The 288358-nt window shown below is 40.7% G+C and overlaps 4 protein-coding genes across 7 annotated transcripts; 2 read left to right on the top strand and 2 right to left on the bottom strand.

The window, feature by feature from the left end:
* The first annotated feature begins 12053 nt into the window (after window positions 1–12053).
* LOC122563824 (uncharacterized) lies at window positions 12054–22149 on the top strand. Its single transcript, XM_043718016.2, has 2 exons — window positions 12054–12745; window positions 18492–22149. The coding sequence occupies exon 1, from the start codon at window positions 12054–12056 to the stop codon at window positions 12702–12704; it is 651 nt and encodes a 216-aa protein (XP_043573951.1). The 3' UTR covers window positions 12705–12745; window positions 18492–22149.
* Window positions 22150–58119: 35970 nt separating this feature from the next.
* trarg1a (trafficking regulator of GLUT4 (SLC2A4) 1a) lies at window positions 58120–82593 on the top strand. The gene is made up of 3 exons (XM_043718402.2): window positions 58120–58954; window positions 65976–66108; window positions 79015–82593. Exons 1-3 carry the CDS (start codon window positions 58550–58552, stop codon window positions 79023–79025), a joined length of 549 nt encoding a protein of 182 aa, XP_043574337.1. The 5' UTR covers window positions 58120–58549; the 3' UTR covers window positions 79026–82593.
* A 28841-nt stretch (window positions 82594–111434) lies between these two features.
* gosr1 (golgi SNAP receptor complex member 1) lies at window positions 111435–209655 on the bottom strand. 3 transcript variants are annotated; one of them, XM_043718400.2, is made up of 9 exons: window positions 209540–209655; window positions 202296–202410; window positions 192776–192863; window positions 189299–189406; window positions 179406–179497; window positions 178085–178159; window positions 134385–134414; window positions 117382–117464; window positions 111435–113572 (listed from the first exon to the last, which is right to left on the bottom strand). In XM_043718400.2, the coding sequence occupies exons 1-9, from the start codon at window positions 209568–209570 to the stop codon at window positions 113448–113450; spliced, it is 747 nt and encodes a 248-aa protein (XP_043574335.1). In that variant the 5' UTR covers window positions 209571–209655; the 3' UTR covers window positions 111435–113447. The 3 variants fall into 3 exon arrangements, with proteins under 3 accessions (XP_043574335.1, XP_043574334.1, XP_043574336.1); XM_043718399.2 differs by having other exon boundaries at window positions 202290–202410; window positions 209540–209648; XM_043718401.2 differs by lacking the exon at window positions 209540–209655 and adding an exon at window positions 209283–209301 and having other exon boundaries at window positions 202290–202410.
* A 15335-nt stretch (window positions 209656–224990) lies between these two features.
* On the bottom strand, window positions 224991–282889 carry cpda (carboxypeptidase D, a). Of its 2 annotated transcripts, none has more exons than XM_043718396.2 (21): window positions 282262–282889; window positions 277713–277970; window positions 261509–261651; window positions 258035–258204; window positions 256624–256970; window positions 255307–255498; window positions 254348–254515; window positions 253234–253343; window positions 252144–252246; window positions 246750–246892; window positions 243709–243878; window positions 241739–242041; window positions 240691–240886; window positions 235746–235881; window positions 234675–234824; window positions 233763–233858; window positions 232678–232742; window positions 229939–230070; window positions 228557–228742; window positions 227372–227474; window positions 224991–226881 (listed from the first exon to the last, which is right to left on the bottom strand). In XM_043718396.2, exons 1-21 carry the CDS (start codon window positions 282872–282874, stop codon window positions 226655–226657), a joined length of 4011 nt encoding a protein of 1336 aa, XP_043574331.2. In that variant the 5' UTR covers window positions 282875–282889; the 3' UTR covers window positions 224991–226654. The 2 variants fall into 2 exon arrangements, with proteins under 2 accessions (XP_043574331.2, XP_043574333.2); XM_043718398.2 differs by having other exon boundaries at window positions 232678–232739.
* Window positions 282890–288358: the final 5469 nt, after the last annotated feature.

Below are 288358 nucleotides of genomic sequence, written 5' to 3'. Positions count from 1 at the left end.
TAGGAGCTACAAAGTGGGACTCAAAACCAGAAGCAGTTGGCAACACTTCCTTCCCCATCCCAGGAATTCTAAGAGCTACTGCCTCAAAACCCACCTCAAATCAGATTCCACAGATGGTGTGTCAGTGACAGCCCTTGATATCAAGGCCACATCAACTGAGTGTGGCATCAAACAGCCCTAGCAAATCTGGAATCATTGAATATTGGGGGTAAACGCTCTGCCAATTGGAGTTGTACATGGCAAATAGGAAGATGGTTGTGGTTGTTAGAGGTCAGTCATCTCAGCTCCAGGACATCTCTGCAGAATTTTCAAGTGGTAATTTCAAGGCCAAATCATCTTCAGCTGCCTCAGCAATGATCTTCCATCCATCAGGTCAGAAGTCGGGATTTTCACCAATGATTGCACAATGTTCAGCACCATTTATGACTCCTCAGATGCTGAAGCAGTCCATATTCAAAAGCAACAAGACCTGGACAACACCTAGGCTTGGTCTGACAAGTGGTAAACAATATTTGCGACACATTTGCGACACATTTGCCAGGCAATGACCATTTCCATCAAGAGACAATCTAACCACCTTGACATTCCATGGTGTTGCTGTTATGACATGGCGGTGAACCCCTTTATTAATTAAACCAAGCACCTAGAAAAGCTCACCTCGCCTCGTAGTCTATTAAAATATGAGTGACACAGGGAACTCCCCAAATTCCACTATTTAAGGAAAATAATATCAATTTATTCTTTAACTCTAAAAGTGAACATTAAACAACAATGATCACAACTCTAAGCCCCACTTTCTCTTAACTGCTTATTACCTGCCTCCAACTCTATTCCAATGAAATGCTTACTAAAATCATATCAACTTAATTTCAAAACCATACAGTGGCTGTCATCTTCTGTGTCTTTCTTCTTCCAGCTAAAGATCTCCCTGGGTCATCTTCTTTCTTTTTACTGTGAAGATGTTTCATATGAAAAGGTACCTTTGATAGAGAGTGTTTCAATGTCTTGGGTCTCTCTGTCTTGATGGCAGTTGTTCTGTCTGATTTTCAAAATGCCTGCCTTTTTTTAATATCCTCAGCATTGGATTGTCTCGTTGGTTCCATGTTGGCAAAACAATAAATTCAAACTCAATTGGGTTTTAGTATCCTGGGGCATAGTTTAAACTAACTGGTTAAATTTGATTTGTTGTCAAAACAGCAACCAACTCAGGAATCCATTTCACAGCCAAATGTTACATATTTTCAATTTTCCAGTACACTTTGCGACTGCTCTGGTAAGCTCTCAGTGCAGAACAGCAATCACTCTCTCTTAAAGATACAGTACACATCTTCAACTTCATAACTGTTACCATCACTGAATCCACTGAATCACTTGGCCAGAAACTCAAGTGGATTCATCATATAAACACAGTGGCTACAAAAGCAAGTCAGAGGCTAGGAATAATACAGTGAATACTGACTTCCTGACTCCCAAAGCCTGCTCACCAATCAGAAGGCCCAGCTCAGGTGAGCTGGAATAGTCAAGTGCAGCTTCAACAACATTCAAGAAACTTGACACTGTCCAGGACACAGCAACCCGTTTAATTGGCACCACATCCACAAATATCCATTCCCTTCACAACTGATGCTCAGTAGCAGCAGCGTGTACAATCTACAAGATGCACTATCAAAATTCACCAAAGAACCAGAGACAGCATCTTCCAAACCCAGGACCAGTTCCATCTCATAGGACGTGGGCAGCAGATAAATGGAAAAACTCCTCCCCCCCAGCAAGATCTGCTCTAAGTCACTCATCATCCTGACTTGGAAATATATCACCATTCCTTCATTCTTGCTGCATCAAAATCCTGGAATTCCCTTCCTAACAGCATTGTGGGTCAACCCACAGCAAGTGGACTTAAGCAGTTCAAGAAGGCAGCTCACCACCACCTTTACAAAGGCAACTAGGGAGAGGTGTTAAACATGGGTGGTATGGTGGCTTAGTCGTTAGCACTGCTGCCTCACAGTGCCAGGGACCCGGGCTTGATTCCAGCCCCAGGTGACTGTCTGTGTGGAGTTTACACATTCTCCCCGTGTCTGTGTGGGTTTCTTCCGGATGCTCCAGTTTCCTCCCACAGTCCAAAGATGTGCAGGTTAGGTGAATTGGTCATGCTAAATTGCCAGTAGTGTTAGATGCATTAGTCAGAGGGAAATGGGTCTGGGGGATTTACTCTTCAGAGGGCCAAATGGCCTGTTAAGTGGTGGAGGCTAGTACAATTACAATATTTAAAAGACATCTGGATGGGTATATGAATAGGAAGGGGTTGGAGGGATATGGACTGGGTACTGGCAGGTGGAACTAGATTGGGTTGGGAAATCTGGATGGGTTGGACCGAAGGGTCTGTTTCCATGCTGTATATCCCTATGAGCCAGCCAGCAACAGCCACAGCCCCTGAGTATTTTTTAAGTTCTCTAACTCAGCATAAGATGTGTTTTTATATTGATGCTTCTATTTGATAAACATCTTTTCCATCTCCCTTACATATATGATTAGTCATATCTAGGATCAAAGAACTAACCCACAAAATGACAGGTAGGATGTGAGTACATGGAGTTGTCAGATCTGGCTTCCTTCCCACAAAAATGTAAAGTATTGGTAAAGGCAGCGTTCCTCCTTGGTAGAACTGCAGGAAAGGTGTGTAGGTACTGACATGTTCTTGTTCTTCAAGAATTAGTCTTTAAACACTTTTGAAGATATTGGTCCAGCACAGAAATAAGTAAACTAGAAATCACATTCCTTAGTTTTTAACTCCCTTCCTTTTCACATCTCTTCAAGCTGTTTGACCTTGGGGTGGGGGTGGGGGGGTGTAGGACAAGACTCAAATATCGATACTATCATACACAAAACTATGCACCAAGAAAGGGTGTAGAAAACTTGTTTTCAATTAAAAGAGCTACCTGCAATTATGTGCCCAATTAACTGTCCTTCATTCTCTTGTGAGTAATAGTTAAGTGTTTTACTGGAAGTTACTAGAACGTATTGCTTGCCTGATGTTAAAAATTCTGGATAATTTCCATTAGTATCTGTTTGGAGTACTTTTTCCCCCTTTGATTTCCTTTTAGCAATTATAATAATTTTTAATCCATGTTTCTATAATGTGGGTAGCAGCTGTTTTTGCTTGTATTTAAGGAAATGTGTTATTTGATAAAACATAGAACTGTACAATACAGGAACAGGCCCTTCTTCCCACCATGTATACATTCACCATGGTGCCATTCTAAACTAACTCCATCTGCCTGCACATTTATCTATTCCCTGTCTGTTCATGCTAGAATAACATCAGTCAGTAAATCTAGGTCAAGAAATCTCGATCACCAAAGCATTGGTAGACATTCTTCATATGAAGTGTCAGTTTGGTTCACTCTCAGTGCCTTGCTGATTATCTCTGTGCACACTTGCCTTGTTAGACTGTTGCCAGGGTTCCTACAAAGAGTTAACTCAACCTGCAGTCTTGCTGCTCAGTTGTAGATAATCACTGTGTAAATTATACATACAATGGAAGAGAGAACAAAATCTGAAACAGAGAAAAATTGCCAGCGTCAAAAACAAAATGATAGCTCATAAATAGATAAGTGGTACCTTTTCCCAGGAATCCACATTACAGTAAATCACCTCAAACTTGTCTTTTATTTTCCCGCGTTCCTGATCTATTAATTTGGATGAACGGTTCCGTTTAAAGACAAGAGACAACCCCTCAGTGTAATTCAAGAGTGACGGCTCAAGTCAACAGCTATCGCAGGTGCTAATTGTAATTTTTTGTTTGGCTGGCGAGTTTTTCTAACCTTTGAAGTGCTGTCCACTACCTTCCATGGCTCGGGGGCGCCTCACTGTGATTTATTGGTGTCCTCTACCCTCAATGAACAGAGTTCAAAGGAGTTAGGAAGGGTTGGAATAATGGTCAAATAGGCTGTTGCTAATTGTACTTAAGGAGAAATCTATGTTTCAGATAATCAGATAAAAAGATTTAATACACTGTTAAACCAGAATTGATTAGATTAAGCGAGAATTTGTCAAATATAAGTGGATTATATTATTTGGACTACTGTATATAATAACTACTCTTCAGAAAATGTGGGTATTGGAATTTTTTAATAATACCAGTATAAAAAGTCAAAATTTGGAGGTCCCGTGTGGGACTGGGGTGTACAAAGTTAAAAATCACACAACACCAGGTTAGAGTCCAACAGGTTTATTTGGCAGCACTAGCTTTAGGAGTGTGATTTTTAACTAAGTGTATTCAAACTGTGAGTAATGATAAAGAATAGGAAGTTGCGGTCCTTCTGCATTCTCTGGACAGTTTAACCCTAAGGTAACGGGCTCCGGTATTGTACTTTTTAAAAAAATCAATGTTATTTTCTTTTTTTTAATGGTCAGATTGGAAACCATTGGCATTTGCACAATGCCCTCCCAAAAAATCTCTCAGGCTTTTGTAAAGTTCAGCTTCTTGCAGCTGGCTCGGTCGACGTGAAGGGAATTTAAGAGCCGAAGCAAATTGAGCGAATGTGATTGTCTTTCAGAAACTTTTCTTTTTGCACAAATCATGTTTTGAAAAAAATCCCGTTACTTAATTTATAATTAATAGGCTATGGTCCAAGTGCAGGTTAAATGGGATCAGAGTAGATTTGTAAAACCGAAAGATGTGTGAATCAGAAACACAAAGAGAAATTGCTGGAAAAGCTCAGCAGGTCTGGCAGCATCTGTGCAGGGGAAGGTGTCTTCATTAAGATAAACCTTTCCAAGGAGGGTGAGAAGGAGAGATTTAACGTTTCGGGTCCAGTAACCTTGCCTCAGAACTTTGGTCGAGTTTGGTGTGTGTTGGCCAATGTGGGAATGATGGGCTGAAAGGCATGTTTCCATGCTGTATGACTCTACAGTAACTCAACCCTTAACCAGTTCAAACACACAGAACCTTGTTTCCACTGTTGGCAAACGGGGTCATACAGTAAAGGCCGCGTCGTTCACGTTTTGAGATTAAATATGAAGCATGCACTACAGCTGCAAGCCACTCCAGCTAAATGTGAAACAAGCGGGAAGATTCCCAATCAGAATTGGAAGATAAATCCAAGTGAATTTTGATGGTGCAAAAGGCGGGAAATTAACCAATAATACCAAAAGCTTAATCAAACGAGAAAGCAGATTTAGCGGCAATTTTATAAAAGTGATGTCTGCGGGGCAAAATTTTCACTTTTTCTGAAGTGACTACTTTCTCAGTGAAATTTGGACAGGGGGTGGCTTATATCAATTCCGGGTAGAGTTGAGCCCTAATAACATACAGGTCTGGGGAAAAAAAATCTTTCATAAAGTTCCGATTTATCCTGCCTGATACATGTCTAATAAACCAGGTCCATTCAGGTTAACAGGTGATTTCCACCCTATATTTGAGAAATCTGTGATGAACGAGATACAATTAATTCTGAATTTCACTCTTTCGCCTTCCCCAACAGTTTTGGTAGGGCTTTACCCTAATGCCGCTCCCGCCGCCCCTAAATAAAACAAAGCAGGTACACAGTTCATATGCAATTTATGATCAACTCCATCCAAGGCACGTGTATGCAAAACTTGACCAATAACAAACATATGCAGTCTGGTAAAAAGAATGATGCAGCATGGCTCTAGGGAAGTTGAGATTTATAAGCCGTGTATCTGCAATGAGCATTCCCATTTCAGAGTTATTTCTGGAAGATATTGGAATTTTATAGTTTAAGAATAAATTTGGCCACCAGGAGAATCGAGCTGATTGGGAAACGCAGGGTCTCTGTATTTTTGAGTTGAGGGAGCTGTGTCCTCGGCTGTCTCCTAGTGCACTGGGTACCGAATCCTGTTTCTGAACCAACAGCTCTAGGTTCAAATACTCGCTGCAGGATTTTACAACTGAGGAGAGTGTCTTCATTAAGATAAACGGGCTGGGTGCCCATTTTAAAACTCTTCCAAGGACACAGATGGCGAGAGAAGGAGAGATTTGTGCTCAGCTGTTGATCTGGATCAAAGTAACTTGGACTCTTTACCTTAAAATAGCAGAGACAGTCTCCACAAGGTTACATGTGTAAAAGATGTGGATTTAATGAAATAATTCAAAAACACGAGTTGTGTTGTCATGTTTATTAGTGAAGAGCCAGGAGGATAAATTGTATCTCTGCTTTAATTAGCTTATAATAATAAGACAGTATGTGGTTGGCATTACAAATTAAAAGCAATGCATTCAACACCAATAAAAAGATCAGAATTTTGAAAATACGAGTTTACAAAAAAGCAAAATATGTAAGAATCTACAGAAAATGAACACAATCTATAAAGATTTATATACCTACTAATAGTTAAAATGGAAATATAAGCTCATAAGTGCGGAAAGGGCAATGGAAGCAAATTTGGTAGTAACATTGAAAAGAGAACAGGAAAGCTATTTCAAGGGAGAAATTTTCAGAGCTCTAAGGGGGTTAGCTGGATTTGCACTCAGAGTCAGTAAAGGCATCTTCATGTGATCGATTGTTCGACAGTTCTATGTGAACCTGAACAATTTATATCCCACACTAAAGCAAGTGTGACAAGATTTTCCTGTGGCAGAAACAATTCTAGTGTTTAAAACACCACTTGGCATTTTTCTCAAGGATACAGCAGGAACACCTCAAATGTTCGGTCTGAATTTTTCATGGAATATTGGTAGGAAGCTTTATACAGCATTCCTCCCACTGCAGAACAGTTTCCCATTGTTGCCTCTTGGATGCCTATCAAAACTCTGAACATTTTTGGTTGTTACCTACACTATTATGGGTTGTGGGAATGAGAGTTAGACTATGGGAAATATGTTACTTGTTGGATGTCAATCTAGTCTGTTTGCTCCCTATTATCTGAAGCTTAACCAATCACCAAGATCCATGCCTGGCAGTTGTTATTGAACTAAGCATCTGTTTAAGTTTTCACAGTTGTGCAGCAGCCAGAATATATTGCCAGAATCTAACTGCCACCCTCCTAGTCAAGAAAATGCCTTGTGTATAAATATTAATATGTATGTAACAAGCGTTCTTCCTGGTTAAATGCAAATATTTGTATAGCACAAACAGGAACAATACACTCTCTCAACAGTTAAATTCACTCATAACACTCTTAAAAGAGTAATGGGGAGAAACAAAATTCAGTCAGAGTTCCTATCCTTGGAATTTACCCAAAGCAATGAAGTCAACACAAGATTGCACTCGCACCACCCTGGATAGCCAAGGCTATTTATTGAGTTTTAGTACAACCCATTACTTCCTATTCAGGTGCACAGGCTGCCCACTCTCAAAAGCTCCTTCTGTGGGGCAACAGCTCTTCAATGGGATACCCAAAGCTCCATGTCAAAGGTGTTTGTAACTGTGACATGAAGGTGTCAAACATCCTTTACTGAACCTGGGAGTCACGAACTGATGGCAGCAAATGCTGTGTAGCACCAGGATGGACAGTTGCTGCAAAAACTTGACCAACACCAAAAGAAAAGCCCATGATAACAACTAATGCTAATGGCCTTCATAAGAAATGTCCTTCAAGGGAGGAAAATGGCCTCCTTACCTGATCTAGTTTGTATGTGACTCCAGACCCACAACAACGTCCATTGACTGTTATCTGCCCTCTGAAATGGCCAAGCTACTCAGTTCAAAGATCAATTAGGGGTGGGCAAGAAATGTTGGTCTTGTCGACAATGTCCACATCCCATGAGAGAATAAGAAATACTCATTTAATAAACAGCACTTGTTTATACCTGTCAAGAATTGACCTCCTTGGCAAATGTGTGCCATATGAAGATAGCTCCTCTTTTAAAATTCAACCATGGGATTTGGCCTTTGCTGGCTGGGCCAACATTTTATCACACACCCTAACTGTCCTTGAGTCGGTGGTGGTGAGCTGCCTTCTTGAAGTGTTGCAGTCCATTTGCTGTAGGTTGACCCACAATGTTGTTAGGGAGATATTCCAGGAATTCAACCCAGCACTACCTAATGTATAGCAGTATATTTCCAAGTTCAGGATGGTGAGTGGCTTGGAAGGGAACTTACAGGTGGTGGTGCCCCCATCTATCTACTCTCTTGTCCTTCTAGATGATAGTGGTCATGAGTTTGGTAGATACACTCCAAGGAGTCATGGTGAATTTCTGCAGTGCACCTTATGGATTGTATACACTGCTACTGCTCAGCATCGGTGGCAGAGGGAATGGATGTTTCTGGAACTAGTGCTAATCAAGTGGGCTGCTTTGTCTTGGATATTGTCAAGCTTCTTTTGTGTTGTTGGAGATGCACCCATCCAGACAAGTTATGAATAATCTCTCACACTCCTGATTTGTTTACCTCAAATCTTCAGCATCCACAGTATTTTGTCACAATCCCATTCTAACTGTTGGATAGTCTTCAGACTGCCTCTACATTTTTAGCATCCAAATTTGAGTTATCTACTTCATTAAAACTGATTTTTATGGCAACAAAAAACTATGACCTCTACCTCAGATTCTCACAGCAACCTGTTTGATCTATTGATCACCAAATCAACACACAGGACGAGAAAGGGCTGTACCCTAACAAGACTGAATACTTCATCAGTTTGACTGTGTTTCAGTGCCTTAATCTACTCAAACTTGGTAATAAGTCAGTAGAAGCCACATGTGGATAATGGAGATAAACATGAGTGAACTGCTTTCAATACTCTCATTTTTAGTGTCAATGCATTGCTCTTATCAGGCTCTACGGGTAAATTAATTAATTGAAAGCACAAGTCACTTAGTGGTGGTTGATTAAAGATGAGGAGTAACACAAGTGATTTGAGAAAGTGGAACTACTTTCAAATGTCACCGGTATACCTTTCCTGCCTTAGATTGGTTGCAGGGGACATGTTAGCATCTGTTGACAAAAAAACATGGCATTCTACCAAAGCTCAGGAAATGTCCGTGAAGAGAAACATTGCAGTGCGGGCAAACAAAAAGCAGAGAGAAAGTGAGAAGCACTTTGAACTGACACTGTAATTGATATTGTTTAATGAACAGACCTGAAAAAAAAGTGTCATTGTATTCCCCCCACCCCAGAGACCCACTCCACTTGGCTGAGGTGACATATCAGGTATTGTTCTGAAGAAGAGCCATACTGGACTCGAAACATTAACTCTGTTTGTCTATCCACAGATGCTGAGTTTCTCCAGTAGTTTCTATGTTAATTGCAGGTATGCATTCAAGCTGCATTGACAACTCTAATTACAATGTAGCCCTTTTATCTCATAGATACATTTTCACTCAGGATCCTATTCGATGGCAGTGTCATAACGCTACTGAGGGAGCTTCCCCAACATGGTAGCAGTAAGTCACTTCCCTCAATGTAGCTTGTCAGACCTTTGAAATATTCTCCAAAGCACTTCCCAATAATTTATTTAGAGTGTAGTGACATGGAGAGGTAGAACTGTTGAAATCCTAAGCTTTGAACTTTAAAATATGCAATTGGATTTCCAATTTATTATGAAGCAATCAAGCATTGCATTTATTGCTTCTTTCCTCTCAAGATATTGGAAATGCCTTTGACAGATGGGATCTAGGGAGAAGGTTCAGCAGGAGACAGAAACATCCCAAATTGTAAGAGACGGCAAAGAAGTCAAGAAGGCATAGAAATTATCAGCCAGTTAGGGCTAAGGGAGTTGATTAATGTTGGAAGGTATTTATTTTAATGCAAGGAGTCTGACAAACAAGGCAGATGAGTTGAGGGCACAAATTAAAAAGACCACATTGCTATCACTGAGACATGGTGGAGAGTGGGGATGGTGGGGGATTGGCAGCTCAATATTCCGGGATATTGGGTATTCAGGTGAGACATGGAAGCAGGTAAAAGAATAGGGGGGTTATCACAATATTGATTAGGGCATCAATTACATCAGTAAGAAGGGATGACATCTTAGAAGGCTCCTCAAATGAAGCCATACAGCGCGAAGGTAAAAGACAGAAAGGAGTAATCATGTTGTTGAGATTGTACTCTTGGCTAGCTGGAAGAAGAGTAGGTATGCAAGCAACATGCTCCAATAAAGACAAAGGGTGGGACCAACCAAATCCTTCGATATGAAATGATTCACCGAACTGAATAAGGAGAAAATACCAAAATCTTAAAACAGCAGAAGTCCTACTGGAGTACAGAATGTGCAAGGAGCAACTTTAAAGGGTTGGAGGATTTGAGCTACAGGAAGAGGCTGAACAGGCTGGGACTGTTTTCCCTGGAGAGTCAGAGGCTGAGGGGGTGACCTTATAGAGATTAATAAAATCATGAGGGGCATGGATAGCAACAAGGTATTTTCCCTGGGGTGGGCATAGGTTTAGGGTGAGAGGGGAAAGATTTAAAAGGAACCTAAGGTGCAAATTTTTCACACAGAGAGTGATGCGTGTCCAGAATAAGCTGCCAGATGAAGTGGTGGAAGCTGGTACAAGTACAACAGTAAAAGGCATCTGGTTGGGTATCTGAGTAGGAAGAGCTTAGAGGGATATGGGCCAAATGCTGACAAATGGGACTAGATTATTTTAGGATATCTGGTCCGCACGGACGAACTGCACCAAAGGGTCTGTTTCCGTGCTGTACATCTCTATGATTCTAAAACTAGCAGAGCAAAAAAGAGGCATGAAGGAATAATGCAGGTAAAATAGAGGAACATCAAGGAGAAGGTAGACTCACTCAGTCATTTGAGAGTCTCACTGGCACTGACACCAGTTTGCACTACGCTGAAACTACATGTCCAGGCTAACCTGGAAATCCAGCACCTGCCTGACTATCTGCCTGCGCCCACATCCACTTTCAAAGCTGAATGATACGTGCAAAGTTAACCGCAAATTCAGCGGGACTTAGTCCAATACACAGACCGTTTAGTGCAATGTTAACTCTAGTGCATCAAAATCAATTCCATCTTTGGTATCTGAAGGAAATACTGTATCGGATTACAGCTTTGTGTTGGCTGCAGTCCTGGCTGCTGCCTACCAGGTCTGCCAATGAGAAGCACACGGTTATCTGGAATTAAATTCTCGTTTCAAACGGTAATAAATTCCGCTCGAGCTCCAACAAAACTATATTGCACTCCGCAGCTTGATCAGTGCCAAGCTATATCGAGCTACCCTCAGTGCTTGAAGTTAAAAAGAATTCCAATTGATTACTGAGAGCGAGTTGGGGTGGTTGGAGGAGTTCTGTAGACACCTTAAGGCGGGCACACTCAATTCAAATCACCCGCGGAATCGCTCCCAAAGTTCAGGCTGAGGCCAGCCGCTGCTGCCATTGTCGATGATTCCATTTTAACAATTTATTGTGGTATGCCCCTCTTAAAATAACATACACACAGGGAGGCTCTTATGGTGCAGAGGTAGTGTCCCTACCCCTAATCCGGGGGTCCCGATTCAAGTCCCACCTCCTCTAGACATGTGTAATAACTGAATAGGAAAAATAGGTGAAATTGAAAAGGAAAAACGGAGACAAAATAGAAACTGGTGGAGACACTCAGAAGGGTCTCCCCACAGATGCTGCCCGACCTGCTCAGCTTTCACCAGCAGTGTCTACTTTCGCCTCTGATTTACAGCATCCACCGAGCTTTCGGGTTGATTAAATGTTTGGATTGAAACAGAGCCGTTGTCACCTCCTGCGCGATGCCCCTTTCCGGGGTCGAAGTTTGCAAAGGGAGGAAGGATCCCCGCTGGAGGATCACAGCGGCTCAGGCAGCATCAACGGCTGTTTTCAGTTCAGACTTCAGCGCCTGCAGTGACTTGCTCATCCTGAAGGGTCTCCTAAAGGAAGCAAGGCTGCAAAGGGTTAAATGCAAAATATGGGGGGGGGGGGGGGCTGAGCTGGTGAGAGATGTGGAAGGGGATGGAGGTGGAAATGAACCTGTTTTGTGGCGCAAAGGTAAGCTTTCTGTCACGTGTGTGTGTGTGTATGTTTTAAAAAGGGGGGAAGCGATGTTGCTTTTGGAAAGTTGTTTGGAGCCGGGGGAAGCAGCCTGGCTGCTGGGAGTCAGTGTGAGAGTGTATTGGGATCAGAGGCAGCAGCATGCAGAGGTCAGCTCGCAGGAGGGCGCCCGCAGTGCAGCATTCCCCTGGAGCTCAGGGACACCCGGCTGAGCCAGCGCTGTGCCCGGAGGAGGGGGAGAGCACGGCGAGGAGACGCGCCAGGCCGGTGCGCTCCAAAGCCAGGAGGATTGCGGCCAACGTGCGGGAGAGGAAGCGCATCCTGGATTACAACCAGGCGTTCAACGCCCTGCGCCTGAGCCTGAGACACGACCTGAACGGCAAGCGGCTGTCCAAGATCGCCACCCTGCGGAGGGCCATCCACAAGATCTCCAGCCTCTCGCTCTTCCTGCGCTCCGCTCCCCTCCACAGGTGGCCGTGCGAGCACAGCGAGTGCCGGCGGCTGCCCGCAGAGACACCGTCCCCTGGCGCTGAGCCGCCCGCCTCCTGTCCGCCAGAAACTCCGGGCAGCCCCCTCTACTTCCAGCAGCCTCCCAGTGACCATCCCCGAGAACAGGGCACCGTGCCCAGCCCGGAATGTTACTCAAGTGCCGGCGGCTCCCAGTTTGGGGTGAGGACAGCTTTCCACCAGAGTCACCTGGAGACCTTTGTAAACTCCTCTCCGGCCCCACTGCCTTGGCAATTCAATTACTTCCCAGGAACCAGCTACCAACAGACACTGCCAATGCACTGAGCCGGATACTGATGAGGCTATCTGTGTGCTTTGTATAAAAGGTATTTCTTTTTAAAACTCACGGTGTGGGATGTATGTTTACATTCAGGGACATTTAGCACAGATTCAAACTCCACCCCCCGATCCCGAGGGAAATGGGCGCAGATTATGTCTGACAGTGGTAATACTTTTCCTGATGAAGGGCTTATGCCCGAAATGTCGATTCTCCTGCTCCTCAGATGATACCTGGCCTGCTGTGCTTTTCTCGACTCTGATCTCCAGAATCCGCAGTCCTCATTTTCTCCTAGTGGTAATACTTTAGCGAGCTTCATGTGAACCTTCCCCAGCGATTAGGGATAGTCTTTGCTGCGATTATTTGGCCCATATTTCTCCCCCCCCCCCCCCCCCACCCCGAGCCACTCAACACCGTGATCCACAAGCTGACAAAGTGGTCATTTCATTGTAGCGTAAGGGGGTACTATATATCAGCATCGTGCAGTCAATACAAGTGAACCACTTCAATTAGGTGCAGGTAAGGTGAATTGGTCATGCTAAATTGCCCATAGTGATAGGTGCATTAGTCAGGGGTAAATATAGGGTAGGGGGATGGGTCTGGGTGGGTTACTCTTCAGAGGATCGCTGTGGACTTCTTGGGCCAAAGGGCCTGTTACCATTTTTTTAGCACAGAGTCTGACACTCCGGTTTTTTTTTATATTCCAGCACCCATGTTGTGTGTGTGCAGGCGTGAGACAAGGTGCACGAATCTTTATTCAATTTCCACCACCAGGAAGATAGGAAAACACCCAAGTGGCCAGTGACAAGCACTGCCCTTCACATCAAAGGGCAGTGCTGTGTGATCAAACAGTGAAGGGGAGGGTAGGGACTAAATCAAAATAGAGTTGGAGGGGGAAATAATGCACTCCACTCCCTGCTGGGCCCAGCTCTCCCTGAACAACTCCAGGGTGTTGGTGGACACCGCGTGCTCCTTCTCCAAGTACACCCGGGCTCTAACGTAACCGCGGAAGAGGGGCAGGCAGTCGGCCCTAGTGACCCCCTCCACGGCCCGCTGCCTGGACCTGTTGATGGCCAGTTTGGCCAGGCCCAGGAGCAGATCCACGGGGAGGTCTTCAGACCTGCCCTCCCTCCGTACCGGGTGCCCGAAGATCAGGAGCGTGGGACTGAAGAGCAACCAAAAGCAGAGGAGGAGGTTTTTAAGAAAATCAAAAAGGGAGTGCAAACACCCACACCCAATATACACATGGTCCATGGACTCCACAGCGCCACAGAACAAGCAGTTGGACTGGGAGTCCGTGAACCACCGCAACCTGCGGTTGCAGGGGACCGCTGCGTGCAGCACCCTCCACCCCAGATCCCCGAGAGAAAGGGGGAGGACTCCCGCGTAGAGAGCCCTCCACTGGGGATCCCCATCGCCCGGTGGCAAATGGGCACGCCAAGGCGTGTCCGGGTGGTGGGTGAGGGAGAAGAGGTGGACGGTGTGCAGCAGCAGTCTATACAGGGCCCGCCTTTTTACCCCCTGAAAGGGAACAAAACTAAAATTCCGGAGGCGGCTCAGGTTGTGGGGCACAGGCTCCCGCGGGAAGTACGGGACCTTGGGGCCAATGTGAAATTCCGTCCGGGCTGGGGTGAGCGCGGACGGGATCCCACCGCACACCTGAGAGTGCACCAGTTGGAGGACAATGTCAGGTCCAAGCACCGCCGTTATAAGGTGTCGGATGGCGGTGGCCACGAACCAGACGTCTACTGCTGCCCTGCTCGCTATGTCCTGTGGCAGCGTCCAGCCCAGGCCCCCGTCACCCTTGCAGCCACGGCCCTCCCCTATGACAGCCACTCGAACCTGCAAATACGGAGGTGCGGACTCCTGATCAACGGCTCCCTGATGACAGTCACTACTCCTGCTGGGGGGTAGGCATGACGCGATTCAACCATGTTCCAGACAGTGATCAGGTCCTGGTAAAAGACAGGCAGCGTCTTGAGGGCGACCTCCAAACCGTCACGGTCAATGAACAGGATCTGTGTGTCAGAGTTGAGGTTATGCACCTGGCGGAAAAAATACGTTGCCAGGGCACACCACCTCGGAGGAGGCTTGACGTAAAGGTATCGCTGCAAGTTCTGAAGGCGGAACGTCGCGACCTGGGTGTGGACACACCAGCGACTGACTGCCCTCCTTAATAGGGAGACTCAGAACCTGCACAGCGACCCAGTGCATCGTTTTGTCCCAGAAGAAGTCGACCAACGTTCTCTGGATGTCAGCGACAAAGCCAGGAGGAGGGACCAAAGGGACCAGCCGCTACCACAGCATGGCGGCCACCAGCTGGTTTATGACCAGCATTCGACTCCTGTAAGATAGCACTTGGAGCAGTCCTGTCCAGCGGCCGAGGCGAGCCAAGACTATGGCCTCCAGCTCCTGCCAGTTCGCTGGCCAGGATTCCTCAGCCGGGCTGATATAGACCCCCAGGTAGAGGGGATGGGTGGTACTCCAGCTGAACACCCATAACTCCTCCGGCAGAGAGTCCACCTGCCACGGACCGACCAGAAGTCCGGAACATTTGGTCCAGTTAATCCTGGCGGAAGACGCTGCCGAGTACCTGCCTGGCACTCACGCATCCTCCCCAGGTCAGCCGGGTCGGTGAAAGTGAGGAGCACATTGTCGGCGTAGGCCGAGAGGACCACCCCCGTGCCCGCGCCGCGCAGAACCAGCCCCGACAATCTCCTCCGCAAGAGGCGCAGGAAAGGCTCCACGCACAGGGAATCCAGCTGGCCGGACAGGGGGCAGCCTTGATGCACTCCTCTCCCGAAGCGAAGGGGCGCCGTCAGGGACCCGTTAACTTTAACCAGACACTCTGCAGCGGCGTACAAAAGTCGGATCCGAGCGACGAACTGCGTCCCGAACCCGAATGCCCGCAGAGTCCCGAGCAGGTACTCGTGATCGACCCTGTCGAACGCCTTCTCCTGGTCGAGAGACAGGAAGGCGCTCGGCAGACCAGCCCGTCGACAGAAATGGATCAGGTCCCGGACCAGGTGGACGTTGTCGTGTATCCTCCGGCCCGGGACCGTGTAGGACTGATCCGGGTGAATCATGTGGGCCAGCACGGAGGCCAGGCGAGAATTTTGTAATCCGTGTTGAGGAAGGACCTGCTTCCATGCTGTAGGAAATCTAATCTAATCTAAACGCAGCTATACTAATACCAGGTTAGTGCCATGATCTGACAACTTCCATATTAAAATTAATAGCAGGAGTAGGCTATTTGGTCCTTCATATCTGCTTTACCATTCACCACAGTCATGGCTGATCAAAGAATCCCTACAGTGTGGAAGCAGGATCTTTGACCCAACAAGTCCACACTGACCCTCTGAAGAGTAATCCACCCAGACCTCTACCCTATTATCTTGTATTTATCCCCGATTAAGCACCTAACCTACATATCCCTGAATACTATGGTCAATTTAGCATGGCCGATTCACCTAACCTGCACATCTTTTGATTGTGGGAGGGTCCCATGCAGACACGGAGAGAATGTGTAAAATCCACGCAGACAGTCACCCAAGGTAGGAATCGAACGCAGGTCCCTGGTGCTGTGAGGCAGCAGAGCTAACCACTTGTGCCATCACAAGTCCTCCAACTGAATTGCCTGTTCCCACTTTCCCCCTCATATCCTTTGATCCCATTAGTCCCAAGTGCTTGAAAAAAAATCCAACTCTTTGAAATCATAAATGTTTTAATCTTGACAGCTTTCCATGGTCGGGAATTCAATAGGCTCACCACTTTCTGGGGTGAAAAAAGTCCTCTTTGTCTCAGTCCTAAATGGTTTACCTCCTGTCCTTAGACAACGATCCCTGGTTCTAGACTCACCCCCAACCCTATTGGGAACATCCGCTTCTGAAACCTCCCGAAGGAATTGACAACCACGTGAGCAGATAAAGGGATGTTACGAAACTTCAGAAACTTTTCAAATTAAACTGAAATGTTTTTGGGATGGGAGATGATAATTCCAGTGCCATGCTGTGCCCTCTGGTCACTGGAGGCATGAAGAACACCAGTTAATCAGTGCATACTCCCTTTCCACTCAAGCAGCTCTTATATGTAACTCAGGTCTGTACAAACTGCAAACAACAACCTATGTTTATGTAGCCCCTTTAAGAAAGGTTGTTGGTGAGAGTGTATATCTCTGGTGTTTACCATGTGTTATGAGGGCAATTGAAAACAATTTTCAAATGGTAGTCTTACTGTGAGCTAAAATCTGCATAAGTACTGTGGATCTAAATGCTGTGCCATATCATAGATACAATATTTGAAGTATGTTTACATAATATTTAACATGTCAATGTTCTTCCTGCTCTGCAATTTTTAATAAATATGAAGAATAAAACCCATTTTTGAAAATTAGACTCAGTGAACAGTCCTTGAAGTTTCTCTCATACAACATGAAATATTAAAATATGAAAAAACACTTTTATTAAAAAAGAGCAGAATCTTATAGAAAGACTGCAACACATTATGGGAGAGAAATTGAGCTATTTCTTGGCTGCTCCAAGTGCTGTTAGATCTCCAAGGTCTATGCATAATTTCAGGGTTAACTGCAGCAGATATGTTATTGATGCAGGTGTTCGGAGCACCTCAGCTAAAATCCAACAGACCTTTCACAGCGCAGGTGGATCATGACATCATGCAATGATTGATACCAGTCCTACCATGGTAAAACTCAACACTTCACTTTAATTATTTCTTCTCTTAACCTTACACAGCCCAACTGGTTCAAAAAGAGGGAAGGGCTTCCACCAATGCTATTTAGAAATCATTAACTGCTTACAGTTGAGTTGGTAATTGATTATCTCTGGCTGCTGACCCATTCCAGAAGTTTGGTGCCTTCTATTGTAGTTTCAAATTGCAAAAATCTACAATAAGTGAGGTGATGGTATTTAAGGCCTTTTTAACCTCTTTGATATGTATGTACAAATCAGCTGATCCCTCATATGAAAGCCATTCCCCTTGGAATGCATAATGATTTATAGAATGAACTGAGGTAGCACAGAGTAGGATAAACTGCTGGAAGAGGGTGGAGGGGAAAGGTTACACTGAGGGATGAGTGTTCCTAGCTAGAGAACATGCTTGCACAGGGTATTCACAAAGCTGTTGTCCTACCTGAGCCTTACAGAAAAGCAATGAGATGTCTGTGTTTCAGTGAGAGCATCATCACTGAATTATGCATCCTGCTGCAGCCACAACTCGGAGCATGGCAAGGACTGCACTGTCAGTGACTACGAGGGTGACCTTGGTTTATGTGGTCTACCATCGTCCAGGCTAGAGCTTGGGATATTAGCATCATTTTGCTGTCAAATGCAGAGTAAGGGAGGTCTCAGCTCAAAGCAAATTAAGTACAGTTCCGAATCTCCCATGAGAGAAAGGTGAGTGGGCAAAAACAGGATCTACTTGAGTTCCAGGATTCCCCATGGCAAGTGCTACAAGCCAACTCTGACTTATATCAGTAAAATAAACCAAAGAACTGTGGATGCTGAAGATATGAAACAAAAACAGAAATTCCTGTATAAACTCAGCAGCATGTCCTGAAGAAGGGTTAGTGGACTTGCAGCGTTAACTCTGCTGTCTCTCTACAGCTGCAGCCAGACCTGCTGAGTTTCTCTAGCAGTTTCCATTTTTGTTTCAGCTGTCCTATCTCAGAACCTTTAGCCCTTGGTATCCAGTGGGTGTGTAACCATTAGCAGTGAATCATACAGGTGAATGCCCTGGTATCCTGCTCGCAGTCACACTGTCTTTAATTCTCTTCGCAGTCGGTTGTGCCAGCTGCAATTGAACAACGCAAACCAATCAACAAGGGCAATCCACTGACAACATGATTGGAGTCTCCAGTTTGTAACCCAGATACGTGAACACAACATACATACAGGAAAACCATGCTGCCATACAAAATGTGATGGAGCTGACCACTGATGTTCTGGAACAAGGCTTCCATGATTGGGACCAATCTGGAGGAACTCTGGAGAATTTACATTGAAGTATCAAAATGCTTGTTTGCTGGTCTTGCTGCACAACCTTGCCAACAAGATGGGGCATCATGTGCCACCAGTTATTCACCAGGGAACTGAAAGGCAGGAGAAGTTTAAAAATTCATTTATAGGATGTGAGCATTGCTAGATAGACCAGCATTTATTGCCCATCCCTAATTTCTCAGAAGGCAGTTAAGAGTTAACCTCATTGCTATGGGTCTGGAGTCACACGTAGGCCAGACTGGGTAAAAATGGTAGTTTCCTTTCCTAAACGAAGCCAAGGAAATCTTGATGGTTCATTAATGCCTAAATACCATTAGTGAATCTGATGGGTTTTTCCTGACAATCAGCAATGAACTCACAATCATCATTGGACTCTCGATTCTAGATATTTATTGAACTCTAGTTCCACCATCTGCCTTAGCAGGATGTGAACCAGGTTCCCAGACCATTACCTGGGTCTCTGTATTAATAGCCTAGTGACAATAACACAAGGCCATCACCTCCACACAAATGAGGAAAAGGCTACCTACGCACATGTTTCCCAAAGTTTTCCCCACTATGATCCCCTTGCAGCTTGAAAGGATTTGTGATCCCTTTGAGAGAGCAGGGGCTGGAGGTCGGTGAGAGGAGGGCCTGTTAGAGTCAGAGACTAGTTATTCTAACTCAGAGCTCCACAATGGGCAATGCGATCTCAGAGCTCGCAATCTCAAGCTCACAATCCCATTTGGAATCACAGCACTGCCATTGGGAAGTCTTGACCTCAACAATCCCTTTCTGTCCAGGCTGTGGTGAAGAACTCCAAATGAAATATCTGTAACTGCACCCAAATCCCTGTTTACCAATAGACTCTAACCTTAACCTTACCATCCATCAGAAATGGATACTATGCCACAGTGAAAAAATAGAGAAACAAAATGCAAAATAAACACTCCAAACCAAATTTCTAAACAAAATCGAGTCATGTTCAATGTGCTAATCAACTAATTACCAGTTCAGTTTCTGATCAATGGTAACCCAAGATGTTGATAATGGGGGAATTTAGCAATGACAATACTATTGAATGTCGTGGGGAGATGGTTAGATTCTGTCTTATTGGAGATGGTCATTGCCTAGTACTTGTGTGGTGTGAATGTTAATTTCCACTGTCAGCCGAAGTCTGGATGTCCTCTGAGGTTTGTTGCAGTTGGATATAAACTGGTTCAACATCTAAGGAATCATTGGTCAATATACCCAATTCTAAAATGATGATTGAGGGAATATTGTTGATGATGCAGGTGAAGTTGGTTGGGTCCAGGACACTATCCTGAGGAATTTCTGAACTGAGGTATTTGGCCTCTTTTGTGGTAAGAATCACTCCAATCAATAGAGAGCTTTGCCTATTTCCTATTGACTCCAGTTTTGCTGGGGTTCTTTGGCCAAATGTTGCCTTGATGTTAAGTGCAGCGATTCTCATCTCACCCGTGGAATTCAGGTCTTTTTTGCTGTTTGGACTGAGGCTGTAGTGAGGTCAGGAGTTGCCTTGGCTCATCCTAAACTGAGAGTCAATGAGCAGGCTATTCCTTTGGGAGAGCAACTTGACAACGTTATCCATTACCCCTACCATCACTTTGGTGATGGTAATCAAGAGTAGACTGACAAGGCAGTAATTGGCTGGGATGCTTATATCTTGCATTTTGTGCACAGGACAGAGCCAAGGAAATTGTCTGTAAAGTATAATTCTGTGTGTATGACCACATCATGCTCTTCATAGAATCGTTATAGTGTGGAAGCAGGCCATTTGGCCCATTAAGTCCACACTGACCCTCCAAAGAATATCCCACCCAATCCTTGTAACCCTGCAAACTCCATACTGACAGTCATCCGAGGCTGGAGTCAAACCTGGGTCCCTGGTATTGTGAGGCAGCAGTGCTAATCCCTGAGCACCATGCCACATTGTTACTTGACTTGCTCATGGGACAAGTCTGCCAATGTTATGATGGGGGACTTTGCAGGACTAGGGGTTTTGGTGCCTTGGTTTCATTCGTTTTGTTCGGCTCTACAACTGAGTGGCTGGCCAGCCCCATTTCGAGGGCAGTTAAGAGTCAACCACATTGCTGTGATTCTGAAGTCACATGTAGGATTTCCTTCTCAAAAGGTCATCAGAGAACTAGATGGGATTTGACAAAATTATGAGGGGCATGGATAGGATAAATAGACAAAGTCTTTTCCCTGGCGTCGGGGAGTCCAGAACTAGAGGGCATAGTTTAGAGTGAGAGGGGAAAGATACAAAAGAGACCTAAGGGGCAACTTTTGCACGCAGAGGGTGATATGTGTATGGAATGAGCTGCCAGAGGATGTGGTGGAGGCTGGTACAATTGCAACATTTAAGAGGCATTTGGATGGGTATATGAATAGGAAGGGTTTGGAGGGGTATGGGCCGGATGCTGGCAGGTGGGACTAGATTGGGTTGGGATATCTGGTCAGCATGGACGGGTTGGACCGAAGGGTCTGTTTCCAAGCTGTACATCTCTATGACTCTATGACTAAGTCCAGGTATTTTTAATTCAAACTTCACCATTGACCCACAGAGGGTTTTGAATGCACATCCCTAGAACATTAGCCTGGGGCTTTGGATTACCAGTCCTATGCCGGATAGCAGTTCTAACAGTTTGGTACATTTTAAAATGAGAGACTCATCAGACTACTAGAGGGGAAAAAAAAAAGAAATCATAAAGAATTATTGAATAAAAGGACATTTTGAATTTTGTTTGTCTACTTTTTTCAATTATCAAAGCAATGAGTTTGAGTTGATTTTGATTCCAAATGTGTTTAAGCACTGAATGAACAGTAATTAACATCCCATGAGCACGGACTATTTCAACTCAGTAGCGATAGTAACACTTACCTCAACTGGCAGCACGGAAACAAAGACAACCAAATTGATCTAAGTTCTTGTGTTTTTAAAATAATTCCTAATGGCAGAAGTTGCTTTTAAAATCAATAAAAAGGACAGAAATAGAGCAGACATCGACCACCCTTTGAACAAGTTAAGTTGCCCTGAGGTTTTTTAAAAAAAATGACAAAAGTGAAAACTAAAGCTGCACACTTACAACCCTTGGAGAGGTTGGTTAGCTCGCTTGGCTAGGCAGCTGGTTTACTGAGGTATAGTAATACTAACAGCATGGTTCAATTCCTACACTCATTGACTTTCCTTCTTGACCTCTCATCTTGCCTGAGACACAAGTTAAATTGCCACTAGTCATCATCTGATGAGAGAACGACCCTATCATTTAGGAGAACTATGGAGACTTTACCAATAAACTTTAAAACAATCAACTAATTGTTCTTCTCATGCAAGATTCTTGTCAAATGCATTTATCCATAATGAGACATTAAGAATGTTGCTTTATATTAAATCTGTGTACCATTCTCTGTATTAGCATTAAAGGTGTAAAGTCAGTTCCTATGGTAGAGAATTCAATGTAGCAGTCTACTGATGCAGCTATTTTTTAAAAATCCACAGACCCAATATTAAGCAAAAAATAGTTTTGATTTTTACATGTTTCTTTCCTCAATTATAAAGATACATGGATGGACCATACTATACTGATGGGAACAGAGGACCGAAAGGCAAAAGGAGGTCACTTGACTCACAGTCTGCTCTGCCATTCAATAAGATTATCGCTGATTAGATTAGATTACATTACAGCGTGGAAACAGGCCCTTCGGCCCAATAAATCCACACCGACCCGCCGAAGCGCAACCCACCCATGCTCCTACATTTACCCCTTACCTAACACTACGGGCAATTTAGCATGGCCAATTCACCTGACCTGCACATCTTTGGACTGTGGGAGGAAACCAGAGGAAACCCACGCAGACACGGGGAGAACGTGCAAACTCCACACAGTCAGTCGCCTGAGGCGGGAATTGAACCCAGGTCTCAGGTGCTGTGAGGCATCAGTGCTAACCACTGTGCTAGTGTGGTCTCAACTCCACTTTCTTATCTGCCCTGCACTCCCCAACAAGCCTCTCCTCTCTGGTCAATAGGAACATAGGACTTAGGAACTTATGACTATGAATGTTACCATTTTTAGAAAATAAAGGTTATAATATTTATCCATATTACATTCCATTAATCATGCCATAAACAATTATTACAATTACTTATTTACCCAAAAAATAAAGAAAAACTATTTTACAAAGAACTTTGACTGTGGAAAGATCATAACTATTCAGTTTTCATTACACCAATATGCTTTATGAAGTAAAGCCATCAATTAAATTGCATTTATTTCAATGCAAGGGGCCTAAAGGGGAAGGCAAATGAACTCAGGGCATGGTTAGGAACATGGGACTGGGATATCATAGCAATTACAGAAACATGGCTCGGGGATGGGCAGGACTGGCAGCTGAATGTTCCAGGATACAAATACTACAGGAAGGATAGAAGAGAGGGGTGGGAGTGGTGTTTTTGATAAGGGATAGCATTATAGCTGTGCTGAGGGAGGATATTTCTGGAAATATATCCAAGGAAGGTATTTGGGTGGAACTGAGAAATAAGAAAGGGATGATCACTTTATTGGGATTGTATTATAGACCCCCTAACAGTCAGAGGGAAATTGAAAAACAAACTTGTAAGGAGATCTCAGCTATCTGTAAGAATAAAAGGGTGGTTATGGTAGGGGATTTTAACTTTCCAAACATAGACTGGGACTGCCATAGTGATGAAGAGGAATTTGTTGAGTGTGTACAAGAAAATTTTCTGATTCAGTATGTGGATGTACCTTTCTAGAGAAGGTACAAAACTTGACCTACTCTTGGGAAATAAGGCAGGGCAGATGACTGAGGTGTCAGTGGGGGAGCACTTTGGGGTCAGCGACCATAATTCTATTAGATTTAAAATAGTGATGGAAAAGGATAGACCAGATCTAAAAGTTGAAGTTCTAAATTGGAGAAAGGCTAATTTTGACGGTATTAGGCAAGAACTTTCAAAAGCTGATTGGGGGCAGATGTTCGCAGGTAAAGGGACGGTTGGAAAATGGGAAGCCTTCAAGAATGAGATAACAAGAATCCAGAGAAAGAATATTCCTGTTAGGGTGAAAGGAAATGCTGGTAGGTATAAGGAATGCTGGATGACTAAAGAAATTGAGCTTGGTTAAGAAAAAGAAGGAAACATATGTAAGGTATAGACAGGGTAGATCGAGTGAATCTTTAGAAGAATATAAAGGCAGTAAGGGTACACTTAAGAGGAAAATCAGGAGGGCAAAAAGGGGACATGAGATAGCTTTGGCAAATAGAATTAAGGAGAATCCAAAGGATTTTTACAAATACATTAAGGATAAAAAGGTAACTAGGGAGAGAATAGGGCCCCTCAAAGATCAGGGTTGCCAGGGTTGGAGAATATGAGCTATAAGGAAAGGCTGAACAGTTTGGGCTGTTTTCCCTGGAGTTTTGGAGGTTGAGGGGTGACCTTATAGAGGTTTACAAAATTATGAGGAGCATGGATAGGATAAATAGACAAAGTCGTTTCCCTGGAGTGGGGGAATCCAAAACTAGAGGGCATAAGTTTAGTGTGAGAGGGGAAAGATATAAAAGAGAGCTAAGGGGCAACCTTTTCACGCAGAGGATGGTACGTGTGTGGAATGAGCTGCCAGAGGATGTGGTGGAGGCTGGTACAATTGCAACATTTAAAAGGCATTTGGATGAGTATATGAATAGGAAGGGTTTGGAGGGATATGGGCCAGGTGTTGGCAGGTGGGACTAGATTGGGTTGGGATATCTGGTCTGCATGAATGGGTTGGACCGAAAGGTCTGTTTCCATGCTGTACATCTCTATGATTCTATGACTATGAGCTTGGATAGGGAGCTCTGCAATTGACTTTAGTGTCCATGGGGTGAGGCAGCAAAAAAATAAGACTATGTCCTTTTATGATTCTTAACCAATATACAATGATTTCTGTTGGAAAGTGTCATGATAAAATGGGAACAGCACTGAATTTGACAATGGAACTGGTCGTGTTCAAAGAGAAATTGATTATGGTCACACGTAAAGAAGGAGTAAAGAGAGTGGATTGGATGTTCAGCTGACTGCAGTGAAGAATTCCTGAAAGGAGGTTTATAATGAATGCCACCTGATCAAAAATTCCTTGGTCATGACCAGGTAAAGGAAATTCAACAACGCTCCTCAGGCAGCACTTTCCAAACCAACGGCCACTATCATCTAGAAGGACAAGAACAGCATATACATGGGAATACGCCACGTGCAAGTTCCCCTCCAAGCCATTCACCATCCTGATTTCAGAATATATTGCTATTCTTTCAGTGTTGCTGGGTCAAACTCCTGGAACTCCCTCTCTAATAGCACTGTGATGTATCTACATCCCAAAGACTGGAGCAGTTCAAGAAGGTTGCTCAGCACCACCTTCTCATTGGCAGTTAGTGATAGGTGATAAACACTCATCTTGCATTGCTATGCACATCTCTCAAAAGAGAATATAGACAAAAAAATGTCCTTTGCAATGCAAAGCTTAGATAGAAAAGCTTGTAAAATGTTAACAAAGAGAAGGATAGTCTAATTGGTAATTTTAATGTCATGTCACAGTAGACCTACTGGGCTATAGGGGGCCTCTTTCATTAGAGGGAGGTGGCGCTAACCTCATTCCGTGCAGGAATTAATCCCATATTGCTGGCATCACTCTGCATCACAAAGCAGCCGGACAGTCAACTGAGCATCCGTACTTAAGCACCAAGACTAAATTCCAGGTTCAATTCAGTCTGTGATACTTAACTGGTTTCAGATAGGGTGACATGAAGGAGCTGCTTACTTACTTAAAATCTGAGATGTTATATTTGACTATAAACCAATCAGTCAGTCATGGCCTCAGCAACCCGAGAGAAGAATCATTCAGTACTATCATGTTTCATCGCTATCAGATGCCCCCCTTCTGGTATGCACAGATGAATGGATGATTGTAAAACCACGGATCAAGGTCAGCCATGATATTGTCGACATTGAATTGGATGCCGGCTGTCATAGCCTTCATGTGAGGGAGGGCCATTTTGAAGAGACATGACCAACATCGGAAAAACTCCTTCAGTAGAAATGTATATGTGGAGAAGACAATGGGAGAAAATAGAAACACAGTTGGGAAAAGATTAACAATTTAACAACTGTGTCTGAAGGTATGATAAAAGTCAAAAATAAAAGTTGGTTTAGAATGTATCTGAAGTTGCAAAGGTCCTGGTTCATCCTTAAACGTCAACTAAGCCTATTAAGGCATTTAACCTGGTCATTACTTCAGTGGTCTTTGTGGGATCCTACAGTTGTAAAGTAGTTGTCATTGTTCTTACACTACAATTCTATGTTTACTGCAAAATGAGTTCAGTAACGATGAAGTGCTTTGAGACATCTCAAAATTGTGAAAGGTGTGTGATAAATGCCTGCATCATCCATTAAGCCACTCATTCACTCATAATTCATATATTTTACAGTGATTACCAAACTGCAAGCATACAGTCTTCTCATACATGCAAGTTATGATATTTCCAAGTACCAGTCAATGAAATAAGAGTATATCTTGTAGAATAACTGTTGTAACATAGCTTTGAGAACCTGTCATCAAAAAGCACCACACAATATTCCTACTGATTTTTGTACACCAATGTAATAATACAGGTTGAATAAGCAATCAGGGCAAAATTCAATCTGAGTCAAGATTAGAGTGGTGCTGGAAAAGCACAGCAGGTCAGGCAGCAGCTGAGGAGCAGGAAAATTGATGTTTCGGGTAAAAGCCCTTCATCATTCCTGACCTGCTGTGCTTTTCCAGCACCACTCTAATCTTGACTCTAATCTCCAGCATCTTCAGTCCTCACTTACACCAAAATTCAATCTGGTCAATTTTGTCCTATTGAATAATGCTCTCTGCTAATGTTTGATGACAGTAACAATTTAGGTACTCAAAAAATAAAACAGCAAATGCTGGAAATTTAAAATGAAAACACAAGGTGCTGGAAATACATCAACATTAAAAAAGACACTCTGAGATAAAGTCTGCATGTTGGTGGGTGGCACAGTGGCACAGTGGTTAGAACTGTTGCCTCACAGCATCAGAGACCTGGGTTCAATTCCTGCCTCAGGTGACTGACTGTGTGGAGTTTGCACAGTCTCCCCATGTCTGTGTGGGTTTCCTCCAGGTGCTCCAGTTTCCTCCCACTGTCCAAAAGTGTGCAGGTCAGGTGAATTGGCCATGTTAAATTGCCTGTAATGTTAAGTGTAGGGGAATGGGTCTGGGTGGGTTGGTGTGGACTTGTTGGGCCTAAGGGCCTGTTTCCACACTGTAAGTAATTGAAGCATTAATCTTTCTTTGGACTTTGATGGACCTGCCATGCATTTCCATCATATTCTGTTCTTTTCACTTAAGATTCAAACTTTTTTAACCTGTTAACACATCAAGCAAATGTTGCATATTCATTTTGAAACTTGGAACAGTGCTAATCCGTAATAATCTTTATTGTTCTCTCAACAAAATGTTACAGAGATCAACTTTCCTTACATATAAGAAACCATGACAAATACTGAGGCAAAAAGTAGTGCACTAATATTTTAGGACTCATTCAGCCAAACATTCACATAGATGTACCTGGCTTGGAAGCTGATTATAAATTATCCAAATAATAAAAAGGAACAATAGTAAATACAGAGGCAAAGCAGAAATTATGGAAGATATTGAACATTTTTTGTCCATTATTAACTTGTCAGACAATGGTAGGTTCAATTGGAAGCAAGTAAGTGTGAACCTAGGAAGTAAAAATGGGATAATGCATTTGGTCCATAAGGCTGAAATAACTTGCTGATCTAATGAAAAGCAGTCATCAACAAAATCCAGTAAAACAGTACATTATTAAGGGAATATAATTTTTTTAGTGGGGTGTGAATTGGCTCTGGGCCATAGCATAAAACTGACCAGAGCAAAAGCATTCTTCATTGCACTCTTCAGGCAGTGTATGAACTGACCTACTAACTTCCTATCAAATGTTTCACATTACCCCACAAGATTAATCTCACCCCCTGCAAGTCCAAGAAAGTTGAATTTAACTTCACAGCACTTTGATTAGAAAGTACCTTGAACACTGTGCCACAGTCTGCTCAACAATTATAAAGATACATAAAGATACAAAATAATGATAATAGGAATCATAATTATCAGAATTGCTGAGAAAAGCTATCAAACTCATCTTTCGAGTCTCAGATTCAGTTATGTTTGATGTCAAGAGAGAGGTGGGAGCATCAGTTGCCAAAAGAGGCATCTGAAAAATTTCCTTGTGGGAGTTCAGGAGGAACAGAAGTTGAGGATATGACTGGACAGGGGGAATCGAGTTCAAACCAGTAACAGTTAACTTTAAGGTTGATATCAGACACATTTACTTCACATTGTTATGGCCAAGGTTGAGGAGTCAATTGTTTGTCCTACTACACCTTGGGTCACAATACAAAATAAAAATATCTTTCCCAGTCGTTGAAATGGACAGTTATGTACATAAAGTTTTAAATTTTATAATGTCTATCAACTAGGTTTCTGAACACACATAATTATTGGCTTAGTATCAAAACAAAGCATATTCAACACCCTTGAGCTGTTCAGGGAGAGGTGGGCACTGCAGGGAGTGGAGTGTATTATTTCCCCCTCCAACTCTATTTTGATTTAACCCCTGCCCTCCCCTTCACTGTTTGATCAGGCAGCATTGCCCTTTGATGTGAAGGGCGCTGCTTGTCACTAGCCACTTGGGTGTTTCTTTTCTTCCTGGTGGTGAAAATTGAATAAAGATTCATGCACCTTCTGTCTTTCATTGTGTCTCATACCTGCAAACACACAACATGGGTGCGGGGAGCAAAATAAGCACTACCGCAGTTAGGCGGTAGAGTGGGGGTAATGAAAACAAAAGGGGAGAAAAAATAAACAGGAGTGTCAAAACATATAATAATAAATAGGAGTGGCCGAGGAGGGGGTAGTGAGCAGGGCAGCGGTAGACGTCCGGTACGTGGTCACCACCATCCAACGCCTTAAAACGGTGGTGCATGTATATACAGTCTTATATATGTAAGAGATGTCTTGGGTTTATTTGGATAGAGTCAAACTCCAATGTTTGTTTCAAAAACAGAAACAGAAATCACTGGAAAAGCTCAGCAGGTCTGGAAACATCTGTGGAGAGAAATCAGAGTTAATGTTTCAGGTCGAGTGACCCTTCCTCTGAAAAATGTTTGTTTGTTTCCTTGATATGTGACAGGTTGTTCTAGTATAACACAGGCTATAACACGGGACCCGACATAGTACAACAGTTGGAGGACGCTCAGGTGTGCAGTGGGATCCCGTCCGTGCTCACCCCAGCCCGGACGGAATTTCACATTGGCTCCAAGGTCCCATACTTCCTGCGGGAGCCTGTGCCCCACAACCTGAGCTGTTTCCAGAAGTTTGACTTTGTTCCCTTTCAGGGGGTAAAAAGGCGGGCCCTGTATAGACTGCTGCTGCACACTGTCCACCTCTTCTCTCTCATCCACCGTCCGAACACGCCTTGGCGTGCCCATTTGCCACCGGGCGGTGGGGATCCCCAGTGGAGGGCTCTCTATGTGGGAGTCCTCCCCCTTTCTCTCGTGATCTGGGGTGGAGGGTGCTGCATGCAGCGGTCCCCTGCAGCCACAGATTGCGGTGGTTCACGGACTCCCAGCCCAACTGCCTTTCTGTGGCGCTGTGGAGTCCGTGGACCATGTGTAAATTGGGTGTGGGCGTTTGCACTCCCTTTTTGATTTTCTTAAAAACCTCCTCCTCTGCTTTTGGTGGCACTTCAGTCCCACGCTCCTGATCTTCGGGCACCCGGTACGGAGGAGGGAGGGCAGGTCTGTAGACCTCCCCGTGGATCTGCTCCTGGGCCTGGCCAAACTGGCCATAAACAGGTCCAGGCAGCGGGCCATGGAGGGGGTCACTAGGGCCGACTTCCTATCCCTCTTCCGCGGTTACGTTAGAGCCCGGGTGTCCTTGGAGAAGGAACACACGGTGTCCACCAACACCCTGGAGTTATTCAGGGAGAGGTGGATGCCGCAGGGAGTGGAGTGCATTATTTCTCCCTCCAACTCTATTTTGATTTAATCCCTGCCCTCCCCTTCACTGTTTGATCACACAGCACTGCCCTTTGATGTGAAGGGCAGTGCTTGTCACTGGCCACTCGGGTGTTTTCCTATCTTCCTGGTGGTGGAAATTGAATAAAGATTCATGCACCTTGTCTCACGCCTGCACACACACAACATGGGTGCTGGGGAAAAAAATAAGCACTACCGCAGTTAGGCGATAGTGTGGGGGTTAGCAGTAAAAAAAAAGAACAGGGAAAAAAAATATAAAATAAACAGGAGTGTCAGAGGTTCTGTTCACTCTGAGAGCTGGCTCTTGAGAGAGCTGGATCAGTGTGTGTGCAAGGACTCTCCTCCTTGACTGTGTAAAAAAAAGACAAACCCTGTGTTATACTAGAACAACCTGTAACATATCAAGAAAACAAACAAACATTTTTCAGAGGAAGGGTCACTCGACCTGAAACATTAACTCTGATTTCTCTCCACAGATGCTTCCAGACCTGCTGAGCTTTTCCAGTGATTTCTGTTTCTGTTTTTGAAACAAACATTGGAGTTTGACTCTATCCAAATAAACCCAAGATATCTCTTACATATATAAGACTGTATATACATGCACTTGATGCAGTAGGAGAGTCCGATAACTGAACAGACCCCTATTTAACTTCAGCAGGAAGACCTCAGACAGTGGTCTTTCCCTGTTGCACCTTTGCTGCAGCTGTCCTGACCTTTAATGCATCCCTCAGCACGTAGTCCTGGTCCTTAGTCTGCAACACTTGGCCAGGGTCAATTCCTTGTTCTGGAAGACTGACAAATTTTGGGTAGACCAAAGATCGTTTTTCACCAAGTTGATGGTCGTCCAGGCTCAGTCAATGCTTGTCTCGGTGTGCATCCCAGGGAACAGGCCAGAAAGCACAGAGTCTCGCGTCACAGAACTGCCTGCAACGAAGCTGGACAAAAACCATTACATCATGCTCCAGACCTTCTTTCCAAAAACCCATTCTGGCAGGAGAAGAGTGACAATCTCAACCCTTCTGCAGCCATTTCAAGGGCAAAACCGACCGGGTGTATATGGAGGCTCTCACGGGTAGTGCTCTTCTCACCTCCAGCCAAGCAATGTCTTGGTGCTTGTTAGAAAGTTCTGTTGATGCCTTTGACAGTCTGCTCAGGGAACCTTTGACAGTCTCCTTTTCCCGCAGTCTCGAGGATGCTACATGCTGACCACTTCCTGTGGTCAAAGGGACTTGTGGACTTAGTGATGGGATACCAGCCTTCCTGGGAATAGACGAATAAACCCTGTTCTTGGTTACACATTGACTATGCTGGTCCTTTCATTAGCTGTATGTTCTTAGTCATTGTGGACACCTATTCAATGTGGTTGGATGTGCATAGAATTCATTAATCAAATACGGGAGTGACAATTGAAAAGCTGCGAGCACCTTTTGCAATACATGCCCTCCCAGAAGTATTGGTCACAGACAAAAGGCCATCATTTTACCAGTAGGGAATTTGAGTTGAATGGCATTCAGCATGTAAGGACAGACCCATGCTATCAGTTGTTTAAACTTTGAAGGCAGGCTTAAAGAAACAGCCTACAGCTTTACTCAATATCAAACCATCCTGGTTCCTGATTGCTTATAGGAACACCCCTCACACAACTGCAGGAAAGGTGGGAAAGGGCGGGAAAGGTGAAACAGCATCAGGAATGCCAATGTAGGACACAAACCTTTGTGTCCAATCCATGGGAATAGCCCTGCTTGGGTAAAAGACATGGTTGACACTAGGTTAGGTCCCGTGACGTACAAAGTTCGGGTCGGAGAGGCTGTCCTGAATTTGCACATGGACCACATGAAAGCTGTAACCTCACAAATGAGGCAGGATCAACACATACCCAGCCCCTCAGAACATCCAGCAAGGCTGTCAGAAGAATGGGCTCTTCCCTAGTGTTGAAGAAATCTCTGAGGTGATAAGTATCACAGCCCCAATGTTGTTACTGCCTGAAGAAGAAGAATTTATTCCAAGATGCTCCGGGTGCAAGTGGCAGGCTACGCTCCAGTACATGCCACCAGTATACGAGGCGGAGTTAGAGAAACCAGACCTGGTACAGAAACGGGCCATGAGAAGCCACAGGAAAAAGAAGGGGGTCCATGTCCCAGGACTTAGATGGGGAGGGGTCAAAGATTGGAACAAGGTCAACCAAGTGAATCTCATAGAATATGAGTTTCTGATTGGAGCTGTTAATCTGGTTCAATCAGAGAGCCCTGGCTGACAGACATAAACAAGAGTGGCAGAGTTTTGCTCACTCTAGGAGCTGGCTCTGAACTAGTTAGGTTAGTGTCATGGACTGTGTATGGGTAAATAAAGAGTGATGTGATGATGGGATATCAGCCTTCATGGAGTTATTTCACTGAGGATTCTAGAGCACATCTTACAATAATCCATTGCATCCAAATGCATCACATCCCACCGTGAGTTAGAGAAGGAAGAGGCTCTACTGCTACTTCAGCTGATGGTAAAAACTCCCAGAAAGAAAATTAAAAGTACAGTCAAACTTCAAACAAGGATTCCAACTGGGGACCTTTTTCCTTTTGCAAGGGTTGGAGGGCCCATTCCACATGCTGTTTGACATTGGGCTCCCATGGGCTCCCACAACATAGAATATAATCCCTACAGTGTGGAAACAGGCCGTTCGGCCCAACAAGTCCATACCGACACTCCGAAGAGTAACCCACCCAGACCCATACCCCTACCCTATTATCCTATATTTACCCCTAACTAGTGCACCTAACCTACACATCCCTGAATAATATGGGCAATTTAGCCAATTTACCTAACCTGCACATCCTTGGGTTGTGGGAGGAGACCGCAGCATCCAGAGGAAAACCCCGTAGGATCAGGGAGAATGTGCAAACTCCACACAGACAGTCGCCTGAAGCTGGAATTGAACCCAGGTCCCTCATGCTTGAGGTAGCAGTGTTAACCACTGAACCACATTGCAACCCAAACATGGAGGCATTAAACAGAAACTGGGCACCTCGATTTATGCAATATACAATTTAAAACAGTCCCTGATGACTCCAATTCTTCTCAGTATGTACCTGTATTTCAATCCCACCTTTCCTAGTCCTCCATCCTGCAGTGTAATTATTTGGGCAGCAGCCATGTTTCTGCATGTACACAGTTGTGGCACCATCTAGAGGTAGGAGATGAACTGAGTAGCCCTTCCTTGTGGATCTCTTGTCCTCCAATTGAAGGCCAGATAGCAAAGCACTCTCCAACCACTCACTGTTCGAAGAGACTCAGTAGGGTTCAACAGCAAAGCAAATGCTTCACAAAAGTATTTAATTTCCACAGTGACTTTCAAAATCCTTCTTTATAGAAAGTGTTACAGATATTTCCACAAAAATTGAAATTTATCCATTTTTCCACAATCCTTCAAAACGTCAGCTCTCCAAAAAATATTAAATGTGGTGTGGCTTCATAACACAGCGTGATAACACTTGGAACTGTCTTCCAGAAAGAATAGTGCAAACAGATATCCTGCAAGCATTTAAGAAAGAATTAATTGCAACAATGGAGAGATGTTAGAATCTTTATGCAGAAGTAAAAATATCTAGTGGTTTGTTGGTACATTCTTCATGAAGCAGCAGATGCCTGAAGTTAGCAGTTGAGCGGGGTTCTGATAAATAATGCAGAGAAATCAAGCAGGAGTCTATAAACAAAGAGAGGAATTAATATTCCATTATGTTTACTCTCTATTTGAATGTACTTTCAGCTGATTTATAATTTATTGTGTCAATACTATTTCAAATTAACTCAACCCACTTTCTTTGATTTGATTTTCCAATTCTACTTTCCCATATTTTATTAAGCTTGCAAACATTAGGTTACAATCTGAAAAAATAGTACCAGTATGTTGAAAGATAATGGCAGTGGTTAACAGCACTTCATAAACATCAAAGAAATAAAGCACTAAGACAATGACGTTTAGAACATAGAACATAGAACATAGAAGAATACAGCGCAGTACAGGACTTCGGCCCTCGATGTTGCGCCGATCCAAGCCCACCTAACCTACACTAGCCCATTATCCTCCATATGCCTATCCAATGCCCGCTTAAATGCCTATAATGAGGGAGAGTCCACCACTGCTACTGGCAGGGCATTCCATGAACTCATGACTCGCTGAGTAAAGAACCTACCCCTAACATCTGTCCTATACCTACCCCCCTTAATTTAAAGCTATGTCCCCTTGTAATAGCTGACTCCATACGTGGAAAAAGATTCTGTCGACCCTATCTAAACCCCTAATCATCTTGTACATCTCTATCAAGTCACCCCTAAACCTTCTTTTCTCCAATGAAAACAACCCCAAGTGCCTCAGCCTTTCCTCATACGATCTTTCTACCATACCAGGCAACATCCTGGTAAACCTCCTCTGCACCCGTTCCAGTGCCTCCACATCCTTCCTATGGTATGGCGACCAAAACTGCACACAATACTGCAGATGCGGCTGCACCAGAGTCTTATACAACTGCAACATGACCTCAGTACTCCGGAACTCAATTCCTCTACCAATAAAAGCCAGTACGCCATATGCCTTCTTCACCGCACTATTTACCTGGGTGGCAACTTTCAAAGATCTGTGTACATGGACACCAAGATCCCTCTGCTCATCCACACTACCAAGTATCCGTCCATTAGCCCAGTACTCCATCTTTTTATTACTCTTACCAAAGTGGAGATTTATACAAAATCTTCAGATTTATACAAAATTGGTGTTTTTTAATAAAGAAATCTAGGTTCTAGAAACCCAGAAAATAAACCCTCAACATAAGAAGTTTTTCTACAAATTTACAAATGTTTTAAATTTTAGTCATCAATCTGCTCGAATTATTGTCTTATACAATTTAATGTAATTTACGCTTCTCATCAGAATCAGTCACAATTTTACTTTATATGTTTTGAACAAATTTTAATCCTAGAATTACCTTCTAGACAAAACTTGAAACATTTCACTCTTAGTTTTTCCCTTCTCATGGATATTCTTCTAGAAGTTTAAAGATATTTTAAAAGCTGTCATAATCATGATTTAAATTATCACAGGCCACAAAATAATGAAAAACAATAAGACTAGCTTGAATGACAATGAGGCTTCATTCATTCTTGTTTCTAAACAACTTTGTTGGAATATGCAAATTCATTAGATAGTCAAGAAATCTATCACAAATTTGTTAAAAGGCAAATTATGTTTGATAAGCTTCATTATTATTTTTGAAGAATTGACTGACTGGATAGTTAAAGAGAATGATTTTTACATGGCTATCATGGCTTCTCCAAAAGAAGTTCAATAAGTGATCTGACAGAAGACTCATTCAGACAAGAAAACTAAGAGTCTAACATAATCAGAAATGTGAATATGTCTAAAACGTTGTTTGTGGTAGGGTCAAAGGTTATTTCATAAAATGCGAAAAGGCTACAGTTAGGGTTAGTGCTGAATGTATTTTGGTTCTTAATGTATATTAATACATAGAATTTGGACTTAGGTGGAAGAAACACCATTATTAAGTTTAAAGATGCAATTGAGGAGCAAATATACAGGGAGATCACAGATAGCTGTAAGAATAATTGGATTGATGTGGAGATGCTGGAGTTGGATTGGGGTTGACAAGGTCAAAGCTCAAATTACACCAAAGCTATAGTCCAACAGGTTTATTTGAAATTGTGAGCTATTAGAGCTCCACTCCTTCCTCAGGCATGGTATGATAGGGAGGTATAAGACACAGTATTTATAAGCAAAAAGTTAACAACTTTAAAACTAGCTGCCCTTGTTGAAACCTTTAATCAGTTAGCAGGCAGACTGTTGAACAATCGGATTGTAATAGAAGGGGATTTTAATTTTTGTTGTGAAGGTGGATAGAGTACTTGTAGATTGGGAGGCAGTAAGTTTGGTGTTTGGAAAGTGCTGGGGTGGGAGGGGGGAAGCGGAAAGCATTGCGTGGTCCATTTTAAAAGATCATGTGCTTTTTCTAAGCTTATAAATTTAAAATGGATGTCTGTGAGCAGCAGTTTGAAAGTTTACAAGCACACAGAGAGCTCTTAAATTGAAGTATTTGTATCGAAAGGCTGTACAGTTAGCAATGGAAATGTGTTGCTGGAGAAGCGCAGCAGGTCAGGCAGCATCTAGGGAACAGGAGAATCGACGTTTCGGGCATTAGCCCTTCTTCAGGAATGAGGAAAGTTTGTCCAGCAGGCTAAGATAAAAGATAGGGAGGAGGGACTCCTCCCTCCTCCCTATCTTTTATCTTAGCCTGCTGGACAAACTTTCCTCATTCCTGAAGAAGGGCTAATGCCCGAAACGTCGATTCTCCTGTTCCCTAGATGCTGCCTGACCTGCTGCGCTTCTCCAGCAACACATTTCCATCTCTGATCTCCAGCATCTGCAGACCTCATTTTCTCTGTACAGTTAGCAAACCAAGTTTCGACCTGGACGACAAGCTTTTAAATTTAACCAATCAATTTGAACCAGGTACTCAGATACAAAAAACCTATTAAATTTAAGTCTGATGGTTTTGACAAAATAGAACCAATCATACTGTAAGAAATATTGGTATGTCCTCATGGGTATAAAAAGAAGGGCAGAGTTGGACAAAGCCCCCAGAGCTATCTGTCAGAGCTAACAGCCCTCAGCTCTCAAGAGAGAATCGTTGGCTCTCAAAGCCTCCTCTATGTCTTAGAGAGAGAACCATCTAAATAACAATGGTACCAATGGCACAACAGGTTAATAATCTTGACAGAACAATTGACGGAGAAGGCACAGAACATTCCAGAAGACATGTAACTTGACTGTACTTGCAAGAGATTAATTTTTTTTTAATATATGACTGGGACCTATATTTATTGGAACAGCATGCCATTAGAATCTTGTTTTATTCAGGAATATTTATTAGTTAGAAGGATTTTATTTGGTTTGTTAATAGTTTAGTTAATTTGTTCACTGTTAAAATTACATAAATAAATTGCTACTTGTTGATTTTAAAGCGAGTGTCTGGGATTTAATTTGTTAAACCACTAGAAGTTGCTGAAAAGCAGGCTAGACTACCTTTCACACATCTTTTATGGATTATGCAGTGAGGTGCTCCTCTTAGAGTGTTTTGGTTTAGTTCTCAGAGAGGGATCAACCTCCACTTTGTAACACTTTCCAAACATAGACTGGGACTGCCATAGTGTTAAAAGCTTGGATGGAGAGGAATTTGTTAAGTGTGTCCAAGAAAACTTTCTCAATCAATATGTAAATGGGCCTGACTAGAAGAAGGGTAACATGGGTAACAAGGCAGGGCAAGTGACTGAGATGTTAGTGTTGGGAGAACTTTGGGACCAGTGACTATAATTCTATTAGTTTAAAAATAGTTATGGGGAAGGATAGGCGTGGTCCACAAATTAAAGTTCTAAAGGTCAATTTTGACAGGAACTTTCAAAAGTTGATTGGTGGAGGCTGTTCGCAGGTAAAGAAACATCTGACAGTTGGAGGATTTCAAAAGTCAGACAAGAAGAGTTCAGCATGTTCCTATAGTATGAAGGGCATGGCTGGCAGGAGTAGGGAACACTGCATAACCAGAGTTATTGAGGCTTTGGTCAAGAAAAAGAAGGAGGCATATATCAGGTATGGATATCTGGGATCAAATGAGTCCCTTGAGGAGTAGAGGGGTTGTAGGAGTACATTTAACTGAGAAGTCAGGAGGACAAAAAAGGGACATGAGATAGCTTTGGCAGATAAGGTAAAGGAGAATCTAAAGACATTGCACAAGTGTATTAAGGGCAAAAGAGTAACTAAGAAGAGATTAGTGCCTCTTGGAGATCAATGAGGTCATCTATGTGTGAAGCCACAGGAGATGGGTGAGATCTTAAACGAGTATTTTTCGGTAGTATTTACCATGGAGAAAGACAAAGGAGTTATGGAACTCAGGGAGATAAATAGTGATCCCTTGAAAAGACTCCATATTACAGAAGAAAAAGAAGAAGTGCTGGAGATCTTAAAGTGCATACAGGTAGATAAATCCCCAAACCTGACTATGTGTGTCCAAGGACATTGTGGGAAGCTAGGGAAGAATTCTGGAGCCCCTAACAGAGATATTTGTATCATCAACAGCCTCAGGTGAGGTGCTGGAAGACTGAAAGGGGCTAATGCCATGCCATTATTTAAGAAAAGCTACAAGGAAAAGCCAGGGAACTGCAGACCGGTGAGCCTCATGTCAATTGTGGGTAGGTTGTTGGAGGGGATTCTGAGAGATAGGATCTTCATGTATTTGGAAAGGCAAGTTCTGATTAGGGATAATCAGCATGGCTTTGTGCAAGGGAAATCATGTCGCACAAATTTGATTGAAATTTTAGAAGAGGTGACAAAGAAGATAGATGAAGGAAAGCAGTCGACATTGTCTACATGGACCTTAGGAAGGCCTTCGACAAGGTTCTAAATGGTAAACTGGTTAGTAAGGTTATATCACATGTAATTCAGGGAGAGCTTGCCAAGTGGATACAAAATTTGGCTTGATGCTAAGGGACAAAGAGTGGTGGTAGCGGGTTATTTTCTGACTGGATGCTGGTGACCAATGGTGTTCCACAGGGTGCTGGTTTCATTGTTGTTCATCATTTATATAAACAATTTGAATGAGAATATAGGAGGCATGGTTAATAAGTTTGGAGATTATATCAAAATTGGTAATATAGTGGACAGTGAAGTAGGTTATCTAAGAGTACAGCGGGATTTACTGGGCTGGTGAACCGACGAATGACAGATGGAGTTTAATTCCGATAAATGTGAGGTATTACATTTTGGTAAGACAAACCCAGGGCAGAACTAAAACAGTTAATCTTAGGGCCATGAAGAGTGTTATCGAACAAAGAGACCTAGGGGTGCAGGTACACAGTTCCTTCAAAGTGGGGTCATAGGTAGACAGGATGGTGAAGAAAGTATTTGGCACACTTGTCTTCATCAGTCAAAGAACTGAGCACAGAAATTGGGACGTTATGTTATAGCTGTCCAAAGTATTGGTAAGGCCACATTCGGGGCACTGTGTACAATCCTGGTCGCCTGCTATAGGAAGGTTATTAATTAACCGGAAAGGGTGTAAAAGAGGTTTACAAGGATGTTACTGAGACTGGAAGGTTAGAGTTATAAGGAAAGATTGGATAGGCTGGGACTTTTTTTCCCAGAGCACATGAGGCTGAAAGGTGACATTATAAAGATTTATAAAATCACGAGGGGCATAGATAAGGTGAATTGTCAAGATCGGCTCCCCAGGGTAGGGGACTCCAAAATTAGTGGGCATAGTTTAAGGTGAGAAGGGAAAGATTTAAAAGGGACTTGAGGGGTGACTTTTCACACAGAGGGTGGTGCGTATAGGGAACAAGCTACCAGAGGAAGTAATCTACCAGTTACAACATTTAAAAGACATTTGGACAGGTACATAAATAAGAAAGGTTTAGAGAGATATCGGCAAAACGCAAGCAAATACCACTAGTTCAGTTCAAGAAACCTGGACAAGTTGGGCTGAAGGACCTGTTTCTGTGATGTAAGACTCTATGACTCTAAAAGCAGGAGATTTAGAAAGATGCAAAAGGATTATAAATAGCCAGACAGTGGAACAGTGGGATTTAATGTGAAGGAGTGTGAGGTAACGTGTTTTGACACAAACAAAATCAGAATTAAAGTGTACACCAATGAAAAAAAGAAGATAGATGAAGGAAAGCAGTCGACATTGTCTACATGGACCTTAGGAAGGCCTTCGACAAGGTTCTAAATGGTAAACTGGTTAGTAAAGTTATATCACATGTAATTCAGGGAGAGCTTGCCAAGTGGATACAAAATTTGGCTTGATGCTAAGAGACAAAGAGTGGTGGTAGAGGGTTATTTTCTGACTGGATGCTGGTGACCAATGGTGTTCCACAGGGTGCTGGTTTCATTGTTGTTCATCATTTATATAAACAATTTGAATGAGAATATAGGAGGCACCAGAAAGGGTGCAAAAGAGGCTAACAAGGATGTTACTGAGACTGGAAGGTGTGAGTTATAAGGAAAGACTGGATAGGCTGGGACTTTTTTTCCCAGAGCACATGAGGCTGAAAGGTGACATTATAAAGGTTTATAAAATCATGAGGGGCATAGTTAAGGTGAATTGTCAAGATCGGTTCCCCAAGCCAATTAATTACTTTTGACACAAACAAAATCAGAATTAAATTGTACACCAATGAAAAAATACTGAATGGAGTGGATCAATAAAAATAACTGGAAGCTCAAATACACTAGTCATTGAAAGTGCAGTAAGGTAAAGTCATAAAATGCCAACTATTGTAGCTCTTATAAAGTTGTATCACTTGGACAATGGGGATAATTACAGAGTGACAAGTTTATATAGATAGTTTCCAATATGATTTGGTTTTGGACATTTTTAATGGAAATATAAGTACAAGGGCTCCATGTATGTCATTAACCACTGGGCTGAATTACATTTGCAGTTATCTCCTAGTCTCTCACTCACTTCATCTGAAGACTACACTTAGTTTTGACTTTCATTTTGCAAAATCGCTGACAGTCTATATTCACTATAATTAGACTTAAATACATTACAGTGAAGGCACAAACAATTTCCACCTTCTTAATGACACAGGGAGAAAATGGAACTGCTAAAATGCTTGGCAGAAAATGAACTCTGAATTGAGCATATAGTAAAATATGTTCAAGTCCCAATTCACTGCTTCGTTCTTCAGTCAAATGAGGTTACTCACCAGTTTGCAAAGGTTTCACAGAGTTAACCCTCATAGATCAAAAAGAAAAGTCAGTGCAGCCTTAAGTCTTTACTTCTTTCAGGAGAGAATCTAGCAATGGTCATCCATTCCAAGATATTGACACAACAACAAGTTATCATGATGACAAACCAATGAGCTGGGGTCAGGATGATGACGTCAGCTTATACGAGGGGGCACAGCTACAAATTGAGGGGTGATAGATTTAAGACAGATGTCAGAGGCAGGTTCTTTACTCAGAGAGTGGTAAGGGCATGGAAAAGTAGTTAACTCAGCCACGTTAGGGAGATTTAAACAATCCTTGGATAAGCACATGGATAATGATGGGATAGTGCAGGGGGATGGGCTTAAACTAGTTCACAGGTCGGTGCAACATCAAGGGCCGAAGGACCTGTTCTGTGCTGTATTGTTCTATGTTCTATCTTTATGTGTAGAATGGAGAGCCATTCTTTCTTGGAGTGGGACATGGGAAATAATGTGCATCTTCATTAAAACATGTAAACTTAAGTTACAAGAAACCGACAGGGGTTAGGAGAAATTGGAAGGAAGTAGGTAAGGAAGCAGTGAAAAGATATTTACATTTGAATAGCACCAGTTTTGACTTCAGGGAATCAAAGCCTCTTTAAAGCCATTTAATTACTTTTGAAGTAGACATGGGAATAATATAGGAGACATGACAATCAATGTGCACACAGCAAGTTCATACACACAATGAAATAAAAGTACAGATAATCTGCTCCTGGCGTTAGTTGAGGGATGAAGTTAGACGAGATTTACTTTGTTTTATTCATTTGTGGGATAGGGCTTCACTCACTGGGCCAATATTTATTGCCTGTCCCCAGTTGCCCTTGAGAAGGCAGTAGTGAGCTGCCTTCTTAGAACTGCTACAGTCTATTTGCTGTAGGAAGACCCGCAATGCCATTTGGAAGGGAGTCATAGAGGTCTACAGCATAGAAAAAGACCCTTTGGCTGTTTGAGTCTGTGCTAGTCAAAACAAGCACCAACATTTTAGTCAGTGGAATAGAAAGGCAACTTATTATCTGGTTGGAGAGAAACTTCAGAGTGCTTTGGGGAAGAGGAATCTGAGTGTCCTCATGCATAAATCACAGAACAGAAGTACACAATACAGCAGGTAATAAGGAAAGTAAATGGAATTTTGGCAATTATTGCTAAAGGAGTACTGTGTAAAATAGAAAACTATTCCTGCAACTGTATAGGTGTTAGTGAGATTGTGCCTGGAGTGTTGCATACAACTTTGGTGGAGGGATATAGTTACAATGACCGAAGTTCACAGGAGGTTCACCAGAATGATTTCAAAGATGAGGGGCTTATCTTAACAAGAGAGATTGAGCAGTTAGAAGAGAATGAAAGGAGATCTAATCGAGGTATGTAAGATGCTAAATGGAATTGACTAAATACACATAGAAGGCACATTTCATCATATGGGGCAATCTGGAATGACAGGTCATAGTTTAAGATAAGGGGTGGCAGATTTAAAACAGAGATGTTTTAAGTGCCATGCATCTGTGGAATTCATTACCCCAGGGAGTGGTGGATTACATTGAGTAAATTTAAGGAGATAATCAGATTTCAAATTAGTAAACGGTTGAAGGGTTGTGGGGAATGAGCAGGAAAATGGCAGTGAGACCAAGATGAGATCACCCATGATCATATTGAATGGTGGAGCAGGCTCGAGGGGCTGGATTGTCTACTCCTGCTTCTTCTTCTTATGTTCTTATTCTCATCTCATTTTCCAGCACATGGCCCTTGGAGTTCCAGGATTTTGACCTAGTTACTCTGAAGGGATGGTGATATATTTCCAAGTTAGATGGCAAATGGCTTCGAGAGGAACTTGTAGGTGGTATGTCACCATGTATCTACTTCCCATTGTCCCTTTAGATGGGAGTGGTCATGGTTTCGGAAGGTGCTGTCTAAGCAGTAGATTCACTTGCTCTTCTTTTCCACTCACCTGTGAAGTGGACAGAGCCTTGATTCCATCTGAAAGATGGTCCTTCCCTTACTCTTATAGTAATCTCCTGAAATATCATCCTACATATACATGCTTGAGTTTCTGAAGTGGGACTACCAAACGAGGCCCCTCCCTGTTTTAGGCAGTTTCTCCTGCCCTAGGTCCTGCCAAATAAAAGCGAAATACTGCAGATGATGTAAATCTGCAATAAAAACAAAAAGTGCTGGAGAAACCCAGCAGGCTTGACAGCATCTGTGGAGACAGAAACAGAGTTAACATTTCGGGTCCAGTTTCACTCTTCGTCACATTGGGAGTTTCTGCTTGCACTATTGGCAGGAATCCATCAAACCTTAGGTGCTTCTGTGGTAAATCAACATCAGGAACCATTAGAAAATTCATTCTCAAGTTCCATTACCAAATCAACAAGTTTATTGTTACTATTGAGGCAAAATCTACAATAGTCAGAAAATTCCTAAACAAACAAACTAGTCAAATAAAATTTGTATGGACATAATTTGTTTCGTCAGTTAATGGAGAAGTTAACACAATTCTCTAGCTTTCTTTCAGCTGCAAGCTTTCTGGAAAGTTTTGTTTCCAATGCTGTGTTACATTTTGCTGAAGGTGTGGCATTTGTTATGTCATCATGCCAGTTACTCTCTGCTATATCTCCCTGGTGTGAACATGGAGAGTTTGTACTAAGTGGCAATTCAAACAACTCTTCCAATATCCACACTTTCAAACATTGATCACTGGATAGTGATTGTTACTTTGTTGACTAGATTCATTTTTAATCCAGTGAAGCCAAGGCCAATTATAACACCCCAGCTTTACTGTTAGCTGTGATCAACGAATCCAGCAAAAACCAAAGGCAGAACTTGGATCTTTCTAATCTGAAACAATTGTACACAGAGCACTTTAGTAACTGAGTTTTCAAGGAGCTCCTTTTCTGTTCAGGTTTATTTTGGCAAAAATTGCCTGCTTGTCAACACTTTGAATTAAGATAACAGAAAAAGAATGCACTGATATGAAAATTATAAGCACCTTACATTGGAAATGTAAGGCAGCTGTTAGCATATGAGAAACCACTAGGTAGAGCTAGTGAAAAAGGAATTCTCCGCTGTAGCACTTCGTTACCATTATACTGGAGTATGGAGCCTGTACCATACATCCTGATTAATTAAGACTTTAAGGGATTAGAAATAGAAATTTAACAATAACTCTCTCTACAATGAATGTGGTCTGATCTCCATTTGAATTAGATCTGGCATGATAATTAGCAAGCAAAGCCTTGTAGACCATCCAAAAAGCAAGAAGGTTGAGATTTTGCAAACAGCAATGAAAATGCACTCATTGCTTCATGAATTAAACAATCATCTAAAAAGCTGCATCAGAGTATTGGGGAAGTGTTTCCGATTTACAGCATCCAAAGTTTCAGTTTTTATTTTGTTATTGGGGAAGTGAGGCAGTTCAAACCTTATTTTTCACCACAATGAAAACATTAAAATCACCGAATTTACGTTTTGAGTTGGCCAGAGTTGGTGTAAAAAGATTAATAGGTTATGCTGCACAATGTCATAATAATATCTGCTTTTCTTAGAACTGCCGGAGGCTGGGGTTGCTAACCGGTAGGGGTAAGGAAAAGCGGCTTTAGGTCAAGAGTCACTACGAGAGCTAAGGGAGGAGGTGGCAGGAGGAGCCTGCACGAAAGCAGAGCGAAAGAAGAAATACGATAGCCTTTCAGGTCAGCCAAGATTGTGGATTGCACTGTGTGCGGTCTGCGTGCTACAGTTACTTTCAGTCGATATAATGCATGCTGATCATGTAACAAGGTCTTGTTCCTGGAGCCTTCAACCAAAAGTGCTCTTTTACTCAGAATCTGACGTGCTTTTGATCCAAACTAATCTCGCCATGTACTTTGGTTACCTGAGGCATGTGGATCATTATCCTCATTGAGGAAGCACTGACCCCAGTTTATCAGTGTGTCATCATGACGATTTGTTGCCAAGTCAATAGCTTGGAACCCTACTTAACAACATATTGGGAAGACATCCACACTCCTGACCCCCTCCCATGACTCCTGCAACCCCACCCCACCCCACCCCCATGATTGCAGCCCTCGGCTCCCCAAGACCAACTAAAGTAGTGCACTAAATGCTGACTAGTCATTTGGCGCTTAATCCCAAATTCAGACCTTATATAAATTAAATTTGCTTTACTCTTTGTGGGAGCAACCAGTCTGCAACAAAATAAAACAAACATTCCACCAACATAATCATTCACCACCACCCATTCTCCTCCCCCCCCCATATAACGAAGCAAAGCCTTCTGGTCAGAGAGGAAATTGGTTTGTGCGAAGAGAGGAAGACAGACTGACTTACATTTATATAGCACCATTCATGACCTCTGGATGACCCAGCTGGCTTTACACCCAATTAAGCACTTTATAAAGTGCACTTGCTGTTGTAGGAAACACAGCAGCCAGTTCTCGCACAACACTTTTCCACAAACTCCAATGTGATAATGAGCATATAATTTGTTTTAGTGATGTTGGTTGGGAGATAAATGTCGTCTAGGACACTTATGCATGATGGAGAATTACTTCCAGTTAAGGATAATTTAATCTTTTTCTTGCTGTTTCTAGTTTCATGATCAATAATTTTCAATAAAGCAAACATGTGGATACTTAGAGAGGCAATCCTTTTTAATAACGTAACAGCATTGTGTAAGGGAGAAGGTCACACAACATCCCTGTCCCTTTGGAAATCTTGACCAATTGTGATGTGGTACAACCATCTCATACTGCTCTCTGTTTTCTATTGGAAAGGAGATGCAAACTGTGATCAAGCAAGGAATGTTCAGCAAAATAATACATTGTGCTATATATGGCCCAGCAAATCTTATAAAATTACTGTCCAACTTGTCAGGAAGTTGGGAGATTTAGCATTTTGAAATTTCAGCTATTATTCTGAATTGAATATGGATCCAGGTTTAACATTTCCCCTTTTGTATTGTTTTGCTTTAATGTTGCTATCAGGACCAGAAATCTCACTGAATATTGTGAGATGCATTTTAATGCAGTTTACTGCATTGGTGCCATTTTGGTGTGACTTTGTGGCAGTGCCACACCACTGCCCAGGGCCTTCACCAGGGAGTTCTCACCCACCCGGGTCCAGACAGCCTCTTGGAGCCATCACTCTTCCTGGGCCACAGCGCAGACATCCTTATGTAGCATCTATCCCCATTCCTATCCTCCCAAGAGGCCACAGAAGCCTTCATCATCCGTAGAATCTGCCTGTACATGACAGAGCTGTTAGGAATGAAATTCCAGGGTTTTGAGCCTGTAATGGCGAAAGGATGCTGATATATTTCCAAGTTAAGCTGGTGAGTGACTTAGAGGGGAACTTGCAGGTGATGTTGTTCCTCTGTAACTGCTGCCCTGATCCTTCGAGACGGTAGTTAATGGTTATGGGTTTGTAAAGTGCTGTTTAAAGACTTAATAGAGTTCCTGCTGCTGCTCCAATTGCAGGGATGTTGTGGCTGGATTTGATGGAGTTGCCTGTTTAAGTATAGCTTCTCATGAACACACAGCACTTGAACATGTTGGGAGCATTGTATTAATGCAGAGAGACAGCAGGTTTCCAGTTAGATGTCAACAGCTTGCAGGAGGCTGGAACTGAACCAGAGTCAGGAAATAAACTTTCCAAGGAAAGGAGTTCTACCTGGAGGGCTGGGGTCACCAAAGAACCAATATCCACTTTCATAGGCAGCAATATCAATTAAACAGCAATGCTGCTAATTTGGTTATTTATCCTGGTTACGTTAGACTGTGGGACTTTCAAATTGATACAAATTAAAACCTATTGTCTGCTATTTAAATGTAAAACATTTATCCTTATCTTGTGCTAAAACTCATAAATGTTTCTATAATTTTGCATGGATTCAAAAGCAGGAGTTCCAGTTTTATACATGTGAGTGGCACATTGAATATATGAGCACAGCACTGGAAAAATAAATCAGTGTCTGGGGTTGCTTACTTCACATGGTGAAACTTCACGATGTCGTGAACAACACAAGCATCATTTTTAACATCTAATAGCTATGTAGCTCCGCAAGATCTCTATCACTCCAGACTTTACCCTGATATCTGACTCTGTCAACCACTCCATTGAATCCATCCCGACAGTTAGCCAATTCAACATAATCTCAGAAGTACCCTCCGAAATCTTACTCAGATTTTAAAGTGAGATTTCCAGTTCTTTAAACAAAAATGAACCACATTTGTGATCCTATTTTTAACACAACTGTTTTAAATAAATGACACTAAGGCTGAAAATTCACTCGCTCCATCCAATTGGACTGCAGTGAATCATTGAAAACACTCTTAATTTCTGAAAGCATCTTGTTTCTGACTAACTTTAAAATTGAAAATATTGTTTAAGTTGCATTTCTCATCAAATTGTAGGATATTATTGTACTTGAGGCTTCAGAAAAGACATTTATTGTTTGCAGGAGATAATCAAGTAGGAAGTGTTTTACCAAGCGAGATCATTGACTGAAAATTGGGTTGAAATTGATACAATCACCTTGTGCTGTGGTTTGTATTTAAAAGAGTTATCTGCAAGGGGACGTTTATTGTATTAATGGCAGGGTATTTGAAGGAGACGTGGGAAGAAATATAACACAAAAAGACACCTAGAGTCAAGGAGAGATACCCAGACAGAGAGAGAGAGAAAACAAAAATAGAAAGATAGAGAATGAGAGATATTAGACAGTTCACAAGTGCAGAGCATGAAACCTTGCATGGTTAGTAAGTCTGCGGATGACACCAAAATTGGTGGTATAGTCAAGGAAGAAGGTTATCTAGGATTACGAGATCTTGATCTATTGGGTCAATGGGCTTAGGAATGGCAGATGTGAGGTAATGCATTTTGGTAAAATAAACAGGGGAACAATTTTTACAGTTAATGGTAGGGCCCTGGGTATTGCTGTCAAATAGAGAGGCTAGGGGTTCAGGTACATTGTTTATTGCAAGTTGCATCACAGTTAGACAATGGTGATTATGAAGATGTTAAGCATGCTAGCCTTCATTACTCAGACCTGTGAGTATAGGAGTTGGGACGTCATGTTAAGGTTGTACAGGACGCTGATGAGGCCACTGTGTACAGTTCTGGTCACCCTGCTATAAGAAGGATATTATTAAATTAGAGAAGATGCAGAAAAGATTTGCAAGGATGTTACTCAGATTGAAAGGTTTGAGCTATAAAGAGAGGCTGGATAGGCTGGGACTTCTTTCCCTGGAACGTGGGAGGCTGAGGGGTGACGTTATAGAGGTTTATAAAATCATGAGGAGGACAGACAAGGTGAAAAGCTAAGGTATTTTCACCAAGGTAGGGGAGTCCAAAACTAGAGGGCATAGGTTTAAACTGAGAGGGAGGAGATTTAAAAGGGACCTGAAGGGGAACATTTTCACACAGAATGTGGTGCATATATAGAACAAGCTGCCAGAGGAGGTATAGAGGTGGGTACAATTACAACTTTTAAAAGACATTTGGACAGATGCATGGAGAGGAAACGTTTAGAGGGATATAGGGCAAAGGCAGGCAAATGGGACTAGTTCAGTTTACAAAACCTGGTCAGCATAGACGAGTTGGGCCAAAGGGCCTATCTCCGTGCTGTATGACTCTTTTTTTTTCTTTTTTTTTTCTTTTTTTTTAAAACCCCCACACTACCACCTAAGTGCGGTAGTGCTTATTTTATCCCCAGAACCCATGGTGTGTGTGTGCAGGTGTGAGACACAGTGAAAGACACAAAGTGCACAAATTTTTATTCAATTTCTACCACCAGGAAGATAGGAAAACACCCGGGTGGCCAATGACAAACACTGCCCTTCACATCAAAGCTGTATGACTCTATGCAGACTCAGATTTGAATCGTCCCTAAAAGCCAATCAATACTTTCTTGGGATTTGCCCTAGCTGCATACCAAGGTTCATTTAAACTTGTATTAAAGACAAATAATTGACATTACGGGGCAAATATATACTAATGGCCATCTTCAGGAGTGAAAATAAATAGCGGTGTGGAAATTCATAAAACTGGAGAGCATGGGGGATCAGCTTTGTTGTCATTGCCTGTCAGACAACCGCAATTAGGCAAAAGTTAACTTAAAATAAAAGAACTTGGATACAGTTTACAACCTCATTTACTAGCAGGCACAGTAATACTGTGGCTTAATGTCAAAGGGTTGCTCATTATCTCATATCAATCAATAATGCAGAAAGATCAATGCCCATTCTCTCAGTGGCTGCAAAGAAATGCTCAGAAAAATCTGTTTTCTCATGGTATTAAACATAATATTGTTGTAAGTTAATTATTGTAGCTTGCCTTAGTATTAAAATACCTTGTTGAGCAGACAATATGGCAGCACAGTACTACTTGATTTATGTTGTTTGATGACAAGAGCACTTTCATAGCATTATGCTGGCATCTGGTGACATAACTTGTGTACTGCAGTCATACCCTAGGGATATAAAACAGATACAGGAACCATGAAATAAAAATAGAAACCTCTACAAGCACTCATTGTGTCATCTGTATCTAGGGAGAAAGGAAAGGCGGATTAGTGTTTCAGGTTTTCTAGAACCTGTTCTGAAACTCCCTGACTACAGGACACAAACCTGAAAGCCCAAAGCCACCTCCCTTTCTGTGACTTCACCTGCTGAATGTTTCTACTGCTTCTTGAAATTAACCAGAATATTAAATTTGAAAGCATAGGAGAGCCATCAGCACCTGTGGAAATGTGTCATGGTAAGTGTCAACATCCTTTGCTATTTTGTCACAACTGTACCTTTCAAGCCATCTGAGTTCACCATAAAACATTTTGCCTGTTACTTACCAAGTTTGCGTAAAACCAAACCTCCTCGCCATAACCCCATCAACACTTGTGAATTTAAAATACCTTTATCTATTAAAGCACATCCATGTTTAAGAGCATAACATGATATGGTAACTGAAAACAACAAACATTGGAGATCACGGCAGGTCAGACAGCATCCACGGAGAGAGAGCAAACCAATGTTTTGAGTCCAGATGACTCTTAATGCTGTTTGTTATAATTATTTCGCAAAAGTCTGCTTTATTGTTGGATCTATCCAAATTTCAACTTTGAATTGACCTATTGTGAGAATACTGAAATTTGATTAGCTAATCCATCTGTTTTCAGTTCCTGGTTTAAAGTGATTGAAGGTCTGTGGATGTTTGTCTGGATTCCAGAGTAGGATATCCTCCACAAAAACAACTGATTTGGAAATGCAATCTGTCCATCCACAGAGAATTATTACATAATGACTGAAATGTTTCAGGAAATGTGGACTGACAGGAGGGAATCACCAAAGAACTAAAGGACTTCCCTTGAGGAATAGTGATACAGAAGTTCAAAAATTATGCACAATTGTTTCTTTTGTTTGATGGATCATTTAACTGTGAAATGTCATGATTTCTAGTTGTACTGAACAGAAATTGTTTGGTTGGTGAAAGGCATGTGGGTTAGATGGGGAATGAAAAGCTCTGCAATAGTAATAAAGATCTCAGCTTGTTTCTATAATGCTCAGCCCCATCTATTATTGTTAACAGGGCAACAGCAAAACTTAGATGGTCAAAATGGAAGCAATTGTCCTTTTTCTTCGGAATGGAGGTGACTGGATGGTGCAAGTTCTTCATAAAATTCAAAATTGTGGGTTCTTCATTGTTATTTATTACCTGAGATAAGTAACTTTTCTAATTAGTTTTATTAAAATTAGAATGGGCTTCATTGTCACATTGAATGAGTGCAGTGAAAGATTTGTAATGTTTGCCGCTTATGGCCCCATCTTAGATACAGGATACTGAGGTTCAGATACTAAATAATTTGTTACAGAATTGAAAGAATAATAAATAGAAGTCCAGCATAGGTATAAAATGTTTTTAAAAAATACTCAAATTACAGTCCTTCTCACCAACTCCGTGCCAGCACCGAGCCTCCAGACCACACAGGGCCCAGTCTCCAGATCGCACCGGGCCCAGTCTCCAGACTGCACTGGGCCCAGTCTCCAAACTGCTCCAGGCCCAGTCTCCAGACTACACAGTGCCCAGTCTCCAGACCACACTGGGCCCAGTCTCCAAACTGCTCCAGGCCCAGTCTCCAAACTGCACCGGATTCAGTCCAAACCGTACCGGGCCCAGTCTCTAGACCACACTGGGCCCAGTCTCCAAACCGCACCGGGCTCAGTCTCCAAACCGCACTGAGCCCAGACTCCAGACGGCACCGGGCCCAGTCTCTAGACCACAGCGGGCCAGTCACCAGATCACAGCAGGCCCAGTCTCCAGATCGCACCAGGCCCAGTCTCCACACCGCACCAGGCCCAGTCTTCCAAACGTACCGGCCCCAGACTCCAGACCGCACCAGGCCCAGTCTCCAGATCACACTGGTCCCAGTCTCCAGACTGCACCGGGCCCAGTCTCCAGACCGGACCGGGCACAGTCTCCAGACCGCACCAGGCCCAGTCTCCAGACCACACAGGGCCCAGTCACCAGACCACACCGGACCCAGTCACCAGACCACACAGGGCCCAGTCCAAAAGACCATAAGAACATAGAACATAGAACATAGAACATAGAAGAATACAGCGCAGTACAGGCCTTTTGGCCCTCGATGTTGCGCCGATCCAAGCCCACCTAACCTATACTAACCCACTATCCTCCATATACCTATCCAATGCCCGCTTAAATGCCCATAAAGAGGGAGAGTCCACCACTGCTACTGGCAGGGCATTCCATGAACTTACGACTCGCTGAGTGAAGAACCTACCCCTAACTTCAGTCCTATATCTACCCCCCCTTAATTTAAAGCTATGCCCCCTTGTAATACCCGACTCCATACGCGGGAAAAGGTTCACACTGTCAACCCTATCTAACCCCCTAATCATCTTGTAAGGCGTAGGAGCAGAAATTAGGCCTTTCAGCCAATCAAGTCTGCTCTGCCATTCAATCACGGCTGATAAGTTTCTTTATCCCATTCTTCCTGTAACCCTTCATCCCCTTGATAGACAAGAAAGTATCTATCTCAGTCTTAAATATATTCAATAACCTCACCTCCACAGCCTTCTGCGGCAACAAATTCCATAAATTCACCACTCTCTAACTAAAGAAATTTCTCCTTATTTCTGTTCTAAAAGGTCTTCCCTTTTTCCTATTCATATATCTATCCAGATACCTTTTAAATGTTGTAATTATACCAGACTCCACTATCTCCTCGGGTAGCTCATTTCATATCCATACCTCTGCATGAAAAAGTTGTCCCTTAAGTCCCTTTTAAATGTTTTCCTCTCTCACCCTAATCCTATGCCCTCTAGTTTTGGGCTCCCCTATCCTGGGATGATGAAATGATAATTTATAAATACATCACAATTGTCAATTTTTATAAGAAGATTTTTCTGGTTCAGAGCACATGTGAGATACTTGCCTTTATAAAACAAGGCACAGAGTTTAAGAGCACATAGGTTATGCTGGAACTGTATAAGGTTTGGGTTAGGCCATAGTTACAGTATTGTGCACTGTTCTCGAATACAACATTATTTGAGGGATGTGATAGCATGGAGAGAGTGCAGAGGAGATCTACCAAGATGTTGCCTGGAGATTTCAGTTATGGAGAGAGATTTGGCAGATTGAGGTTGTCTTCTTTAGAGCAATGGAGATTGAGAGGAACATAGAGTCATAGATTCGTAGAGTCAAACAGCATGGAAATAGACCCTTCAATCCAACTAGTCCATGCTGACCATGTTCCCAAACTAAACTAGTCCCACTTGCCTGCACTTGGCCCATATGCAACCAAATCTTTGCTATTCATGTACTTATCCAAAAGTCTTTTAAATGATAGAACTGTACCTGCATCCATCAGTTCCAGCCATGGTTTATATGTGTAAAACTATGAGGTGCATGGATGAGGTAGTCAAGAAGAACCATTTTCCCTAAATGGAACAATCAATGACCAAGGGCATTGATTTCAGGTATGGGCAATAAGTTTAGAGGATATCATAGAGTCATAGAGGTGTACAGCATCGATCCAACTCATCCATGCTGACCAGCTATCCTAACCTAATCTAGTCCCATTTGCCAGCACTTGGGCCATATCCTCTAAACCCTTCCTCTTCATATACCCATCCAGATGTCTTTTAAATGTTGTAATTGTACCAGCCTTCATTGACAGGATGGTGGGAATCTGGAACTCAACTGCCTGTAAGAGTGGTGGAGGCAGATAGCCCCATAACGTTTGTATTTAGATGTGCACTTCTGATGCCAAGGCTTACAAGACTATTGACTAAGTATTGGAGAATGGGATGAGAATAGCAAGGTTGTTGTTGTTAATTGCTGTGTACGCAATGGGTCAAACAACCTTCTTCTGTACTGTAGATCACTATGATTCTATGAAATTATTTTCAAAATATTTTAATGGGGAAGCCTTTTAGGAATCAATTGAAATTTGCCAAGATAAAGGAGAGTAAAATGTGTTCAGCATACTTGAACAGGATTCTTTCAATTTTCTTACAGGAATAATTAATTTTTGGAAAACATGGAAAGCTGCCAAAATCTTTTGCTTGCACTTCCACAAGCTCAGGGTTTGAAGAAGCTGCTGCAGAGGGCACAGATCTTCAGAACAGTAATGAATCCATGTCACATATTCTTTAGTGGTGTTCAGTCTTTATCTATATGTACATAACTATAACATCAGTTTGTAGTTATATAGTTCATTTAATATAGAAAAATATTGCAACTTATTTCCCAGTAGCACAATCATAAATCAATGGATGTTGAGCCAGAAAAGAAGCTATTAGGAAGAGTGACCAAAGGATTGGCCAAAGAGGTAGAATATCTTGAAAAAGTGAAAAGTACTAAGGTCAAAGATTTTAAGGAAAACATTCCAAAGTCAGGGGCATGACTGCCACAAATGAGGCAAAAGGAAGGGGATGTACATGTTGTCAGGGTCAGAGGATTAGATAATACGAGGGTGTTGGTGGGTTGGAGGAGCTTTACAAAGGTAAACAATGAGCATGACCAAGAAGGGATTTTAACCAGGATAATTAGATTTTTAAAATGCAATACAAGTCTCAGCCACAAGGATAGAGGTGATTAATGTGTGAGGCTTAGTGCAGTCTAGGTATATATAGCAGAGGTTTGGACACACTGAAGTTTGTGCAAAGTAGAAATCATTAAGCCAGAAGAGTATTTGAATAGTCTGGCCTGGAGATGACAAAAGGATGGATCAGAATTTCAATTATGGATGGGCTTAGGTTGGGTCTGAAGCAAGTGATTTTATGAAGTGGTAGTCAGAGAATATGAGGTTTGAAAGTCCTCACAATGTAGAATAGGGCACCAACATATGGAAAAGAAAGGGACCAAGGATAGATTCCCAGTGTTCCCAGGGGTAACAATACAAAGTCAGGAAGAAAAGCTAGCACCATAACTAAAATCAAACACTGAAAAGTGGAACTGATCTAGGGAACACTCACTGAGCAGCTCAGTGAAGGAGGAGAGGTTTTGGAGGAGGGTGATGTGGTTGCTATGTCCAAGTTTGGAGGGAAGATAAGGTTTGCAGGGAAGTAAGGGAAGGCAAGAGAGATAATGAATCACAGTGACAGTCATGGAAGATATTGCTTATGACAGCTTGTGGCTGTTTCAATACTGTAACTAGATGGTTGGTTGATTGGAGAGATTTAAACATTGAGTTATAAATATTGCACACAGATTCTGGAGGTGATTTGGAGAGGATGGGAAGATTGTAAAAGGGGTAGTTATTTGCAAGGAAAGAGGAGCTGAGGATGATCTTTATGAAGGGGGTATGGTGATGAAGCTACTGGTTTTGAAAACATGGGTGGGAGCACCTGAGGAGAGAGAGCCACTGACATGATTAGATCATTTCAGAATCAGGAAGAGAAGTTAGACTGTTGATAATTTTACAGAAATGGAATCAAGTGAGAGATGGATTTCAAAATGTAGATAACAGGAGCAAAGACAGCAGAGAATTTAAAGAAATATGTGAATTTAAGGCTGGTGTAGGACATCAAGGTCTATCTTGGCTTGACCTTTGTGGGCAAGATAAAGGGAGGAAGTAATCCTTGAGCTGTGCCAACTTGTTGGAGGTGAGGGTGGAGAGGTTGTAGAAGAGGTTCTCAATTAGAGAAGGGAAATTCAAGGGGCAACCTTGGTTGGTCAGGGTGATCCTGAGGTAATGGACAGTTTTGCAGAGTAGAAAGAAAATTGCTAATACTTGATGTTGCATAGTCAAATTGGTAATGGCTTGCTAAAGCAACTGTGTGCCATATGTACAGTACTCCACTGTTCTTGCTGAACAGTAGGGAGTGAAGTTGAATATCAGCAGATTGGGGAAACCATGGAGCCCATCACAGTCAGAAGCAATTTTGTCCTTTCCCTGTGTCTGTACATCCAAACTTCAGCAGGATCTGTGGGTAACTCTTACATTCAGAATCCTTCAATGCTGACCAGTAACCTAAGATTTGCTCAATTATTTTGATTAAATTCACTGGATAATAGTATTAAACTAATACAAAAGTATTAGTTCTCTCTTCTCTCTACAAAGTTAAAAATCACACAACACCAGGTTATAGTCCAACAGGTTTATTTGGAAGCACTAGCTTTCGGAGTGCTGCTCCTTCATCAGGTAGCTGTGGAGCAGGATCATAAGACACAGAAATTATAGCAAAAGATCACAGTGTCATGAATGCAACTGATAGGATACATTGAACAAACCTAAGTTGCTGTTAAGTATTTTATCATTTAGAATTGTTTGCAGGTTTTGGCTCATTAATGTGAAAATCCCAGAACTTCTTTCAAATCACATTCTCAAGATAGCTTAAGGTTTTATTTTATCTCAGCTCAGACAATGCATTAAAGGTGTGAGGTTAGACTCTGTCTGTATTCCAATCTTGAGTCAGGCTGGTTCTATTTCCAAAGTAGGAATTTATAAAATGTTACATGGATTGACTGTCTGCATTGACTGGCTGCAGATAGTATGCTTTTTGAACAAAATTGAATGTATCTGCAATCACAATTCTGCAAATGCAAATTCACCCCATAGATGTGTGTGTGTGTGTGTGTGCGTGTGTGTGTGTGAGTGAGAGAGAGAGAGACAGTGCATAGTGTAGTGGAGTCACTTGTTGTGTGACATGAACCCAAGGTTCAGGTTGAGGCCATCTTCATGGGTACCAACCTTGGCTATCAGCCTCAGCTCAGCCACTCTGTGTTGTTGAGTATCCCAAAGTCTGCCTTGGAGGATGGTCCCCCGAAGATCTGAGGCCGAGTGTCCCTGACTGCTGAAGTGCTCCCCGACTGGGAGGGAACACCCCTGTCTGGCGATTGTTGCACGTCCATTGTCATAGCGTCTGCTCAATCTCGCCAATGTCCCATGCCTCAGGGCAACCTTGCCTGCAGCATATGAGATAGACCACATTGGCCGAGTCACATGAGTACCTGCCACGCACACAGTGGGTGGTGTCCCCACATGTAATCTTAGTATCCATGTCGACACTCTGACACATCTTGCAGTGGTTGCCCTGACAGCATTGTGTCGTGTTGTGGTCAATCTTATCCTGAAGGCTCTCCCAGACTGGGAATTTCCATCTAAACTTTTCTGACCATAACACTTCCAATACCTACTGCCCGCCAAGATATCTCTCTCTCTCCCAACATCCAGCCCCTCAGCAAAGATCTGGCAGAATTGTGTCTTTGTAAAGCTTCTCAATCTCTGGACAATGGAATTAAGTTGCTTGCCAGAGATGAGAAGTGACCAGTAACCATGCTGTTATTCATACAATGGCATGTAGTTCTGAAAGACGTACAACAGCTCTATATCATAGTTTACTTCTTTAGTGTTTCAACTCAAGACATCAGCAAAAATGAAATACAGAAGTGGGTGGGGCGACAGTCAGTGGGGGCTGTTGGAGCAGGATCATCCTCCTCCTGAAACTATAATATCCAAACTAATCAGCTCAGTTCCAGTTGCAGAATATATGACTCATTTCCTTAGCAGAACCCAAGTTTAACAAGCAACATCCCATTTGATTTCAAATCGAGCAATATATGAGCTGCTCAGAATTGCTACATAAGACAGCAGTGGCCAGCAATTAAATGAGAGAAACTTTATTAGCAAAGAGGCATCTTCCCTGGACAAATGTATGAACGAGAGTTTTAGCAACAGTGGAATTGGATGCAGACACAGACATTGAAACAGAAGTGAAGATAAGCAGTCGTAGTGAAGGATTTGGTTGGCATTTCAAAGTCTGCCCAAGATTGAAAGAGAAATTGAAACTGAACCCCACTGGGTTTAGCTTAAGTGGGCATCAAGTTACAAGAGAAGAGACAAGGGGCTAAGGCAAGGACTGAGCTGAAGGCTTCCCTCTCTCATTGCTTAGCTGAAGGAAGGTCTCATTCACTGGTCACTTCAAACTAGAGAGGCAATCGGATAGTTCAGCAATGGTTTCGGAATGATTAGTGACTAAGTAACACCAAACATATACTTAAAACCTGGTGCCATGCTTACAGGGGACGACAGGCATTTAGTCACTGACTATCTGGAGGGAGTATTAGTGCAGACAGGAAGTAGTGGTTCCAAAGGATTCCATTGGTGCTTACCCTGGCCAGGATAGAAATAAGAACCACCAGCAATGGAGGAGAAAGAGCCAAGGGAGAACACTGAAAGGCAAAGGAGCAATTGATCATGTGCAGGGAAAGAAGGAACTGGAGCAGTTCCGGATTAAATAATCAATTGGATCCATTTATAATGTATTTTCATTGCAAACAGCTTAACCAACTGAGACTAATTTATTGTAGCTCCGGCCCAGGCAAACGCTTCATTTTCAATTAAAGTCACTGGGACCGACGTGACCATCTCATCCTTTGCTTGTAGTGGAGTGGGCAATGTTAATACCCCTGAGCCAGGCGCCCCTGAGCCAGGCAGTGTGCACATTGCCCGCCAAGCTACAATCCAGTGACTTTATTCCGAACGAATTTGACAAAATACCTCTCCTCTGTCAAACCGTTACTTATCTCGCATCAAGACTGAATTTGAGAAAGATGAGGACTTTTAAAAAAAAATACATTGCTGTATCAGACAGCATGGTTCAAACGACAGGTCTTTTAAAGGAGCCCAGCCATCCGAACGCATTAGGAGGAGTTATTTGTAGTATCGATTTTGTGTTTAATGGACGTTCCTCCTCCCAGCAAACATAATTGTATGAATTATGCACAGACCAATAAAAGGGTTGAGTGTGTGTGTCAATGTGGGGGAGCCTGCAGTCGGAGAGATGCGTGTTATAGATGCATGTATTCCCCAGAGAGGGTAAGCAAACTGCACTCGCTGTCTTGAGCTGCGTAAAAAGCTTTTTCTTGGGACGGGCGGTGGGGGGTGGGGGTGAGGCACTGGCAGGTAGTAGGCAGGGCGACGGCCGCCTCAAGATCGTGATATCGCTTTCCATCGAAATCCTGATGCGAGAGTCGGCAGCCGGTGGGTGGGGAAGGGTTCGGGAGTTCCAGTCTGCACCACTCGGGAGCTGAGGCTGGATGTTGTTCGTGCTGATGGATGGGAATGGACCAATCCACTCTAACATCTCCTTGGGTTGGTCTACTGTGAGAGACCCCAGTGTCTGTCTGTTCAGCATCACTCAGGAAATGAGAGATTTCTCCAGCAGCGAGAATCCCCAGATCCTCCTGACTGTTTTCTTTTGACCGCCTGTGTTCTGACTTTTCACGGAAGTTGTGTTTTTTTCTTAAGGGAGCAGTTGTTCCCACCCCGGCACCACCCCCCCACTCACCCCCAAACTCTCTCTCCGCCCCGTCCGAAGATGAAATTGTAACATTTCTTGTCAGAAACTTGCGTTTCTTGAGAGAGAGAGAGAGAGCGGGAGACACCAGAGAGTGGGACATGGCGCTAAACGAGGGTGCCGCCTTCGACAATTTGGGCGGATCAGGACACACGGCCTCGACCAAGGAGCACCAGGAGACCGAGAAACTCCTCAACATCTCCGGAACCAACCTGGGGAATGGCACCCAAGACACCAAGGCGTTCCCCGCCAGCCCCCCGAGCGGCAAGAAGGCGGAGAGCGAGCCGAATGGCCACGGCGTGGCGAGCTTCTCCTCCGAGTCCATGTCCAAAATCGGAGTGCCCCCGGCATCCCCATCCCGGATCAGCCTGGGCAGAGCATCGTCCACCGTCACTACCAGCGGCCAGGACCAGTCGCCACCCAGAGACTACCTGCTGTTGGCTATCGTCTCCTGCTTCTGCCCCATCTGGCCCATCAACATCGTGGCGCTGGTCTACTCTATCATGGTGAGTGCAACTTTCTCTCACCTGCCACTTAGGTTGGATTAGATTCCCTACAGTGTGGAAACGGGCCCTTCGGCCCAACCAGTTCACACTGACCCTCCGAAGAGTAACCCACCCAGACCCATTTCCCTCTAACTAATGCCACTAGCACTCTGGGCAATTTAGCATGGCCAATTCACTTGACCTGCACATCTTTGGACTGTGGGAGGAAACCGGAGCACCCGGATCTTCAGCCACGTTTTTCCAAGGGTCGAATGTGCCTCACAGAGAGCTTCATAACTGCCCCTCCCCAAGCCCTCGCAGCTTGTGTCAGCCTCTGATTGCCTTCAGCCCCCAGTAACTTGTTTTAACTCTCTCCCTCCGCCTCGCTGTAACTATTCGGTCCGACCCTTGTGCAGCCCGCTCTTCAAATGAGCTTCGAAACCCCTGCTTTTCACCCAAACTGTTATTAATCCAACTCATCATCCAGCATCCTTTCGAATGCTTCTAGAATCTTTATCATTCAGGCTCAGAAAAACAAACCTCTCCAAAGTTGGCTGTCACTTTCCCTAAATAATTATTAAAAAGCCTCTTCCGAAAATGTGAATCTCTGCTGGTTGTATACATTCTTAATGAACACAGGTCGCTGTGAGTAAAAGTCCAAGCCTTTGTTTTGCTGTCGGCTGCCCCGGTGTGAGCTGGAGACCAAATGTAGGAACAAATGACTGCAGACGCTGGAATCTGTACTGAAAACAAAAGCAAAATGCTGGAGATCACAGACAGCACCCATGGAGAGAGCAAGCGATGACTCTGCGTCAGAGCTGAAGAGAAGTGTGGAGGGGACAGCATTTATGCCCCAGTTCGGGGGATTGTGGTGGTGGTGGTGGTGAGGGCAGTGGGTGTAGGGTGCAGGTGGAGAGAGGTAGTTTCAGATTGGAATGTGAGAAGGCAGAACAATGGAAAGGACAGTAAGTGGGATGGGGAGGGGAGGACATGATAACAAGCTAAAAGGGGAGGAACGGTTCACAATGTCCAACCCAGCCCAAACTGGAGGACCAACATCTCATCTTCATACTTTACAGCTTTCCGGACTTAATATTGAGTTCAACACCTTCAAATTGTGAATCATTCCCTTCCTTTTTTTAGCTTGTTACCATGTCCTCCCCTCCCCCATCTCAGTGGGACTGTCTTTTCTTTTTAGTCGGGTAGGAGACACGCCATTGTTCTGCCACTCTCACACTCCGATTACTTAATCTGAACTATCAAGACCTTCTCCCCACTAAACCTACTACCCTCCAACAGTACCCCTCCGAACTGTAGCATAAATGCTGTCCCTCCACATTTCACCAGCTGTGAGGAAGTTATCTGGACTCGAAACGTTAGCTCTCTCTCTCTCTCTGTGTCTATGGATGTTGCCTGACCCGCTGTGATCCCCAGCATTTGCTGTTTTCAGTGCTTTGGACAGACAGGTTACAAGAGTATTTTGTTAAAAGACAGCGAGAGAAGGCTAAAAAGAACTTAGGGCGGCACGGTGGTTAGCGCTGCTGCTTTACAGCACCAGAGTCCCAGGTTCGATCACTGTCTGGGTGCTCCGGTTTCCTCCCACAGTCCAAAGATTTGCAGGTCAGATAGATTGTCCAGGCTAAATTGCCCATAGTGTTGAGGGGAAATAGTCAGAGTCTGGGTGGGTTACTCTTCGGAGGGTCGGTGTGGACTGGTTGGGCCGAAGGGCCTGTTTCCACACTGTAGGGAATCTAATCTGAACACGTTGCCGGCTACTATCAGTGGAGGCTGCAGGGGGTGTGGGATGCAGAGTGAAGGGCTGCTCCTGAACTCGGGTTAAACCAGAGATTGGGTTGGGTTCCTCTGCGAGAGGCAATGCCCATTCACTGAGCATTGCCGGCTGCTACTGACAAATTCAACCAGGCAGCGCTGAGCGCGTTGTTTCTATCTAGCAAACATAACTTGTACTCCAGGTTAACGCGATCGTTTAAATACAGTATTGTCTTTTTTTTCCCCAATCTGAGTGCTTTGAGGGTGTGGCTGTTTGCTAGGCGTATCCAGTTACCCGCATCTCTGCCCAAATTGGTTCAGCCCAGAGTCCCTCACGCTAACTCCCTTTGTCGAAACGAGCTCACCGATCCTGCCACCTGAAGACACTCTGTGTTGGGACTCTTCAAGAGAATCCGAACTGACCGTGCTCGGTGTCTGATCACCCATGAGCATCCTCAGCAAGTGCAGAAGTTGTCTTCAGGAACCCGGGGCTGGGAATGTTAAAAGACCGCAAAGATCCCCGCTCGGCATTCCAATCTATTGCCCCACTACTTCCTCAGAAGTTTAACCTGATTGAATATTGCGTAAGGTTTGGGGAGGGGGGTGTGCTCAGTGGTATTGTCTATAGGAAGTCTAGGCTCACATATATTAAATGGGGAGTTGTATGCGGTGCAGGAAGGTGGGATCCTGTGCTAACAAGTCTGAGTGTGTTAAGAAAACTAAGTGAAGGACATTTGAAACCAAAAGAGAAAATGCTGAAAAATCTCAGCAGGTCTGGCAGCATCTGTAAGGAGAGAAAAGAGCTGACGTTTCAAGTTTAACTGACCCTTTGTCAAAGTGAAGGACATTTACGAGGCTAAGGTGTATTTTTTAAAATGCACTTTGCCTGTATCCTCCCCCACCCCAAGCTTAATTATCCATTCAACAACTGAGACTAGCAAACAATAACAAAGTAGTCAGGTTCAAACAATTGGTCATTTTTTTGCAAAATGTTCACCTTTTTTTTCCTCAAGTGTTACACATCACTGGCTTGTTTGTTGTAATTGGCTCTGTAGGGACTCATTGTTTAGGTTTCCACCATATCCTGTCAAGGTTCCTGTAATTCTGTGGATTATATCGATTCTTCTATGCCCCAGAACTGTCAGTTATCTCAGAAGGAGTCAGTGTTCAAGACAGATGCTGTTCAAAAGCTACCCAATCTCACACAATGCATGTATCAAATTCCTAGGATATTGTCAGAACAGGAATCGTCCCACTTCACCCCACCCCCTTTTGCAAACTTTGATTGGAGAATAAAAGTCTGATAAATGGCCAATCTTTTACAAAGACTAGGTATCAGAATAGAAATTGTTTATTTAATCTTCCTTCAATTAACGTGGAAACATAAATCTGACACAAATATAAGTGGACATTTCAAATGCACACAGCTGTTTAAACAGTTTCTTTGCTGAAATGATTGTTATGTTAATAGTTCAGTTTCGCAAGATTGAGTAAAGATCAATTCAGAAAATTTTACATCTGACTTGGAACAATTATTCATTGATATCCACTTGCTGATTGGCCCTTGATTTGACGATAGCTGAATGCAAAGACGGTATGTAATTTTCTGGTTCTAAAATAATGCAGGTCAGCATGGCATCTGACAGACAATAGGATATGAGATGGCACAGCAAAACTGGTTTGCAATTGCCAGTTACATGACAAGTGAAGTATGTTACAGCTTCTTTTTATGTTGCCTACAGGCAGGTGCACAACAAAGGGTGACAACTCCCCATTGAAGTAAAGATGTACCATTTGATGTGTAATATGAACTCATGTTTATACACTGACATCAGTTTGTACCATTTATGAACCTTTTTATGGATTGATCTATGGATGAAGCAATTGTTCAGATGTTTACATTTTTATTAGCTAACTGTGGATGATTAATTTGAACATACAAGTTAAATTGAAAGTTAATTAAATATATGTCAGTCCAGTGAAAAGCACATATGCTGAATATACCTTGGCTATTATAAAATTGCAGAGGTGCATTTTACAATATTTTGATTTAAACAAGTTTATAAACATGTTCGTGAAGCTGTAATTATTATTGGCTCATAAATGAAAGTGGAGGGAAGTTTACTGTGCGGTAATGTTAGTGCAATACCAGTCTTCCAAAATTAATAATACAGAACAATTTCTAACAAATAGGACTGTCCAGTTTCAGACTTGGAAAATTAATGAGCACTAGTTATCCTGTGACCCTCACTTGGGAAGGGAAACTTGGCCAGGATTCCTACTCTTAATTGATGTTCCATAGCTGCTGCAGAAATGTGCAATTAAGCCTTCCTTGATGTCCTCATGGTTAAATGGCTGTCAAGACTGTTAGTAAAATGTAGCCTACTAGATGCTGGCCAATGTTATTGGTACCCTGCTTATGAAGAAGTTGTGTCTAAAGAAGTGGAGGAAAAGTTGGGTGGAAGAAGTTCCTTCAAGTTCTACACTATAAAACCTCTGTATAGAATGAAACATATTCCAATATATAATTAATAAGACAAACTTGCACTTCTGTTTAATTACTTCTTGATTAATATTCAATTTTATTCTGATCTGTGCAATATTAATAGGAAAGATGACATTTCTGGGTTCTTAAGGGATTTTAGCACACCAGGGATCCTGTTGTGAAGTTAAGAGTATAATTAGCTCCGATGTGCCAAATTGAAATAAACAACACAGCGGCAAGCCCAATGTTACCTTTATACTGTAATTCACCATTTGTATTAATTGTTTTTTTTTTAATCTGAGTGCCATATACTGCAATATCCTATATTGCAAATTCTTGCAAAGAACAAATTAGTTGAGCTGAGATTGGATGCAATTCTACTCACAGGAGTTTCTTTGGAATTTTTATTCCAACAGGATAATCCCATTTAAGACTAGCTGTAATTAAATACAGTGATAATTGTTCATGCTGTTACCACCCTGTTATCGTATTCTTAGTAACAGAACTATCCACGCAGAGCTGCATCACTTGTCATATCTATCACAACTTAAGAAAGTACAAAACTGTGACTCCAGACTACTTAGTTGAAGTGATGTTACAGTAATGAGCATATTGATTTACTGTAATGACCAGCTGCATCAAGCAGTCATGACTTAAATCTCTAATGCAGTGTTTTGTGTCTTTGCCAAATCATACCACACCCTTTATCATCACCATCCTCAATCATACTTGGTATTAACAAATCAATATTTTACTTCATGTAATTCAGCCAAAATACATCGTAAATCTCTTATTCTCAGTTTTTCATATGGAAACACTCTCTTATAAGCACTGTCCTTTTTGACTGGTACCTGATGACTGTGGTTTTATAATGTTACTGTTTGGCATCTACATTAATGTGCCCATTATACTGCATTGGTAATAGTTTTGAATGAAACCGTATGGTTTGGGCATTCTGCTTTCGAAGACAACACTAACCTGGGAAGTGATGAAACTTTGATCAATCAAAATTAATGATGTTAGTGTTGAGAATGAAAATTTATATTTCTAATTATTAGCATCATTACTAAGTACAATTCATATATGTTAGAGCATTTATTAGCACTGAGCATATGCGATAAATTTGTAAGACATTAGGAATGATTTCAGAGTGGATAAACTCACTTTAATTAAGGCCCTATTGATATTCCAGACTTTTGTTTAATTGATCTGAACTGGATTGAAAGTCAGGACACAGAGGTGAACAAACAATACATGTTATAACGCACTAAACGTAAGAACATTTACCTCAAGACGATAAGGATGTTCTTTCAAAGAAATACTCCTTAAGAAGACATTTTAATCTCTTTATCTGAGAGATATATGAATAACACTCAGATATGCTTATGTTTATATTCTGATCAATGAATTTAAAGTGAATGTATGAAAATTTCCATAGTTGGTGACTGTCCTGATGGGTGGAGCCACCCTGTCCCTTTGTTTGATGTGAGTTGCAGTATAACATCAGTATATGCCAGAATACATCCATGCTGTCCAATCTGCATTGGCAATCTTTGTAGCATTTCTAAGCTCGAGAGGGAACTGGGAGACCCACCAGCTCAGGGACCACTTTCGTGTATTTGAAAATCTTGCTGATAGTAATTTCAAGATTTTGAGAATCCAATCTATCGAGGCAAAACACTGTGTAGATTAGAACATTTTCTGTAGCAATTTAGCAGTATTTAAAAACACTTCATATCCTTCTGTTATCATTTAACCCATCCACCAATCCTATTAAAAATCTTCAAGTCTAAATAAATAATAGTGACTTGGATCTGAATGTACGTCTTGCTTCTATCTTTGAAATGCCGCATGAACAGTACAGATGGCAAGCTAAGCAGCAGGCATTAGGTTGTTACAGCTTGGTGCCTCTGCTATCCCTAGGAACAGTCAATCTCCAGGAGAATGACAGCTCATACCACACGGCCAAAGTTGTTGTAGGGGATTTTTAAAAATGCTTAAATTAGAATCTTTATAAATGAATAAATGACTATGTCAAGATAACTGCACGAAAAAGGCTTTTTGCATCACTAATAAGGCTCTGTAGATTCCAAGAGGCAATTCCATTCCTTATATGAAATTATAAAGGTTTTCAGAAATCAATTACTTTGCAATCTTGTAAAGTACTTGAATTTGTTTGGAAACTTGTCATGCAGTAGAAGTTGTAATATTTTATCCTGTTATTTCATTATCTGATCTGTACAGTAATGACATAGAGATAAAATACAATAAAGAATGCCTGTTTGAGATTCTGTAATTGTATGATCCCAAATTGCTTTGAAGGTTTCTTTTTTTCAATTACATTACACTGGTCCATTTAATAAAATCAAGACCAGTACAGCGTGATAATTGGTTCATTTGAAATACTTTAAAATACATTTCAAAGCATATAAGTAGCCACTTATAGTATTAACGTTCACAGGCTCAAGTTTAAAATAAACAAATTACCCTTTTATAGAAATGTGCATGCGGAAATAATTTGAGACCAAACGACTTTAGACTTCCATCTCTTTCCTTACTCATTTTGCTGTTTCCTTTATAGATAGTGGATTTGTGCTCTAATAATGACATATTTAAATGTTGAATTTGTCACATAGATCTGTATCTGAATTGTACTACTTGCAAGTTTTCAGAAGTCTTGAGATAATAACTTTAATCCACAATTAGCTACCAAATGAAAGAGTTGCTCACAATTTGGAATGTACTTTTGAAAAATCTAATATTTGTTTTTATTTTTTCATCCAATAGTCCAGAAACAGTTTACAACAAGGTGACGTGGATGGAGCCAGGCGATTGGGACGTCTTGCCAGATTACTGAGTATTGTAGCAATAGTCATGGGTGCCCTCATCATAATCACCTACTGTGTTGTCAACTTTGCAGGTAACAGTGGATAGGAAATAGGGCAAATCTAATGCACTGTTTATATGGATGGCTTATATTTAATAAAAGATCACAATAGCTGTCAGGCTAATCTTGAATAATTTTGATTAATCTGTACGGATTGTTGCGAAGTAGAGACCACCAGGGAAAAAAAAAGTTAAATCAGAGGTGGTGTTTGGTAAGTGCATAGCAATGTCAGTATCAATAGTCATTTCACATCAAAAATTTCTTTACATTTCCAGAATGTTTAGAATTGTACTATATTTAATCAAGTCGTTGTTTGGCATTTGCAACTCTACATGTATATGGAGGACACTTAGCATGAATAGAATAGAATTTGATTTGTTTGTAAGGTTGACTTGAAAATGCAATGGAAATGTGCTTCACAAGGAGCCTTGAGGTATTTTGTTGTCCCCTATTGCTGTACTTTGCTTGCATTAAAACATTATTTTCGTATTTTGTGCATATCAGAGAAGTAGAAAAGTGATATTGAAAACCATTAAACCATAGAAAGATCATATGTTTTGGAAATCAATCCCAGAGTTGTCAGTCACCATGTGTTAGAATGCCATGTCTAGCTAAAACTCAGTGTCAAAGGATAAAATTATACAAACTAAGAAAAAATATTAGATTTTGAATAAAAGTGAGATATAGCAGTCTAAGATTCAACTCCATTCATAGTGTCTATGATAATGGAACCCTTGGGTGGACATGGACAAATCTAGACTTGGGGTGACAATTACCGTATGTGGGGGTGACAATTACCGTATGTGGCAAATAATGCCCTGAGATTCAATTAAAACTGCATAGGGTTGTGATAATTGACTAGACTAACAATATCAACCCATCAAGCCATGTGTGGCTAGAAAAGATGGGGCAGGGACTGGATATTCCAAGATAATTAACTCACTTTCTGGATCTGCTGTTGCTACTTTACCCATCTACAAGGCTGAAATCATGGATGCGATGGAATAGTCATTGGATGGGTGTAATTGCAATAACTCTCAAAAAACTCTGCTACCATCTAGAAAGAAGACATCTGCTTGATCACCACGCTGATACTGAACTTAACGTACAGCCCTATCACCACCGTTGTGGGGTTATAATATGTACAGTCTGCAAGATGTCTTGGAGCACTTTGAGCTCCACTATCAGACTGGATGAAGGCAACATCGCCATCATCTGCAAGATTCTCTGTTTGGTACACACTACTGGTCTAGGTGCTGCAATATCCTATCTATCAGTAACGTGGAAGCACCATCTACCCAAGTATTCAGTGGTTCTAAGAGAAAGCCTGGTTGGGCATCAAGGAAACAGTGAGAACAATAAACATTGCTGTACTGGTGTTACTTACAATGTGAGAATACGTTCATGAAGGGAAATGGAAGTTAGTATAGTGATTAAGTTACTAGACTAATGATCCCAAGAAGTGAGTTCAAACCCCACAGAAGTTGGGACATTTACAAAATTAATTCTGGAATAAGAAATTAGTTTCAGTAATCAGTATTCAGGGATGTGCAGGCTGGGTGGAATAGCCATGGTAAAAATACAGGGCTACAAGGATAGGGCGAAGGGGGTGGGTCTGAGTGGAATGCTCTTCAGAGAGTCAGTGCAGACTCGATGGGCTAAATGGCCTCTTTCTGCACATTAGGGATTCCATGATAATGATGACCATACAATTACCAGATTGCTGCAAAAGCTAATTTGATTCACTCATGCCTTTCAGGGAAGGAAATTTGCTGTCCTTGTCTGGTCTGTGGCTCCAGACTCACAGCATTGTGGCTGACACTTAACTTTGTAATAAAATAGTACACGGTAAAGGGCAATTAGGAACAGACAATAAATATTGGCCTTGGCAATTCCATCCACATCCTGTAAATAAATTAACAGATTTAAATTGACCCTATAATTGAACCAACCAAGTTGTGAATAGAATGTTATTTAAATAGAATTATATTCAACAATAAACAGGTCCAGGCTTTTATATATGTAGATTAAATAGGCGTATGACAGACTCTTAGAGGTAACAGAATTAACGCTTCTGCTAATTTTCATTATGTCTTAAATAGATGGTATTGGCAGAACCTGGTACTCTGTTTAAGCATGACTTATCATTGCCAGGCCTCCTGCCTGACAAAATTCAAGCCAGTGAAAGGAGAAACTGTGTGTAACAGGAGTGAGTGCTTGCGCTTTGGGAACAACCTTCCCTGTGGTTGCCTGCGGTCTTAATGCCAGACACTGAGCAATCCCAACTCTTACAAATGTTTTCCATAGCTTTGATGCTGTTAGGGAGTTAAATAGTTGTGTACTTATTTACATCACCTTGCTGTATGGAACTGCTGAACTTCTTCCTGACTGATTTTAATCAATGTGCTGTATCGAACATTCCTGGATTTAATGTCATTGTTGTTCTGTTCTGATCTAAGTCAGGAAAATGCTGCCCTGTGAGTGCTTTTTCTTCTGACAACACATAAGGGGAGCTTTGCCTGCTTAAAGTGTGTAATACTGTTAGAATTTATCTAAGACAGTAGATTTCTCTTCTTGTAACTTTTACAATAATATGGGAATTTAATAGAAAGTATTTGATATTTGAACGCGAATCGTGTTTCAATAAAAAAATGGATGTTTTCCTTACATCATTACCAGTAATGTATTAAAATTCTAGTAACTGCTAGACACATTATCGCACTTTCTCACAGTACTGGAATCCCAACTATAGAATTTTACAGCACACAAGAAGACCTTTCGGCCCATTAGGTCTGCACCAGCCAACAAGGAGCCATCTGGCCAAATCCCATTTTCCAACTCTTGATTTGTAGCCTTGTAGATCATGGCTCTTCACATGTATATCCTAGTAATTTGTGAATGTCCTGAGGATTACTATTGTACCATCCATCCAGGCAGTGAGTCTCAGACTTCCATCACTCTATGGGTAAAAACATTTCCCCTTGAATCCCCTCGACACCTACTGCTTATCTGAAATCTACACTTCCCGGTGATGGACTTTTGCATCCTCGATCCTTTATTAATTGTATATACAATGAAGTGATCGGAATTCCAGCTGTGGCCCAATTGGTGTTTTATCAATTCCAGGTGGCTCCCGAGACCTGGATTCGATTCCAGGTTTGGGCGACTGTCTGTGTGGAATTCGCACATTCTCCCTGTGTCTGCATGGGTTTCCTCTGGGTGCTCCAGTTTCCTCCCACAGTCCAAAGATGTGCAGGTTAGGTAGATTGACCATGCTAAATTGCTCGTAGTGTCCAGGGATTTGCAGGCTAGGTGGATTAGCCATGGGTAAAAACAAGGACTGCAGATGCTGGAAACCAGATTCTAGATTAGAGTAGTGCTGGAAAAGCACAGCAGTTCAGGCAGCATCCGAGAAGCAGGAAAATCAACGTTTTGGGCAAAAGCTCTTCATCAGGAATAGAGGCAGAGTGCCTCTATTAGCAATGGGGAATGTAGGGTTACGGGGATTGGGTGGGCCTGGGTTGGAGGATTAGTGTGGACTCAGTGGGCTAAATGACCTGTTTCCACACTGTATGGATTCTATAATTCTTACTTTCTGAAGTAGTAGTGATCTGCCTAATGATACATCGTCCGCTTATTTCTTCATGCCTTGTACTTTCCTCTTCAACTGCAAGTGGGAGTTCCCCATTTTCAATTTCAAGTCTTCTAACATCTTGATTCTCTTTCTGCCCCTTGATTTACATACTTCTAAATCTTTTTATTCACCTCTTTCAGTAAACCCTCAAGCCTCAGAATTTAACCAACCATGTTTCATTTCTTGATGATATTCCATCAGATAGTAATGATCTTGTCTTCTCCACCTCTCTATGAAACTCTTCATTCACCTGTTTCATCCTTTTTCCCGAGCTGCATTCCACTATCTAGTTTTTGGGTGTCTATTTTTCTAAAGGCCCATATTTCAGACCCATATGAATTGTAAAGTCACACAGTCCCAGAGGATTGTTGGGCCGCTCTCGTTAGAGACAGAGATGATTGGTGATGGTTTAACCTGAGGGTCACTGCATCTCAGGCGAACAGAGAGATTGAGAAGAAGGCTCCTTCATGGTAACCTCAGCTGGTGCGAGAGCCCCAGAGAATAAGACACTCCAAATCCCACTTTGGGTTGGGGCTTTTCACACCAAATCCAACTCTGAAGTAAGACAAAAAGCATTTTTATGACTGAATTTTCATTTGTAAGTAAATACAGTAGACCCCCTACCCCCGCCCCCCATACCCACGGGTGATACGTTTCCAAGACCTACTGTCGATGCCCGAAACCATGAATAGTGGTGAACCCCTTCATTTAAGTGGGAAATATAACTCTCCAGCAGCCCTTTGGTTCCTGGTTCTGGAATTTTCCATGTAATATGATCGGGCTGCGGGTAATTGAAACTGCAGAAACCATTCCCCAGATACAGCAGTTGCCCTGTAATCACTTCCGTGGAGACAAACATTATATTTGTGTACACTTAAGTGGTCAAGACTATCAAATTCATTGAAAACAAAAGGCACATATGCAAATGTGTACAATTTCATCCAGCTTCTCCACAGTGCAGGAAAGAATGACCACTTAGCAACAGAGTATGGACTAAATACGTTAAAATCCATTTCCCACATTTCTAAATGATTTGACCAGTGTCCTTTCTGAATTTGGCCGAGACCTTCACCATCCACACACACATAGGGTTGCTAATGTTTGAGCACGAGTGCAGCTTCCCTTGGGAAATGTCACCCCTCCTCTGATCATCCAGTCATTCCACATTACTTCTCATGCTGACCTTGAGGGACCTATTTAAAGAAACCTCCAGTGGTTGAACTGGGCAGTTGAGACCACCAGGATTCACAAGACTATCATTGCTTTGTAATCTTGACAAGGTGTGATCTGAATTTGTCACGGATGAGAAGTTTCTTTTATATAATCATCCCGCTCAGAAAATATAAACTTTCCTCAGCCCTATTTTCAAGCCACTTTTATCCATTCATCCTTTAGCATGAACATGGATAACTGCTCCTTATGGGAAATGCTGTTTTTGTGATGGTTTTTCTCTCGAAAATGAAGCATTTGTTGACTTGACACTATTTCACTCTAACTTTGCTCACCATTTGACTGACTGGTATGTCAAAATTCTTGGGAGTCTCATGTTTCCAATTCAGGCCAATGCATTCAATCATAGAACCCTGAAAGGCGATAAGCTGGAAGATGCTGTAAATGCTTGGTCTTTGGTTACCGTACAAAATAGCTTCGCTTTCTTAACCCAGTGCTCCATCCACAGCTGTCAGTCAGAGTGAATCCAACAGTGTGGATTAATTCCCATTGAGGTCCTGCTTACTCAACCTTACCACTTGCCTCAGATGTGGTGACCCTCAGGTTAAACCACCACTTGTTTTCTCTCTCTCCTTCACTCGAAGAGAGGGTACTCCAATAGTGACTTTACCCCCTTTATATCATCCAGGACTAGCTTTGAAATCTGAAATGCCTAATTTCTTGCTCGTTTTAGGGAAGAGGTTTGGACTAGGTCCTTGAGAAACCAGAGTCCTTTGTGATGATTTCCACTGACATAATTTTGCACCTTCAGTTTTCACAAACTCGTTTTTCTTCTGTTTGCTCATTTATTTGTGGGCACCTTCCCAGGCTGCGCAGGGAGTCTCCCCTGTCTCTAAATGTTCTCCTCTGATGCCTTGAATTCTGTGGCTGCTGCAGAATTATTTGTCTGCCCTCCAATCTCAGGAGTGTTAAGTATGAATTTGCTGAATTAACTGCTCATTGACATCCTTGACCCCAGATAGGGCAACAAATTAACATGTTATCTTTGAGTAATATCTCCAGCTGCAGAAACACTTGATTGTCCCCTTCACTATCAAATCCCCAGTCACTATTGCAGTTCAACTGTTCCTCCTCTCCGGTGCGACTCCCAGTATCAAGGCTTTGTTCCTTAGTTAATATTAGTTAATGTCTAAGTCAATGACTCTTCGCTGCCTTCTGAAATAGCCTGACATGCCAATTATTTCAAGAGCACTTGGAAATGGACAACAAATACTGACCTCACCAATAACAACCACAGCACATCAAAGAATAAAGAAAAAAGTACTATTATATTTGTCTCATTAATTTTTAGTTCCTCCCCACCACCAGTGATGGTGCCATAGCATGAGTCAGTTTGCTGACTCACTTTCTGTTGACCTCCCACTTGTCTTCAACACATTCTCTTGACAATCCTCATCTCTGCCTTTCTCTTTCTCTGCAATAGCAATGGTTTTCTCAACTCTCTCTCTCTGTTCACCTTGCTGTGGCCTCCTCCTTTTTGCTGCTCACAATCTACTTCTGTTTGCTACCTCCTATAGCATCTGGATAATTCCTTGATATCTTTGATGCTCACTGCAAGGAAAAGAGATTTACAGGGTTATTGTAATACAGTTCACCCGCAGAATATTTAAAATAAATAGAAGATTCACCACCAGTATTTCAAGCAGGTTAGTTATATCAGAAAGAACCACAATAGAGGGGAGTCCCTTTTTCCCAGTGCAAATATATTGAAGACTATAAATAACTAAGCGACTTTGGGTGGCACAGTGGTTCAACGGTCAGCATTGCTGCCTCACAGCGCCAGGGACCCGGGTTGGATTCCAGCCTCAGGTGACTGTGTGGAGTTTGCACATTCACCCATGTCTGTATGGGTTTGCTCTGGAATCCTCCCACAATCCAAAGATGTGCAGGTTAAGTGAATTGGCCATGCTAAATTGCTCATAGTGTTAGGTGCATTAGTCAGGGGTAAATACAGGGTAGGGTAGAGGAATGGGTCTGGGTGGGTTACTCTTCAGAGGTGGACCTGTTGGGCCGATGGGCTTGTTTCCATACTGTAGGGAATCTAATCTAAGGATTTCATGGATACTGGCTGGCAATTTTTCCAAATAACATAGTAACCAGGTAACTGGAAGTAGTTTACAACATTATTGATGCCATTATGTGGGACTTCACAGCACAAATTATTTTTTAAACAAGTATTTATTGATTATTAAGAAGAAAAAGAAGCAACACTATGAGCATCTATATTCTCATAATAATGAGAAAGAAACATTTCACTGACATCTTAGCTGACTAACGCCATAGTCTTTAAAATCTGCCTCTTGTCCCTTGAAACGGCACTTTTCCTGATTTTCCGCAGCCCACGATTTCATTTAATGGCAAACAGGTCTGAGGGGCCGAATGGCCTAATTCTGCTCCTAGTTCATGCATTCATATGTAATAGGCAGGTTACTGGTTTCTGAAAATTGGTGCTCACTAGTTTGGATATTGTGAAAAAAGGCTTTTTATGAGCACTGTTTGATCTGTGGTGATAATGTAGTGAGAGTAACACGAGCATTGTCATGTGTATCATTACAAAACAGACTCAGCGTGGTATGATTTCCAGTTGTCAGTCTCCCCAAAGGTAACAGTATATCAAAAGACACTCGACTAGATTCTATTGTCAAAATAATAGTGCTCACCATTATTGCACACAAATCACACAGTACCCTTGAGTGACAGGAGATGTGAGGTATAATACAAAGATTTAGAAGTTGCTGACAGGAATGCATTGCTGCACTGTAAGATTTTATAAGACTCCAACTTGCTGTTTGGCTCCCTATTCACGTGTATTCAGCACTGTGGAGTCACTGCGTTTACAGTATAAATACAGTGAAACTCACGACAGAAAGATGGATCTTGTCCATTTTAGGAGCCCCTTCCTGATGGTGTGATAAGTCTTCCTTACTGCCAAACAATATCTCTGGCACTGAACATCAATTTTTATGTGTTATTTTAGTTTACTTCCACTGTAATCGATGTTGGAGTTTTTTTTAAGTGTACAGAATATAATGTGTCTTTTGTCTCTTGGAATGCTCAGTACAGTATTACTGTAGAGAAGGAGGTCATTCAGTCCATCAGTGCTAGTTCTGTTAAGTAGCGATCTTCAGAGCAGTCCCCTGATCCTTTGCTGTATACCTGAAATGTATTTTTCTTCTTTAAGTGTTTATCCAGTTTCCCTTTGAAGTCTAATATTGCATTAGTATACCCCTCTCATGGGCAATACATTCCAAAGCCTAATTTCCTGCTGGAAAATAAAGCTTTGCCTCTGGATGACTTTTTATTTCATTCATGGGATGTGGACATTACTGGCTGCATTATCATCTGTCCCTAGTTGCCCTTGAGGAGGTGGGGGTGAGCTGCTTTATTCACCTGTTGCCCTCCATTTGCTGTAGGTTGACCCACATTTCCATTAATCAGTGAGTTCCAGACTTTTGACCCAGCCACACTGAAGGCACAGTGACATACTTCCAAGCCCGGATAGTGAGTGGCCTGAAGAGAAATTTCCAGGCTGTCATGCTTCCAAGTATCTGCTGCCTGTGTCCTTCTGAATGGTAGTAGTCATTGGTTTGGCAGGTGCTGTTTAAGGAACTTTGAATTTCTGCAGCATACCTTGTAGATGTTAGTGGTGCAGGGAAGGAACGTTTGTGGATATGGTGCCAATCAAGCAGCTAAGCGAAAATGAGTACTGCAGATGCTGGAGATTAGAGCCAAGAATGTGGTGCTGGAAAAGCACAGCCAGTCAGGCAGCATCTGAGGAGCAGGAAAGAAGGGCTTTTGCCGAAATGTTTTCTTTCCTGCTCCTCGGATGCTGCCTGACCAGCTGTGCTTTTCCAATCAAGCAGCTGCTTTATCCTAGATGGTGTCAAGCTTCTTGAGTGTTGTTGGAGTTGCCCGCATCCAGGGAAGTGGGGAGTATTCCATCACACTCCTGAGTTGTGCCATTTTTTTGGTGGACGGGCTTTGGGAGTCAGAAGGTGAGTTACTTGCTGCAGTATTCCCAACCTCTGACCTGCTGTTCTGGCTACATTTCTATAGCTGGTCTATTTCTAGTCAATGGTAATGCCCAGGATGTTAACTGTGGGGAATTTGATGATAAAAAAATTATTTAATAGCAAGAGCAGTGGTTAGATTCTCTCATGTTGGAGGTAGTTATTGCTTGGTATTTGTACTGGGCAAATATTATTTGCCACTTGTCAGCCCAAACCTGGATATTGTCCAGGTTTTGTTGTATTTGAACATGGACTGCTTCAGTAACTGAGGAGTTGCAAATGGGACTGAACATCACCATTTTAGACCTTATGATGGAGGGATGGTCATTGATGAAGCAGCTAAAGATGATTGGGCCTAGCACACTACCCTGAAGAATTCCTGCAGAGATGTCCTGGAGCTGAGGTGACTGACCTCAAACAACCACAAGCCATCTCCCTATGTGCCAGGTATGGCTCCAACCAGCTGAGAGTTTTCCCTGACTCCATTGATTCCAATTGTGCTCGGGCTCCTTGGTACCACACTCAGTAAAATGATGTTCAGGGCGTCGCTCTCGCCTTACTCTGGAATTCAGCTCTTTTGTTCATGTCTGAACCAAGTCTGTAATGAGTTCAGGAGTCGAGTGGCCCAGGCAGAACCCAGACTGAGCAGGTTATTACTGAGAAGGTGCTGCTTGATAGCACTGTCAAAGACACTTTCCATCACCTTAACGATGATTGAGAGTAGACTGATAGGTGTGTAATTGGCTGGGTTGGATGTGTCCTGGTTTTTTGTACAGGGCGTACTGGGCAATTTTCCACAATATTGGAACAGTTTGGTTAAAAGGGAAAAGTTTAGAGCCCAAGTTTAGAATTATTGCTGAAATTTAGGGGAGGCAATGGCTGCTAATCCAGAGACCCAGATAATGTCCTGGGGACCTGGGATCAAATCCCACTATGATAGATGGTGGAATTAGAATTACATTTTTTAAATATCTGGAATTAAGCGTCTAATGATGACCATGAACCCATTGTCGAATGTCAGAAAAGCCATTCATGTCCTTACCTGGTGTGGCCAACATCTGACTCCAAACCCTCTGACCAATTAGGGATGGGCAAGAAATGGTGGCCTAGCCAGTGATGCCCTCATCCCATTAAAGAATAAAGAATGTTGTCACAGCCCATAACCTCTGCAGCCTCCAGCACCTTTAGCTGTTTCTTGATATTACATGGACTGAATCGAACTAACTGAAGGCTGGGGACTTCTGGAGGAGGCAAGGGTGGACCATCCACTTGGCGTTTCTGGTGGAAGCTTCTTGCACATCCTTCAGCTTTAGTGTTTGCACTGACGTCTGGGCTCTCATTACTGAGGATGGGGTTATTTGTGGAGCCTCCTCCTCCTCCAGTGAGTCATTTAATTGCCCAGCACCATTCATGACTGGATGTGGAAGGACTGTAGACCTTAGATCTGATCTGTTGGTTGAGAAGTCACTTCGCTCTGTATATCACCTGCTGCTTATGCTGTTTTGGCACACAAGTAGTCCTACTTTGCAATGTTGGAGAAAGTGAGGACTGCAGATGCTGGAGTACCAGAGTTGAAAAATGTGGTGCTGGAAAAACACAGCAGGCCAGGCAGCATCCGAGGAGCAGGAGAATCGACGTTTCGGGCATAAGCCCTTCTTCAGGCCTTCCTGAAGAAAGGCTTATGCCCGAAACGTCTACTTTGCAATGTAAACAGGTTACTGCCGAATGTTAGGTATGCTGGTGCTGCTCCATGCAAGTTCTTCTGCACCCTTCATCGAAATGTTTGCCAGTTACTTTAACAGAATTCCCATTGTTTACCATCCCTGATACCACCTGGATTAGTTTCCCTTCATTTAGTCTGTAGTCCTCTATTCAGTCCTGCTCTTAGTTTTCTCCACTCTGCAGACAATGATCCACAAACGCTTGTCCTTGAAATTATTGTAATAAACACGTTTTCTACCCTCGTCAACCCCTTCGAGTCATCTCTAAGGTGTAATATCTAGATTTGGACAGAATGCTGCAGAACGAGTGTCTTAGATAGGCTTAAGATAACATCTGGTTAGTACATGCTGCCCTCTATGAAGCATTTGACCTCACACAGTTTATTATCTCTTAATACAAACGTTCCCTCATTTTGATTTATTTTCTGTTTCCAATTTGATATTTGAATCTATTTGAATTTAGACTCTGGTTCAGACTCTTCATTGGTTATTCTTCAATTTGAACTGATTGGTTCAGAGATGTAGCGATTTGCTCTTTTAGTATAGTTGTCGATGCCCTGTTGAAAGCTCCAATCCTTTTCCATCTCAGACATACTCCAGCAAGTAGCCCAAGACCCTTGAAAGTAAAGGGGGCAAGGGTAAGTCTAATGACTGGCAGGCAATGTTGGCTCACCAGTTATAGTTAATTCTAGTTCATCATCAGATTGGCAATCATCCTCGACACTTGAAATACTTCCACCTCCAGCAACAGAGAAAGAAATAGAGCTAGATGCCACTGCATTAGAATGCCTTTCCAAAGATTTCCTTCCCATCTGCTTATCATTGTAGTGTAGGAGGGATTTGTTTTATTTATGTGTTGCTGCCATTACCATGGGGTTGCAAGATTCTTTGTGCACCAAGATTACTTTGCCTTTGAACTATGAACAGCTCTGGGGTCAAAGTCGTGTAACAAGAAAAATGTTGGATGTGCACAGGTTAGGAAAGTTTCAGGAAGGTATTACATGGGGTTACCTTTGGGCAATTTCATTAATCAAAGAGTTGTGGAAGCAAGCAGGAAACTAAGAAGAGCTCATGCTATTCACAATAGTTGAACAAGGTTGTCTGAAAAAGAATTACTCAAAAGTTGGCATCTATTGTCAGAGAAAGTTGAAACTGCATTGCTGGCACATCAAATTGATGCTAAATATTACATTGACATTTGAACACGAAGATCAGTAGGCAGAAGTGGGATGGATGCTGACGTTTGGCACTGGTCCGTGAGATCCAGCCAGAAACACACTCGTGAAAAAATATTCTGAGCTTGTCTTATCTTGGAAAGGCAACTTAGTCTTCATGAGATTCCTGAGTACACCAGATGGAGGACGCTGGAAGAGCCGTTGTGATTTTTATCACAGCATATGAGAGGGAACAACAGTGCATTTTAAAATATTTTCTTCCATTAACTATAATATGACAGTACATTTTGCACTTATGAAAATTTCTTAATTAATTTTGAAGTAATGGCATCTCAGTAGCTCCTGCCACAGTGTGTACATCAGAATCATGGAGCTGATACTGGCATAAGAATAGACCCAAAACTGAATAACACCTCCTACCTAATTTAACGGTTTATGTAATGGATTCTCACTGTTCACTATTTGCCAGAAACATGTTTTTAATATTCTTGTTGGTGATTTAATTGCAAGTAGCAAAACAAAGATAACGCTTTTCGTGCTTTTATATTGTATAACAGATTTTCCAAAATCAAGTTAAGCAGCATGCCATTACAAGGATCCATTAATTCACTGGGTTTCGGTGGCTACAAGAAATATCTGTTTTCATGATAGCTTTATGAACTAGAAGACATGCAAATGAAATTGGGTTTTCTTTGGACCCAGTGGGCCAGAGGACCATTTTCTAAGTGGCTCTCACTAAATCCTTGAAAGCACCTCCCTGGTCTTGAGACTTATGTACACAGCTCCCAGTAATCTGAATTAAAGCCTTCCAGGGCATGTCAAAACTAATGTTTGAACACTCATTGAAAAAAACCAAACTGCTACCAATAGTTGCACATTCTGCTGCCTACCACTAGATCTATGTCTGAGGAGCCAATTGGTACCAGTGAGGGTCTTGCACATGATTTTAACGACGTGAGTAAGACTTAATCACTCTATTCCCCCACTTCCACACAAGAAGATATATTTTAAGAACTTTTGTATTTAATCTCATTCGATTCTCAAAGCTCATCTTATCAAGAGTCCATCCGTCACAATGAAACTGACAGAATGTTCTTAGAAACAATCATGAATCAATAAATTAGAACAAGCTTTATTGATTAAATTCTAATATCTTCTTTATATTTCAGTTAGTGCATAGAAAACCTGCCACAGCTCAAGAAGGTTTTGGATTAGTTCCTTTTGGGACACACCTCGAAGAAGTCTGGCTCTTAATGGAAAATGCAATGTATGAAATCCAGAACAAGAGGTTTGTCATCAAAGGCTATCCAGCCATTCCAACTTCACTTAATGTGCATCACTTACAACTCAGCATAATGAATGCTGGAAACAACATTCCTTTCAATTGACATCTGGCAACAGATCTGAAAGCTATTCAAAGCCAACTCCAGTGAGATACCTGAAAACAGGACAGCTCTGCAGAATCCTTCTTGTTAGGAATGGCACAAGTGCATGCGCCTGAAAGCAGAGAAACCTGTTACCATTCGAGATAATATGGTTACAAACCCACTTTCTGTGTTAATTGCACAAAAACTCTCAAGTGCACACTGTGATTTTTGCTCTCTTTTGTACAAAAAGAAAAGGACAGTGTTGTCTACAGAGCTAAAACCTGCCAATGGCGAAGGAGAAAATGTGCAGTGAAAGAAATACAGAAAAGAAGCTAAGTGTTGAAAAGATTGGAGCAGAGAACGGAACCAACAATTATATCATTGGTTACTATGGGTATCATGATGCTAGTTTTGGTAAACAGCAGGATTTTGTACTTTTTATGAAAAACACCACTTGCACGCGGAATATGAATGTGTCGTGATTGAATTATGTGGTTGAGGTATTTGTGGGTGCAGATATAATGGTCATATAGTTGTAATATGCTCGTTTTTGTGGCTGTATTTACTAATAGAATGAGCGTTTACTCAAACATGAAAGCTCTTTCTGATTTGTTTTGTCATTTTCACAGAATGATTGATTGTTCAGGTACTTGAGAAGTAATCTCCAAGCCACTGATCCCTTTTCTTGGCAATTTATTGTGGTGGTGGTTAAACTCACACAGCATTCAAGGAACATATCAATTAAAAGTGACTATTCATCATGTTTAAGTGATTTCTTTTTGGAAGCTGCAATGTGGCTACAGTCTTTCCATCTGACTTCCTTTGAGTTAGGGAATGATAAAAACAAAAGTTCTGAAGATATAATATTTGGGACATGAATGAGGAATTAATTTTTGGCGTGATTAGGCTTAAATTCTTTCTGAGTGGCTGAAGACTTTCAATTAAATTCATAAAACACCATTAGTCACACAAATCAAGTTAAATAAATTGTGTATATAGAGAACTTCACGTGGAGCAAAGTCAGAGTTTATTTATTTACTATTTGGTAAGCGACATTTGGAGGGGATTTAATCACAACAATTTGTTAAAGCTGCTCTCAAAACTGAGAGAATAAATTCCCTCAACTCTTCATTCATTAAATGTTACCCAAACATTGTAAATGAGTATAGACTGTATCATTGTAACCTTGTGCATCTCAAAATTTCAGCATGCAACAAGGAGGGTGGGGAATGACCCTTCTTTAGGACTGGTAATGCACTTATTGGTACCACATGTGGTCTGTAAATAAATATACATCTTCATTTTTACTGTAGGGCATTTAGTACAGAATTATGGATGGCTGATGGCTTCACTTACTCCAGGCTTAAGAACATTTTTTAAAAATTGTCCTTGTAGGAGACATGGATGGTACACAGGTTTTGAATGACTTTGAGAGTCTAAGGGACTCATTGACCTTATCAGTGTAGACCGGTATCAGCCATTGCATAAGATGGTGTAAAAAGGGTATTCTTTTTTACTTTTAGGTGGCATTGTGTTCCCCATGGCTTGTTTCTTAGCGGAGGCAATACAAAGGCTAGCGTCAACCCTTTAAAACAGATTAAACCGAATACTTTTAAGTTAATTGGTGCTTCAGTAGGTTTGTATATGGTGGAATATGGGAAGTTTGTGACATAATGCCATTGGACTAATAATCCTCATTCCATTTGGACACAGGTTCAAATCCCAACTTGGCAGCTGGTGGAATTTAAACTGAATTAATAAATTTGGAATTATAAAGCTAGTCTCTGTAATAGTTGGCATGTAAAATATCGTCAATTGTAAAATCCCATCTGCTTCACTAAATGTTCTTATAGAGAAGGAAATCTGCTCTCGCTGACATGTGACTCCAGACCCACAGCAATGTGAGTGTCACATGACTGATGTCCAAAAAGGTCTAGCGAGCCAATGAGTTCAATGGCAGTTAGGGATGACCTATGACACATCCCATGAAAAAATAAGGATAAAGGAGGTTTCTCAAATCTATGTTTTGAATTCATTACATATTTTAATAGAAAGTCAAACTGGTCACTTATTGTATTTCATAAACATTTCAAATCTTAATGTCTACTTATTCCATCTATTATTTTTGATGTTACTCAGAGATCCATTAACATACATCCTGGAGAATCCAGATATAAAATACACTTTCAGCCTTAATGATTGCTTCCCCTGAGTCGATTCTCAGCATATATTCAGCTGCATGCAGGATGTATTGTAGGCAGCAGGACAAAAGCATTAAATAAACATGACTCACAAAACATTATTTCCTGGCAAGCCAGTTACTTTATTTTTAATATCCTGTTTCTCAAAGATTCACTAAATGTGTTTTAACAAGCAAATAAGTAGCCATGCCATATTGGATTGAATTTCAGATTGACTTCAACCATATCTAGGGAGACTGTAACACTTCTGTCACATTACTGAGTGAGAGAAAAGGCTTGTCTGTTTGGTGGTCTTTACCCTCCTACTCCAGTAATGGTTTCTCAATTCCTCCAACAATCAATTATATAGTGGCATATTTACTGTAAATGACAATAGTCCAATAGGAGCAAAAATAATCAAATGCATAGAATCTTCTATGTTAAAGGCCATTGTTTCATATATTAATGTCTGATAGGTTATTTATCCATAACCCAACATTAAAGCTTGCTTGTTAATTGTCACTCTAAAACACCATCCATAATTCAGGCACGAGTGCTAGCCCACATTGCATTGAAATGTTTTCTTTGCATATATTGTAGGAACAGTTTAACTTCAGTGTTGATTTAATTACATTATATCATGATGAATGCTTTACCGCAATGAAGTATAAGCATGAACATTTTTGATTGTATATGGTTGTATGACCAAATTTCCAATAGGTGACTGAATGTACGCAACAGCACTGCAAATGCATGAATCTGCTAGTATCTTTGACTTGATACTTTGGTTTGTTGACCATTTTCTTGCAAGTTGAAAAGGAAATCTCTGTACATATGCTTATTTTGTATAACTTTGCATGAGATGGAATAAAATGTAACATGCACAGTCGCTGTGTGAATTGTAACTGATTTACATTACCACAAACAAGTGTAAAACCGTGTCTCACCAGTACACTTGTAATATTTCAAACACAGTATCAATGGTCTAAAACCTATTACAGAAAACCAAAAAAACTTGCAAGAAGGATGGCATGGTAGCTCAGTGGCTCAGTGGTTAGCACTGCTGCCTCACAGCGCTAGGGACCTTGGTTCAATTCCTGCATTGGGTGACTGTCTGTGTGGAGTTTGCACATTCTCCCTGTGTCTGCATGGGTCTCCTCCAGTTTCCTCCCACAATCCAAAGATGTGCAGGTTAGATGGATTGGCCATGCTAAATTGCCCATAGTATTAGGTGCATTAGTCATGGGTAATTGTAGGGGAAAGGGTCTGGGTGGGTTGCTCTTTGGAGGGACTTGTTGGGCCAAAGGGCCTGTTTCCACACTGTAGGGAAACTAATCTAATACAGGAAATCTAAACCAAACCTGAGGAACTTGACTTTGTTAGATCGAACCCTTTATCAAACCATTATTACAGGTATATGTTGACTAACATAAGATTAATGTAAACTGCTCTATATTTTACAACAGGAGGATCATTGCTACGTAGAGTAAATCTGATTGCATCTTTTAGTTTCTGCATATGTGTGATTAAATATTAAATTCCTGAAGATACTTTAAAGAGTCATCAAGCTACATATGTCGTTTTTGTGCTTGTGAAGTGACTGTATGCTGAAATCAAGCGATGAAGTCAAGACATTTACCCCCATTGAAGGTGTCAGAAATGTTGAGATTATTATAACCATTTGTAAGTGAACATTTAATGATGTGCTATGTGAAATTATGGTCGAACAACTTCACTAGTTGCTGAAAATGTAATTTTGCGAGAGTGCAGTGTGATTGCTTCAGAAGTGAATTAGAATTAGAATGCTTACAGTGTGTAAACAGGCCCTTTGACCCAACAAGGCCACACCGATCCTCCGAAGAGTAACCCACCCAAAACCATTCCCCTACTCTATATTTACCCCTGACTAATGCATTTAACCTACACATCCCTGTACACTATGGGCAATTTAGCATGGCCAATTCACCTAACATGCGCATCTTTGGATTGTGGGAGGAAACCAGAGCACCCGGAGGAAACCCACGCAGACACAGGGAGAATGTGCAAACTCCACACAGTCAGTCGCCTGAGGCTGATTTAGTTGCTTTAGCTTCTTGTGTTTTTTAATCTCTCTTAATCACTGCTATTTTTCTCAATTTTTATTTTGCATTCTGGATATGGATTAAACCTAGTTCATGTTTCCTGTTCAATATTTCTTGTTGGAGATGGTGGAGGGACAATTTTAACCCTGAGAAACAGCTGAATTGGGGGTCGATTGAGATTTAAAAATGTTTAAATATCTTGAGCTTGATCCTAACCTAGCTCCAATATGCTTACTGTTGATGATATGGAGGTGCCGGTGTTGGACTGGGTTGGATAAGGTCAAAAAGCACATGACACCAGGTTATAGTCCAATGAGTTTATTTGAAAACACTTGCTTTTGGAGCATTGCTCGTGAGAGAGGAAGACCTTGGCACAGAATGTATAAGGAAAAGATCAAAGGGTCGTACAACTCATGACTCTTTGATCTTTTCTTTATATATTCAGTGTGTAAGATCTTCCTCTCTCATTAGCACCTGATGAAGGAGCAGCGCTCCGAAAGCTAGTGTTTTCAAATAAACCATTGGTCTATAACTTAGTGCTTTTTGAGCTTATGCCCACGATCAGGATAGGGCAGAGACAGAGCAAGCAGGTTGTTCATTTAAGTTTTATTGTGCAACTGGAAGCGGCATACTTACACTTTATCGGTTTAAACCAGGCTGGCTAGGTTTCCTGGTCCTTGGGAAAGCCAACAACCCAACAAAGCAAGAACTACCTTTGGGGAAAGGTATCTGGACCAGGAAGAGCAGCAGTATGTCTAAACACCACACTGCCTTTTTCCCTGTTACCAGACCATTCCTACTCCAGGATCCACCATTGGACTAGGTCTCCAGATCTAAGATCAGACTCTGCCACCCAAATACGTCATGCTCCCAATCACACCAGCTGACCCTTTATCTCTTCTCTGGTTGGCGCTTCCTTTAGAGTGTTCTCATCCCGAATGGAGCCAAGCCTTCTGATAACGCTGACATCTGGGAGTGAAACTTGGAGTTAAAACCTTACAGTATTCGGGGAACATGAACGTCTGCCTTTCCCTGGCAACTCTCCTACCCCACACTTACACAACTCACACCTTGAAATATTGGGGCCTGTGATTCCTCAATCTGCTTGATTGAAGAACAATTCAGTTCCTTGCTGTAAAGGGTTAAGTCTTGAGTATATATAAAGGCAAACATCTCAATAATGATGTAATAGAGCAAACGATAATAGAGAGACTTTGCAGAGAGAAGCCATTGTCTAGACCTCATGCTTAGCCAGATTGTACATAGGTTGATGTAAATAAAGTTATTTGGAAAAGTCCCCATTCTCTGGCTAAATCTCTTTCATTGAGCAGTGCAACCCATACTTCCTTTTGGGAACTTGTCCTGTTAAGGTATGTCACAAATCTTCTGTATAAGGTGCAATGCTAGATCAGATATTAATGTAGAGCAACTTGATTCTAAAACCTACCTTGTGAGTTGCTGTTAGTTAAGGTGAATTATCATCACCATTAGTGACTACAGAATCCAGGCCTATTGTGGACAAATAGCACGATGTGAAACTATATGCAGAACCCAAAATTAAACTTTTGCCCCCCCCCCCCCAATATTGACACAGCAGCAATCATTTCAATATTCTTCTTGTACGTAAGATATTTTGAGGTGTTTGAGTAACATGATAAAGAGTAAATTCATGCCTTTTTTCACTCTGCACTTATATAACTCTAATATACATAAAAATGCTTCTATAAAATTAAGGTATTGGAACTTAGGTTTAAATAGTGGATTGGTTTGACTTGGATCCATGAGCCCATTACTTAATTGAACACAATTTGCATGTTACAGTAAACAATCTCGACAGTCACCTGGTGAAAAGTCGGTTTGTTTCTCGTGCTATCATTTGGATTATCTGATCATCTAAAGTAAGCAACATGAATAACACAAGAAATTGAAAACTTAAAAATTTGAAGTAATATGTGATTTGGAATTAATAGACAGATAGGAATAATCCATTCAAACACTCATGTTTCTCCTATCACTCAATTAAATTAGGGCTGATCTGTATAGCGTATGGTGGAACTTCAATTCCAGTAAATTCATCAAGCAGTGCATGTGATCACTGTAGATTGAGATTGTATAACTATAGCTAGCTATTAAACTGATGGAATTTTTGTTAGGAAATTTGGCAAGGTTATCAGCATTTAGTGTCATTGGAGCAAATTGGACACAAACTTATGGAGCCCATAGTGTCCATGTGTGTAGCTAAATACAGAAATTCAAACCCTACCATTTGGATTGACCTGCTCCTTAAGACAGTTCATTGCACCAATCCCTCACTGATAAATTTGACATTAGAATATACAAAAAATAAGATGTGGGTGGTACCTACAACTGATGACCCATCTTAACAAGGCAGAAAAGTTAGGTTCGGTGTATTTAAGCATAAGTAAAATGTTCACAGCAGACTCGGCAAGATGGCGGCAATTCTGTAGAACTGCTGTGGACAGCTCTGCCTAACAGCCAAGGCTTACTGGTGTTTTTTGCCATCCCTGCCAACTTATGTGGTGGAATTATTAGTTTAAAACCTTACAGATCACATATTTGTTAATATTTGGGAGTGGGAAGGATGCCAAAGGGAAAAGGAGCCAGCAAACAGCAGCAGGGAGGACACTCCCCTGCAGCACCTACCACACCCGAGGCTGCAGCAGCAGCAGCAGCCTCTCCTGAACCCCCCTGGGGACCTGACAGACTCTCAGGAATTGGCTGCAGCGTTGGAGAGACGTACCTTGAAAGTTACAGCTGCGGTTGAGGAGATCCGTGAGGAGATTCGTGCCCAGGTCCAACCTATTGCATCCATGCTGCTGAAGAGCAGGAGACCGAAGGCCTCGGGGAGAGGCTGGAGGAGGTGGATGGTCGAACTAAGGCCTTGGAAGCTGCGATGGAGTCCTCATCCAGTCGGATCCAGGTGCTGGAGCGAGAGGTGCGGGCCTTGCGAAACCATAACAACGACCTTGAAAAATGTCTTCCGGCGCATCCCCTCAAATTTTTGATGAGTGCTTTCTCTAAGTTGCGTGCTGTTGGAACACGGCACATTATTATAGGGGGGGGGATTTTAATTGTCTTTTGGATCCAACAGTGGGCCCCCAACTATTTTTCGCAGGCTAAGCAGGTGGTTGACTTATGTGAGGAGTTGGGGCTGGTGGATATTTGGAGATGTTTTCACCCTACCGGCAGGGACTTCACCTTTTTTCCAAACCCGGATAAATGTCACATGAGGATTTACCTTTTTCTGGCTCCCTCGGCCTTTCTGGATTCGATTATGCGTTGTAAAATTGGGAATATAGCTATCTCTGATCATGCGGCAGTAAATTTGGAGGTTAAGGCCAGGAGTGAAGGGCTAGGTTTGCAGCACCCTCGTTTGGACCCTTTTCTCCTTAAGGATTCCAAATTTGTGGAATACCTTTTGAAGGAGTTTCAGGAATTCTTGACTATCAACTCAGGCCCAGCCAATAGTCTGTCTATGCTGTGGGAGACTGCTAAGGCCTTTGCTAGGGGATTAGCTATTCCCTATTTGTCTAGCCGGAAATGACAGAGGAACAGCAGTGTCTACTTGAGACGTGGTTGAAAGTTGCTGAGGCAGCACATTTTGCGCAGCCTTCGGCGACTAAGCTACAGCGGATCACAGCCCTCCGGGCTGCCTTGAATTCAATACTGACACAAAGCGCAAAGAAAGAACTTGCTTTTGCTAGATAAAGGCTGTTCGAATATGGGGATAAGTCAGGGAAGTATTTAGCATATCTGACTAGGAAAAAGCGTGCTCCCCAATCCATTACTGCAGTCAGAGACAGCGTCGGGGTCCTTACATACAATGCTAAAAAGATTAATGAGGCTTTTTGGAGCTTTTACTCTGAATTGTATTGGTCTGAAGGTTGCGAGGACAGGAGGGCTAAAATGGAGACCTTTTCTAAGGACCTGGACCTCCCAGCGGTAACCTTGGAACAGGCCGCTCTCCTTAATGCCCCCTTGACAGTTCAGGAAATACAGGAGGCAGCTGGGCAACTTCAGAGTGGGATAGCACCTGGCCCTGATGGTCTTCTGGGTGAGTTTTATAAGGAGTTTATAGGGATTCTGTCAGGGCCGATGTTGGAGATGTACAATCACTCCTATATGCATGAATGTCTACCACCATCTTTAAGAGAAGCTAATATTCTCCCTAATTCTTAAGAAGGGGAAGGTTCCTGAGGATTGTGCCTAATATAGGCCCATTTCTCTATTAAATTCAGATTTCAAGATTCTGTCTAAGACCCTGGCGCTGAGATTGGAAAGGATGTTGCCCCATATTATTAAAGAGGACCAGACAGGCTTTATAAGGGTCCATAGGTCCTCTAATAATATTAGAAAGTTGCTGAATGTGGTCCAAGTTTGTCAGCAACGATCAATTCAGGGATTGGTGATTTCCTTAGATGCAGAGAAAGCATTTGACCAGGTGGAATGGCCGTATCTTTTTTATATCTTAGAACAGTTTGGGTTGGGTAGAGTCTTTGCTCAGTGGGTGGAGGTTTCATATCACCACCCTCTGGCCGCATTCATCACCAACGGGGTGAAGTCTGGGAATTTTACAATTGGTAGGGGTAGTCGACAACGCTGCCCCCTCTCACCATTGTTGTTTACGTTGGTGATAGAGCCGCTGGCAGAGGCCATTCATCAGAACGTCCACATAATCGCTCCGGAAGTGGGATCGAGGGCACACAAGATTACACTGTACGCGGATGATGTCCTTCTGTTTTTATCGAACCCGATGACCGTACCCCATTTGATACAATGTATCAATTCATTTGGGGCTCTTTCAGGATATAAGTTAAACTTTGCAAAATCGGAGGCTATGCCTTTAGGGAACCTTAAGGATGTTCCCGAAGGTGGCTCTAAGTTCCCTTTTAAGTGGTCACGGGCAGGGTTCCAATACCTAGGCATTTTTATTACCCCCAAGTTTGATTTGTAATTTCAGACTAACTTTGCTCACTTGCTCGACAATATTAAACGAGATCTCCAGAAATGGGAGGCTCTTCCAATTTCATGGCTGGGCCGAATATCTCTCATTAAGATGAATGTGCTTCCTCATTTGCTTTATCCGATGCGTATGCTCCCTATAATGTTTCCCAGGTCAACGTTGCGGAAGCTTATGGGGTGGTTTGGTTCCTTTGTCTGGCATCGTGGGTGGCCCCTCATCAAACTTACTAAATTGCAGTTGCCTCAAGGAGGGGGAGGAGTCGATTTCCCAGACATCAGGAGGTATCAATTGAGTTCCCTGCTGTCCTTTGTCTGTGATTGGGTAGGTAACAATCCAAACTCAATATGGCTGGATATCGAGGCCTCCCAAGCAAAGTGCCCTCTTATTAACCTGTTGTTCATGGATAAGATGAGGACAGTTATGGACCATCGCCAGTTCCCCATTGTCATTAGTACAGTCAAACTATGGAGGGCAATGCATCAGAGTGAGTGTTGTTTACACCTATAGTTGGCATGCCAGCGTTCCAACCAGGGATGGTGGACTCAGGGTTCAAACTATGGGCAGCGAGAAGAGTTTCTAGTTTGGGAGACTTGTTTGAGGGGGAGGTTGTGGTTGTCTTTTGAGCAACTGAGCTGCAAATATCGGTTTCCCAGAAGAGACCTTTTCCGTTTTTTTCAGGTTAGGGGTTTCATCCAAAAGAAGACCACACTTCTCACTAAGCCCTATAAGCCCGATACAGAGAGGTTGTTGCTCTCTATCGCCTGCTGGGTGGCAGGGCCTGGCAGGATATTAACCGGTTATGTGAGGTCTGGGAGCAAGAGCTAGGAGTGGAACATGGGAGAACATATGGGAGAATACTCGAAAGATCTCAATCTGTAACAGGACATGCGCTAAGCAGTTAAAAGTTCTGCACAGGGTTCATCTGGCACCAGACCGTCTGGCAAAGTTTAAAAAAGGGGCATCTTCAGTGTGCCCTAAAATGTAAAGTAAGTGTGGGTACTCTTACCCATTGCTTCTGGACATGCCACAGGCTCCGTGTTTATTGGAGCGCTGTGGCGGGAGAGATAGGGAGGGTATTGAGGGCTGAAGTCAAAGTAGACTCGATATCTCTCCTCTCAGATCTACCGAATTTACCATCTTTAGATGGGCATGGGAAGAAACTATTTAATATTCTTGCATACTGTGCATGGAAGAATATTCTGATGAATTGGGTGTTTGAGAACCCCCTGAGCTTGCTGGGATGGCAGAAATTAATTATGGAGCACATTCCCTTAGACTTTTTTACAAACATGGTGCATTTTTATAATACATGGCAGAAAATGTGTTGCTGGAAAAGCGCAGCAGGTCAGGCAGCATCCAGGGAACAGGAGAATCGACATTTCGGGCATAAGCCCTTCTTCAGGAATTCAGGCTTATGCCCGAAATGCCTGACCTGCTGCGCTTTTCCAGCAACACATTTTCAGCTCCGATCTCCAGCATCTGCAGACCTCACTTTCTCCTATAATACATGGCAGCCCTACTTGAGTTATTTGGTTAGATTTGTCAAGCCCTGGGCCCTGGGCCCTGGAAGGAATCTCCTGAGTTAATAACGGTATGTATACAATGCTCCCGTTCCTTTGTTTGGGAGCTTTGCGCTGAGCAAAGCTGTTCTGTATTTTGTGGTATTGTTTTTTTATTTTGCTTTGCACAGTTTGTTTTGTATTATAGGGTAGGTTAGTGAAGAAGGGCTTATGCCTGAAACGTCGATTCTCCTTCTCCTTGGATGCTGCCTGACCTGCTGCGCTTTTCCAGCAACACATTTTTAAGCTCTGATCTCCAGCATCTGCAGTCCTCACTTTCTTCTAGGTTAGTAGTTGGTAGACAGTAGTTGTATTGTAATTTGTGTTTTTTGTTTGTTTTTATTATACTGATATTTGTTATTGATTGTATTTTTCAATAATTTTATATGTTTGTATGAGTCCCTTGCGAAGGTTGTTGTTTCTGCAAAAATCATAAGGCTGAGTCATGGGGGTGGCGGGGGGATATATGTTAAGCTAGATATGCTTGCAAGCAGTTACAAGTAGCTCCAATGCTTCTGCAAAAATCGCAAGGCGGAATCATGAGGGTATATTCCAAGAAATAACTAGCTGAAAAGGGAGGTGGTCGACTGGTAGAAACAGATGTATTGACATGACCGTTGCAATTGTCACACACATAGGGAGTTAGTATGAACAAGATAACCTGTGTTGCGTCAGCAAAAGTAATAAGACCCAGCTATCACGGGGTGGGGGTGGGGAGGGGGGTTGCACGCCACAGACAGATGTGGTAAACCGATTAGATTAGCAGAAGTAAGGGGGGGGGAGTACCAAGAACTCAACTAAACTGTATAAACTGTAATGTAACCTCCTCATCCGGTGTGCCTACTTTATGGTCACCTGGGCTTGCAAGACCGTATGAATAAGGACTGCTTCAGAATTTGACTCGGACTGAAATTATTGAACAATGAGCTTCGTTTCTCACAGTTTGTAAAGTTGAAAAAAAATTGCAAATAAATATATTTACAAAAAAAATGTTCACAGCATGGTGAGTTTTAAGTATTCCAAAACATTTTGTCCAACACTAAAAAGTAATTAAACATGATGTCTCATTATTTCAGAAATTAGTTATTCCTGGAATTTTGTTTTTTTCTTCTTATATTTTACCTTTTTGACTATTTTATTTCTCAGTTTGAATTCTACCTTTCTTTCAGTCCCTTTATTTTCATTTCTGTACAATTTTACAGTTCTATATTCTATTTAATACTTCATGGTGTAGGCATGACTTTTCCTGGGGAGTACTCATCAATCCGATTGATAGAAGGAATACACTGTTGCTTGCATTACGCACACACGCGCCCTCAGACTCACACATCCATACACTCACACCCATACACACATTCTCTCTCTCTCTCTCTCTCTCTCACACACACACACACACACCACTTTGAGAGAGTCATGCACTGAAAATGATCTTTCGGAGCATTAATGTGCCAGTCAAAATCCTATAGGCAGCGATAATCAAAGCAAACCAAAAATTGTGGGATGTTTAACTTGAGATGTTAATATTGTACTGAGATGCAGTGTCTGATGTTCTTAGCTTACAGATTGATGAGCTTCCTGATCATTCAACTGCCAAGGAATCATGTAGCTCAGCCTTCCAGTTTATTGTGTTCTGTTGGACCATCTCAGACAGGACAGTGAGGAACTAATGTCCTTTGGACTGGGATTGCAAAACTCCACCAGGCATTCATCTCTTTGAGTGGTAATTAATGAGGTCTGTTGGTTTTGCAAATGGATGAAAAACATATCAGGAGAGCCAAGCAAAGCAGTCAAGGTCAAGAACACATACAGTTCAGCCTAAGTGAAGGTTAAACTGCTATAACAGAAACATTGGACTGATTCTTACCTAAAATTGGATAAGTGTCAATTTCATGGTTTCTGTCTCTATGAGGCTTATTTTTTTTTCTGTGCTGTCATCTTAAACTCCCCTTATTAACCAGAGTCATAGAGTCATATAGCACGGAAGCAGTAGAACACCCTTATGGGATCCCTCTCATCGGAAACTAGCCCAATTCTCGCTGGAGGAGGCCGTACCCATTCCTCCCAAGGGATCCTGGTGGAGGTGCCATATTTAAAAGACTTGGTCGGTCTGTGGCTATACTGCACGGTTTGTGACTCTTGCCCAGACATGGCAAATAATGGGAAATTGGTGCCCAACCTTCCGGACAAGGAGCTGGGGGCTCTGGTGTTCCAGGAGGGCCATCCTGTTCCCGCAGTAATGTCAGGGGAGGCAAGGACACCCTTCCTGCCTACCTGATCTGAGGTTACTATTCAGGCCACGGTAGTCTGAACAGTCCAAAGGAATGCCCTTCTGTACCACTGGAAGGTGAATGGTCTTCTCCACTCCATCAGGATAATGCCATCATCTTCTCTCTGCAATCTCTGCCTCACTCTATCCACTGCTACTGCACCCAGCTCTCATCCTCACTGTTGCATGAAACCCTTCCCCTCACTTGCTCTCACCCACCCAAATCCCCAACCCCACATAGCCTCCTTTCCTCACCCTCGCTACGTTTGCATCAGCTGCACTGTACTATCCGCCACTTATCTCACACAATCCCTTCCTTTATTTTGTTCATGGAGAAAATGGTATACAATTGGGTGGAAAGAGTCAAAACACAAACATACTCTCAAGGCAGGCAATGGGGCTTTCCAACATTTGGCCCATCACCCTCCTACGAGGATATGATCCTGACCACTCTTGATCACAACACCAAGAGGGGACCTCCTTAGCACATCATCGGATTTCCCTAAATTTCTCTCCATAGCCCCCACATTGTTGAGGAACATTCTGCCTGTGGGATCAGTTCTGCTGGCTGTCTTTGTGAGAAAATAATAATTGAAATGGAGGAATATTTACTGGGCAAGAATTGAAAAAGTAAATAGACTTCTCTTACCAGCTATAAATGAGCTACATAAACCCTCATGGAGCTATGAAGTGGATTGCTTTCTAAGGTAATGATGCTGGAAGAGTTAATGCTTGAGCCCTGCCCAGATTGATAATGTCACACTGCCACTGGGTGAAGAATTAGTTGGAGTTTGGTACAATGTCTTGATAGAGACACAAATGCCTTGCTGACCTCTTAATTAATATGCTCAAGAGTTCATGTAATCTGTGACTACTTGTTGAGATTTAATAAACTATATCTTCTCTAAGGTAAGTGTCTCTTCTATTGAGACATGTGGTCCATCTTGACCCATAGACTACTAAAGAAGCCCCTTGGACTAGCAAAGGAAGGTGGATTATTGGCAGGTTCTTACCCCACCACAAGCCACCAGTGACTAGTACCCACACATTAGGCTTACTACAACATGGCATCAGTGCCCAATACCACAAGGATAAAGAGAAACATAAAAAGTGAACTTTGAGGACGTGGAATGGATCAGTTGTATGACTTTTCATAGTTCAAAAGACAAATTGATGACTTAAAAGACAACTTATCAAACAACAGCATCAAATTTAATTTCCTGATGTACTATTTGACAAATGCATTCGCTTCTAAAGAGATTGGATTGCCTTTCTGCTCCCAAGACTTTATACTTTAATTAATATTGACTAACTGTTTAATATACCTTAAGGTGGATTTTGATGTGTCCTTTGAAAGTGCAGGGTTTAATTATCCAGGTGCAATTTACAAATGATGTTTCCAAAATGAACCGATGCATTTTTATAGTTATGCTGGACCATTTCCCTCATCCGGTCTTAACCTCTCCCACAGAACATCATGCATTAGCTCTTGGCCAAGATTATTACCTCAAATATGGCCTTGAGGTATGACTTTAACTTTGTTACTCAGAGGTGAGAGGGTTATCCAGTCATGGTGGATGTGGAGGGTTCACATGTCATTTCGCTGGTGATGAAAATCTACTATTTGTTTTCTTAATCTTTAAAAAAAATCCATACACAGCACCCTGAAGGACCTGAGCCATTTATCCATCACTTGCAAACTGCTGTCCTGGTAGGAATACTTTTCCCTTTAATGCTTCAGGGTTAGTGCGAGGCTTAAAGACTGATATTTGTAACGTTTACAAGCTTGAGACATTCCCAGTTACACTGCACAGTAATTCACCAATTTCCGTTGAGTGGAAATCATTGTGATGATATTTCTCCAGACAGATTGTGAAAGATTGGGAGTACCAAGGGCTTTGAACTTCTCCATAACTGAAGTGGAAGTCTGATGTAAACTTTAATTATTGAACTTGATTGAGATTTACAATCCAATTTTCATGATGTACCTAGTGGTTTAGTAGAGCAATGAAGACTTGAGTACAGTACCTCAGCACTGTACACAGGATCACAGAAACTCAGTAACTGATCTCAGCAGCATTTCAACAAAGAATGGCTCTGAGAAAATATTCCCTGCAGTACCAAACCTTAGTGAACATATTATGTCTATGACACTGATGTTAGCGGGAATGGAGTAGGGAATGGAAGGGGGAATGGGAGAATGGGGTGGGTGGTACAGTTCGACATTGCTTGCGTGACATACATTATTACAAGATTGTTCTGTAAGTTATTGCTTGATGCTAGTTGATTTACTCTGTATACGATTGTCTCCTTACCCACACTGTACTAGTTATACCCAGTGAGGAGCAGCTCTGTGACATCATCACAAGTTGCTCCAGAGTCCTACAGCCCTTACACATCTGTGTCCCAAGTTTCCCCAATGTAAATAATGATTAAAATTTATATATACTCTCAAATAAGTAATCGATGTTACTTATTGCTTTACAACATTTACTGTACATCTTTTCCCTTATACTTCCCACCCCTCCAAAGTCTTTCAGTTGATTGGTAGGTGGATGAAGAAGATCTCTATAATGTCTATTCTTGAGGTAGGGGAGCTTGGTTTCTGTATTGGATTCCATTAGATCAGCAGGACTTGCTAAATGGGTCTTGTGCTGACGTAACTGCAGGAATGTGTAGAGTATTTAGGTGGTTTCCTCTGCTCTATCATTAGCTTCTGGAATGGGTGATGCTTCTTTGGAAAGGAGTGATGGTGCTCTTCCAAAACATATTGTTCTTCATATAAAGAAACCAGTGCCATTGCAGTATTGACCTATACTTCAAAGTTCTAATCCTAGGTAGGAACATACATGTTGTCTAGAAATGATTTGCTTTGGCGCATGGCATATTTGTTAGACTGTATCAAATCTTTGAGAAGTGGCCTCTTTTAGTAAAGTTAATATATTGGTAATGTTCGGTTGGATGGATTTGACTTCACCACCCTGGCTAATTTTGGAACTACATCTGTGATAAGACACTGTACTGAAATATTGTCGAGGATTTTGTTAATGTTATCATATAAGGTAGTTCTTTCTAAAACCTTTCCCACTACAACAACTTTTGAAGCTTTTTTGTTTAGAAGCCCTGTATGATGAATATGAGAGTAGGAAGTGTGGTTGTAGATGGGGGTAAGGAGAGGCCTGTTACAGAGGGAGCATAGCTGCTGTAACATCCCAGTCAGATCTGCAGAGCTCACAATCCCAAATGTTCAGCTTGTGTCCTGAGCCCCTCTTCAAGGGTTATTGGGAAAAGGCAGGAAGGTGGAGTTGAGGATTATCAGAATAGCCACCATCCCATAGTGTTAGGTGCATTAGTCAGGGGTAAATATAGGGGTCTGGGTGGGTTACTCTTCGGAGGGTCAGTGTGGAAGGGCCTGTTTCCATACTGGAGGGAATCTAATCTAATTTAAATGAAGGAGTAGACTCAATGGGCTGAATGGCTGACTTGTGCTCCTGTGTCATATGGTCTGATCTTTAGTGCGTGACTGCAGGGCTTTTATCAATCACTACCTGGACCCCATTGCTTTAGTGGTGCAAGAAAAATGATGCAAAAGCTGTGATCTTTCAATGGCTTGTCACACAGTTTGAGACAGCTGTATAGGACACAGGAATACTACTGTGGCTCAGTGGTTAGCACTGTTACCTCACAGCACCAGAGACTTGGGTTCAATTCCACTCTCAGGTGACTGTCTGTGTGAAATTTGCATGTTCCTCCATGTGTCTGCGTGGGTTTCCTCCTGGTGCTGTGGTTTCCTCCCACAGTCCAAAGATGTGCAGGTTCGGTGGATTAGCCATGCTAAATTGACCATGGTGTCTAAGGATGTGCCGGCTAGGTGGATTAGCTGTGGGAAATGTACGGTAACAGGAATGGGGTGGGTCTGAATGGGATGCTGTTTGGAGGGTCGGTGCAGATACAATGGGCTGAATGACCTCTTTCTGCGAGGCTTGTATATTCCTCATAGCATGGAATCAACTCTGAGGAGAGGCAGTGGGAGCGAAATCCCTTGGGTCAACTGAATGGGGAGAGGCTAGAGGTCAGGATCTCCCTGCAGAGGTGAATTGAGCTGCTTAAATAATCTTCTACATCAATCATTACCTTACAATTCTTAAGATTAAGATGATCCATCTACCTCTTACCTTTCATCAAAGAATTTAACTTTTGAAAAAGGATGAAATTGGAGACAGAGAACTGCAGGTAAAGAAGCAATAATGAATTGAAAAGAAAAGAAGGCAATGAAGGAAGCTTCATAACACTGGTATTACTGGAAAGTAACTCGCTTTCAATCATTGTCTCCAGGAAATCAATTATACATTAATATAATACATTTCTCAGTTTCGGTGTGACCCAGAGTGCTGCAGAGCGGACAGATTACTTTTGAAAGGTAGTTACTCCTATTATGTAGGCATTCACTGTGATCAATTTGCACAAAACAAGGTTCTACATGCAGAAAAAGAAAGTAGATGACAATTATTGACCAAGAGAAGGATGCTGATCCTGATCATGAGAGAAATCCCTGTACGCAGTATAGTAGCCCCATTGGACCTTGTACAACATGTCTATGTTTGATATTCATTCTGAGAGGTAGCACCTCCAATAATGTTGTCCTTCCTCAGTATTACTCGAAATGTAGACTGTATAACCAAGATCTAATAGAAGACATCATTTCATACATATGCCGTATGTTCCCTCAGATTGCTATCCGTTTGGAGCAATGGGCCAGATTTTCCTAGAGTAGCAATCTCAAACAGATTACCACACTTTTTTTAAATGCAAAGAATAAGCTCCACACTTCTGACAGAAGATTCTCATCAGGCATCCTTCAGAAATGCAGAGCCGTACCGACAGTCTGATGGATCCCACACAATGCAGAGCAGTTTGGGGGTTGGGGGGGGGGGAGTGAGGGGGTACATTCATAAGATAAGTTTGAGGTTAGCGTACCAGGGGTTAAGGGTTAGGATGTCAGGTGGGGAGAATGAATTGAATTCAATTTATTGTCACGTGTACTGAGGCACAATGAAAAACTTTGTCTTGTGAACAATACAGGCAGATCAGAGTTAAATAGCATAGATAAGTAAATAATAGGTAAACAGTGGCAAAAAGCAAACACAGTTACAGGCGAATGCTAGGTTTGAGAGTCCATTCAGTATTCTAACAATAGTAAGTTAGAAACTGTTGTTTCGAAACCGGCTGGTGCGTGTGATCAGGCTTTTGTAAGTTCTCCCCGATGTTAGAGGCTGTAGAAAAGCATTGCCAGGGTGGGATGGATCTTTGAGAACGGTGGCGGCCTTTCCTTGATAGCGGGCCTGGTAGATGGATTCTATGGCAGGTTGGTAGAGTGTCTGATATGTAGGGTAGCAGAGCACAAGGTGATCGAGGAGACCCATTAAAGGAATGTTATGAGCAAATCAGGGTGGATGTGAGGTTTTGGAGATCTACTGTACAGAAAAAGGTCCTCTGGCCCATTGCATACCCACTGATTGAAAACAACCTCCTAACTATTCTAATTCCATTTGCCAGCACTTGGCCCATAGCCCGGTATGCCTTGGCATCAAAAGTTAATAAGGTAAAAACAATGACTGCTGGAAACCAGAGTCTAGATTAGAGTGGTGCTGGAAAAGCACAGCAGTTCAGGCAGCATCCGAGGAGCAGTAAAATCAACATTTTGGGCAAAAGCCCTTCATCCAGAATAATCAAAAGTTAACATTTAAATCCTTCTGAAATGTTATGGGCTAGGGGAGGGGGGTGTCGGGTTCTGCCTCTACCACTCTTACAGACAGTGAGTTCCAGATTCCCACCATCCTGTCAGTGAAACTGCTTTTCTTCACATCTCCTCTGAACCTTCTGCACCCTACCTTGAATCTATACCCCTCACTCCAGTCACTGATCCTTCCATCAAGGGCTTGCCAAATAAACACAGTAGCCAGAAGAGCAGGACAGAGGCTGGGAATACTGTGGCGAATAACTCACCTCCTGACTCCCTAAAGCCTGTCTAGCATCTAAAAGGTACAAGTCAGGAGTGTGATGGATTACTCCCCACTTGCTCCAGCAACACTCAAGAAGATTGACACCGTCCAGGAAAAGCAGCTGCTTGGTTGACTCCACATCCACAAGTATCAACCCCCTCCAACACTGATGCTCAGTACTATGTACAAGATGCACTGCAGAAACTCACCAAAGATCCACAGACAGCACCTTCCAAACCCACAAAGGCAGCAGACACATGGGAACACCATGACCTTCAAGTTCCCTTCTAAGCCATTCACCATTCTGACTTAGAAATATATCACTGTTCCTTCAGTGTCTCTCAGTCAATCCAAGAATTCCCCTCACTAAGGGCATTGTGGGTCACCCTCCAGCATGGTTCAAGAAGGCAGCTCACCACTACCTTTGCAAGGGGCAACTAGGGATGGGCAATAAATGTCCAGCCACCCACAAGCGAATGGAATAAAAGAATGCCAGCCAATCCAATCTCTCTTCATTACTGAAACTCTCCAGCCCAGTAAATCTCCTCTCCACCCCAGAATGACTGGCTGGAATTAAAATTGAAAAATCATTAACACCAAATGGGTTACATTCAAAGATGCTGCAGAAAGTAGAGTTGAGGATTATGGAGGCACTGGCATTAATCTTTCAATCCTTAAAGTCAAAATATTGCAGGAACTGGAAATCTGAAATCAAAATAGAACAAGGTGGAAGGTCAGGAAGGTACAGAAATGGGGAAAGGCCCAGAGTTAACTTTTCAAGTTACGTTCTTTCACCAGAACTGGGGAAAGTTAGAAATGCAATAGGAAGTGAAAATTGAAGAAAGGGAAGAATGAGAAAGGGGAATTTCTGTGGTAGGGTGGGGAGCACGAGAAATTAAATGATTAAAGGGCTCATGATGCAAGTCCCAGAAGAGGAAGGAGAGCTGCCACCTGAATGCAAAGTAAAGGAAATAAGAGAGAAACAAGACAAAAAAAGCCAAACCAACAAAAGAAAAAAATAAAACAAAATTGGACAGAGTTTATGATCTACAATTGTTGAACTCAACCTTGACTTTGAAAGGTTGTACAGTGCAGAATCGAAAGGTGAAAGGCTGCATCTTTGAGGGAGGTAGAGATTTCGTGGAACGGCATAGCTTCAACAGAAAGTCAGTGGGAGCAAGACAGAGAGTTACAATGATAAGCATCAGGAAGTTCAGGGTCTGCTCCAGTCAGTCTGCAAACACTGCTTAGTACATCACAGACTATTCAGAGTTAGCTAATCTCAGTCAGGGTTTATTATGACAATAGGCTTTGTCAGTATAACCCAGCAGTAAGGGAGAGGAAATGTCAGCACTGAGTGCTTCCACCAAGCCTTAGCTGGAACGTGCATGTTAGGTGAATGGTGGGGGATATACTTATTGCTTCACCAGAGACCTGGAGTTTCCAGTATAAACACAACCCTATGTAGAACCACCCCCGCCTGTGTTTTACATCATTTTGCTGATGTATGTATCCAGTAAAATAATGCTGCGAGTGGGATGTCATGTGCAGCTCTCTGGCTGCCAGTCTTTGGTTAGACACATCTGCAGAGATATCCTCCTTCATGAAACAACGTAGAGCCCAAACACCATGTGACAGCTTGGGGGGAGCTCAGCAGAATCTCAGGAAAAATGAAATGGAAAATAACTGTGTTCCCTTATTAATTATTTAATGCTTGGTCACCACTGCAATTCTAAGAGAACAGCACCCTCTTCCTGGTAAGTTATATGTACTGCAGATGAGTCCTCAGGAGGCAGGTCATAAATGACTGCTATGAATTGAATTACTTTAATAAGTGCCAGAAGAAATATTGAATTGATGCTCATGTACACCTGTTTAGAAGACGTTAAAGCAGCAATCTAAAAGAGACGGCATTGCATTTCAGTTGGAGCAGGAAAATATCTGAAAATTCCTTTTTCTTGCTTCCTATTCAATAAGTTCACCGATGAACCTCTATAGAGCCCCATTTTTAAAATTTGATTTGATTTATTGTCACATGTACAATGCAAAGTTTTGGTTTACAGTGTAGTACAGAGAGATAACAGATTTGTGAACACAGCCCAGTCCATCATGCAAGCCAAGCTTCCATCCATTGACTCCACGTACACTTCACACTGCTTTGGGCAGACAGCCAACATCAGCAAAGACCCCTCTCACCCCGGTTATAATCTCTTCCAACATCTTCTGTTGGATAGAAGCTACAAAAGCTTAATTCGGAGATGCCGGTGTTGGACTGGGGTGTACAAAGTTAAAAATCACACACCACCAGGTTATAGTCCAACAGGTTTAATTGGAAGCACATTAGCTTTCGGAGCGACGTTCTTTCACCTGATGAAGGAGCGTCGCTCCGAAAGCTAGTGTGCTTCCAATTAAACCTGTTGGACTATAACCTGGTGGTGTGTGATTTTTAACTTTGTACGAAAGCTTAAACACACATACCAACAGATTCAAAAACAGCTTCTTCCCTGTTGTTATTCAACTTCTGAATGGAAATTTCAAATTTATTGTTGATTTTGCTCTTTGCGCAACCTCTCTGCAGCCATAACATTGTATTCCTTACTCTGTTCTATCAAGCTCCTTTAGAGCTGAAGAATCTATTGCTGTCAGCTGTGAATATATCATTCACAGGGGTGAAACCCCAGACTCTAACCCTGAGTGAAAAATTTCTCCTCACCTCAATCCTCAATGACTGACCCCACTCGCTCTCCCCCTGAAACTTCAAGCCAGAGTTATAAACACCACTGTAAATTATAAATATTTCAGGTCTGTCATGCCCTCTAAGAATTTCAATGAGGAAGAATGGAACTGAAAGATTTTTAAAAATTTTCTTCTATTAAATATATTTTACATACTTGCGAAGAACTGAGTCCTACTCAGGACATTTTGCCGATACAGGACCCTATAGCATCATACAGCATGAGACAGACCCTTCGAGCCAACCATTTCATGCATGAGGACTTGTAAACTAAACCAGTCCCACCTACCTGCTCATGGCCCATATCTCTCCAAACCTTTCCCGTTCACGTATTCATCCAAATGCCTTTTAAACTTTGATTTTGTACCCACATTTACCACTCCCCGTTTTTCTCTCTCGGTACGATTGATGAGAAGCTCTGCACTTTTTGGGAGAACTCTGTTTTCACTTCACTTTTGACACTGACCTGGTGATAACTTTGAAAGTTTTAACTCCTTGTCTTGGCCCACAGCTGGCATCAGGTTCCAGGTTAAAATGTGGGATTGAATCTGCTTCCTCTATATGCACACAACATTGTGGCCATACCTACTTGGACTGCAGTGGTTCAAGAAGGCATCTCACCACCACCCTGACAAGAGTAGCTAGAATGGTAACTAGGAATAAATGTTGGCCCAACTAGCAACGTCCACGTCATGAATGAATTAAAACAAAAACCTGTGTTACTGTTGCTTTATAGTGTAGCATCACCAGTTTTACCACAATACAGTGGAAAAAAAACATTATATGGGAGTTACAATTAGGGAAAGAATCATGTGCCGATTCATAGAGTATTTATTGTTTCAGGATAACCTGTATGATCATTACTGAAATGAACAGGGATCTTCTCTGACTCGTGAGCTGGACAGCATCAATCACTGTTATAGCTAGTCGGGTGCCTCTCACCATTTGACTTTCTGCCATTGGCATTACTTTGGAGTACAATGCACAAACACATTAAGGCAGCTATGTACGCATGCTACTTAATCTAGTTCCTTGACTTTAACAAATGATATGTAATTCTGATGAAAACCTGCTGTTTATGAACTGAGGAGCTTGGGAAGTATTTCCTTTGACAATCCTCAGAGATTATCCATGCCAATTTCAATGTTAAGAAAATGATTCTTGTTTGCTTAGTCTAGTGCCATGTTGTTTTTGGAACCATTCTCTGCCCGTCCATTGAAATGCATTCGTGACAGCTGTGTAACACTCACCTCCAAGCCCCCATTCCACAGCCATGATTTCGAGATGCTGGTGTTGGACTGGGGTGGATAAAGGTAAAAATCACACAACACCAGGTTATAGTCCAACAGGTTAATTTGGAAGCACTAGCTTTCGAGGCACATTCCAGAGCAGTCAGCTGAAGGTCTGGATTGGCACTGGGGGGTGCCATCTTCGGACGGAGAAAGTCCCAGAGCACTATTGTGAAAATGACTCAGGGAAGTTCTCCTGGTCAATACTAATCCTTTAAACCAATACCAGAGTGAAACAGATGATCAAGTCATTATAGTAGCAGCTGTGGGACCAGCAACAAATGCTGCTCACATTCCATGGAAGACTAAAAGCATGGCTGCCACATTTCCAACAATACAACCACTCAGAAGTACGTAATTGTCTTTAAGTGCAGTGGGATTCTCTATGGTCCTAAAAGGCACTCTAAAGCAAATCTTGTGTCGACACATTATCTGACATGTTACTAATTCCCACATTTATGGGCGGCACGGTGGCACAGTGGTTAGCACTGCTGCCTCGCAGCGCCAGAGACCCGGGTTCAATTCCCGCCTCAGGCGACTGACTGTGTGGAGTTTGCACGTTCTCCCCGTGTCTGCGTGGGTTTCCTCCGGGTGCTCCGGTTTCCTCCCACAGTCCAAAGATGTGCAGGTCAGGTGAATTGGCCATGCTAAATTGCCCGTAGTGTTAGGTAAGGGGTAAATGTAGGGGTATGGGTGGGTTACGCTTCGGCGGGTCGGTGTGGACTTGTTGGGCCGAAGGGCCTGTTTCCACACTGTAAAGTAATCTAAAGTAATCTAATCTAATCTAATTAAAGTACAGAAGCTGCATTTGCAACATGCATTGACTTTTTCTCAACCAGAAATACTACAATTAGCCCCAGCGACTCTAAAGTTAGAAGAAAGGAAAGTGCAGAAGATCTCCCACTGATAGTCACTTTTCAGATTCTTTTTGGAAGAGTATGTGTGTGTGTGTGTGGGCAATTTGACTGGATTCAGTTGTTTTAACCTAACAGGTCTGAACACCCTCAAATCTTTAAGTAGCCATTCCCCCAATGGGAATTTGGCTGTTATGGGGGCAACTTTCATTCATGAGCTACATCCTAATACAAGTCTTTGCCTGTATGGAAAGGATGGAAAATTTTAAATAGGTTGTCAGAACCCAGTTGGCATTTATTTCATTTATACATTACTTGTGCGTTTATACATTACATATTGTAGGTCGATTATGTTAATAAAAGCCACAATTGGTATTGTCACAATTTCTACTCCCGCTTTTGTATCAACAATTAACAGTGCCTATGTAAATAGAGGACTTAAATTCATAATGCAAAAACACACAATGTAGTTGCAGGCTCTGACCATTAAGAGGTGTTGTGCCATAAGTCTCACATCACTGCCATTTTTTAACATATTAAAATAAAATACATTATTTATCAACTACGGACAATGCCAAAGGTTAGAATATTAAATTGTGAATGCATAGTTATAGCAGGTAAGACTGAGAGCAGTAAATTATTAAACAGTGGTTTACAGATGACCTGTTAAGCTGAGCAATGTGGCACCTTGCTTGTTCTTGGTTTCTTCCTAATACAGCTGAAAAGATTCTTGTTACTGTTGTTTGTCCCTTTCAATTGAGTGATGGAGTACCCAATCATAATATGTCATGGTGTTTTGTGCTGTGCTTCTTTGTGGAGAAACAGAGATGGAATAGGAGGACCTGATCCACGTTTATTTTCATTGAATGCATGTTGAGTTTCCCTGGGCTATTTCCCACAGTTATACAATGCAATATTGATAAGGAATGAATTCAGCTAGTCACTGCAGTGAGATGAATCTTTACACTTGCAATTATAGAAGAATTCCAGGAGCTTAGTCCTGCTCAGAACTGTGAGAACAAGCCCAAAAAGAATAGTAGCAGATAAGACTACATTTTCTCAGCAATTATTTCCATTTTCTGCAGCAGGCATTTTCAATAGAAAGGTAAAGTCTGTTACAGACTTGAAACAAAATCACAAGAGAGTGAAAAACAGTCAGGTATCCACCTCCACAGCTTATTCCATCCGCGTCATTTCCATTATGCAACTCCTCAAACTCACCACCTAATCCCTTGTCTCACTCAGTCACCCTCTTGCCGGTGATACACAAGAATGAGGCAGCCCAGAGCACAGCAAAGTTCATCTAACAGGTAGCCCCTGAACCAGATTGTGGGTCACCAAGTTGGGCCTTATTTGGTCAACAACCAGCATTTCTAACACAGGTAAGGCACGTGGAAGACTGCAAGGAGACACACCTTTAATTTGAAGTTAATTCTCTCTAGTTTGCTGGTGGCAACGTCACTGGAAGATTGGAAGAGCAGCAAGCTGCAGAAATGCCTCTACCTTCATTCAACCCAGACACCGGGAACAACCATGAGATGAGGGGGGTTAGAAGATTCCAAGGTTCAGGATGCTTGAAGGATAAATGCGGAAACAAGGCTCGGAGGTCACTGAGCAGGTCAGGGCAACAGCGGCATGTGGGTTAGGTCAGACAAGGCTCCAATTTGGTAGGAGAAAGTGAGGTCTGCAGACGCTGGAGATCAAAGCTGAAACTTTATTGCTGGAACAGCACAGCAGGTCAGGCAGCATCTAGGGAACAGAAGATTCGACGTTTCGGGCACATGCCCTTCTTCAGGAATGAGCCAATTTGGTAAGCAAGAGCAGACTCAACCCCTCAAACCTGCTCTGCCATTTAATATGATCACAACTGATCTTAAAGCAGCCTCAACTCTGCTTTCCTGCATGCTCTTCATCACTCTTCAACCAATTACTAATTAAAAATCTATATCCTCAAATTTACTCTATGACCTGGCTTCCACCACACTCTATTATATTGAATTCCATAGATTCATGACCCTTTGAGAGAAATAATTTCTTGTCTGTTTTAAACCTGCTACTCCTTATCCTAAAACTACAACCCTTTGTTCTAGATTGTCCCACATGAGGAAACATCCTTTCTACATCTACTTCACCAATCCCTTTTAGTATCTTATACATCACAATTAGCTCTCCTCTTAATGCTTCTAAACTTGAGTACAGAACAAAACCCCTCAATCTCTGGAATCAATCTAGTGAACCTCTTCTGAGTTGCCTCCAACATAACTACATCCTTCTTCAAGGGGATCAAGTCTGTATGCAATACTCCAGGTATTGTCTAACTAATGCCTTATACAGTTGCAGCAATAGCTCCCTTCTATTATACTATCTACCTGCCAAAATTCTACTTGCTTTCCTTATTACCCGCTGTACCTGCATACTAGTTTTCTGCAATTAATGCAGAAAGACATTTTCCAAGCTAAAGGAGCCTAAAACAGGTTATGACATTTGGAGACATCGAAGGAATAGTTCTGAAAATCTCAGAGGAATGGCCAATTTTGTGACCATGGTCTGGTGTGAGTATACAATTAGTTTATGAGCACTGAGATGGGGAAAGGATTCTGAAGATATCTTGAGTTTCACAAGACTGACAGGATGTTGGAGTATTTGACAGAGTTATTCTGGGATTTAAGACACCTTTTGGAAGGGGAAAGCAAAGAAAATGGGATCCAAAATGTGCAGGTTCTTTGCAAACCATCAAGTTGCAATCTACCCTCCCACTTCATTCTCATCCACCAGTTTCTGTCTGACTTATCTCAAGCCTGTCCTAGTACTCCCAATTACACCCTCCCTACTTGCTTTCCCTATTGTCAATTACTTCCATTCTTTATATTACTGTTTTAAATGTTCAGACTCCTTAAAATGAGGAGATGCAGTGCAGTGACTTATAAAATCTTCCACAGTGCTTGTAAAATATGGCAAACCAAATTGCTTATGCAATTTCCATTTTTGTAGAAAATGCTAATTCTTAAAAATACTTAGCCGGATTGCAATAGGATTACAGTTCTTTAAAAACATCTTCTGAAGTCTTTGACAATTTGACCCACCATTTCTTTTGAAGTCTTTGGGGCAGAAAAAAGTTGCTACACTGATTGTGGGATGGCTGTTTTTGCAAATTATGCCTGCCATGTGAAAACTCACATGCTTTCTCAAAATGCAGGCATGTTATTGAGAACTCTCAAAATTGTTGGGATAAGTATTTGAAAATGAGCATTTATTTTCTAAAAACATGACTTCCCATTTTCATGTTTTCAAATCTCATTTTGTCTCAATTCTTTGCATTGTACATTCCTGTTTTGTCTTCCTTGTACACAGAAGGCAAATGTTCGTGGCAAGGCCAGCATTTGTTGTTCTTTAGAAGCATTCAGCTCTACGTTTTTATACAATATGCAGTACGCAAAGAAAAAATGTAGAAAGAGAAAGCCTCATAACAGATGTACTTGAGTACATCTTCAGAAGTGCTCATTAACTGCTAGAAATTAGGTTGCATTACAATAGATAGTTTTTCTAAACACATTATCCTAAATGTTAAAGATAATGGAATCAGATACAAAGAGAAAAACATGAGCTGTAATCTTAAACAAGGAAATTGAGTTTTGTTTTTGCAAGATGGCAGCAATACAATTTTCATAATGCAATTTTGTCACCACAAATTTCAAACTGAATGTTATAATTAAAACTGGGAAACAATGTACAGAAGCTATTAACCATTTCTTGAAAAATAAAAATTTAAATTCACAAGCAAATATAATTTAACACAGATACAGCTAATCATAGGGCTCAGATTTCATTTTACAGGTAACTCCTTATGATTAATAACTGGCATTTTCTACAATATCCTACACTATACACCAATGAGCGACAGAATATTGTCTTAGTTCACAAGGGTCTTCAATTATACCAATGGGGGCGCGATTGCAAAATGAAGCCTGTCATTCCTGCCTGACAATAGAGTATACAAAGGTAAGTTTGGAAGTCTACTCTGAAAAAAATTGAAGACGTTTGCATGCACTACAGGTACATACTTTACAATACCTAATACTTCCTCTTTTGTAAAACCATATTGACTTTGATCAAGTTAGGATTGGCTAAGCGAGTGATTGAGACTGTTTAAAAACAAAAGACACCAGCATTTTACCATGATTGGGCCAACTAGTTGCCCAACTTTCTCTTACCTTCTTTTTTAGAATTGAGATGCTAGCAATCTCTGCTTACTGCTAACCCGTTGCATTAGTTCTAAAATCTGGGGAGTTTTGAAGAATGAACCGTGTCCAACTACCACTGAGGCCACCTTACTGTAGGAAGTTGGCCAGAATTCGGAGGATAAATCGGACTTTAGTACCGTAAGTTTCTTGAATACGTTCGTTGATTATTACCTTGCATTCACCATTTTTATTAGTCCCTTGCTTATTCCCTATTTTTCATTTGATTTGTGTCTATTATGAAGACTCACATTACTTCACCTCCAAAGGTAGTTTCTCATGCCTCCATCTGTAAAAGAACCAATCCTTACTTTAGCTACTCTCCTTTTACATACGTATACTTGGAAGTAAATAAGAGCTTTACATGTTTCCTAGTAAATGCTCATTCTATTTTATCCTGGTCACCAAACATATTTTCTTACTCTCTCTGCCAAAGGGGGTCTATGGTACAGTCCCCACCTTTGGGCCAGGTTTGAAATCAGGCCTCATTTGCCTCAAAAGGGGTGTCAAACTAATCTGAACAGGACAATTAAAAAGTACTGGCTCACCATTCACACATTTCTGCAATTGACAATTTGATCAGCTATTCCTTTAATGTCAAGTTTGATATACTCATCTCACCACAGCATTTAGTCACTGGCAGCTCCGATGCTCCCCATGTTTGACTCTACCTTCACTCCTTTGTTTTCAAATCACTGTTAACCCTCATGTTCAAACAACTCTCAAGTCATCTCCAACCTCTTTCGAGACCACAAAAATGGTGTTACTGCTGCTCAAATCTATTTGAAGTTCTTCACTCAGGTTTCCATTCCTGCCTCACCAATGGGACAACTCCTCATTAAAGTTACAAATAAAATCCTGAGTGCAGTGTATTGTCTCAAAATGACATATGTCAAACCTAGTGTTGAGATAAGGCTCTCAAACTGACCTGCTCTCCTGCTTTGGTATGGTGTGAAGATAGATGTGAATAGGCAAATGAAGAAAAATAACCTTTTCTTTCAAAAAAAAAAGTATAATTATTGCAACAGGTTTACATAAGTATAGGTTTACATAAATGCTAAAAACAAATTGATTGCTTGGAACACGTTTTATTACACAATATCGTTGATAAACCAAACATTTGCTAAATTCTATTGTGGTTAAGCTTCAATTCCCTGAAAATATAATACGACAGATAAACTTCAATGCAGTTAACACGTTAATTATATAATTTTTTTCTCGAGTAACTTCTGCTTTTGTATAAAGCCAGTTTATTAAACATAATCCCTTGGTGAAAAGAACATTTGAATAAATTCCTAAATATTTAACTACTGCAGCGTAGCTTAATAAATAGCATATAACAAATGAAGTCCTACAGCTTTAGCATTATAATCAGCAACAGACTGTACTAAAAGCAAATGGCAGATTTAAATCAACAGCATTCCATTGCATTTAATGCTCCTGGCTTCTCGTTGATTTCAAAAGAAATGGAGAGAAACACCAAATAATCTTTTTTCTTGCATATTGCAGCATGCACAAGATACAAGTTTGGCTTTGACACGTTTTACTCAGATAAATTATTTATTGGGTAAACAAAAATACAGGGCACACATTAAAACAATAAAATTAGTCAACAGCTGGACTTATTTTTAAAAAAATCCAAATTCCATTTCGTGTTACTGGTTGGAAATGTAACTTTTGGCAAATTTCTTTGTCAAAGCTGGTTACTTCTGCAACAATTGGCATTCTCCTGAAGAGAGAGACTTTTCTCCTATATATTTCTATTTAAGGCAACAAGAAATGCCAACTTCTTGGAAACTGCACCATCAATTATGTCCTTTTTTAAAAATGGACTTGCATTCAGACTGAACATGTCATGTAGTGAAGAAATAGGAAAAGGTTTCAGGGTGAGAGATGGTACTGATGAAGACTGGTGCATTTTAAATTTTCCATTTACCGACATGATGTACTCAAGTGAAATGTGGCTTTCCCCCACAGTCTGCCAGAATAGTATACCTTCACCTCCTGTTGACTAGTGTGGCATTTCCATATATCAGTGCTGAGCCACAGATAACTTTGAAAGTGATGCCAAGAGTTTGACTGACATCAAAGAACATTTCTCTTTGGACTCTTAACAGGTACCAGAGATGTGAGTGACTTTGTTTCATAACTGGGACTCAGCAAATACTACAGACAGACGTACAGGGCCAGTACTCTTTAATTTGTGCCTCTCAATAATTGCAGTTAAATATTTAAGTTTCAAAATTCAAGCTTTTGAAAGAAAAAATGTCTTTTAATTGTTAGTTAATATATTTCTTTGTAATATCTGTATGGCTCACATATAATTTATCTCCTTGCTGCCATTAGCTGTAATTCCTTCTCTTTTAAAGCAAGAAAACTTAAATGATGCTCTCCAGGCAACACATGACCGAAACAGAATTTATGCAGCAATAGATCTCAGTTCTGCCAGGAATAATTTTTTTTAAAATATGGACAAATACCTATAAATGCTAATCTCAACTGAGGTAAATTTCCCCTTTCAGCTGCAGTTTACTATCAGTCAAGCTTTTAACATTGGTTTGAAAAATTGGCTTAAAGCTGCTGCTCAAGCTACTGAATGAGACATGGTTTGTTACCATTTCTCCAATCTTCATTACTCTTTTCTTCAGATTAATTTGTTTTTCTGGTTAACACTTTCCGCTTGCCTGTTTAATTCAAAATTATTCAACAATTTCAAATGACTGCAATCATTAATCACAATTTCTCTTCTGCCATCAATATCCTTCCTCTGAGCAGGATCCAGGAAGCTACAGATGAGGTTGCTGTGACGTCACAATGGAAAATGGACAGTGAAGAAGGGTAGGAATAATTTTTGGGAAACTATATCCAGTAATAGATTTTATGAGCAAATGGGATTTCAGATAGAGTAATGCTCTGATAATTTAGTTACGTTATTCATTACAACTGAATATTTCAATCTTCCTCAGAAAAATTATACAACAGAAAAGGCACCCCGTGTGAGCTGCTACTGGGTCCGAGTCTGCATCTTTTGGAATTAGCTACACACCTTCATAGCTGGAGGAAGATGGCATGCAGATTAAAAGATACTGTTAAAATCCATGAGGCTAAGGAATTTGGGAAAATCCATACATTAAAAAGAGACCAGACAGAGGAACAATGGATTTGAATGCCATCCTTCATTTACCAGTGTATTTTGTTTGACTACATTCATCCTCGATCTCCTTAACACAAGTAAATCTTCAGAAAATTTTCCAAGGATCAGTTATTAGATTAGATTCTCTACAGTGTGGAAACAGGCCCTTTGGCCCAACAAGTCCACACTGCCTCTCCAAAGAGAAACCCATCCAAACCCATTCCCCTATCCTAAATTTACCCCTGACTAACACACCAAACACTTTGGGCAATTTAGCATGGCCAATTCACCTGACGTGCACATCTTTGGATTGTGGGAGGAAACCGGAGCAGACACAGGGAGAATGTGCAAACTCCACACAGACAGGCAGGAATTGAACCCAGGACCCTGGTGCTGTGAGGCAGCAGTGCTAACCACTGAGCCACCGTGCCAACCATAAAATTTGACATGCAATAAAATGGATCAAAGTGCAAAATGCCTTGAGAAAAGAGGTAGAGAGAGTTTAAATCTTGTTCAGAGGAGAAATGATCAAAACTAAATAGAAATACTGAGTTTGGAGTCAGAGTTATTCCAAAACCAATTAAAATGACCAACAACATTGCTTAGCTTGATTTTAATAAATACTGTGGTAAACTGACCACAGTAGCAGACTAGGCTCCATGGAACATATTCTGGGTTTATGATGCACGTTCAAACACAGACCCAAAGAAATACAGACTACCTGGAATAAGTTTTTTTCTTGAGCAGCAAACCTAGAGATTGAGACATAGCAGCTGAAAGTTATATTGAATTTTCTGAAAAGAACAAGTTATTGCAGTCATCAACATGACTATGAAGCTCCATTTGAATCAAATAGTAATTTCAGGTTCTTACATATAATTGCAATACACCAGCAAACAGGATCACGTAGGATTCTAATTTATTAACAAATTACATACACAGTCAGAGCTCCTCTGTACAATGCAGAAAATACACATTGGTGGAGAAAAAAATTATCTTACAAGATTATTAAAATCTACATTAACAAAATTTCCAGAAGCATTTGGAGAAGCAAATGAGGGAGAGGAAGATGAAGGGCAGTAGAGGAAGGATGGAGGTGGGTGGGTGGATGGGTGGGTGGGGGAGGGAATCCTGAAAAACAAATAGATCTTTGACACCAAAAGCTTTGAAAAGATAAACAAATACAGCGGCTGTGAGAGCTCGATCTTACGGCAGAACTGCACCTTCTTTATGGATTAACTCAACTGTATGGTAAACAAAAATCCAACTAAGCAACTGAACAATATGAATTCAAATGATCCAGTTAGCCAGTCAACTCTTGCTTGCCAGAGTGTCAAGTTAATTCATCAAAGATGCCAAGACAAATAGATCATAGCCTGTATCCAAAAACAGTGAAATGTACAAAAAAAAAGTGTTATTTCTTTCTGAACACACTACTGGAATGATTCATATTTCCAAGCATTAAGTTTTGTACCTGCATGAATTCCAAACCATAACATTTGTATTGGTTACCTCAATCTGAGGAATTGAAACTGACAGTTTGTTATATTCTCTGGAAGTCATTAAGGAGGCCACAGTTAGTGGTTTGTGAGTAAATGTATAGCGATTCAAACACATAATGGGATCAAGGGCAAATCCCAGCCTTAATGCAAATATCTGAAAACAAAACCTAAAACAAATTTTCTCCATTCACTGTGGTGCGGGTTTTCAGTACAGATGTTCTAATATTTTACATTTGTTTTGAAACATAGGCTTTGGCAATAGTATTTTTTGTAGTAATACCCAAATGTGTCAATATATTACACCCATGTGTTTTAAAAAGAGGGTTGAAATTACTTGGTTTATGTGGGATGTGGTTTCATAAGCTTATTTTAATACATTACCAAAGTTTACCAATGGCACAGAGTGAGTTGATATAAATAAGCATAGTACATGAACGCATGACAACTATGTGAAAGTTTGCCATATTAATAAAGCTTTGGGATACTGGATAAACAACTGAAAGTTTATGACTGAATGGATGTCTAGATATATATTTTTAAAAATCTTGCTTTTGTTTTCTCTTCCATGAGAATGGGTAAGTTTGGTATTTGCTCCTTGGTCTTGGCAATGGCTGCTCTGCAACCAAATCAGTTGAATTTAACCCATTCATCTGAGTAAACCAGAAAGTGCTCTGGCAACATCTTGAAGTGAGAAACAGAGCTGATGTTTCAGCCTGCAACTATTCACTGAAACTGGCTCTGACTAAAAGTCATCCACCTGATTCTACTTTTGTTTTCCTCTCTGCACATGCTGCTGGATCTAAGTGTTGCTGCATTTTGTGTTTTTATTTCAGATTTCCAGTATTCAGAAAATTTGGCTTTTGCATTCATCTGGGTGAGAGAGCAGACAATGGACATGCAAAGCCATCAAAAGGAGCAAAACCATGACTTACACAGCATACAGATACACAAATGTTCTGCAGGACCATAGTGTATGAAAGTAATTTTATGTACACATTGTATATGCTCTTGAAAATACACTTGCATCAAGATGGATGATTCAAAGAACAGTTTTTTTCTTCTAAATTGGTCTATGTAATTGCTCAGAAATGATATAGTAACTTTCAATCTGGATAATTGAGATGGCGAAGGAAGTGTTAACAGATTGCATTCTAAAGCATCCTTTCACAAAATGTAATGAGCTATGTTTCAAAATTATATATTCCAAGAGCATAATTAATTAAAAATCTGAGGTTTAACATTTTATCATAAACCAATCACACAACTGTAGCCTGCAGGAATCTCTTTTAAAGTATTCCAGTGTAACCTAGATCCATCATACTCAATCCAGTCAATATATGCAGGTCCACAAGTTCCCCACCAGTCTCTCCCCAGTGCTTTGCAGCTGCAGAGAAATCTTATGGAGATGCATTATCAGTGAAAAGCATACAGTAGTAATAGGATAGTACAAATACCAATAACACCTCCCAAGATTAACGTGTCCCTGCGTTTTCTCAAATTTATCCTCTGAACCAGGTTGTTAATGGCAGGAAATCGGTCTGGAATTGTTGTTAAAGAATCTGAAATAATTGTGTTTTCAATTCATTAGAAAAACATCTTGACACAAAACAAGGAGCTTTAGCCACCCAACCCTGTTTTCTGTTATTTTCTAAAGTACCAGATTCCTCGTTGAGATATAGCTCCATGGATATCAAGAATTCTCTGACTGACTGCACTTCAGATGTGGGACTAGATGTTTATTTGACTGAAGGAGGGTCACATCCAAAATATCCTTACCTAATGCTTTATTCTGATTCTTCCATAGGGCCAGAAGAGGGAATCCTGGCTTGTTTATATCTTTCTGATAATGAGCATTGAGGTGAACTGGATATTTTCCTATTGGCATCTCACCAGAGGTTAGCTAACTTATCATGATCATAGGCTGAATAGCAAACATTACTGCTCCCTCTCATGGCTGCTGAAACAGTAGTAGACTCGCCAACTTTAAGGGCATTTAAATGGTTATTGGATAAACATATGGATGAGAATGGAATAGTGCAGATTGGATGGGCTTCAGATTGGTTGCACAGGTCGGCGCAACATCAAGGGCCAAAGAATGTGTACTGTGCTGTAAGGTTCTCTTCTGTAAGGCTCAAAAATTCATTTTATTGGATAAACTGGATGGATAATGCACAAGTTGATTTTACATTTACCTTTGCCTAGAACCCATTGCAACTTATTTGAAGCTAGAGCTACTTTCACTGCTCACTCTAAAATGTGCATCATGATTAAGTGCATTAACAATTTAAGATGACTGGAGACCAGCTGCAGCTTTCAGAAGGTGAGAACATTCCTACGGCTCCAACCCTAGATTTTTATGTTAAGGTCTAACCTACAGAAATTGTGTGGTAACCCTGCTCATTCAATAGCAATTGCTCAAGCTTCTTTCACTCAACAAATTTCTCCTGATCCTGCCAGTCTGAGTTTCTAACAACATAACTGCCCTCTAAACAACACAGAATAGGTAAAGAGCCCATCATGTTGTTGCAAGTTTGAAGATACATATCAGCCAGACTAGGCAAGGATGGCAGATTTTTTTCCTCCAAAAGGCATTGATGAACTAACTGTCTTTTTTGAATAACCCAGTAGTTTCAGAAAAACCATTACTGATGGTCACTTTTCATTTCAGTTTTATTTAATTGAATTTAAATTCCCCAAATGCCATAGTTTCCCAAATCTCATTTTCCGATTATTAGTCCAAGTCTCTAATTTACTTATTAACTCAGTAAAATAAACACAATGTTAGTTCGCATTTACGCTGAGTGAAATGTTGTGAGACGAATGAACAATGGATTGACTATAGATAAAAATCTAAAGAAAACCTTTGCATCATTGCTAGAATAATTATAGTATTCAAACACTGGAAAACTGCCGTGTAAAATGATTAGTTGCTACATTCTTTAAAAGTTATGTTTTACATATTTTTCTGTGAAAACTGGTACTTTGTGAACCATCTACTCCAACTTTTCCTGAAAGTTCAATACTTTGCATTAAATTTTATGTAGTTCTCTACGTTCAACCAAATTAGTTACTGTATCAACTGAACTGTTTCGCAGTTTGATATATCACAGCTATGCTGTGGAAGACAGCTTAACAAACTTTACAACACACTAGTCTTCCACCTAAGAAATTCTGGATAGACTGACAAGTCCACTAGGAGAAAGTGAGGACTGTAGATGCTGGCAATCAGAGTCAAAATGTGTGGTGCTGGAAAAGCACAGCAGGTCAGGCAGGTCAGATCTGGGAGAAGATGGGGGGAGAGGAGATGAGGAAACTGGTGAAATCGACATTGATCCCATGTGGTTGGAGGGTCCCAAGGTGGAAGATGAGGTTCCTTCCTCCAGGCTTCGGGTGACTAGAAGCTGGCAGTGGAGGCAGCCCAGGAATTACGTGTCCTTGGCGGAGTGGGAGAGGGGGAGTTGAAGTGTTTGACCACATGGTGGTGGGGTTGTTTAGTGCATGTGTCCCAGAGATGTTCTTTGAAACATTCTGTAAGTTGGCATCCTGTCTCCCCACTGTAGAGGAGACCACATTGGGAGTAACAGACGCCAGAGATGAGGTATTCGGATGTGCAAGAAAATCTGTGCTGGATGTGGAAGGATCCTTTGGGGCCTTGGATGGAGGTCAGGGGTGGGTGGGGGGAGGAGGGGAGGGTGGGTTCGTTGGGGTGTTAGTGGGGGGCATGAACCTAACAAGGGGGTCGCAGAGGAAATGGTCCCTGCAGAATGCAGATAGGGGTGGGGAGAGAAATATCTCTCTGGTGGTGGGGTCAGTTAATAAGTGGCGGAAATGGTGGAGGATGGTGCATTGTATCTGCTCCCAGGAGGACCAGTTCCAAAAACGTACAACCCTGATGGCCTCCTTCTTCAAGGCCCGCAATTTCCCCCCCAACCTGGTCAACTATGCCCTCCACCGCATCTCTTCCACTTCCCGCTCCTCCGCCCTTGAGCCCCGCCCCTCCAACCGCCACCAGGACAGAATCCCACTGGTCCTCACCTACCATCCCACTAATCTCCATGTACAGCGCATCATCCGCCGTCATTTCCGCCACCTCCAAACGGACCCCACCACCAAGGATATATTTCCCTCCCCTCCCCTATCAGCATTCCGTAAAGACCACTCCCTCAGTGACTCCCTCGTCAGATCCACACCCCCCACCAACCCAGCCTCCACTCCCGGTACCTTCCCCTGCAACCGCAGGAGGTGCAAGACTTGCGCCCACACCTCCCCCCTCACCTCCCTCCAAGACCCCAAAGGAAACTTCCATATCCGCCACAGATTCACCTGCACCTCCACACACATCATCTATTGCATCCTCTGCACCCGATATGGCCTCCTCTATATTGGGGAGACAGGCCGCCTACTTGCGGAGCGTTTCAGAGAACACCTCTGGGACACCCGGACCAACCAACCCAACCACCCTGTGGCTCAACACTTCAACTACCCCTCCCACTCCACCAAGGCTATGCAGGTCTTTGGACTCCTCCATCGCCAGATCACAACAACACGACGGTTAGAGGAAGAGCGCCTCATCTTCCGCCTCGGAACCCTCCAACCACAAGGGATGAACTCGGATTTCACCAGTTTCCTCATTTCCCCTCCCCCCACCTTGTCTCAGTCAAATCCATCGAATTCAGCACTGCCTTCCTAATCTGCAATCTTCTTCCTGACCTCTCCGCCCCCACCCCAGTCTGACCTATCACCCTCACCTTGACCTCTTTCCACCTACCACATTTCCGACGCCCCTCCCCCAAGTCCCTCCTCCCTACCTTTTATCTTAGCCTGCTGGACAAACTTTCCTCATTCCTGAAGAAGGGCTTATGCCCAAAACGTCGATTCTCCTGTTCCCTGGATGCTGCCTGACCTGCTGCGCTTTTCCAGCAACACATTTTCAGCTCTGATCTCCAGCATCTGCAGACCTCACTTTCTCCTCATTGTATCTGGAGGTTGGTAGGTGGAAGGTGAGGACCAGAGGGGGTTCTGTCCTTGTTGCGATTGGAAGGGTGAGTTCAAAGGTGTAGCTGCAGGAAGTGGAGGTGTTGTGCTGAAGGGCATCATAGACCACGTGGGAGGGGAAATTGCAGTCCTTGAAGGAGGCGGCCATCTGGGATGCACTTTGGTGGAATTGGTCCTTCTGAGAGCAGATGCGGAGGAGGAATTGGGAGTAAGGGATAGCGTTTTTATAGGAGGTAGGATGGGAGGTGTAGTAGTCCAACCCACTAGCCCGTCCCATCATAGTTACCTTCTAATTTATTGTTACCTTGACACAAAGTGGAAGAAATTAAAACAAAATGTTTGAAAAGGATACTGGCCAAGGAGTTCACTTTGCTTTGTATAGACTTCAGCATTCCTCGTTGTGATGTCACATTTTCTTTTGTTGCCATAGCGATGCTAAAGAAAGAAAACACACCAGATCATTGCTAAGAATAGCTTGCTTAGCCTGCTGCAATATCTGAGCTGACCAGACAGAAAATCAAAATATACACTGTAGTCTGTTTCTTTGATAAATGCGACACACACTAGTGCACTAGGTATTCCCACAGCTGCTCTCTTTTCCAGTTTCTTCCAATTAATCTTCATCCTTCTTTCTCTTTACTTACCTGTCGGCTCCTGCACCAGCATACAAAACATGCAGACTCGGCACTTTTCTTTCTACATTCACAATCTAAATTTAACCTTGGTTACAATCCAATGGGACCAGCAATCTGATGAGGATAAAACTAGAAAATTCTCGACACCAGCTAGTCTGTATGTCCACAATTAGTTACAAAGCAATTTGACAACTCATAACAGTGATGCACTTATGGCTTTATGTCTAAAAATATGTCCAACTGCTCTCTACATCAGTTCTTTACTATCACAATTCCACCTATGTACCCGTGACTCTATGTTAGGACTTCAACTATTTGAAGTCATTTACAACTTACCAAAATGAGAAAGAAAGCTATGTATTTAAATTTTACTGAAATACAAATGTGGGCATCATTATAAGCAATGTAGATGGAAGCATGAGGTTAAAAAATACTGGTAGATTAAGTGAATAGGAAAAACTGGGCAAACAGATTTTATGGCAACTAAATGAGAAGTCATTCATTTTGAACATAAATAAAGATTAAATAATGTATTTCATCAATTATAATGAACTGGAAACGTGGTGATCCAAAGAGACTTGGTGGTCTAAATATATAATTGTCACAAACAGGTAGAGAAAATAATTAAAAAGGATAATGGAATGCTGATCTTTTCACCTAGAGGGCTAGAATACGTGTAGAAGTGTAAATCAAACAATATAAAGTCCTGATTAAACCCGGAGTAATGTGGAGCTATTACGTGTACCACGCTTTCAGAATGTATTAGCCTTGGAGGTAGCGCCTGTCGGCTTGCCAGAATGACATCTGGTCTCCAAGGGCAAATTACAAAGAGGCAAAGAGGTTATACATCAACTACACTTTTGCTTCTGGAACTTTGAAGGTTAGAAGTGATTTGATCAAGGGGGGCAAAGGGACAGAAACTATTTACGCTGGTTGGAGAATTGAGGACTAGGAAACTATCTAAAATTGGAACCATTTATTTCAGGAGTAAACTGAGGAAACACTTCAGTGCACAAAGGATGCTAGATGTTTGAACCTCTACACTGCAAATGGCAATTGATTGATCGACTATAAGTTTTAAACCAAGACCAATAGATTTTTGTTATTCCAAGTTATTAAAGGAAATGGGGTAAATAAGAACAAAGATTTAGATTGCAAATCGCCCATGATCTTCTGAATGGTGGAAAGGTTTGAGGAGAAAGCTTGCCTGCGCCTGTTCCAAAACACTAAGAAATGTTAAAAACCTTTCGCAATTTGCTGGTTGGGGTGGGAGTTTGTGTAGAATGCATTTCCTTCTCCTATTAATAAGTCTCTACAGTCAGTCATTCCACTATAGACATACACTAAACAAAGATAAGGTCCCACATAAGGGCAGGAATTGATAGGACTGTAAGATACACACCTGATGACTGATTATACAGCTGCATAACAGAAACCCAGGAGGAGTTTGTCTGTTTACCACTTATTAAGTCCAGATTTGTGGCAAGGTTTCCCAATTTGTTACAGCTCCAGACACATAGCTCAAACTATGACGATCCCATGAGGTTAGGGGCAGGGGGAGGAGGAATAAAGAAGTGCATATATGGAACAAGTTGCAAGAGAAAGTGGTGGAGGCGGGTACAAATACAACATTTAAAAGGCACCTGGGTGTGTATATAGGAAGTGACAATATTTCAGTTGAATAAGGGGAACTATGGAGCTATGAGGGAGGAGCTGGCCAAAGTTCAATGGTGCAATCCCCTAGCAGGGATGGCAGTGGCAACAATGGCAGGTATTTCTGGGTATAATGCAGAAGATGCAGGATCAATTCATTCCAAAAAGGAATGAAGATCCTAAGGGGAGGCAGGGGTGACCGTGGCTGACGAGGGAAGTTAAGGACCATATAAAGACAAAAGGAAAAAAGTATAACATAGCGAAGATGAGTGGGAAATCGGAGGACTGGAAAGCTTTTAAAGAACAACAGGGGATAACTAAAAAGGAAATACGCAAAGAAAAAAATAAGGTACGAAGGTAAACTGGCCAAAAATATAAAGGAGGATAGTAAAGGCTTTTTTAGGTATGTGAAAAGAAAAAAAATGGTTAAGACTAAAATTTGGCCCTTGAAGACAGAAACGGGTGAATTTATTACGGGGATCAAAGAAATGGCAGAAGAGTTGAATTGGTACTTTAGATCTGTCTTCACTGTGAAAGACACGAGCAATCTCCCAGATGTAATAGTGGCTGAAGGACCTGAACTGAAGGGAATTTATATTAGGCAGGAAATGGTGTTGGAGAGACTGTTATGTCTGAAGGCTGATAAGTCCCTGGGGCCTGATGGTCTACATCCCAGGGTACTGAAGGAGGTGGCTCTAGAAATTGTGGATGCGTTGGGGATTATTTTCAAATGTTCTATAGATTCAGGATCAGTTCCTGCGGATTGGAGGGTGGCTAATGTTGTCCCACTTTTTAAGAAAGGAGGGAGAGAGAATTATAGACCAGTTAGTCTGACCTCAGTGGTGGGAAAAATGCTGGAATCAATTATAAAGGACGAAATTACAACGCATCTGGATATCAGTAACAGGATAAGTCAGAGTCCATGGATTTATGGTTGACTAATCTTCTGGAATATTTTGAGGATGTAACTCTGAAGATGGACAAGGGAGATCCAGTGGATGTAGTGTACCTGGACTTTCAGAAAGCTTTTGATAAAGTCCTACATAGGAGGTTAGTGAGCAAAATTAGGGCACATGGTATTAGGGGCAAAATACTGACATGGATTGAAAATTGGTTAGCTGACAGGAAACAAAGAGTTGTGATAAATGGCTCCCTTTTGGAATGGCAGGCAGTGACTAGTGGTGTGCTGCAGGGATCAGTGCTGGGACCGCAGCTTTTTACAATGTACATTAATGATATAGATGAAGGTATTAAAAGTAATATTAGCAAATTTGCTGATGACACAAAGCTGGGTGGCAGGGTGAAACGTGAGAATGATGTTAGGAGAATACAGGGTGACCTGGACAGGCTAGGTGAGTGGACGGATGCATGGCAGATGCAGCTTAACGTGGATAAATGTGTGGTTATCCACTTTGGTGGCAAGAACAGGAAGGCAGATTACTACCTAAATGGAGTCAAGTTAGGTAAAGGGGCAGTACAACGAGATCTAGGTGTTCTTGCACATCAGTCAATGAAAGCAAGCATGTAGGTACAGCAGACAGTGAAGAAAGCTAATAGTATGCTGGCCTTCATAACAAGAGGAATTGAGTATAGAAGCAAAGAGGTTCTTCTGCAGCTGTACAGGGCCGTGGTGAGACTGCATCTGGAATATTGTGCGCAATTTTAGTCTTCAAATTTGAGGAAAGACATTCTGGCTATTGAGGGAGTGCAGCGTAGGTTCACAAGGTCAATTCCCAGAATGGCGGGACTATCTTATGCTGAAAGAGCGACTGGGCTTGTATACGCTTGAGTTTAGAAGGCTAAGAGGGGATCTGATTGAGATGTATAAGATTATTCAAGGATTGGACACTCTGGAGGCAGGAAGCATGTTTCTGCTGATGGGTGAGTCCCGAACCAGAGGACACAGTTTAAAAATAAGGGGTAGGCCACTTAGAACAGAGTTGAGGAGAAAGTTCTTCACCCAGAGACTGGTGGGTGTTTGAAATGCTCTGCCCCAGAAGGCTGTGGAGGTCAAGTCTCTGGATACTTTCAAGAAAGAGTTGGATAGAGCTCTTAAGGATAGTGGAATCAAGGGTTATGGGGATAAGGCGGGAACAGGATACTGATTGAGGATGATCAGCCATGATGGTGCTGGCTCGAAGGGCAGAATGGCCTATTCCTGCACCTATTGTCTATCGATAATGGGCCAAATGCTGGCAAATGAGACGAGGTCAGATTGGAATGTCTGGTCAGCACAGATGAGCTGGACCAAAGGGTCTGTGCCTGAGCTGTATGACTATAAGTCTCCTTCTTTATTTACCCACTTGTTTGGTTAGTTGCAACAAGGTTATTTTAAAAAGGAATTCCTTTCATTGTGGATACCTTTGTGAGAGCAAATGAACTTATGTTGCAAAAGGAGCCAATTTAGCCAAGCTTTCATGAATTAACAAAATGTGAGATTTGAATTTCTAGATTCAAGAAAAAATACCACAGCAACACACACATTACAAATTAAGAGACTTCAAAATAAAGTTAAAAATGGCTATACAAATCAGAGAGCAGAGTAGTGGGTGAGTGGGTGTGAGAGAGAGAGACACAGACACAGAGAGAGAGAGAGAGACAGACAGACAGAGAGAGAGACAGACAGACAGAGAGAGAGACAGACAGACAGAGAGAGAGACAGACAGACAGACAGAGAGAGAGAGATAAGAAAGAAAGAGAGAGAGATTCTTCCTTTTGTTACCTGTGGTGCAGGGACTGGCTGTTTTCAAAACAAGGCTTCCACAGCAGCCTAATAATAATACACAGACTAATGCTGAAGTTCTCTTTTAACCCCTTTTTATATATTCCTAGAAGGGGAAACCACAAAAATGTCGGCAGAAACTCTCTGCTCAAAAGTGCTATAAAGTACCTTGCTATATTTAATTATGTAAATTATAAAATATTGGTTATAGCACATTTTATTAAGTGACCAAATGATCTTTACACTTCCATATTAGGACAAGCCAAAAATATTTTTTGGAGCTGCTTTTGGGACAAAGGAGTTTGCTTTGGCACCTAAACATTATGCCCCTGAAAGTTGCTATAAATGAATTAAGTGCTCAAATGTTTTCCAAAACAACGAAAAAAAATTAGATTCGGCAAGACAGAATCGAAAGTAAAAGTGAAATAAAAAACCCAGGAGACAGAATAATGCAAAGGAGCACATTGAGTACATGCCAAAAATGTGATTAAGATGGGGTTATTACTATAGGAAGGCATTGATGTGTATTATTGTGATAGTTGTATAAGCCTCAGCTTCATGCAAGCTGAAAGGTTAGAGATACCTGCTCAGGAATTGTAAACAATGTCACAGACATTACTTCTCTAATTACATTTAACTATGTTTCTCAGCTAACTGCTCAGTTGACACAAAAGTTACATAAAAAACAGGATGTTTGGCACAATCACTGCTTTTTGGCGTTTATGTTCTATATGAGCAAATAGTTACAGATGTACTTTGCTACCCAGTTCCCACGTATCTTCAATATCTTTGCCTACTTATCCAATCTAAACTTGATTGAAAACAATTACATACAATCACTAACCCTGGAAGTGGATCCACAAACTCTCAACTGTTTTAAATCCCTTCCATTCGAGTTCACATCCATCACTCCTCATTCCTAGAATGAATTTGTTTCTATTTACACATTATTTTGTTTTTATAATATCTCAGGAAACAATCATTTTAAGCAATAATCTTCCGATGGAAATATCTGTTGATTTTATTCAGTCTTTAATAAAGCAAATCCATTTGAATTTACGCAAGTCATTTTAGAAACGGAAACATTAAAGTAGCCCAGTATGGATTGAATGCCTAAAGACTTTAGAAATGAACTGTCAATGTCACATGCACTTAACTTTCCAACTACTTGTCTGATGCTGTCTATGGCATGTACAAGATCATTCAAGTCCATCTTCCTGATATAGCTGATAATTCCATTATATGCTCTCCAGGAACACCAGGGGCTTCATTTTGTTACTTGAAATTTAACAAGCACTCTTGTTGATAAAAATCTTACACTAAAATATGCAATTTGCTCAGGAACTTTTATTAGTTTATAAGACTACAAAAGGACATTTTGTCGTCTTTCCTTTACAAAACAATGATTTATGCTATAAATGATGTCATGAATTCCCTGGTAAATGTTTGCCAGCTGCCAAAAATCTAAAGTCAGCCTGTCCCAAGTTTCCCTGTAGAAATTTCTATTATATATTGGTTGTAGAGCTTGCCATAAAATACAACTTAGTCCATAGCATTTGAAAATCATTACTATATTGAAAATAGCTTAATGTGCTTGGACTTGAAATATCAGAACTTCTCCACAGATTTACCACTGAGTGTCTCAAACTGCACTTCCAAGTATTTCTGAAGCCGTGGCTCAGCATGCTGGTGCTGTGGAAACTGTTTACACACAATGTGCAGCAATTTCTGATGTAAAGAAAAAAAGCTTGTATGGTACAAAGAGTTAATCAGAGTGGGAGGTGGTATGGAACATAATCACTGCCAAAGACAAACTCAGCCAAGTTGGCCATTTCTGTACTTCAGAGTTTATCTAGTTCTCTGCATTTAAAAAAAAATGCATGCACAGGAAAGGAGAATGGATTTGGGAATCGATAATGTTCTTAGACCTTGAAGAGACAGATTTAAGGTGGGACAGAAATCCGCATGGTCAGAGGGTCAAGAGTTAACATTAAAGAGAAGGGCTGCAGGGGAAAATGAATGCTGATAAGACGAATTGTGTATCTTTACACTACTTTGGCACATTAAGTATTTGGTTCAAATTGTTGAACATCTTTTTCAAATAATAGGCTTTTAAAAATAATTTGTATCCATATTTTAAAACTAAGAACTTATAGTGTTGAGCAGTAAATCATCCAGTTACTGAACAAGCAATTATTGGTTGCCTGACAAATAGCTACCTTGCAATTTTAAATCTTGTTTAAAGACTCAGTGAAGCCATTCATTTCTTTTAGCTAAAAGACATACTTCGATACTGTATAGTCCTGACAATGCATTTTCCTCATTTTATACATAAACAGTCATTCAGACATCATGCTCTTCAGTTATCCAGCTGGTTGCCCAAAGTAAAAGCCAACTTTTGCTATCTTTACAAACTATATCTTTACTACCAAGTGCAGCAGTCAAGCAAGCGTCCTTACATTCAACACATGGGAAAACTGCTCAAAGAATGACATCCAAAAATGGAAAAATTCTGCAAAATTGATTTTTGAAATTCAAACTCAAAAATAATCAAGGACTCTCAGTTGGAACTGAATGGCAACGCTTTAGAGCAGCCAAACCATTTCGGCCCAAGCACATGCTTGTTTAAAGAGAAACTACTCGGGCATCTAGAGAATCAGAAACAGAATTTTCTGGAAAAGCTCAGCAGATCTAGCAGCATCTGTGGAGTGAAATCAGATTTAACTTTTCAGGTCGAGTGCCCCTTTCTCAGAACAGTTCTTTTGAGTTTTTTTTTCCTAGAGAATCAGAATGGTTACAGCACCAAGAGGAGGTCATTCCATCCAGTGAGTTTGCACCAGTTCTCTGCAGGAATACACCATTCCATTTCCTAGCCTTTTCTTCACTGTAGCCCTTCTTCCCTCCTCAGTTGCTTATCCATCTCCCTTTCGAAAGTCATGATGAAATCTGCTTCTATCACACTCTCAGACTCTGCATTCTAGGTCCTAACCACTTTGTGTAAACGTTTCTCTCAAGCTTTCTTGGGAACTTTTGTCAGTTACTCGACAACGATGTGCCCTCTGGTCTTGACCGTTCCACCATTGGGAATAATTTCTCTCTATCTGTTCTCCCCAGGTCCCACATGAGTTGGATTATTTTATACAATCAGGCCTCAACTCTCTCTGCTCGAAGAATTATGCTCACTTTTCCAAGTAACGGACGTCCTTCACCCTGGAACCATGCTGTAAACCTTTTCTGCAATCTTCGTAAAACCTTCACAATTTTATATAATAAACAGTAGAAGAACATATGGCCTAGTGAGCTGGCTTCAGCGTTCAACTTGATGATTAGTCTTCTGCTTCAATGCTCAGGTGTTGACAGAAGGATGGAAAGGAAATAGGATGGGTCAGGTTGGGGGTGGGGGGGTGCAAGAAGAGACGTTTGGCAAGGGGCAAGCAAGGTGACAAGGAGGAGGCAAGGGTTGGCAGGGGAGGTAGGGAAGAGATGGAAATCGACAGGGAAGACAGCTGTAATGGGTAGCAAGGCAGGGGTAGGCTGGGAAGTGGGCGGGAGGCCATGGTGGAGGTCCAGAATACAGGAGAGAGGAGGCTGCAAATGTGGTTTTGGAAAGGGTGGGGCAGGGGATGAAAACATTGTGACGGGGAAACAAAGAGAGAGAGAGAGGGAGGGACGCTGCAAGCAAAGGGATAGAGGAATGTTGCAAGGGGGAGGCTGCAAAGTTGAATGGGAAAAGAGGGTGGCTGAAAAGGAGACAGCATACATCGAAATCTATCAACAATGGAATGGTCAGCTAACAAAGAATCAGGAAAACCTGAAATCACAAAAGCAGTGAATTCCTCGCAAGCAAATATGCATTGTTGAGTTTAAGGCTACATATGTTTAGGAGCTACTACATGGGGAAAACGTAACAGATGCTATTATAATAAACACATTCTCAATTGTTCAATTTAAATTTAAGGTTGAGATTTGAGAGGTAACAAAACAGGCACTAACTGTTTAGTTCATCCTTCCTGCTTTATGTCTATAATATAGAAATACATTAACTATGGCCTCATTAATTTGTGGAATGGATGTTTAGAACAAAGTAGTACAGTACAGGAACAGACCATCGGCCTTTCAGGATCATCATGCCCTAACTAAATTTAAAAACAACAAATTTTCTGTCCTTATTTGGTCTGTATCCCACTATTCCCTCCCTATTCATATAACCATCCAGATGCCTCTTAAATGTCACCAATGTGCCTGCTTCCACCACCTCTTCTGGCAGCATGCTCCAGGCTCCTACTACTCTCTGCATGAAAACTTTCCCCCACATATCTAAGGGTGAAGTCTTTTTGTGTATATGAGGGCATTAGTTATTGTAAAAAAAGCAAGTTATGGCTATTGTATTGAGCCAATTTAAATACTGGTGTTCAAGAAATAAATGTTTTTCGTGTACATTATGGCTTTGAGTTTAATGTAGGAATGACATTTTTGAGAGTATTGATGAATTATTCTAGTTCTGCTTCTGTGCAAGCCCAAATATCTATGTCAATAATAACACAATGTTATTACTATTAATGATTTAGTGAGAATTAAAATTAAAACGAAAACCTCAAAAATGCCCTCGAAGATAAAGTTAAAAAAATTGTACCCAAGTAATAGAAGAGAATGTTGGAAAAACATTATTTCTTTAAAAAAAGCAAGTAATTCTAACAGAGCAGTATGTTTCTTAACACTTGAATGCAAGATCTGCATTTATTGGAGATGCTTCAAATTTCATAAATTGTCAAGTTAATTAATTCAGTTTCTTGATTAATCAGATGATAAACATCTCCCTAGTTTAACAACAGAAAACTTTCAGGAAAATATAGTTTCCAAAAGTGATCACAATCACTTCATCAACAGCTGTGATCACTTACTGCCCAAGTCAGTAACAAAGCAGTAATACAAAAACAGCATTATCAAAGATGAGGTCTGGTGTTTTTAGCAATAACATGTCCAAAGACATAATCTTGCACTTCCAAGATACAATGCCATTAGTTCAGAATCAATTTGCTAATAGTTTATTAACATGCACTCTTTTCGAGATATCTAGATATCTAGAATGAGAGTGTCAAAAGAACCTGACAATAAAACTACTGTACTTGCTTGTCTGAATAAGTTAGGTTGCTGTTTCTGACTGGCACCTTTTTCTCTCTATGACATTAAGATCGATGCTCTGAATTGTTAATGCTCCAGTACCTTTTCTACCCTGCATGGTTTTCTCTTCACAGACAAGCAGCAAAGCTTTTCTCACAAGCCTGCAAATATTTCTGTAGTTGGAGCAGTACAACTAAATACACTGTGATAAGTTTTTGTAGGCAAGCAACTTTTGTTCCACACAAGCTGCCTCTCAACCTCCTTAATCTAATCTTAAGTACACATGAGCCAACAAGATCTTACAATGATAAGTAAACCAGTAATGAAGAAACATTACTATTTGGAACAGATGCAGGAAAGGACCTGCAATAAAAACTCAGCAAAAAGGGTGAATTGTGGAAAAAAATAGAACAGCAATGTCGTCTCAGAAATCAGAGTCCAGGTCAATTTTAATACCACAGGATCAAAATAAGATTCAGAGCAATTTTACCACTCAAAAACGTTGTAGGTCGGTGTAATATTTGTACATCTGAGGGCATAGTTATCTAGACTCAAGGTTAAGCATATGAAAAGCGCTCCTTCAACTTCCATTTATTGATGATTATGTCTGCAGTAAGTGTGTATGGTTGAGAATCCTATCAGATCACATGGATCGGTTGGAATTATTAGGAGCTAGGGGGTGGGATACATGGCAATTATAGGAAGGGAGAAAAACTGCAGATACACAGTCAGGTAGATGGTTACCACCAGGATAGGTAGGTGCGGGAGGCAGGTAGTGCAGAAATTGTCCGTGTTTGTCCCCATCTCAAACAAGTATGCTGTTTTGGAAAATGTGGGGAGGTGATGGACTCTCAGGAGAATGTAGCATGAACAGCCAATTCTCTAGTATGAGGCTGGCTCTAATGTAACGAGGAGTAAGACAGGTTACAAGCAGTTGATTGTGATAGGGAACTCTCTAGTTAGAGACACAGACAGGCATTTCTGCAGCAGACAGTGAGAAATCAGAATATTGTCAAAGGGAAGTGGGACCAGCAGGAGATCATTGTACACATTGGGAGAAAAAGGATGAGATTCTGAAGGGAGAATATAGAAAGTTAGGCAGGAATTTAAAAAAGAAGTCCTCAAGAGTAGTAATATCTGGATTATTCCCGGTGTTACAAGCTAGTGAGGGTAGGAATAGGATAGAGCAGATGAATGTGCGGCTAAGGAGCTGGTGCAGGGGAGATCACATTTTTTGATCACTGGAATCAGAAGGATGGATTGCACCAGAATTGGAAGGGGACTAATATACTGGCAGGGAGATTATTAGAACTGAGAAAATTTAAACTATTAAAGGTGAGGGTGTGGGACCCAGGGAGATAGTGAGAAAAGAGATCAATCTGCGAAAGTGAGTACTGCAGATGCTGGGGATTAGAGTCAAGAGTGTGGTGCTGGAAAAGCACAGCAGGACAGGCAGCATCCAAGGAGCAGGAAAATTGATGTTTTGGGCAAAAGCCCTTCATCATCAATCCGAGACTGGTACAGTTCGGAAAAGGAGCAAGTCAAACAGTCAGAGCAGCAGGAACAAAGCAGAGGACGAGGTAGGACTGATGAATTAAACTGCACTTATTTCAATGCAAGAGGCCAAACAGGGAAGGCAGATTAACTCAGGACATGGTAAGGAACATGGCACTGGGATATCATAGCAATTTACAGAGATGTGGCTCAGGGATGGACAGGGCTGGCAGCTTAATGTTTCAGGATACAAATTCTATAAGGAAGGATAGAAAGGGGGTGCAAGAGAAGAGGGGGAGTGGTGTTTTTGATAAGGGATAATGTTACTTAGGAGGATATCCCGAGGAATACATCCAGAAAAGTTATTTGGGTGGAACTGAGAAATAAGAAAGGGTCGATCACATTATTGGGAGTGTACTTGAGCCCCTCCCATAGTCAGTGGGAAATTGAGAAACAAGTTTGTAAAGAGATCACAGTTATCTGTAACAATAATTGTGTGGTTATGCTAGGGGATTTTAACTTTCCAAACATAGACTGGGACTGCCATAGTGTTAAGGGTTGAGATGGAAATGAATCTGTTCAGTGTGTACTAGAAAACTTTCTGATTCAGTATGTGGATGCACCTATTAGAGAAGGTGCAAAACTTGACCTACTCTTGGGAAATACATCAGGGCAAGTGACTGAGGTGCAAGTGGAGGAGCATTTTGGGGCCAGCAACCATAATTCTATTAGATTTAAAATAGTGATGGAAAAGGATAGACAGGATCTAAAAGTTAAAGTTCTAAATTGATGGAAGGCCAGAACTTTCAAAAGTTGATTGGGGGCAGATGTTTATAGGTAAAGGGACGGCTGGAAAATGGGAAGCCTTCAGAAATGAGATAACCAGGGTCCAGAGACAGTATGTTCCTGTTAGGGTAAAGGGCTAGGTGTAGGGAATGCAGGATGAATAGAGAAATTGATGGTTTGGCTAAGAGAAAGAAGGAAGCATATGTCAGGTATAGACAGCAGAGATTGAGTGAATCCTTACAAGAGAGTAAAGGCTGTAGGAGTATACTTAGGAGGGAAATCAGGAGGGCAAAAAGGCCACAAGATAGTTTTGGCAAACAGAGTTAAGAAGAACCCAAAGAGATTTTATAAATATTTTAAGGACAAAAGGGTAACTAGGGAGAGAATAGGACCACTCAAAGATCAGCAAGGCAACCTATACGTGGAACCAGACAAGATGGGGAAGATACTAAACGAGCATTTTACATCACTGTTTATGATGGAGAAGGACATGGAAGTTACGGAATGTGGGGAAATAGATGGTGACATCTTGAAAAAATGTCCATATTACAGAGGTGATAGTGCTGGATGTCTTAAAATGCATAAAGGTGGATAAATCCCCAAGACCTTATCAGGTGTACCCTAGAACTCTATGGAAAGCTAGGGAAGTGATTGCTAGGCCTCTTGCTGAGATATTTGGATCACTGATAGTCACAGGTGAGGTGCAGGAAGACTGGAGGTTGGCTAATGTGATGTCACTATTTAAGAAAGATGGTCAGGACAAGCCAGGGAACTATAGACCAGTAAGCCTGACAAGGGTGGTGGACAAGCTGTTGGATGGAATCCTGAGGGACAGGATTTACATGTATTTGGAAAGGCAAGGACTGATTAGGGATAGTCAACATGGCTTTGTGCTTGGAAAAATCATGTCTCACTAACTTAATTGCTTTTTTTGAAAAAGTAATAAAGAAAACTGATGAGGGTAGAGTGGTGGACATGACCTATATGGACTTAAGGTGTTCGACAAGGTTCCTCGTGGTTAGCAAGGTTAGGTCACATGGAATACAGGGAGAACTAGCCATTTGGATACAAAACTGGCTCAAAGGTAGAAGACAGCGGGTGGTGGTGGAGGGTTTCTTTTCAGACTGGAGGCCTGTGACCATTGGGTGTGTCACAAGGATTGCTGCTGTGTCTACTGCTTTTCATCATTTATATAAATGATTTGGATGTGAGCATAAGAAGTATAGTTAGTATGTCTGCAGATGACACCAAAATTGGAAGTGTAATGGACAGCAAAGGTTACCTCAGAGTACAACGGGATCTTGATCAGAAGGGCCAATGGGCCGAAGAATGGCAGACGGAGTTTAATTTAGATAATTGCAAGGTGCTGCATTTTGGAAAAGACAAACCAGGGCAGCACTTATACACTTCATGGTAAGGTCCTAGGGTGTGTTGCTGAACAGAGACCTTGGAGTGCGGGTTCCCAGTTCCTTGAAATTGGAGTCTCAGGTAGATAGCATAGTGAAGGTGGCTTTTAGTATGCTTTTCTTTATTAGTCAGAGCATTGAGTACTGGAGTTGGGAGGTCATGTTGCAGCTGTGCAAGACATTGATTAGGTCATTTTGGAATATTGTTTGCAATTTTGGTCCCCCTCCTATTGGAAGGATGTTGTGAAACTTGAAAGAATTCAAAAATGATTTACAAGGATGTTGCCAGGATTGGAGGGTTTGAGCTACAGGGAGAGGCTGAATAGGCTGGGCTGTTTTCTCTGGAGCGTCGGAGGCTGAGGCGTGACCTTATTGAGGTTTATAAAATCATGAGGGGCATAGAAAGGATAAATAGAAGAAGTCTTTTCCCTGGGGTGGGGGATTCCAGAATTAAAAGGCATCGGTTTAGGGTGAGGGGGGGAAAGATTTAAAAGGAACCTAAGGGGCAACGTTTTCACACAAAGGTGACGCATGGAATAAGCTGACTGAAAAGTGGTGGAGGCTGGTCCAATTATGACATTTAAAATGGTACCTGGATAGGGTGTAGAGGGATACAGACCAAGTGCTGGCAAATGGGACGAGATTAATTTAGGAATCTGGTTGGCATGGACGAGTTGGAGCGAAGGGTCTGATTCTGTACTGTGCATCTCTATGACTCTGAGAAAAGGTTGTCGGAGGCTGAGGGGTGACCTTGTAGTGGTTTATAAAATCATGAGGGGCAATGGATAGGGTGAGTAGCCAAGGTCTGTTTCCTGAGATGCAGAGCGCAAAACTAGAAGGAATAAGTTTAAGGTGAGAGGGGAAAAGCCCGAGGGGCACCTTTTTCACGCCAAGAGTGTTGCTTGTAATAGAATGAGCTGCCAGAGGAAGTAGTGGAGGCTAGTACATTTAAAAGGCATCTGGATAGTTATATGAATGGGGCAACAATGTGGCTCAGTGGTTAGCACTGCTGCCACACAGTGTGATTATCTGTGTGGAGTTTACACATTCTCTCCTTGTCTGCACGGGTTTCCTCCAGGTGCTCTGGTTGCTGTCCACAGTCCAGAGGTGTGCAGGCTAGGTGGATTGGCCTTGCTAAATTGCTCGTGTCCAGGGATGTGGATGTTAGTTTGATTAGCCAAGGGAAATGCAGGGTTACAGGATCTTTGTGGACTTGAAAGGCCGAATGGTCCGTGTCCACACTGCAGGGATTCTATGATTAATAGGAAGGTTATGAGGGATATGGGCCAAATGCTGGCAAATGGGAAAGGTCAGACTGGGATATCTGGTCAGTGCAGAAGAGTTGGACCAAAGGTTCTCTTTCCGTGCTGTATGATTCTATTTAAGTCAGCAGTTGAATGGAGTCAGTCTGTGCATCTAAGCTACATAGCAGCACTGACAGAATGCCCTGGTGGTGGTGATGGACAAGCCCTTTTGCATTAAAAAAAGGTGTTTTTAGAAATTTCATTACAACAACGATTGACTTTGCTTCTAACTATTTAATTGGAATTACTGCAGAACAGGAAGACTGCATATGGGATTTTTCGTGCTGAATGCCTACTATATATGGCATACGAAGAGACAGCTAAGAGACTGGCAAACAACAAGTTGTAAATTAAAATTACTGTGTGCACTACTGTGAAGACACTTGGGCAGTTGAGAACGAAGTCGATTTTTAAATAGGTTTACAACAGACTTTCTTAGTAACAGCAATGTATGATAACGACAGCTCGGATTTAGAGACATTTCATCACAAATTTAGAAAAACTGCTTAAAAGGAGAAAACTTTTTGAAAGTCAGATAATACTTATGGTCTAAAAAAAATTATATGATGATATTTATTGGTCACTACCTCAGGGAACTACACCCATACATGGTTACAGCAGGGCTACAAGGCAACTTGAACACGATTTTCTCAGATAATAAATTTATAACAATGTTCATTTTTATGAACCACAGCTAATGTATATTCCAAATTGGAAGATACTAAAAATTCAGATGATACTCCTGATTGAGGGCAATTTCACAAAACAGACATGGATTACAAATACATAAGCAATATATTTGATTACCAACAGTTTTAAAATATCTGCATTTCACTTTGGATAATTTTGTTGTTCTTCATCCCAATCTGCAGATATATGTAAATCTAAAACTGCAACACTTCTAAGTTAAGAATTAAACCGCTACAAGAAAAGTTACTGAACAACATCAATTCTAGAATAACCAGGGGAGACTTTTAGAAAGGCAATTAAGATGTATCTCACAGTGACCTGACATTTGCTTTTAACAGAAAGAAATCATGCCTAAGCATACCTGCGATGCTCATTGCTAATCTTGTAAACATGGATCTGGCAAATGAAGTAAGAGGTGGTGATCTGCTTTCCACACGTGATGTATGCAGTATTGCAAATAAACGCAACTGCAGTCACGCAGTGTCCTTCTGCATACCAGCCCCGCCCAGTCCAGGTGGAAACTAGCTATTTATTTTTGTCGAAGTCTTTCTTCAAGTTATGTAAACTACTCTTGATCACAACTACAGACATATAAACCAAATTGACACCGCACTTAAAGATATTTCCCAATCAGCCTGCTCAGAGATGTTAAATACCTTTGGATTAGGTGGGACTTGAACCAGGCTTCTTGGTTCAGAGATTAGACACTAGTACTACACCACAGCAGTCAACACAGCATTTAAAACATCACATCTCAAGCAGATATGCTGCATCTATTTCAAAAAGGACTATGAAACATGCTGCCTCAGAATGTGGTGGAAGTAGCTTCATTATATGTTTGCAGAGGCAGATAAATCCTTGCTAGGCAAGGGAACCACAGCCCTTTTTCTCTCCCAAGGGGTGTGTTGATGGAAGTGTGGAATTCAAAACAGAGCCAGATCACCAGTGATCTTTCTGAATGGGGTGGAGCAGGCTCGAGGGTTGCAATGACCGACTTCTGCTCCCAATTCATACGTATGGAAGGCCAGGTGCAGATCAAACATGTCCCTAATATTTAACAAAAGCTGTTGGAAATGCAAATACTGGGTTTCTTGCACAATGGCACTGTGCATTATTCCAAAAAAATCAATAGCCTGTTCAAAATGCAATATGGATTATTTCAATTGGCTGAAAAATCCTGCATATATAACTAACTATTGAACAGACAGGCTTTTAAAAAGAATCTGGATTAACATTGTTACTTATAAAGTGTCTACTGTAGCACTTTATCCTATGTTTAGATACGGGTTACTAAATTGCAATCTTGTTTTACTTTCAACGGTACAAACGAAGATTATTTGTGCTAAATCCATTTGAACAAATAGGGAAAGAAATGGCATCACTCATCCTCTTGTGTAAGGGGATGGTTGGTAATAATGTGAATTGGTCTGATGAGTACAGGACAAAAAGCTTTGACAAAATGTCGTTTTTTCTGTAAACTTTCACATAATAAATACTTTGTACATTGAGAAATTGAGTTATTTAATTTGGTCATGCTGGCTTACCTTATTGTATCTTCTATCAGCCGATCTGAGCTGCAAAAGGAAGGAAGAAAATCAATTGTGAGAAAATATCTTGCTACATAAATTTACATTTCTCCATTAGCTTTTCCATCCTAAATCCAAAATGTTGCTGGACAAACTAATGAGAAATAATGTTCACTTATATCATTACCAACATGATGCGTTCACAATTTCAACTTCAGTCCAAAAGAACATAAACAGAGTATGGCAAGAAATTAATTGCAGAGAAGCGCTCCATACTCCATTTTTGCATAACTCTTGTTTCCTGGTTTTAGTGTCTCAGTGAGGATGACCTGGTATCTAATTTCTACACTTGAGACAAAAGAACGAAACCACTTTCTAAAGCATAGATATATTTTCCCTTTCCAATCCAACCCTCCGCAAAAAGAAATACCTGTATTAGGTGCACTGTTGGAGGGACAAAAGTAGAGTGTTTTCTAACACTACTATATTAAGGTTCTTTGCTGAAGGTAATCAAAACACCTGGCTCAGTGGTTAGCACTGCTGCCTCACAGCACCAGGGTCCCAGGTTAGATTCCATCCACGGGAACTGTCTGCGTGAGTTTGCATGTTCTCCCAGTGTCTACGTGGGTTTCCTCCAGGTGCTCTGGTTTCCTCCCACAGTCCAAAGTTGTGCAGGTCAAGTGAATTGGCCATGCTAAATTGTTCATAGCGTTAGATGCATTAGTCAGAGGGAAATGGATCTGGGTTGGTTACTCTTCGGAGAGTCTGTGTGGACTTGTTGGGCTGAAGGGCCTGATTCCACCCTGTAGGGAATCCAATCTAACAAAAGGGCTTGCAGGCAATTCAGAGATCATCACCCTGAATGGGCAACTATTTCTTATTATTCTAGCAGATGCATCTTTTTCTTATGTGGAGTAAAATTGATATCTCAGCATTTCTGAAATGTCTTAAGACACACTTCTGAAATTTTTAAAGTACTTGTCGAGAACACCTTATTTAAATTTTAATGTTTCTAATTACATTGGAATATTTTCTTAATTGGAAAGCATTTTGCTTAGCTTTTTAAGCTTACAAGAAGGCTGTGCAAATCTGCAAACCATTGTTTGTTAACCGCACCACAAAGTACACACAAAATTAAACAGCATAGCTAATAGAGATTCTCAATCATACTGTAACTTGATGTTGCCACTACTGATGTACGAGTTTAATGTGCATGTAAAATAAATTATGCATCTTTCGATCAACTCCAAGACACAAAAATAAAAGAAAAAGTTAAAGGTAAAATAGTTGGAGGACATCAGCAATCAATCACAGACTATACGTTTGCAATATTTCCAAGCTTGCAAACTACACAAAACTTGTGGGAATGTGGATTGTGACAATGATGCAAAGTAGCTTCAAGAGGATTTGGATAGACCAGGACTGTGCAAGAACAAGGCAAATGGAATATGATGCATGTACGTGAGAAACTATCCACTTTAGCAGGAGGAACATAGGAGAGAGATTGGAAATGCTAACCTCTAGAAGTACCTGGATGCCCTTATTAAGAAGTTACTAAAAAGTGCAGGTGCAGCAAACAAACAGGAAAGCAAATGATGTATTAGCTTTTATCATAAGAGTATCTACATACAGGAGTAATGAAGTCTTCTTTCAAATATATGATTGCGTGTATATATTTTCCATGGAGCCAACCAACTGTTGGAACAGGGTAGAATCAGGGGACACTGTATATCAGAATAAGGAGCACAGCATTTAAAATGGAGATAAGGAGGAACTGCTTCATTCTGAAAACTGTGAATCTTTAGAATTATCTGTGTCAGAAGACTATGAAAGCTCAGACTGAGAATATTTAAGACTGACGTTGACCAATGACATTAAGAGATATGGGATAGTGTGGAAAACGAGCACTGAGGTAGACAAATCGGGCACGATACAGGATTGTGGAGCCAACTCAAGGGTTTACATGGCCATTCCTATTGACAATACAGCGATAATGGAAACACACCTTTAAATTAAAAGTAGGAAATTCAGAAAACATAGAGATGCTTGATCAGTATCTGCAAAAAGACTTCATAAGTAACATTCAGGACATACAGAACTGAAAACTTAAAAGATAAACAAATGACCACGTGAGAGGAGGAAATCAGGTTTGGAAAACAGAAGACAGGAAAAAAAGAAAAGCAATTGCGATCTATAATATGCAACTGGCTACATAATGAAAAGCACAGTAAAATACAGAAGACTAGAAATGCAAATAGGAAATGCTACAAATAACTGTGGATGGCAGAAAGAGAAAAACATGGGCCAATACGTCTGTGCCATAAGCTACATTCTGAAGGAACAGGTGTAACCATCTCCTGTCTCAGGTGATGACAGACTCCCCACCCCCTACAAAATCAGTACCACTGCAGGAAACTAATTAGCAGAAGTTACTGAAGCTCAAAAGTAGACAGCTTTGAATTGCCAAGAAAAGAAAACTTTCCTGAAAGCTTCCATTGAAATTGGTTGGAGCCATGCAGTATGCCAAAAATAGAAAAGCTCAAAGGAAACAGGAAAAACATTAAGTAGTTAGCTGTGTGCCACTCAAGAATAGATTGAATAGCTTACAAAAGGGCTGTGCTTGCTCCTCAAAGTCAAGATTAATCTGTGAGCAATGTATACAATACATTAACAAGAATGCAGGATGCACATGCCAACCAGTCTCATAGGACAATGCTTATTGCCCTGAAATGGTGTGTGAAAAGACTATTACAAGCATTGCATTACATCTGAAGGCTGATGTTTTAAAAGTTCAATGGAAAGGTCAGCTGGTGGGGAAAAAGGTTATTTAGGTGAGGAGAAAATGAATAGGGCTATCCAAAGAGAACGATCACTCTAGAATTGAGAGAGGAGGAGAAATAAATCGAGAGGTGAGTAAACCCTTTGTTGAGATTAAGGAGTGTAAATGGTGAAAGCTGATCTACCAAATGCAAATTGTTGCGAAATGAGGGTAGGTTACATTTCACTTTTCTAACTGGCATGACTCCTCCCAGATGCATTATTCCTGTTGACCGTGATCTGATCAAAACAGCCAGTTTTAAAAATGACAAATTAATTTATAATAATTTGGTTCCAGCACAAAATTCTGAGAAACCAATAATGTACCGATGCAAAATTAAGTAAGTCAGTGTTCTTTGTAATTCAAAACACTGGGTGGAACTGAGAAAGCTATTTTGGATGTATGTGGATTCAGGGGAGAGCGAGTAGAATAAATGTAGTGTGACATTTACTCCGAGCCAATTTGGAGAGAATTGGGTAATTCCCTTGACAATCATGCAGAGGCATTGTACTGCCAGAAGTGACTGGATTGTGTATGGTTTTATAGGCAGAGATTATAGAGTCATAGAGATGTACAGCATGGAAACAGACCCTTCGGTCCAACCCGTCCATGCCGACCAGATATCCCAACCCAATCTAGTCCCACCTGCCAGCACCCGGCCCATATCCCTCCAAACCCTTCCTATTCATATACCCATCCAAATGCCGCTTAAATGTTTCAATTGTATCAGCCTCCACCACTTCCTCTGGCAGCTCATTCCATACACGTACCACCCTCTGCGTGAAAAGGTTGCCCCATAGGTGTCTTTTATATCTTTCCCCTCTCACCTTAAACTTTTGCCCTCTAGTTCTGGACTCCCCCACTCCAGGGAAACGACTTTGTCTATTTATCCTATTCATGCTCCTCATAGTTTTGTAAATCTCTATAAGGTCACCCCTCAACCTCCAAAACTCCAGGGAAAACAGCCCAAACTGTTCAGCCTCTCCCTGTAGCTCAAGTCCTCCAACCCAGGCAACATTCTTGTAAATCTTTTCTCAACCCTTTCAAGTTTCACAATATCTTTCCGATAGGAAGGAGACCAGAAATGCACGCAATATTCCAACAATGGCCTAACCACTGTCCTGTACAGCCGCAACATGACCTCCCAACGCCTGTACTCAATACTCTGACCAATAAAGGAAAGCATACCAAACACCTTCTTCACTATCCTAACTACCTGCGACTCCACTTTCAAGGAGCTATGAACCTGCACTCCAAGGTCTCTTTGTTCAGCAACACTCCCAAGGACCTTACCATTAAGTGTATAAGTCCTACTAAGATTTGCTTTCCCAAAATGCAGCACCTCACATTTATCTGAATTAAACTCCATCTGCCACTTCTCAGCCTATTGGCCCATCTGGTCAAGATCTTGTCGTAATCTGAGGTAACCCTCTTCGCTGTCCACTACACCTCCAATTTTGGTGTCATCTGCAAACTTATTAACTGTACCTCTTATGCTTGCATCCAAATCACTTATGTAAATGACAAAAAGTAGTGGACCCAGCACTGATCCTTGTGGCACTCCACTGGTCACAGGCCTCCAGTCTGAAAAACAACCTTCCACCACCACCCTCTGCCTTCTACCTTTGAGCCAGTTCTGTATCCAAATTGCTAGTTCTCCCTGTATTCCGTGAGATCTAACCTTGCTAACCAGTCTCCATGGGGAACCTTGCTGAATGCCGTACTGAAGTCCATATAGATCACATCTACCGCTCTGCCCTCATCAATCCTTTGTTACTTCCTAAAAAAACTCAATCAAGTTTGTGAGACATAAGTCATAAATTCTCTTTCCTTCAAACTTTAATTAAAAAATCATTTTGTGTTTCAGTCCTTTGATGGATAAATAGACTTGACCTGCTGTAAATCAGACAATTGTGAAAGTTCTGTCCCACCTTCAACTCATAGTACAATGAGTTGAAGAGACATAAACACCCTCCTATTGTCCCCAAACACCCTTCTATATTCCCAGCCTACATTAGTGAATGAATATGGAAACAAATGCAATTGTGACTTGTCCAGATGTTTTAGAAGTAACACGCTTTTTTTTGATGCAACAAAAAAATAGAAATAGAGAGTAGGGGCAGACTCAACTCATTAACAGAAAAGCTTTTCCAAATACTCATTCCATTCAATTTCCTGTTAGCCATGTTTTCCTAATCTCTCACCAAAAAGGTTGCCAACAACAGTTAGCGTCACCTCTGTAACTCATTCACAGCACAATTTTAGATAAATAAAATTAACCGTCTGGTTAATTCATCAGCATTAGACTAAAAACAACATTGTAAATTACCACTACTTACAGCTATTGTTATCTTCATTACTGGAAAAGGGAAATAATAGGTTTGGCTTGAATATGGTCATTTGTATAATTTAAACTGAACTGTAAACTATTATAAGTATTGGACGCCAGCTTTATTTACAATGAACAATTCTGAGGAAGCTCATCCATATATTTTAAATCATTTTGATTTCTCAATTTGCTCAATGATCTCAGATTATTCTGGAAAGCTTTTGCCAACGTTTTTATTCATCTCCTATGGATGAGGTCATGCTGGAATGTGGTCCTACGAATGCCGAATAGTCAGAGTCATAGAGATATATGACACAGAAACAGACTCTTCCAGCCCAACTTAGCCACGTTGACCAGATATCCTAAATCAATCTAGTGCTATTTGCCAGCATTTGCTCCATATCCTTCTAAACCTTTCCTATTCATGTACCCATCCAGATGCCTTTCAAATGTTGTAATTGTACCAACCTCCACCACTTTCTCTGGCAGCTCATACCACCATACACACACCAACCTCTACATGATAAAGTTGCCCCTTAGATTCCTTTAAAATCTTTCCCCCTCACCTTAAACCTATGCCCTCTGGTTTTGGAACCCCCCCACCAGGTAAAAGATCTGGTCTATTTAGCCTCTCCATGCCAGTCATGATTTTATAAACCTCTATAAGGTCACCCTTCAGCCTCCAATGCTCCATGGAAAATAGTCCCGGTCTATTCAGCCTCTCCCTTTAGCTCAAATCATCCAATCCTGGCAACATCCTTGGAAATCTTTTCTGAACCCTTCCAAGTTTCACAACATCCTTCCTCTAGCAGGGAGACAAGAATTGCATGCCGTATTCCAATGATGGCCTAACGAATGTCCTGTACAGCCACAACATGACCACCCAACTCTTGTACTCAATGCACTGACCAATAAAGGCAAGCATACCAAACTATCTTATCTACCTGCGAGTCCACTTTCAAGGAACTATGATGCTGCACTCCAGTGTATAAGATCATATTCATTTGGCCATTCTTGGGGCATCAGCATACATAGCATGCTTCAACAGGCTATTCAACACTGGAGTCATCATGGCTGAGCTCCAACCTGCCCTTTATTTGAACTTTTGCACACACTTTTTATGGTAGTCAGTGGATAGCGCTCAGGAAAGGGAATGCTATCCTGTCCTTTCTCCAGCCAAATACCAAAGTTATGATGGCACTTCACAGTAGTCTCCTTATAAACTCTTGTACAAATTCTGTGTACGCTTTCCTTTTTCTCTCATTGTAAGTGCTTTAGTTGAAATATATTTTGATCACATACATATGTAGAATTGAAATATCTATATGATCCAGTTTGGTCTTTTTCAAATATTGACATGGAATGGCAGAGTCATTCATGTTAACTATAATTAATAATCACACGACACCAGGTTAGAGTCCAACAGGTTTATTTGGAAACACTAGCTTTTGGAGCGCTACTCCTTCATCTTTTAACTTCGTCCACCCCTGTCCAACACCAACACCTCCACATCATGCTAACTATTTACAGACACAAAAGGACACTTCCTTTGTCCATTGGGGATTCCTGCTGAAGGGCACTGCAGTCCCAGGCAATGTTAGGTCAAATCAGTCAGTCAGTGGACTTCAAAGTCATCTGTGTTTTTTGTGGCCTTGAAGTATCAGTGCTCCATGTTTACATTGATTGTACAAGGTTGCAGCTCTCTCTTTAATGCTTGAGGGGTCTGCTCCTGTTTTCAGTTGCACTTCACCTTCACATTTCTGACCTTTGGTCAGACAATGCTTGCTTTCACCATTTTTTCTCTGCTGCATCCTTTGCAATGTTTGCTCTTTATTAAATTAACTGCCACTGCTACACTCGAAGAATCCTGCTTCATTGCTTTTTTTATGCTACTTCAAGAAAAAAAAAAGTTACTCTAAATGCAGCAGAAATGAACGCTATTCATCCTAATTTGTGGAAAAGCCTAGGAGTTTCATAAGATTGTTTATTTTCTTTTGATAAACTACACTAGTTTTAAGCTCAGGAGAAAGTAAGGACTGCAGATGCTGGAGATCATGGCTTAAAAATGTGTTGCTGGAAAAGCGCAGCAGGTCAGGCAGCATCAAAGGAACAGGAGAATCAACGTTTCGGGCATAAGCCCTTCTTCAGGAATGAGGAGATTGTGCCAAGCAGGCTAAGATAAAAGGCAGGGAGGAAGGACTTGGGGGAGGGGCATTGGGAATACGACAGGTGGAAGGAGGTTAAGGTGAGGGTGATGGGGGCTGAGAGGTCAGGAAGAAGATTGCAGGTCAAGAAGGCAGTGCTGAGTCTGAGGGTTGGGACTGAGAAAAAGGTGGAGGGAGGGGAAATGAGAAAGCTGGAGAAATCTGCATTCATCCCTTGTGGTTAGAGGGTTCCTAGGCAGAAGATGAGGCGCTCTTCCTCCAGGCGTCGTGTTGCCATGGTCTGGGGATGGAGGAGGCCAAGGACCTGCATGTCCTTGGCGGAGTGGGAGGGGGAGTTAAAGTGTTCAGCCACGGAGCAGTTGGGTTGGTTGATGCGGGTGTCCCAGAGGTGTTCTCTGAAACGTTCCGCAAGTAGGCGGCCTGTCTCCCCAATGTATAGGAGGCTACATCGGGTGCAGTAAATGACGTGTGTGGAGATGCAGATGAATTTCTGACGGATATGGAAGGATCCCTTGGGGCCTTGGAGGGAAGTGAGGGGGGAGGTGTGAGCACAAGTTTTGTATTTCTTGCGGTTGCAGGGGAAGGTGCCGGGAGTGGAGATTGGGTTGGTGGGGGATGTGGATCTGACGAGGGAGTCGCGGAGGGAGTGGTCTTACCGAAACGCTGATAGGGGTGGGGAGGGAAATATATCCTTGGTGGTGGGGTCTGTTTGGAGGTGGCAGAAATGACGAAGGATGATACGATGTATCTGGAGGTTGGTGGGGTGGTATGAGAGGACCAGTGGGGTTCTGTCCTGGTGGCGATTGGAGGGGCAGGGTTCAAGGGCGGAGGAGATGCGGTGAAGAGCATCGTCGACCACGTCTGGGGGAAATTGTGGTCTCTGAAGAAGGAGGCCATCTGGGTTGTTCGGTATTGGAATTGGTCCTCCTGGGGGCAGATGCGGTGAAGGCGAAGGAATTGGGAATATGGGATGGCGTTTTTACAGGGTGCAGGGTGGGAGGAGATGTAGTCTAGGTAGCTGTGGGAGTCAGTCGGTTTATAGTAAACGTCCGTGTTGAGTCCGTCGTCCGAGATAGAAATGGAGAGGTCTGGGAAGGGGAGGGTGGAGTCTGAGACGGTCCAGGTAAATTTGAGGTCGGGTGGAATGTGTTAGTAAAGTGGATGAACTGTTCAACCTCCTCATGGGAGCACGGCGTAGCGCCAATACAGTCATCGATGTAGCGGAGGAAAAGTTGGGGGGTGGTGCCAGTGTAGCTGCAGAAGATGGACTGTTCCACATATCCAAAGAGGCGGCAGGCATAGCTGGGGCCAATGCAGGTGCCCATGGCTACTCCTTTGGTTTGGAGGAAGTGGGAGGATTGGAAAGAGAAGTTGTTCAGAGTGAGGACCAGTTCAGTCAGTCGAAGGAGGGTGTCAGTGGAAGGGTATTGGTTGGTTTGGTGGGAAAGGAAGAAGCGGAGGGCTTTGAGGCCTTCGTGATGGGGGATGGAGTTGTATAGGGACTGGATGTCCATGGAGAAGATAAGGCGTTGGGGGCCGGGAAAGCCAAAATCCTGGAGGAGATGGAGGGCGTGGGTGGTGTCCCGAACATAGGTGGGGAGTTCTTGGATTAAGGGGGACAGGACTGTGTCAAGGTATGCAGAAATGAGTTCGGTGGGGCAGGAGCAGGCTGAAACAATGGGTCGGCCGGGGCAGTCAGGTTTGTGGATTTTGGTCAGAAGGTAGAAACGGGCGGTGCGGGGTTGTGGGACTATGAGGTTGGAGGCGGTGGATGGGAGATCCCCTGAGGTGATGAGGTTATGGATGGTCTGGGAGATGATGGTTTGGTGGTGGGAGGTGGGGTCATGGTCAAGGGGGAAGTAGGAGGAGGTGTCCGCAAGCTGGCGTTTAGCCTCAGCAATATAAAGATCGGTGCGCCAAACTACCACCGCGCATCCCTTGTCTGCTCAATGCCTCGCCGCGTGTTGAATTTGTTAATCGAGCATTTCTTCCGCTGCCTTCGCCTCCGCGCCTACTTCTTTAACCAGGACTTCCGCCCACACTCTGACGACCCCTTCTCCTGCCTCCAACACACCCCATCCACCTGGACACCCCGTGCTGGCCTCTTATCCGCCCTTGATCTCTTCATAGCCAACTGCCGCCGCGACATCGACTGCCTCAATACATCCATCCCACTCACCCACTCCAACCTCTCACCCTCGCAACATACAGCCCTCAACTCCCTCTGCTCCAACACCAACCTCACCATCAAACTGGCAGACAAGGGAGCCACGGTGGTAGTTTGGCACAACGATCTTTATTTTGCTGAGTCTAAACGTCAGCTCGCGGACACCTCCTCCTACTTCCCCCTTGACCATGACCCCACTTCCCACCACCAAACCATTATCTCCCAGACCATCCATAACCTCATCACCTCAGGGGATCTCCCACCCACCGCCTCCAACCTCATAGGCCCACAACCCCACACCACTAGTTTCTACCTCCTGCCCTAAATCCACAAACCTGACTGCCCCGGCCGACCCACTGTCTCAGCCTGCTCCTGCCCCACCGAACTCATTTCTGCATACCTTGACACAGTCCTGTCCCCTTACTCCAAGAGCTCCCCACCGACGCTGGGACACCACCCACGCCCTCCACCTCCTCCATGATTTTTGCTTCCCTGGCCCCCAACGCCTTATCTTCACCATGGACATCCAGTCCCTATACAACTCCATCCCCCATCACGAAGGCCTCAAAGCCCTCCGCTTCTTCCTTTCCAGCCGAACCAACCAGTACCCTTCCACTGACACCCTCCTTCGACTGACTGAACTGGTCCTCACTCTGAACAACTTCTCTTTCCAATCCTCCCACTTCCTCCAACCCAAAGGAGTAGCCATGGGCACCCGCATGGGCCCCAGCTATGCCTGCCTCTTCGTTGGATATGTGGAACAGTCCATCTTCCGCAGCTACACTGGCACCACCACCTTTTCCTCTGCTACATCAATGACTGTATCGGCACTACCTCCTGCTCTCAAGAGGAGGTTGAATAGTTCATCCACTTTACCAACACCTTCCACCCCGACCTCAAATTTACCTAGACCATCTCAGACTCCTCCCTCCCCTTCCTAGACCTCTCCATTTCTATCTCGGACGACCGACTCAACACGGATGTTTACTATAAACCGACTGACTCCCACAGCTATCTAGATTACACCTCCTCCCACCCTGTAAAAACGCCATCCCATATTCCCAATTCCTTCGCCTTCGTCGCATCTGCTCCCAGGAGGACCAATTCCAATACCGGCGGCAGTTGGCTATGAAGAAGATGCCCTCCTTCTTCAAAGACCACAATTTCCCCTCAGACGTGGTTGACAATGCTCTCCACCGTATCTCCTCCACTTCCCGCTCCTCCGCCCTTGAACCCCGCCCCTCCAATCGCCACCAGGACAGAACCTCACTTGTCCTCACCTACCACCCCACCAACCTCCAGATACATCGTATCATCCTTAGCCATTTCCGCCACCTCCAAACAGACCCCACCACCAAGGATATATTTCCCTCCCCACCCCTATCAGCGTACCGGTAAGACCATTCCCTCCGCGACTCCCTCTTCAGATCCACACCCCCCACCAACCCAACCTCTACTCCCAGCACCTTCCCCTGCAACCGCAAGAAATGCAAAGCTTGTGCTCACACCTCCCTCCTCACTTTCCTCCAAGGCTCCAAGGGATCCTTCCATATCCGTCACAAATTCACCTGCACCTCCACACACATCATTTACTGCATCCGCTGCACCCGATGTGGCCTCCTCTACATTGGGAAGACAGGCCGCCTACTTGCGGAACGTTTCAGAGAACACCTCTGGGACACCCGCACCAACCAACCCAACCGTCCCATGGCGGAACACTTTAACTCCCTCTCCCACTCTGCCAAGGACATGCAGGTCCTTGGCCTCCTCCATCGCCAGACCATGGCAGCACGACGCCTGGAGGAAGAGCGCCTCATCTTCCGCTTAGGAACCCGCCAACCACAAGGGATGAATGCAGATTTCTCCAGCTTTCTCATTTCCCCTCCCACCTTTTCTCAGTCCCAACCCTCAGACTCATCACCGCCTTCTTGACCTGCAATCCTCTTCCCGTCCTCTCAGCCCCCACCCCCTCTCCGGCCTATCACCCTCACCTTAACCTCCTTCCACCTATCGTATGCCCAATGCCCCTCCCCCAAGTCCCTCCTCCCCACCTTTTATCTGAGCCTGCTTGGCACACCCTCCTCATTCCTGAAGAAGGGCTTATGCCCGAAATGTCGATTCTCCGGTTAGTTTTAAGCTCAGCCCATCAAAGCAGGTTATATTAATGTGACAAAAACAAAGTACTATGGAAGCTGGAAATTAGATTGGTTTTGAGACCAATATCACTCTTCTTCAGAGCTCAAGGTTTCTGGCATATGTTTCAGTTTGGGCTATGATACAGGACAAAGGAAATCTAATTGGATAGTTTTGTACTGTAAACCATCTCGGAGGTCTGCTTCCAGTCACTCTTGTTTAACCTATATAGCAATTTATTAATAACAATGGCTAAGTCAGCTCAGTTAGCTGCTGCAGGGCAGAGAATAAAACCATGAGAAGATTCCTGATACATTTATAACATTTGGAATGTCAGAACTGGTATGCGGTCAGAAGTGTGGCCCAGCCCTTAAAAATCAAGGATAAAATTATCAAAAGCAGAAGCTAAATGATCTTGAGCATATGCGCCATCTGGGGTGCTAATTTGTATTTCGCACTGCAATACAGTCACGGTTTGTGTAAAGATTTGTAGCTCGGGTGCCAGTGGCAGTTGTTGTGGGTATGTTCGCCGAGCTCTGAATTTAGCTGGCAGGCGTTCTGTCCCCTTTCTAGGTGATGTGCTCAGTGCAGTGGAGCCTCCTGTGAAGTGCTGCTAATCAATTGAACCTAGACTATATTAGATTAGATTAGACTAGACCCTTTGGCCCAACAAGTCCACACGAAGAGTAACCCACCCAGACCCTTTCCCCTACTCTATTTTTTTGTTTACCCCTAACCTACACATCCCTGAACACTATGGGCAATTTAGTATGGTTAATTCACCTAGACTGCACATCCTTGGGTTATGGGAGGAAACTGGAGCACCCAAAGGAAACCCACGCAGACACGGGGAGAATATGCAAACTCCACACAGACAGTCGCCAGAGGCTGGAATCGAACCCAGGTCTCTGAGACAGTAGTGCTAACCACTGAGCCACTGTGCCACCCATGATGAATGCACCCTAATACAATGGGCAATTTAGCACCGCCAATTCACCTGACCCTACTTATATGAAATCCGTGTGCCCTCTCACAAATGTGTTACATTGATCTTAAGACTTACTTATGGTGTAGGTGAGCTTTCTGGGGTGCTGATGCACCAAAAGTACCACATAAAACAAATAAAACTACAGGTTAGGAGTTTGTCAGGAAAGACAGCACTGGCTGCAATACAGCAGTGATCTTTAGTTATGAAATTATTGTTGTGAAGGTATAGCTAGGAAATTAAAATGCTGGGTTTAATGATCACCAGAAGTCCAAATGAACAGCAGGTTATCCATGTTTGTTTAACAGAGTTAGTATAGAAGATAGAGTGCTACAAAACAGTAAAAGAGTGCTTACTTAGGTCAAAGATGTGATGTCTATAATGCTTGCAAAGACGAAATGCAAAAAGGAATGTTTTTATTTTGTGAATTAGAGCCAAGTTAGTTTCAATTTAGCTGGGTGCCTGCTGTTAGGTGTTTTTTCAGTTGCAATTTGGACCTGAAGTGATCTGTTGCTGGTTGACAGTTGTTAATCAAAATAAATGACAGATAGCCAGAGTAAAACCGTGAGCAGAGCAAAACACTAAATTTCATCAGAGACCATATGTGAGGTGGGTGAGACAATCTTAGTTTGTATTTTGTGGGGTACAGAGGAGGTTCACCAGCATGTTACCTGGCATGGAGAAATTAAGTTATAAGGAGAGACTATTTCAGCTTGATTGTTTTCTAAAGACTCAGGGGGACATGATTGACATGAATAACATTATGAGGGGTATGGACAGGGTGAATAGAAAGTAACTGCTCTCCTTGATTGAGGGGGTATAGTTTTAGGATGAGGGGCAGGAGATACAGAGGGGATTTGGGGGAAAAAAAAAGTATTTTTTTTAACTCAGTAGGCAGTGGGACTCTACTTGGGAAGGTAGTGGAGGTTAGAAACCTTACAACCTTTAAAAAAATAGCTGGAGGAGTTCTTCAAATATCATAACATTCGAGGATACGGAACACGTGCATAAAATTCGGGTTAGCGCACTTTCAATGGTAGTTACGTCAGTGTGACTCAATGGGCTGAAGGGCCTTTTCGGGCTATAGGAATCTAATGTGAAAGTAACCCAGTGATCCTCTGGGACTGTGATCACTTTACCTTATTGGTTAAAACAAGGCATTTGGATTTCTTTTAAAAATCAACAATGCCTAAGTATATCATAATGGTTTGACTTGTTACATTTTGATATACAAAGGACCAATTATTAAAACACATCTTTCAATGCAGTAAAGAACTAAATTTTTTGATGTTAGCATCTTTTTTTTTTCCTGTTGGCCTTTTGTGCGCAGCCTACCTTTTCAAAAAAAAACCATATTTTTCCCCAAATATGGACTCATTTTGGGCAATACTGAAAAATGGATCATTTAAAGAAACCACAGAACTGCTGACTGTTTACCATATAGGAAGATTCACTCGAGTTAGAACAATATGCTGGAGAACAATTCTCAATGTAACCTGCGGTCAATTTCACAACTTTAAAAAGAAAATCTCACAGCCAAAATTATAATCTGCCCTTTCTTTCACTGACAGCTGATTCAATGATATGTTCCTTCACCTCACAACTATTTTGCCAATGGAAATACTGATATTCAACATGCATTTTGTTAAAGGCCAATGATTGCATTGAACTATCCAACTGAAAACCTAACCGAAAATTAACACTACGCAGTCAAAAGAAAGGACAATCTATTATATTGTTTAATAAAGTGATAGGGAAATTTAAATTAAATATAAACTTTTAGAAGGCAATTAAAATTCACCTAGAGATGTACAGTACAGAATCAGACCCTTCAGTCCAACTTGTCCATGCCAACCAGATATCCTAAATTAATCTCGTCCTATTTGCCAGCACTTGGTCTGTATCCTTCTAAACCCTTACTTTTCATATACCCATCCCGATGTCTTTTAAATGCTGTAATCGCACCAGTCTCAACCACTTCCTCTGGCAGTGCATTCCATACAAGCACCACCCTCGCCTTGAAAAAGTTGCCCCTTAGTTCCCTTCTAAATCTATCCCCTCTCACCCTAAACCTATATCCTCTGGTTCTGGTCTCCCCCACCCCAGGAAAAAGACCTTGTCTATTTACCCTATTCATACCCCTCATGACTTTATAAACCTCTATAAATTCACCCCTCAGCCTTCGATGCTCCAGGGAAAACAGCCCTAGCCTTTTCAACCTCTCCCTATAGTTCAAATCCTCCAGCCCTGACAACATTCTTGTAAATTTTTTCTGAATCCTTTCAATGTCATCCTCTGACTTTACAGGTTCAACCCTTTATACGTAATTTCTGTTGCATGTTTGCTCTCCATCTCCCTACTTTAGTTTCTCAAAGACTAACCTTCAGATCTTTCATTCAGCCACCAACGTGAATCCTTCTTCCTCCAATTCGAGTCATAGAGATGTGCAGCACAGAAACAGACCCTTCGGTCCAATTTGTCCACGCAGATCAGATATCCCAACACAATCTAGTCCCACCTGCCAGCATCCGGCCCATATCCCTCCAAACCCTTCCTATTCATATACCCATCCAAATGCCTCTTAAATGTTTCAATTGTATCAGCCTCCACCACTTCCTCTGGCAGCTCATTCCATACACGTACCACTCTCTGGAGAGAAAATGTTACCTCTTAGGTCTCTTTTATATCTTTCCCCTCTCACCCGAATCCTATGCTCTCTAGTTCTGGACTCCACCACCCGAGGGAAAAGACTTTGTCTATTTACCCTATGCATGCCCCACATGATTTTATAAACCTCAATAAGGTCACCCCTCAGCCTCCAACACTCCAGGTAGATAGGATAGTGAAGACGGCATTTGGTATGCTTTCCTTTATTGGTCAGAGTATTGAGTATGGGAGTTGGGAGGTCATGTTGCGGCTGTACAGGACATTGGTAAGGCCACTGTTGGAATATTGCGTGCAATTCTGGGCTCCTTCCTATCGGAAAGATGTTGTGAAACATGAAAGGGTTCAGAAAAGTATTACAAGGATGTTGCCAGGGTTGGAGGATTTGAGCTATAGGGAGAGGTTGAATAGGCTAGGGCTGTTTTTGAATTGGTTGCTAACAAATCAATCCATTTGGGATTTTTATTAAAAAGAGCTACATTAAAAAAACACAGAAGCTATTGTTCCCTAACGTATAAGCCTAGGTTGGAACACAGACTAAGAATTTGATTTGATTTGATATATTATAGTTACAAATACTGAGATACGGAAAAGCATTATTTGCATGCTAAATCAGACAAACCATACCTTGCACAACTATATCAGGGTTATAAAACTGAATGCAGAATATAGTATTACAGCTACGGGGAAGGTGCAGACAAAGATCAACTCTAATATGCGAGAGATTCATTCATAAGTCTGATAACAGCTTGGTACATGTTTCAAACTTTTGTATCTTCTGCCTGAGGGAAGAGAGTGATTGAGTATAACCAGGGTGGGATGGGTCTTAGATTATGTTGGCTGCTTTCTTGAAGCAGTGGAAAGTGTAAACTGAGTCAATGAAAGGAAGGCTAGTTTTTGTGATGGACTCGGCTGCGTTCACAATTCTTTAATTTCTTGCTTGCTTGAGCAGAGCAGTTGCTATAACCAAGCTGTGATGCACCTGGATAGGTTGCTTTCTATAGTGCAGCTATTTTTTAAAAAACAAAACAAAACAAAAAAAAAACAAAACAAAAAAAAAAATCGCTCATGATTTGGAGATCCCGGTGTTGGATTGGGGTGTACAAAGTTAAAAATCACACTAACCTAGTGTTGAGTAATTTTTAACGTAAAAATTGGTAAGTCACAGTAAACATGCTGAATTTTCTTAGCCATCTGAGAAAGTATAGGCACGATGTACTTTCTTGATTGTAGCGTCAACCAGGATGAATGTGGATAGATCTTTGGTGATATTTGCTCTTAGGAACTTGAAGCATTCAACCACCTCCACCTCAGCACCACTGGTACAGACAGGGGCGTGTCTTCCACTCTGCTTCCTGAAGTTGATGACCAGCTCCATCATTTTGCTGACATTGAGGGAGAGATTTTAGTCTTTACACCATGCTAAGCTGTTTCTCTCTTCCCTGTATTCTGTCTCATTGTTGTTTGAGATCCGAACCACTATGATGGTGGCATCAACAAATTAGCAAATGGAGCTGTAGCTGAATTTGGCCATGCAGTCACAAATGCATAATGATTATCATAAGGGACAGAGTGAGCAGCCTTGCGGGGGACCAGTGTTGAGGATTATCGTGGAGAAGGTGTTGTCACCTATGCTTATTGATGGTGGCCTGCAGGTTAGGAAGTCAAGGATCCAGTTGCAGATAGGGACAAGAGATCTTTGTCTTGGCATTTGGAGAGGAGTTTTGTTGGAATTATAGTGCTGAAGGTGGAGCTGAAAGTCAATAAATAGGAAATCTGGAATTTAGACAGGGAGTATATTTGGAGAGATGGGGGAGATCGGGAATTAGTAGTACAATAGGCATACCACAACAGGAAAGTCTGTTAAAATTTAAAATATTGAATAAATCTTAGAAAAGGATGCTTTTTATATTTCAAAATATTTACTGGTTAGCAGGGATACATTAGCAATAGAGGATGCTTTCCAATTTGCAACCACAATGCCCAATTATATTCACAGATAATAGATCTAGATGAGAATTCTTCATTTGATCTATCCACTGAAGGCCACTATTTTCTATGCAACAATCTAGTCCCATTTGCCAGCAGTTGTCCCATATCCCTTTAAACCCTTCCTATTCATATACCCATCCAGATGGCATTTAAATGCTGTAATTGCACCAGCCTCTACCACTTCCTCTGGCAGCTCATTCCATACACGCACCATCTTCTGCATGAAAACGTTGGCCCTCAGGCCCCTTTTAAATCTTTCACCTGAAACCTATGCCCTCTAGTTTTGGACTCCATCTACCTGGGGAAAAGACTTTGTCTATTTGCCCTATCCATGCCCCTCATGGATATAAACCTCTAAATGGTCACCTCAGCCTCTGACACTCCAGGGAAAGTATTCCCAGCCTATCAGCATCTCCCTAAAGTTCAAACATTCCAATCCTGGCAACATCCTTATAAATACATTCTGAACTCTTAAATTTCACAACATCCTTCCTATACCAGAGAGACCAGAATTGCACACAATATTCCAAAAGTGGCCTAACCAATGTCCTGTACAGCCACAACATGAACTCCCAACTCCTATACTCAATGACAAAAATAGAAATTGCTGGAAAAGCTCAGCAAGTCTGGCAGTATCTGTGGAGAGAAATCAGAGTTAACTTTTTGGTTTGAAGAACCCTTAGGGTTCCTAGACCCAAAATGTTAACTCCATGGATGTTGCCAGACCTGCTGAGCTTTTCCAACAATTTCTATTTTTGTCTCTGATTCACAGCCTCCGCAGTTTTTTTTGGTGCCTACACTCAATGGACTGACTGATAAAGGATACCAAATGCCTTCTTCACTACCCTGTCTACCTGGGGATCCACTTTCAAGGAACTATGAACCTGCAGTCCAAGGTCTCTTTGTTCAGCAAAATTCCCCAAGACCTTACGTATAAGTGTATAAGCGCTGCCCTGATTTGTCTTTCCAAAATGCACCACCTCAAATTTATCTAAATTAAACTCCATTTGCCACTCTTTGGCCCATTTGATCAAGATCCCGTTGTACTCTGAGGTAATCTTCTTTGCTGTCCACCACACTTCCAATTTTGGTGTCATCTGCAAACTTACTAACTATACCTATGCTCACATTCAAATCACTTATATAAATGATAAAAAACAGTGGATCCCACACCGATCCTTGTGGCACACCATGCAAGTAGTAAGTCAAAGTCTTCTTTTTCATTCCATCATGGAATGCAGGGGTCACTAGCGAAACCAGTATTTGTTGCCTATTCTGAATTGCAATTAAACTAAGTGACTTGTTAGGCTAGAGCCAAACATATTGCTACAATTCTGGAGTCACATGCTGGCCAAACCAAGTGAGGATACCACCAAATGGCACAGTTTCTTCTCTATCAGGCATTAATGAGCCAGCAATCGATTATAGTTTGATACAACTTTCAATTCCAGACTTCGTAATTTAAATTCCACCAGCTTTCATGGCTTGAACATGTGCTCAAAGAACTTTACCCTGGGCTCTGGATTACTGGTCCAATGACATTACAACCATGTCATCCTGAACATCAGGATTAACACAAACAAGAACATTATGAAGAAGTAAAATGTGTTTCCAAAGACATGCTTCCAAACTTGTGTACTCACACTTTTAATGCTGCTACAAAACAAACATTCTACATGTCCTGTTGTATTTTCTTTGTTGCAAACACAACAAAAGTTTGCAATGAGGGAAGAAAACCTCAGAGAAACATTAAGAGCTGTGATAGAGGGAGTGAGTTAACAGGTGCAGCGGAAAATACAAACCAACAGATTAGATTAGATTACTTACAGTGTGGAAACAGACTCTTCAGCCCAACAAGTCCACACCGACCCTCTGAAGAGCAACCCACCCAGACCCATTCCCCTACATCTAACACTACGGGCAATTTAGCATGGCCAATTCACCTAACCTGCACATTTTTGGACTGTGGGAGGAAACCGGAGCACCCCGAGGAAACCCACGCAGACACGGGGAGACTGTGCAAACTCCACACAGACAGTTGCCTGAGGCAGGAATTGAACCCGGGTCTCTGGCGCTATGAGACAGCAGCGCTAACCACTGTGCCACCGTGCCGCCCTTTTTAACCTAAGCCTATTGCAGCTGGGCAGAACAGGTTTCTACAAACTCGACGGAAGAGGAAAAGTGGAAGGAAAAAAGATTCATTTGAATAATGAAAGTTCAAGTCAGCATCAGCCAGGAACAGAATTGTAATATTTTACAATATTGGAAGCCATTCTTCATATCTTGTCTGTACTAACTCATATATATCACACATATCCAGCTCTCTCTTTAAACTTCATATGGAATCTGCTTCCACCACTCTCCCAGGCAGCACATTCCAAATCTTAACAAGCTTTGAGTTTCTCCTCTACTCACTTCTAGCTCACTTACTGACAATCTGGAAATCGTGTTCCCTAGCTTCTAACATATCAACTAGTGGAAACAGAACATCCTTCTTTACCCTGTCAAAATTGTTCATAATATTGAACACCCCAACAAGGTCACTTTACAGTCTTCTCTGCTCCAAGGAGGATAAGCCCAATCTCCACAACCTTTCCTTGTATCTAAAATCCCTAATTGCTTGTATCATTCCAGTAAATCTCTGTTGCACACTTGCCAGGGCTTTAACACCTTAAATAAGATGCCCAAAAATGAACACAATTCTCCCTATATGGTTGGACTAGGGATTTGTAGAGGTTTGGCATCATTTCATTGCTTTTATACTCTCTCCCTCCATTCATAACCCAAAGGATCCTATAAACCATAACAGTTTCAATTTGCGCGGCCACCTTCAGAGAATCATGTATGAGAAAGCAGAGTCCATCTGCTCTTGTACTTATCTCAAAACTGTATTATTGAACCTTTATTGTCTGTTTCTTCTATCAAAATGCATTATCTCATTTCTCGGCAATGAAATTCATTGCCAGATGTCTTCATTTGGTCCTTGTCGATGTCCCTCCAAAGTCATTCAGCTTCATCCTCACAATACACTGTATTTCCTAGGTCAACATCTTCTGAAAATTTAGAGATTTTGCACTCAACAGCAATCTCCAAATCATTAACTGAAGCTCAGAAAAGCAAGGGTCCCCAGACCAATCCCTGGGGAACACCACTTTCAATTTGTCTACAGTCTGAGAAATGCCCATCTATATCTACCTTTTATTTCCTATCTTTAGCCAACTTTATATTCATGCTGCCAAAGACCCCTTAATCCCAGACATTTCCAATGTGCTATCCAACCTGCCATGTGACACCATGGTAAATGCTTTCTGAAGGTCACAGTACCTCACCCACTGCCTGTGTCACCTTGTCAAAGAACACAATTAAATTTGTCAGACAGGACCTGCCCTTGATAAAGCCATGTTGACTGTCTAGTATTAACTTATTTTTCTCCAAGTCTAAATTTATCTTATCCTACGTTATTGCCTCTATCAGTTTTCCACTACTGATATCAAGCTGATCTGTCTGCCATTTCCTGGATTATCCTGGGCCCCGTTTTTAAACAACGGTGTTACATTTGCATCCTCCAGTCCCCTGGGACTAATCCTATGTTTGGAGGCACCTGGAAAATTTCTAACAGCAGCTACGTAATTTGCTTCATTACTTCCCAGCAATCTAAGATGCATTGCATCCAAGCCTGTGTGACTTCTCTACTTGGCGTGCTGCCAGCTTTGTTAGTACCTCTTCTTTGTCTATCACTACACAACTCAGTTGCTCAACACCCACATTTTCAACATGGCCACGGTGACCATTTTCTAATTTTGTAAGGACAGGACCAAAGCACTCATTTAGTACTGCATTCATGTCCTGTGTTTCAGTGTACAGCTTACCCTGCTGGTTCCTTATGGGCCCCACTCTATCCTTCATTAAATTTTTTATTATTATTAACATGTCTGAAGAACATTTCACTATTTGGCTCAGCGCAGTCTGCCATTCCTTCCTCCCTCATGCTTCCTCACAGCCTTTCTTATTCCAGCCTTGGTCTCTCTCCTGCTTTTCAGATACTCTTCCTGATTTCTGCTGCTATTGTTATTCCAGTGTGCATCATCTACTCCCTTGTCTTCCTATTTTCTCTTGGCCAGAAGATTAGTTCCGTTTTGGCTCAGATAAAGCTGATGTCTTCTGAAAAGCTTTCTCCTTTCCCAAAAGTGGTTCTATTGTCCCCCCAAAAAATCTAAGCCCCTCGTTTCTACAACATCCTCAAACAATGCATTTACCTCCCCGATCTGCCTTTGCCTAAATGGTGAAACTGGTGGGCCCAGGTAGTATTTGAGAGTACATAGGAAGTCACAAAGGTGAGAAAAATTAAGATTTAGGAAGCAAGATTTATTTTGGAGTAATGATACAAGCTCCAGGCATCTAAATGTTAAGTACAGATGCAAAAATTAATAGGTAAGTTACTAATAATATATAAAGGTGATGTCTGAAAGTACACATTATATTTCTCAGCTTCATGCTAATACAATAGAGGCAAACTATCTGAATTCCAACAGAAACTTTTCTATGCTTTAAGTCCCAGGGAGATTTATTATAAGCTAATGGAGTTGAAGTTGAATAGGATAGGAATTCAAAGAATAACATCTAACATAGCACTATAAAAGCAAAAGATCCTGAATGAGATAAAAATAGATCAATTTCTATATGCATTTACAATTTTACACATCTTTGTTAACCCCATGCAAACTATTAATGAACACTCCTCACAAGGTTTGGCACGGTAGCAGTGAGAGACCTGGCATTTCCACATTTATGAATTTAAAACATACCTGGTAATGACCAGTCTACTTGCATTAAAATATACACAGAAATACAGGCAGCTGGAATTTGCTGCCAGAACAGATATAATAGTCTTTGACTACTTGAATCCCAAAATGTAGGAATATACTTTATTCGAAGAACAAAGAGGTTTTGCTAACAGATCCCATTTGATAAGCAGACTATCCCAATCAAACAAGTTTTAGCTATATTTTATGAATTACATTTAGCAATGCGTACATTTCCTAAAGATGATTTTCTCGTGGCAATCCTGAATTGCAGTTAAGAAAATTGTTAGTTTATGGGCTGTTATAGTCAGATAGTAAATCAACATATTTCTGGTATTCCCTCACCCAAATCATTCATTGTGGGAATATGCTAACTTGAGCAAATTCAACTAAGCGTTGCCAATGAGAAAAATTAGAATTGTGTCAGCAGTTAGTAGAACGGATATATTCAATTGTGCCAAGGCTTTCAGGGGTAACATGGTATCTACATAATGTATCTCTTAAATAAATCATATGCCGTTCAACTGCTTGATGCCCTTCCAGGTATGTAATGCCAACTGGTTAATTAAAATTTCAATTCTCAAATCCAAAATGAAAAGTCAACAAACAGAAACTTCTCCTTTTAATGATCTTACTAATGCTTCCCAATATATTGATCACAAATTAAAAAGGCAACATAAATTTTCATTATTTTGAAAAGTTAGAACAGTCTACAAATCATAATATTTTAAATTTTACTCATAGTAAGGTGCGAAGTCCCTTCCAAACAAATGGAACATTCTGACACTAAACTGCATTGCCTGCGGGTTTTCAGATTGTGCAGATGTAAGCAAATCTCTGCTGTTAATTTAAAATCCATCATAGCACAACCAAACTTGTGTACACAAATTATGCATCAGAATATTATATTTCTGGGTCCGTTTTTGGAAAATGAATGCCACCAGCTATCAATTACAGTGGATAATGCTGGGAACTGCCTGGTCAAAATAAACAGTAATTTCATCATTTAGCACTTAAAAAGGAAGTCATGGTATCAGCAACTATGAAGTCCCATATTTGTTAAAGCTCAGGATAAGAAATAAAAATTCTGTCAATCGGAACACATCCTTCTTGTAACTTCATACTTCCTTGATTAATTTTTTTATTGACTGAAAAATACGCTCAGCCCTTTAACTATCCGGCACAATCTCAGGATGTGTATAAACCCACACAGTGAATGACAGACAAGGTCCCAACCGATAATTCACATCCTCCTGATAAAACAAGTTGCCTCAATTGGATTCTCTTACATCAGTTGGAAAGGCACAAGACAGTGTACATCACTGCGTCACAAGAAGGCTCATGTAAAGAGGACATCTTCTCATGTGGGGAAATCTATATTGAAAGGTCATAATTTTAAATTAAAGGATGGTTGATTCAATACAGAAATGAGGAGAAACTACTCATCTTAAAGGGTGGTGAATCTGTGGAAATCATTACCCCAGAGTGAGATGGACGTTTGGACATTAAGTAAATTTTATGAAGGAATAGACAGTATTTTATTTAGTTATGATTTTTAAGGGTCATGGAGAGTGGGCAGGAAAGTGGAATTCAGGCAGAGAGGAGATCAGCCATTGAATGGCAAGGTTGGCTCGAGGAACTGAATTGCTTTGTCTTGCTCAAAATTCTTAATGTTAGTACGTAAATTCAATTCTACCACAATTCACTCTAATTGTGGAGATAAACGCCCATATCAGAGATAAATATATTTTAACTGAAAATCAGATTTTTAGGAAATATAGGTGCATGCTACTTTGTAAAGTTGAGAAGAATTCCTAATGCGCCGTTCAGCAAAGATGGAAAACACTTCAGCGCTGCAGCAGTAGTGACTTCGGTAAGTAATCACATTGCAGTATGTTGAGCAACTATGCTCTAATTCAATCATTTATATTCTTTAGATGGGACAAAGAAAAGGAGTATTTAATGCACAGCACCAATTATCACTTGTTTTTGCTCCATAATGATGTTCACACCCAATCTAAAGTGAACCACCGGGAAATTTCCATAGGTTAGAAAATCCTCAGGACTTTTTTTTCCCCCACCTCTCAAACTTGTTTATTTTGGAAGGCGATGTGGGAAGTGAAAATGCAAGAGCTCCAATTACTTCATGGGTTAAATATTTGGTAAAAAAAAAATTATGAGGAACGAATAGCTGTATTTAAAGGTTTATAAGTGCATACAGGTATGAACTTATTTGGACAAGCTTGTATCAAATGGGACAAGCCATATGAGGATTCAGTGTTAAATCGCAATTGTTTATAATGCTGCACCATTATTGTCATTGTTAGAATATCTACACATAAATTAACTTGACAATGTTAGTATTAGGAAGAAAAACACTCAAAGATATAAACCATGATTCAACAGTAAATCAAGGACAAAGTGAATTTATACCGGGTCAAGAGCTCAACGAAATTAGTTTAATCTCATTAGCTCAACTGTTCAGGCTTTACAATGCCGTCAGCAAAATCATTCTGAAGAATTTGTAGAATTTCAATGAAAGCAAATTAGAACTGAAGAAACATAATAGAATCCTTGTACATAAATTTGAATTGATTTAATCCTGTTGTACAAGTCTTGAAACATAGGTCACCTATTAAAGTTGTAATCTCCTTTATTCCATTAAAGCAACTCAACTTTATACACACAATTGGATTCACCCTAAGCTGCTTAAACACTTGGAGAGGTAATGAACTTCCACAATTTTGGTTGGCTGGCCATATTGCCAAACATTTTAGAAGCTATTATCCTGTAACACAATCGCCCCCATCATGCACACAAAGGCTGCAAGTTATTCAAAGAGTTGCCAATTTTTCCAAGTCAATCCCAGACTGGATGCCAACTTACACTCTAGGCTTCAATAATTTAGGTGAAGGCGGCACGGTGGCTAAGTGTCTTGCGCAGCTGCCTCACTGCGCCAGGGGTCCGGGTTCAATTCCAGTCTTAGCTAATGATGTGTGTGGAGTTTGCACATTCTCCCCATGTCTGTACGGGTTTCTGCTGGGCCCTCTGGTTTCTCCCACAGACCAAAGATGTGTAGGCTAAGTGGATTGACCATGCTAAATTGCCTTTGAAACAACAAATGCTGGAGATCATAGCATCCGTAGATGATCGCCAGCATTGGTTGCTTTCAGTACAAATTCCAGTATCTGCAGTAATTTGTTCCTACATACTAAATTGTCCATAATGTCCAAAGATGTGTAGGCTAGGTGGAATGGCCATGGTAGCTGCATGGTTACAGGAATAGGATAGGTGTGTGGGTTGGGTGCGATGCTCTTAGGAGAGTTGGTGCAGAATTGTTGGGCTGGATGATCTCTTTTCGCACTGTAGGGATTCTGTGATTGTGCATGTCAATATAAAATGATTATGATCCACATATCAAATGGCAATGTTTAAAAACTGCCAGTAGGGCCTTCATGGATTCTCATACCGGGAATCCTTGTTAAATGTTGCCCTACAGTTTAGTAGGGTTTGAGTTTAACATTGCAAGTTATTAGGATTTGTAACCTGTTGAGCATATAGAGGTTTGCGTACCTGACCTGCATGGCACCATTTTGGCATGGCTTTGAAGGCACTCCCATGCTGCAATGCTCCCAAATGTCCACACCAGGAAGCACACTGTCTCACTCACAGTGGTGGAAGCCAGAACATCTGAACTGTTGTGACAGATTATGCCCACAGCTATGGGAACAATGCAGTGGAGCTGCTGAAATTGATATGAGGGGTGATGACCACTCAGCCTTAGGAGACTGCAGTGGGGAACATCATTCTACAAGTGAAGATGGTCATTCAAAAGGAATACAGCCAGTTTCAAAGCTAAAGTGAGACGACAGAAATGATTCAAACGACAAGCTGCTGACTTTCAGTAGAGTCAAGATTGCAGTGAATTGTCGCCACCCCAGGCTCCAGACACGGTGGCTTTAAGACCAAGGCATCTGCTGGCTCTGACAAGGAAGGAGTTTCACACAAAGGGCACAAACACAAGACAGAAATTTCTGCAACTGCTTAGCAGGTCTGGCAGCAGTTGTGGAGAGAAATCAGAGTTAACATTTCGGGTCCACTGACCCTTCCTCAGAACTGTTCCAGCAATGTGTGTTTTTCTTCCTGATTACCAACATTCACAATTCTTTCAGTTTTTATTTGGTTATTTTTGTGTGTTCGGGTCTGACACCGAGTGACTCTTTATGAGCACTCTACAGCAGATCTTATCACATTTCTTACAAACATTCCATACTTTTAAACCTAAATTCTTTTGTGCATCTCCTGTGCAGTTGTAACCTCGCATGCCTCGCTGTAAGCGCCCTACGAAACATACGTTCTTGTTTGCTTTAATCTGCCTGAAAACTAAAACTTTTCACTGTACTTAGGTACATGTGACTACCATAAATCAAGTCAAATAATAGGATACCATGTTGCACTACTCTTGCTTTGCACATGTAATTACATTTGTGAGAATTCTAAATGAACTGATCAAATCTGGATTACCCTGTTGTTATACAAAAATAGCTTAAATTGGTTCCTTACTTCTCCATCCAGCAGTGTGCAACTTTCCTCACCTGGTTCAACTCGAGTTATCACTAGAGAATCTAATAATTTCACTTATACCCAAAGAGTTACCTCAAGTGTCCACGTGGCCAAAGGATTAAAACACCAATTCCACTGCATGCTGTATAGAGAGTTTCGTTTTTTAAAAACCCCACCAGTTTCATACCATTTTTAAAAAAGAAAAAGCAAAAAAAAAGTACCCATGCAGTGCTAATTTGGAACGGGGCAGAAATATTGCTCATCCTCCTGAGTTAATGCTTGTCTGGAATCAGGCGACAGCTCCTTCCCACGGGTTCTAGAAATATATTTGAGCACTGGAGCAGTAGCAGTTTCTATCGTCAAATGAAGAGGTTTGGCTCATCATCTGGGCACCAAAACAGATTGGAAACTCCCACTAGAAACCTTAAGCCTTCTCAGAACAGATGGCAGAAACCACACACTTGCCAGTAAAATAATCAGTTATCCCTATAAGACCATGAATACCAGCATTTATGCCACCTAAGGGCTCAATTAACAGCTGTACAAAATGTGTGAACAGGTTGGGAAAATTACTGCAAACTAAGACAGGTATACAATTTGAAAATTAAAATGTAATCCTGCTGTTAACCCTATCATTGTTACACTATAAATAATACCTTCGTAATTGAAAGCAGTACCCTGATTAATTGAAGATGTTGGTTCAATAAAAGGGTTGATATTTTCTTTGAGAGATGTGGGTGCGTGTTAAACAGGGCAAAGTGTTTTAAATATAAAATGGACATTTTTCATACAGCAACCTTGCAATTTCCTGATAATGTCCACTCCTCCCATGAAGGCACTGCCTCCTTTCTTGAGAAATAATGATTCCATGGAAAGCCCTCCAAAGCCTCACACAAGCAAGCTGAAAGACTATAGTAGGATACTTCACCAGGTTCATTGCTCCTTTGGTTGGCAGTGCAATAAATTAAATAAACCTGATGTTCAAAGACATGCTCCCCCAGAATGAGCCAACAGTTAGCAAGTAAAACAGCACCACCAGACAACTGCAGTGTTCCTAACCTCAGGCCCTGAAATCAAGGCCAACACCTCTACTGATTCTTAGTATTGATATGAACTAACGTAACAGAATGGAGATAACTTTGGACTTTGCTGCTTACCAAGATTTAGTGTTTCACTAGTCAAATACACCAGGGGGAGCTAATAACTAGTATTGTGCAAACTATAAAAACTGCCAGCTGTTTTTTTCCACAAAATAATTCAGGACGAGTTATAACACAAGGGATTAAATCAATGACAAACAATACTTGTACTTATTCCCATAGGCCTGTTTTCCAGTCACTGACCTTTTAGAAACTATCAACCAAACGCAGCTCTTTATGGAAGAGACAGTGGCACTATTTCATAAGACGTTCACTCAAAAACAAATCCAGTTATATTTCTACATGACCAAATTTGTTTTTAATTATCCTCGACCCACACCTTCAGTTTACTTTGTGTTATATCACTTTCTTTATCAGAGCATAAAGGGAATATCATCAAAGGTTTTTCAGGACATAACATGAAGTTGGCCAAAATATGATAACCACCCAAACTTCTATTTAGAACACTTTTCAGCAACTTATAAAAAAAGTATTGAATCACACAACTGTCAATAATCTCATTGGAAATTAGAACTGTAAAACTTCCTTTTACCACTCCACATTCCACTATCAGGACAGTGACACACAAAAAAAAAGCAAAATTAGGCAAGAAATTTGAAGAAAGAAAGAGTTGTGCGAATGAATAACAAGAAAACTACACTCACGTCAATGATCAGCCAATGATCAAGGTCTCATGAAAAGTAATTGAAATATGAAACACTCTGGGCGATTAAATGAAAAGGAGGAGGAAAACAGCACAGCTTGGTGAAATTATCATTAGTTTTCCAGCCATATAGACTTGTCTTCAGCATTAAGTAACTTCAAGTCACACTTTCTATTCATCAAAATTAACTTTGTTTTATATTTAGCTGAGATTTATGAGTATCCCACCATAACAAGGGAAGATGGGAAAGTAAAATGTTGAACAGAATTCCTACATGATCTCAGAACAAAACAAGTTGGAAAAAAATCAGCAGGTCAGGCAGCATGTGCAGAGAGAAACAAGATCTGTAATTATCTGGAACCCAGGTGAAACCAAAAAATAAATTCATGGTGCAAGAGCCAAAGACTAGATATGGTGAAGAAACAAAGGTTGTGTTTAGATGAGGTGTGTATTAAGACAAATATCATCTAAATGCAATACAGAATGATAAGGAATAAACAAGACAAAGACCTTCTCAGCAAAAAAAAATAAAAAAGGTTACTTGGAAGAATACATAGAGATCATGATTTAAAATTGGTGGACTCAATATTGTGTTTAAAAGTTTGAGTGTTGTTTCAAAAAATAAGTTGCTGTTCCTTGAGCTTTAGTGGAATGGTGTAGCAGGCTATGGACGGAAAGGTCAATGAGCAAGATGAAGACCTTGCAAGGAACCGAAAGCTACAAGCCATGCTAGCAGGCGTTCAGCAAAGCAATCATCCAGTCTGTGTTTGGTCTTCTCAAACTAGAGACGACCAGATCATAAGCAACATATACAGCGTACCAAACTGAAAGAAGTACAAATAAATCACTGTTCAAGTTTGAAAGTATATTTGGGTCCTTGAACAATGAGGAAGGAGGACATAAAAAGGACAATTGTTAAATCACCTGCTTTTGCACTGAAAGGTGCCACAGGGCAGGAAGGAATTGGTAAGAATGACTGAGGAGCGGATTGGCATATCCTGTAGACAACAGTTCCGATGCAATGTTGAAAGGGGACAACTTGTGGTTGCATCACACTGGAGGTGGTAGAAATATCAGAAGGTGATCTGTTGAATGTGGTGGTTGATGGAGTGAAGGTGGAGGACAAGGTTTCCCTTTCATAGTTTAGGGTAGAAGAGTTTTGAATTGGATGAAGAGGTTTGTGAAAACAGGATCTAGGTTGTCATTAATTTACATTTTTATTATTTCATAGTTTTTTAAAAGTTTTTTGGGGCATTTCAATCTCAGTCACAAGTTTACAAAAGGGTTAAAAACACCTGTTAAATTGGAATTTTTTTTATGCATTGGTGACTACACACCAAGAAATATATCCACATATTATGTTCAATTTTGAGAAGATATCAAGAAAACCAATACTTTCAAACAACGCAAAATTTTTATTCTCCTCCATATTCCAAATCTCCACCTAATTATTCAACAAGTGTTCAAGATTAATATTAAATAAATTTTATATTAAATGCCTACAAGTAAACAGTTAACTTTTTAACTTATAAAATTCTGAGTAACACATTAAAACTGAAGTACAATCTGAATAATCTAAAACATAAATAAAGAAACTGCAAAAAGTCAGGATTTGTAAATTAAAACCAATAAAGTCAGCCAAATAAAGGTCGGCACTTCAGTGCAGTCGTAAGGGAGCACTATTTCACAGGGTAGAGTGAGCCTTGGTGTTCTGGTCAATGTTTCTCGTGAACCAACGTGACAATAAAAAAAGACAATAACTGGGGCATTATCAGTCTGCTGTTTGTGGTAACTTTGAGGACAAATTGGTTGGCCCACTTCCTAATTGTGACTAGGAACCCACTTATCACTTCAGAAGTATTTCATTCGACATAAAAGGTTTGAGAAATCTGAAGGTAATCAGAAAATGCTACATTAATGCAAGTCTTTGTTTTGTTGGAAATGTGACTTTTGGATGAGTCATAAAACTGAGGTTCTGTTAGCCCTCTTTACAAAAGATCCTACTGCACAAGTCAAAGATATCCCAGTATCTTGGTCAGTGGGACAAAAAAAATTCCCAAAAAGGTATAAACGGCTGCTATTTATTGGACCATACAGAAAACATGCTGATTGCTGTCTTTGGCTGCATTGTAACTACTGTACTTCAAAAACATTTTGGTTGCAAAGTGCTTAGGGAATCCCATGGACAGAATTAGACAATCATTAATGCAGTTTTTTAAATTGCCTTTGTTCAGTGAGCTCAGCATAAAATTCTTTAAAGTATATTCAGTTACATTCCTGCTGACACTGCAGAGGTATAGTAAATCAAAGTGTCACTGTAATTAGATTTAGATGTGGGGGTTTTAAACTGGAAGCTTTTGGCAGTTCTGTTTAATACACAAGAATTAAATAAATTTAGATAGTGTTTTGTCTGGTATGCATTAAACTAGCACTAAAACACTCAGTTGAGAGTGTGGTGTTGGAAAAGCACAGCAGGTCAGGTAGCATCCGAGGAACAGCAGAATCGACATTTCAGCCAAAAGCTGGTTCCTGAAGAAGGGCTTTTGCTTGAAACGTCGATTCTCCTGCTTTACCAGCACCACACTCTCGACTCTAATTTCCAGCATCTGCAGTCCTCACTTTCACCTAGTTGACTAAAACACCTGCTGTTTTAACAAATCACATAGTACATTGCAGTCAGAGATTTACAAAACATATTCCTAAACAGGCTCGAGTGATTGGAAACTAAGATAAAAATGGAACACCAGAAAAGTATTCAAAAGTTGAACGAGATCTGATACGTGTCTACCCAAAACATTAAGCCATCTTTTCAGATATTAATTAACAGTATTCAATCTAATATTTCAGCTTTTAATTTTAAAATAAACCACATCATTTTGAGAAAATAAATTGCTGGAAAAAGTCAGCAGGTCTAACAGCAACTGTGGAGAAAAATCAGAGTTAACAGTTTGGCTCCAGTGACCCTTGAGCTTGTAACCATCAGTTTCACCATCTATTCTATCCCATTCCTATAATATGAGCTAACATGATAAAGGACCTACACCTGCCAGAAATAAAAACAAAATCTGATAGAAATTGCAGCTACCAAGGCGATGGAGGAGTCCAAGGACCTGCATGTCCTTGGTGGAGTGGGAGGGGGAGTTGAAGTGTTGAGCCACGGGGTGGTTGGGTTGATTGGTCTTGATGTCCCAGAGGTGTTCTCTGAAACGTTCCGCAAGCAGGCAACCTGTCTCCCCAATATAGAGGAGGCCACATCGAGTGCAGCGGATGCGGTAAATGATGTGTGTGGAGGTGCAAGTGAATTTGTGGCGGATATGGAAGGATCCCTTGGGGCCTTGGAGGGAAGTAAGGGGGGGGGGGGGGGAAAAATGTGTGGGCGCACGTTTTGCATTTCTTGCGGTTGCAGGGAAGGTGCTGGGAGTGGAGGTTGGGTTGGTGGGAGGTGTGGACCTGACGAGGGAGTTAAGGAGGGAGTGGTCTTACCAGAACGCTGATAGGGGAGGGGAGGGAAATATATCCCTGGTGGTGGGGTCTGTTTGGAGGTGGCGGAAATGACGGCGGATGATCCGCTGTACATGGAGGTTGGTGGGGTGGTAGGTGAGGACCAGTGGGATTCTGTCCTGGTGGCGGTTGGAGGGGCGGGGCTCAAAGGCAGAGGAGCGGGAAGTGGAGGAGATGCGATGGATAGAATCATCGATCACGTCTGGGGGGAAATTACGGTCTTTGAAGAAGGAGGCCATCTGGGTTGTTCGGTATTGGAACTGGTCCTCCTGGGAGCAGATGCGGCGGAGACGAAGGAATTGGGAATATGGGATGGCGTTTTTACAGGAGGCAGAGTGGGAGGAGGTGTAGTCGAGGTAGCTGAGGGAGTCGGTCGGTTTATAGTAAATGTCCGTGTTGATTTGGTCGCCCGAGATAGAAATGGAGAGGTCTAGGAAGGGGAGGGAGGAATCTGAGACGGTCCAGGTAAATCTGAGGTCGGGGTGGAAGATGTTGGTAAAGTGGATGAACTGTTCAACCTCCTCGTGGGAGCATGAGGCAGCGCCGATACAGTCATCGATGTAGCGGAGGAAAAGATGGGGGGTGGTGCCAGTATAGCTGCGGAAAATGGACTGTTCCACATATCCTACTACGAAGAGGCAGGCATAGCTGGGGCCCATGCGGATGCCCATGGCTACTCCTTTGGTTTGGAGGAAGTGGGAGGATTGGAAAGAGAAGTTGTTCAGAGTGAGGACCAGTTCAGTCAGTCGAAGGAGGGTGCCAGTGGAAGGGTACTGGTTGGTACGGTGGGAAAGGAAGAAGCGGAGGGCTTGGAGTCCTTCGTGATGGGGGATGGAGGTGTACAGGGACTGGATGTCCATGGTGAAGATAAGGCGTTGGGGACCGGGGAAGCGAAAATCATGAAGGAAGTGGAGGGCATGGGTGGGGAGTTATCCCTCTAAACCCTTCCAATTCATATACCCATCCAGATGCCTTTTAAATGTTGTAGCTGTACCTGCCTCCACCACCACCTCTGGCAGCTCATCCCATATACGCACCACCCTCAGCTTGAAAAAGCTGCCCCTTAGGTCCCTTTTAAATATTTCTGCTCTCACCTTAAACCTGTGACCTCTAGGAAAAAGATCTTGGCTATTCATCCTATCAATGTCCCTCATGATTTCATAGAATCATTGCTCAGCCACTGATGCTGCGGGAAAAAACCAGCTAATCAGCCTCTACCTATAACTCAAACTCTCCAATTCCTTGTAAATCTTTTCTGAACTATTTCAAGTTTAACAACATCTTCCCTGCAACAGGGAGACCAGGATTGAACACAGTATTTCAAAAGTGGTCTCACCAATACAGCTGCAACATAACATCCCAACTCCTAAACCCGATGCATTGAACAATAAAAGTGTGCCAAACGCCTTCTTTACTCCCTGTCTACATGCAACTTCCCTTTGAAGGAATGATGCACCTGCACCCTTTGCTCTCTTTGTTCAGCAACACTGCCCAGAGCCTTAGCATTAATGTAGAAGTCCTGCCCTGGTTTGCCGTACCAAAATACAACACCGCACATCTATCTAAATTAAACTCCATTGGCACTCCTCTGCCCACTGGCCTATCTGATCAAGGTTCATGTAGTCGAACTTTTCAGTAAAACTTCATTTGTCAACATCAATGGATCTCTAGAAACACTTTCAGATTATTGAAACTGATCGGTTAGAACTTTAAAGATTTCATGAGATCACTGATGGACCGATAACCTTTAGTGGTCAAACCATTTTTCTTCAAAAGAACAGCTTAAAAATGAAAGCCAATGATGAGAACATGCCAGACAGCTCGGGGAAGCTAATCACGCTGATGCAATTGCTTCCACGTTACACATACTGCATCTTGAAAAAAATTACTTTTTTTGGGCTGGTTAACTCTGCTCATTAGAAAGCAGTGTGCCCAGAGCTTAATGAGAGACTTTAATATATTGGTTATTCTGCCTTATTTTAGACTGGTAAAATTAAACATCATCTTGCCTCATACTTGTATTAATCTTGTTGTTTTCTCTGAACCTTGCAACTGAGAGTAAATTGCTGTTGTGGTGTAGTGATAAAACTGAGCATTGTATTTTTAATGCTGCTTCTCTGTACTTATGGTCTACAGCTTGGTTGTTCAACCAGGCATTCAATTAGCTAGTTTAAATTACTTTGTCATATTGCCTGGCCATTAGCATGATGTACTTCCTAATATTCCTGATTCTTATTTTCAACCAAAACACACAAAAACTGGGTTGGGGCTCAGCTTCATGTGTCAATATTCTGCCAAATTATGAAACCACATGTTCTTTTGCAAGTCTTGCACTGAATTATTTATTGGTATGGTAAAATCAGTGAATCTGATCAGTTGTTTTATTTACAATTTGACTCATTCAGATTAAAGTGTTTTCAGTTCAATCTAACTTCAAATATTTCAGTGAATTTTAGTACAGTTAGAAGTATTGCATGTGGAACATTACTGAAAGTATTGTAAAATTCTAAATAAACTATCATAGGGAGATCAATAACCTTAACATTATATTGTAGAAAATACAGTAATGAAGTTGAAAGTATGTACTGTATCTTTGAGTAAAAGCTGAAAGGTGCCAAGCACCTGTCATGTGACTGACTGACAGTCACACAGTGAGCTGGAAAATGGAAAGATGTAACATTTGGCTGTAACCTGGATACCTCAGTTATTTTCACAACAGTTTGAATTTAACTAGTTTAAATTATGCCCCACGATACTAAAATCCAATTGAATTTGAATTTTAATGTTTTGACAACATTGTCAGAAAAAAAAAAACGATCTGGTTCACTAATGTCCTTTAGAGAGAGAAACTACAATCCTTACCTGGTCTGGCCTACATGTGACTCCAGACTCATGGCAATGTATTTGACTCTTAACTGCCCTCTAGGCAATTAGGGAATGGGTAATAAATGCTGGCCTAACCAGCGATGCCTCACCCAGTGAACAACTTTTAAGAAGTGGGCAGTGTCTTCACTTGCGTATTTTTGCAGGCTTAAAAAGGGAAAATGTTCCTTGCTTAAAGTAGTGGGCAAGCTTGCAATAAACTCAGTGACTAAGGAAGAGTCTCTACGTTGTTATGGACCAGGTCAGACCCCTCAAAACATTAAGAAGGTAGACCAGACCCTAACTTTGCTAGTCGTTTTAAGCAGGTGTAAGGTGGATATTCTAGAAGAGAATCAGCTGGTCAAACCAATTAATTTAAAACAAAACAGAATTTATTTACATGATTACTGAATGAAAAACAACACAAAACAGAATACCAAATAACTTAACCTTTCTGAAAGCCCAACAGATCATCCCAACTTAATGATGCCTTTCAAATTCTTGCATTAATCTCCATAAACACCCCTGGGCACAAAAGTTAAAATTAAACACAAGTTCTTACAGGATAGAAGTCAGAGAGAGAGTACCAGCCTGGACCTTCTTCTGTGGGTCCAGCAGCTTTTTTTTTTCCACACTCCCGCTATACAATAAAAACCAAACCAGAGAAACGCTGAGCTGGGAGAACTGGCCACACCCTTTCTTTGCATGTGTTTTTTTCCTAAAACTTGAAAGCGTCTGCCTGAGGCAGTATCTGTTGGCTATTATCAATTTGGCCCCAAGACCCTTCACCTATAGATTTTTCAGAGTGTGTTATTTACGACCTCTCTAAATAAAAAGCCAAGGACTGCATAACCTTGTTAAAGGAGCAGCTTCGTGACAACATACTTATGCTTGCAAAGTTGCAATAAAAAAAACATTATTGCACAAAGAATCATCATATTTTAAATAAAAAGACATTTCTTACTAAAAGCCTTGAGAATTGTTTTTTTCAATACTAGCCAACTATACTATGAAGAGCAATTTATTTAAATATCTGCAATGACGAAAAAAAAGGACTATTCATGAAAAAATAACAAGCACCACAAATTTCATGCCAGCTGTCCATAAATTGCTCTTCCTAGGGATTTAAAGAAAAAGGGGACAGCTGAGTGAGTGAGTGTGTGTGTGCGCGTGTGACAGAGAGAGCGATGTATGCATTGGCTAGAAACAAAGATAAGAGAGGTAGTTTAGGAAGTAAACCAGATGAAAACAAAAGAAAGTATGTTGTTCGGTACTGGCCAAAACCAGTACTAGAAGAAGTTTTAGCAAAATTTGTTTATGAATAAATTTTTTAAAATTGCTGAACCTATCTTAAGATGTGTTCAAATGAATTCCATGCCCGTAGCAAACGGGGGCTTAACAATTAACTCAACTTCCTCCAGGTAGCTAGCTGTTCCCTCTGAAGGTGGTCATCTCGTTTAGTGAAATTCAAAAGCCTGAAGGTCTGTAAAAAGCTTCAGTTTCTCTTTGACATGCACACGTAGGCTGCAGTGTTAAATTACTACAGTTCTCTTCTGCCACCTTGAGAAAATATCCCATCATTGCACACAGGTCAGGTTAACTTGTCTTTACACAGAAACCGTTCATAAAACTGTCTCTGTTGTTACACTGCAGCAACAGACAACCAATTAAATAGAAAGAAATAAACACACCCAGTTAAAATTGAATATGAAAAGATGAAAAAAGCACACCTGTCTAAATTTGCATGTAGAAAGAAAATAAAATATAAAAATCTGGTTATGCAATATTGGAAAATATCCAACTATCAACTGCCAAAATTTATAAACCATATGATTACATTTTTGGGTATAAAGGTTGCATGCCCTCTTGGCAATCAGGAAATGCCAACTTAAAATTAGCTATATTACAATTATTTGGTTACAATGGATGGCATTTTGCAGGCAGAGGTAAAACGACAGCATTTGCCACCAACCTCAAAGATACATTGTTGGAAGCATCTAAGGGTTTTCATGGTGTGGATTCCCCTTTTCCCAAGCTAGCTTAAACCTGGTAAGGTGCTGTCTTGGCAAAGGCAGCAATGACAGCAAGTGCGCAAGCAGCCAATCAGAATGGAGTATTTGCATAGAGCAAACCAGAAAATTAAAAGTTCCTCATATCCTTAATTTCTATTTTAAAATTGCAAATAGCAAAGAAAGAGATGCTTCAATTTGGCTACAAGCTAAAACATCAACATGAACAAGCTGCAAAAGTGGATTTTTAAAAAACAAATCGCAAAGAAGAAATCTGACATTCTACAAATATTAAATGAACACTGATAGATCTTATGTCATTATCACCGGATTAGTGCCAGTTTTATCTTCCAAAACCTGGTCATAAATCATTATTAGTTGCTGAAACTTGTTTGTAGGACAAGGGTATTTGACTGACTCATTCCTAATTGACGTGAGACGGTGGTGTTGAGCTGCCCATTTGAACTGCTGCATTCCATCGGGTACGTGGACACTCACAGTTCATTAGAACCAAGTCCCAGGGTTTTGACCCAACAACACTGAAGGAACAGCAACAGAGCTCCCAGTCAGGATGGTGTGTTGCTTGGCTTATAACCACAGGTGAATGAAGTTTCTTTTTAAAACATGTGCACAGAAAAAAATTAATTCCTGACGGTTGCTATGGATATTATGCTGCTCATATTTTTGCTCTGAGGAACTTAAGTGCATTTCAATTTTACATGATAGCAATTAATAGCTGGAGAGAGAAAAAGCCATACCAAATATTCAAAAGCCAGAACTAATGAGGTCTCAGGCAGTACAATTAACTGTACAGACCATTAATTATTGTGTTACAACATCTGTAGCTTATAAAACTTTAAACTGGAGGTAAAATGGCATAATGAAGAAGGGCAAGATAATCTGTTACTATTTTTGCCTGAGGGGGGTGGGAGCATAGGTCAAGCGTTATTGAAATGCATGCTCCTGGTTCAAGACCTGGAAATAAAGAAAGGCGAGAGTAGTTGGCTTTGCCATGGGTAGAACTGACAACAAAGGACCAAGCAAATGCCTTGGCCAAAAACCCAACCGAGACAGAAAGAGAATTAGAGTGTTCCAAAGTCTTAAAACTTGCAATCTTGTTGTGTGATTCCTTTAAGTCAGTCAGTGGAAAGTCACAACTTAAAAATCAGAACACCAGATTTTAGTTCAACTAGTTTATTTGGAAGAACGAGCTTTTGAAGCACTGCTCCTTCATTGGGTGGTTATGGAGGTTAAGATCATGCTCACAGAATCTATAGCCAAAGGAGTACAGTGTAATGGAGATGTGATACAGTAAACTATCTTAGATTAAAATTTTTATCTTTTATAATGGGATATGCTGGTTTCTGTTCTTTGCGATATGCAAAGTCCAGAACTACTTTTAAATTACATTCTCAAGATAGCTCAATGATTGGTGTGAAGTCTGTGTCCTAATGCTATGTCAGACTGACAAACCCTCTGTATAGTTTTACAGAGTTTTAGATGGATTCATGCAGCTTTTGAGCAAAATAAAATGTAATTCTGCAAAAACAAATTCACCCCATAAGTTTATATGTGTTCACATGTAGGAGTGACAGATTGAGTGTGCATGAGTGAGTGTAAGGCCACGTGATCGAGTGTATGTATATATATGTGTGCATGTAAGCTTGGTTAATTGAGTGTGTGATGGGGTATTTCTGAAAGGGTGCATGTGTTGGTTTGAGTGTGGGGAGTGTGTATGCATGCATATGAGAGCTTGTGTGACAGGGGTAGTCTGCGTGGATGCGTTTAAGGTTTGCTGGTTGTTTAATGACAAGTAGTGGAGGCACGGAGCAGGTTTTAGCGAGGTGCTTATCCTCATTGCTAATGTGTTGCAGGCTGCGAAGAACATAGCATAGTCATTCAGCTCCCAGGAAGTATTGGGCAACGAAGGATACCCTATCTGTTGCAGCCTGTCTCTGAGGAGGTCATTATGCTTTCTCACTGTGGCACATTGGAACTGGCGGTCAATGAGTTAAGCATTGAACCCTGTTCTTTTGAGGGCATCCTTGAGCACTTTCAAGTGTCCGTCACGTTCCTCCTCATCTGAACAGATCTGGTATATACGGAGGGCTTGTCCACAGGGAATCTGTTTTAATAGGTTTCAGGTGGAAGGTAGAGAAGTGTAGTCTCATGAGGTTATCCATGGGTTTGCAGTTGAGAGGGGTCCTGAGGTGCCCATCCTTGACGGAGATGCACGTGTCCAAGAACGAGGTAGAGAGTAGTCCATGCTAAGTCTGATGGTGGGACGAAACTCATAGATATCACTGCGTGATATCAGGAGACTCCTCACCATGGGTCCAAAAGGAAGAAGATATTGTCAATATACCTCATGTAGAGTATTGGTTGGAGATCTTGTGCAGCTTGTTCGAACTTGTGCATAAAGACGTTGGCATATTGGAGTGCAAATTTGGTCCCCATGGCCGTTCTGTGTATGGATGGAGAACTGATTGTCAAAGGTGAAAATGTTGTAGTCGAGGATGAAGCGAATGAGTTGTCGGATGGTGCTCGGAAATTGGCAGTTGCTGGTATTGAGTAATGAGGCTGTTGCCCTGATACCGTTATCGTGGGGGATACTAGTGTGGTGTGCTGACATGTCCATTGTGATGAGGAATGTTCCCGTTTCGAGTGGTCCGTGGTGCTGAGTTTCTAGAAGAAATCCCTTGTTGCGACAGAAGCTTTGGGTCCCCCGTACAATGGGTTTAAAGATGCCTTCGACCGACATAGCCAGAGGTTCTGCCAAGCACTCTCTCACATGCACACACATACACCCAGATGGCCTCCTCCATCCACGACCAATTCCACCTCAAAGCCCCAGATGGTCGCCTTCTTCCACGATCGCAACTTCCCTTCCCATGTGGTTGGCATTGCCCTCCAGCACATCTCCTCCACTTCACACACCACTGCCCTTGAACCCCAACCTCCCAACACAAGTACAGAACACCCCTGGTCCTCACCTTCCACCCCACTAACCTCCGCAGTCATCGCAATATCCTTTACCACTTCCGCCAACTCCAAATGGACCCCACCACCACAGATATATGTTTCCCTCCCTATCCTATCAGCATTCCAAAAAGGACATTCCCTAGGCGACTCCCTCATCAGGTCCACAACCTCCACCAGCCCACACCCTACTCCCGGCACCTTTCCCTGCCAACACAGGAAGTGCAAAATCTATGCCCACACCACTCCCCTCACTTCCGTCCAAGGCCCCAAGGGATCCTTCTGCATCCAACAGAAAGTCACTTGTGCCTCTACCAATGTCATCTACTGCATCCGTTGCACCTGTCGTGATCTCCTCTACATCAGGAGACAGGACGCCTTCTTGCAGATTGTTTCAGAGAACATCTCTGGGATACCCACATCCACCAACCCCACGACCCATGGCTGAACACTTCAAATCCACCTCCCACTCCGTCAAGGACATGTGGGTCCTGGGCCTCCTCCACCGCCAAACCATTATCACCTGATGCCTGTAGGAGGAACACCTCATATTCTGCCTTGGGACCCTACAACCACATTTGAAATCCACATTTTTCCTAAGTTTCCTCATTTCCCCTCCCCCCACATTATCCCAGTCCCAAGCCTCCAACTCGGCACTCTCCTCCAGACCTTCCCATCACTGGCCCCTCTGACCTATCACCTTCTCCCTCACCTTCATCCACTTATCGCTTTCCCAGCAACCCTCCCCCAACCCCATCCCCTCCCATTTATCTCTCAGCCCCGACCCACAAGCCTCATTGCTGATGAAGGGCTTATGCTCGAAACGTCAATTCTCCTGCTCCTCGGATGCTGCCTAACCTGCTGTGCTTTTCCAGCACCACATTCTTGACACATACATCCTACACACTCACACCAACACACACATCCTCACTCAAATACCCCATCACACTCGCACTTGACCAAGCTTACACACACATATACTTTACCACGTGCACTCACACCCACACTCAATCTATCGCTCCAGCATTTGCACACATAAAAGCTTCTGGGGTGAATGTGTTTTTGCAGAATAACATTTTATTTTGCTCAAAAACTGCATAAATCCATCTAAAACTCTATAAAACTATACAGAAGGTTTGTCAGTCTGACACAGCATTGGGACAGAGACTTCACACCAATCATTTAAAAAGCTCAGCTATCTTGAAAATGTAATTTGAAAACAGCTCTGGGATTTCCATATAAAAGAACAAAAACCAGCATATTCAATTACAAAAGATGAAAGCTTTAATCATAGATGGTTTACTGTATCACATCTCTATGACACTGGACTCCTTTGGCTATAAATTCTGTGAGCATGATCTTAACCTCCACAACCACCTGATGAAGGAGCAGCTCTCTGACAGCTAGTCCTTCCAAATAAACCTGATGGACTATAACCTGGTGTTGTGTGATTTTTAACATTGTCCACCCCAGTCCAACACCAGCACCTCCAAGTCATTAGAAAGTCAAACTTCTTTCAAAGTCAGATGTTTACAATGATCATAACATGCAACCCCATTCAAATTTATTAGATTTTGATTTTTCACACAGTGCTTAATTTATTACCAGAGCTAGATGACAATTACCAAACTAAAATTGTTGAGAACCCAATGCCACTAATATTCTGTAGAACAAAATGTACAAGTGAATGACTAGAACACTAGCAAGCACATTCTTATTTGCATCTAACAAACAGGCTGTTGGAAGGGAAAGTGGTTAAATTTCATAAATTGCACTTAAGCACAACTGAAACTGCTAGTAATAGAAAGAATCAACTACAACCCAATCATCATACCTCTCAATAAAAAAAAACTAATGCAAAATAAACTTTTGCAAAATTATGAGAAAACACTGGTCATTCTATAAAGGGAGCAGGTGCAAGCACAGGCACAATGACCTAGAATACACTCCCTTTTGTGCTACAAGGTTCTAGGATTCTATACATTTCAAAAACAAATCTCTCGTTGTTGATCATCCTGATCAAGTTTCTAATTTAGAACATATTTGCTTTAGTAAAACTTAAATGATTTTATTGCCTTTCTGCTTTGACATATCTGCATGCCTATACAAGATCACATGGAATCAAGAACTCAGTAGTCTCCATCATCCACAGGACTCACTTCCTCATGTTCTAAATATCCCACTATCCTGCTCATAATCTGAAAAACTACATTGGCTCGCCTTCTATTTCTTGCCTACTATGCCTGATGACATAGACAACTCTTAGCACCTGGACAATTATCTCACCTGAATCTTCATCTACTCAGATCCTGTATCACCATGCTACAAAAATCACCCACACAGCCTTAAATCTGCAGGTTTGAAGCTTGAATCAGCTTTGCAATCAGCTAAACCACTTTTACTGGAAATATATTACACAAGATACTTTCAAACTTATATGCGGCAGCATATTTTTCCACCCTCAGAGGTATATGCAAAACTATGAAAAAGCAGTTGTACAAAGTATAATATTCCATTTCACATTCAAAGTATTAGATTTCTGCAGTGTTTCTCACAAAACAAAAATCTTAGTAGTGTTAGGCCACCAATTAATTTCAACTTGAAGAACTTTTTAAAAAGGTTTTTTCCTTTAACAGTAATTCCACAGACTAATGTACTGTAATTGTATATTTTCTTCCTCACTAATTACTCATTAATGAAGAGGTCACAGCACATTTCTATAAAATTTGTAAAAGACCATTAAAAAAATCTCCCCTTTGTGCTAGCTTTTAAACATACTCAAGTAGAAATCAAACATTTCTACTTCGAAAATAATAATACAAGTAACTGCTGAATCTCATCATGAAATACGTTAACAGTACCAAATAAAGAGACTAACAGCATTCTTTATTTAATGTAGTACTTGCAAGTAAACTCTTAAATAATATGCTTGCATTGCTGTAAGTTGGAGAGGGTGCAGATGAGATCAATCAGGATTTTGCCAGGAATGGAGGGTTTGAATTATAAGGGAGAGGTTAGATAGGCTGGGACTTCTTTCACTGGAGCATGGGAGGTTGAGGGGTGACTTTATATGACGTTTACAAGATCATAAGGGGTATAGGTCAGGTGAATGGGTGGTGTCTTTTCCCTCGAGTAGGGGATTTCAAGACTAGGAACGATATTTTAAGATGACAGGAGAACAATTCATAGAAGACATTTTTAAAAAATCTATAGAGGTTTGTGTATGGAATGAACTTCCACAGGAAGTGGTGGATTCGGGTATAGTCACAATGTTAAATGACATTTGGATAAGTACTTGAATAAGCAATGTTTGGAGGGATAGGCACACAGGCAGGTGGGACTAGTTTAGTTTGGGATTATGGTCAGCACGGCCTGGTTGGACCGAAGGGTCTGTTTCCATGCGGTATGATTCTATGACTTTAATATGACAGTGGTGTACACCCAAGTACCCCTGTAGTTATAGAATATATGAACCAGAGGATCGCCAAGGAAGTCACAAGAAAAATTGGGATAACTTATACACATGCCCTTTTTGTTTTTTTACAGAATAGTAAATAATCTTCTTGTTGCTTCCAAAGGATCTAATATATGGAATATATAATTGGTTAAGAACATATTAAAAGAACAGAATGATCATTAATCCACCCACATGCACATCAGGCTTACAAAATGACTAGAGAACCCATATGGTCACTGACAGCATCCTAATGAAAAGAAGCCCCATGTTTAAATGGTGAGTGTCATTCATAAAGGATGTCCTTCAACTTTGGGATCGTAAAGCATCTATGTATTTTGCAGTTTATATCATCCAAACCTCAATTATATTTTAGTTACAATTCTCCTCAGTGCTTTGCCTCACTTATTTCCGTCTTTTAATCTTCACCATATTCTTACAAATCAAATTGCATGAGTGCAGCAATGCACAAACACAACAAAATAAACTCACTTGCGAAGGTGCTCATGCTCTTTTAAGAACAGTTCTGTTCTTCTGTTGTTAACTCCTGATCCACTTTTGTAAGATCTGAAGGTAAAATATAAAGACTATATTGAAAGGTCATAGTAAAATGATTAAGTATTACTTTCCTTCCATGGACACAGACACCTGTCACAGTTCTTAATTCTTTATCAGCGAAGTTCAATTCTAATTTTCAACTATCCATTTTGACCTTGAGGCAAATTTGGTCATCTGGCATTTAAATGTACTTTAAGTAAATTACAAAAAAAAATTCACATGTAATATTTCATCTGGGCTTACTTCTTCAGGTTGTTGATGCTTGAAAACAATCAGTAATTTTATAATTAATACATTCACTTTAAAAGATGATACATGCCTGCAGTGTGGGTAATTACTTTTATTTTAGGAAATCGCATGTTAATTCCAAGTCTCAATCAAAACAGAAGATAAATTAAACAATGAAAATAAACAGGTGCGAATTATCAAATTTAATTAGCTCATGTACAATGCTTCCTGGAAGGATCTTTAGTACAGTTAGAAAATGTACAAAACATGAGCTTACCTGGCCAATAAACACTGCTAATGACTTACCATCATTGGATCCAAACTAGCCAATTATAGAACATTTGAACCACTAATGTTATGATTTGATAGTACATATGACATAGAAATAATGAAGAATCTTCATGCTTTAACTTGTGATGAAGCTGCTCCTTTAACAAGATTATGTAATCCTTAGCTTTTTATTCAGAGAGGTTGTAAAGGAGGTGAAGTGTTTTAGGGCCAAGTTGACATATACTGCCTCAGGAAGAAGGCTTTCAAGTTTGGAAAAAAAAACACGTGTACAACGAAAGGGGTATGGCCAGTTTTCCTAGCTCAACTTTTCTCTGGTTTAGTTTTTTTTTTAATAGCACGAGTATGAAAAACGTTGCTGGACCCACAGAAGCAGGTCCAGGCTGGTACTCTCTCTCAGACTTCTATCCTGTAAGAACTTGTGTTTGATTTTACCTTTTACGCCAAGGGGGTGTTTATGTGGATTGGTGCTTCATTAAGTTGGGATGATCTATTGGGTTTTCAGAGAGGTTAAGTTAATCTGTATTCTGTTTTCTGTTATTTGTGTTTTATTTAGTAATCGGGCAAATAAATTCTGTTGTTTAAGACTAAGTGGCTTGACCATCTGATTCTCTCCTGGAATATCCACTTTACACCTACTTAAAATAACTAGCAAAGTTAGAGTCGGGGCTACTTTCTTGAAATGTTTGAGGGGTCTGGCCTGGTCAATAACAAACTGTAACAAATAATAATCACTTACTCAATATCCTTCCGAACTGATCCCAACAAGTCTTCACGCTCTCGGATTGCAATAAAATTAGCTTTAGTTTTATTAAACTCGTGTGTATAATCCTGGGAAAAAGCAAATTAAAAAAACTATTAAACTGTTCGTAAATGTCTACCCACCTCATAACATTTCCTTGCCCCACACCACCTGGAAAAACACACAGCATTCTTTAAAACTGAAAATCTCTGTCACGAATATCAATTGTTGGGCATAACACTTAATGCTCTAAAACTTCATACTCTTTTTCCAGATGCTAAACAGCGTTCAAAATTGCAGGCAGGAAGAGTGCACGCATTGAAGCTTGAAGCACTCAGCGCAACACATCAGCTAAGTGTGGTAAGAGGGGGTGGTGTTCCAGAAGAAATGGGCCTCAAAAGGAAACTAAGTTGTTTACTAGATACGGATGAAGCAACATGTCTTTGATCGCACTTCTGCTGCCAAAATCTCAAATAGCACTGTTATTATAGTGTACTTTAATAATAAAATTATAAAACACAGCCTACTTAAAACACTTTTTAACATCTGACCTTGTTTTCCAAACTGACAGAAGAAACAACAGGGGGAAAAAAGAGTGGTAGCACAAAAATTCTTCATTTCTAGCTATAATTAGATTCATGCAATAACAAGGATAACAACTATTATTCTTTTTCCCTTACAAAAGCAGAACAGAGTGCAGCTGCTTGCTTTTGCAACAAATAACGTCATAGTCTAGCTAATATTATCAATTCACAACCAACCACTATTTATTTTCACAGACAGAACATTTAGACATTGAAAATGCATATTGTGCAGTATTGTCCCTCTGCACAAAATTGATTAAGTTATTTTGTGCAATACACTTCCAAGCATAAGACCTGGAGTAGGACAAAATGGATCCTTTGCAGCCATGTAAAAATTACAATGATGGTTCTCCAGAGTTAGGAATATCCAAAAGCAAGTCTACAATAAATATGGAAGGGGGGCACTAAATTAGAATCACCAAATGAGCTAAAAACTATCCTGAAACAAGGAGCGTAATGGAGTCAAAACGGTGTCTGCTCTGGCACATCTATCAGATGTACTTCTAAACAAAAATCTAAATCATGCACAATTTTAGAGGAACTCTGCAAAAAGAAAAGTTCTGTTTCATCTTGACTGAAAGAATTATGCCTTTTAAAAGCATTTGGCTACAATTCTTTAAAAATCAAATTTAATTTTAAGACATTTAGTACAAGACTTTTAACAAGTCATTGACCAATGGGAATAGTCTTTCACCATTTAATCTTCCAAACACTTTACTGTGTGGACATTCTGTAAGAGCTATCCTATTTCTAGGGTGACAGCTTTTAGTGCTTTGGTACAATTCTTTTTTCAGAAAAAAAAACAATCCCTGGCTCTGGTGATCCAGCAAATTTTAAATTTTTAACTCAAATAATAAGTAAAACATACCAAACCATATATTGTTCCTATGTCATCTATTATAGTAGACTGACCAACTACACATTTTTAAAACAAACTGATGGCATAACAATTTCATTTCTGGAGCGGCATAACAATTGCATTTCCAGTAAACAGAGTTATCCAGTCTGGTTTGAGCTTTATTTTCCATTTTAGGAATAGTATCCAACTTCTCACAAAGAATTATGAACAGACACAAACTGTGAAAGTGTCCAAGACATTGGGATTTCTTCCTGATATGAAATTTAAAAATGAACCGTGTTAATGTACATTTTGTGTTTAAATTTGAAAATTAAAACAGAAGTAGAGTTTTAAAAGACTGAAATAAGCCAGAATTACCATTCACTCTGCCAGTTACAAACAAATAGGTGTAGTATCTCAACATCAGCAACCACAAGACATTTGGATCTTGGGTCAAGACAAGTTTCAATTGGAATAATCACTGTGTGAAATGACTACCAGTCAAAGCCAATAATCAATGCATGTCTTTTACAGGAAGAGTTTCTACAAATTGACAATCAAGTGAGTTGCTCCCCTTTGAACTGCTTACAGTTGAAGTGCTGAACTGATTTTATGGAAAAGAACAATAATTGGATAGGACCAAGGTAAAAGACTCAGTCAGATAGCATAGAAATAGGTCCTTCAGCTCATCAGGTCTATCCCAATCAATAAACACCAAGCTATACTAATCTAATTTACCTGCACTCAGTCCATAGCCTACTATGCCTTGCCATTTTAAGTGCTTGCATGGATGCTTCTTAAATGTTGCAAGAGTACCTGCCTCCACCGTGCTCTCCGGCTGCGCGATCCATATCTCTACCATCGTCTGGATGAAAAAACATTTTCCTCAGATCCTCTCCAAGGCACTTACTCCTAACCTTAAACTCATGTCCTCTGATCTAAGATACTTCTGCTATGGAGAAAAAATTCTCAAAATCTATGCTGCCTCTGCTTCTCATAACTTTGCACACTTCAATCGCATCACCGCTCCTCCCCAACCCCACCCCTGCCTCAGATTCCTCTGCTTAAAAATGTGTTGCTGGAAACGCGCAGCAGATCAGGCAGCATCAAAGGAACAGGAGAATCGATGTTTCGGGCATAAACCCTTCTTCAGATTCCTCTGCTCCATGGAAAACAAATTCAGCCTGTCCAGTCTCACCTCATAACTGAGATTTTCCATCCCAAGCATCATCCTGGTGAATCTCCTCTGCACTTGTGCAATCACGTTCTTCCAATAGTGTGGTGACCAAAATTGCACACAGTATTCCATTTGTAATGTCTTACAAAGTTATAACTACTTCCTTGCTCCCATTTTCTACACCCTGGCTAAGGTAAACCTCCTGCATGCCTTCTTCACCACCCGGTCTACCTGTACCACAACTTCAGGAAATTTTGAACTTGTACACGATGGTACCTTTGTCCCTCCGTACTCCCTAGGGACCTGTCATTCATTGAGTGTTCAAATATGGGAAGAATATGACCAAAGTGCATCACCTCAGACCTATCAGGATTAAATTCCATCTGTCATTGCTCTGCCCAATATCAGACTGCAGCCTGAGACCATCCTCTTAACAACACCAATTTTCATACCATCTGCAAATTTACACATTATACTTTGTTATATACATTAATGACTTGGATGAGAATATACAAACAGCAAGAGCCCTACCATGAGCCCTGTGGTACACAGCTAGTCACAGGCTTCCAATCACAAAAACAACACCCCACCATGGCCCTTTGCCTCCTATTTGCCATCCAATTTTGGATCCAGTTTGCTAACATGTCTTAGATCCTATAAACTCTCACCTTTTGGACAAGCCTTCCATGTGGGACCCTGTCAAAGGCCTTACTGAAGTCCATACAAATCACATCAATTGCACTACCTCAACATATTTAGTCACCTTTTCAAAAATATCCAAGTAGATTTGTCAAACAGGATCTCCTTCCAACAAATCCATGCCAATTATCTCTGGTCAATCCCTACCTTTTCAACTGTTGATTAATCCTGTCCCTCAGAACTTTTTTCCAATAATTTCCCTACACGAATTCCAGACAAACTGGTCTGTAATTACCTAGCCTAACCCTGCAGTCATTTTAAACAAAGAAACCACATTTACTTTCCTCCAGAAATCTGGCACTTCACCTGTGGCCAGCAAAGTATTAAATATCTCAGCCAGGACCTCAGCAATCTTCTCCTTTATACTCACTAAAACATCTAATACCTCCTCCTTATTAATCTTAACATGCTCCAGGACTTGGCAATCTCCAGCTACAATGCATTTCTCCTTTGTGAATACAGATGAAGAACATTCATTTAATCCCTTACCCACATCCTCTGGCTCCATGCACAGATTGACCCTTTGGTCTTTATTAGGCCTTACTCTTTCCCTAGTAATCTTCTTGCTCTTAGTATACTTATGAAACGTATTGGTGCTTTCCTTAATCCTATCTACCAAAGATATTTTGTGGCGTCCCTTTGCCTCCTAATTTAATTTTTAAGCATCCACCACCATCCCCCCCCCACACTCCTAAAAACACAGAACATGTAAATTTAAAAGATCCAAAATAAAATTTAAAACTTAAGTACCAATCAATAAATCCTTTTACACGGTAAGAGTGAAGTCAATGTTCTTCCTCGGCAGATACTGTGTGAACATGAGCATATCTTGTCTTACATTGAATTAATGATATGATGAATGTGAATCTTTAGTTAAAAATTCATCGTAAGGAAGGAAAAAGTATCTTAAAACCCTAAACGAGTTCATAATGTTTATTACATACTGCAGTGGGAAAAGTGGATGGCATAACCATATTCAGTGCACCTAAATATCCTGTATTGTGAGCAAATGTTTCAAATTTTCGAACAGGCTACTTTTAGTTCAAAACACAATACAAATTATCAAGCAAATTGTTTTTAGAATTTCCTATTCCAATTTTTCTTCACTACTGACATTGCTAAGTTATAATTAATGGACAACTTTTGAAAGAAAAGCCTTTGAATTATTGTCTGAAGACAATGTAGGGGATCCAATGATTGCTTGCACAGGATTAGCAATCAGGATCCTTCCTAATCCTGGATGAATTATGCCTGAACTCTTAAAATGACTGAACAAATTAAGTCAAAAACAAAATGTGCGAGCTGACGAAGCACCACACATCAGCAAACAAACATTTTCCTGGTGGCCACACCAGATGTTGCTCATCTCAAGTTAATTCCCAAAAGGAGCTCGACATGAGGACAATTTTTTAAAATAAATCTATACTGTAGTCCTCCAATTAAAAGTAACGTTTCCCTTTAATACTGCAAAATATTTTAAAATTATGAAGGATATAGTTACAAAAGTATTGATCTGTTCAGCACCTCAAGCCAAACTAGTTAAAATATATTTAATCTGTTGACTCCAATTTTATCGTTCAGAACATGCAAAAGGATGTCTTCAATTTTGAAGTTAAAAGAAATATCAGATAGCTTCATTCATTTTTAACATGGGACACGAGGAAAAATTGAAAGGTGTAATGCTTTGTGGTAATGTCATTTTGTGAATTTTTTTTATTGAAATGGATAGCACGATGTTTTGTACCAAGGATAGGTCAATCCCTTTAACTGCTTTTTTTTAAAAAACTGGATTACTAGTATATTATCTCAAAAGTGCAAAATTGAAACGCAAGAAGTCACTTTCTTGGAGAGCCATTAGTTAGCAGTTTACTATTTTTTGCTGAGGTTGACATCTGTACACTCAATATATAACTGAGGACATTTGTCACTCAATTAAGTTCAGACTACTCTATTAAATCTTCATGTCATGCAATTTATCCTCATTTATAGCTAGCAATGAGCTAATCTTTTTTACCATAAATGCAATGTCAGCTGTCACTCAACAAACATACTCAGATTGAAATTAATGGCTTCCTCCATCGTTTCAAATTGCTGAAGTAATACATTTGGAATCTACACCACTAGCAAATGTATATTGCATTTATAATTTACCTCAAAATGCAAAAACTGGATCATGAAGTGAACTAATAAAAACTATTGGAATATTTCATGAAACAAACAAAAATTGTAAACATTCAAATAGAAGAAACAGAGGATCAACACAACATAGCTGAAAATGTGTTGCTGGAAAAGCGCAGCAGGTCAGGCAGCATCCAAGGAACAGGAGAATCGACGTTTCGGGCATAAGTCCTTCTTCAGGAATGAGGAAAGTGTGCCCAGCAGGCTAAGATAAAAGGTAGGGAGGAGGGACTTAGGGGAGGAGCGTTGGAAATGCGATAGGTGGAAGGAGGTCAAGGTGAGGGTGATAGGCCGGAGTGGGGTGGGGGCGGAGAGGTCAGGAAGAAGATTGCAGGTTAGGAAGGCGGTGCTGAGTTCGAGGGATTTGACTGAGACAAGGTGGCAGGAGGGGAAATGAGGAAACTGGAGAAATCTGAGTTCATCCCTTGTGGTTGGAGAGTTCCTTGGCGGATGATGAGGCGCACTTCCTCCAACCATGTTGCTATGGTCTGGCGATGGAGGAGTCCAAGGACCTGAATGTCCTTAGTGGAGGGGAGGGGGAGTTGAAGTGTTGAGCCACGGGGTGGTTGGGTTGGTTGGTGCGGGTGTCCCAGAGGTGTTCTCCGAACCGTTCCGCAAGTAGGCGGCCTGTCTCCCCAATATAGAGGAGGCCACATCGGGTGCCGCGGATGCAATAGATGATGTGTGTGGAGGTGCAGGTGAATTTGTGGCGGATATGGAAGTATCCCTTGGGGCCTTGGAGGGAAGTAAGGGGGGAGGTGTGGGCGCAAGTTTTGCATTTCTTGCGGTTGCAGGGGAAGGTGCCGGGAGTGGAGGTTGGGTTGGTGGGGGGTGTGGACCTGACGAGGGAGTCACGGAGGGAGTGGTCTTTTCGGAACGCTGATAGGGGAAGGGAGGGAAACATATCCCTGGTGGTGGGGTCCGTTTGGAAGTGCACTGACCTTTATACCACTGAGGCTAAACGCCAGCTCATGGACACCTCCTCCTACTGCCCCCTTGACCATGACCCCACCTCCCACCACCAAACCATCATCTCCCAGACCATCCATAACCACATCACCTCGGGGGATCTCCCATCCACCGCCTCCAACCTCATAGTCCCACAACCCCGCACCGCCCGTTTCTACCTCCTGCCCAAAATCCACAAACCTGACTGCCCCGGCCGACCCATTGTCTCAGCCTGCTCCTGCCCCACTGAACTCATCTCTGCATACCTCGACACGGTCCTGTCCCCCTGAGTCCAAGAACTCCCCACCTATGTTCGGGACACCACCCACGCCCTCCATCTCCTCCATGAATTTCGCTTCCCCGGTCCCCAACGCCTTATCTTCACCATGGGCATCCAGTCCCTGTACACCTCCATCCCCCATCACGAAGGACTCAAAGCCCTCCGCTTCTTCCTTTCCCGCCGTACCAACCAGTACCCTTCCACTGACACCCTCCTTCAATGACTGAACTGGTCCTCACCCTGAACAACTTTCTTTCATATCCCCCCACTTCCTCCAAACCAAAGGATTAGCCATGGGCACCCGCATGTGCCCCAGCTACGCCTGCCTCTTCGTAGGATATGTGGAACAGTCCATCTTCCGCAGCTACACTGGCACCACCCCCCACCTTTTCCTCCGCTACATCGATGACTGTATCGGCGCTGCCTCGTGCTCCCACGAGGGGGTTGAACAGTTCATCCACGTTACCAACACATTCCACCCTGACCTCAAATTCACCTGGACCGTCTCAGATTCCTCCCTCCCCTTCCTAGGCTTTTCCATTTCTATCTCGGACGACCGAATCAACACGGACATTTACTATCAACCGTCCGACTCCCACAGCTACCTAGACTACACCTCCTCCCACCCTGCCGCCTGTAAAAACACCATCCCATATTCACAATTCCTTCGTCTCCACCGCATCTGCTCCCAGGAGGACCAGTTCCAAATCCGTACAACCCAGATGGCCTCCTTCTTCAAGGACCGCAATTTCCCCCCAGACGTGGTCGACAATGCCCTCCACCGCATCTCTTCCACCTCCCACTCCTCCGCCCTTGAGCCCCGCCCCTCCAACCGCCACCAGGACAGAACCCCACTGGTCCTCACCTACCACCCCACCAATCTCCATGTACAGCGGATCGTCCGCCGTCATTTCCGCCACCTCCAAACAGACCCCACCACCAGGGATATGTTTCCCTCCCCTATCAGCGTTCCGAAAATACCACTCCTTCCTTGACTCCCTTGTCAGGTCCACACCCCCCACCAACCCAACCTCCACTCCCGGCACCTTCCCTTGCAACCGCAAGAAATGCAAAACTTGCACCCACACCTCCCCCCTTACTTCCCTCCAAGGCCCCAAGGGATACTTCCATATCCGCCACAAATTCACCTGCACCTCCATACACATCATCTATTGCATCCGCTGCACCCGACGTGGCCTCTTCTATATTGGGGAGACAGGCCGCCTACTTGCGGAGCGTTTCAGAGAACACCTCTGGGACACCCGGACCAACCAACCCAACCACCCCGTGGCTCAACACTTCAACTCCCCCACCCCTCCACCAAGGACATGTAGGTCCTTGGACTCCTCCATCGCCAGACCATAGCAACACGACGGTTGGAGGAAGAGCGCCTCATCTTCCGCCTAGGAACCCTCCAACCACAAGGGATGAACTCAGATTTCTCCAGTTTCCTCATTTCCCCTCCTGCCACCTTGTCTCAGTCAAATCCCTCGAACTCAGCACCGCCTTCCTAACCTGCAATCTTCTTCCTGATCTCTCCGCCCCCACCCCACTCCGGCCTATCACCCTCACCTTGACCTCCTTCCACCTATCGCATTTCCAACGCCCCTCTCCCAAGTCCCTCCTCCCTACCTTTTATCTTAGCCTGCTGGGCACACTTTCCTCATTCCTGAAGAAGGACTTATGCCCGAAACGTCGATTCTCCTGTTCCTTGGATGCTGCCTGACCTGCTGCGCTTTTCCAGCAACACATTTTTCAGCTCTGATCTCCAGCATCTGCAGTCCTCACTTTTTCCATCAACACAACATACACAAGCACTTTCAAACCAAACGGCACTAAAAGGTTAAAACAATGTAGAGGTGTGTTTAATATTTTCAATAGAATCAAAAAGGGCATGACATTTTTCACACTTCCAAATCAAAAAATGCCTTAAAAGCTACATGTCTACCTCCCTTTTTTTATAGGCTTTATATAATCAAATTACAAATTAAAAGTTTATTTGGCTTTGGCAGACATTTACAAGTGGATATGTTTCACTACTGGAACCATTCTAGCAGTCTCAAGTTCATTAATGTACATCTCTTCTCCTCTATAACCTAGGCAGCATTACCAATCTATAACATTTCTCCAGATTTACAAATCTCTCTTACTATTCACCCCAATTGCGTTGATTTTTAAAACCATCTTTGTGCTCAAAGAAATGTTAACTCACTTTACTGTTCATTTACTATGCTATTTGTGCCACCAGATCCCATGTTTTAGGTACAGAAGCATTCAATTTCCCAATAAAAGGGATCGTCTATTTTGTTATGTAACTCAAATTTACATCATTGCAACTGGAAATCAGGGCGGCACGGTTGCACAGTGGTTAGCAGAGACCCGGGTTCAATTACCACCTTAGACAACTGTCTGTGTGGAGTTTGCACATTCTCCCAGTTTCCTCCCACAATCCAAAAATGTGTAGGTTAGGTGAATTGGCCATGCTAAATTGCCCGTAGTGTTAGATGTAGGGGAATGGGTCTGGGTGGGTTGCTCTTCAGAGGGTCGGTGTGGACTTGTTGGGCCAAGGGCCTGTATCCACACTGTAAGTAATCTAATCATTTGAAACCAAACAGTGTTTTTCACTCTCTGAAAATTTTACCCCAAATTCTTATTCAACATGAAATGTAGGCCCAAATGTATCTGAGGCCTACATTTCAGATATATTTCCACTGGCAACCCTTGCAGATACTGATTTTACTTTGGAAGAGTGATGATGTGCCTTAGGTAAAACAATGACTGCAGATGCTGGAAACCAGATTCTATATTAGAGGTGCTGGAAAAGCACAGCAGTTCAGGCAGCATCCGAGGAGCAGTAAAATCGACGTTTCGGGCAAAAGCTCTTCATCAGGAATACAAGGATGATGATGTGCCTTGACAAAATGTTGACAGTGACTCTTTTAAGAAAAGATCTGATATGCATCTGATAGGCAAACTAGTAAATCATTCCAACATCAATCTGCTGGCAATATTGGATCGACTGCCAAAAGCTACTCAAGAGAAATATGTGGGTTAGGGAAGGACTATACCCATGTAATGATACCAGAAAAGAAAAGTAGATACGCACATTGCTGCTAAATGTTGAGCTGCTCCAACAATGAAGTACACAGTAACCCCAGACTACAAATTAATGAAGATTGTTTTTACCTGTAAAATGTCTCTATGCCGTTGTAGTGTGTGCATGAGTGCTGCATTCAATGATGTAACACCAGGGGATGAAGTATACTCTGCCATTTTGTCATTTACTCCCGTGAGCTGGAGATAAAAATGTTTAAAACATTAAGAAGTGTACATACAGCAATAATGCCAGTACTTACCATATACCTCTGACTCCTAAGCACTTTGGTTCAGAATTCCATTGCAATACATCTTTCCATTTCCCTCTCCTTCACAGTACCAATATTGGTATAAGCATTCTTCTTAAAAAATACAGGCAAGAAACTTGCCTCCAAGTTTTCTGATAAGAGATATCTGTTATTATAGAATATTCAAGGATGTCCATAGAGGGTACATTCATATTCTAGTTACACGCAGATTGAAAAAGACTGAGGAAAAGCTAGTCACCACTTAGTAGCGTACAGGAAGCTAAAATTAGGAAGCAATCACGTGAATTTAGTCTTAGGCTACTCAGTGATAGTTCCTTGTGGTCAGCTGATATTGGCAGTGATAGTCATTCTTTCCAAGGTCACTGCACAAACCAGGCAAAATAGCATTCACCACTTCAAAAAGCAAACACCATAACATGCAAGACAATTCAGCCTACTCCTAAATCAAATGCAACAACCATTTCAAGTTAATTCCAAATAAAGGAGGGTGACAGGACAAACAGATATCCAAATTACAAAGTCTCCTTAAAATTCAAAACATTATGGATACTGGAAAATCTGTAATAAAGAAAAAAAAGTGAACTTTCAGCCTGTCTAGCAACATCGAGGGGAAAGAATCAGAGAATTGACCTTCCAAATCCATTAAATGTTAGGTTATCTCCTTCAGTAACGCTTTAAAAGCCAGAACCACGGGTTCAAGTCCCACGCCAGAGCATTAGCACACTATAGTAGGCTGACACTTTAATTCATAAAGTTCTATTACACAGAAGAGGAACAAAACTGAAACTCATCTGCCTACCAGATGATATCTCATGACAGTGTCCAAAGAGTAGGGCATTTCTCAACAATGAAAACTGATTAACAGAATCATACAATCTTTACAGTGCAGATAGAAACCATACGGTGAATCTCTGCCAATCCTCCAAACAGCATCCCACCCAAACCTACTCTCCACCTTATTCCCATAGCCCGCATTAACCATGATAAATCCACCTGGCCTGCACATTCCGGGACACTATGGGCCATTACACCTAACCTGCACATCTTTGGACTGTGGGAAGATACCAGAGCACCCAGTGGAAATCCACACAGACACAGGGCAAATGTGCACACTCTACATAGTCACCCAATGCTGGAATTGAATCCAGGTCCCTGAGGCTGAGGCAGCAGTGCTAACCACTGTGCCACCCTAATTAACTGATCACTGATCTCATGGTTTGTATGATATTGTTAAATACAAATAATTGTTAACATAAAAGCAGTTTTTTTTCCCTGAGATGAGAGATAAGATGCTATATAAATTCAAATGTTTTTTCTGTAATTCTTGCTCACATTTGAAAAAGATTATTGATTTTTCTTTCCAACGGTGAAATCGCAGTCTCAGACAGCCTCAGGTGATCCTTTAGAACGGAGATGGAGGGGGAATTTCTTCAGCCAGAGAAAGGGTGAATCTAAGGAACTCATTGCCATAGAAGGCTGTGGAGGACAAATCACTGAGTGCGGTTAAGACAGAGATAGTTCTTGTTCAGTGAGGGGATCAAGGGTTTCGGGTGACAATAGGAAAATGCAGCTGAGAAACATAGCCAAGATCAAATGGTGGAGTAGAATCAATGGGCCGAATAGCCTAATTCTATTCTCATGTCTTATGGTATCAGCTCAATACCAAAATAAAACCAACCAGATAATCAATAAAATGGCATTTTTCATCCTGTTATAATGACGCATGGTGTCAATTAAGGACAAAGCATATTAGATGATGAATTGGAATTGGCAAGGCAGAAAAGCATTCAACAAAAAAATGTGCACAGCTATGCATCTTCAGAAATCTTCAAACAAAAAAAAATTCTGTTTGCTTTTGGTCACTCACAAAACTCATTTTAACACTTGGACAATGTTGACCTTGTTTTAGAAAATGTTATGCAGGTTAAAATTAACTGGATTTTGTTGTAAGTTACTGAACTAGAAATTCGATAGCTGAAAGAGCACTACCCTAAACATATGGTACTTATTTTACATAACACTAATTATTGTTTATTGATTACTTCTCCAAAGTGCAGAGAATGGAGAAGAGTTGTATTATCTTAACATTGCATGAGTGTGTATTTAAAACCACCTCACATCAATAACAGCAGTGCTCACAAGGTGTGGATGACAGAAAAACAATCTAATCATGCCCAAATTTGCAAGACATAATGGTGACAATACCTGCAGTCCAAAAAAAAGATTCAAGTGCTTCATGTAAACGGCAAAAGACAACGTTTGGTTTAACATATATGCAATGTTAACAAGGCAAATCATTGATGTTATCACTGCTGGGTTTAGATCTCGAATGTTTTAATACTAAAGAGGCCCAAGAAAAAAAAACAAGCTGCAGTTTTGTAACTGCATCTTACGATTTCTATTATCACATGCCATTTTACAACAACACTAGTAGCAATGAGTTTTCAGATATTACATTTTCAGAATTATTTTTGCAATAACTTTCTGGGCAGTTCAACCACTGAAGTTCAACCATTTGTGTGACGTACTGCTAGTTTTCATTTTTGATCTGAAATTTCACTGTACTGCAGTAGTAAATCAAGATCACATAGCCCAACTATTTCACAAAATCTGTCAGGAATTTATTATTTATGTATCTGCCAGCAAACAGTAATGAGGCCTAAAGCTTCAGGTGAATGAGGAAAAGTGGGCTAAGAGCACTCCCAATGTTGTGAAAGAAATAACTTCTAATTGTTTAGCATCCTGAAATATAATAAAATGTCATAAAGTGCTTGAAGAGGAAGCAATCAGAAAACTCAGAACAACATTAAACAGGAATGGCTGAGCAAAATGCAACACAGGTTTCTGAGGAGACTTCCCAAAAGCTGGAGAAATTAAGTAAGCAGAGTAGTTTAGGAAAATCGTTTCACAGTGTGTTGGTGGGATGCAGTTGGGATTCAAGTGGGATGAAAAAAGACCCAGACAGAATAGTCAAGGCTCATAGATTTGATCTGCGATTGAGATGTATGAGGAGAGAGGGATGGTGCATTGTATTTTGCAAAGACTGGTAGAAACTTTTTTTTTAAAATCCAACAATCCCCAAGCTTGAGAAGAATGATAATTGTGACCACTGTTTTTGTGGGGGGAGGGGTTAGTGAACATTGACAGGAGAGAAAGATAAAAGATTTAAAAGAAAAATCAAATACAGGCACAGAGTTCCAGTTGGGATAGTTTGTGAGGGGTGAAGCAGTACAAGTAATACTCTTGACTCTTAACAAGGTTTCAAAATAGCAATATTTAACTGAAGGGTTAAACTCACCTTAGCTAGCAGCTGTTCTATTTCCACAGCCATTGTTTCAAACATCCTGTCTTGGCTCGATCCATTTAGAAGAGGTGTTGTATCAGAACTAGAAAAGTGGAAAAAGAAACAAAAACTAGCACAAAAATACAAGAAAAATGTCGGACTAATATAATTTGCTACGCAGTGTAATTAAAATAATAGCTTTGTTAATCTATCCAAGAATATAACAGAAACAAAAATTGATGCAGAAAACAAAGTGCCCAAAATAAGTGGAATTTTCAATCAATACATCATTTATTACTGTTGAAGACATTCTGCATGAAGCATTTAATTTAATTTACATGAATGAAATCAATTCACAAAGATAAAAAAGTGTTCACTTGATCAAGGTGGTTAAGCACACATTTAAACTAGACTTTTTGAAAATCAGCTGTACATTTCCTTTTTTTATGTTTAATATGAGAAATTCTGACTGAAGAAAAATGAGACTTTTTAATGCCAATTAAAATAAATGGAAGCAGTTAAAAATGGATGTACCTTTCAAATAAAAATCTCTTCAATTTCAAAAATACTTAAGCAACACAGACTTACTCTTTACAGTGATTAATTACTTCCCCTAGAAGTAATTAATCACTGCTCAACTTCTATCAGTACCTTCATGTAGTGGCTGAACTGCTTGTAAAACAGCTTGATGTTTTGTCAGTTAGGCTTGGAGCAAGCTTAATTCCAATAATATCTTACCCAAAAATGATAGGCAAAAGAACTAAAAACTAAATCACAACTTCCTTAAATGGTGGTCATGAACTGAAATGTTGGGGTCATTAGCTCTGAGGCAGTAATGATCACTGTGGAACTTTGACAGACATACCTCCACCCTAACAGGACCACTTGCTCTCAACTCTTACTGACAGAGTCGTAACAATTTCCAAGCATTGAAAAGGAGTCACAGTGTGAAAATAACGTGGGGACTACTTACTACATGCCCAATGTAATAAAGGCAAGTTAATGTAAACACAACATGCATTCACACATGCAACAACATTACCATCACCAGATTCCTGCAAAATGAACATCCAATGATGAGAGAGCAAATTTCATTAGGAACAAAAAAAAAATGCAATGGTGACACAACAATTCAGAGGCTGGATTGCTTCTTGACTGGCAAAAGTCCCTCTATCATAGGCAAAAACACAATTCAAACTTTCCTAAATGAATGCAAGTAGAACAACCAAAAAAGACTGACACCATTTTGGATAAAGCTGCCTTCTGACACCTTATCCACTAGCTTAAACAACCACTCCCTCCACCACAGTGAATGCAGTATGTAATATCTACAGAACTGAATGAGCAGCTCACAAAGGCATTACTGGCAACATCTCACAAACCCATATACTCCACTACACAGAAGGACCAAGTGTGTGGGAACAGCATTGTTTCAAAAAGTTCACCACAACTCATTCACCATCCTGACGTTGACAGACCATTCCTAAATTATTAGTATCAAAATCCTGGAACATCCCAATAGTGTTATGATAGTATCTTACCACGTGTAGTGCAAACCTTCTGAAAGATAAATTTACCACCACAAACAGCTTGGAAAAGGCAATTCTCTCAGAATTGAGGATGACTTGCTTCCATTCTTGAGGGACTGGGGGGTTCTGCAGTATCTGAATACTCCAATCCTGGAGTCACAGAGTGCTACAGGTGGGGCAGGTGGTGTTAAAGTCGGACATTCTGATCCTGGGTGCTCCTTCTGCTGCATGGCCTTGGCCTCCCACATGCTCCGCTCAGTGATGTTTGAGGTGGTTATCGACTTTACAGATACTCCTTCTCCAGAAGGAGCGTTCTAGGGCAAGCTATTCCCACATGTCAGTGGAGATGTTACATTTGCTTAGGAATCTTTCGGGGTGCCCTTGTAGCATTTCCTCTATTCTCTTCGTGCTTGCTTACCATTGTGCAGCTTGGAGCAGAGCACTTGTTTAGAGAGAGTTGAGGGATTGCGCATGCAGACAATGTGGCCTGTTCATTGCAGCTGGTCATGCCTGATCAATATCTCAATACTGGGGATACTGGCCAAGGAGAGGGTGCTAACACTGGCACATCTATCCTGGCTGAAGGTCTACAGGCTTCTGCAAAGGCAGCGCTGGCAATACCTCTTTTGGGATTTCAGTATCTAGTTCACACAAGGTCCAGAATTCAGATGCATACAGGAGGCTAGGGAATCATAGGAAATCTCTGTAAACTATGAGTTTGATGTTGGGTTTGAGGTCTTGGACTTAAAACACTGTTAATCAGACACTCAAACTCAAAACTGGCATATTGGAGTCCATGGTGCATTTTATTGTCAATTTCTGCTCATACCAAGAGAAGGCTTGAAGTATCGATCAAAAGGCTTGCTGTGAATTTTGGCCATCACGAGGACAGAGTTGTGGGGCAGGAGCAGGCTAGTAGAGAAACTCTGTTTTCCAAAACGCTTAGCCTGAAGTCCCTTCTCTCAAATGTCATGGTGAATGCATTGTCAATGGCTTGTAGCTCAAGTTCCAAGTAGGTGTGCGCACACAGGCGCCATCTGCATGTTGCAGTTTGATGACAGAAGTTGGGGTAGCCATGGTTCTGCCCTGCAGGTGAAGGGTGAACAGTTTCCCACTTAATTCGTGCATGTTAGCTCCATTACAGCAGGGTGAACCAGTGAACCTTCGTTATAATTATATCCTCTCTCAGGTAAGGAGATCAAAACTGTGCACAGCACTCTGACAACAAAACTTCCTTACTTTTATTCCAGAACCCTCTTGCAATAAAAAAAACTTACCATACAGTAAATTCTTAATTCTAGATAACCGGGACTTCACTAAATTATCAATTGAAAGGGAATAATGGATCTGATGCTTCATTAAAGCTAGTTCAAGACTGACCTTGAAGCTGCTCTTCAGTCCCTGGGAGAAATCCCAGATTCAAAATGAGAGCCATTGGTTCGTGTCATTCATTTTCAAGTGAGCATTCGTCGCATCGCAGCAGCAAGTGGAGTTCTTCCAGCTGCCATATTATTTCTCATAAAACCAGCTCACCAATATATTTCATGTGTGCTGAATACCAGGGAGATTACTGTGCTTTCCTACCTAAATGATTGTAGCACGTATGTGCATGCTAACTTTATTCATATGGACTCGCAAATCACTTTTGCATACTAACAATTACTGACACCCTGAATTTTAAAAATTCTGCTTTTCTATTCTAGAAAATGATGAACAAACTGACCAATTTCATAATGTTGCAATCAGAAATTAATTTTGTCGTGTAGGTACGGATGTTTTGATGTCAAAGGCTGTGACAATTTGCACACCATAAAGTCCCATTATCATCAAATGACAAAACAAAAGTGACCACTTGGTCAGTTTTGATAATAAGACTTTAACATAAGGATGTCGGCCACACACCAGGAAAATACATTGCTCATATCTAAATGACACTACAGATTGCTTTTCTGTCCTCTAGAACAGGTGATGAGACATTAATTTAACATCTTAAATCTGGGAGACAAACCTCTTCATTTACATGAAAATTGAAGGTGATATGGATAGGGAGGAAGATTGTCAAAGGATAGAGCAGTATGTAGATAAGTTGGAAAGTTGGGCAGAGAAATGGCCGATGATGTTTAAAAGGTATAAGGTGTGGTTAAATGCCAGAGGAAAGTATACAGTAAATGGCAGGACCCTTGCGAATACTAAGACAGAAGGGATCTTGAGGTGCAAATCCATAATTCCCTGAAAGTGGCAACAGAAGTGTACAAGGTGGTAAAGAAGGTGATAAGCATTCTTGCCTTCATTGGTTGGGACACAGAGTATAAAAGTTGCAGTCTGGAAAAACTTGTACTGTTTTTGCTAGAACATCGGAGGCTGAGGAGTAACCTGGTATAAGTATATAAAATGAGAAGCATGGATAGGTTGGACAGTCAGAGTCTTTTCCCCCCCAGAGTGGAAATAGCAAAATAGACTTAAGGTGAAAAGGGGAAGTTTAAGGGAGATGTGCAAGACAAGTTTTTATTTTTAAGACAAGAGGTGCTTGCAACATGCTGCCATGGGAGGTGGGACAAGCAGGCATGGTGGGCTGAAGGGCCTGTTCCTGTGCTGCATGGTTTTACGTACAGACATTGCTGGGTGAAACTCTCACTTAAAATCAAATTGACAATATTACTTCTGAAACTTTAACAGCACAGTTGATGGTTCCACAGCATTGGAATTAAATTGTAAAGTTGAAACTTTATTGCTGGAACAGCACAGCAGGTCAGGCAGCATCCAGGGAACAGGAGATTCGACGTTTCGGGCACAGGCCTGAAGAAGGGCCTGTGCCCGAAACGTCGAATCTCCTGTTCCCTGGATGCTGCCTGACCTGCTGTGCTGTTCCAGCAATAAAGTTTCAACTTTGATCTCCAGCATCTGCAGACCTCACTTTCTCCTCCAATTAAATTGTAAAGCTGAGCTGCCTTTCAGACAAGATAGATTTGAGGACAGCAGAATAAAATTGGATGGTCAAGGGAATGGAAAAGCTACTGTGCTTGTTCAGATAATGCAAAAGTATGGTCCCCGATTTTACAGCTAATGAAGAAACACAGATTTTCAAGCACTGGAGTTAAAAAGCTATATGCATCCCAACATGTTTACAAAAAAAAGAGATTTTATTACTAAAATTGTAAAAGGCTGTACTTTAAAAAACTTGTAAAGTATCAACCTTCATTGTTAACTTCTAAACAATGATCACTTTACTTAGATTTGGCCCTGAAATAAGAAATTACAACATTATTACATTGAACATGGCTTAAAACTGAAAATGCTAATCACTATGCCACCTAAAGCTGTTTTAACAGTGAAAACAGATTGTATTGTGACACCTTTTTGGCCAAAAGATTGAATTATGTAGCCTTTCAGAATTAACTTTGAAATGGATTATTGCAAATCAACAATTTTAAAATACAAAAATTGTAAAACATAAATAAATCGCTGAGTAAATACATTGACAAGGACAGTACCAAGCTACACAGATCAGGAAGACTCCTGGTTTGAGTTGAAGAGGTACTATATCTGGCCTCCAAAATGGGAATCAATGGGTCACCCAACAAAAAATGTGGGTAAGGATGCGATTACCCTCTGAAGGGTTCTGCAAGGTCTTGTATTACAACACCTTAGCTCTCCTTTGGGAGACAAGAGCAGGGGAAAGAGGAAAAAAAACCTGCACGTTAAAGAAAATTCTATGGCTCCCATTTTGCCATGTAATGTTTTACTGAAAATCAGGACACATTACAAGTTGTCAGCCAATTCATCAATCTTCAACAAAAATTCATCCCATTTCTAACTCTATTCTCCCTTCGCATAAAATTGGGCTTATGTTGTTTCACACTATACCGTTAGAGGCTAATCTTCCTGGAGATGATGCTCACTCCCTCAAATTCTCTTGCTAAACATTTTCAAATTATCTGATTCAATCTGTGCTATACAATCAGAATTAAAATGATTACTAAAGAAAGTGAATATGGTACATTTAGGGAACACCAACTCTGCGGAATGACAAGCTATCACTGGGGGAAAGAGCTTGGACATTCTATGGCACAGAAATTACTCAGCCAGTGTAAACTTCCTTACATTTGATTACTTTCAAAGTTCACTGATCAGTACTATGAACTAAAGTGCACTGCAACAATTTATCAGCCATCCTAATTATAAATGGGCTGACTGAACAAACAGTATGCACTGCTAAAAAATCTACACAAGTGTCACTTTAACTGTCAAATGCATTAATGATAAATTCTGAGAGCAGCATCACATTCCCCAATTTCACAACACAATCCCTAATGTAAAACCCTCAACTAGTTTCATTTACATTACAGAAAGGATACCTCAAAGTGATAGAAAATATTTTATACAATAGGTACTGGATACCAGGACATTGCATATATTCTAATGATAGAAGCATTAATGAGAGTAGATAATGGACATAGTGAATCAAAAGGTGCAGTACTCTTTTATTTGGTTCAATCTGAGCTTTAGGATCACTGATCATTAGATCCTGAAGTTAATAAATCAAAGGTAGTCTTTCTCCCAATAAAAATTATTCTTGCTCAAGATGCAGAGACATAAATCGATCAGCTCAAGTGTTGAAAGCAGCAACTACAAAGGCAGCACTGAGCTGTTTAAAAGTAAAACACTACATGCTTTCCAGATAGATTACATTAACAAATCTACCTATAACTAATGGTTAACTGAATAACAAAGGTTAGAAAGGACCCAGATTCAATCCATTGACTACAGTGAGTCAAGTAGGAGTGTGGTAAGGTCACTACAATTGGCTTACTTCTCAATGCTAGAAAAAAAAGGGAAGAAAATAACTCTGGGGAAAAGAGAAAACAACTGGCCAACAGAAAAAAGCTATCTATTTTTAAGAATAAATTGTTAAATATTGTTAATCTGTCCTGGTACTTCATATGTAAAAGTAGAAAGTGATATCATATAACATTATTGATGAATAATGAACAAATGCAATAAAATGCATCTCAAAATAGCAATCAGAGATAATGCAAATTATAGAGAAACTTCGATTATCCAAAGGACACAGGCGAGGAGTATTTCGTTCGGTTAATCGAATGCCAGATAATCGAATGCTGGATAACACAGTTTAGCCGAGCATCGGGACCATGCGATCTTGCCAGGTTATCCAAAATTCGGATAATCGAGGTTCCTCTGTAAAAGTATTCACAGAGCTAACTTGAGCATCATATTGTAAACTGTAAGCCAAAAAGGTCAAATCAAAATAAGGATGCAAACCTTTCTGTTCTTTATTTGTGACTAGATTGTGACCAGAAAGCCTAATATAAACTGAGAACATTTTAAAACTGAACAACTGCTGGAACACATTTGTTAAAATAGGAGGTAATACAGAAGGGAACAAAAGTGAGAACACCTTTCAACATTCCTGCATGTTTTCTCAAAGGCTATATTTCACTCAATGATCTATAGCAACCAACAAAAATCGTCAAGAACCTTAAACTAAGAGCACAATTAGTAAAGTAGGCATTTGGTCATACAGAGCTTGAGTATTGCTGCAAAAAGATACCTTGTTGAAATTTTTCATCCTGCACTCATCAGGACAATTTGAAAGAATACCAATACAAGTAGAAAGCCTGGGGGCCCTCTTGTGGTACAATGATAGTGTCCCTACCCCTGAATCAAGAGACTCGGGTTCAAGTCCCACCTGCTCCAGAGGTGTGTAATAACAAGGTTGATTTGGAAAATAGGTACAAGGAGAATGCCAACATTTATACCATGTTAGCAGGAAGTGCTAAATGATAGGCAGGTAGATTCTGATTAGTAGAGGTATCACCATGGAGAATGCACTTTTTAAAGCTGATTGACAATTAACTACTGTTTAAATTTTAAACCAGACAGGTCAACTGATGAGGACATTGCCCGGAGAAATGAACTAGCAAATGGACATTTGACAGGTTGAAACAGACACAGTGGGGTATATCTTTTGTTTTAACAGTTGCAAGTTGGTTTTCTACTTATATGGAAAAGGATTTCTCCAAACCTGCGAAGATCATACAGGCACATGGACAGCAATGCAGGTGCCCACTGCAAAGAATATCCAGGGAAGCTACAGACACCTGCGAAGCAGAGCTATATAATTGCAATCTGTACCTATGACCAAAGCATGAATTAGCTGAAATTATGAACTCAGCAACTCATACAGTTCAGTTTACTTTCAATGAAAGCATGTCCAAATAAATGGTGTTGCCATGGAATCCTTGCTAGGCCCAACCCAAAAAAAAAACAGGGCTTCATGAATTGCATCCCTTTACATATTTCTTACATAGGAGGGAAGTTTGTAATACTTGAATCTGTATCTAAGTGGAGGGCTGCACTTTGGCTCAGTGGTTAGCACTGCTGCCTCACAGTGCCAGGCACTTGGGTTCAAATCCAGCCTGGGGTGACTGTGTGTGTGGAGTTTGCACATTCTTCTCATGCCTGTGTGGGTTTCCTCCCACAGTCCAAAGATGTGCAGGTTAAGTGAATTGGCCACATTAAATTGCCCAGTGTTCAGGGATGTGTAGGTTAGATGCATCAGTCAGGGAAAATGTAGAGTAATAGGGTAGGGGAATGGGTTTGGGTCTGGGTGGGACACTTTTTGGAGGGTCAGTGGAGACTTGTTGGGCCAAATGGCCTGTTCCCACACTATAGGGATTCTATGATTCTATCTCCTTATGTGTCTTAATGGGGTCTATCCTATGTTCAAACTCACTTCTGAAATACAACAGCTAGTGGGTTACCTCCTACAACAATGAACAATCACTGGACTCAAAATATTAACTCTGCTCTTTTCCTCTCACAGATGCTGCCAGATCTGCTGAGTTTCTCTTCCTCCCACAGTCCAAAAATGTGCAGGTTAGGTGAATTGGCCGAGCAAAATTGCCCGTAGTGTTAGGTGAAGGGGTAAATGTAGAAGAATGGGGTCTGGGTGGGTTGTGCTTCGGCAGGTCGGTGTGGACTTGTTGGGCCGAAGGGCCTGTTTCCACACTGTATCTAATCTAATTTCTGCTTTTATTTCAGAATCATTTGTGACCCTTGGCCTGATCCTGGAAAGTGCCCAGTCTATCGCAGATTACCCTGAAAGGTTAAGCTTTTTATTAAAGTTTGAGCAAAAGTTGCAGTTTTACATTGCTACCATGCAATTTCGAGAGGCGTTCACCACTAAAAAGATAGGCAGAATGTCATTTTGGCTTGACAGTACTATCTCACTAATAAGTAATGTGAAATAATAATTTCGGTGCCAGTGTAATGCCAAGTATATAAACCACTTGCCAATGCCTGGAGGATTGTATCAAACAGCATATCTTTCAAGAAACAAGGTACTACACATACCCAACCAGCTCGTGCTTGGGACTTACAACACTCTCCAACATTTGATGCTATTCTGCATTTGACAGCAGTTGTTGAATAAAAGTGTGCAAAGAATTATGCTGACACGCAATTTGGGATTTTCAGTGATGCTTCCAGTGTGGCACACTTGCATGTACTGGAAGCTACATATATTAATTCAGAACCTCATTCTTTGCATACAAAAAGAACATGTACATGTACTGCACCATTTCATTTCTATGATTTATGTCTCAGGGCAATGTTCTAAGCAGAATCAACCTGCCTGGCTTAAAATTTAAAAATTCTAGCAGTTAAGTGTCAGTCTACAATAACTGGTGTATTCTTCATGGCAACTTCTCCAACCAAAGTCAATTTGCCAACCGATTAGTGCACTCCTATCACACAGTAGAAATGCTGGTTTTCCTTTTGCTTTGATGTTCTTGCAAATTATCTTGAGTGCAAGGCAAAAAGCTTTGCCAACACTTTCTCAGCAATACTCTAAGTATGAAATCATGGCTAATCTTTAAAAAAAATTAGTTTATATCTCCAATTGTTTAAAAAGCAAATATTTTCTTCACAGTTCAGGGAAGTATAGTTGAAAAAAAATAAAAGAAATTGCAGTGTAGTACCTATACCTGTCGCGTCGTCCATCTCGTGTCGTGGCACCATTATAACTTGTGCAAAGTTTACTGAAGGATACCAGCTTCAAATCAAGTTCGTTCTCCAGTTGCCGAGCCTGCTTCCGCAGGTCTATTTAAACAAACACAAGAGAAATTAAGCAACCTTCATCTAGATAAGAAAGAGGGAAATATTGAGTAAGGAGAAAGTTGGATCAGATTTTATAATTGTAGATAGGTTTTGCTCGAGTATCCTCAGTGAATGGAGTACAACTCACACCTGAAATCTGAACGGTATTAAATGAAATCAATTATCCAATCATTTGCAATTTATCAATAACAAAAGGTCATAAATGTAATTTGGAAAAGACATTCAAGCCAATGTCATTGAAACAAAGTCACTGCCGCAGCACCTAACTGGTTTCAGTTTTAAACCTCTTTCCAACAGTCCATTCCAAATGTCGATCACCTTAAGTAAATCACGAAGTTTAACTTATGTAGTAACTTTGCCAATGCCTCACAACCAAAGTAAATTTCAACTCCAGTCTCTATTGTAACGTAGGAGATGATAGCAAACAATACCAAAATCTGCTAAATGATATAAAATACCAATTAACTTGTGACAATCACAGATAAATGATACTAACGTACTAGGAAACTTAGCTGCTCTGTGAATGTGTTCTTATATCACCTTGGAGCGGAAACAGGGGTTGGATTTAACATCTTATCCTAAAGTTAGCACCTCTGACATTCCTTTACTTTGCATTGAAATCTCTGGACTAGCGCTTAAGGCCAAACTTTTCTCACTCAGCAGTATGGAAACAATGCTTCTTGACAGCAGCACTAATCTTAACTATAGTAGTTAGAAACTGTGTCCCAAAAAAACCTAAAAACTTACTCCTAAAAAAAACCCTAAGTTTTCACTGGTTGGAAATTTTCTTCAAAGCTGAACAGTCAATTTCTTTGGCGCCTCATAATTTGAACCCCCTAAACTCAAGATCAGCATTGTGGCTATTGTACTCACACCTTTGTATCTTGATGACCAGAAATCAACACAATAAGCGAGGTTGACCAAAGTACTATACAATGTGATCATGGCTTCAATACATCCGCATGATTATTTTTGCCACCAAAAGTAGCACACAGGAAATGCCATTACAGCTGACATTTTAGGAGAAAGTGAGGACTACATACGTTGGAGATCGGAGTCAAAAAATGTAGCGCTGGCAAAGCGCACCAGGTCAGGCAGCATACAGGGAGCAGTCAAATCGACATTTCTGGCATCAGCCCTTCATCAGGAATGTTATCAGTTGACATTTTAAGCAACTATGAACAAGGAGATATATTCTGGTTTACTCTTCTCCCGGATTTAAACACTATATTGGTGGAACTGAATGTGAGAAGCCATCAGCGTATCCCTCTCCAGCAGAGAGGCCACTGCCTAGAAAGGCAGAAAGATACCAGGGTTGTACAGCCATTTCAGCAATATAGTCGAGTTAAACCAGACTTAAAAGATGGAATATTTATTACTGCACATTAAGACAGTTTATCTGGCTATGTGAATACAGACATTATGTTGAGTGCACCTAATCAAGTTCTGTATTGTTATAAAGTTAAAAATCACACAACACCAAATTATAGTCCAACAGGTTTATTTCAAAGCACTAGTTTTTGGAGTGCTGCTCCTTCATTAGGTGGTTGTGGAGTACAAGATCGTAAGACACAGAATTTATAGCAAAGGCTTAAGTGTGATGTAACTGAAATTATATTGAAAAAGACCGGGATTGTTTGTTAAATCTCATCTTTTAGAATGACCATGTTGGTTTCAGTTTTTTCATATACAAATCCCAGAACATTTTTAAAAGTTACATTCTCAAGTGCACTTTAACAATAGGTGCCATATCAGCTCAGGCAATACACTGAAGGTGTGAGGTGCCCTGTGAGAGGCGGTCTGTGCCTCAATATTCAGACTGATTCTAATCTAAAAAAGGGATTTTCCAGAATCTTACATGGATTCATGTAGCTTTTGAGCAAATTAAAATAAAATTCTGCAAGTACAAAGCAAAATAAATGCATTATCAGTTACATCACACTTTGAACTTTTGCTATAAATTCTGTGTTTTATCATGTTAAAAATCACACAACACCAGGTTATAGTCCAACAGGTTTAATTGGAAGCGCTAGCTTTCGGAGCGCCGCTCCTTAATCAGGTGGTTGCGGAGGGCACAATTTATAGCAAAAGTTTACAGTGTGATGTAACTGAAATTATACATTGAAAAATACCTTGATTGTTTGTTGAGTCTTCCATCTGTTAGAATACCATGATAGTTTCACTTCTTTCATATGTAAATCACAAAACTTTTTTTTAAAATTAACTGTTACAATTAGTGACAGCCAGATAATATGTTGAAGGTTAGCCCTCGGTGTTCCCTGTCTGTGCCATAATGTTTGGACTGATTCGAATCTAAAAAGTGAGTTAACAGAGTCTTACATGGATTCATACAGTTTTCGAGCAAAGTAGAATGTAACTCTGCATATACAAATTCACCCCACAAACGTATACGTATATGTATATGTGTGCATGTGGGTTTTTGTGTGTGTCTGTCTGGGGTGGGGGGTTGTGAGTGTCTGTGAGAGACTCTATATGTGTGGGTGTGAGTGTGTAAAGTGATCTAAGTCTGTGAGAGGATGCATGTAAGTGTGTGTGTGTGTGTGTGTGTGTGTGTGTGTGTGTGTGTGTATAAATAGTGCAATGGTGGTCACCTGTAGTGTGACATGAACCCAAGGTCCCGGTTGAGACCCTCCCTATGGGTACGGAACTTAGCTATCTTTTATGATCTTATGCTCCACAACCACCTGATGAAGGAGCAGTGTACTGAACGCTAATGCTTCCAAATAAACCTTTTGCACTATAGGCTGGTGTTGTACAAGTTTTAACTTTGTACACTCCAGTTCAACACCGGCACCTCCAAATCATGTATTGTGATAACAATAGTTTTTAAAAAGAAGGGGAGTGAGGAAAATAATAGGTGATAAAAAAAAAAAATCACAGCATTTCTCCAAATCTCCAACTTGGATTTTCTTCTCTTACTGTTTTTTATTTTGCCTTTATTCAGATTTCTGATCATATTAGTATTATTCAGAACATCAAACAAAATACTTTTGTTACAAGTTACGACAGGTTTGCAATTTCTATTTTCCTATTTTTTATACACATCACCCTAGACTACATTCGGACTTTGCCTGTTCAGTTACCTTTCTTCCACTTTCCAAATAATTTCTGTCTTCTCAGCAGATGAAACACATCTATGAAGAGTGATCTCTGCAGATAACACATTTGGCGCAAGGCTAACTGAGGTAGAAATAGGGCAGTTTCTCTTCTCTACAAATGAAATCAATAACTTAGCCAACTTCTCTATTCATGCGTTTGGAGAGACTGATCATCTCCGTGAAAAATCATAGCTGTTAACCCATGTCCTGTCATTCAGTTAAACGGTTACTTGGAGCACCACCATCTCAAGTACTTTTCAGAAAATTATTCCTGAAACTACATTACAGAAATCCCCTGTAACAATTAACTCATAATTAAAAACGACAATTTAGTCTCAAATTCCCTTTATAACTGAATATTGACTTAAAACTAAGTATTGCATTGGTGTTCAAGTCAGCAAAATTTAGACACCACTAATATTACGAAGGCATCCCCTCTATGATATTAAAACATGAAAACCAGCACAATTAACACAAGTAAACACTCATTCATGATATCCACCTCTATACCTTGCACAGAACACCTATTGAGAATACATTTCAACTGAAGTCATGATTCAGATAAAACTTCAGAGTAGGAACATCAAGCCACTCAGCACATCAAGCCTACACCACCATTTAACTAGACTGTGACTGACCTTCTCCTCAATACCACTTCTACATACTATGATATCCCATAACATCATTAGTCTCAAGAAACCTATCAATTTCTGTCTTGAACATATTCAGGATTAAGCTTCCACAGCACACTGGCTGGAGAATTATAAGTTCAAGTCATCATCTTAACTAGTCAATTCACTCATGGCTAGGAACTCACTCCAAATCATGCTTTCTTCCATATTTAATGGTTCTTCCCCTGCAACATACAAAACTATTTTTGTATCAGTGCACCTCTGAAGTACTAAATAAGTCTTTTATCACAAACATCTTTAAAAAGATGGCAGACAACACTTGACAGTCAGAATTAACTTTACACATACAGCACTCCATTTTGCAGAATTCAGGAATGTGCATAGCAGGTTTGCCAGTCACTAAAGAGATGACATTGTTTCACATTGTAATCCTTTGACAAACATGGGAATCTCTCATCTCTTCCTGTTTACAAGACAGTCAATGCATGATATACAACAAGAAAAGATGTACAAATCAACAAACACACATCCTCATGAATTCTACTTGTAAACATTAGATGGATCACTGGTTGACATTTATCTTTTCAGTAGCTAACAAACATGCTATGTACTTTTACTGAAACACAGGGTGCACGTAAGGTCAAAAAACAAAGAACTGTGGATGCTGGAAATCTGAAACAAATACAGAAAGAGCTGGAGAAACTCAACAGGTCTGGCAGCATCTGTGGAGAGAAAGCAGAGTCAATATTTCAGGTCCAGTGATTCTTCTTCAGAACCCAGTATTATATAAAAAGACTGGTGCAACTTCAATAGCTTTGTATGTCCCCATGATGGAAGCAAACTGTAAATTGCATACTAAAGCACAAATCAATGATTTTTGCATATTAATACATTCATCGCTAATTTTTAATGGTCCTGAAATTGATGCAAAATGGCATCAGAAGCAAAAGTGAACATTTGGGAAAAGTTGACTGAATGATGTTATACAAAAGACAATAGCCTTGCTGAAGTATAGAACCTTGGATTGTTAAAACATCTTGACATTTTTGAATCATACTTTCACTTGTCATTTACACTTTGCAATCAAAAGTTACAAAAAAAAAGTTTAAATTTTCACAAGGACTTCATCCAGTTTTTGTTGGTTATCACTGAAGTGCATCCAGTTTCAGAAGTTAAAGGAGTAATTTACTTGTACGGCAATTCATTGAGCAATACGACAGTTATAGAGTCATAGAGATGTGCAGCATGGAAACAGACCCTTCGGTCCAACCCATCCATGCCAACCAGATATCCCAACCCAATCTAGTCCCACCTGCCAGCACCCGGCCCATATCCCTCCAAACCCTTCCTATTCATATACCCATCCAAATGCCTCTTAAATGCTGCAATTGTACCAGCCTCCACCACTTCCTCTGGCAGCTCATTCCATACACATACCACCCTCTATGTGAAAAAGTTGCCCCTTAGGTCTCTTTTATATCTTTCCCCTCTCACCCTAAACCTATGCCCTCTAGTTCTGGACTCCCCGACCCCAGGGAAAAGACTTTGCCTATTTACCCTATTCATTACCCTCAAATTTTGTAAACCTCTACAAGGTCACCCCTCAGCCTCTGATGCTCCAGGGAAAACAGCCCCAGCCTGTTCAGCCTCTCCCTATAGCTCAAATCCTCCAACCCTGGCAACATCTGTGTAAATCATTCCTGAACCCTTTCAAGTTTCCTTTCAAGGAGACCAGAATTGCACACAGTATTCCAACAGTGGCCTAGCCAATGTCCTGTACAGCCGCAACATGACCTCCCAACTCCTGTACTCAATATTCTGACCAATAAAGGAAAGCATACCAAACGCCTTCTTCACTATCCTATCTACCTGCGACTCTACTTTCAAGGAGCTATGAACCTGCACTCCAAGGTCTCTTTGTACTATAACAAACTGTTTTCCATCTGCTGTTACTTGCAAGCAAGCACATAAACGACCATCTCAAAAATGTAACTTTGGGAAAAAGAGTATCAAGATAGTATAGCCATGAAAAAATGAAGTATATTGAGATACATAAAAATGAATTTATTGGCACTAAATTGAAGTGAGATTTAGGCATGGCTGTCAAAAGAAAGAAATAAGCAAACATTGGAACTGAGAAAGGAAAGTTCCTATAACTGCAACTACACTTCAAAAGTACTTCATTGGCTGTTAGGGAGTAAAGCTGGAACATTCTGAAGTTGTGATATAAATTGCAGAAATGTAGATCTTTCCTCAACTGCAGCTTATGGATGGATTATAAAATACTTTGTTTTTAAATTGCTTTTAATCAACTTATTTGGCCATGTAACAATACATCTCTGGGGCAATTGGGACTTAAGTGCAAATCTTCTGGTCCAGAGTTAAGGTCAAAATCACTGTACCACAACAGCCCATGTAAATGCCAAATTACATTATAAATCAGAGAATATATTAATCCACAAAAATCAAATCCAACCTCCTCCTGTGTAAACCTGAAAGTTGAAACTATATAAAGTGAAGTTGAAACTTTATTGCTGGAACAGCACAGCAGGTCAGGCAGCATCCAGGGAACAGGAGATTCGACGTTTCGGGCACAGGCCCTTCTTCAGGATTTCTCCACTATATAAAGTGAAGCTATACAGATGATAAAGAGATTCCTGAAATTGTACAATACAGACTTGTATTCCACTCAGGTAAATATTTTCTAACCAACCTGTTCAGAGATATTATTGCACTACTTGGCTCAGAGATAGGGACACTATCAGTTCACCACAAGAGCCTGAAGACATTGCACACTTCTTGAGAATGTAGGACTAGAAACCAGGGCTTCTAGGTGAGAGGCAGGAGCACTAGCACTGCACTACAAAGCCTCTAAAGTTACTAAGATATCCCAGTCTGCTGTGTGACAGGCAAAGATGGAAACTTGTTCAGCTGTTCCTTGGATATTCTATAACGTTGGGTTGGACAGGATTCTACCCCACTCCCCCCAAATTCATCCAGCTGCCGACTGCCAAGGAGGGTAATGACACTCCCACATTATAGGTCGGGGGGGGGGGGGTCAGGCTGAATACTTGGCAGCAGCAGCCGGGTTGCTGATACTCACCGCCCACTACGCAGATGGACTTTTAGATATCATCAGGCAGTCGCTCTCACACGTTACTGGAGGATGGCCTAAGAGACTTTTACTGCCGCTGGGGGGGGGGGGGGGGGGGTTCGGGGGTACAGTTGGGGAGGATGGGCAGTGGGGTGGGGGGTTAGAGTACAGGTTTGGGGCGGAAGGGGTAAACGCTTTACGCCTTCACGGTGTGGATTTTTATCCGCTCGGCTCCCACCCCGCGGCCCGTCGCCCCGACCCCTCACCTTCCCAGTAGTTGCTGTTCCCCGCCGCCATCTTTGTTTTCCAACGTCACCCACTTGGAACACTACATTACCACGGCTTTCTGAGGGAGGTCTCTACCAGCAGCTGACAGAGAATAAATACACTTGCTCATTTGAACAGAAATATCACCGCAGAGTGCCGCAGTATGTAGATAATTTACTTTAATCTAACTTCGAAATATCCCGTAGAATCCAGTCTATATCTCATACCGGATAGACAATGTTGATCGTACTCCCCTCCAGAATTATGGTACATGCCACATTCTTAAAGGGGCCAGTCCGCAGCCAGCCCAGTGCGCACGCGCGCAGCTCAGGGTCAGCTGTTGCGGCGTGTGATGTGTCCCTTTCTCTTGCTACATTTTCAGGGCCAATCAAACTGTGGGAAAGTTAGCGCCAGGAATCAAATGCAATCCCGAAGCTACGATGCAAAGGGTCAAAATTTGTTTTGTTTGGAGCGTGAAAGGATGTTGCATAGCAAAAAAAAAGGGGGGGAAAAAAAGCATTGTGAAAGAAAATGCCCCAAGATCAACAACTTGAAATATTAAGTCTGTTGCACTCTTTACTACCGTAGTCTGTAACCCAACGGTGTCAGATTTCCACTATCTGCAGCTTTTTATATCTAATTTTAGAACAACCAACACAAAATATCAGCCGAAAGGGGCCAGATTCAGAAAACAATGCAGCACCCAGGATGTTTGGTTTTTGAGGTAGTTACAAAGATTAAGTCTGGAAGATCCCGTTCACACTGCCTTCGCTGTTCAATTATTATTTTGTTCAATCTAAGCATTCTCTAAATAGTTTTTCTCCCACTTTTCTTCGACCATTTATGTTAAAGTTGAGACTCTTCTAAATATAAGCTGAAAACTGACAAAATGCAAATAATTTAAAGGTGAAAATCAAGTCCATAATAAAAACCGAAAGAACTGCTGATGCTGTAAATCAGAAACAAAAACATAAATTGCTGGAAAAGCTCAGTAGGTCTGGTAGCATCTGTAGAGAGAAATCAGAGTTAACATTTCGAATCAAGTGACCCTTCCTCAGAAACATTAATTCTGATCAACTCCATAATATTTGTTTACAGAGTTGTACAGCACGGAAACAGACCCTTCGGTCCAACTCAGGCGTGCCGTCCAGATAGCCTAGTTTTGGTCTCTCCTATTCTGGGAAAAATATTTTGGCTAATCAGTCTATCCATGCCCCTCATGATTTTATAAACCTCTATAAGCCTATCAGCCTCCGACCCTCCAGAGAAAAAAGCCCCAACCTATTCAGCCTTTCCTTATATCTCAAATTCTCCAATCCGAGTAATGTCCTTGTAAATCTTTTCTGAACCCTTTCAAATTTAACATCTTTCTTAAGTAGGGAGACCAGAATTGAACTCTAAAAGTGGCCTAACCAATATCCTGGACAGCCATAAAATGACCACTGATGAATGCATTGAGTACAGAAGACACAAGAAGACACACCTTCTTCAACACCCTGACTACCCGCAACTCCATTTTTAAGTAACTATGTGCCTGCACTCTTTATTCGTTAACATTCCAGCATGGCATGGTGGCTCAGTGGTTAGCGCTGCTGCCTCACAATGCCAGGGACTCGTGTTCGATTCCCACCTTGGGCGACAGTCTGTGTGGAGTTTGCACATCCACCCCGTGTCTGGGTGGGTTTCCTCCGGGTGCTCCGGTTTCCTCCCACAATCCAAAGATACGCTAGATTGCTAGTAGTGTTAGGTGCATTAGTAAAGGATAAGTATAGGGTAGAGGAATGGGTCTAGGTGGGTTACTCTTCAGATGGTCAGTGTGGACTTGTTGGGCTGAAGGGTCTGTTTCCATTCTGTAGGGAACCTAATCTAAAGTTAAGACAGTCTAAATCATGGAGAAACTGATCCCTTGGTTAGAGGCATACCTGGCACAAAGGGGGATGGTGGTGTTTGTAGGAGGTCAGTCAACTCAGTTCCTAGGCATTTCTGCTGAAGTTTCTCTAGGTCCTTGGCAGAACCATTTTCAGCTGCTTCAGCAATGACCTTCCCTCCATCGTCAAGTCAGAAATAGGGATGTTTACAGATGGCTGCACAGTATTCATCACCATATATGGCTTCTCAGATACTGAAGCAGACCGTTCCCAATTGCAGCAAAACCTGGACAATATCTAGGCTTCAGCTGACAAATAATATTTGCACCACACATATATAAGGCAATGACCATCTCCAAGAAGAGAGAATCTAATTATTGCCCCTTGACATACAATAAAATTTCCATCATTGAATCCACTACTATCAACAACCTGGGAGTTACCATTGAGAAGAAACCAAACTGGAATAACCACAAGTGAAACTTTAAAGGGTTCAGAAAAGATTTACAAGGATGTTGGAGGATTTGAGCTATAGGGAGAGGCTGAATAGGCTGGGGCTGTTTTCCCTGGAGCGTCGGAGGCTGAGGGATGACATTATAGAGGTTTACAAAATTATGAGGGGCATGGATAGGGTAAATAGACAAAGTCTTTTCCCTGGGGTCACGGAGTCCAGAACTAAAGGGCATAGGTTTAGGGTGAGAGGGGAAAGATATAAAAGAGACCTAAGGGGCAATGGTTTCACACAGAGGGTGGTACGTGTATGGAATGAGCTGCCAGAGGAAGTGGTGGAGGCTGGTACAATTGCAACATTTAAGAGGCATTTGGATGGGTATATGAATAGGAAGGGTTTGGAGGGATATGGGCCGGATGCTGCAGGTGGGACTGTATTTGGGTTGGGATATCTGGTCGGCATGGAAGGGTTGGACCAAAGGGTCTGCTTCCATGCCGTACATCTCTATGACTCTATGACTCTAAGTACTGTGACTACAAGAGTAGGTCACAACTTTGGAATCATTCAGTATGTAACTCACCTCCTGACTCACCAGAGTCTGTCCACCATCTACAAGTTACAAATCAGAAATGTGATGGAATACCACCTACTTTCCTGAATGAATGCAGCTTTAATAACACTCAAGAAGTTTGACACAAAGCAGTCTGCTTGATTAATACTGTATGCATGAACATTCACTTCCTCCGTCACTAACACTTAGTAGCAGTGATGTGTATTAGCAACAAGATGTACTGCAGAAATTCACCAAGGTTCCTTAGACAGCACTTTTCAAACTTATGACCACTTCCATCTGTAAAGACCAGGGCAACAGATGTATGAGAACACCAATACCTGCAAGTTCCACTCCAAGCTACTCACCATCCTGACTTGGAAATATATCACCATTCCTTCAGTGCCACTGGATCAAAACCCTGGAATTCCTTCCCTGCGGACATTGTGGGTCAATCTTCAGCAAACGGACCACAGCAGTTCAAGAAGGCAGCTCACGACTACCAGCTCAAGGGTCCTAGAGATGGAAAATAAATCCTTTTGCAGTCAAAGATGCTTACATCCTGTGAATGAATAAAAAAAAGTTGAAAGCCAACTCTGTGAGGTACACTCCTTTAGGTTAATTGTCATCTTTATTTAAGCATGTCGAGAGAGGGACATTTGATAAATGTTTATCTTGGTAACCCTTTACAAGCAGTACTTGAATCACAGTGGTGATTGTACACTCAAGCAAAGAACTGTACAGCTATGTTGTTCTTTGCTAGCCCCATGGAAGATTGGTAAAAGTTATAAAGTGTACGTCTGTATTGTCTTTACAGGATTAACTACAAGATTTAATCATATTGGGCACATTCTGAGCACATTCTGATAATAGCACTCTCTTCCCCGAGTCATAAAGTTCCCAATTCAATTTAAACTCCAGGACTCTAGTACTGAGGTAGTCCCACACTGTCAGGAGTGTGGTCTTTTAGTTGAGATATGCAGCCCCTGCTCAGATAGAGTTTAAAGATCCACACAACTATTGCACAGGAAAGCAGAGAAGGCACCATCAGTGTTCAGAATAATTTTTTTCTCAATCAGTATCACAGACCAAAAATCTTAGTACGGTTGGTGTGAGTTTTCTTTGTGCATATTGACTGAAATATGTTTACTAAATTAGCAACGACTATGTTTCAAGATGTACTTAATCGGAAAAAGGCACTATAAATGCAAGCTTTTCTTTCTTCCAATTAGTGTGCAAAGTCATTTGGTTAATTTGCAGGAATATTCAGCACTGTGGGGCTGGGTTAGCACAATTGCTAAGATACTATTGCTTAGTGTGGTGGAGAGTGATGCCAAAGGTGCTTCCTCAAACCCTGTGCTGACTTAGCTGTTTGTGGAGGCATGTCTCCTTCCCTTGCCCTCACACTACATGTGGCTCTCTAACATAACATTGTCCTTTGTGGATTATGGCTAGTTGCATTGTGTTTTTCTACAATACAATTATGATCTTCATGTGTGTATTGGTATCATTGGATCAAACTTATGGTTAGTGGAAAATATCATTTGTTAGACTGACTTAGAGACCTCCTAATGGGTTTTTGTACTGGGTTAGAAAGCCATTTTGAGACTGCATATCCTACAAGGTACCTAAGACCTGAATGAACAGGGCAAGTAACTGTGTATCACCATAATCACTCAGTGTCGGAGTTTATGCACTGAACCTACTGGATTGTTAAAAATGGACTTAATTCAGGGTTTTGCCCATTCACTATAAAGGGCAAATGCTCCCTGACCACTTTTCCAGCATGTTTTATTGTATTCATTCATGGTATATGAGCATCACTGCTTGGGCAAGCATCTATCCATAATAATCCTGAGAAGGTGATGGTAAGCTGCCTTCATGAACAGCGATAAAATCACACAACACCAGGTTATAGTGCCTGATGAAGAAGCAGCGCTTTGAAAGCTAGTGTCTCCAAATAAATCTGTTGGACTATAACCTGTTCTTGTGTGATTTTTAACTTTGTCCACCCCAGTCCAACACCGGCTCCTCCACATTCATGAACAACTGCAATTGTTTGGTGCTGTTGGAGAAGGAATTTCAGGACTCCGACCCAGTGACAGGGAAAGAATGGAGGTATAGTTCCAAACCAAATTGGCAGATGACTGGGAGAGAAACTTGCAGGTATTCCCAAGCACCTGAGTCTAGGACCAGAGGACATAATCTCAGAATAAGGGATCACCTACTTAAAGCAGAGATGGGGAAGAGTATCTTCTCACAGAGGTTAGTGAATCTGTGGAATTCTTGACGACAACATATTCAAGGCTGAAATAGACAGATTTTTAATTAGTAAAGCAATTAAGGACTATGGGGAAAAGGCAGTAAAGAGGAAATGAGGACTATCAAATCAGCCATAATCTCATTGAATGACAGAGTAGACTAATGTGCTGAAAGTCTAATTCTGCTGCTCCGTCTTATGTCTTGTGTGCTACTCTTGTCTTTCTAGGTAGTAGGGGTTATGGGTTTGGAAGGTGCTGGTAAAGGATTCTGAGTGCATTATTGCTATGCATCTTGTAGATGGCGCACTGTTACCGGTGTCTGAATGTTTTCTGAAATTGAGTCCTCTCATAATTGAAACAAACACTGAGAATGCTGGAGAAACTCAGCAGCCCTGGCAGCATCTGTAGAAAGAAAGCAGAGTTAACAATTCAAGACCCGTAATGGTAGATTTGGAGGAAGTGAGTGTTTAATCTGGTGGGCTGGGGCATGCCCATTAATGTGCCTGCTTTTTCTTGATAGCTGTTGGTGTCAAGTTTCTTGATAGCTGTTGGAGCTGCACTTGTCCAGTTAAGTGGAGAGAACTCCATCATGCTCATAACTCATGTTATGGACAGGATACAGTTGTAGAACGATTTCTCCTTTTCTCAACTGACCACCAGAGGATAGATATACTGGAAAAGATTAGTTTTAACCCTTTAGTACTGTGACTTTTCAGAACAGGCACAGAAAGGGCTTTCTTTTAAATTTAAATCAAAAGGAAGGATAAACATTTTTTACACAGAATCTGTAATGTAATCATAACAAATACTCAGTCCTCATTCACACTAAACACACAACTTTAAAAGGTGATTTCTAAAGCTGAAGCATGCACTTAGTCCTGAAAGTCAATATTGTACTAGTTTTCACGAAGGTTACCAGAAACACTGTTGACCTGAATATACCCTCTTGGTTCACTGAAGGAGAAATGGATGTTAAAGATCTTTGTTCATTAAATCAGAATGGTTTAATACAGTGGGAGGTGATGGCCTAGTGACATTATCATTAGACTATTAATCCAGAGACCCAGATAATATCCTGAGGATCTAGATTCAAATCCCACCACAGCAGATTAAGAGTCTAATGGTGACCGTGAAACTGTTGCCCATTGTTAGGAAAAACCCATCTTGTTCTCTAATATCCTTCAGGGAAAGAAATCTACCATCCTTACCTGGTTTGGCGTACATGTGACTGCACTCACAGCAATGTGGTTGACCCTCAACTGGGAAATTAGGGATGGGCAATAAATTCTAGCCTGGCCAGTGATGGCCATGTCCCATGAATTAATTTTTTAAAATGTAAGGTTATTGGTATTTCTAGTTAAAGTTGTGGCCAAACCATGGAGTAAAATGATAATATGTAGGCATGAGAAAAGCTTCACTTCTTTGCTTGAGGTGACTTTTTGAGTCAGGATTCTTTCCTTTTTAAGATAGAATCTCTCCCTTCTGAGATCTTTTATCCACATTGCTTTCTCTTGGCTTCTTTAGGAATAATACAATATTTGCTATCTCAGCCAGTTTCTGTCACATGACCACAATCAATAATCCCATTAACCACACAAAAAAAACTGATGGCATAAGCTATTGTTACAAATGGGGAATGAATGGTGGTCATTTGGATCTTCTCGTAATAAAATGGTTTCCTTGACATCCACCTTTAAGTGATTTCAAGTTTGCAGACATCAAGTCAGGAGAATAAAAACAAAATATTGCAGAAGCTAGAAATCTGAAGCTAAAGCAAAGCATGCTGGTAAATTTCTGTTCAGAAGTTATGAACTTTTAATGAAGAGTCATATCTGACTCAAAACATTAACTTCTCTTTTTCTCTCCACATATCTGCTGAGTTTCTCCAGCATTCAGATGTGAGAGGACTATTGTGACTCAAATTCAGAAAACATCCAGATACCTGTAACTGTTAATTCCACAAGGGATCTGCTGCATCTTACTATTTCTTCAATGGAAGGGTCCCCAGAAAGCCATTCATATTTTAGTGATTTTCCAGATACATGTCCAGGTATGAGTTAATCCTGTCTGCAAATAAACTATAAAAATGCCACTTTTCCTCTCATTAGACTCCATTTTGTCATTAAATTGTCAAAGTTCTACGTTACTGAACAAAGAGACCTTGGAGTGCAGCTTCATAACTCCTTGAAAGTGGAGTTGCAGGTAGATCGAATAGTGAAGAAGGCGTTTGGTATGCTTTCTTTTATTGGTCAGTGTAATGAGTACAGGAGTTGGGAGGTCATGTTGCAGCTGTACAGGACATTGGTTAGGCCACTGTTGGAATATTGCATGCAATTCTGGTCTCATCTGGTCGGCATGAACAAGTTGGACCTAAGGGGTCTGTTTTCATGCTGTACATCTCTATGACTCTATTTCTCTTAAAAAGTAAAATTGTCTATTGTCTTCATACATTTATTGGCATTTGCCATAACTACAACACTTAGGCCTTGTAGACAGTGGACAGATTTTAGGGAGTCATCAGAGGTGATGGTTAGACTTTCTCTTATCAGAAATGGTCATTGCCTGGCACTTGTGTGGCATCAATGCTCATTGCCACTTATCAGCCCAAGCCTGAATTTTGTTTGGGTCTTTCTGCATGAAGAAATGAACCACTTCAATATAACCACTTCATAAAAGTTTTTTATGGGTGTTTATTACCTAAGTACAAAGAAAGGCATATACGTCCATGTATTTGAATGCCACGTCTCAGAGAGATATGAATAGCACAAAGTTCTTGAGAAACAAAACACCAACACTTTAATAACAGGGAATGTTGATAGCACCACTATTTGTACTGTAAAATCCAGCCATAATCTGCTTATAGTTCTTAAAACAAATTTAGCCGTAACTGACTATTGATTTCAGACAGCCTTCACTTTCTTATCTCAAAGGTAAATATTATAAAGAAATGATTCTTTCATACTCCTGTCGTATCAAACGAGAGCCAGCAGATGTGATCTATTTGGATTTCCAGAAGGCATTTGAAAAGGTGCCATACAGAAGGCTGATAAATGAGTCCATGCTGTTAGGGGCATGGTACGTGCATGTTTAGGGGATTGGCTGACTGATGGAAAGCTAGAGTGGGGTTAAAGGAGTCTTTTTCAGGATTTCAAAATCTGACTAGTGGTCAGTGTTGAAACCACAACTGTTCACATTATACATCAACAATCTGGACAAAGGAACTGAGGGCATTGTTGCTAAGTTTGCAAATTACACAAAGGCAGGTAGAAGGACACGTAGTGTTGACGAAGCAGAAAGGCAGTAAACAAACTTGGACAGGCTAGGAGAGTGGGCAAAGAAGTGGCAGATGGAATATGATTTGGAAAAATGTGAGGTTATGCACTTTGGTTGGAAGAATAGAAGAGGAAAAACTTTGGAAATCTGAAGTACAAAGGGACTTAAGGTTAACCTGCACATTCAGATAGCAATTAGGAAAGCAAATGCAATGTTAGCATTTATTTCAAGAAGGTTACGAAGAAGATCAGGAATATACTAAGGTTGTATAAGGCTCTGGTCAGACCACACTTGGAATATTGTGAGCGATTTTGGGTCCTATATCTAACAAAGTGTGCTGACTTTGGAGGAGGTCTGAGGAGGTTTACAAGAATGATTTCAAGGATGAAGGTCTTGTCATATGAGGAGCGGTTGAGGACTCTGGGTGTGAACTGCAAGGAGTTTAGAAGGATGAAAGGGGACCTGATTGAAACTACAGAATACCAGGAGGCATGGATAGAGCGGAATTGGGGAAGATGTTTCCATTAGTAGGAGAGACTAAGACCCAAGGGCACAGCCTCAGGCTGAAAAGATGATCCTTTAGAACTGAGATGAAGAAATTCTTCAGCCAGAGTGGTATTTAAGACAGAGATAGACAGGTTTTTGTTTGGTAAGGGGATCAAGGGTTATGGGGAAAAGGCAGGAGAATGGGGTTGAGAACCATATCAGGCATGATTGAATGGTGGAGAAGACGCTATGGGCTGGATAGCCGAATTCTGCTCATACATTTATGGCATTATCCCTGATATTTTGGCACTAGATCATCATAAAATCAATCTGTCCGTACATCTCATCGCATGTCTGTTTGTGTTTAGACATATCTAATTCCATTAATCCTTGCTAATTGCTGATGCAGTCTAATGTACTGCTGTCTGTTCTACAATGTATTCACTTTTACAAGACATCTTCAAACTAATCTTTCACTGCAAGATTTTATTCCAGCTATAGACTTTATTTATAGAATTTATACAAGTACATTATATAACTGTTTGAAATTCAGATTACATAAAGTGCCAAGCTAAATCAGTTTCTTTCAGTCATATGTTACTCATTACATTTGTAGTTATTTACAATATTCATTGCATGTCAAAAAGACGGCTTCAGAGATTTTACCAGTTTACAGCTCCTCAGTTTACTGTTGTTGTAAGAACTTAGACAGTGACTTTTCTCCATTGTCTCTACGCCTGTGACAATGCTGTCACTTCAGCAATGACTTGGAGGTGCCGGTGTTGGACTGGGATGTTCATAGCTAAAAATCACACAACACCAGGTTATAGTCCAACAGGTTTATTTGGAAGCACTAGCTTTCAGAGTGCTGCTCCTTCATCAGGTGGTTGTGGAGCCCCTTTAACAAGGTTATTTTGTTCTTGGATTTTTTTTAAAGAGATCATAAAGGCAGAGGTGCCAAAGTATTTGGGAGGAGCTTAGATTAACAATGGTAGGGGTTTGCGTAGTTCTCCCACTTCAAGTTTTTTCTAGTTTGGTTTAACTGTAGCAGACAGAAGCTGCTGCAGTGCAGAAAGGTTCCAAGCCCCAACAGATGATTCCTCTCTAACCTTGCGCCCTGAAATCTCTTTGGAAGTTGTTCCCCCCTGCCTGTAAAAACCTTTTGTTTGAATTTACCTTTTGCCAAGGGGTGTGTTTATGGGCTGTTGCTGGATTGGAGCAGTTCCTTAGTTAAATTGCTTTGTTGGGTTAGTTAAATTTTCCAACAGTTGTTATTCTAAATTCCATTTTCTTTTAATTGTGTTTCAACTGTAGTGTTTAAATAAATTCTGTTTCTCTTGTTGCCAAGTCGTTTAACCAGCTGCACCATTCCTGGAATATCCACTTCACATCTGCCTTTAAAGTAAGAAAAAAAGGTCTAGGCTACCTTCTTAAAATATTTTGAGAGGGGGTCTGGCCTGGTCCGGTCCATAACAAGCCATTGCCCCAATCCTTTTGTGTGTCCCTCAGCACAGAACCTTGGACATTGGAATGTGTTGGTCTGCAACACTCCATTGCAGACTATCAGCTCACATTAGAAGACAAGCAAGGTTCGAGAAGACTGAAGAGTGTCTTTCTTTGAGATAATAGTCCTCCAGCTATGATTGATGTTTGGCTTCTTGTGTAGCCCTTCAAACAGCTCAGAGCAGAGAGTCCTGTGTCACAGCCACCTGCAACAAAATCTTTGCATCTCTTTCAGGACGCTCTTTGGTGAATTTGCATTGTGTTAAAGATTAGAGTATGTCTGTACATGAGAGAAGGACAAGATAGGGTTCCTAAGGATTCACCTCCTCATTTTCTAACTTGTGTGTTTAAAAACCACTCACTTCAAAGGAAGTCAAGACTTTGCAAGTATTGGGATCTGTTATTGTTCAGTCTTTTTCTCTGCATTAAGTTTGATCTTGCTGACAAACCGATAACTGGCAACATTGTGAGACCACTTAAAAGAATACTGACAGATTTGTATGCAACCTACTTCCCATTCTAGCTTTTCTGAAACTAAAAATGAATACTACTGCCATTTAGATTGTTAATTAATTGTATTAGAAAAACAATTAACACAGTGATAATGGACCAAGTGTTTCAGCTGTAAATATATGACTAGTTGGAGTATGGAGGAGGCAGTCTTGATGAAGGGTCCTGCCCAAAATGTCAAATCTCCTGCTCCTCTGCTGCTGCTTGACCTGCTGTGCTTTTTCCAGCTTCACATTTTGTCGACTTTTTTTCCAGCATCTGCAGTCCTCACTTTCGCCTAGTTGGAATATGGACATGACATGGTAAGCAATGCAGCAACTAGACTGTTGACTGAATACTTTCCATTTTTAAATGTATTAGATGTAATATTTTAACTTACATATTTTTGTTTACCTGCCAGATTACTGACCGGTAGCTATAAATGACAGCTTTAAGTTTCATACCTGCTCCATATCTATTTCTAGAATTCTATGGGTATTATATTCAACACTGCCATTAACTACCATCATATAAAATGTTGCATTGTCTTCTACAGCGTGGCAAACAGGGCAGTTTTACAAAACAAAACTGGCACACTTTGCCTATGAAAAGAATCTAGTGTTATACTTCTCAGAGCTTGCTTCATGCCTCTGCATTGTTTGTTGTGATTCATAGCACAATATTTTACACCAGCACAGCCACCTTCCAACTTGAGCTGACGCTAATCTTTAAGCAGCTGCAACATGTGCAGGAAATTCCTCTGCCAATCCAGTCACAAACTACAAACAGTATACTCACAGACAGTACGATCACGTGGCACAATTAACAATGTTAACAGGGTCATTAATCTTGACTGTGATGAAGTTGAAGGCATATGCTTTATCTTTGAGAGGGTGAAAGCTGACAAGCACCTGACATGTCAAAGTATACTGGACAATTTGAAGATGTAACATTTGGGCTGTAAACTAGATAAATGAGTTGCTTTCACAGCAGTTCAAATTTCATCAGTTTAAATTATGCCACAAGACACTAAAACCCAATTGAATTTGAATTTTACTGTTTTGACAACATCAAACCAATGAGATGACGAGATGTTTTGCGGTAGAAAACAGCAGGCATTTTGGACAGTTAGCCAGAGAAAGAGCACCACCTGCCATTGTCAGACATACTGCCTGAAAACTCAAAAGAATGATACCTTTTCATATGAAAAATCTGTGCAGCAGAAAACAGAAGATGATCCAGTGAGATCTACAAACAGAGGAAGATCAACACTATGGTTTTGAAAATTGATTTGCTATAATTTTAATACAGGTTTTATCAGATCAGAACATTGTTATAGAGTGGGAGACACATAACAAATCTTCATGACAAAGGAGGTTTAGAGTTGTAAATAGTTATTGTTTAATGTTCACTTTTGGAGTTAAGAATAAAATTGTTATTTTTTTCATTAAATAGTGGAATTTAGGTAGTTCTCTGTCACTCATACTTTAACAAATTATGAGGTGAGGTGAGCTTGTGTGTTTGGTTTAATTAACAGAAGGGTTTACCACCATGTTGCAACATTATTTATAGCCCCAAAGTTGGTTGGGCACAAATTCTTAAATTTCCACAAACACTGTGGAAGCTTCACATAAAAACTAGTAGACCACTTAGACCCCAAGTTTACTCTACAATTCTGTTAGATCATAGCTGATCCGATTGTGACCTCAATCTCACTTTTCTGCAAGCCTTGTACTCTTAGACTTTCATAAGAGTTTTTCTTTCAGCCCTTGAAAATATTCAAAGACCTGACTTCTGCACTCTTCGGGGGACAGGTGTTTCAGAGAATCTGGACCATTGGAGAGAAAAAAAATCTTCATCCTTCTTTTTAAACTGTATCACATACTGCAGTTAAGTATAGGCCAGTTAGTCTGACATTTGCTGTTGGGAAAATGCTAGAATCCATTGAGGAAGAAATAGCAGGATATTTAGAAAAGCTTAATATAAAACAAAATCTATGTGGTTTTGTGAAAAGGAAAACATGTTTGACAAATTTGTTAAGAGCTCTGAGGATATCAAAAACAGTTGACAAAGGGGAACGGGTACATGTAATGTATTTTGGATTTTCAGACCACAACAGAAAAGGTCTAAAAAAAAATTGCACAAAGTAGGAGCTCACCAGTATCAGGGACATTGCATTAGCATAGATTAAAGATTAGTTAGCACATGAAAGACAGTGTTGGGATTAATGGGTCTTTTTCAGGTTGGAAAGATGAAACCAGTGCCATAATGATCAGCCCCAAAGTCTCAATTATTTATTTATATTAGTGACTGGGGAGGGGTTAGAGTGCAATGTTTCCAAATTTGCTGATGGTACAAAAATAGGTGGGAGGGCATGTGGGATGAGGGTAGGAGGAACTTGCAAGGTGATATGGATAGGTTAAATGAGTAGGCAAAAACTTGGCAGCCGGAGTTTAATGTGAGGCAGTGTGAAACAGTACACTAATGTAAGAACATTCAAAAGAAAGACTTATTTATATGGAGAAAGATTCCTAAAAAATGCATTGCAGAGCATTTTCTTTTGCATGAAACACAAAGTTAGGTTACAGGTGTAACGAATGTCAAGGTGGCAGAGAAATTTTGGCCTTTATTGCTAGGGGTTGGGAGTTTCAAACAGGGCAGTTTTGTTCTTACAGTATAAGGGGCTAGTGAGGCTACATCTAGAGTACTCTGTACAGTTTTGATCCCATATTTAATAAAGGTCATGCTGGAGTTGGACACACTTCAAAAGCAATTCACAGGTCTGATTCCTTGGGTGAAGTGGTTGACTTATCAAAAATAGCTTTTAATCATTAGACTTTAGAAGGATGACAGACTGATGTTAATGAAACATACAGGAATGAGGAAGCAAGACAGGGTGGATATTGAGATGCTACCAATCATGGAGGAATGAAGCCAGAAGACAGTTACACAATCAGGGGACACTTGTTTAAAACTGAGATGCAGAGGACTTTTCTCTCAGAGGTTAGTGAATGCTTGGAATTCTCTATCAGAGAGGCTAGATAATGTATTTAAAGATGAGGTAGATAGATTTTAGCAATATCACTGAGTTAATGGCTATGCAGAGTGGATGTGAGAGGGGTGTAGCAGATTAGCCACAGTCTTCTTGATTGGCATAATGGGCTGAAGAGCCTAATTTGTGCCTATTTGCACTTCTACAACTGAAATTTGTGTTTAAAAAAAACACGCTGAGCACTGTACTGAAGTTCAATTTCAATACATTTTTAAAGGCTCAAAAGAACTTACCAATCCAACAACTGACATTTTGAAATTGGTTGGATTAGATATAGGATGTGCAGTGAGTCTTGAGAAGATTTGTAGCTCAGGTTGAGGTTCTGAATGTAAGTTTGCTCGCTGAGCTGGAAGGTTCATGTTCAGACGTTTTGTCACCATACTAGGTAACATCCTCAGTGAACCTTCGGACGAAACATTGCTGATGATTCCTGCTTTCTATTTATAGGTTTGGGTTTCTTTGGGTTGGTGGTGATATCATTTCCTGTTCTTTTTCTCGGAGGGTGGTAAATCAGGTCCAAGTCAATGTGTTTGTTGATCGAGTTCCGGTTGGAATGCCATGCTTCTAGAAATTCTCATGCGTGTCTCTGTTTGGCTTGTCCTAGGATGGATGTGTTGTCCCAGTCGAAGTTGTGTCCTTTCTCATCTGTATGTAAGGATATTAGTGAGAGGGGGGTCATGTCGTTTTCTGGCTAGTTGATGTTCATGTATCCTGGTGACTAGTTTTCTGCCTGTTTGTCCAATGTGCAATTGAAATTTGACAGGGTTGCAGCAGATAGACTGCACATTATACACACCATCCAATTACGACAATGTTATAAAATGTGTTAGCTTGCTTCTCCAGGTTGGTTTCAGTGAACAGCTGACCTCAAATCACATTCAAACAAAAGACATTATTGATTTCAGTTGACTTGGGAAGAATCATTTTTGGATCAATTCAGACTTTATGATGAAAGGTATTACATTTTAAAACCAATATAAAGCAAAAGGTTAATTTACTTTAGAAAATGAATAACTACATGAAATGACACTGCCTTTAGAGTATCTGATAGATCAAAGGACAGTTTACACCTTGGCTAGTCTACATATTCTGATTTAGTGTTTGATTGTACAATTTTATTATTAAAGATAGAATTGAAAAGTAATGCTCAAATTATTAGTTAAGTCTAATGTAAAAGAGAATTTGACCAAACATTCCTAGATTTTTCCCCACCAAAATACTTTAAAAATGTTCTAATCTCTTGCAATAAATACTGTTCAATTATTTCATTTAAGGTTCCTTGAATCAGTTGAAACAGCCAACTTTTAAATTTTTGACATTGATATTTTCTCCAATTGGTGCCCTCTGTCACATCAATAATGATTAGGTAGTATAAAGAAAAGCAATTTTGACTCAAAGTTGACTAAGTCAGCTTTGATAGTCACTTTGTTTATTCCATGTGCAATTTATCAAAAGGGAACTAAGTGACACATGCAAGCACTGTTTAAACATTGAATATACCACCATAAACATACATGTGCTAGATAAAGCATTTATTTTTAGATGCCAAAACCTTTCACTGAAACCCAGTGACATCACCACAAAATGAAAGAAATATGAAAAATTTAAGGCATCACAGCATATAATCAAATACACAATATTGATAAAATGTTCTGTGCAAAAAGTACAAATGAACAACGATACTAACTTTCTGAAGTGATTTTCCAAACACAATGGAGTGACGAACTTAAGTACAGTGAATCGTTTCTTAATAAATTGAATATCATCTAACAATATGAATTAGGTGTTTTTGGCAATGCTGTATTTCTGGTGATCATATACTGTATTTAGGCAATTCAGGTGTACATTCAGTGGCACACACTGAAAACACACATACAAACATTCACTCACACCTACAAAGAGTTCATTATTCTATGACCCTTCACCCACATTCAATGCATCTCTACAGTATACTGAAAAAATTTACACCAAGATCCAGACTATAAAAACTATGAAAAAAATATGCTTCAAACAGCATATGATAGGACCATAAATTCTAGTTTTACTTCAGTAGTCACCTCTACCATCATGATTCAAATTAAGCAATTTCACTGCCTAAGATATTTCATAATTTATATAATAAAAGAGCACCTTGAAAATTAGATGTTCAGTTCTAACATTTGTAATTCCAATTGAGAAATCTCCAACTATAAAATGATCCAGTGTGCATAAAAAATAAATTCAAAAATAAAAGGATAACCATGACAAATTTGAAGATGCCATTTTCATAAATGGTTCATTTGGTTTTTGTTCCCTCTGTAACCTCTGCCTACACATTGTCCATCCCTGCCCCCTGCCAAAATTGTCTGGTTCTCAAATGTATACAACCTATTGCTAATTGCAGAGACTGCATTTAATGTATATAGAACATATCATTAACCATTTTTAAAATATTAGTTTTTGAATTACAAATCAATGACAAATTTCATTTGCTTGTATTTTATGGAGCAAAATAAAACTGCAAAAAGTGGGATATCAAATTTTTAAATTAATGTCATTTTTGGAGGTGGATCAGAAGGCAAACATATACACAAGTCACTTTTCCTTCTATTGTAACACTGGCAAGATTTAGACAACAAAGTTGCATATGCCTTCAATTAAAAATTGCCCACCTTTTGAAATTAGCATGTACAATCCAGACAAAATGACAGTAGCAGCACTGCACAATTCTTTCCAATTCATACCATTTCTTTTGAAAACTTTGTTTATACAAAATATTGAAAAGTTCGCAAAAATAAATGAACAGTTGTTTTAAAAAGGTGGTTAACAGACATTTTTCTTCTTAAAAAGGGAGAAGTGAAAGGTATACTGCATCTTTAAATGTTGGCACAGGTTTGCAGTATGGTCAGGCAGAGGCTCAGATGGTAGACATGGTGCAATAACATTCTTCATGTGGTTGACCCTTAACCACAATACAAGGTCAGCAGTCAGTTCAGGATATGTGCAATGCTCAAGTGATGGTGCAAACTGCCATTCCTCCTTGTAGCATCTACGTTTTGAAAACTATGTTATAAAAATCACTCCAACATTTCCCAATGTGCAGTAGATCAGGCAAATCCTCTATTCGGGTTAATGCTTATTTGTTCATTTTACTTGGCAAAAAGATAACATTTCTGCCAGTCCAGCAGGGTGGCTTGATATGTTAATGTTTATTAATATACAGAGTGTCATCTTCACTTTCAGTTTCATCCTGAAATTCACTACTGAGAAGAGATTTCTTTGAACCCATGGACATCATTCGGATCTCATCTTCGTATTCATCTCTATGCTGCCTCAAACGATGAAAGCCATCTTTTTGGTGATTGGACTTGATAGCGCAAACACACCAAATGATGCAAGCTGTCACAATTATTGCAGAGATGGTTGCACCTAGTGGAAAAAAGGTAAAAATATTTGTTGTTTAGTTTCATTCACTTTATAGCATTACACAAGCTAGATAGACTGCTTCACCCAAAATGGAGAACAGAAACTGCTATTGACATATGTAAAATAGTTCTGTCAAAACTGATTACATTCAATGTTTAAATTAGAGATCAACAACTTCAATGCTAAACCAAGGGAAATACACAGTTAAACAAGCAATTCAAAAATAAAACAATCGACCTGCTAGCTTCAACTTTGCTACATTTCCACAATAAACAGTGGGAAAAAGATTTCTCAAATTTATTCAAATTTCTAAAGGGATTGTAGAATAAATTCTGGTTTTTAACTAAAAGGATGACCACATGAGAGTTAAACATGATCAAATTATTAATGTTGATTGTACGAATTGCTAATTTTAAATTTGAAACTATAATTTACTGTTAATGGAAATTTTAGCACAGATAACTCAATGCTGCCTCATGATATCAATTCTTACCTGCTGCTGTAACTACCAGTTCTCTGGGGAGACCAAATAATTTATTATCCAGCTCAACAACTATTATCAATGAGGTGGCAGCTTCAGAAGGGGATACAAACACCTATTGCACAAAAATGGAATTAATACAACTTTTAATTTTCAAGCAGAGAAGAGTGTAAATTTATATTTCCTAAATGTGGAGACGACCAGAAAGCAAGACTCTTATACATCATGACCTCTTTTAAAGTTTAACTAAATTTTAGTGCGAGAATATACTGAATGAAAATAAAAGCAAATACTGTACTGAAAATGAAAAGAAACAGCGCATATCTCAAGTCAGTGAAAAAGAGATAGTTTAATATTTCACTTGCAAATGCTCAGATCCTGATATTAGTTTAAAAAAATGATCCAGTCGTAAGCATCACTGCAGGGCCAGTTAACATCCAATAATACTAAGCAACCAATTCCAGGGCTACTGATTTTGCGAAGGAAGAGTGATATAGTTCTTAGTCAGGGTGGATTGTGAGTCAGGGTGGACCGTGATTCAGAAGGGAATATTGCTGGTGATGTACTTGTTGCCCTTGTTCTTCCAAATAGTGAAGATCCAAGTATGGAAAATGCTGTCAAAGCAGCCTTGGCAGCTGCTGCACTGCATCTTTTACATGGTATACACTGCAGCCGATGTGTGGCAATTGCGATGGCAGGGTCAACCAGGTAAATTCGAATGAGGGTCACTGGACCTGAGATTTTAACTCTGCTTTCTCTCCACAGACATTGCCAGCCATGTTCAAGATTTCAAGCAATTTGTCTTTGCTGCCAATCAAGTGCGCTGCTTTGCTAGGATGATCTCAAGTGCTGTTGGAGATACACTTGATGCAAGTGGAGAGTATTCCATCATATTCCTGCCTCTCACATACAGGTACTAGACTGGCCGAATCACAAGGTGAATTACTTGCTGCAGAATTTTAAGTATTTGATCTTCCTTTTAAATAAAGTATTTAAATGGCTAGATGTGGGTGTACCCTACCCCAAATGGATTGGGGTGTTTCATGGCAGCAGGTCACACTCACCAATTAGGGATGGACAATGAATCCCTGCCATGAGCCCACATTACAGGTATTAAAAAATCTGTAGTCTAAAAGCATCTGGAGTAAAACTGAGCTCAGCAGCTCCATATTTAGAGAAAGTACTTAGATTTTCTACCTGCTTGCGCTGATGCTGGTATCCTGCTGCAAGTGCATCAATATGATGTGATCCCGGAGACAGGAGAACATGAAAATAACCCATTTCCGACGTCAGAACTTTAACACCTTCATTCAGAATAATATTTGCATTTGGAATTGGATTTCCAGCTTTATCCGTTACCATTCCTCGTAAGCCTTTATGAACCTGAGGAGAACAACCTCAGCTTAGAAAATAGATACAAGGTACTTAAAATAGCCTTATATTACATCCGGAAAACTGAAAACAGAGCAATCGGAAAAGCTAAAAATAAACTTTTTCCACAATAACACTTGAATTTATCATTCTTCTGGCTTATCACTATGGATTCTATTGATTGAAATTGGGGAGTTTTAAAAAAGTGATTGAGAATATTTTGATGAATATAACTTCCCTCCATATTATAAAGTTGGGATTACCCACCTTTTTTCCTTTGTGGTCTTACAAACACGGGTGTAGAAATTCCATTTTCCAATTAATTTGTGTAGATTATGATTCTGATGCCAACATATTCAGGATGTTCTAGTATGCAATTTAGTGAACTGGACAAGCCTAGCATTTTGAGATTTTGCAGGTTCAGTCAGTGGTTAAGAAAGCAAATGTAATGTTGTCATTTATCTCAAAAGGGTTGGAATGTTAAAGCAGTGATGTGCTACAGAGACTTTATAAAGCTCCGGTTAGGCCTTATTTAGAATACTGTGTCCAATTTTGGGCCCCACACCTCAGAAAGGACATACTGGCACTGGAGTGTGTCCAGCAGAGATTCACATGGATGATCCCTGGAATGGTAGGCCTAACCTACGATGAATGGCTGAGGATTCTGGGATTATATTCATTAGCGTTTAGAAGGTTGAGGGGAGATCTAATAGAAACTTATAAGATAATACATGGCTTAGAAAGGATGGACACTGGGAATGTTTTGGTTAGGCGGGGTTACTAGGACCCATGAACATAGCCTTAGAATTAGAGGGGGTCAATTTAGAACAAATTAGGAGACACTTCTTCAGCCAGAGAGTGATGGACCTGTAGAATTCATTGCCACGGAGCTCAGTGGAGGCTGGTACGTTAAAAGTCTTCAAGGCAGAGATTGATAAATTCTTAATCTTATAAGGAATTAAGGGATACGGGGGAAAGAGTGCGGGTAAGTGGCATTGAAATGCCCATCAGCCATGACTGATTGGTGGACCGAATGGCCTTACTTACATTCCTATGTCTTATGCTAAGATGACAAATAATAAACAGAATAGATCAGTAAATAAGAAATATCTTCACAAACAGAAGCAAATGCCTTGGGTTTAATTGTTAGGTATGACATGGCAGCAGACACCTCTGACTTGATGAGGAATTGGATAATACATGCTTACCTCAACAAGCATACTGAGTAAAGACTTCTTGTTCTCATTCCAAATTGTAGCAAGCTCTTTGACACGTGGGAAGTTACAGCAGCCTGTGTAAACTGTGATCTCAGGACAGTGACCGTAGGTTACACTAAAATCCTGGCAAGATAACAAAACAAATCACTAAGAGGTGTTAATGAAAGGATTAAAATTGCTTTATCTGAAACAAATTCCGTATACTTTTTGATGAGATTTTTAACCACAAATAAGGGAGGCATTCAGTCTCAAACCACAAAACTAAGCATTGCACAATATCAAATTTCAGGTGTGCTTTTATTGCTGGTTGGATTTTATTTGGAATTTTAGCTAGCACCACGATTCCTATTTGGGGAATAAAATCAATTTTATTCTTCAGATGTAAGGGAGTCAGGTGAAGTGGATAAACATTTAAATTGATGTATTCTATGATTGAGAAAGTCTTCAATATATCATTAAAGATTTACACTTTACATTGCAGGATTCTGTACAGGACTGAGATGTTAGTGGGGGAGCACTTTGGAGTCAGCGACCATAATTCTATTAGTTTGAAAATAGTGATGGAAAAGCATAGACCAGATCTAAAAGTTGAAATTCTAAATTGGAGGAAGGCAGGTATAGGGAATGCTGGATGACTAAAGAAATTGAGGTTTTGGTTAAGAAAAAGAAGGAAGCATACGTCAGGTATAGACAATAAAGATCAAGTGAATCCATAGAGTATAAGGCAGTAGGAGTATACTTAGAAATCAGGAGAGCAAAAAGGGAACATGAGATAGCTTTGGCAAATAGAGTTAATGAGAGTCCAAAGGGTTTTTACAAATACATTAAGGACAAATAGGTAACTAGGGAGAGAATAGGACCCCCCAAAGATCAGCAAGGCGGCCTTTGTGTGGAGCCGCAGGAGATGGGACAGATACTAAACAAGTATTTTGCATTAGTATTTACTGTGGAAAAGAACATGGAAATATAGAATGTAGGGAACTAATTGGTGGCATCTTGAAAAATGTTCATATTACATTTGAGGAAGGAGGAGGAAGTGCTGGATGTCTTGAAACGCATAAAAGTGGATATATCCTCAGGACCTGATCAGGTGTACCCTAGAACTCTGTGGGAAACCAGGGAAGGGATTTCTGGGCCTCTTACTGAGATATTTGTATCACCGATAGTCACAGGTGAGGTGCTGGAAGACTGGAGGTTGGCTAACGTGGTACCACTTTTTAAGAAAGGTGGTAAGGACAAGCCAGGGAACTACAGACCAGTGAGCCAGACTGCAGTGGTGGGCAAGCTGTTGGAGGGAATCCTAAGGGACAGGGTGTACATGTTCTTGGAAAGACAAGGACTGATTAGAGATAGTCAACATGGCTGTGTGGGAGGGAAATCATGTCTCAAACGTGATTGAGTTTTTTGAAGAAATAACAAAGAGGATTGATGAGGGCAGAGCAGTAGATGTGATCTATATGGACTTCAGTAAGGCGTTTGACAAAGATCCCCATGGGAGACTGGTTAGCAAGGTTAGATCTCACGGAATACAGGGAGAACTAGCCATTTGGATACAAAACTGGCTCAAAAGGTAGACAGAGGGTGGTGCTGGAGGGCTGTTTTTCCAGACTGGAGGCCCGTGGAGTGCCACAAGAATCAGCGCTGGGTCCACTAATGTCCACTCATTTTATATAAATGGACGTGAGCAGAAGTATAGAAGGTTATCTCGGATTACAACGGGATCTTGATCAGATGGGCTGAGAACAGGCAGAATGAGTTTAATTTAGATAAATGGGAGGTGGTGCACTTTGGGAAAGCAAACGTTAGCAGGGCTTGTACACTTAAATGGTATGGTCCTAGCGAGTGTTGCTGAACAATGAGACCATGGAGTGCAGGATCATAGCTCCTTGAACGTGGAGTCGCAAGTATATAGGATAGTGAAGGCAGCGTTTAGTATGCTTTCCTTTATTGGTTAGAGTATTGAGTACAGGCGTTGGGAGGAGGTCATGTTGTGGCTGTACAGGACATTGGTTAGGCCATGGTTGGAATATTGCGTGCAATTCTGGTCTCCTTCCTATCGGAAAGATGTTGTGAAACTTGAAAGGGTTCAGAAAAGATTTACAAGAATGTTGCCAGGGTTGGAGGATTTGAGCTATAGGGAGAGGTTGAATAGGCTAGGGCCGTTTTTCCCTGGAGCGTCGGAGGCTGAGGGATAACCTTATATAGGTTTATAAAATCATGAGGGACATGGAAAGGATAAATAGACAAAGTATTTTTCCTGGGGTGGGGGAGTCCAGAACTGGAGGGCATAGGATTAGGGTGAGAGGGGAAAGACATAAGAGACCTAAGGGGCAACGTTTTCACAGAGGGTGGTGTGTGTATGGAATGAGCTACCATAGAAGTGGAAGAGGCTGGTACAATTGCAACATTTAAAAGGCACGTGGATGGGTATATGAATAGGAAGGGTTTGGAGGGGTATGGGCCAAGTGCTGGCACATGAGACTAGATTGGGTTGGGATATCTGGTCGGCATGGATAAGTTGGACTGAAGGGTTTGTTTCCGTGCTGTATATCTCTATGACACTGACACAAACTGTTTCAACATGCAATCAGCCATAAGAGGGCAGCACAGGAAGAGCAGATGGCACTTGCTTCTGCTGAACTAATCAGGTGATTTTAAAACTAGAATGCCTGCCAGATCTTCAGTTACACTTCTGACATTGGATTCATTATGTCAATATTTAATACTCACCTTCATGCTATGCATGTGACCATGCCATTGTGCACCACGTACAATACCATCAGGGATGTTTTCTTCTGAAACAGATTAAACCAATGAATGCTGTAAACTTCAGATGCCAGAAGCAAATTGAAGTAAACAGGTCTTCTATCACACTTCACAATAACAATTTCTAATTTGCATACAGCATAAAGGAAGTGACCAGAAATAAACATTTATAAGATCATATGGAGTCGAGCAATTAATTACCTTGGACACAGGATTGGCTAGCAAAGCAGGGACCTGGGAGAAACAAATCTTACTTTGGTTGGCAAGATGCAACTAACCGATGCCACAGGGTTTGGGCCTCAACTATTTACAATCTGCATTAATGACTTGGATGCAGGGATAGAAAGTACTTTAGCTAAATCCAAAAGTAACATAATAGCATAGCAATTTACGGTCAGACATTTTTTAACTGGTTCTTTGTGGAATTTCCTTTTGTGCTGTTGATTTACCTACAATATTAGATTTCCTGTATTAGCCCACTGTTTTAGATCCAAAATTTTGCTAGTTGGATGTAGGCCAGGAAACCAGTGAACAAAAGGGCTGACAGTGTTTAGTAGCCAAAGGAAAAAGCATTGCAAATTGAGGAATGAAACTGGATATGCTATCTAGAATTCATAAGAACATATGAACTAGGAGCAGACTGATCAGACTGTGGTTTCAAATCCATACTCTTGCCTATCCCAGATAATCTTTGAAACCCTTGCTAGCCTTAAGAGCATTCAATGACCCTACCTCCACTGCTGAGGGAAAGTACCAAATCCCTCTAAAGACAATCCCTTCCTGTCTCAGTCTTAAATAAGAGATCCATTATTTTTAAACTACTGTTCCCTCCATCTAGACTTGGGATGCAAAATCAATTCCAGATTAAAACATCTTTATATTGTAGGCACAAAATCTGACTTAGTCAAAAGTTTATCTGAATGCTTGATCTGGGGTTGCAAAATACATGATAGCTATCAAAATTTCCAATGTTAATGCAATTACATTGGATTTGTGCAAAATGAAAATAATGAGATCGAACAAAGTTAAGTATTATTGTAAATTCTCACCTGTGTTATCAGGACAGCCTGGATGACCCAAATGCATTTTAGGGTGATTGTCAGAATAAACTGTGGCCAAGTATTTCAGGGTTTCCTCATTTGCCACTGTTGAGAAAACAGGTAATAGAGGAGTGATGAGATAGTCTTCTACCTTCACAATATGCAGCAAAACATTGCTAATAGAGCAAGAGTTTTTGCTTTTTCTTCCTCACGTTAGAGCCTTTCAAAATGAATTTTTATTGCAAACAAAAAGCTTGTGAATACATAAACAATTACTGGATACAAGTTTTTCAGAATGCACAAGATGCCAAAACTTCCATATTCAACTAGATTTGGGTCTTTGTGCCTCACTGCTTTTCATTATCACTCATATTCAATAAAGCAGCATCAAAAGAAAATAAGTACTATCGTGTGCCTCATGCCTTCAATTTCTTTTATTCAAATGAAATACCCTTGATACAGATAAGTTTGGGGTTTGTAGAAAAGCTACAAAAAATGGTAATTGAAATAGTAAATAGATATGCAGATGGGAAAACAGAAACGGAAATTCCAGGACTCCAGCTCTGGTACCTTTGCGACTTCTAATATTAACATTTCAGGAGGAAATTTGGCACTGCATTCAAAGTCACCAAACTTCATTTTATCTTCTCACCTGCCATCCATGTCACTTAATTGTGATCAACAGATGAACCCAATTGAATACTTTTAAAAAAAACTCATTAGCTTGCAGACGTTAAACTGATTGCAACTTTCGTGAACTTCAAAGTACCAGAAGAGGTTTACCAAACCCCAGCATAGTAAACAAACCACCCTGCGAGAGTAACAAAATAACTTTACAGAGTCAACACAAAATATTTCACCATTAGGACAAGGCAAGTTGAATTTAATGTGGAATAAACATGGGATACAATAAATACATACCTGTTTGTACAGGCTTATCGTAAGGATATGTAGTAAGAAGAGAGCCACCATCCAAAACAACAGATAATGTAAATCCTTGGTTGAGGATCAGTTGCTTGACTATCGCTCTAGTCTCAGGTTGCATCTCTGAGAATTGCTCGGAGGAGTTTCCTGGTAAAATACAAGTCTTGTACTTTTACTATTTACAATGCAGTCTTCAAGATACATTCCTAACCAGTCTATGTGAAAATGTCACTAACACTTGGATTTGATAAGAAAAAAGTGGAAGCATAGTACCGCATAATATTCAAGATCATGTATTATGAACTGAAGAATGATTTAAAGTATACAGTGAATTCAACACATTAATTTTTAAATAACACAATGAAAAGTGATCAGTTACACTAAAATCCTGAATTATTGAGGGAGTTGAAATCAACAAGATCATTCATTTTGGTTAAAAGTTCATAACTGAAAATTATTTGGGCTGGATAACTTCAGTATCTGTAACATTTTAAATTCGATATATTGAAAAAAGCCATCAACGAGTCAGCCTTTATATATTTTTTTCCCTTCAATACGTTAATTCAACCTGTTCAGATATGTTATAACAACCATGAAGGTTGGTAGAGTTTGAATCTGATCTTGCTGCTCAGGTGGTGGTCAGTACTACGGTGCCACAAGTTCCCAATCTTCAGCTTTGTTACAATACTCAAATATTGATCTAATAACTTTACCAATTTGATTTGATAAGAAAAAAATGGAAGCACAGTACCGTATGCACAATATTCAAGATCTTTAGAAAACATGATTGGGTTAAACAAATTCCTCCCTTGGCTAAACTCAAGGTAGTCAGGGTAGCATAGCGATAAGCAATGATCCCAAAACAAAACATCTCCATTCTAAGGTAATGAGATAACTTTGCTATTTGCTAAACAAATTTTACACATGGTATGGACTAATTAAAACAATATTGGTTACAACTGTGACAAAATATGGTTTGAAACTTTAGTTTCTATATTGAAAGTAATCCAAAATCAGTAGCCTGGGTTAATCTTGGAAATAAAACAGCTACCAGTTTTAGTGCATTACCCATGAAATCACTGTCCAAATCTTTTCCATTTACATTGGTCAGTCCGATTCTCGACGTACACTGCCCTTCTTGGGCAATTTCTCTACCATCTGGGTTCACGGATGGTACTATCACAATTTTTGTCTCTTTAATTAACTGGAGAGAAAAAAATTAATTTAGCTTTCACTAGCTTAGACAATATATCTTTAAGTACAAGCTTAACTCACATGCACACTTTACAACAATCATGTTTGAAATAGGAACAAACTGAAGTTAACAAAGTACTTTCAAAATTTTAAAGCCAATAATTCAAAGACAAAAGCCAATAAATTAAAACTGAAAAACATGTGACTGCAAAAACACTTCACACTGCATTCTTAAAAGCTAATACAAATGTGAAACTAAATATATAAATCATCAAATGTTTCTGGAGTTGAATTTTACTTATGTGCACCAACATTCAAGATTCCAGTATCTGTTGCTCAGTTATGAAATGTAATAGTCACATTTCATAAGGGTTTGTTTCAGGGTTTAATTCATGAGTTTCTGATGAGATTCAGGAAGCACAGACAATCTAATGGTTTGGAGATGTCTGTGTTCGACTGGGGTGTACAAAGTTAAAAATCACACCAGGTTATAGTCCAACAGGTTTATTTGTAAGCAATTGCTTTTGGAGCACTGCTCCTTCAAGTGTTGGCTAATGGCTTTCACTTTTCACAATCTGGCTGCATCTATTTTGACTACTAAATTCAGCTCCTCATATCAAGGCCACCAAGTTTTCCTGCAATTCAAAATTATAGATTTAAGCATGTACTTTGGGCAGCTAACAGTCCCCAAATGGATTGTGCTTGTAAGGGCAATTATGAGGAATGATCTTTCTTAACCATTTTTCATATACTGGTTTGTTAGCATTTTCACCAGCAGGGGAGATGACAGCAATGGTCGCATGTTAAATGATATCGCTTTAGCACTGTCACCAAAAATTGTGTTATCAAGAATTTAAAAAAAACTTTACAGTGCAGGAGACGACCATTTTGTCTGGACTGGCTTTTAATGTTGTTAGGGTTTCTGGATCTACCACCCTTAAAGGCAGCAAATTCAAGACTGGCAACATTCCACAAATGAAAAGATTTCTCTTCAGCCTCCTTTATTCTGTGCTTCAAATAAGTGAAGTCTGTTGAGAAATGGCTGCTCTGATCCAGTGAATTCAGGCCTCAATTTCTGAGTAGAATCTATCCCTCCTCAGCCTTATTGTTCTGAAAAAAAAACAACCCTCGTCTGTGTCTTATCCTGGATAAAACTTTCCTGTCCTAGCAATATCCCCTGAAATCCCTCTGTACTAAATTTCTAATTGTAATCACATCCTTCCTGTAACATAGCAATCAGAAGCATTCATTGTATTCTAACAATGTCAACTAGTGTTTTATGCAGTTTTAGTATACTTCCTGACTTGCGTTGTATGCTGCGGCTAGGACATGCAAAGCAACACTGCAGTGTTCCTTTACAATTCTACTGCTCTACTAGTGTATTCCTACCTTATTTTCCTTCCTCAAATGCATTTGCTCGGTTCTCAAGTTTTCTGTACGCCTGACTCAGTCTATTGAAATCTTCCTGCAGTCTCGAGCATTCTATGAACAATGCTGCCAACTTTATACTGTCTGCAAACTTTTTAAATCAGGCCCAGACATTTGTCGAAACCATTAATACAAATTATGGAAAAAGAGGGATATAGTGCAGAACCCCACTTTCATCACAAAAATATCCAACTAGTGCTCTTTGCCACTGAGCCAACTGTGTATCCAATTTGTCACCTACTCCTTAATCCCTTAGGCTTTTATTTATCTCCCGTTTTTCCAAGACCTAAATAAAGGCCTATCTGGATTTTAACAAGGCAGTGCATCAAAGGGATTTTCATCTAGTAGTCTCAACTTTTCCTTCCTGTACCCATTTATCATTATGATTATTAATAAGTTCATTAAAGTGAACATGCAACAGCAACGTGGGAAAGGGGGAAAATGGAGAATCCAAGAATTAATGTACTGAATCTAGAAAGGAAAACTAACAAATGTGCCTAATATTTCAGAAACATTGGTAAAGAAAAGAATAAAAATGACGGCAAGCAATGCATATACAAAGGAGAGGCAGAAATGTCCATTGCACATCATTCTGACTATTGCTTCAATAATATAAAATTGTGAAATATGGCCATGGTGAGACAGAGCTCTGTTTGGTCATACCATAAATACCTGACATTTTATATATTTGTTTAGGTTAGCATCACAACCACAAGAATTTGCAGATAACATAAGGGTAGTTAGGAGGTTGGAACTCGAGTTGCAGACATACTTGAGTGTGATTTGGACAATTTGAATAAGTGGACAATGGCAGGGGAGATGGAAGTATAACATGGATAAGTGTGAAGGTATCCAATTTGGGAGCAACAGGTAGTCAGATTATCTAAAGGGGATAGATTGGGAAAGAGGAGGTGCAACTAGATCTGTGTGGCCTTGTAGACCAGTCACAGAGCAAGTATGCAGAAGGTTGTGAAGACAGGAAAGTGTATACTGACATTCATAGTGAGAGCGTGTGTGTACAGGTGCAGAGATGTTTTGCAGCAATTGTACAGGGACTTGGTAAGGTATCTCTCTAGCATTGCATGTAGTTTTTGTCTGAGGAAGGATGTTCTGGTGAAAGGGGGAGAGCAGAGGTTTACTGGACTGATTCCTGGGAAAGAAAGAGACATATGAAGAGACACTGGATTGCTGAAGACTATATTCACTGGAGTTTAAAAAAATGAGGGGATCTTATTAAAAAAACAAATTTTTGCAGGACTGGACGGTAAACAGAAGGAAGTTCCTGATGACTAAGAGTCCAGAACCAATGGTTACAGTTTAAGGATTAGGTTAGGCCAATTAAGACTGAGTTGAGAAATTTCTTCACCCAGAATGGTGAGCCTGTGGAATCCTCCGCCACAGAAAATAGTTGTGACCAAACCATCAAATGTTTTCAAGTAGCAGCTAGATTTGTAATAATTAGGGAAGTCAATGGCCTAGTGGTATTATCACCGGACTGTTAATCCAAAGATGCTGGTAATGTTCTGGGGACTGGGTTTCAATCCCACTATAGCAGATGGTGGAATTTAAATGTAACTAAAAATTCTGGAATTAAGGGTCTAATGATAACCAGGATTCAATTATTGATTGCCAGAAGAACCCTTTTGGGAAGGAAACTGCCATCATTATCTGGTCTCTCCTACATGGGACTCCAGACCCACAGAAACGTGATTGCCTCGACTGCCTTCTGGGTAATTTGGGACTGGCAATAAATGCTGGCCTAGCCAACAAACATCCACATCCCATGAATCAAAAATAAATTTTAAACATTTAGTTAGTAGCCAGGAGTATTCCTTACTGCTAAAGGGATCAAAGAGCGTGGGAAGAAAGGAAGACAATCAACCATGAACATACTGAATGAGAGCGTAAGCTTGGATGATGAATGGCCTACTCCTGTTCCTATTGTGTTTCTGGTTACAACAATGCAGACAAACAAATACAACTTGAGCAATGTTACAACTGTGTAAAAACCAAATATCTTAACCATACACATCATCTACAGAGGATGAATATTAATGGACAGTCTTTCTTGCATATTAGGTTCAAAGTAGCAGTCAGCCAAGTACCTTCCATATACACCTTAGAAAAACACTGAACTTTTTTTTTTGCATTGTAGACAGCATTCCCAGACAGCAAAAGTTGTGAATAACTTTGAATTGTACTTAGGCCTTGCACAATACACTGATGAGACATTCCTCCTTTCTATCCATGATCAAAACATCTAAAGCATTGTATTAAAAAAATCTTATGGCATTTGAATTCAATGGGTCAACTTTGAGAAATTGGATTTTACCATTAACTCGGAAAAATTTACTTTACAACTAAAATTGGCAATATTAAATTTATAACTGAGCCATTGACGACAACATCTACACATTAACATTGTGCCATGTAACTGCAAAGTTAAGGCATATAATGGTTCTTTCAATAAGAAATTGTTGATAAACTAAAGAGGATATTTTCAAACAAGTCATGAAACTTGATAAATAAGACGTTTATAGCTGCAGAAATATCCTCATTCAATTGCATAGAAAGGAATTTACAATTTGTAATTGCTGTCAGATGATCTAGAAAATTTTAGGAACGCCTGCAAAGATGTTACAGTTATTGCTGGCTATCCATGTGAATGGGAAAGAAACAAAACATGTTTTTTTGGTCCAGCGCTTGACTGCCACTGACCCAATAACAGAGGGAATACAGTACAACTTAAAACATTTACCTAACGCAGAGAAAATACAATTTTTATAGCATTCTCCTCCAGCAAAGTATACTTAACCAATACAAGTCATTGTGCAATTTATAATGTAATTTCTGTAACTAAGAATTCCTAATCAAAGACTAGACTCAAATATAAACTGGCAAAACTTCAAGTTAATTTTCACTACGTTGAGGGAAACGTCAGACACCAAGTCATGCCAGCCTCTCCAATAAGAGACATCAACATGTTCAACCTGTCCTCGGCCAACTACACAAAAAGATGCAGCAAAATTGGAAATTGAAATAATTGTGGTGCCTCTACTATAAAAATATTAAAATCTACACAAGCATGGCACTGTCCCAGGATTCTTGATCTGTAGATCTCAGTTGCTTCCGGTTTTAAAAAATAGGGTGGGAGGAAAGATTCAAGTCAGTCTGAAAATGTAAAAACACATTCTTGATTAAAGTAAAATTGTGTGGATTGTGGTTAAAAGCAATTCACAAAAACTGGCTAAAGATTTCATCAGAATGGTTTATATATAGTTGTACAATGTGTTACTAATTTCAGGACAAAATGAATCAACTATCCTCTCTAAAGGATCTGCTTTAAAATACATGTTGAAGAAATTAGTTGAAATGCATTCCAGAATATTACCTTTGTAATGGCTTGATTTTTCCCGTAAAGAATACAAAGAAACTCTGCAAATGCCAAAAGCAACTCTGTCCCGACAGGTGCATTTCCATGAACTCCGGCAATAAATTTAATCTTTGGCTCTGAAGGTTCTTTTATTCCAGGTTTATCTGATACTTCCAGGGCCCAAATTTGGCGAACTTCTACACTTTGTCCCAAACTGTGCAGATATGTAAAGTAAACAAAGGTTCAGTTCATTTTGGTACACATCTATGTAGGTTTCTTTGTTAATAAATGTCCCAAATTGTAAACTAGTCTCAGTCATAGTTAATATGTAATTGTCATTAAAAAACCTAATGTCGTTTAGGAAAGGAAATTTGCTGGCCTTACCTGGTATACCCTACATGTGACTTCAGACACAGCAATATGGTCATGGTTCTTAACGCTTCTGAAATGACCTAGCAAGCCACTCAGTTCAAGGACAATAAGGAATGAGCAATAAATGCCTCCGTGTCAAAACTCAGATCATGAAATAATAAACAAAACATACAATATACACTCCTAAGTTAAAAAAAAAGATTGAAATTCCTGTGATCCAAAAGGTAACAAATTTGAAGACATTTGTGATTCCACACAAGTTTCAAGAGACAGAGACTTGACTCAATAAATTAAGGACAAGCAAAAGGATTTAAGGCATAAAACTTTAGATAAATTTAGCTGAGGTATTCTGACATAAAATATCAGGACCGATAAATTATTCGATGTTTGAGCATCAACCTTAGGATTTCAATTTTAAGCAAACTGGTAGGAAGGATCATCCAAATCAAAATGATACTCATCTTCCCAATCACATGACAGAGAAGTACTGACATTTTCAGTTGTGCAGGTCATAGCCACAAGGGCCCAAATGATCACAGGCATCAGGTCCTCAATATCTCATGCACCAAATTAATGACCTCAACATTAAATATTACAAGGAGGCAATAAGCATTAATGAGGTAAATTTCCAAAGAAACAGCAACTTCAGGCCTCCCCATAGTTTAGCACAGAACCTGAAAGAACAAATACACACCTGCTCAATTTGGTAATTGTTGGGTAGTTACTATGTAACCCATGCAGAACTTCAGTCAGGTCTTTATAATCATGGTAACGATCAAGACTGAGATCAACATGTGCAGATGAAATCAAATGGTTCAATCCTTCTTCAGATGATAAAGTCTTTATAAGTTGTTGGAACTCCTTTCCAGGCTCTCCTGAAGAGTTGGTCAGTACTTGGTCATTATTGTTGGAATAGTGATCTGCAATACGTGAAAGAGTGAAATTGACTTCTACAGCTTCTTCCACAACAGTCACATTCCTCGTCATTGGGATATACCTGCAATAAATGAGGAGGATGTGGCTATTAAAACATGGTTTAAATTTTTGTACAATGATTTTGAACATTTTCTTTTAGGCTCAAGAGTATTTTTCCTAGCTCTCAGTAAAGCAATTATTTCCTTAAATTTCTGGAAAATTCAGCAGTTCTAAAAAGGGTCACTGGACTCAAAGCATTAACTCAGCTTTCTCTCCATATATGCTGCTGGAAGAACTGAATTTTTCCAGCCATTTCTGTTTTTGATAATTTCTGATTTCCAGCATCCCCAGCTTTTTGGTTTTTATTTTTAGAAATTTTCTTAAGACTTGAAATCTTGTTAACTTAGTATTAATCAGTACTAGTATTAGTCAAAAATTAAGAAATCAAATTTTACAAAAACATCCAGCTGAATTTACAAATTATGAAAAAGGTAGATAAAATTAACATACAGATCATAAATACTGAATTAATACAGTGTAAAAACAGAATTATAAAAACAGTGAGTGAGACCAAATTTTGTTTTGGTTTACTATATATTGAAGAATGTTCTCATTAGATTGGGTTCTTTTGCAACTGGCGTTTCCGTAATATGTGTAATCTCACTCCGAGCATATCTCTTCAATTCCACAACGCAGGTAGATACCCTTTAACACAATAACTGCTGTCCTTGCTCAACTGCAGAATATTAGATAATAAAGGAGTAGTAGGCCACTGAGACATTCAAGTCTGCTCCATTATTAAATAAGATCAAGGCTGATCATACTGTAATTGCATTCCAACAATCTTTCCACTTCTACACCAACATTCAAAAACACTGCTTCTACTCCCTTTTCAGGAAGGGTTCCAAAGATTGCCAAAAACATTTACTTCATGCCAGTTTAAATGGGTGACTTTTTTTTCAAACAATGGTGCCTAGTTCTAGATTCACTCACTAAAGGAAACTTGCTCGCCACCTATACTATCAAGACCTCTCAAGATCAAGAGGACTATGGCTCACTTTGTTTACTCCTTCCTTTTTAAAAAATCTACCTACTTTTATATTTCTGGCCAGATATCTCTCAGACTAAAATTCCCCTTCTCGATTTTTAGACAATTTATTTAAAAATAAAGCTTTTATAGAAACTTACTATCTAATACTTATACCTAGCTTTCTCTAATGCTTAAAAGGTCATTCTTTTTAAAAAACATAGAGTTTGCGATTTAAGATTTGCAGCTCAGGTTGTAAGTTTGCTTGCTGAGTTGGAAGGTTCCTCAGATGTTTCGTCACCATGCTAGGTAACAGAGAGCCTCCGGTGAAGCACTGGTATTCTGTCCCGCTTTGTATTTCTGTCTTGGCCTCCTAAGGTGGGTGATATCATTTCTGGTACTTTTGCTCAGAGGTTGGTAAATTTACCAGTCTCGGAAAAAGAACCGGAAATGATATCATCCACCTTAACAGACCAAGACACAAATAGAAAGCGGGACAGAACACCAGCGCTTCACCGGAAGCTCATTGATGTTACCTAGCATGGTGATGAAATGACTGAGAAGAAACCTTTCAATTCAGTGAACAAACTTACAATTTAAAAAAATTAAGTGCTATATTACTTCATTGCTCACACGATTACTTGACAAATCAACAGCAGCATCTTTTTTTATGCCAGTTATAGTGCTATGATTCACATGCAGTACATTTCATTAGAGCATACCCTCTAGCAGAAGCAGTAACTTTATAGACACCAGGAACAAGCAGGCGCCAGTAATCTCCGTCTTTAGCCGATCTTACTAGATGGTTCACTTCAGCCACAATAATGGTAGCATTGCGAATCCCTTTTCTATTAGCAGCATCGAGTACAAATCCTTTGATACCCTTGTGGACCTAATGGTAAAATGTGAAGCAAAGAATCATTAGTTTCAATTTAAAAAGATAGCAAAATAGAAAGTTAGCAAGTTAGCTACTTCAGTCATCAGAATAAATTTCTGAATGACTGACTAAATAAGAACTAATTAGGGAACACAAGAATATTGTCTGTCATCAAACTACTGCTTTTTAGCAAATAAAAATGATTTCAGATATTAATACTCCTGCATGAATAATTTTGAAGAATAATTTAAATAATTATTTGCTAAAATCCTCAGTTAAGCGTCTCCACATGAGTTTAGGGTGCTGAAAGACAGATGGCTCAAATAATCAGATGCAGACAGCAACATATTGCATTTCCATACAGTCCTATCTAGAATGAGGCACATTAACATCACTCCTCAAATCGTACACCTTGGACTACAGTATCCATATTAAGTACAGGGCAACCTGTATCTGTGGGTCCAGTTTCCACGGGTTTCAGTTACCCGCAGTTTACCCCAGCCGGAACTCTGGAACCTGGTTCTGGAACCAGGGACCAGGTGGTTGTTGGGAAGATACGTTTCCCATTTAAATGAATGGGCTCATTCCTATCCGTGATTTCGGGTTTCTGCAGTATGTCCTGGAAGCAATTCCCAATGATCAGGACTTGGAACTCATTTCGCTTGTGCTCAACGTATCATTATGTTTATCTGCTTAAAGGCAGATAATCAGTAATCTATCAGTGTACATATCTATTTCTCTCATCAGGCAATGCACATAATCATTAAACAAGGGAACTTCAATTGATATTAAATCAATTGCTATGGTGTACAAGTGATGAGGGAATGAATAATTATGGTGACGAATGAGGCCACAAACCAGCAGGAAAACAAAGGAAACTGGATGTAGTTGCTGAAAGCTCAGTACTCTCCACTCCAGGACACCCTGAAGAGTCGCTCAAGGTGATATCCTGAGCACACCATCTTTAGCTGCTCCATGAATGAATTTCCCTTCACAAGGTCAGAAGTAGGAACGTTCACAGAAGGGTGCATAACGTTCAGCACCATTCAGTGACTGCTTCTATATGGTCTTATCTTGAAAATCAAGGGGATCAAGTGCTACAGGAAGGCAGGAGAATGGGGTTGATAAACTTATCAGCTACAATTGAATGGTGGAGCAGACTCGATGGACTGAATGGCCTAATTTGTGCTCTTCTGTCTTATTATCTGACAAGTAACATAGTAAGACTTGAACAATATCCAGGTTGACAAGTTGCAAATAGCATTCACACCACTCATTGAAGGTTGCCTGGCATAAGAGAATCTAACCATCACTCCTTGAAATTCAATGGTATTCCTGCCACAAAATACCTATTATCTACATTCTAGGAATACCACTGACCAGAAAATGAATTGGACTAACCATGTAAATACTATGCCTACAAGAATACTTCAAAGGCGATGAATACTGCAGCAAGCAACTCACCTGTTCCCCCTATAGCCTGACCACCATCCATGAGGTGGAAGTCTGGATTGTGATTGGATATTTCCTACTTGCCTGGATGATTACAACTCAATTCTATTCAGGATAGAACATTTCCTTGATTAGCACCACATCTACAAACATTCACTTCCTCCACTCTTCATGCACGGCAACAGCTGTGTGAACCATTTCTGCAATGCAGAAATTCAACAAGGCTCCTTAAATAGTATTTTCCAAACACACAGCCCCAAGCATTTAAAAGAGCAAGGGTAGCAGATAACCAGGAATATAGCCACCTGCTCATTCTCCAAGTCACTCACCACCTTGGCTTGGAAATATATTGTTATTCCTTTAGTGTTGCTCAGTCAAAATCCTGGAGCTCCCTCCCTAACAATACTGTGGCACGTACCGATACCAAATGGATGGTGGGGGATCAGGAAGGCAGCTCATCACCACCTTCAAGGGAAATTAGGGATGGGGACCAAATACTAAAGAGGCCAATATCCCAAATGAATATTAAAAATGACTCCAATCAATACCCCATCAAATCGTGACTTCAACTTTCCTACACCACCTTGATGCTCAGTTAAATGCAACTTTGATGCCAAGTGCAGTCACACTTACCTCACTACACATATACAGCAATCCTGCATACCTAATCACATTTTCAGCATCAACAGTATATTGCTTGTATATACAACTGCCAGCTCAGATGGATGCAGAAAATCCTGTAACAGTTTCCAAAGGTCATGTGACATTATTTGATTAGATTAGATTAGATTACATTACATTACAGTGTGGAAACAGGCCCTTCAGCCCAACAAGTCCACACCGAACCGCTGAAGCGCCACCCACCCATACCCCTACATTTATCCCTTACCTAACACTACGGGCAATTTAGCATGGCCAATTCACCTGACCTGCACATCTTTGGACTGCTCAACATATTCCTAGAATAGTTGCCATATTCTCTATATTTCAACAGTGACAACATTTCAAAGTACTTAAAATGGCTCTAAAACACTTTGACATCTTGTAATCAAAAAATGTATGTTCTCCCTGTGTCAGCATGTGTTTCCACTGGCTTCTCCAGTTTCCTCCCACAGTTCAAAGATGTGCATATGAGGTGGACCGGCCATGGTAAATTGTCTTGTAGTGGCCAGGGATTTGCAGGCCAGGCAGATTTAGCCAAGGCAGATATGGATTCACAGGGATAGGATGGGCTGCTGGGTCTAGATGGGATGCTCTTTAGAGGGTTGGTGTAGACTCAAAGGGTCAAACGCATTTTCCCACATTGTAGGGATTCTATTATTCTAAATGTAAGCTTTTATACTAGTTTTCGCTGGATTGAGAGAAAGAAAGTGTTAATCAAGATTGACCATTACTTCACATGCATTCAAAGAAAATATTTCAGACTCTACCTACCTGCTTTATAAACTGAAGGAGAGACCTTTTATTTTGTTTCCAATACTTGGGCAAATCCTTCACAAAGGGGAATTTATAACAGCCCAATTCAATAGTCACTTCAAAGCAGTTTGTGTGAAGATAATTCCAGTCTTGCATGCCACCTGGGAAGAAAGTCTCTCATTTATTTAATAGTTCGACAGTTTCCAGAAAGAACTCAAATGAAATATACCACAAATAATCTGAAAAGGATGAAATCCCAATCAACATCTGCAATCAATTCTTCATTAAATCAAATCTTTGATTAAACCAAAGATGATTAAACTACTTTAAAAACTGAACCCACTTTAATAACTGCTATATGAATATGCTATTCAACACAGGTCTGCATTTAAAAAACATCTAACTGTCCCTTTAATTAATTGTTTTAACTTATCAGCCATTGCTGCAGGTGGTTTTCTATTTACAGTCAAGCAGACAGGTATTCCTATAATGCACCACTGAGTATCAAGCCTTCTCACTCAAACCTAAGATGCATTTTGTCACAGCACAGCAATCTAGCATAGGCCGGGGGGGGGGGGGGGGGGGGGGGGGGGGGATTTCTTTTCTATCAGTTGGATGGAAATACTGGAGTTCCAAGCTATCCTTCCCCATTTGAGGTAACTTCAACATGCAGCTCCAGAATTTATCACAGCATAAGCTCATCTTTGACTTGAAGCTGAACAATACTAATCAATATCACCTTATTTACTGCGTTCAGCTTTGTTCCTTTACCCATGGTAGGAAAAAATTAGCTTTACAGGGAATGTAATGAATGTTCAATGAACTCATTGACTCATTGTTTTTGCATGGGGGTTGGGGGGGTTGGTTGGTTGGGGCGAGGGCAAGGACAAGCTCATTGTTGGAGGCAATTTCTCCTGGCTGGGCAATCTCGAATTAAAGGTCATAGATACAGATAATCTCTTTGCTATAATAAAAATGGCAAAGGCTTAGTTATTGAACACATTTAAGGCAAATCCTTTCTTTTAAAAAATACAGGGAAGCAAGACATATGGGGATGTGTAGAACGGAGATCAGTAATGGCCTTGATTAGATTCCCTACAGTGTGGAAACAGGCCCTCCAGCCCAACAAGTCCACACCGACCCATCGAAAAGTAACTCACCCAGATCCATTTCCTTCTGACTAACGCAACCTACACTATGAGCAATTCAGCATGGCCAATTCTCCTCACCCACACATCTTTTGACTGTGGGAAGAAACCAGAGTACCTGGAGGAACCCCAAGCAGACACAGGGAGAATGTCCAAACTCCACACAGACAGACAGTCGCCAGAGGCTGGAATCAAACCTGGGACCCTAATACTGTGAGGCAGCAGTGCTAGCCACTGAGCCAACGTGCCACCATGTTGAATGCCTGAGTAGGCACGAAGGAGCATGAAGCTTGCTCCTGGCTTTGACTTATGTGGGATGTGCACCCTTACAGAACCTGTGGGGCTGGATGGGAATTAGATCTGGTGATGTGCAATGAGACAGTTTTAATGAATCATGTCAGAATAAAATATCCACTTAGAATGTTACCATGAGCTTGAAGGGGAGAAATTTGGATCAGACATAACTGTGCGAGCTTATGGAAGGATGACAAAGGAACAAGGGCAGAGCAAGCTGGAATGGACTGGGAAACAGGTTTAGTAGTAATGATGGTTGAGGAAAATGGCAGACATTTTCATGGATTTTAGGAAGGGGAATACACCAATCACAGTTAAACAAGAAAATCAAGACTAGCATTAAATTGAAAGAAAAAGCATATACATTTGGCAAAGATTAGTGGTAAGCCAGATAATATAGAAGCTTAAAAAAGACAACCCAAAAAAGGGTGAAGATAAACTTAGAGGGTAATATTGCAAGAAAGATCAAGATGGATAGCAAGAGCTTCTTGAAATGTATAGAAAGGGCAAAAGTTAGAAGTCACTTGGAGGACAAGGCCAGGGAAATAATAAGGTACCAGGAAATGATAGGAGTTGAATGAATACTTTGTATCAGTCTTCACAATGGTATTCCAAAATTACTAAATAATCAAGGGACAAAGAAGAGAAGAAATAAATATATGATCTATCACTAGAGAAAAGGGTGGTAGAGAAACTAGCAAGTTTAAAGACCATCATGCCCTCTGAGCCTGATGGGATGCATTCCAGGGTATTAAAATAAGGAGCTCCAGATATAGTGGATGCAACGATAGTAATCTTCCTAGAATCAGATTCTGGAAAAGCTGCAGAGGATTAAAATTTGGCAATGTAATATCTTCTTTTAAAAATGGAGATAGATAAAAATGCAGGTAACTTCACTAGCTAGCTTAACATCTACTCTTGAAAAAATGTTAGACTATACATAGCAATCAAGTAGATTTAGCATAGCTTTCTTAAGGGGAAATCACTCTGGACAAATATTAGAATTTTTTAAGTAATAAGCAGGGTAGATAGAGGAGAAGCAGTGATATCGTTGAACTTCTGAAGGCATTTGATAACATTAGGCTACTTACAACATGCGATATTGGAGATGGTATATTAACATATTAGTTAGCCAGTCCTTTAGCTAAGTTGTTGGGATGAAGGAGCATTTTCAGAATGGCAACGTTTAACTAGTGGGGTGCAACAGGGATCAGTGCTGAAGACACAATTACTTACAACATATATTAATGATTTGAATGAGGAAAGTGACTGCATTATAGCCAAGTTTGCAGATAACATAAAACTGGATGGGAACCCAAGTGCTGAGGATGAGGGCACAGAGGAATTTAGGGAATTTAGGCATGTGGTCAAAAACTCGGCAGATGGAATACAAGGTGGGAAAATGCGAAGTTATGCACTTTAGCAGAAAGAATAAAGGAGCTGATTATTATTTAAATGGAGAAAAACTGGAGAAAGCTACAGATTTGGGAGTCGGAGCATAAATCACAAAAAGCTAGCGTAAACTCAGCAAACAGGGAAGTCAAAGGAATGTTGGCCTTTATTTACAAAGGAATGTGCTTTCAAAAGAGAAGTCTTGCTAAAACTACACAAGGCAGTAGTCAGACCAGGACTGGAAGACTGAACAGTTTCTGAACTCTTATTAAAGAAAAGCTATATCTATATTGGAGACAGTTCAAAGAACACGGATTAGTCATGGCCAGATGGTTAAAATGATGGATTTGAAATTCACTGGAGTCTCTCCACCCAGATATAAATCTTTCACGGTTCAACAGTAGAGTCTCTTCACCTGGGCCAGTAGGTCCAGGTTCAAGTCTCACCTGTCAAAAGGGAGTCAAAACACATCCAATTTGTGATTAAAATAAACAAATATCATGCAGAAAGCAGTGACAACTTCTAATTAACATTATGAGTCCCTCTTCGGAGGACAGTATGCATAGAATACAAAACCTTTGAGGCACTTGAAAAATGACAGTCACCGGATAAAACACAACTATGGAAATACACAAGAAACTACATGTGCATTTAAGAAAAGTGTTTTAAATTTTTGGGTGTAGGACAGGGTCTACAACCAACTCACTATGGACTTATTTAGACTCCTGACTTTGATCAATCAAGTCCATTTTGAGAGCAATTAAATGCTTTGGACTTTACTAAACTGCTTACAACTCATTCTTTCAGTTAAGTTTTATTTTGCATTAATATTAGCATTTAAGTTATAACAGTGCGGCTGCCAAGATATTCCACTTGACTAAAATTTTCAAAAGAGAATCTTTTACCCCTGGTGTAGGCCCTTCATAAGGCAACTTGAGTCACAGAATTTGCTTTGGGCCCTTAGACAATAAGTTGTGAATAATTTGTTTAAAATGCTTAAGTGGATAATGGTGATCCTGTACATGTAATACATTTAGACTTCAGGAAGGCATTTGATAAGGTGCCGCACAAAAGGTTAATTCACAAGGTTGGATCGTATGGGACTGGGGGTAATTTATTAGCATGAATAGATGACTAGCTGACGGACAGAAGACAGTTGGTATAAGTGTTTCTTTTTCTGAATGGCTGGATGTAACTAGTGAGGTTCCACAGGGTTCGATCCTTGGACCCCAGCTATTTACAATCTACATTATCGATTTGGATACAGGGATAGAAGATGATCACCAAATTTGTGGACAAAACAAAAATAGGAGGGACGGTAAATTGCAATAAGGAAATAAAAACCTTACAAATGGATATAGATAGGTTAGGAGTGTGGGCCAAAATGTGGCAGATGAGAGTTTAATGTGCATAAGTGTGAGGTCATGCATTTTGGTCAAAAAATGGGAAGGCAACCTATTATCTAAATGGGGAAGAGACTTCGGTGATTCGGTGCAGAGGGATCTGAGTGTCCTCATACATGAGTCACAGAAAACTAGCATCAGATAATAAAGAAAGCGAGTGGAATGTTGGCTTTTATACCTAAAGGAATAGAATATAAAAGATTAGTATTGTTGCAAGTATACAAGGCATTGGTGAGACTGCACATGGAGCATTATGCAGAGTTTTGGTCCCCTCATTTGCAGAAAGATTTAGTGGAATTGAAGGCAGTTCAGAGGAGGTCCACAAGATTGATCCCAGAGATGAGGAGCTTGTCATATGAAAAAAAGAGAGATTGAACAGTTTAGGCCTATACTCTGAATTAGAAGAATGAGGCAAGATCAAATTGAGGCATGCAAAATGATAAAAAGGTATGGATAAAATAGACGTGGACCTGATGCTGCGGCTTGTGGGGCATTCTAGGACGAGAGGTCATAGTCTTAGGATAAAGGGTAGCAAATTTAAAAACAGTTGAGGAGAAATTACTTGTGAATTTGTGGAATTTGCTACCCCGAGTGCAGTGGATGCTGGGTCAGTGAGTCAATTTAAAGGAGGAGTTAGACACATTTTCAATTGGTAGTGAATTGAAGGGTTATGGGGATAAGGCAGGAAAATGGGGGTGAGGAGCTTATCAGCTACGATCGAACGGTGGAGCAGACTCAATCGGCTGAATGGCCTAATTCTGCTCGCCTATATAATAAACTTCCAGAACATTTTTTCACTAGAACATAGATGGTTATGGGAGATCTTATAGTGGTTTATAAAATCATTAGGGGTGCAGTTAAGGTGAATAGCAAAGGCCTTTTTTTCTTCCTAAGGTGGGAATTCAAATCTAAGGTATATTTTTAAAGTGAGAGGAGAAAGATTTTAATAAAGGATGTGAAGTGCACCTTTTTCTAAACAAAGGTGTGGTTAGTGTATGAAAATGAACTGCCAGAGAAAGTGGTTACAACGTTTAAAGAAGACATTTGGAGAAGCACGTAAATAGGGAAGGTTGGGAGAATGCAGGCCAAATGCAGGCAGGCAGGGCTAGTTCAGCTTGGCAGCATGGTCAGTGTGGATTAGTTTGATCGAAAGGTCTGTTTTCATGAAGTCATACCTGGTACGTTATACCAATGGGCGCCATTTGTGATTCCTTGAGGAAAATATTCTTCCGGGTATATATTTTTACAAGGATGCCCTTCAAACATTTGACTGTTTTCCTAAACAAAAACATTGATGAACTAATTAAACGCATTGCAACCAGACCGCAACATACAAGCATATTTCATTAAGCTTCTCTTAGAAGCTTATTTTTGTCTTAAATAAAATAACCCCTAGATCGATGGATGGATTTAAACATTAAAATGAGATATGCCTATTCCATGGGGAATTGCAAGCACCATCAACTACCACCAAGTCAGGTAAAGAAACTTCAAAAAGCACCATTTCTTTTATCAGTCTCTCATATTAACCAGACGATTGGAATACAATAAAACACAATATCATGTATACCAAAAGGCAAATGCATTACTGTATTCAAATTACTGCTATATATAAATTGGTCAACTAAAAATTAAAGCACATTTGACAGACCTTATGCCCTACTGATTCCTTTTGGACATTTAATTAGTTTATTTAGGTGTGCTAGATCAGTGTTTTCATGAAAGGGCTGTCCTTTAAACAATTTCCTTTACAGCTTTGTATTATTCAAGTAAATTTGCTAAGTCCACAGATGTTATGCAAATTTCACAAAGGGTCAAATAAAAGGAGCGTTTGTCACAAGAATGTGGCAATGAACTATAGGTTGGAAAATATTACAATTTTATTCAAGGAAATAAATGAGAAAATCATGAACTGGTTTGGTAAACGGGAAGTTTCTATGATGTGTAAGGGGCAGAGTTCTGCAATCAACATGTTTAAGTAATGTTATACTCAAATTCAAATGCAGCATTGAACCTGGTCAAAACTTTACAATTTGAATTTAATCTACGCCTCAGTCAGGCTTTGATCATTTAACAGAAATCGAAAAATCAATCAATGTCACTGGAAGTACTTATCTGAATATGTGGTTGTTATTTAAATGGGTGCATTCTCAAAGATAGAGTTTGTAATCTTAAGCTTTAAATACAACTTTGGCCCAGCTTTTAGAATTAAATCTTAGAAGGCACAAATGACTTTTTCAAAATAGAAACAATTAAATTGGGTACCTTAGAAAAAGAAAGTGCCAACTGTTGGAAAATGGCATCATCCGGTGACTTACTGGAGGCAACAATTCCTTCTGCATCATCGTCGTAAGGGTAATTCACTACCAGGGAACCTTGTCCAAGCAAAAGAACATAAAACATTATTGTTCCTCCCAATATCACAAACAAGTTACTTAAGACAACAAAACAATACACAGTTTGCATAAATATTATAAAGACAACTTTCAAAAGCAATGTTGCATTTAGCCTGGAACTTGCATTGGAAGGAAAAAAGTCACTTATTAATGTCCACATTAAATAAAAAAGACATTTCAAATACTTAAAACAGATTTCTTTAGAAGGGAACAATATAATCAAGCTAGAAGTAGTGAAGGGAGAAACAAATTTTTATATTTGCATTTAGCAGCATTTAGTAATTCTGAATTGCCAACATCTGCTGTTCTTATTAAAAAAAAAAGTACTTGAATTCCACCTCCAAGGAATGATGTTCTCATGCATCATTGCAATTCCTCTTCAAGTTCCCTGCTTTCTATAATCAGCGAGATCACATTTTACACAAATACTTCCGCTCTATAGCTCTACCTTTTTCAGACATTTACAAAGCTTAATAAGTTTTAAAAATTCTTCTACATAATCAAGATATGTACATTGGCTTGATTACGTTAACCTTCAATACATCAAATTATTGTTGTGGTGCCCAGAAGCAAGTTAAATTCTTTTAAACAAATAATTGATACGCCAAGGTTTCCTTCCATCTCAACTTTTAGAACAATGATTTAAAGTTGCTTTCATATGCCAGTCCAGTTTCTAATTTTATGCCCAATTAGAACAGCCATCACTTGAACAGGTGTACATTGTGGTTTAGAAGTACAGCACTTCATGCACTTGGTGAGCGTAATTCCATCAATTCGAAGAATTATTTTCTCACTGTTAAAAGCTGGCTGGACAGGTAGCCAAAGGCAGACAAAAGAGCAGAGTTGGTCATTGGTGATTAAGCACAATTTTAAGACAATTTCTACAATTTCCCCTGAATTCTGAAGTGTACTAATAAATTGTTTAATTAATCTGGTAGAAACTAATTGCACTCCCAATACCAGAGAAGAAACTATATACCTACCACCGTGCAAATTAGCAGACAACACAAAGGGAATATTTTGTAGCCAACGCATCACAGCTAATGTTTCTGGCTGCTGTGGGTCACTAATTTGAAAGAATTGGTCAGGGAAGTTGCGATTGAGATCAAAGTTATTACTATTGTTTCTCCCAACCACACCGTTCATATCACCTGCAAGTTGAAACAGAATTTTTTTTTTTTTAAAATGTGCACACCACATTTCATCTATAGTGCAATATAATCTGAAAAGACATTAACATTACTGGTTGACTAATGGAACTCAGACTATTTGGGAAAACAGGAAGTTATAATTAATCTTCCCCTGGGCATAGGAAACCTTGATATTAAAATTACCAGAACAGAAAATGATTTCAGAGTTGCCAAGAAATTTGAAGTTAACAGCAACTGATTTGTGCTCAATATTCAATATGCTTTTGTGTTTTGAAAGCACAAGCTAGTCATATCTTAAACATGATAACATAAAAATTAAAATGAATTGAAAAGTTGTTCACCACTTTTAACAATCTATGCTGAAATATTTTTAAGATGCGGGGGGTTTTTGAATAACAAATCAGTTGCCACAGAAAATGGTTACTTGAAAATCCTGACAAGCATAATTTTATTAGATGGGAGAGAGGAAAATAGTAAAGAAAGCTCAAGGGGAAGCTAGTAAAAATACTTGTATGAAAAAAATTAGGTCTGAAATAATCTTATTCCAATTTCAAATCAGGAGTAAACATCAACAGTACCATGAACGTGTGTATGGAGTTCTTACTAAAATAATTCAATTGGAGGATATGGCAAAATAACAAAAAGGTGAACATTGTAGAACAGACATTGGAACTCATTACTGAAATACTCGAGATTTTACTTTAATTCCGGACAAAAACAATAATTTTCCACCACCTCCCATCCTGTACCCCCCCAGCCCAAAAACAATTGTTTCAAACTCAAAATATCACCTTCTGTTGCCATCTCATATCCATCAGGATTCATGGAGGGCATGATGTGGATTCTTGTATTAGTCACCAAACTGGTCACTTCAGGATCAGTTCCAAAGTTGTTACAGAGGTACTCAATAAGATTCAGGAGGAGCTCTCTGCCGACAACCTCATTTCCATGCATATTTCCGATGTATTTGAATTCAGGCTCACCTTAATTAAATAAAACATTTATGCACTCTGTATGATTTAATTTTCTTTAAGATCACATTTTATATACAGATATGACAAACACTCTTGCGATAAAACAACACCTTTGTTGAAGACTACAAACGCACTACTAACACTGCGCGAATTTTAACGTACTCACAAAGGGTGCTTTTAGTCTTCCGATCCAGTCATTAATGGTAGCATGAAATATGGGATGGGAAGCATAGCTGATTGTGGGGATAGACTATCCTAATTTCTCCGTAAACAGTGCTAAATTGCACACACAAAACCCAGATGGGCAATAATGTACACAATATAGCACTTATGCAGGTACACTTAAAATTGCACAAAACATTCTTGGGCTCATCAAGTTTCTCTTGGCAAAGTACATTCAGCAAAACGTCATGAATTGAAAATGTTACTTTGGAACAGGACTTGTCACATTATGTTGACATCTTCTGTTAGAACGGAAAATAATTTCACGTAGTTACTGAGCAGCTTTCATTTCAAAATCTAAATAGGATAATATAGTCTTAGCACTTGAAACACGCAAGCCAATAGGTATAGCATCAGAGTGGAGGTATGACTTATTTACTGGCTAAAACAAACATTAAAAAATGAAAACAAATGTTCTTCATTTTTATAGTAAGCAAGGGAAGACTCTTTAGCCAGCTTTCACATTCACCTGACATAAGGAACTCCATTTTTACACTTCAGTTTTGCAGTCAACTAATGTAAAATAAAAAGGTGAAAAAGTGAGGACTGCAGATGCTGGAGATTAGAGTCAAGAGTGTGGTCCTGGAAAAGCACAGCAGGTCAGGCAGCATCAGAGGAGCAGGAAGAAAAAAGAAAATAAAACAAATTCAACATTCCGGGCATAAGCCCTTCACCATTCCCGATTACGGGCTTATGCCCGAAACATTAATTTTCCTGTTCCTTGGATGCTGCCTGACCTACTGTTCTTTTCCAGCACCACACTCTTGACTAATTTAAAAGTAGTGCAGGCCTATGACTTGTTACCAACTGGTTTTGCTATTGGAATAGCAGTTTGCCTTTTTTAACAGCACTCAGGATTTGCAATCTAGACCCATTTAAATCAAACTTTGTACTATTTATTTGCAACTATACCCATTTCATGAGTGCCTGGATTGTCCGATATTTCCATGACGTATAAATTCCTTTGCTCCACAGATTTGCCAACTGTATACAGTCTTGTGATCGCTGGATACTCGGTGGAGTACTTCCTGAGGAGGATCTCCATATCAGCATAATTATGGTGCCTGAAGTTAGAAGGTTCAATGGCTCTGGATTGATGGTAGTCTTCCATTTCTGATACATTTTGTGTCCTGTATACAGTAGAGGTAGGCGTTTCAATGGTACGATTATCTACAGATCCTAGATGGTGAAGCGTGAAATTAAGTTGTGTGGCTGGGCCCTCAAGCACCTCCATGTTATAGATGGTAACAGGCAAGAATCTGTGAAAATATAAGCAATATTGCCAGCATTCGTCAATTTAAATTAATGACAATTACCTTGCATTATCCCATTTCCAAAAAGTAACCGTAAGATCGAATTTTTATTTCCTTTATTTTTGAACTGTGGATTAAAAGAGATTATATTTTAAACCAAGGAGATTATGCAAGAGATGGCTACAGTTCTAAACACCATGTTTACTGGAGTAGATTGACATGTGGCTTTTTTTCTGGAAAAGAACAGACCAAAACAAATAGAACGCAGCTGACGCTCACTGATCTGGGGGACAATTGCTTGACAACAATCTTTGGATTTACTCATGAATATGATTTGTGCAGCAGAAAACATCTAGCCTACAAAGAGAAAGTATCAAAAATCTCTTTCCTGTGTGGAGGCAGTCTCCGCTAACAGCTAACAGGTTTTCACTAACAATGCAATGCAAATTCTCCTCTTAAAAGGAAAAACAGCAAATCCTTAAAGACTTTGAAAGGAGCAAATTCTGAACTAGTAAACAAAAGATAACAAACCACCTTGTGGCAAAGCACAATGATGAGGGAACCGAAAGAAAAATTTAAACTTCTGTAGTTTGGATTGGTATTATCAAACTATTTCACTTTGTGTTTGTTATACCCTTAACTATATCTTGTGCCTATTTATGTAGGAGGAATTCAAGAAGAAGTAGAGTTTAAGCTATATAATTACAAGACAGCAATTCCCATTTTGTTTTTTCCCCACTGGTTAAAGACAAATTTTTCATTCTAGTGTTACAAGTACAGAAAACTATTGAGTGTTTTAACCGGTGTTAATCAGACAGTAAATTGGTAATTTTAATAACCCGACTGTTTGCCATTTGTGACGACACTGTGGTATGATCAAGTGCAGTACCCAGTGGGTCATGACAGCAACCAAACAAAAAACCACGACTTGAAATACAATCTCTCTTTCCATTACCTTTCAGTGGCAGTTATGGTTGGACAATAAACGCTCTCACGACAAGTCTAGCTTTGTTTGGCTTACGCCTTTTGGATAAAAAGACAATCATTTGCCTGGCTTTCGCTTTTCTTACCCTTCTGCAACAACTGTTACATTGTAAGTCCCTGGTACAAGCAGTCTGTGGAAATCGCCAAATTTGCCAGTTGTAATATTATGATCAATGCCAGCGACTATAATCGTTGCCGGAGAAATCCCCAAGCCAAGTTGAGCATCTGTGACAAATCCTGCGATGCCAATATGAACCTGCAAAATACAAGTTAAAAAATAAAACTTCTAATTATGGCTCTCATTGGATAGATATGATACATCAACTGGAGTAAATGTATAAAATACTTCAAAATCCAAAATTATTTAGAACTACATGAATTCTACAGGTTACTTTTTCAGGTGGCATCAAGGATGGAGTTCATATGCCAATTACATTTCTATCTTCCTCAATACTTCAAAAACAGGCTGTGGGTGCTGGGTCAATTGGAACTCTCAGGCTGAGACTGACAAAACAAGGGCAAGATATGGAGTAATGGTGGTAAAACGGGCTTATGAAGGGTCAAGGCATGTATTACTAATTCTATACACAAAATAATAAATATTAGAATGGCTAATTGATTGCAAGAACATTTTGGGGCATCAGAGAGATGAAAGGCACTACAGAATCAAAAACTTAGAGAACAATGTTTCAGACAGACAGTCATTTGTGCTGTTTCTTTGAAGTACCCATTATGCTTAGTCTCATTGTCCCACTTTTTGTCGGCAAACCTGTGCCTCTATACACTGGCTATCCTGCCCCATATCCTGAGGTCACTAACCATTCTCACCATGATCTTTGTGAAAATTTGATAATGAACCATGCGCCATCAACTTCAATCACAGAATAAGTTATTGCACAGAAAGAGACTATTCAGCCCATTTTGTCCGGACCAGCTCTTCAAATGATTACCTCATGCCAATTTCCTGCTTTTTTCCCCATATCCTTGCACATGATTTCTATTCAAATAATCATCCAATATCCAACTGAATGCCATAATTGAACCTGTCTCCACTACTTTTGAGCAATGCATTCCTTAAACTGTAACTATTTGCATTGTGAAAAGTTTTTCTCACATCACATTTGCTCCTTTTGCAATCACTTTAAATCTGTGCCCTCTGGTACATGATGCTTTTCCAGGCAGGAATACTTTCTCATCCACTCTAATCCAAACCACTCACGGTTCTGAAAACCTCTTTTCGTCTTCTCCTTTCCAAGTAAAACATCTTCAATATATCCTTATAAATTCAATTTGATTTTGTGACTTTGCCACATGTATTTTATAGTAAGATTACAACTTACTAAGAAAATTTTCTTTTGTCACCATAATACAGCACGACTTTGAATAATTTGAGGAAAAAGAAAGTTTTAGTTCAAAAAGAGAGCCCAATCCCAAATCAGCTCAATGATGCCAGAGTTGCCACCCATCCATTATCACTTTGCCACCTCCTACAAAGGATGCAACCAATATCGAAGTTGCTGATCCTCAGGCTCTATCTTTGCTGCTGGGCCAATACTCCTCCGCCATTGCTTCATTGACCAAGCACAATCAAAGTCATGTCTCTCACTGCTGGGTCCACCTTACTGATGTTGCCATGATGTCCTTCTGCCGCCAGACCAAAAGAACAATGAAGCCATAAATCCTCAAACGCCATCTTCTGCTGCCAGATCTACCTTGTCGACATCACCTCTGCCAATGTAGCAACTACTGATTCCAGATCCTGTGCTTGCTCGAGAAAAGTAGGGGATCATTCGAGATCTCTGCTGAGTCTACAGTAGATCTGCCTAAGATCTGTGCCCTGGGCCTGGCTCAAGGTCCGTGTGTTAGGTTCCTGCCACCATCTTGGGACTTACCATCCATGGAAACCTTCTTTTAAGTCTCACACTCTCCAACATTTCACATTTTGCCTCTAATACGGTGCCCAGAACTATACACAACACCCCAGGAGGTCAAACAAGTGTCTTATAAGTTCAACATCACTTCCTTGCTCTTGCAGTTTATTCCCCTATTTATAAAATAGGATATTATTTTATTAAAATATGGTCAGCCTGCCCCGCCACATTCAGTGATCTGTTCAAAATTTATCACCTTAAGCTCCTCTGCATTGAACCTTTGTCACCTATCCACCCATTCCATTAACTTGTCTCATGTCTTTTTGGGCTTCTCCTTTCAGAAATCATTTAAAGAAATTGAAAGCTTGAGCGCAAATTGAAAGCTTGAGCGCAAATTGAAAGCTTGAGCGCAAATTGAAAGCTTGAGCGCAAATTGAAAGCTTGAGCGCAAATTGAAAGCTTGAGCGCAAATTGAAAGCTTGAGCGCAAATTGAAAGCTTACTCTGGGAGAATGAATGTTTTTCAAACTGAGTCATCCATTGCCACCTTTTGTTTCCAGTCAGCAAGTCAGTTTTACTTCTATACCATGATTTATTCTTAATTCCACGAACTTCCATTTTCTTAACAAGCTTTCAATATGGCACTTTATGTAAAGCTTCGCAAAAGTCCTCACCTCTATATTCTGAGACTATTAATTTACGTCTACCGTTATTTCAATTAACTGATTCAAGTTAGTCATAAGTGACTTGTCATTAATAAATCATTGCTGACGCGCCTTAATTTACCCATACCTTTTCAAATGCAACAGCATTTGGTCTTTAAATAATAGCTTATAACAGGTTCCCAGTCAGTGATATTGGTCTGATGAAGCCTGTAGTTTACTCTTTTGTAACTCCTCTCCTTTGTCAATTGTTACATACAGAACAACCTTGGTTATCCAAACATCAACTACCCGAATTTTAGATTATACAAACAAGATCAAGGTCCCGTAAAAACATTATCTGAACAACCAGTTATCAGAACAAAAACACTCCTAGCCCATCTCATTCAAATAATCAAGGTTGTTCTGTAATCCTCCAGGCCTCCTGCATGGGAAGTAACCAATGAGGATTAAAAAGAAATGACAACCAATACTTCAGATATTACTGATTTTCAGCAACTCAAGATGCTATCTATCTTGACCAGGTGACTTACCAACATTAAGCAGTACAAATCTTAAGTCGTCTTCTATATCAACAAAATTATTAAACTAAATTACCAATTTTACTGTAAACATTACATCATTCCACTCCTTATAACTACTTAAACTTTTGCAATGTTCTCTACTTTTCAAAGACTATTTCCCGTTGGGTCTAATTCTTTTCTTGGCTAATTGTTTACACTTTGTGTCTTAAGGTTCAATCTAACATGACCTCCTATGTCAACTCCTCCTGCACTTTAGCATTATTGTTCATTACCACCTGGATCATCTTAAAACGTCTTAACGTTTACTTGCTTCACCAGCCAGGTTGCATTAACTATGGTTACACCTTGTCCCTTCAATGAAGTACTTCGTACTTGCACCCTGCGCGCATGCCCCTGCATTGCTCCACAACTGCCTTTCCCAAATTTTTGTGGTCAATTTCTTTTGAAATGAATTACATATGAACTTAAATATGGTCTTTTTCTCATCATGTTCCCTTAAAGTACCTGTTCCATTAGGTTTAAAAGAGATTCACGATTTTTCTCCCATTCTTCACCAAGGTTAGAGGCCATTGGATGTTTGCAGCAGGTCAGTTCCAGTGTGATTTCAAAACAGTCTCCCTGCAAGTAATTGTAGTCTTGCATCCCACCTGGAGAAATCAACAAAATAACATGTCACCTAAAGAACCAACTTACTGAATAGTATTTTACCTTGCATTCATCATACACTTTCAAAGTATATCTAAAAGTTCATACTTCACCAATTTCAATGTGACTAAGTCATCACTCCATTTTTAAGTGTCAAGTACAACTTCCTGACTGTATGTTTGCCATTTTGAACAGTTCCAGTGTTGACTCAGTCATGTGGATAGCAACCAGCAGAGACTGCTAATAGATTTATCCCTAAAGTCAAAGTAAAAAAAAAACACTTCTAATTGGTGTATCCTGCAATTTGCCTATTTAAAAAAAAAGAGATTGTGTTTTCAAGTGTAGAAACTAAACAAGTATCAATAAATCTAACCAGCTCATCAAGCCAATTGAAGATCTGAGATTTAATGTTTGTTACTTGAAAACAATCTTTTTTTGAAATAGGCAAATTGCAGGGTGCACCAAATAGATTTAAGGAACATTGAGTCTTCAACTTGGTTAATTCCTAAAATACAGATTGCGAAGTCCTCTAAGCAAACTTTCTCTAAGCATATTTTATCAAAGCTTCAAAAGACCACTGACCAAACATTTTAAATTGACATTTGCCACAAGAAACTGTGCCAACATAATGGTAAAATGTGACAATAACTATAAGCTCTGGCAGTGTTAACATCAGCTAGAAACAGATTTCTCACCAAGATCATTGTCATGAAGAACAGCTAGAGAAACACTGGAGTTGAAAAGGAAACTTCCAGCAATTAATGAGATAAATAACTGAACACAAAAATAAAGCCTGATATCCAGAGATTATTTTTCATACAAGGAATAACATATGGAACACACTTCTAGACAGAATGGAAGAGGCAACAGTATGGACATCATCTTAGAACTAAGCGAGAGAAATCTGGAATCTTTCTGGATGAATGAATTAATATTATCTTGATTAAAAATTCCTTTGCTCACAAATTGTTGGTTCTGATGACTTCCTGGTTCAATAAATGATTTACAGTTGATTCTTGTAACAATTGTTGTAATTGTCTACCAAAGCTGCTTTTCAGCTGAAGCAATAAATCTCTACTTTGGGGGGAATACAAGATGGCGGTGATCTAGGAAGATCACGTTGCAGAGCTCTGCATCGCAAGCAGGACAAAGTCCTCACCCGCCCTACCTGGACCACCGTGATATCCAGGAACACTGGAAAGGTCATGAAGTCCCAGGAAACTTACACTTACCTCAGTTTTTGTCGTTCAGGGATGCCGAAGAAGGGAAGAGGAGTGTCCGAGGCATGGCCCAAGGCCCAGCCTGCAGGACCCTTGACTCTACTTCTTACCAGGCCCTGCTGAAGGAGCTCACGAAATCTTGCGAGATTTCAGGGAAGCAGATAGAGGAGAAGCTGGCTTCAATCTCTCTCATCCTGCAGAAGCATAAAAAGCAGATGGGAGAACTGGAGAAAAGGACGGATGAGGTAGAACAGTTGCAGTGGTGGAAACTGATAGCAGTTCCTCCAAGGATAGGATCCACGTCCTGGAGACGCTGGTCCGTAACTTACTTGACCACGTTGATGACATCGAGAATTGGGGCAGTAGAAAAAATATTTGCATTGTCGGTCTGCAGGAAGGTAAGGAAGGTGAGCAGCCAGCGGAATTTATTAAGGACTGGTTGCCGGACTTCCTTAATTTGAAGGCTGGAATGATAGGCTTGAAGATCGAGAGGGCTGACCGGGTCAAGGCACGGAGGTCGGGTCTGGACCAAGTCCTTGTCCTATCTTGGCACGGTTTCATTACAGAGATAAGGAGAGAATCGTAGAAACTTCCAGAATCCTGGCGAAGGATCTGAAGACCCTAGTTTCCGAAGATCATGTTCTTCCAGGACTTCCTTTCCAGATCACCGCTGCTGAGAAGGTCCTATGATGGCGTCAAGAGAACACGGAGGGAGCTCAGGATCCAGTACTGAGGGGTATCCGGGAGTGCTTCAGATCACCTTAGATGGATCTGCACATCTCCTTGGCTCAGAGAAGGCAAAAGACTTTGTGGACAAATGAACTTACTCTGAACAATTCAGTATTTACAAACAGTGGTGTTGCTTGGTTATGTCTGTTTCTCTTGGGGGGGGGGGGTGAAGTCAAGTCAAGACTTTTGTTTTATTATTGGTAATAACCTGGTCTAAACTACATTCGGCAGCAGTTGAGATGTGTACTTTCAATTTTTAAGTTATACCAAAGGATGGGTACTTTTTTTTCCAAAATTTCTTTATTCATATTGTTATTTCAGTGTATTTTTGAATTGTATTGTTTTGTATTTGCTGTAATATTTAAAAATCTATATTTTAATAAAAATATAGTTAAAGAATAAATCTCTACATTCTATACTCAAATTATTTCTAGGTTAAAATACTTGATCCGCTCTAGAACTAATGTGTAACTTTATCTAACTAAATCTATTAGTTTCTGAAGTAAATAATTTGTACCTTGGTCAAATTCATAAACAAAACACATCAAACATTTAAAACACAGTTCAAGGTAAGTGCATGAAGTGAAGTGAAAACTTTTAAGATGAAACAGATCACATCAATGTCATAACACCCAAGTATGTGCCACAGAAGTACCCAGACCCAGTTAATAATAAAAACTACAATCCTCAAATTTAGTGGGTTTTAAACATTAAAACACAAACATACATGCCATAGATTACATTCCATTATTTTAGCTGAATTTACAATTGATCAGAGAAACTTACAGATGCCAAACCACAGATTCTTTCAGCAGGAGTATTATTGATAATTAACTAGGGAATGGTAAAAATAATTTTATGCTTGTTCAACAATTCAGTGAACCAGAACTAGCTATCATAGGTGGAATTCCATTATACTTTCAGTCCATGGTGCAGTCACATTACTATGTTTCGTAGAGTTTAGTAATTATGTCATGACTGGAGGCTTTTTTCCTTTAAACAAAGAATAACTGGTCATTCCCTGTTTGCGGGATTTTGTGAACACAAATCATCGAACACATTTACCAACATGGTCAGCCAAGGTCACTGCAAATTATGAACTTACATATAATAGAGCCACAAGACTTGAAGCAAAGAGTTTGTTGAAAAGGAGAAGCAAATTTTTAATCATTTGTTTCAGGTCTGTTGAAATGGAGGATAACTTTCAAAGTGAATTGACAGGTACTGCAAAACATATTGAAGTAATAAACTTAATTCAGTGCTATACATGAAGCTGCATATGAAATGTTTCATATAACTTATAATTATATAGTCATCCACAGCTTAACTATATTAAGTATGAAGCATGTAGAATTTTTTAAATATGGTAAGCTGCTTGACCCAAAGTATTGAAACTAAGATCAAAGGATGTCACTATGCATTGGTCAACAATTCCGAAACATTATGTATGAGCTAATGGAGACAAATACAGTTCAAAAGAAAATAGTGATTTTAAAACAATTCTAAACAATATATCGTCTTGACATTTATTGTAATTTTCCATTCCAGGACTTTCATGTCCTATGTGATTTTAAATGTATTGGGCAGAAACCTGCTGCCAGACACATGACAGTCAATTTCTCAGTTAGTTAACTAAAAAGTCAATTGCACAATTTATCTTGCCTTATTCTCACCCACAGACTCCTTCAGGAACAATGTGGGATAAGCATGTAGCTTCTTCTAAAACACTTCAAGGTGAATGGCTAAGTATGGGAGCGAATCACAATGAAAATATTGTTCACCACCATAATGCTGACAACTATGTCTAGCCTTCACACTTAGCATAAAAATTAGGTGGCATTATGAGGTTGCACACTGATAATTAGGAGCTGAATCAAAAGCATCAGTTCATAAATTTTGCTGAGGCATAACTGAAAAACACTGCAAGATTACATGTTTGATTATAGCTTAATCACAAATAACAATGCAATTTGCCTCTCTGAACATCAACATAAAGAAAGTTTATAGGATTTTGTTATCTAGAACCAAAGTATCTGAAAATAGAAATCAGTTGGCTCTCCACTGATCAAACTTGAACAGGCTGACCAGCTCTGTGTAATCTATTTCAATTTGCTTTTGCTTCAATTAGTTGCTCATTTAACCAGGTACACAGTTAATACTTTATATTCTAATAGTCATCCAGTCAGCTTCCTTAGTTCGCACTGTATCCTTCAGCTCAACTAAAAAGAGCCAAAACATTCTGTCTATATCCTATTTAAGCCCTAGACATCACTCACCCTTGCTGATATACTATGGATCTTGGCCCACATGTTGGAAATTTAAACATTTCTTCGATTTTAACCCCTGCAATTGACTTGCCCGTACTCAAACAAACAGTCAGCACTACAAAATTCCTTCTATAACTTCCATTCTTCTCAACTTACATTGTGTTGCTCGAAACCTTAATTCCTATCTTTCTAAAAGCACCAATTCACGCCAAGATCAATAAACAGTGTCTTTTGTATCTTCCTCAAAGCCAGCCTGCTTGCATTAACTTTGTGCAAAGATACATAACAGGTCAAGTTTGGGAAAAGCATGAAAGAGGACATCACTATTAACCCAGTTGTATTCATCATATGCAGAGTTATGTATCTACAATAGCTAAAATATTTTGTAACATTGACACTTGCACAGTTTGAATACATTGAGTCTCTATTCTAATAGAGAGCCATCTAACACAGAAACAGACTCTTCGGTCCAACTCGTCCACATTGTCCAGACGTTCCAATCTAACCTAGTTGCATTGCCAACACCTGACCAATATCCCTCTAAACATTTCCTTTTCACGTACCCGACCAGATGCCTTTTAAATGTTGTAATTGTATCCACCTCTACCGCTTCTTCTCAATGACTGATTTGTTATTGCCACATGTACCCAAGTAGAATGAAAAGGTTTGTTTTGCGTGCAATACAGGTAGATCATAAACACAAAAATCAAGGTAATTTAAGAGTAAGAAATACAAAATTTCTTCTGGCAGCTCATTCCATGCATGCACTATCCTCTGCATGAAAAAAAGTTACCCTTCAGGTCCTTTTTAAAAATCTTACTCCTCACCTTAAATCTATGCCCTCGAGTTTTGGACTCCTCTACTTTTGGGAAAAGACCTTAGTTATTTCACCCTATCCATGCCCCTCCAATTCAAACTTTCAGGGAAAAAAGCCCAGTCTATTCTGCTTCAATGCAAGACTCAAACTCTATAGCCCTGGCAACATTGTTGTAAATCTTCCCTCCAATTTCAAGTTTAATATCCATTCCATTGAAGGATGACCAGAATTTTATGCAGTACTCCAAAAGTGGCCTCACTGATGTCCCAACTCCTATACGCAATGCTCTGACCAATGAAGACAAATGTCAAAAGCCTTCTTCACAACGCTGTCTACCTGTGCCTCTATTTTCAAAGACCATACCAAAATGCAACATCTCATTTATCTAAGTTAAGTTTCATCTGCCACTCAATACATTGGCCCATCTGATCAACGCCCTGCTGTAGAACATAGAACATAGAAGAATACAGCGCAGTACAGGCCCTTCGGCCCTCGATGTTGCGCCGATCCAAGCCCACCTAACCTACACTAGCCCACTATCCTCCATATGCCTATCCAATGCCCGCTTAAATGCCCATAATGAGGGAGAATCCACCACTGCTACTGGCAGGGCATTCCACGAACTCACGACTCGCTGAGTAAAGAACCTATCCCTAACATCTGTCCTATACCTACCCCCCCTTAATTTAAAGCTATGCCCCCTTGTAATAGCTGACTCCATACGTGGAAAAAGATTCTCACTGTCAATCCTATCTAAACCCCTAATCATCTTGTACTCTGAGATAATCTTCTCCACTGCCCCTTACACCAATTTTGGCATCATTTGCAAACTTACTGAACATATCACCTATATTTGTATCCAAATAGTTTATATACACAACAAAAAAAAAGTGAACTCAGCACCAAACCTTGCAGCACACCACCAGTCCTAGGCCTTCAGTTCAAAAAGCAACCCCCCACCATCACCCTCTGTCCCCAACCTTCAAGCCAATTGGCTAGCTCCCCCTTGAGACCATGTGATCTAACCTTACAACCTTCCCTGCAGAACCATGTCAAACAAGTTACTGATGTCCATATAGGCAACGTTTACCATTCTGCATTTACCAATCCTGTCACCTCTTCAAAAAAAAAACTCATTCAAGTTACAGAGACAATTTCCCAGACACAAAGCCATGTTAACTATCTCTAACCAGTCCTTACCTTTCCAAACACATGGAAATTCTTCAGAATGCCCTCCAACAACTTCCACACCACAGCTGTAAGGCTCACTGGTCTACAGCTCCCTGGCTTTTCATTACAACCTCTTTCGAATAATGGCATCACATTAGCCAACCTCCAGTCTTCCACCATTTCACTTATGTTTCTATTGCTCAACTACCTAAATGTATTCCAAAGTTTTACACTCCATGAAAAATGTTCTTTCGAATTACTTTTGGGGAACAACCAGTGACAGCTTATTAATGACGCATGCTGCAGGTACCCTTCAAAGTTAAAAATCTCAACACCAGATTATAGTCCAACAGGTTTATTTGGAGGCACTAGCTTTCGAAGTGCTATTTCTTCATCAGGTGGTTGTGGAGCAGAATCATTTGACAATTTATAACAGGATGTTGTTAAAAATTCTGTGTCAAATGATTCTGCTCCACAACCACCTGAAGCAGCGGGGCTTTGAAAGCTAGTGCCTCCAAATAAACCTGTTGGACTATAAGCTGGTGTTGTGAGATTTTTAACTTTGGTCTCGGGTGGACAACAGCAGTACCTCCAATTCAATGTTGAATGCAGCCTACTTAATTGATATATAGTACCAAATAACAGGACTGAGTCAGTCTTGCCTGCGAGTCAGTAAGTATGCAGTGTCAATCCAACACTAGCTACTCCTTCCAAGATCTTAGATGCCTTATGCGAGTCTAAAATTTCAGAAGAGCCTTCCTTCACACCCATTCTCTTAAGTGTAGAAATTATAAATAAGACTTCAGCTCAATGACAGTTTCCTAACCAACTTGTTTCATCTGTAAAGGAAATTCATTCCAAATACAAGTCAAAAATAGGACAAACATCTATAGAACAGCACCTATTGATTGGGGGTGGGGAAAGAGGTTAATAGCAATCACTGTTCACCTGAGAGAACTATTCCATCTTTAGTAATAACGTTTACTTTAAGGCACTAGAGCATCAGGCATCTCTAGAACACTAGCGGTTTGTGCTACATTATGGGCGTCAAAGCCAGCAGCATTCGTCTCGTTCAGTGTATAGTCAAACATTTTTCAAATACACAAGAAATAGATTCTGCAGCAAATCACAGTAAAACTGCAATTTATTAAATAGAAGTATCAAAGATAACTAAAGCAATTAAATTCAGTTCTGTTGATTTTTTTAAAATTAAAGGACAAAGTTAATTGCTCTCAAATTAGAAGGGATAGCTTCTTAAAAATTATGTTTTAATTCAAAAACTGTCCAAAAAGATAATATATGTTTCTAATAAAATGGTCACATTGAAAAGTGATGGTAGTTAACATTAGCTAAAAGGCTTAACAAAGACTTGTGTAGCATTTTTGATTTTTTTGAAGTAGCAAATAAAAAAAAAGGGCTTTGGGCATAAGTAAATTATACAAAAGCACAGAAGGAAGCCAGCCAGCTGTATCTACTTCAACTCTGCAAAGCCAATCCAGGTACTCCCACTCCTCTGTCCTATACCTATAGTCCTACAACTTTTTTCCCTTGTGGTGCTTACTCAACTCTCCTTTGAAAGTGTTAGTTGAATACCCCTCCATCAAACTCAAGTAGTGGACTCTACAGCACCTACTCTTTCATCACATCATTGCTGGTCAGTAAGCTGTTTGCTCTGGTTCTCAGCCCTTCTGCAAATGGGAACTGTTCCTCCATATCTATCCTGCTTAGATCCCTGAGGATTCTCAAGACCTGCATCAAATTTTCAATGTTTGTTCAAAATGTCATCCCATTTGCCACTTTGGAAGTAGATTTTTAAAGAGATCTATTTTCTACTATTGAGGTACTTACTTTACTTTCCAATGTTCAAAGTTTAAGCATTTTAGAGAAAGTATTCATACAACAGGAGACCACTTCAATTTCTCGTTACACTGGCTCAGCCACTTCCAAGACAAAAGTATGGCAGAAGATATTGAAACTGAGGTTTAATATTCTTTCAGCACAGGACTAAATTTATTTTGTTCATTCCCTAGATATCTCCCTACCTATTCTATGCATTAGAAGCTTAGTGTCTTTTCCAGAGGGGAGGGGATGGAATTTCAAGACAAGGAGGGCACATTTTTAAGGTGAGAAGGGAAAGATTTTAAAAGAGAAAAGAGGGGCTATAAAAAATTAACAATTTCCACCATTAACCTTCATTTCCAAATGTGCTATTAATCTAGATGTTAAATCAGTATTAAATGTTTAGAGTTCAGCATGAACAGGAAAATGAAGAAAATCAGTTGGTATGAAATAGGATGTGAACTTTTTGCAGACTTAAAACTCTAATTTTTTGTAGTATGTGTATGCAGCTGCACCAGAGCCTTGGGTAAATTAATCTAAATCATTAATAAATCTGGTCAGTAAGCTGAGTGTCTCACCTCTCCCAAACTTGCACATTTTTGAAAATAAGGACAAGTTTAGAGTTTCAGGCACATGGTACATGGTATTCCCAAATGGATGGTGCCAAGAGAAAGATAAATTAGAACTAGCAATTGAGTAACCCCAAGAATGGCTTTGAAAGCCTAAGTTTTTGAACACATTGGTAGGCAGAGGAGGTAAAACCAATTCTAAATTTCTAGATTTAGTCAATAGTTTTTAATTCAAGGATGCCAATAGCATTGATTTCCATTAAATAAAATGTTAAAAGAACTTAGAATAAGCCAGAGTAATAAACTGCGAAAAGCACCAACCATAGGAGTAACGGAAGTGAACAAGATGAAAAGGTTTAAAAAAAAGATAAAACAACAACATTTATTATTTTGAGGTGTGCCTTTTAGATCGTTATCCAGGAGTATGAGTGCGATTCCTGGTTTTGGGCACAGCGATAATTTTCTATGAGGTCGAAATTCAGCCAAGGATCATAGAATGGTCAAGATTTATATGACAGAAAAGAGATTACAAAAAGCAGCTGTAATACTATCAGACATTGGAAAGATCTATTTGAATCCAGAGAATGAGGCAAAAAATATCTACAGTAAAGAGAGTGGTTAAATGAATATGGAAAAGTTGCTTTTCTAGAGACAAGGAATTATTTTTAGATTAAAACATTTTCACTGCTTTGGGTAAAGGTCACAAAAGAAATCAAGATGACAATAACAAAAATAAGAGTCAAAGGATTAAATAAGTTAGGTGCTGTCAGTATAATGGATATTGGGAGTACCAATGTAATATTTCTCTAGGACTCGGAGGTGCCTGCTAGCCACTGTCCACATCTTTGATGCACACAGAAGGGCAAATAACAGCACTGCCCTATAGACTTTGAGCTTGGTGATGGGTTGGAGATCTATGACAACAAACACTTTGCTCCTCAGCTGGTTGAAGACTGCACTAGCAGAGTGGAGCAGATGTTCAATTTCATCATCAACTTCTGCCCTCCCTTAAAGAAATGAGAATTGATCTGTGGCTCACCATGGATCTTGATAGTTGGGAGATATCACTACACAGCAGGAGTAGGCAGGCAGAGGACCATTGCCTTCAGGACATTTAACCTAAGGCCCATTCTCTATCAGGCCTCCTTGAGTGCCAATGGTTCAGAGGTCAGTTTTTGAGTGTATTTACACCCAAGTATCACCACCGTACTGCAGCTTAATGTTGAAAATTGGTGTGGTCTTGGTTTTGGAAAGAGTGATGCAAACCGAACAGTTTCAGGCTTGTTGCATAGAAAAGCTATGCCAGTAGCTAGCTTCAACCAATACCTGTACAAAATCCTACAAATCAAACTGCAGAATAGGCATTCCAAAATCCCTTCTCAAGCCAACAGAGGCACCAGTCAGTCAGCTGCATTCAACCGTGAAGTATGCTTGCCTGACTGAAGATTTCCAAAACAAGTTCACTACTTAAATTAACTGCTTGCTGTGACAAAACTGAGTGCAGAGACAACTTCAAAGCCTCTCTGAAATAGTGGAACATCTTCACCAACTCATCAGAATCTCTTCTCCAAGAACACCCATAAATGAAGCCTAAGTATGCAAAAATGCTCAGATTGGCATCTGAAATGGCCTGTGGAAAACTAAGCATCTCAACAACTCATCTCTTCAAACACCACCTGCCTCATTTGTGGCAGGGTTTTCAGATCCTGTATTGGATAGCTTATTTACCTCTGAACCCATAATTCTGAAGATTACATTTTTCCAATGCAGAAAATGACCATCGATTTCATTACAGGTTAATCAAAGTTAGAGCTGTGGCAACAACTAACAACTTCTGATAGCTCCACTTAAACTCTGAAGTTTCTGTACATATCCAGTGATCAAAGCAGATTAGCTAGATTTTTAGTGCTTCCTTAAGTTCCAACTGATACTCCAGTATTTCAGCTACAAATGACCCATGGTTCCTCATTTTCTCTCTCCCTCCCTTCCTGAATTATGTTTGCTACTTTCCAATAAAGGACAGTTCTAAAAGTAAATTTCGCAAGATGAAAAGCATTATACCTATTTCTGTAGCAACCTCAAAAGTTTAAGATGTGGCAATAGATTCAGGAGATTTGTTAGCTTTTAGCCCAATTTATTTCCCCAGTTGTTTCTTCAAATTTCTTAATTCACCAGGTCCTTGGTTCTCCAATAAACTTTTGGGATTGTTTTGTGTTTGAAAACAAAACAATGTTCATGACTTTGCCATTTCCTTACTTCCTTCAAAATGACCCAGGTGTACTTTGAATACTTTCATCCTTTATACTTGCCGATGGAAGCTTTGACTATATGTTCGTGTTTCTTACTAGCTTATCCTCACTCTATTTCTCCTATTTGGGTTGTTGGTTGGGGAATAATACTGTACTTCAGGGCAGTGTACACCCCTACTCTTCTTCAAAATGTCCAGTGGAATCCTTTGCACCCACTTGAGATTTAAAACGTTAACCAAATGTTCATCAACAAAAGACACAATGAGCGCTAAGTGGAATGCCAACATTAGAAAATTGATCATTTTCTAAGTACTGGAAAAGTTCAGTACTTCAGAATACATTTGAAAAGAAAAAAGACGTTAAAACTGTGTTCCCTCCCTTACCTTTCAGTTGTGAAATTGTCAATTCTGATAGAAACATACACAGATCAATTTGTCTTTTGTCTTTATAAATGGTAAGTAACTGATCTATTTCCATTTATACAAATAACAGCAACCTCAAATATAGATTTCCCAAAAATGCATCAAGAATGCTGCCTTAGCACAGAACACACTATACATGTATTTTAAACAGGATATCCTGCAACTGTTAAGTGGAAATACAATGACTCAACTTGCCTCAAGTTTTTTTTAATCTTTGTCCACAATGTACAGTAAATTTGATAATATTTGTTCTCAGATTCTTAAAGCTCATTACACACCAAATTACACAGTTTAGGTGAAGTGTTAGCTCTGAGTTTCAGAAAGTTAATTATTCACTCACAAGGAACAACAAGAATTACATTTAAAAGCAATCTGCTACAATTACAGCAGGAAGATTGATAGGAGTGTAAGTGTGCATAACTTACTGATTACGTTTTAAAGATGTATTTGTACAGTACCTGAGACACCCATGGAATATTCCAAAGGAACTTATAGCAACGCGTCGAGTTGTAGCCAGTGCTGCTACCTAATTTTAGAACTAATATTTTTGTATGTATTTTTTGAAGTAGAAAGATAAATTTGTACACAAAAATTTAAAGCAAAAAACTTTTAGATTCCTAGAAATTCTCACAGATGGTTGAAAAGACCTTTACCATTATAAATCACTGCAACAGATGTAGAAGTGACCAGCACATTTGACTCACCAACAATCCAATAAAGCATATCTGGAATTATCCTTTGGTGAGTTTCTTTTGCTCTCTGGAAAAAGTAAGTAAACTGCAGTAAAAAGATATAGACCTATGATAGAAGCGTAACAAGTTCAATCACAGATTACAAGCGATTAGTAGACTTTTAACAGGAAGTTTAATAACATCACAAATCTGCTAAGAACAGCTCAAGGGTAATTGCTATGTTAGAGCGCTTAGTTACTAACTAAAATATTTTGAAGGTTCAAAATCCTTTAATTTAGGAACTAAACAACTTCTCTGGTAACATTCCGAAATCATTACGTTCCCGAATGGTGGGCACACCTCATCCAATGGAATAGGAACTAACCTTCAGGTATTGAATGTTTTATTTCCTTAGAACTCCAAGTTGCCAATTGTTTCTAAGTACTCAATAACACCATGTCAATTCTTGTGGATTAAAGTCAGTGTGCATCATTGGCAATTATTCATGATATAAAGATGCAGAAACTAAAACAAAAAGCATGAAATCTGATTTTTTTGGTTCCTTTTCTCATCGAGAGTTTCACTTGTAATTTTACGAATAGCAGATGTACAAATCTTATGTCTGTTCTATGAGGATTGTGAGAAAACTACATCATATTCTCACCCAAGGAGATGCATACACTTTCCAGCAAAAAAAGGAGTAACTACAGTATTTTACAGGGAGAATGCCACTGTGTGGTATGAATTCTATAACACACTCCCCTCCTTGTATGCTACCTGATCGGCTGTGCTTTTCCAGCACCACACTTTTTGACTGATCTTCAGCATCTGCAGTCCTCACTTTCTCCCATAACTCACAATTGGGTGAGTTCATTTAAATTCAAAGGACTGTAATTTAGTAGCTTGTACACTATGCAAAATTTGCAATAATGTCAATTTCCAACATCAGGATCACAAACCAGATCAAACTTGAAGGTATGTTTGCTAGCATTTATGAAGATCCGCTGAAAATAACATGATAATATTGAAAGCATGATATCACAGCCTAAATTTCCCCTCGTTTTATCAAGATATTATGGACTGAAGTACAGTTCTGCTTTCAATTACAGCCTTTTAACACCTCACCTACAGAAATGATACTATCAATTTAGACTTTTTAAAAAACCAAGACCGATGGTATAACTATCAAAGTAAAATAAACCCTACAATCTCCATCATTTCACCTCAGCTTCCAGGCAACAGATACCAAAATCAACTGTCCTATTAGCGTCAGTCCCCGAATACCTATTACAGAAAAGAGCAAGAATCTCAAAACAGTGAATAAATTTATCCACTGATCAATTCAGAAAAGGTAGTATGGAACCTATCAAAGTTCGCACAAAGGTCAAGAAATGTATACATAAGCAACGTTGCCTCCTTTCATATTTCCTTCTCTTCCTGAAACAAGTTTTTGCAAGATGAGACCATGCACCTCAAAACACAACAGTATTTAATATTGCAATAGATATTTAAACTTTGCTAAATCTGACAAGTTTTCTTAATAATCAATTGTACAATCACAGTATCTTTTATCAGCGCATCAGCATGCTTCACCTATGGAGAGTTACTGTTCAAAAGAACTGAAACTGCATATGAAAATCAAGTATTGTTTTATCTATGCCTCTTCAAAAGCACTACAGTTTGTATGAGAAATAAAGGCAATATTTAGGATGCACATTGTTTAAAATGCAATATATTAATTTTTATCATTTTTCTCAGTTTATGAATGTACTGTAAGCCATGGTTAGCCATATATGCAGGCACATTGCAAAACATCGATTAAACTGTCTTTTATAATGGAGGCAGCAGGAATACATGTGTGGGAAACTTGCAGATGACCCAGCAGGTTTCAAAGACAACACTAATAATTGGCTAATCACCAGCCTGATTTTGTGACTGAATAACTAAAAACACTCAGTTCTATCTGATCTGTGTTGCAGTTGATTCTTTGGATTTTAAAAAAAAAATTTCCAGGACTGCTGTCACCACATCTCTCTACTATTGAATATTTAAGCCTTTGCTTCTCAAAATTTAACAGCCTCCTGACTTTGCAGCCTTGCAGCTTAGAAAATGCTTTGCTAAATGTTCAGGACAAAGGAAACCATCAAGTGGTCTACTTATAGCTGCTCTCACCTGGTTCTGTTAAATGTTTTCACAATACAAACATTCTAGTTTTTCCAATGGATTCTTAAGCTTGCAGAGTCACCACTCAATTTACAAGCTGCACTTCGACAATTATCTGAAAGCACAAGGTCTATGCCCACTTTACTTTGATGGTACACAGCAGTCTCCCACTTTCTTCTCCACTTATGAAAAGCTAATTACTACACTTGCAAAACTGTGTTTTGCAGTGCAGTTTGAATGAACCATGTCCCAAAAAAAACTAGAATTAAATTAGTCAAACTCATTTCACACAAGACTTTTAGTACAACTTCTTTGTCACCAATCTGAACTGAATTTGAACCAAGAGCATGGTTTGAAATCAGCTGAAAAGACTGTGGTTAATTTAATGTAACATCGAGTTCTTGTTGTACTTGAAAGTATATACAGTCCGGTAAACATTTAGCAACACAACAGATGAAAAAGTGTAGGTGGAACAGAAATCAATGTCTGAAGAGAAAACTAGTGCAGAAGTGCACAATTTAACAGGAGTAACAAGGGGGAAAAAGATTTCTTCTGTTACAACATACTATGAAATGATTTTAAAGCTTACAATTCTGTGCAGACCACATAAGACAGTTCAGTAATTTAATGACAGCTCTTCAATTGGGAAGGGGAGAAAAGGGAAAAGGCACCCATGATCACTTAAACATGAGTATATGGTTGAGATCTGCTGGCCCTACAGGAAGATTGGTTCACAAACTCAAATAGGAGAAGATGAAACTACAAGGAACAGTGCAGCACATGCACTTTTTCCTTTCACATCCAAATCTAGAGATTACAGCACAATCCAAATTGCATTGAGAATTAGATCAATAGAGGCATCTTCAAAGAATTCAGATGCGCTGTAAACTACACAAAAGAACAATTTCGGTCTTTCACCTTGGTTTCAATGCAAAGGTAGATGTAAAGTCCTGAAAGATTTAGGTGGACAGCTTAAGTTCAGTACAGGAGATAACTTTCACAAAGCTATTGTGACTTTGCATTAAAGTTGAATAGAATATGGTTTACCAGTTGGTCAATTATCTCCCACTTTCATGGGTTCAAGAGAAAAATATCCCCCAAGAGAACTGCACTGTCACCGTATCTGCACAAAAATGTGCAAAGGTGCCATGACATCACTACTTTAATTGGCAATATATTTCCCTTTCTTGAAAAAAAAACCTATTTCCATTTTGGCAGAAAAGCTCCATGGTGTAAACAGGAAAAAACCTGCTCATTAGACCTAATTAACTGATACTGTTGCACCAGAATCCTGTGTGATAACTGACAATCTACCCGTTTGACAAACTTTGATACATAGTGCAAATGAATATCTGTAAATAATGACAATACTTCCAATACTTTTAAATTTTGTCTCTTCCTTAAAGAGATAGAGTTGTAGTTCCATAGGTACCAGCAACCTTTGAATATCACCGAACTGGCAAAACATGAAAATTAGAAGGCTCTGCAACCACAGGTGCATCATAACCAACCCCAAAACCTGACATTTACACACGTAACAATAAAGTTTGGATAGTGATAAGCAGCAAATTAGCAGTTCCTTTCACATTCCTCACACTACAAAATACAACGTTCCCCTAGTTGGTACAGCCCATGTGTATGTTTGGCCACTGAAGCTAATAAGACAGCTTGCTTTGAATAACCCCCTGCCATACCAGCTCTCATGACGATGTTCATTAATAAGCAGTGTACTCCAAATAATATGAGAACAGGAAAAGAACTGCATTGGAATAATAACTGTGCTATAGTTATTGTACCTGTCCTATAATAACCAAACATTTTGGAGTTGAATACATCAGCAAAAACATTTTGTAGCATTGTCCTTTTCCTACAATTACAACTTCAACTGAATCATTAAAATGAAGCACATCAAATAATCCTCCGTAGAAAAATCAGAATTGAACTCACCTGTCACATCGTACCATTTGGCTCCATTTGTAATCCCATCCTCAAAAGTTTCTCCAGGAGGGTCAATGGGGCAATGTGGCTTGCCAGTTTTCATCACCGGATGCTTGGAAGAATAACTTCTTGCTAGGTATTTAAAAACCTCATCATCAGGGCTCTTACTATAGTATCCCCCCGACTCATGAGTTTCAGAATCATCATAAGGATAACTGGCAACGACAGACCCGCCATGGAGATTCCCAGAAGCCACAAACTTGTTTTCTATAGGAATGAAAAATTATAAAAACAACATTTTAAAGAAGTAAAAGCACCTTGAAGCAATTGCACTGCATGCCAGGGAGCTCAAAACAAGATGGTTAATTTTAGTGACTTTACTGCTGGACAACAACTACTTTACCAGATAGCATATTAGTGGGTAAAATGTATTTGCTGTTTGCCTTGTGCGTTTTCTCCCCTGGATTTTATGTTTTTCCCCCTTTTCATAACAATCCACTGGAATTTTTACCTCAAGTATTTTTCTATTATCTTGAAACCATCGTGTACCTCCTATCTGAGGTACACCAGTCATGTAGTGCTTCATCCTGGACATCCAAACTTGTGCAGTCATGTTGATTCAGTAGGAGTCAGACACTCACCCAAAGTAAACAGCAGTAAGAAAGTGTGATCTCTTCACAAGTAAATTATCAGAATGATCTAATCTTCATTCAACCTCTTGAAATATCTTTTGCAGTTTTGTTAACTCTTTTACAATCTGAATACCACAGGGTTGAAGATATACTGGATTTCATTTTGACTACAATTAAATTTAGAATATTTCCACAATTTACTAAAAGCATACAAGTATGTTTTATGAAATTTTAGACAGAGGAGAGGCCATTTTGGATTTGGTGCTCAGCAACGAACCAGGACAGGTTAGAGATCTCGCATTGGGAGAGCACTTTGGTGATAGTGATCACAACTGCCTCACATTTAGCATAGTCTTGGAGAGTGAAAGGAGCAGTTACCAAAGATATTTAATTGGGGAAAAAGGAAATTATGATGCTATCAGACAGGAGTTGGGAAATACAGACTGGGAGCAATTGTTCCACAGGAAGGGCACAGCAGATATGTGGAGACTACTTAAGGAGCAGTTGTTGCGAGTGATACAGGAATTTGTTCCTCTGAGAGGGGTATGAAGGGGTAAGATTAAGGAACCTTAGATGACAAGAACAGAGGAACTTCTCGTCAAAAGGAAGGCGGCAGCTTACGTAAGGTGGAGGAAGCAAGGATCTAGCATAGCTTTAGAAGATTACAGGCTGGCGAGAAAGGAGGTCAGTGGGGTCCCGCAGGGCTCGGCTCTTGGGCTTCTGCTCTTTGTAATTTTTATAAGTGACTTGGATGAGGTGGTTAGGGGATGTGTTAGTAAACTTGCAGATGACACAAAGGTTGGAGGTGTCGTTGATAGTATAGAGGGCTACTGCAAGACAGACAGGATACAGAGCTGGGCTGAGAAATGGCAGATGGAGTTCAACCTGGATAAATGTGAAGTGATGCATTTTGGAAGGTCAAACTTGAATACTGAATATGGGATTAAAGACAGGATTCTTGGCAGTGTGGAGGAACAGAGGGATCTGGGTGTGCAAGTACATAGATCCCTCAAAGTTGCCACCCAAGTGGATAGGGTTGTTAAGAAAGCATATGGCGTTTTGGCTTTCATTAACAGGGGGATCGAGTTTAAGAGCCACGAGGTTTTGCTACAGCTCTACAAGTCCCTGATGAGACCACACTTGGAATATTTTGCCCAGTTCTGGTCGCCCTACTACAGGAAAGATAGAGGCTTTGGAGAGGGTGCAAAGATGGTTTACCAGGATGCTGCCTGGACTACAGGGCTTGCCTTATGAACGGTTGAATAAGCTTGGACTTTTCTCTCTGGAGAGAAGGACGAAGAGAGGAGACCTGATCGAGCTATACAAGATAATAAGTGGAATGGATAGAGCCAATAACCAGAGACTTTTCCCCAGGGCAGGATTGACTGGTACGAGGAGTCATAGTTTGAAGATATTAGGAGAAAGGTATAAAGAAGACGTCAGAGGTAGGTTCTTCACACAGTTGTGAATGCATGGAATGTGTTGCCAGCAGTGGTGGTGGAAGTAGAGTCATTGGGGACATTTAAGTGATTGCTGGACATGCACAAGGATAGCAGTGAGTTGAGGGGTGCGTAGGCTAAGTTACTATATTTTACATTAGGATTAACTTCGGCACAACACCGCGGGCCAAAGAGCCTGTTCTGTGCTGTACTTTTCTATGTTCTATGTAGAACCTAGTCTAGGTAGTGAGGATTTGGTTCTTCAAGTCCATGGAGACATGCAGACCTCCAGAATATAATCGCTCTATAACTAGTGGCACGCTTTCACCAATGTTCCTCTCAGAGTTGACTGTTCAAGCAATCCATAGCAACCTTCAAACTGCCCAAAACTCCATGGCCATCCTGTGCACACATGCATACCTTTTTGTCAAGCTCCATTGGCTTCCTGTGCCATAGATAAGAGACTTCAAAAAACCTTTAAAGGAATTGTAGATAAATATGCCTACAACCCCATCTGCACTTTTTCTGCAAGAGACTAACTTGCTGATCCTTACACTATCATGTCCTCTGGAGTTGTCTCCAAAACCTGCTTACTTTATACTATTAATACCCTGTTCCTTGATTCCTAAAGACTCAGGGAAAAAAGACTTCAATATCTGGAGTAATACAGTAATGATGAAAGACTACTGCACAAAAACAAAGTAAAATGGACATTCACAATGCAGCACATGATAAAAGCTCAAAGTCCTTTTGTGTATATACCTGATGTGCTATTACATTTTGTTGATACTGTAGAAGAAATTCATGATCACCTTAAGTGGCATTACTTAACTGGGTCACAAAAACAAGTCAACAACTAAAGTTTTGGAATACTCCATGTACTCTTCACAAAAGATGGAACACAGCATGGGCTTGAATGTGCATGTTAAAGGGTAATATCAATGACTGTAGCAAAGTTTATATTCACCTAACTTCACTTTATCAAATTATATACTCTACATATAAAAAGGGCTTATATCAAGTTGCTAGAGCTTTTCTCATCATTGTTACTCATTCAAAATCCTACTTTTGTCTACTTGTGATAATAATTTGACGACTGAATATTTTACACTGCAGTCTGGCATAAATAGAGACAGAATAACCCATTCAAAATCTAGATAAACAAAAAACCATCAGCACGCAAATGATAAGATGATGCAAAACTAGAAAAGCAGAGAGAATATAGGCAAGCCACTTATAAAGTGCTGTCAGAAGACTTTGAAAGGGACTGCACCTTATGACCTAATTTGTCTCATCAGCATTACGTTTCTATAAAATTGTGCAGTTTTTTTAAAGAATTCAAAAGGATGTGGATGTTGTGGGTAAACATTAGAGCTACATGTAGGTCAGACCAGGGAATTTCCTTCCTTAATGGACATTAGTGAGCCAAAGGGTTTTTCCCCCCCGACAATCAACAATTGTTTCAGTCGTCATTAGACTTTTAATTCAGATGGTTTTTGAATTAAAACTCTATCATCTGCCTTGGCGGATTCAATGTTGGGACTACAGATTAGTATAGTGATAATGTCCCTAGGCCTTCATGTATGCATACCTTCCACCCTCCCATATACTTGAACATTACACTGAATGTGGAAGCTTCAAAGTGTGGCAAACCACTAGTATGTAACTCGGTTGGATGTTTGTCCCATTCAGAGAAATCTAATCTATTGCTTGTATCCTTCAAGATTACTACACATTGGCTTGATGTCAAATTTCTGAAAAGTGTCTCAGACAAATAAAGCAGTATCTAGGGATGAAGTTGCTACAGTGACCTCAGATTTAATGAGTGACAGCTTCAAATACATGTTTTATATAACATAACTAACAGGATACAGGATGAGGCAGAAAGCGTTTATCCCCACAATTACTGAATAGAAGTGAACAGGAACAGCTGAATAGGTGGTGAGGAGAAAGCGTACCTCAATACTTAAAGGATTTGAGTGAAGAAACACAGAATATAGTATACCTGATGAAGGACGTTTTGCCCAAAACGTCGGTTTTCCTGCTCCTTGGATGCTGCCTGACCTGCACCACTCTAATCCACTCTGGTTTCCAGCATCTGCAGTCCTCACTTTTGCCTACATTTATCAAGCTGTCACTCCCTCAGTCTAGAGTTACAGAATGGGATAGGGGAAAGGATTTACCACCATGGCAGGAGTCAAGAAGAGTGTGTTGCTGGAAAAGCAAAGCAGGTCAGGCTGCATCCGAGGAGCTGACCCCCATGATTCCAGGAGCGTCTGGGGGAGGCAGGGGCAGTGTGTGAGGGGTAAGAGCTGACCCTCACAGTGATAGGACTGGGGGAAGAGGGGGGGGGGGGGGGGGGGGGTACGAGTTGGTTCCTACATTTAGAGAATAGGCGGGGAGAAGGAGACAGGGAGGGAGGATGTGGGGGGGTAAGAGCTGAGGGGAAGAGAGGGGGTCCGTGGTTAGCTACACACACACACACACCTTTAATCCACTTCTCCATCGCGACAACTTCGGGCACATCCTCCTCGTCCACGTCCACCGCCGCGAACTGATCCCAGAAGCTCCGGTTGAGGTCCCGGTTCCTGGCGTTGTTCCTGCCGCCGTGCTCGCCGGTGCAGTCGCCCTCCACCGACTTCTCGAAGCCGTCGGGGTTCATGCTGGGCATGATGTAGATGTCGGTGGCGTTGACCAGCCGCTCGACCCGCTCGTCCTGGCCGTATCCCTCGAGCAGGTACTGGATCAGGTAGACCAGCACCTGGCGGGACACCGTCTCGTCGCCGTGCATGTTGCCCACGTACTTGAACTTGGGCTTGCCCGGGCTGTCCAGGCCCGGAGTGCTCGAGATCTCCATGACCCAGAGGGAACGGTTCTCGACGCTCTGGCCGATGCTGAAGAGCCTGGCCAGGGAGCCGTGAGCGGCCGCCAGCTCCTTCAGCAGCTCGCTCAGGCTCTCGTAGTTGTAGTAACGGGATGTGTCAACGGCGACCGGAGCCGTCTCTCCGCCAGCCGGCGAGAGGGCGCAAAGCACGGCCAAAACGCCGAGGCAAGCCAGGCACGAAGCCCCCTGGAAACGCCGCCACAGGTCGCTCGCCATCTTCTCGAACCGTCGCCTGAAGCGAAGGAACTGGCCCCGCCCCTGCCGGCCACTCACAGGCCACAACCTACCGCGGCTGGCCTGACTGACATCTCATCTGACCAATCGGCTCCCCGATCCCCGCTGGGCTACCATTCTCGTTGGACAGGGGCCCAGGCTGCCACCAGCGGGGCGGGGCCGCACCGCGTTGCGTCATGTTTGGCTGCACCCGCATACGTCCGTCGTTGACGTCAGTGTTTCCCCGCCCCTGACCCTCCACAAGGTGTTCCCCTCCCTCTCAGACAGGTATTTTTGATACACCTGGGTATTGGAGGTCTCAGCTGGACACTGGGTTTCATTCATCACCCAGGGTTTAGACCCCAGCATGGTTTCTTTCAACATCTTATGGTTCTTATTGCCAAGGGAGGAGGTGGAAGCCAATTCCATCTGTCAATGGATTACAGGATTAAGTTAAGTGCCTGGTAAAACCTCAGATGAGCCAAATATGTGTTCGGAAATCCAGCTCATCAACACACAAGGACCCACGAAACCCATGACTAATGCATGTGGAATTCCCTAGATGGATAATCATATTCGTTTGGGAGAGAGTGAGGACTACAGATGATGAAGATCATAGTCAAAAAGTGTGATGCTGGCAAAGCACAGCAGGTCAGGCAGAATGCGAGGAGCTGGAGAGTTGGCATTTTGGGCATAAGCCCTTCATCAGGAATATGATGGGGGTGTCTAAGAGGGCTGAGAGATAAATGGGAGGTGGGTGGGACTGGGGGGGTAAAGTAACTTGGAAGGCGATAGGTAGATGAAGATGGGGGGTGATGGTGATAGGTCAGAGTGGAGGGTGGAGTGGATAATTGGGAAGGAAGATGGACAGATAGGACAGTTCAAGAGGACAGTGCTGAGTTGGAGGGTTGGATCTGGGTTAAGGTGGGGGGAGGGGAGGGGAGAAAACTGTTGAGATCGACATTGATGCTGTGTGGTTGGAGGGTCCCAAGGCAGAAGATGAGGTGTTCCTCCTCCATGCGTCGGATGGCTTGGATTTGGCAGTGGAGGAGGCCCAGGTCTTGCATGTCCTTGGCGGAGGGGAGGGGGTTTTGAAGTGGTTGGCCAGAGGGTGGTGGGGTTTTTGGGTGTGAGTGTCCCGGCGATGTTCCCTGAACCATTCCGCTAGTTGGCGTCCTGTCTCCTCAATGTAGAGGAGACCACTTCAGGAGCAACGGACACAGTAGATGAGGTGGTTGGATGTGCAAACATACTCATTTGCCGGTGATTACCAGCAAAAATGTTTGATAGATGATTATGAGAGATATTGTACTGTTGGGTAATAAAAATTCTAGCTGACAGGCAACCATATGTTTTATTTCTGCCAGATGTTGTCAATGTCAAAACACCTCTGTCTAAAGAACTGCATCATTTGGGTCAAATTATTAGTTGAAGTGACTGAGAGTATTGAGTTTTTGTTTCTGTGCAAAGTTCAGTATGTGTTTTAGAGTTGTTGAAGGAAAGGGGTTTTGAAAGGTAAGATAATCAGAAGGAACCATAGCCATCTCTCGGCATCACAGAGTGGCAAGTGGTTATATAAGCATGAAGGGAACCACTCTGCATCTACAACAGGGCAAAGCAAGGAGGCAGTCCTCCATGAACTAGTACAATTGGCACAAGAAATTAATCCATAACATTAATGTCATTCTGCACCACACTTGCCATCGAGCCAACTTAATGAATCAATCCCTGTGAAAGAGTTTATGTTGTAATAATTAAGTGCTGGGTATTGACAAACAACACAAATGTCAGAAAATATGTTCTTCACGACATTATCACACTATAGCTTTATAACTTCTATTTGAAGCTTCTCTGCTGTCTCATGTACAACAATAGAAAATGGCTTACTGAGTATTGCTAACTCTCCTTCACAGTTCCTGAAGCGAGAGAACCGTTCTTCTAATTCCTTTCTTGCAGTTTTCTTGAGTACTGTGACATTGTGTCATATAGAAATTTCAAGAGCGGATTTCATGTACCTGTAGGAATGGTGTTTCTTCGATAGCTGTAGCTTCATTTTCAATGCTCAAATATTGTCATAGCCTTCTATCACTGTTTGATTCAATCTCTGCATTCAGCAATTGGGTGAGTTTAGGTCCTAAACTTTTTCATGAAATCAAAGTCTTGAAACCATTCACAGTCCTGTAAGTTAGTAAGATTTGTGATCCATAACCAATCTGATCTCACCATGCAATTCAGTAGAGAAATTTGACACACCTCCTGGATATAGCCACTTAACTCCAGAATAATATGGTATTCTGTAGGTGATATTGCAACTTTACAATTGCTAATATTTCAAGCTGCATTTCAAATATAATTTGTGTGCTTAACAAAATTTTCCAAAACATTAAACATATGCAAAATTTTGCCTCATTGTCCCTGTTGTAAAATGCAGCGAAAACAGTTACAAGTTCAATTTGGGTTTGACAGTTTGAAATTTGACCTTAAAATTACCACAACCACTGATGATCCAGTGTGTCAAGGGTTATGGGGTGCAGACAGGAAAGTGGAGCTTAGCCTACAAGAGATCAGCCATGTGCACCGAAGTACACCTTTTGCTGATTATGATCTCAAGTCCTGGTTCTGACTCACATCTCATGGTGTCAATCCCAATTTGTAGCTATTGGCTTAACCCAAATCTTACCATGGTGGCTCAGTGGTTAGCAATGCTGCTTCACAGCACCAGGGATTTGGATTTAATTCCCAACTCAGGTGATTGTCTGTATGGTTTGCACGTTCTCCCCATGTTTGTGTGGGTTTCCTCCGTGTGCTCTGGTTTCCTCCTACAATCCAAAGACGTGCAGGTCAGGTGAATTGGTCATGCTAAATTGACCATATTGTTAGGTGCATTAGTCAGAAATAAGTATAGGGTAAGGACATGGGTCTGGGTGGGTTACTGTTCAGAGGGTCGGTGTGGACTTGTTGGGACAAACGGCCTGTTTCCATTCTGTAGGGAATCCAATCTATTCTTATTGAAAGACAGATTCTGCTTGAAGGGCTAAATGAGCTATTTTTGCTCCTAGGTCCCAGTCCACTTTTAATTTCTTCAGAGTTCCCACAAAACTGTGGATTGGACAGTTTACTGTGTGTCTCTCAGTGGTGCCAATTCTACAAGCTCTTCTGTTCTCATTAACTCCATGAATCAATATTGGCAGCTGAGCCATGCTTTCTTCAATTGCAATTGGTAGTGAAAGTCTTTGCTTTGACAATAGTTGACTGTCCAAACTCTCAGCTGAATCATTGATTCTCTCTGTGATTTTGTTTCTTGAGACGCTTCTTTTTGCAAAAGCTTTCTAATTTTTTTCTGGAGATCTTATTTCTGCAATTTCAAAATTCCTCAGATATAATGTACTCATTTCATGTGCATGTATGTAGCTTGGCTTAACAGCAACATTGATTGCATGGTAAATATCAGTAAATATTCGTAGAAAAAAATATAATTGATGTCAGAAAAACATTGTTCTTTTTCCATTGACTATGTTAATTTGGAAAATATACTGTATCTTCATGTAATTTTCCTGTATGCTGATTCTGGATCAGTGGTGCTGGAAGAGCACAGCAATTCAGGCAGCATCTGAGGACAGGCAAAATCGACGTTTCGGGCAAAAGCCCTTCATCAGGAATAAAGGCAGAGAGCCTGAAGCGTGGAGAGATAAGCTAGAGGAGGGTGGGGGTAGGGATAGAGTAGCATAGAGTACAATAGGTCAGTGGGGGAGGAGATGAAGGTGATAGGTCAGGGAGGAGAGGGTGGAGTGGATAGGTGGAAAAGGAGCTGGGCAGGTCGGACAAGTCCGGAGAAACTAGGATGAGGTGGGGGAAGGGGAAATGAGGAAACTGTTGAAATCCACATTGATGCCCTGGGGTTGAAGTGTTCCGAGGCGGAAGATGAGGCGTTCTTCTTCCATGCGTCTGGTGGTGAGGGAGCGGCGGTGGAGGAGGCCCAGCACCTCCATGTCCTCGGCAGAGTGGGAGGGGGAGTTGAAATGTTGGGCCACGGGGCGGTGTGGTTGATTGGTGCGGGTGTCCCGGAGATGTTCCCGAAAGCGCTCTGCTAGGAGGCGCCCAGTCTCCCCAATGTACAGGAGACCGCATTGGGAGCAACGGATACAATAAATGATATTAGTGGATGTGCAGGTAAAACTTTGATGAATGTGGAAGGCTCCTTTAGGGCCTTGGATGGAGGTGAGGGAGGAGGTGTGGGCACAGGTTTTACAGTTCCTGCGGTGGCAGGGGAAAGTGCCAGGATGGGAGGGTGGGTCGTAGGGGGGCGTGGACCTGACCAGGTTTCCAGCATCTGCAGTCATTGTTTTTACCTTTTTACCTTCCTGTATGCTGAGCCTATTTTAAACAATGAACAACTTTATGATTGTTTGATTTATTTTTTGTCATGTGCACCGAAGTACACCTTTTGCTGATTATGATCTCAAGTCCTGGTTCTGACTCACATCTCATGATGTCAATCCCAATTTGTAGCTATTGACTTAACCCAAATCTTACCATGAACTTCAAACATTCCCTCCCAGTGACCCACAATAATGACCAACAGACCTCAGCCCTCCACAGCTTGTCAGATACTGGAGTCTTGCATATGGATTTGTTGTCAAAACCAAAAGCGAAATGATGGCATATCAAACCAGTAATTATGAACATGAACCACTTACAATTGAAGTTGCAGACGGTCCTATTTATATCATTGTAAATATATCAGGGAGAAAAATAAATTAGACAAGCAGTTTTTGCACTTGTGGAGCTAGAAATGTGCTACAGTCTTCTGGTGATACAGGTCTGAATCTCACCGTCTCTCTGCTTTTTTTGATCTTTGAACAGTGAAGATGTCCTTTCTGCTCCTGGTACCCGGGTATTAGATGTTTTGAATTTTCCCTACTTCCTGTATTTTGCAACCTTTTAACTTACCAGAACCCTGTATTTAAATTTACAACATACTACTGTTGCAAAGTTCATGGCTATTTAAATAATGAAAAAATTGTAGATTTAAATGAATATAACTTTTACATTGCCAGAAGGTAAAGCACGCTGAGTAGAACAGCACTATTTCTTATAGTCTGTCCAGCTCATGAACAATGCAGTCTGTGAATTCAGTCACTAAAAGTGACTGACTTCTGTCATACAATTCAGCAAATACTTATCCTGTTGTAACTACTTATTTAGACTTATACAGTTACGTTTGATGTTTGCCCTCATTGACACAGAAGTCATACACTTCCTTTTTTGTGGATCATAGGAGGAGGAGAGTTCGAACTTCAAAGTTGATGAAGTTTGCAATTTCTTGTAAGTTTTCCACCAGATCATGAGACACTGCAAGACCCCAGCATTAATGTTGCTGCATACAAGAATTACAAGGTAACTTGGAAGAACCCAAAGCCAGATTTATTTTCGAAAGATACTGATATGTCAGTGGCACACGAGAAATACTGATGGACCATCTCAAAT

The sequence above is a fragment of the Chiloscyllium plagiosum genome, unplaced genomic scaffold, assembly GCF_037043375.1.
Source record: "Chiloscyllium plagiosum isolate Xiang-an unplaced genomic scaffold, Cpla_swu_hap1 HiC_scaffold_31, whole genome shotgun sequence".
In the NCBI taxonomy this organism is placed as follows: Eukaryota; Metazoa; Chordata; class Chondrichthyes; order Orectolobiformes; family Hemiscylliidae; genus Chiloscyllium; species Chiloscyllium plagiosum.
The sequence above is the reverse complement of the archived record's forward strand: the minus strand, read 5'-3'. Positions and strand labels throughout refer to the sequence as shown.

What these genes read in the sequence shown, in the direction of transcription:
- LOC122563824 (XM_043718016.2), top strand. Translation starts at nt 12,054, where the DNA reads ATGCAGAGGTCAGCTCGCAGGAGGGCGCCCGCAGTGCAGCATTCCCCT.
- trarg1a (XM_043718402.2), top strand. Translation starts at nt 58,550, where the DNA reads ATGGCGCTAAACGAGGGTGCCGCCTTCGACAATTTGGGCGGATCAGGA. An exon ending in CGCTGGTCTACTCTATCATG is followed by an intron (nt 58,955 to 65,975) that starts GTGAGTGCAACT and finishes TTCATCCAATAG; the next exon opens with TCCAGAAACAGTTTACAACA.
- gosr1 (XM_043718399.2), bottom strand. Translation starts at nt 209,570, where the DNA reads ATGGCGGCGGGGAACAGCAACTACTGGGAAG. An exon ending in GAGCATGAGCACCTTCGCAA is followed by an intron (nt 134,415 to 178,084) that starts GTGAGTTTATTT and finishes TTCCTTTTGCAG; the next exon opens with CTCAGATCGGCTGATAGAAG. An exon ending in CTGATAGAAGATACAATAAG is followed by an intron (nt 117,465 to 134,384) that starts GTAAGCCAGCAT and finishes TTCTTTCTTTAG; the next exon opens with CATCGCTATGGCAACAAAAG.
- cpda (XM_043718396.2), bottom strand. Translation starts at nt 282,874, where the DNA reads ATGGCGAGCGACCTGTGGCGGCGTTTCCAGGGGGCTTCGTGCCTGGCT. An exon ending in ATATGAGATGGCAACAGAAG is followed by an intron (nt 254,516 to 255,306) that starts GTGATATTTTGA and finishes TTCAACTTGCAG; the next exon opens with GTGATATGAACGGTGTGGTT. An exon ending in TCCTTCAGTTTATAAAGCAG is followed by an intron (nt 243,879 to 246,749) that starts GTAGGTAGAGTC and finishes TTTTACCATTAG; the next exon opens with GTCCACAAGGGTATCAAAGG.